The sequence below is a fragment of the Schistocerca nitens genome, chromosome 5 (genome assembly GCF_023898315.1).
Source record: "Schistocerca nitens isolate TAMUIC-IGC-003100 chromosome 5, iqSchNite1.1, whole genome shotgun sequence".
NCBI classification, from domain to species: domain Eukaryota; kingdom Metazoa; phylum Arthropoda; class Insecta; order Orthoptera; family Acrididae; genus Schistocerca; species Schistocerca nitens.
The window spans coordinates 730,628,050-730,912,538 of NC_064618.1; the positions used below are offsets into that span (position 1 = coordinate 730,628,050).

The 284,489-nt window shown below is 42.0% G+C and overlaps 2 protein-coding genes across 3 annotated transcripts; one reads left to right on the plus strand and one right to left on the minus strand.

The window, feature by feature from the left end:
- Positions 1-85,383: 85,383 nt before the first annotated feature.
- On the minus strand, positions 85,384-215,616 carry LOC126259447 (transcriptional adapter 2B-like). Of its 2 annotated transcripts, XM_049956265.1 has the most exons (12): positions 215,248-215,616; positions 215,050-215,147; positions 214,886-214,945; positions 188,266-188,407; positions 187,729-187,946; positions 185,190-185,265; positions 184,776-184,932; positions 161,527-161,737; positions 157,243-157,283; positions 150,939-151,101; positions 111,965-112,027; positions 85,384-87,277 (listed from the first exon to the last, which is right to left on the minus strand). In XM_049956265.1, the coding sequence occupies exons 1-12, from the start codon at positions 215,252-215,254 to the stop codon at positions 87,164-87,166; spliced, it is 1,350 nt and encodes a 449-aa protein (XP_049812222.1). In that variant the 5' UTR covers positions 215,255-215,616; the 3' UTR covers positions 85,384-87,163. The 2 variants fall into 2 exon arrangements, 1 of the variants encoding a protein (XP_049812222.1); XR_007546510.1 differs by lacking the exon at positions 85,384-87,277 and having other exon boundaries at positions 157,243-157,278; positions 215,248-215,615.
- A 50-nt stretch (positions 215,617-215,666) lies between these two features.
- LOC126259448 (cytochrome c oxidase subunit 7A, mitochondrial-like) lies at positions 215,667-241,587 on the plus strand. Its single transcript, XM_049956267.1, has 3 exons — positions 215,667-215,809; positions 215,889-216,026; positions 241,054-241,587. Exons 1-3 carry the CDS (start codon positions 215,795-215,797, stop codon positions 241,189-241,191), a joined length of 291 nt encoding a protein of 96 aa, XP_049812224.1. The 5' UTR covers positions 215,667-215,794; the 3' UTR covers positions 241,192-241,587.
- Positions 241,588-284,489: the final 42,902 nt, after the last annotated feature.

Below are 284,489 nucleotides of genomic sequence, written 5' to 3' on the forward strand. Positions count from 1 at the left end.
TGACACACCGGTGGCAATGTGTTCTTTTTTCCATTTCCAGGAGTGTATATACTAGAGTCATCCATTCAGAATTAATTTTCATAGGCCGAGCAGATGGGTGGAGAAACTGCAACACTTTTGTGCCATAAGCACATTTTTAAGTTCCTGTTGCTAAGCATCACACCTGTTTAACACCTTGGAGCAGGAAGAGGATCACTACGAGATGGATCTGTTCTTGCAGCTGGCAAAATTGGGTCTGTTCCAAAGAACCAAAAGAGCGTGTTAGAGCGTCATACAAATATTTTGTTTGTTACATGGGCGAGTAACGGCAACTTAATGATACAGACGTGTTTAGATCCTGTAACGTGTGTGTGGGAACTGACTTTTTAAAAAGGCATACTTTTTGTTGTTTAGAAACCTCTTATAGCCCTGAATGCAAAGAATGCTTTATTCGAAGCGTACAATAGACTTCTGTTTTTCCCTTTCAGCGCAGCAGCTGTGTGTAACTAAATATTCGCTATGAATCCACCGTAATTCAGTCATTCAACTTCAAGTGTATGCAGGATGTCTGTGAATGAGGCAATGCCGCAATTCTGATAGCGAATTTGAGGAGTAGTTGCGAATGTATTGCGCAAAGTATGGTCATGCTTTAGTTACCACTATTAAAGGGGGACAGTGACTGCACAACTCTGTTTATTCAACAACAGAGCTGTAGCCACATATTAGAAAAAATACTTTACTACAATTAGCCCTGAGGACTACGGATTAGCAGGGAAAAGAGAATGTTACTGCTTACAACGTGTTTGAGAGGGGGAATCAAAATATCAGTCTAATGTGCTCTCTGATATTTATATGAATCTGGTTAAGAGTTGTCGCCAGGCGAACACGTTTGATTACTACATGTGCCCTACACAACTTGTACCATTACTATGTGATATATACTTTATTTGCCACCTAATATATTTAAAACGGATGAGCCCCACTGTAAGCACTTTGACATGAATGCACTACGCCAGATTGATGGACCACCATCAATTAAAATGTGTTGTATTGGGCGTGTGGCTGAACAGATCTATAATAATAATGTCTGTTCTGTAGCCAAATAAGATGCTATTACTTTTTTAATTACTTACTTCTTTACTACATGGTTTTTATGACGACGAGTATAGACAGTTCATATTTAAAGACATGGCATACACAAAAGACGCAGAAACAACAGATACATTCTCAGCAAACATTGCATCACTGAGTCTTTCAAGGATGTGAAGTGTGCTAAAACAATGATGAGAGGCCCCATACTCCGAGGAGCGTAGGGGAAGATGCAGGAGACCCGTACCACCATACCAGGCAAGGTCCTAGTGGAGGTGGTTTGCCATTGCCTTCCTCCGACCGTAATGGGGATGAATGATGATGATGCAGACGACACAACAACATCCAGTAGTCTCGAGGCAAGAAAAGTCCCTGACCCCGCCGGGAATCAAACCCAGAACCCCATGTACGAGAAGCAAGAACGCTACCACAAGTCCACGAGCTGCAGACTGCTAAAACAAGTACGAGTGCAAAGTGCTTAGCACATCTCTACCATGGAATTTACTGGGATGATCCTGGCATACCCTACGTGATTTCGCTTCGATTTCGACCATCATCATTTGAAGGGGTTGGTGAAGATCTCATGGATCCATCAGATCTTCAAATTTGCTACTATTCAAGACCTGTAATTCTATAGGTGTCTTGTTCGCCATCGACTCCAGAAGAAGAAGAAGAAGAAGAAGAAGAAGAAGAAGTGTGAAAATAGTGTTACTGTGTCTGCTTATGAAAATGTAAAATTACTTTGAGAAATAAATGAATTTTTACCTCATAACATGCGTATAATTTCTCTTCACCCTGCTCCCGCTTTGACAGTGTACAGTTTTACGTAGATACCATATTCATGGTTTTCTTCAAACACAGAAGATACAACTTTAGACACGTTTGCTATATGTTTTTGAGAGTGGATGCAGTCACTTACCTCCTGCTCCCATAACCCAATTCGCGCTGCACAATAGGCGTAATTCCATCCAACCATTCTATAAATTTTGTTATTCTCGGTCTTAAACTTCACCTCCTTAATAGCACTCATCGTCAGAAAAACTTATGCCATTTATGTGCTGCACAATGCAATAGGGGATAGGTTTTTTGAAAATAACAACCAACACTTATGGTAACGAATTTTTTCGTTTATTCAGTTTGCAGAAATACAAAATTATTCTTAATTTACAATATATTTCTTGAGGTAAAATATAGTCATTGAGGAACAATTTGACTCTGATATTCCAATGAGGAGATACCTTTAACTTACATGCTACAAAAGTAACACTAGTCGAGAATATTTTTTACAATTTTTTTTCCAGCAGCACTGAATGAGATTGATACAGTTTTTTTAATAAATCTACTCTAAAAACTTTTACTACAACTAAATTTCACGGTCTCAGTAGCATAGGTTTTACACTAATTCTGATGGACTGTGTACACTTAGAAACTGATTTCAACAGGTCCAATAGCAAAGGTTTTTTCAATAATAACAGTTCTGATGGACTGTGAGCTATTAGATATATGTACACTTAAAAACTATCCTGACTTGGATGGTTAGCAGCAGGTGAAAAACTTAAAAGGTATTCTATTTACCAAACACACATGGTTGTAGATGTATATTTACAGGCTACACATATGTTATGTATGGATAAATAAATATACAAATGTCTTTTTTCTGTTAATGTTTTTTAATATCTTTTGGTGTATGTTTTTTTTAACTTTTTTAACTTTTTTTCTTTCACACACATGCTGTGCATATATGTATTATATACACTTCTTTTTCCTTTTGTTCTCTTTTCCCCCCAGACATGGTCTATGCATGTGTACATAGTACATATAAATATTTACACCACACACACACACACACACACACACACACACACAAAGTACTTACACTATGATATAAGGGTCATCCTACTATTTGCATACACGCTCTCTCTCACTCAATCACACTCTCCCTCTCACTCAACCAGAGTCCCCCAGCCCTTGTCTCACTATAAGTGAGTTGTGTGAGTAAGGGAGAGTTTCAATCTCATCATCACAAACGACCCTTTCATCGTGATGAGGTGACAGGCCGATGTTAGACCATAGCATAGTGTACACGTCATGTCCTCTTGATCAAATACTAGACTGCCGTACCATATGCGGCAGCTGTGGTGCAGCACTGCGTACACTGCTGTACATGCACCGCAAATAGTCTTTGATACAGTGGTCTCTCGATGCTATATGACGCACACCCTTAGTCTGCCTCTCAATGGCATCTTCCAATGTGTGATACGCTTACATTTTTGGTCGCAAACTACAAACTCCACAGTCAGCGATCCATTTGTCTCATCCTTCATAAGGCCGATAACTTCTGGTTCTGTGGAGAAATACTGTAAGGATTATTGGTTGTGTGTGAGAACATGTCAAATTCATTACTATTACTTCATATGGATTGCAGTCCTTTACCCGATAGATGAAGCTATCTGTATCCATGTAAAGTAATTTAGGATCTGCAATATGAGTTTTCGCTAACTCATAATGAAAGTGGTACATATGGAGTTTGGATAGGTCTAGTATGCACATCAACACATAAGTAGGTTTCGTAAAATCTACTGCAGTCTTCACGATCTTCACAGAAACAAAGTTATTATTGAGTATGGTGAGCCACTTAAAATTTGGTCTGGCAGTGAGTTTTCTTACCCTCAAATTCTCCATTGTTTTACCGAAAATTGTATTATTTATTAATTTGTAAAAATCTTTTTCAAAGCCACACGTCGCAGAAGCTCTCTGTCTAATAGACTCCTTCAGCCAGGGGGCTGCTTGAAGGAGCTAGCCCAGGTGATTCTAATCCGCTCCCTCCCCAAGCTGAGACACTGCTGGAGATTACGATAATGAATGATGTATCCACTTATTCCCCAGAGTTATCATCAGTTTTGGCGTAGATCCTTCTCATAGAACTAGCTGTTCTGGACACAGTGGCAAATCAGTGTGCACATCTTACAAACTAATAGGAATTGTGAGTTCTGCCTCCACCACATATGCTACATCAGAATCAGCTGTCACCCCCCCCCACGCCCCCACCCCCCACCCCCCCACCCCACCCCCCCCCCCGCCATAACTTTTCCACCTAATTCCTTGCTTTCGTCTTCAGGCACCCAACGAAACTCACCAATTGGCACTGGTTGCTGCATAACATGCCCATATAGGTTATTTACATCCAGGTACATTGTGTAACTCGAATAAAGGGGTGCGTTGAACCTGTCATCCATCCATGGGTTATTTTCCATTTGCAAAGTCCCCCACAGATCCCTCACTCAAAGAAAAGAAGCACATCAGCATTGGTCAATAATTCGATACTACACTACACTTCGTTTTCTCGAGCATTGCATCCCAAGACAACCCAGGTACTGTGTAGTAAAAGGTGGAATCCAGAGAATATGTAGTCATGGATAGACTCTGGAATTTCTCGAAAATGTCTGCAGGCAGCAGCACGTCTGTGTCCATGTAAAGCCATGCATCCTTTCCTACAGTGGAGATGTTGAGTTCCTGCCAGACATTCACGGCATGCTCATACTCTGCATCCATTATGGCATCACCTGTAAGGTTGCTGGAGAATGCAGTTACGTTGGGTAACCTCCTTTCGTTGAGTTTCGCCATATTATCCACATACTCGTGTGGGAAAACCCCTTTCCTAGTCACAAGCCCATCATGAAATGTAGCTTGAGTGAGATGCATATCCTCCCGAGTTTCAATGAGTCTCTGGAGTGGCACCTGCATAAAGCGTAGCTTATCAAGGAAACAGAGCGTAATTCTTCGCGTCATTCATTTGGAGAATGAAATGTATTTCTCGACACTCTCAGGTAGAACACTGACCTAATTTTTTCCCCCATCCGAAATCAGCCAAGTGCTCAACTAGAAAGTGAGCGTCATACCCGCTTAAATTATGAAAGAAAACAGGTATGTGCCTTGGTACCTGGTACTTCAAATTTCACATATTGTGAGCTGCGCCATGGAACTTCCCTGTAAGATGACAGTGGTCCCTACGAGGAGTTTCGCATTTCTCTCTAACAGCAGCCCACAAATATGACAGTCAACCACGTTTTTGTACAAATTCTCATTCTCTTTTGATTTGGTCATGGGAATTTTGTCGCTGTAAAGCTTATCAGCCTCCCATGACATAAGATTTGTAGAGGTTAAGAGTCGAATCACAGGATTGTACAATTTGGTACACTGCCACATATGGTACATGCTTTTCTGTAAAAGTGGTGTGAGGCTGTAGGGTCACCTTCACAGTGGGTCACAGGAGCGAGGAGGCATTTAAAGTCGGCGCCCACCACAAACAGGCTTTGCTCCTGGTGGTGATCATTTATAAACTGTATGAATTTGTTTTCCTCAGTAGGTATAATATCATGTACCGGGTCATTGGAAGCTCAGTCCACTAGATATGCACCTAATAACTTGTCTAAGGAGAAATAATTCAGGGACGTTAAGCAAATATGCTTTTTTATGTTCTTTTTCGACAACTGTATGTAAGGAGTCGGAACATGGCTTTGATAACATAATGATAATTATCACCTTCAGAGAAGAGTAGCATTTTTACATGCATCTCAAGCTCACTGGCAAATTTTGAGAAATGGAGGGGTCCGACGACAATATGCTTGCCCTGCTCATCTGGCTTGCTTTTCTTCTCCAGGCCACAAACATGAACCGTTCTTCTAGTATTCTGCGTCTCAAATTTAGGTATGTCCTGGGTCTTAATGGGGAACTCGATGCCATCAAAGTTACAACACTTACGAATGTCAAGGTATCTACCATATTGAGATGTGTGCCGCAGATTTTTCTCATAATTTCTCTCAGAAGCCATGACTGACCACGCATAACAAGCCTGATCGGTTTTATTTTCGACATTAGTGCATGCCCGCTTATTAACTATAGCTTTAGGTAGCTCTATATAGCTAGATCCTCCATTTACTGGATCCTAGATGCAGTATTCGGCTGAGTGCTTTAGCTGACCCTCTGACTTCCATCTCGGATAACCAGGCCAGTGTAGTGCTCAACATGGATTTATGAAACCACTCAGCGATTGACGTGCTCTGCATTATCACGCCATTCCCCTCAAAGATAATGAAGATAATGAACGCTTGTCTCTTCAACACCAGAGGTAACTTTGAGGGGGGGGGGGGGTGCAACAGTTCGATGCAGAGGCACCACACTGCATTTAATGGCGGGATACCATGGATCATTGCTTTTCCATGTCAGAAAGGCATGCACTTAGAAAACCAACAGGGTCGCGGTACCCTCCTACCAGATTCTCGATCCTCGTGAATGAGATTCGCTCCTCAAAGCTGTCTGCAATCACCGAGTATTCTAACTGTGGTATTATGTCATTGACCTGATGTCCTTCACTAAAAGGATACGAGAGGGAACTGCTACTAGCCACAGGATCATCTCTGTTACTAATACTATAGCAACAACTAGGTGACACAGCTGCTGCTTGTGGGTGACGTGTTGAGTGGGGTGCACAGTACGTCACGAGATCGGCAAGGACATGATGGTGGAGGAGAAGGTGGAAGAGATGCAGCCTGATTGCTGCAGCACTGACCCTGTAGCCTGACGCAGGGCAGTCCATGGACACTAGAGCAGTGCTGTAGTGGAGGAGGCGGTGGGAGCGGGGGTGGAGGCGGAGGCGGCAGGGGTGGGAACGGCGGTGGTGGCAGTGGCAGCTCCCACGCGGTGACTAGCGGTGCCTTGACGGTGAAGTGTGCCGCGCAGGAGACAGGACCCCATCTCTATTTTTCAGTCTTCACCGCCCCCAGTGCCCGAGCCACGGAATATTGTGGGACTTGTTCCCCTGACGCAGCCGCTGTAAAATAACGAAAAAAACGTTAAGTACAATGTTCTAGACATCTCTTGCTGCCGCTGCTACAAGGGAAGAAACAATACTGCTTATTTGTAAGCAGAGTGACTATGTATTATCTATTTCGCTCTGGCTCCTTGGCATCTCCCTCATCTCCTCACAACGATGGAGGTCTTCCTCCACCTCCTCTGGCATTTCGCCCTCGCCTGAATTGGGGTGGGCCCATCAATTCATTTCACTGATGTCGTCTACAACAATAATTATCCAATAATAAAGACATATACACACAAAAACTAGGGGAAACAAATATATATATATATATATATATATATATATATATATATATATATATATATATATATATATGCTCTCACATGATATCTGCAATGGTTCATGCATATCTCTAGAAAATAGCCCTCTATGTCCCCCTTCTTTGTATGCCAGGAAATCATCTACAACAAGAACGGATATGCACCATATTACATGTACAATGAAATTTAATTTTGTATACACAGTAGTTGTTGCTGTTGTGGTCTTCAGTCCTCAGAATGGTTTGATGCAACTCTCCATGCTACTCTATCCTGTGCAAGCTTCTTCATCTCCCAGTACCTACTGCAGGCCCTCCAGTACTAAATTGGTGATCCCTTCATGCCTCAGAACATGTCCTACCAACCAGTCCCTTCTTCTTGTCAAGTTGTGCCACAAACTCCTCTTCTCCCCAATTCTATTCAATACTTCCTCATTAGTTATGTGATCTACCCATCTAATCTTCAGCATTCTTCTATAGCACCACATTTCAAAAGCTTCCATTCTCTTCTTGTCTAAACTATTTATCGTCCATGTTTCACATCCGTACATGGCTACACTCCATACAAATACCTTCAAAAACAACTTCCTGATACTTAAATCAATACTCGTTTTTAATAAATTTCTCTTCTTCAGAAACGCTTTCCTTGCCATTGCGTCTACATTTTATATCCTCTCTACTTCGACCATCATAATTTATTTTGCTCCCCAAATAGCAAAAATCACCTACTACTTTAAGAGTCTCATTTCCTAATCTAATTCCCTCAGCATCACCTGACTTAATTCGACTACATTCCATTATCCTCGTTTTGCTTTTGTTGATGTTCATCTTATACCCTCCTTTCAAGACACTGTCCATTCCATTCAACTGCTCTTCCAAGTACTTTGCTGTCTCTGACAGAATTACAATGTCATCGGCGAATCTCAAAGCTTTTATTTCTTCTCCATGGATTTTAATACCTACTCCGAACTTTTGTTTTGTTTCCTTTACTGCTTGCTCAATATACAGATTGAATAACATCGGGGAGAGGCTACAACCCTGTCTCACTCCTTTCCCAACCACTGTTTCCCTTTCATGTCCCTCGACTCTTATAACTGCCATCTGCTTTCTATACAAATTGTAAATAGCCTTTTGCTCCCTGTATTTTACCCTAGCCACCTTCAGAATTTGAAAGAGAGTATTCCAGTCATCATTGTCAAAAGCTTTCTCTAAGTCTACAAATGCTAGAAACGTAGGTTTGCCATTCCTTAATCTTTCTTCCAAGATAAGTCGTAGGGTCAGTATTGCCTCACGTGTTCCAACATTTCTACGGAATCCAAACTGATCTTCCCCGAGGTCGGCTTCTACCAGTTTTTCCATTCGTCTGTAAAGAATTCGCGTTAGTATTTTGCAGCTGTGACTTATTAAACTGATAGTTCGGTAATTTCCTGCTTTCTTTGGGATTGGAATTGTTATATTCTTCTTGAAGTCCGAGGGAATTTCGCCTGTCTCATACATCTTGCTCACCAGATGGTACAGTTTTTTCAGGACTGGCTCTCCCAAGGCAGTCAGTAGTTCTAATGGGATGTTGTCTACTCCTGGGGCCTTGTTTCGACTTAGGTCTTTCAGTGCTCTGTCAAACTCTTCACGCAGTATCATATCTCCCATTCCATCTTCATCTACCTCCTCCTCCATTTCCATAATATTGTCCTCAAGAACATCGCCCCTGTATAGACCCTCTATATACTCCTTCCACCTTTCTGCCTTCCCTTCTTTACTTAGAACTGGGTTTCCATCTGAGCTCTTGATATTCATGCAAGTGGTTCTTTTCTCTCCAAAGGTCTCTTTAATTTTCCTGTAGGCAGTATCTATCTTACTCCTCGTGAGATAAGCCTCTACATCCTTACATTTGTCCTCTAGCCATCCCTGCTTAGCCATTTTGCACTTCCTGCCGATCTCATTTTTGAGACGTTTGTTTTCCTTTTCGCCTGCTTCACTTACTGCATTTTTGTATTTTCTCCTTTCATCAATTAAATTCAGTATCTCTTCTGTTACCCAAGGATTTCTACTAGCCCTCGTCTTTTTACCTACGTGATCCTCTGCTGCCTTCACTATTTCATTCCTCAAAGCTACCCATTCTTCTTCTACTGTATTTCTTTCCCCCATTCCTGTCAATTATTCCCTTATGCTCTCCCTGAAACTCTCTACAATCTCTGGTTCTTTCAGTTTATCCAGGTCCCATCTCCTTAAATTCCCACCTTTTTGCACTTTCTTCAGTTTTAATCTACAGTTCATAACCAATAGATTGTGGTCAGAGTCCACATCTGCCCCTGGAAATGTCTTACAGTTTAAAATCTGGTTCCTAAATCTCTGTCTTACCATTATATAATCTATCTGATACCTTTTAGTATCTCCAGGGTTCTTCCATGTATACAACCTTCTATCATGATTCTGGAACCAAGTGTCAGCTATGATTAAGTTATGCTCTGTGCAAAATTCTACCAGGCGGCCTCCTCTTTCATTTCTTACCCCCAATCCATATTCACCTATTACGTTTCCTTCTCTTTCTTTTCCTACTGTCGAATTCCAGTCACCCATGACTATTAAATTTTCGTCTCCCTTCACTATCTGTATAATTTCTTTTATCTCATCATACATTTCATCAATTTCTTCATCATCTGCAGAGCTAGTTAGCATATAAACTTGTACTACTGTAGTAGACATGGGCTTCGTGTCTGTCTTGGCCACAATAATGCGTTCACTATGCTGTTTGTAGTAGCTTAGCTGCACTCCTATTTTTTAATTCATTATTAAACCTACTCCTGCATTACACCTATTTGATTTTGTATTAATAACCCTGTATTCACCTGACCAAAAATCTTGTTCCTCCTGCCACCGAACTTCACTAATTCCCACTGTATCTAACTTTAACCTATCCATTTCCCTTTTTAAATTCTCTAACCTATCTGTCCGATTAAGGGATCTAACATTCCACGCTCCGATCTGTAGAACGCCAGTTTTCTTTCTCCTGACAACGATGTCCTCTGGAGTAGTCCCTGCCTGGAGATCCGAATGGAGGGTAATTTTACCTCCGGAATATTTTACCCAAGAGGACGCCATCATCATTTAATCATACAGTAAAGCTGCATGCCCTCGGGAAAAATTACGGCTGTAGTTTCCCCTTGTTTTCAGCCGTTCGCAGTACCACAATAGCAAGGCCGTTTTGGTTAGTGTTACAGGGCCAGATCAGTCAATCATCCAGACTGTTGCCCCTGCAACTACTGAAAAGGCTGCTGCCCCTCTTCAGGAACCACACGTTGTCTGGCCTCTCAACAGATACCCCTCCGTTGTGGTTGCACCTACAGTACAGCTATCTGTATCATTGAGGCACGCAAGCCTCCCCACCAACGGCAAGGTCCATCGTTCATGGGGGAGGGGATACACAGTAGTATGGGGATGAAAAAAATTAATGGATATAAACACATCAAAAATGTTTTGCATCAACCCAGTTCCCAGAACTCTTGAAGATAGTCGTCGACTGTGGATATTGTATCACAGACACAGTCCCTTTGATTGTTCAGAGATGTCACTAAACCTGCCCTAAGATGTAACCAACCGTGCAGGAGCAACGCCTATTAGACGAAAGGGGTTCAACAGGCGACCAGTTCCAGTCATTCCACCAGGAAGGAGGTACACGGTTCGTGTTGCCTGTAGTTCAACCACGCCTAGACGGTCAATACCGCGGTTCGATTGCGTCCGTATTGTTGCTTTGTGCCAAGAAGGGTTCTCAACAAGGAAAGTGTCCTGGCATCTCGGAGTGAACCAAAGCGATGTTGTTCGGACATGGAGGAGATACAGAAAGACAACAACTGTCGATGACATTCCTCGCTCAGGCCGCCCAAGGGCTACTACTGCAGTGGATGACCGCTACCTACGGATTATGGCTCGGAGGAACCCTGACAGCAACGCCACCATGTTGAATACTGCTTTTCGTGCAGCCACAGGACATCGTGTTACGACTCAAACTGCGCAATAGGCTGCATTATGAGCAACTTCACTCCTGACGTCCACTTCGAGGTCCATTTTTGCAGTCACAACACCATGCAATGAGTTACAGATGGGCCCAACAACGTGCTGAATGGGCCACTCAGGATTGGCATCACGTTCTCTTCACCGATGAGTGTCGCATATGCCTCAACCAGACAATCGTTGGAGACGTGTTTAGAGGCAACCCGGTCAGGCTGAAAGCCTTAGACACATTGTCCAGCGAGTGCAGCAAGGTGGATGTTCCCTGCTGTTTTCGGGTGGCATTATGTGGTGCCGACGTACACCGCTGGTGGTCATGGAAGGCGCCGTAACGGCTGTACAATAAGTGAATGCGATCCTCCGACCGACAGTGCAACCATATCGGCAGCATATTGGCGAGGCATTCGTCTTCATAGACGACAATTCGCGCCCCCAATGTGCACATTTTGCGAATGACTTCCTTCAAGATAACGACATCGCTCGACTAGAATGGCCAGCGTGTTCTCCAGACATGAACCCTATCGAAAATGTCGAAAATGCCTGGGATAGTTTGAAAAGGGCTGTTTATAGACGATGTGACCCACCAACCACTCTGAGGGATCTACGCCGAATGGCTGTTGAGGAGTGGGACAATTTGGACCAACAGTGCCTTGATGAACTTGCGGATAGCATTCCACGACGAATACAGGCATGCATCAATGCAAGAGGACGTACTACTGGGTATTAGAGGTACCAGTGTGTACAGCAATTTGGACCACCACCTCTGAAGATCTCGCTGTATGGTGTTACAACTTTTTTTGATGTGCGTATACACTCAAACAATATGAAGTTCTTAGTGAAAAGAAAAGAACTAACATTTATCGATTTTGATCCTGAAAATCATCTACACCAACAACAATGACGCATTGCGTGGACGATGACATTTTTAGAAAAGAAACTACGTATACACGACATATACTGCACCAGTATGAATATTGTTAGTGAAAAAGTAACATTTATCAATTTTGGTCCCTCTAAATGATCTACAACAACAACATCATATCATGTATTTGACGAAAAATATTTATACTGCTTACGATTATATTGCTGCTGCTGTAGTTCCTGTCACTGCTTCTGCTGCAGGTGCTGCCACTGCTGTTGCTGTTCCATCTCGGCCTGTTCAATTATCCTCTGGATATATGCTGAAACAATAAGACATGTATTCAATACGAAAATCTTAGTGAAAAACAAGAGTTACAGTTATCGATTTTGATCTCTCGAAATCATCTACAGCCTTGCTGGTCACACCAGTCCTACAAAGATGGAATGTGTACTTACAACGCTGCAGATGCTACTGCTGTCGTCGCTGCTGCTGCCACGTTGCACCACAGGTTTCGTTTCATCCACGCTTTGGTGTTGGTGGATATGCGCTGAAACAATAAAAAAGAAATGTATTCAATACTATAAAATTCTTAGTGTAAGAGAAAAGTTACAGATATCGATTTGAATCTACACTTACGAGATAATTCCCCATCCTGCTCTACGATCTCTGTCGTTGGCCGCAACTGGCACGACCAACAGTGCTTGATGTATCTGAACGTTTCATTTTTTTCGGCTAAACTGGTAACATGCATTCAAAAAAGGAGCAAACTGATGCGCACGAGCGAGAGCAAGACGATCGACCTCACACTACGGTGGCTGACGTCCGAATTAGGGGGCTGAGCAGTCGAATTCTCTGGGTTTCCCACCCTTTTGATTTTGCAAGAAGAATCAGCACCCGGTGGCACTCTGTCTTCTGGTTTAATTACCCTGATTTTCGAAAATCGTTTTGTTTTTGAGTTTTTGTGTATGGGACCGTTGCTTTTTTCCCGATGTATGTTAGGTGGAAGGAGGGGCGGCTGTTTTGTCTAGATGTTGGTTGTTTTTGCTGTGAGTACTAAGTATCATGCAGAATTAACTATTTAAAACTGACGATGAGTCGTAGTGATAGGTGCTTTTTGACGGGGTTGATCTTCCCCGCCGAGGGAATTTATAAGATGAAATTGTGAGTGATGACATGATGTATAGAAGTCGATGAATTTTTGCTTGATGATGTGATAGATGGTAGGATGACCAAGCGTGACTCTGACCTCCTCATTGCTGCTGTACCACGGAACATCCGCGATTATTCTCAGAACTTTGTTCTGCAGTCTTTCTATCTTGGATAGGTTTGTATCTGCCGCCATGCTCCATACCTCTGAGCCATAGAGCACAGCTGGCAGTATTATCACTTTCCAAATTCTCAGTTTCGCTGCAGTTGAGAGTCCTCTACCTCTGAGGAGTGGATATAGTTGTATTAGTCTTGCCTGGCCTTTGTCGCAGGCTTCTGTGATATGTTGACTAAAGGTTAGCCTTTTATCAATCTGTAAGCCAAGGTACTTAATCGAATTTTTCCATGGCAGCTATTGGTTATCAACTATGATGCTATTGGTGGCTTGGTTTTGTTAGTAAAGAGGATTGCCTGGCACTTTTCAGCATTTATTTTGGTCTTCCACAGATTACACCATCTGATAACTCGGTTCATATGGCGTTGTAGCCTGCACACGATGTAGTTTATGTTACTTCCGCTATGGTATAGTGCCGTGTCGTCGGCGTAGAGGGCTATTTGGCCCCCTGGCTTTCGGGGCACGTCGTTAGTATATAGAAGGTATAGGAGGGGACCTAACACAGACCCTTGTGGTACTCCTGCTTCTATGTCTCTGATGGGGCTGTTGGCGCCATCCATCGAAGAATAAAATTTCCTGTTTGTCAGGAAGGATCTAGTCATTTTCAATATGTGCAGTGGGCAGTTGAGTTGTGACATCTTATAAAGCAGGCCGCCATGCCACACCCTGTCGAACGCTTTTTCAATATCTAGGAAGATGGCACCAGTGCTGTTCCCTTGTTGTCTTTCCAAACATATGTGCTCCACCAGGCGAATGGCCTGCTGTGTGGTGCTATGACCAGCACGAAATCCAAACTGTTCTGGGGTAAGGATGTTGTTGGTGGCAAGGAACTGTTGTAGTGGGATTTGTATTAGGGTCTCAAGGAGTTTGAGAAATGGTTGAGGAGGGAGATGGGTCTGTGGTTTTGTGGGAATAAATGATTTTTGTTTGGTTTGGGAATCGAAATAATTTTTGCAACCTTCCAGGCTGAAGGGAAATAGTTTAATTTTAGGCAGTTGTTTAGGATGGCGGTGAGGTGGGATATGGCGGACTGGGGAAGGTTTTTTAGGAAGAGTGGTCTGATATTGTCAGAGCCTGGGGCTTTAACGTTGCCGATTCGCCTGATGAGAGCACCCACTGTTCGCTCGCTGGCTGCGTCGAACGAGGTGTCCGACCTTTGTTGGAGTCTCGCTGTTAGGTGACGCCTGACCTCTCGTTCGTTTCTTTTAACCTCCTCCTCGTCGTCGTCGATGTCATTTTCCCGAAATTGGCGCTCGAGAGTGCGCGACATGGCGTCCGCTTTCTCTTCTGATGTGTAGACTATCCCGTTTACGCCGTGCAGCGGATTGATGGTCTTTTGTGGGCTTCTTCGGGTTCTGATTTTGTTCCAGAACTTTTATGGATTTCTCTCGGCTTCTTGTAGGCCTCGCTCCCATCGCTCATACCTGAGCAGTTGTAGTCTTGCTCTGATTTCGCGAGCCATCCTCTCCATTGCCCTTTTGTCCTGTGGATCCCGAAATTGTTTCCACAGACGCCTCGTGCTCTTCTTGTCTCTAATTAGTTGTGCGAGGTCGGGTGGTAGATCTTCGCGTCTGTGTTGGTGCGTAATTTTTATTGTGGCCCTCTCGCTGCACGTCGTCACGATGCTCGTAAACTCCTCAACTGCCGCGTCGATATCTCGCTTATGGGGCATTTCTGGGGCAAAGTCTGGTATATGGTGGTCTACCAGTGTTTTGTACCTATCCCAGTTTGTTGTAAAGGTCACCCTTCCACCCGCCGCTTCCCTGAGGGAGCCAATAGGAACGCAGCATTCTACCCCACCGCAGCTGAATACTGGTCTGACCGCGCTGGACAGGTCGGTGCCGGTCTGACAACGTTTGGCAAGTCTGTACTGGTTGCGACCAATGCCTGTGTCCTCCTGGTTGTGGGAATTTTGCTATTCGTTAAAACCGAACGTAAGATTAAATGCAGATAACGCTGGCTCCCATTTCGCGCTAACTTTACGTTCAGGATTCTATGAATCTAGGGTTGCCACTATTTCTGTCTGACAAATCGGAACATTTCTCTCAAATTTATTAAAAATTGACGTAATTTGGGAAGGAGAAATCGGAGCAAAGCGGGATACTTCTCTTACGCTTAAAAAAGTGAAAAATTGGAACAAATTCCGCTTTTAGTTGCGAACAGCTTTAGCTATACCAAAAATACGGAGCTTTGAAAGATCACTGTGTATTTGTTTGATAGTGTTGGGCGCTAATAATTATTTCACAATTGCTATTGACTTTGAGATGTCCAATGTCACGCTTTTTGTGACTTCGAAAACATTAAACAGTTTGGAGTTTAGAGTTCAAGTATAGTTAACTGATTTCAAAGACATGATGATACGGTATGATAGCAAATTGCTAATTTCGCTACTGTTACAAATTGCCCCAGTTTGAGTAAATTTGGAACAAAGTAAGCGTCCACATATTGAAATTCTTTCAGACTGCACGTCTGATATGTGCTTTACGTCAGCTAAATGATCCTTAATATCTGCTCTTCCCCCCATCTGAAACAAAAAATCGTAGTACTTACAAATCACAAATTCTGCTTCAGAGTCACGCCTCCCACGTTTTGTGAGGAACCAATGATCTGAATATTTTTCTTGGAATGAACACCTCCTCTTCGGCACTGTGAGTTCACTTGAAGCAATCGAACACCTTATTAACAAATTAACCGCGATACAACTCAGAGAAACACATTGCTGTAAAGCTTAAACCAAAGTGACATAAGGGACACTGGCGGTGGTCCATCAATGTGGCGTCGTGCACTCAAGTCAAAGTGCTTAAAGATGGGTTTATCCCTTTAAATATGTCAGGTGGCGAATAAAATGTATATCACACAGTAATGGTACAAGTTGTGTAGGGAACATGTAGTAATCAAAAGCGTTCACCCGGCGATGACTCTTAATCAAATGATTCAAATAGCTCTGAGCACTATGGGACTTAACACCTTTGGTCATTAGTCCCCTAGAACTTAAAACTACTTAAACCTAACTAACCTAAGGACATCACACACATCCATGCCCGAGGCAGGATTCGAACCTGCAACCGTAGCAGTCGCGCGGTTCCGGACTGAGCGCCTAGAACCGCTAGACAACCGCGGCCGGCGACTCTTAATCGCTTCATATAAATACCCGAGTGCACATTACACATATTTCTTGGTTCACCCGCTCAAACACGTTGTAAGCAGTAACATTCTCTTTTCCCTGTAATCCGTAGTCCTCAGGGTTAATTGTCATAACATATTTAGGAAGTAAGAGCTCTAGAATATTTCTTCCAATGTGTGCCTACAGATCTGTTCTTGAATAAGCAGTGTTGTACAGTCACTATCCCCTTTAATAGCGGTAACTAAAGCATGACCATACTTTGCACAATACATTCGCAAGAACTCCTCAATTTCGCTATTAGAATTACGGCATTGCCTTATTCACAGACATCCTGCATACACTTAAAGTTGAATGACTGAATGACGGTGGATTCATAGCGATTATTCAGTTATACACAGCTGGTGCGCTGAAAGGAAAAAAAAAAAACAAACAGAAGTTTATTGTACGCTTCGAATAAAGCATTCTTTGCATTCAAGGCTATAGGAGGTTCCTACACAACAAATAGTATTCCTTTTTGAAAATTCAGTTCCCACAAACACATGCTATAGGATCTAAACAGATCTGTATCATTAAGTCGCTGTTACTCGCATATGTAACAAACAAAATCTTTGTATGACGCTTTAACAGGCTCTTTTGTTTCTTTGGAACAAACTCAATTTTGCCAGCTGAAGCAACAGATCGTCTCACGGTGATCCTATTCCTGCTCCAAAGTGTTAAGTAGATGTTGTGCTTAGCAACAGGAACTTAAAAAATGTGCTTGGTCTGCAAAAGTGTTGCGGTTTCTCCACCCATCTGCTCGGCCCATGAAAATTAATTCCGAATGGACGTACTCAAGTGAGTATTACACTCAAAAAGATTTATTAGTTAGGGGACATTTGTATGATCTAGCTGGTGGTAGGGAGGTCTACTGTAGTTATGCATGGAATGCACCCACGCAAACCGAACTAGGCATTCTGAATATATAAAAAAGACGCCTCTGTGTTTTGGTTGGATATCGAAAATACGAAAAGGTTACGTGGAAGTGGTGAAACACCCTAGGGCTTTTTTGAATTGTAGCTACATCCTTTATTCATCGGCCAAAATGTGAGGGCGGGAGGATTTTTGCTACTCGAGAGTGTGAAAACGACACCCAGCTGCTGTGATCGCGGACGTATCATAATTTTTTTTACATACCTATAATTATTAGAACTGTCTCGTGGGCCCCTACCACCACGGCACAGCGCGTCCCCAGGTTGCGGATAGGGATAGGGCCTTCAGATGTGAAGGGTAGTTGCGAACACAAAATATAAGCAGTCGCGGACAGCCGGTGGGGAGCAGGCGATAGCGTGATGAACCATCCCTGTTTCTTCTTCTCTTACTATCAAATCCATTCATCAAGAATCAGCAACATTAATGGGCATGGGTCCCTTTGAAGTAAAATATTCCGGAGGTAAACTAGGTTCCCATTCGGATCTCCGGGCGGAACCTACTTCGAAGAGATTCAGGCCGAAAGGAACTTTCAGGTTGGGAACATGGAACGTTAAAAGTTTGAACAGGCCAGGAACGTGCCAGACATTATTAGACGAATTAGATAGATACGATGTAGACATTACGGCTATTCAAGAAACTCGGTGGCAGGGGGAGGGTAGCATAAAGAAGGGTTACTACACATTTTTCTATGGAGGTGCGGAAGCTCACAGTTTCGGAACAGGTTTCGCAGTAGAGAGAAAAGTGCTTCACGCAATCAGAGATAAAGGTTCATTAGTGACCGACTATCAGTTATAGTGTTGTCCAGCAGGTGGAATAGACTAGTAGTAAGTAATGTACACGCACCAACTGAGGACACTGAAGAGGTTGTTAAAGACGGCTTTTACGAAGAACTAGATCAACTGTGGGATGAGTTCTCCTCGTACGATACAAAATTCATCATAGGCGATTTTAATGCGAAGATAGGGAAGGAGGAAGCATTCCGGCCTACAATTGGGAAAGAAAGTTTACTTAACATTTCGAATGATCACAAAAGTGGTTAATTTTGCTGTTTCAAAAGACATGATTGTTGAGAGCATATATTTAAAAACGAAGGACATTCACAAAGCCACTTGGACCTCTCCGGATTGACACACCCGAAACCAAATTGATCATGTTCTTGTAGATCGGAGATGGCACACTAGTATAGAAAAGGTTAGGACTTTCAGGGGAGCAGACTGCGATTCTGATCATTTTCTTGTAGTTGCCAAAGTTCACCAAAGGCTATCTACAGCAACATCAAGGTGTCACAATGCAGAACTTGTTAGGTTCGACACTGTCAAGCTAAATGATGAACACTTTAGAAGAAGGTACATGATAGAAATTTCAAATAGATTTGATGCTCTCAAGACACACGAAGATCAAGACGAGGATGTAAATAAACAGTGGATCACTGTGAGGAATAATATCAAAGAGACAGCGAAGGTCACAATAGGTACAATTAAGAACAACAGGAGGAAACCGTGGTTTGATGAGAAATGTAAGAAATTGGTAGAGGAAAGGAGAAAAGCGTGATTAGATTGGGATAGAATGGGAGACAGAAAACGAGAGGAGTTCTTGAACATGAGAAGGGAAGTTGGTCGTAGGCTACAGGCAAAGAAGAGGGATTATTTGAACAATCAAATTAAAAAATGGAAACAAACAGTAAAACAAAAAACTTTAGAGAACTTTACGTAGACATAAATGAGTATAGGAAGAGGTTCAGGACTAGGACAAATGCACTTCGAGGGGATGCCGGGGGAATACTGACAGACCCCAGTGCTATATTAAGTAAATGGAGGGCGTATTTTGAGCATCTATTAAATGTACACCAGGAAGCAGGAAATGAGCAGGCGTACGAAATACATACAGCAGAACCCCAGATACCTGAGCCAACGTTAAAGGAAGTAAGAGATGCAATCAACAAATTGAAAAACCATAAATCACCAGGATCAGATTGCATAACTGCAGAATTAGTTAAAAATGGGGGACAAAAATTGGTGGAAGTAGTTCACAAAGTGATAACTAAAGTATGGAACTCAGAGATGATACCTGAAGAGTGGCAGCAGTCGATTCTGATCCCAATTTTTAAGAAGGGTGACAAAATGGATTGTAGTAATTATAGAGGGATATAGCTATTACCAGTATGTTCCAAAAATTTCTCGAATATTCTGCTAAGCAGGCTTACACCATATGCAGATGAAATTGTGGGGGATTACCAAGCTGGCTTTCGGAGGAACAGATCAACTATAGACCAAATATTCACCCTGCATCAAATTTTGGAAAAGAAATGGGAATACAATAAACAAGTTCATAATCTTTTCATAGATTTTACAAAAGCATATGATTCAGTATTGCAATCAAAATTGTACAGAATTCTTTTGGAACTTGGAATACGAAAGAAGTATGTTACACTTATAGAAGCGAGTTTGAAAAACACAAAAGGTAGAGTACGCGTGGGGAAATTGGAGTCAGAAGAATTTGTAATAAAGAACGGACCTAAGTAGGGAGATGCCCTGTCTCCGCTACTTTTCAATTTAGTCCTAGAATATATTGTACGAATGGCAGCAGATAATTCAGAGGGTGTGGAGTTAAATGGAAATATTAAGATATTAGGGTATGCAGATGATCTAAACATCATTAGCGATAGGAAAGAATCTGTAACAACAAATGCGAATGCGTTAATCAAGGCTAGTGAAGATGTAGGTCTAAGGATAAGTGAAGACAAAACTAAATACCTGGTTATCACTAGAATGCCAACAGCAGTAGATCAGGAAATGTTAAGAGTTGGAGACATGCAGTTTGAAAAAGTGAACACATTTAAGTATCTAGGCGTGGACATCACTTCGAGAAATGAGATTGAATCCGAACTGAAGAAGAGATTAAGGGCGGGAAATGCGTGCTACTTCTCACTGAATAGATTACTTTCATCACGGATACTGTCTAGGAATTTAAAGATTACAATATACAAAACTATTATTCTACCAGTTATGCTGTATGGGTGTGAGACTTGGTCTCTCACTGTGCAAAATGAAAAGCCGTTTCGAGTATTTGAAAATAAAATTTTGAGGAAAATTTTCGGAGTAAAAAGGGATGACATTAGCGGAGAGTGGCGAAAACTGCATAACGAAGAGGTTCCCGAACTCTGTTCAAGCCCTGACATAATCAGTATTATTAAATCACGTAGGCTGTGATGGGCGGGTCACGTAGCTCGAATGGATGAGGGTAGGGCAGCGCGCCGATTACTGGTAGGGCACTTAGAGGGAAAACGTCCTGTGGGGAGACCGAGGCGTAGATGGGAGGACAATGTGAAGGCTGATGTGAGGAGCCTAGGTGTTGAAGGTGAATCGAAGGAAATAGCCCAAGACAGGGACAGATGGCGAAAATACGTTGCTGCGGTAATTGACTCTCGAGTCCGGTATGACCAGTGAGTGTGTATATAATTAGTAGAGATGTTATGCTGCCGCTTCAGCATAAAGGAACTGTGGCTTATGTTCTGACATACCACCAGACGTTTGTGGGAAGTAATCAAACTACTATTCATGTAAAAAAATTACCTATGTCTAGTCGTAAGGGAGGGATTGATTTGATGTGGTGAATTGTGATTACAACACGTTGAGGAGTATATCCAAACGTAAGTAATGATAGATTCATTTCGTAATCAGATGCACAAAATAGCAGTGCATGGGTACAACTGGATTTGGTACAGTGTACAAACAGGACGGGAAATATGGCTGTAAAAAATGGATACACAGAACGTCCCCTCATCAGCACCTCTAAGTGTATCCTTGCGTTTTCCTTGTTGCACTATCGACAGTGATGTTGATTACAACACACCAACCCATATCAGTGACGTCTTTCCAACCCTTTTGTCTGCGGGAGCGTAGTTGATTATCACATGGTCTGGATGCCTGTGCTTCATAACACACTTGTTCGAGAGAGTGTTGGCAGGATGCAGCACCTTCCGGAAGCACTGACAGGTAAACTTAAATGTCAAATAATTTGCTACAAGTGAAGAGAATCGTGACACATAGCTGGTATGAGTGTGGGCATACCATAAGTTTTCGGATGCTGTACACATATAAACGGTAACTGCACTGCTTGTCTGAAATGTGTATATGTTTCAGTGTAAAGTTACTGTGGCTGAAGTTCCGGTATATCCAGAAAAATGTCTGTGTGTCCTATTGTGACTGACACGCTTCTAGTGCTGTAGTCGTGGGCCGCGATTATGGCTAGTCTCCCAGTGCTTGCACTCTACTGCAGCATTGTGTGTGTAGGTGTCCGGATGGTGAATACGTGGGATGTGAGAGTGTTTTCAGTGATGTCAGTCATCTAGCCATGTTTCTAAATACATTGCAGCAGTTTTTATTATCGTTACTATAATATCACGAGGTAGATCCTTCTTTACTCCATCGTCCTTCATTCTGGTGTAGTGGAGAGAACCGGTCAACTTAGGAATTCCAAACTACTTTTAAAAAAGCAAATACGCTTACCAGACCTGTAGTGGTCTGGAACTCTTTAAGCAAGATGGTATAAATTCATGTCGAGATTTGAAATTCCAGCTATCATTTCATACATCAGCAGTTCCAATCGTAATGTCAAATAATAATAGATGTGGATAATTTAATGAAATTTCTCATCAAAAAAATAACACTGTTGTTTATGCATGCAATGCAAACTACTGTGCAGCATCAGTCTTTTTTAAAATTTTGAGTAGTTTTAATCTGTGTAAAGCAAATTTTTTAAATGCTATATTAACGATTTCGTTAATATTTCCCATGGCACATCTTCTGAAGCATCATTTGTGACATCTTCAAGATGTGACCTTTCGCACCAGATTTAGTAACTCCTGAAGCAGTTCGTGTTCTCCAAGAAAACTGAACAGGAATGCTGTGGTCGTTTATAATCCATGGCAGAATTAAATATCTCATGCTAGTTCCCACATCATTTCAAAGCAAACTACAGCATTCTCTCTCTCTCTCTGTATGCAACGATCTTCTTTTAAAAGTGTCTTTGGAGTCGGCCGGCTACTAGTTTTGTGACATCGTCAGTTTGTGTGTGTAAGATAGCTACCGCGTCTGCCTTATATCCCATACATCACAATCAAATGACCAGAAATTAATTATTTATGAGCTTCAGCAGTATTTCTGGATCGATTCTCAGCCAGGCATTCCATTTGCCCTGGAAGGAAGGCGTCTCACATGCGTAGGTATTCCACGGGGGTTTACAGGGTAAACACTGCTTTGTTTGTGGTTCGGTCTGACCGCGAACGTCGGCACTTTAGGCCTGGCAGTGGCACATTACACGAGGAGAAACAGAGAGAGAGCATATGTTTTGACAGGAATTTCTTGGGTGCTTTTGTTCAGGGATTAGCATGATGTCCAGTCTGTCAGTCGCAGGGCTCAAGGGCGCCGCCACTTATCAGGCTCTCGGCATTGTGGCGTGGCCTGGCAGCCAACGCAGGACCTGGATTGCGCGGCTGGGGAGCCTGCACAGGTGGCAAGACATGAGAGAGTTTTACAGATATGTTTAAGCGATCTGTGACAGTGTAATTACGTGGGATGGGTGTTTCTTGACAGTATTCCTTGCGTGATCGGGATAAAAAGAAAAGCCATCAATTTGATATCTTTATGAGATCTGCATCTTCCCAAACAGCTGAGAATGATGAGCAAGAGAGATCCAGCCCCATGCAAACTGATTTTTTTGTAAATAAACAATATACCTTCTGCTATGTAATTGAATTTGCTATCATGAGATCCTTCCTTTCCAGCATAGAGCCGCCAGTTTCCAGGTAGGAGAGGGGGAGAGGGGAGGGGAGGGTTAGTTTGGGTGATTTACCAGAGGGGGAGGGGTTAATTCATTTATCAGTTTAATGAAATAGTGAATTAAATTGATATCAAATGTGCACTTGTATCAGTGAGGGGAGTTCCCAGAGTGATGGTGGTGGTGGAGGGGAAGGAGCAGGAGGAGGGGGAGATGGGTGGGGGAACAATATGTTATGGACCTGTCAATCAAAAGGAAGGATTAGCACCTGGGGGTCATAATCCTTTTAGCAGAACAAAAGGCTAAGGACCTGTCAATCCAGGAGGACAATAGGCTTGCCCCTGAATGTAGGAAACCCACACCAACAAATTGTGCTGATGCCCCCTCTCCCTTACCCTTCTACTGACCTTACTTTTTTGTTTGTTTGCGTAGCCATTTCCATGAAAGGCAAAGAATTTTTCTTCATTTTTTGCTGCTGGAAAACCTAACGATTTATCAATGCTTTCGCACTTAAATTCAGTATAGCCTGAAATGTATTTCAATGTATCTGGAAGAACATCCAGAATTATAGAGTCATTACACACTGTTACCACATTTGTTAATAAATTGTCTTCTACATTCACAGTTTCTGGGTTTTCTCTTACTGGTGATTCATTAACAACACAGAGCTCATTTCTTTTATCAACTGTCTTCAGACTGATTCGATGTGGACCATCACGAATTGCTCTCAGTACCAACCTCTTCTTCTCAATATAGCATTTGCAACCTACATCCCCAATTATTTGCTGGATGTATCCCAGTCTCTGTCTTCCTGTACAGTTATTACCCTCTACAGCCCCTTCGTAGCTAATCCCTGATATATGAACAGATCTCCTACCATCCCATTTCTTCTTATTGTCAGTGTTTTCCATATAGTACTTTCCTTACTGATGCTCCAAGAACTCCTCAAACCTTATCTTATCAGTGCACCTAATTTTCAATAATCTCCTTTGGCTCTGATTCTCAAATGCTTCAATTCTCTTCTGTTCCAGTTTTCCCACAGTCCATATTTGACTACCAATCAATTCTGTGCTCCAGACGGACATTCTCAGAAATTCCTTTCTGAAAGTCAAGACTATGTTTCATACTAGTACTTCTCTCGGCCAGGAATGCCCTTCTTGTCAGCGCAGGTCTTCTTATGTACTTCTTGCTCCATCCCTTATGGGTTATTTTGCTGCCTAGGTAGCAGAATTCCTCAACTTCATCTACTTCATGACCACCATTCCTGATGATAAGTTTCTCCCTATTCTCATTTCTGCTACTTCTCATTGTCTTCCTTCAATTTACTCTCAGTCCATATTCTGTACTCATTAGACTGTTCATAACATTCAGCAGAACCAGTAATTCTTCTTCATTTTCACTGAGGACAGCAATGTCATCAGCGAATCTTATCATTGATATCCTTTCACCTTTAATTTTAATTCCATTCTTGAACCTTTCTTTTATTTCCGTTGGTGCTTCTTCGATGTATAGATTGAATGGTAGGGGCGAGAGACTACATTCCTTTCTTACACCCTTTTTAATTCAAACACTTTGTTCGTCGTCTTCCATTCTTACTGTTCCCTCTTGGCCCTTGTAAATATTGTATATTACCTGTCTTTCCCTATAGCTTACCCTATTCTTCTAATAATTTTGAACATATACCACTATTTTACATTGTCAAACGCTTTTTGCAGGTCAACAAATCTTATGAACGTGTCTTGATTTTTCCTCAGTCTTGCCTTTATAATCAACCACAGCGTCAGAACTGACTCTATGGTGCCTTTATCTTTCCTAAAGCCAGACTGATCGTCATCTAACACATCCCAAATTTTCTTTTCCATTTTTCTGTATATTATTCTTGTCAGCAACGTGGATGAATGAGCTGTTAAGCTGATTGTGCGATGATTCTCGCACTTGTCGGTTCTTGCTATCTTCAAGATTGTACTGATGATGCCGGCCGCGGTGGTCTCGCGGTTGTAGGCGCGCAGTTCGGAACCGTGCGACTGCTACGGTCGCAGGTTCGAATCCTGCCTCGGGCATGGATGAGTGTGATGTCCTTAGGTTAGTTAGGTTTAAGTAGTTCTAAGTTCTAGGGGACTTAGGACCACAGCAGTTGAGTCCCATAGTGCTCAGAGCCATTTGAACCATTTTGTACTGATGATGTTTCTCTGAAAGTCTGATGGTAATCACCAGACTCATACATTCTACACGCCAACATCAATAGTCGTTCTGTTGTCACTTTCCCCAATGATTTTAGAAACTCTTGTGGAATATTGTCTATCCCTTCTGACTTTTCAGTTTCAAGACTTCCAGATCTCTTTTAAATTCTGATTCTAATGTTGGATCCCCTGTCTCTTCTATATCGACTCCTGTTTCTTCTTCTATCACATCATCAGACACGTCTTACCTCTCATAGAGGCCTTCAGTGTGCTCTTTCCACCTCACCGCTCTCTCCTCTGCATCTAACAACGGAATGCACATGGCACTCACAGTGTTACTATCCTTGCTTATAATTTCATTGAAGGTTGTTTTGACCATTCCATAGGGTGACTCAGCCTTCCGACACTCATTTCCTTTTCGATTTCTTCACATTTTTCTTGCAGCCATTTCGCCTTAGCTTTCCTGCACTTCCTGTTTATTTCCTTCCTAAGTGATATGTGTTTCTGTGTTCCTGAATGTCTCTGAACGGTTTTGTACTTTCTTCTTTTATCGATCATCTGAAGTATTTCTTCTGTGATCCATGGTTTCCTTGTAGTTACCTTCTTTGTACTCACGTTTCTCTTTCCAACTTCTGTGATTTCCATTTTTAGAGGTGTCCATTCCTCTTCAACTGAACTACCTACTGGGCTATTCCTTGTCACAGTTTCTATAGACTCAGAGAACTTCAAATCTATCTCTTCTTTGATTATTACTTCTGTATCCCACTTCTTTGCATACTGATTCTTCCTGCCTACTCTCTTAAACTTCAGCCTATTCTTCATCATTATTAAATTGTGATGTGAGACCCAATCGGTTCCCATGCAGCCCTTACAATTCAATATCTGGTCTCTGAATCTCTGCCTGACCATGATATAATGTAACTGAAATCTTCCCATATATTCAAGCCTTTTCTAAATATACCTTCTCCTTTCGTGATTCTTGAGTAAATTATTCACCATTACTAGCTGAAATTTATTGCAGAACTCCATTAGTCTTTCTCCTCTCTCATCCTTAGTACCAGGTCTATATTCTCCCGTAACCCTTTCTTATACTTCCTCCCCTACAACCACTTTCCAATCCGCAATTACGATTAGATTTTCATCTACCTTTACATGCTGAATTACCTGTTCCATATCCTCATATACTTTCTCTATCCTTTCCTCTTCTGCTTGTGACGTTGTCATATACACCTGAACTATGGTTGTCGGTGGTGGTTTGCTGTCAATTCCAATGAGAATAACCCTATCACTGAACTGTTCTCAGTAAGTCACTCTACCTTCCTATTCTTAACGAATCCCACTCCCATTACACTATTTTCTGCTGCTCTCGATATTACCTTATACTTATCTGACCAGAAATCCTTGTCTTCTTTCTCTTGTGTTACCTGTCAGTATAAGGCAACACACTCTATTTCTTACTTCAAATGGCTTAGGATTATTATAAAATGTACCTAATCCTTGTACCGTAGAAAAAATGTCCAAGCAATCTTGATTGGGTATGGAAGTTAAATAAATAGCTGACCTTCATACTTCTTAGGCCTTCGAAAAGAGCAGAGAGAGATTTTATCGGCCTGTTGAAACTCGTTTGGAAAGGCAATAATTTCTCTATCACTAGCTTGCAATGCTGAACAAATGTCTAGAAAACTGTGTATTGTATTCACCTGAATAGTGAGATTCATTCCAAATCCACTACATAGGGGTGAACATTCATCTTGTGGAACTGTAGAGTTAAAGACACTTTATTAACGAGCTCAATTAAATTACTTTCAATGTTATATGTGATCGGAGGCTTTCCCAGCGTATCTGTTGTTTCCAGGGCTTTCGGGTGTCCAGCCGGATGCGATCGTCGAAGTCCCACGATATTTTGGCGAATAACATTTCCGCCATCATTAGGTGATTCTGATGGAATGGTCTGTCTGCTCTCTCTGTGCTCTGGTATTGACCACCTCACCTGAGGTAGTCTACAGTATTGGAGTTTTCGTCGGTTGACATTTACTCCACATGGATAAAATGAGAATATTTGTCTGGGATTAAAAAGGATTGGCTAAAACTTGTCCGAGCTAGACAGGATAAAATAACTGTAGGTGCTAGGTAACTAGCGGTGGGAGGTACAGGAATGTATCTTCTTCTTCTTCTTCTGCTTGATCATTGGCGTAACATCAATAATACGTGGCCCGTCATATTCGGTAAAAATAGGGAAGCTGTTTACAACGTCCAGGTCTCTCTTGGGAATGACAGCGGTCAGGTTTACAATGGCCGACTCGTAGACGTAAGGTTTATGGGGTAGAGGGGGGGAGGGATAGGCATATTAGGGAGGGTGAAATGGTGGGGGGTATTGTGGTGCGTGTATGTCTTGTCGTGCAATGATTTCGTGACCATCTTCAGTAGTTGCGGCGTGGTTGTCCCCTGGCTGCTTATAGACAACCTCTTCTGCTCCCTGTTCTTGGCTGGGCGCAGCAGTTGGGGCTTCTTCTCCCGGCAGCGGCTGTTCCGTCTCGTCCTCAGGAGAACAGGCGGGCGGGTCGGTGTCTGTGGCCACGACATCCCGTGTTGCTGATGGGGCTGGGTCCATGTCTTGTATCTGCAGGCCCTCCCCCTTCAGGGAGGGGGCAGACATCTCTGTCACCACCTCCATGGGGACCTCCACAGCGACACGCGTTGCAGCAGGGACCGGGAGAGCATCCGTCTGCGTGGCGATGGTGGCAGTCGTGACATATCGCGCCTTGCGAGACTCGCAGGCCAGCGACTCGCGCTGTTGCGTGAGCTGGCGGCGCGCCTCCTCCGCCTCGGCCCGGACTGGAGCCCTCTCTTTCGCCATGGCTGATTTGAAAGCAGCGTCTTCACTCTTGCGAATGCTGTCGGGAGTGCAGCAGCACGGCCCTCCACCCACGCCAACACCGGCAAAGGTACCGATGATGTAGTGCGCGGGCGGGGCATCTGCTGCATCTTGATCCATTGCCACCTCGACTTGCTCGGTGACTAGCCGTCGGCATGTGTACCGCCCCTTCCCGCGGCCACAGCTCTTGAGATAACTGCAGCCATGGTAGTTGGCGGCGAGTGCGCCGCCGCAGTTGGCACATGTGGTCGCGGCGTACCTCGACTTTTTACACTAACGTGTGAGGTGCGGCTTCGCACACTTTAAACACGCGAGTGTGCCAGTGCAGTCCGTGGCGAAGTGCCCCAGCCTCTGACAGCAGAAGCACTGTACTGGCTTCTTCCTCTTCTGCTTGCCGTCCAGCCCGAGCGCTTGGCCCAAGAGGCTAACGATTGTGGCAACTTGTTCTCCTCGTGTTCCCTTCCTGGGTCCAGGTATGTTGTCGGAGTGAGCGAGAGCAGCAGCGATGGTCTGTCTGTGGGCTGGCCTCACCTTTTACTTTCCCCTCCTTGGGGAGTGTATGGGGGAGTCTGTAGCCTGTTGGCTTTTACTCCACATTCTATGTTGTGTGTGTGTGATTATCTTGGATAGTTTTGGCTGTCTGTGAATTGTGGTGGCGTTGTGGTTCTGTTTTGTACTTGCCTGAGGTTGGCGAGATGTTGGGTATTTTGAAGATTAAGGATTGGTATTTGGACTTGCAGATCTTGCGATTTTTCTCTTCGACTTAGTCGTCGAAGATCGTCATTGGGCGTTTGTACTTATCACAGGACATGTCATGAAGGAGAGAGTAGATGAGGTTATTTCCAGATCTGGAAGAGCTTTCGTAGAAAGCCCTTGCCAGATTTTGGAATCTTTTTTTGAGGAGGGGGATTTCGGCAGCGGCGTCGGTGGGGAATCCCGTGGGTATATGCAGTACCCTCCTGAGGACGAGGTTCTGCAGCCTCTGGAGTTTATCCAGAAGCTGCTTCGTCTCGTGTCCCCATACAGGGCATGCATAATCCATTACTGGCCGTATGAAGGCCTGATATACATTTACTCCTACAGAGCAGGGAAGGGAGCTGGCTCTATAGACAACTGGGTATAGGATGGACCAATCTCTGTGGCACCCCAACACGAATACACCTTTGGGTGGAGGTGGCTGTTTCTACCTTCACAGAGAAAGTTCTGTTCGTGAAATAGCTGTGGATTAACCCGACTATGCTCCCAGGGAATCCCTGTGTATGCAACTTGTATAGTAGCCCTTTATGCCATACTGAGTCGAAGGCTTTGGCTACATCAAATAGCACTATTCCGCAGTAGCCTCTGTGGTTGAAGGCCTCTGCGGCTGCTTCCACCAGTCTCATGATCTGTTGCGGGGTGGAGTGCTTATGTCGGAATCAGAAATGGAAACCCAGCAGAAGTCGCTCGATGGTGATGTGATCTCATATGGGTATTAGCAGGAGGGTCTGATAGATCTTGCTAAGAGTTGGCAAGAAGCTAATCGGCCTGTAGTGCTGAGGGAATAAAGGGTCTTTCCCTGGTTTGTGTATCGTGACCACATCTGCGTGTTTCCAGTAATATGGGAACTCACGGGTACGCTCGTGAGATGTTCGAGCCAAGGTGGGAGGTTTTTCACTAGGTAGTTGGTGACAGTATTGTGTCCTGACGCCTGATTTGTAGGGATGGATCTTATTAATTTTGCCACGTCTTAGGGTGCAAAAAGTGGGGGTTCGCCCACTCTGTACTCCTCAGCATTAGGGAAGACAGCCAGTAGACGACGGACTAACTCTTCATGTTCGTCATTCTGGGGTTCTGCCACTTGAAACTGCTTCCCGGAGGTGTTGGGGTTCGCGTTGTCCTTTTTAGCATTGATGTAGGCCAGAGCCCGCTCGCTATGCAGTGGCGACATTCCAGTGCGGCTTTTGGTGATTTGCTTGGTTGCTTCCCATAGTGTGTGACTGTCTATTCTGAGAGCTGTGAGGCGATTTTGCCATTGCTGGTTTCTGTGCTCATTGAGCGCTACATCCAGCTCTCTCTGTAGACGATTGAGAAGCCTCCTGGTGGCTTGATTTCTGGTGATCTTCCACTCTTTTGCCAACCTGTTTCTTGTGTCGGATTTCGGCTAGCAAATGTTCTGGAGGTTGTAGTTGCAGTTGCGAGACGTCCCTTTGTGGATTAGTGGCATCTTCCGCTGCCTGCTAGATGGTGCCTGTTAGGTCTCATAGCGCTTGTTCTACTTATTCGGCAGTAGGTGGCGGAGCACGAGTGATATCAGAGGCCACAGTTTCTCGGTATTGCTCCCAGTCTGTACGTTTGTAAGACGTCTGGTACCATGGGAGTGCTACCGATTTTCCTACATCGAGCTCTAGAATCATTTGGTTGTGGTCGGTGGGCATTCTGTTGATTGTCCTTGCGGCCACAAACCCCATGATCCTCCTAGTTAGGGGTATGTCTAACACGTCGGGCCTACCTCCATTTGTTGGAAAATGTGTGGGCTCAACTGGACCTCATGTTTTGAAGTGGTGGTCGCGCACTAGCTTAAGCAGTTTGGCACCTGCTCTGGAGGTTACTCTAGAGTGCCAATTGGGGTGTTTGGCATTGAAGTGCCTTCTATTATGAGTTTGCCTTCAATTTGTCCTAGAGCAGCTATGTCTCCCTCGTCTATGACGTCTTGTGGGGGTCGGTAGATTGCAACAATTGTTAGGGGTCCGGTGGCAGTGGTTACTTCCATCACCAGTGCTTCAATTTTATTGGTTGCTGGTAGGTATACCTGGTGGTGGGGATCCCTCTTTTTATGTATATGGCCACTCCTCCGCCTTGGGTTGGCTTGTATTTATGGTAGCTAATGTACTTGGGATCGCTTTTATTCCTGGTTCTAGATGGGTTTCCCTATCATGCATATGTCGATGGAGAACTCCTTCATGAGTTCTCTTAACTCGATCTCTTGATTAACAATACCATCAGTAGTGGAACAACCTTCATACGAGCGCAATTTGGTAGTATGGGTTGCCTACATCAGGGGCAAGTATGCATTCAGGGGCATACCTATTATTCTCCTTAGACTGACAGGTACTTAACCTACTGTTCTGCTAAAAGGATCCTTCCTTTTGATTGACAGGCACTTGACCAATTGCTCCCCCCACCCCATCACCCTTCCTCAACCCCCAGCCCCTTCACTGCTAAAGTTACACTTTCAGGTCTGAGTTATTGGAATAGGCCCCCCTCTCAGTCTTATCAATTTGAATGACTAATTAAATTGATCAATTAATTATCCTCTCAGACGAGAAAGTACCACACCCCCCTGCACGACCCCCTGGGGGGAAGTTGAAATTCCATCGGGACAATGCAACCTCTACTAACCCAAGAAAATATTGGGAAAATAGGTCACTTTGGCTACCTCCACTAACCTAAGTGAACCGACTGCAACATCTTCCTAGGAAATGGTGGGAAGAGGACTCGACCTGTGCTGGACATAAGTCTTTATTTTCAGTCTTTATTTAGAGGCAGAACCTCCATCCAGTGTGTTAACCACAAGGTCCAGAATCCAACTGACTCAGTACACAGTGCTGCCACCAGAAGTCACTGTTATTCGTTCTGTAATGTAAATCAAGATGGCGGTATGGGGTTGGGAAAATGGTGGGAAACAGTGTGTTCGCCACGAGGTCTGGGCCTAGTACACAGTACCCCACCAGAGGGCGCTGTCATCTCTTCTGTGACGTAATCCAAGATGGCGGTCTGGTAGGGTAGAGGAAGGGTCCCATAACAGGAAATTCAAGCATATATTGTTTATTTATAAAAAAATCAGTTTCTGGGGGTTGGATTTCTCTAGCCCATCATTCTCTGCTTTTGGGAAACATGTAGCTCTTGTAAGAAGTAATTGCATGGAGCTAACATGTTGCATAAACTAATGTTCGGCTCTATACTCTGGGTGTCCTAACTTAATGTTTGGCCCTTTGTCGGCACTTAACCTCTTGTTCTGTTTAGTGGTTTTCCATGTCATCCTCATTTCCTTTAATTATTGTACAACCTTTGATATCAAATTAAGTAATTAGTTATGTCCTCCCACCATTTTGTGGTACACTTTTCGAATTTCACATGCTTTTGAACGCCATTTCTGGCTCATTCTTCTTTGCCACCTACCCCCTTAAACTATTGTACTGTGTTTACATATAAATTATGCAAATTAACCTAGTGTTCTGAACTTAACCTGCTGTTTTGCTCCATGTCACCCACTCACGCACACCCTCCCCATAACTATTGCACCACTAACACCATGTCGATATAAAAAATTTATGCAAATTAATTAAATCGACATTTTTCACATGTATGGGGTAGTTTTATTTAATTCGCAGCATCCTATTGGTTGGTGAAACCTATGGGATACAGTTTAAACAAAATATCACTAATAAAAAACGCATCCTGCCACTCAACACCCAACACTGCCACCACACCCACTGCTGCCACCACCGCCGCTGCTGCCACCCAGCCCCAACCATGCCCGGCCACAGCCGCCACAGGATCACTTTGCCATCAGTGGGCCGCCCTCCCTCAGGCTAGCGGATTAGGGCTGCAGCAACCAGGCTGCTCGCAGCAGCCCGATTCCGCAGTGTCTCCTCCTCTGTCATCACATCCTCGTCAATCACTTGAGGTACAGCACACACCCCTTTCCAGCTAGCCACAGAGCTCCAAGGCGCGCTCACATCGATCCCATACACGAAATGCCTCTGGCCAGCACAAGTGTTTACTGTTGCTGATGCTATATCAGTGGATACTGACGTCACAGATCATGCTATAGAAATCTGTTCCAGAATAGCACAGGCTGCTTTCTCCCTAGCGATCCTAATGGGATGTAGGAGCTGTGGCTAGCCATGCTTACCTGCCCCAGTGTGACTGACGTAACGCCGAGGAACATTCCGTGTGGCGACTCACCATTTAAAAGGTTCTTAATGTTATACTGATGTTACATGGCTATGTAAAATAAGAGCAAAGTCGACCTCTCGGAAATTGTATAGTATCCCAGTAATAGTTAATGGTCGCTTTTGTAGGAGCTTTTGTGATTTTCCAGCTTGTCCACATGGAAATTCTTGTCCTAACACAACCTGTTTACGAAAACAGCGCGGAATAACGCCGAATGCATTCCTCCTGATGGACCTAACGTGGCACACCATCCATCATGTCTTACCCTTCCTTCTTTCAACATACACAAACGTTCTCACCGCTATGTAGAGACTCCGATATCCCAGCACAAAGGATGTCTTGTTAATGAATGGGGGTTTATGATTGGCTCTTATCGAATTTATCCACAGAATTACTGATGCCGCCAGTGTGGAAGCAATGTCCACCTTTTTTTCTCTTTCTGCGGACGAGACCTACAGCCACAAAAAATATTTTATACAGATATCCATATTGCACCCACAATTAAACTTTGCGAAGTGCCCTACATATCGTCAAATACGGAAAGACTCTTACTCAATTATACTGCTGTCCAACTGAGGACAGGAGCTTGAATATTAGAGTGTGAAACTGATCTTCAACCCAGTAATATATCACCGCAAACCATGTCCATGTAGTAAACATACCATTTCGTAACCTGAGTCATGCAAAATCGCTCCTTTTACATCGTTTGTACATATACTGCGAAGACAGACAGCACCGTATATACCCCTTGCAGCACTAGATATTTCCCTGCGAGGTCGGCATTCATTCAACCCTGATGGATGACCAGAGCACCCTCAGTGGATCGAAGTCACTCTCAGAACTGTTCTACAAATTCGGGCTCGTTCCCTCTCTGCACAAACGCGTTACTTTTTCTGGTCCAGACCTGCTTGCTTTTCTACACCCATATCCAGACCCTGGGATTACAAGAACACATGTATTTTCACATGGTTTACCATAATATGATACCATTTTCTCGGTACTTCTCGACATCAAGCATACAGCAGTATCCTACTGATCGCTCGAACAACATAATTCCGAAGATATAGACTGGAAATTATTTCTCTACAAACCCAAAACTTTAGCTAGGTGGAGTGTGCTGTAAACCACTGACTAACTAGAAACTTGTCACGCAATCGAAAACATTTACGCGGAAACTCGAAAAAAAATAGAGAAAACTGCGCTGTTTCTACTTCTGGTTCAGTGGGGGTGCCTGCTGTGTATAGGTTGTATAGGATGGCTCCTACGACGCTACCTTGGGGTACGCCTGCTCGGATGCGCCGTTTTGTTGAGTGTGTGTTGTCGATTTTTACAGCGAAACTTCTGCCTGACAGGTAGCTTTCTATGAGTTTCACTATGGGCCCTAATGTTGTGGAAAGATTGGATCATTGGCTGGTTTCGCGATCGCGATCACTTCTGCATGTTTCCATTCCTTGGGGAACTTGCGTAATTACCTGATCTGATTTAAAATGTTCGCGATGTGCGCTACCGGGGGGGGGGGGGGGGGGGGGGGAGTTGTTTCAACAGCTCGTTTGTGACTTTGTCGTGGCCAGGCGCCTTGCTAGTTGGTAGCTATTTTATTATTGCCACTACGTCTTCTGCAGTGAAGAGTGGTAGCACGTCATTTTCATCGTCTTCTGCTGCGAGGAAGGAGGCCAATTGCCCAATGATGATGGCGTTGTGTTCCCTATTCTGTGACTCTGCTGGTTGGAATTGTTTTCCGAAGACGTCCGCGAGTGCGTTAGCCTTGTCAGCAGCACTAAACGAGAGGCCTCGCTCACCGTGCAAAGGGGGCATTTTTGCGCGTCTTTTGGTAAACTGTTTGGTTGCCTGACAAAGGCTGTTGTCTTCCACTTCAAGAGTGGAGAGACATGCGGACCATTCCTGGTTACTGTGTTCCATGAGTACTGCTTTCAGCTCTCTCTGGAGACTGTTAAGCAGTCTTCTGGTGCCTGGGTTTTCTTTGAGGTGATGCAGCGCCTGTTCTGTGGTTCCTGCGGTGGGAGGCGGGGTGTCGGCAATGTCCGTGGCCAAGTCGTCACGGAATTGCTCCCAGTTGGCGTGTTTGTATGAGTACTGACGCTGCATTATGAGGAGCCATTCGTCTACATCGAGTTTGAGGAGGACGGGATTGTGTTTGGATGACATTCTGTTCAGTGAAACTGTTGTCACAAAACCCGGTACCCTTTTTCTCATGGCTATGTCTAAGACATCCGCATGAATTCCGTTGAAGGGGAAATGTGTGGGTTCCTCTGGGCCCCTCACATAGAAGTGGTGTGAGCTGAAGGTAGCGCTCAATGTGCACATAAACCAGCAGTGGCAAAACCGCCTCACAGCTCTCAAAGTAGACGATCACACTCTATGGCAAGCAACAAAGCAATTCACCAAAACACGCGCTAGGATGCCGCCACTGCACGGCGAGCGGGGTCTGTTCTACATCCATGCTGAAAAGGACAATGCGCTCCCCAACTCCATCGAGAAGCAGTTTCAAACGGCAGAACGCCAGGATGATGGACGTGAAGAGGTAGTCTATCGTCAACTGGCTGTCTTCCTCAATGCTGAGGAGTGCAGAGTGGGGGAACCCCCACTTTTTGCACCAAAAAATTTGTGGCAAAAGTAATTAGTTCCCTCTCTACAAAGAAGGCGCCAGGACATGACAGTGTCACCAACCAGCTAGTTAAAAACATCCCGCCCTCGGCTATCGAACACCTCGCGAACGTCTTCAACGGCATTACTCATACCCGCGAGTTCCCAGCTAACTGGAAACATGCGGAAATGGTTGCGATACAAAAACCAAGGAAAGAAATTGATCCCGACTCCCCTTGCGCAGATCCGCCAAGTATTTCGGAGTAACCTTGGACTCGAGACTAACATGGAAACCCCACATAGACGAGGTTCACAGGAAGGCCTGCGGTAGAATGTCCATCCTATACGCAATCACCTACACAACCAGCTCCCTTCCCTGCTCTGTAGGAGTAAATGTATATCAGGCCTTTATACAGCCAGTAATGGAGTATGCATGCCCTGACTGGGGATACGAGGTGAAGCAGCTTCAACCCATGGGAATCCCCACCGACGATCTGCACACTGTTGCCGCAATCCCCCTCCTCAGAGATAGATTAAAAGATGCAAGGGCTTTCTACGAGAACTCTTCCAGATCTGGAAATAGCTTCATCCACTCCCTATGTCGGTATGTCATGTCCTGTGATAAGCACAAACGCCCTATGACGATCTTCGATGACTAAGTCAAAGAGAAAAATCACAAAATCTCCAAGTCTCTTCTGGCTTTGCTGTTATTAAAGCATGGCGGGTGCTCACATCGAGGTCTGCAGTATAGCAATTACGGCAGGCAGGATACGTAACTCGTGTCTTGTTGTTGCCGTGGGCCAAGTCGCCGGCCGTTTCAAGACACATGTAATGCTGTAATACACAAAATCCCAACACAATCATACATAGTCAGTACTTGCGATCCCACCCATCCTCCCCTTGTCCTAAGTCTGCTCCTGCTTGCCAGTGCCACAAATAACATCGCAGGTTACATATCATCCCTGAGTAAAGGCAAGCAGACGACCCGTCAGCCAATTGAAATCCTCCTCAAACCTACTGCCTCGACCCAACCCTCCACCTGATCCAAATGCCTAAAATCCCCTCCACACAAGTCCACTTCATCCAAATAGCGGTGTGCAAAGAAGGAACGCAAGGATAAGCACTCAAAGAGCAAGAAAATGTCCACCACGCCTACCCCAAGCACTCCTACACCCTCTGAGGAGCCTGCGCCCCCAACAGCACCTGTTGTCGCCCTGGGAGGGAACCAGGAAACCATCGCCCTGGAAGGGAACTGAGTAATCGGGCAAGATTCGGATAGTTTCGTGTTGGTGAGGAAAACCTTTCACCAGCTAAAGCTTCTGGTGGCCCAGGGAGTAGAACCCTTCCCGAACAGGTTTCAGATGGTGGCTGATGAGCCAGAGGCAACACAAAACAACACAACAGAAACACAAGAAACACAAACACAGAAACACGTCACCCATCATCTCCCTCCGATTGTCGTGGAGTTTCCTCGAAATTACGAGAACTCTTCGAGCTGTTAAAAAGGGAAATTGGGGAAGACAGTTTCAAGGCAAAACCGCTGGTGGTAACAAAATAAAAATTACTGGAATACTACAACACAGTCAAAACACTTTTCACCAAAAAATACCCCACTACTCGTTCCTTACACGCAACAAAAATATTGTCATCAGAGACATCCCAAGATGCCTGTCCCCTCAGGCTATAAAAACAGACCTGACTGCCCAGGGATATGTCATCAAGTGCATTCAGCAGATGGGCAATGTTGAAAGCAAATGGCCTTTATTCCAGGTCACACTGCCAGATATCCCCCAGAAGGGAGATAAAAACGGTCATGGCTGTGCCTGTCATCACCGAGCCACTGTGCCGCAAAATCAAGATGGTGCTGTGCTTCAGGTGTCAGGGAATGAACGATGTCGCCACACACTGCACCATGGCAGTAAGATACAGGAAGTGCGCCAAAGCCCACACCACGAGTTCCTATACACTGAAACCCACAGACCCACAAATAAGGTGCGCACTGTGTGGCAAAAACCACACAGCCGGTTAGCAAGGTTATGAGGTCCATAGAAAACACACACAGCAGGTAAAAGGCGCTAAGGCTGCCCCCCACACACAAAAACAAAACACCACCACCACATCTAGACACACAAGAAATCAAACACATCAACACACGCAAACAAGACTTGTGTTAAAACCAAGACCTGACATCTAAGGGCAACATATGCCAAAGCGGTTTCTCCAGAAAGAAGCCACGAAAGCGTAGCCCAGTCACCACAACATCAACCGAAAATACAAAAACAACGCTGGGTAAGACAAAACAACAGCTACCAGGTCCCCAAAAGAGAAAGCACTAGGGAACCTGTAACACAACCTGCAACAGACAGTGTAAATCTCACCCCAGCAGTTCCCCAACACCCCCCCTCTCGAATCAGCTGTTAGGCATGATGGTCCACACCATGAACCTTGTCATGGAGATGATGAATTCAGGGAGGCCCTGAGGCAAAACATGCAGATCCTCATTGCCCTTCTGGCAGCAGTCCAGCAGTCGCTCCCCTCTGAGACTTTAGCAGTATCAGAAAAACCCCGTCATGGATAGATGACCTGATGATGTGTGTCTTTAATGCAGTCAGCATTGATAATCAAGTGGTCAAAATTAGAGAGTTCGTGAAGGAATTCTCAATCGACATATGCATGATGGCAGAAACCCACCTCAAGCCAGGAATCAAATTGTCAGTTCCCAACTAATATAGTTACCATGTAGACAGGCCAACCCAAGGTGGTGGAATGGCCATATACGTAAAAAGAGGGATCCCCCACCATCAGGTATACATACCAGCTACCAATAAAATCGAAGCAGTGGCAATAGAAGTAACCACTGCCACCGGACCGCTATCCAACCCTCAAATGACGAGATCGATGAGGGAGATACTCGTATAGCAGCTTTAGGCCAAATTGAAGGCAAACTCCTAATCGGAGGCGACTTCATTACCAAACACCCAGGCTGGAACTCTAGAATAACCCCAGAGCAGGCACCGAACTTGAGCAGATAGCGCGCAACCACCACTTTGTAACATGGGGTCCAGTTAAGCCCACTCACTTTCCTAAAAATGGAGGTAGGCCCGACATGTTAGACATAGCTCTCACTAGTAGGATCACAGGGTTTGTGGCTGCGAGGACAGTCAACAGAATGACCTCTGACAACAATCCTGTCATCTTCCAGGTCAATGTGGGAGAATGGGTAGCACTCCCACAGTACCAGTCATCCCACAAACATACAGACTGAGAGCGATACCAAGAATTTGTCACCACGGACATCACTCGCATTCTGCCACCTACTACCGAAAAAGTAGAAGGAGCATTATAAGACCTAACAGGCACCATTCTGCAGGCAGCAGAAGAGGCTACACCCCACCCTCCACAAAGGTACGCACAGCCCCTGCAAAACAGCTCCCGCAACATTTGCTAGCTCAAATTCGACACAAGAACAGAGCGGCAAGCTCGCCGGAGTGGCCGAGCGGTTCTAGGTGCTACTGTCTGGAACCGCGCGACCGCTACGGTCGCAGGTTCGAATCCTGCCTTGGGCATGGATGTGTGTGATGTCATTAGGCTAGTTAGGTTTAAGTAGTTCTAAGTTCTAGGGGACTTATGACCTCATAAGTTAAGTCCCATAGTGCTGAGAGCCATCTGAACCATCTGAACAGAGCGGCAAAACAGTGGAATATCACCAGAAATCAGGTTACCAGGTGGCTGTTCAGTCGTCTACAGAGGGCGCTGAAGGTAGCGCTCAATGAGCACAGAAACCAGCCATGGCAAAACCGACTCACAGCTCTCAAAGTAGACTATCACATACTATGGCAAGCAACCAAGCAATTCACCAAACGACGCGCTAGGATGCCGCTGTTGCACAACGAGTGGGGTCTGGCCAACAGCCATGCTGGAAAGGTCAACGCCATCGCCGACTCCTTTGAAAAGCAGTTTCAAGCGGCAGAACCCCAGGATGATGAACATGAAGCCAACTGGCTATCTTCCTCAATCCTGAGGAGGACCCAGAGGACAAACCTCCACTTTTCACCTCCATAGACGTGGCAAAAGTAATTAGGTCCCTCCATACAAAAAAGGCTTCAGGACACGACAGTGTCACCAATCAGTTAGTTAAAAACCGCCAATCCTCGGCGATCGCACATCTCGTGAACGTCTTCAACAAGATTACTCGTTTCCGCGAGTTCCCAGCTTACTGGAAACATGCAGAAGTGGTCGTGATACATAAAACAGGGATAGATCCTCTATTCCTGCAACACTACAGGCTGATTAGCCTCTTGCCAACTCTCAGCAAGATTTGTGAGCGCCTCCTGCTAATACCCATACAGGGACATATTACCAGAGAGCAACTTCTGCCAAATTTACATTCAGATTCCGGCAGAACCACTCTGCCCCAAAACAGATCCTGAGAGTGGTTGAAGCAGCCACAGAGGGCTTCAGCCATATAGGCTACTGCGGGATAGTGCTACTATACGTAGCCATAGCCTTCGACTCAGTATGGAATAGAGGGCTACTCTACAAGTTGTACACTCAAGGGTTCCCTAGGAGCATAGTTAAGCAGATTAAAAGCTATCTCACGGATAGAACTATCTCTGTTAAACTCCACCAAAAGGCGTATTCGTGCTGGGGTGCCAAAGGGATATACCGTCTGTACACTGCGGACACCCCCACAGCCTCCTTGGTGCACACCGCACAGTATGCTGATCACACAGCCTTTTACACTCGTAATGCAAATAAGAACCTAGTTATTTGTAAGCTACAAATGGTTTTAGATGACACAGAAACCTGGCCCGTCACTGGTGCATCACCAACAACTCTAAAAAGGCGCAGGCTATGCTGATCACCCAGAGGCTCGGGAGATGCCCCCCCCCCCCCTCACCTACATCTACATGGATCCCGACTCCTCTGGTGGAGATCTGCCAAGTATATCGATGTATTCTTGGACTCGAGACTAACGTGGAAACCCCACATAGACGAGGTCCACAGGAAGGTCTGTGCCAGAATGTCCATCCTATACCCAATCCTGAACACAACCAGCTCCCTCTCCTGCTCAATAGGGGTGAATGTATACTGATCACTTATACATCCAATAATAGAATATGCGTGTCCTGCTTAGGGTATGCATAAAGCAGCACCTGGATATGCTTCAGAGGCTGCAGAACCGCGCCTTCAAGAGGGTGCTGCATCTACCCTATGGGTTTCCAACAGACGACCTGAATGCCGCTGCTGATATCCCCATCCACAAAGATAGATTCCAAGGTATGTGAATCTGGGAATAATCTCATCCACTCCCTAAGTCGGTATGCCATCTCTTGTGGTAAGCACAAACGCCCTATGACGATCTTCGACGACTAAGTCGAAGAGAAAATTCCCAAAATCTCCAAGTCCTAACACCAATACTTAATCCTTAAAATACTGAACATCTCGCCAACATCAGGCAAGTACAAGACAAATCCAGAACTTTATCGCAATACACAGACAACCAAAACTATCCAAGATAATCACACATACATAAGCATACAATGTGGATTAAAAGCCAACAGGCTATAAACTCCTCAACACATTCCCCACGGAGGGGAAATTAAAATGTGAGAAAGAAGACAGATCATTCCATGAGAACCACCTGATGATGGCCGAAATATCGTGGGACTTCAACGATCCCATCCGGCTGGACAACCAAGAGCCCTGGAAACAACACATACACCGGGAAAGCCTCCGATCACATATCAGTAACCTCCATGGGGAGGATATGTACCACCTGGTGAAGAAACTAGATAAGCTTCGGAACCAGAAAGGACGTCTGCTAAGTTCACTCGCCTTTTTACTAAGGTGCAGGGACAAAAACACCATACCTACGTTTGCCAAAATGGTGCACCACATATGCACACTCGCAGCAAACTGGATCAAGATAGGAGTCGCCTGGCCTTGGTCAGGGAAAGGATTCGCTACACTCGGCAACAACTCGACAAGAATGCCAAAGAACTGCTGTGCCTTCACCAACAATTAGCATCCACGATTCAAACCATTCCTGGGAATGGGTGGACGGCGTCACATGGGCCCAGGCTGACTGGAAACACTTGAAATCCACTGAAAAACAGGTTGACAAGCTTGCAAGGTTGCCAGGCAAACAACAAGAGGAGACAGAGCCGATGAAACAAACCGTAATTAACCTCATGGGGAAGCCATTGGACAACACAACCATTTCCATACTCGAAAATGGACTCAACTTTGCACCAACGCCAGCTCACCTCCCCTCCACTGAGATTATCTCCGCAGTGGAACAGGCAGTCTGATTCTTAACCAAGGACAAGGCTGAAGAAGCTGGGGGGGGGGGGGGGGGTGGAGGAGGAATCATGCCGTATTCTCCCCAAGGCAAAACCAACCACCAACAACATCTCACAGGAAGAAATAGCGACACTCCAGGCCCTCATAGTAGACAAAGAGACCATCGTTCTGACCGCTGACAAGGAAACACCACAGTCGTTCTGAACAGACGGAACTGTGAACAGAAGATGCACCAATTACCTGACGACTCGACATACCAAAAGATCATGACGGACCCAGCCAACAAGATACAACTAAGCACTGCCACCCTACTGAAAAATGGCGCAACTGAGGAGAAGAATATCAAGAGACTTCGACCCACTACCCTCTCGCACAACACCTTGTAGGCCTGCTCAGACGATATGTGGGAAAGGGTGAACACCATATTTGGAACTCAATGGACTTCATTCGTCGTCTTAAGGAGCTGAACCTACGAGAAACAGACATGATGGTCAGCTTTTATGTTGTGTCACGTTTCACACGGGTGCCACTAGAAGATTCGATCCACCTTATCAGCGAGAAATTTGGTCCCGAGTTGACACAACTTTTCAGGACTTACTTACATCCATCTACTTCGTCTTCAACAGCCAATACCATGAGCAGACCGACGGTGTGGCTATGGGGAGACCACTCTCAAGTGGTAGCCAACTTATTTATGGAGAGTTATGAAGAGGAGACACTACAAGCGGCCGAACAGAAACCTGTGTGTTTTTTCCGATATGTGGACGACACGTTTGTCATCTAGCCCCATGGACCTGATCATCTAAAGACGTTTTTAGAACATCTAAATTCCGTCCACGACAACATACGATTCACCATGGAATCGAGAAGGAAAGGAAATTACCCTTTCTTGATGTACTTGTAGAGCGGAGATCAAATGGCACACTGGGTCATAGCGTGTACCACAAGCATACACGTACGGACTTATATTTACGTGCCTCAAGTTGCCACCACCCCACACAACTCAACGTGACGTTCAGCACACTGGTTCACAGGGCATACTTGATATCGGATGAACGAAATCTGCACAAAGAACTCAAACACCTAGAAAATGTGTTCCACAAGAACAGCTACAGCAATCGACAGATGCAGACAGCCCTCAGACGATGGAAACACGGCACAAACACAGCTGAAGAGCAGTATAAAGATGAGGAACTAGGCCTTGCCTCTCTACCGTATGCAGGCAACGTGACGTCAAAAATTGGGAGACTGCTAAAACAACACAAGATTGACACGGTCTTCCCACCACCATCCATGGTATGCACCTTACTGGGGACAGTGAAAGACGGATTTGGCCTCAAGAAAACGGGGATATATAATATTCCGTGTGGTTGCAGCAAATCCTACATGGGTCAAACAATCCGAACAGCCAAAGACCTCTGCAAAGAACACCAATGCCACATGCGCCTAGGCCAGTCCAAAAAATCGGCACTGGTAGAACAATGCTTGGAAACTGGACACAACGCGAAATACGAAGAGGCCAAGATTCTGGCTCCTACCAGCTTCTGCTGGGACAGAATCTTCAAGGAGGCCTCTGAAATACGCGTAACCGACAATCTCAAAAGCCGAGACACAGGTTTTCAACTCAGCAAGGCATGGAAACCATTATTTAGCTCCATCAAGGAGTCACACCTCAAGCAGACACAGATCCATCAACGACAGCCGCTGGGGACACTCCACAGGATTTTGCACCTTCCACCAGCCGGCGCGACGCCAGGAACGGCATTGATTGGTAATTTTTTTTATGTAGTCAGTCTCTCTTCATTTATCTTGAGCTCTCTTTTTTTTAAATTGTCATTTTGGTTCATCATGTCTTGTTGAATGGAATATTCACAACCCTGGCATTTGCCTTACTGCTGAGGGAAAACCTCCTTAAAAACCGAGCAAGGTCTGGGTGTTTGCATCCTTCTGTTTGGCTGCTGTTATTCATTTCTTGTCTTTGTGGGTTTGTTTTCACTCGTTTCCTTCCGTTGGAAGTAGGTGTTGCAGTATTTGTTGGTCTATGTGTAGTGTCACAATGTCTTCGTTTTGTGGTTCTTCTATGCTGATTGCTGGTATTATATTCCATTTGGTAGTGCCTATCTGTATGCAGGAAAGTTTGCTGTGTGGTATTCTTTCTTCATTCTTCTGTTGTTAGGGTATTGCATTTTAGTCTGTTTAGTCCTATTTTTGAGCTTAGTTTTATTACTCTCTGTGGTTCAATTTTCGCTTGGTTGTAGACTCTTGCTCCTCTTGTGCATCATTGTACATTCAGGACGATTCTAACGATTCGTCTTTTGGTTGCACTTACACTCTGCGTTTGTGAGTTGTGTGCCATCCAGACTGGGGCTGTATATTCTAGACCGGCCTGATGAAAACCTTGTATTTTGTGTAGCATTGTCTCAGTGCTAGCTCCATGTGCCCTGCCCCTGATGATCTTGATTAATCCCATTCTGCGCCGCACTTTTGATAGACTCTCTGTGATGTGTTGGTTCCAAGACGGAGTTCTGTCTAGCGTGATGCCTAGGTATTTCCCTGTGTCTTTAGGTGTGATGCTTTGGCCCCATTGTTGGACGGTGACATCCTTTCGGTTTTTTTTTCTGTCCATTGTCCTATTTCTGTGCTGTAATACGACGAGCTGACTCTCGAGGGCGTTCGGTCGTATTTTTCCACTTTGCGAGCCATGGTTCTAGCTTTTGTATGTAAGGCGTGGTCATTTCTGAGAGTCTTGCCACTGTCACAGAATGGCACCTGTGTGCCGTGTCATCGGCGTATGTGTACAGTGAGTAGAGCAGTGGCGAAAATATGGAACGTTGCGGTACCCCTGCCTCTAGACAGAAGGTGTTCGAGTGTTTGCTGTTAACGTACACTCTGGTCGGTCTTTTGTCTAGTATGTTTTTAAGCAGGGTGATTACTCTTTGAGGGAGTCCCATTTTCAGCAGCTTGCAGTATAGGCTGGTGTACAACACCTTATTGAAGGCCCTTTCCATGTCTAGCATCAGTGTCGTTGGGATATCGCATAGGTTGAGTTCTTCTGCCTCCGCAATTTCTTTGCTGCTGATTTCCACCATAAGGTTTGCTTCTTCTGCATTGCATACTGTGGGGCAGGACACTAGGGTTGGTAGCTCTTTTTCTACCATTGCTTCGTGTTCGAGATCGAATCTGCCATCCCCATGGAGTTTGTGGACGTTCTCTAGCACCTCTTTGAAAATTTATGCTTTGTCTTCGTCTTGTGTTATGACGATGTCATTGTCTATAATAGGTGGTTCAGATGCGAGTGAGTGGCCACAGACTCGTTTGAATGTTTTCCAGCATAGTCCCAACTGCCTGTGGTCTAGTTTTCTACAGGTTTGTGCCCATCTTTGATTTCTATAGTCGGCAGGTTGTTGTCTGACGAGACTGTTTAGTCTGTTCCATTCCGTTTTGTGGTGGTCATATTGCATCTTTGAAGAGTTTGTATAATTTTCGCTTTAGCCTGAAGTTTGCAAGAATAAGGGAGGCGCGGACCTGGGTCGGCGCCCGCAAACGGATTGTCGGCGGCCGCAATCGGACCGTCCGCGCAGGGAATCGAAGCCCGACTGACGGACATAAATAATACCGACTATGAGCAGACAGTGGCAGGACCACGAAGATAGGCATAAGAAGAGCAGGAATCCCACCACTCTGGCGCAAATCGCCCCCCTCCCACTGAGGAGCCCGCGGTTCCTGAGCCACCAACAGCACCTCTCGTCGTCCTGGAAGGAAACCAGGAACCGCTGCCCTGGAAGGTCTAACAACCCTACCACAACAAAGGTCAAAAATTAATTATGATTGTAGTGTTGCTCACGCTGCTAAATATTGCATTTTCGGGCAACAACAAAGTTATATTATGTGGCAGGTGTCATTATAGCACAGTTAATAAAGCCATTTATTGAAATAGTGGATAAACTAGGCACTCATCTTCTCGTGTTTCCCACGCTGGTCTCGTGTGAACTCATGGCTCAATTGTCCAAAATCTAGGTAGTGGTGATTCCAAGCTCGGATGCAAAGAGGCCTATGTGTTATTCTGCGATATTCAAAGGTTTTATACACTCCTGGAAATTGAAATAAGAACACCGTGAATTCATTGTCCCAGGAAGGGGAAACTTTATTGACACATTCCTGGGGTCAGATACATCACATGATCACACTGACAGAACCACAGGCACATAGACACAGGCAACAGAGCATGCACAATGTCGGCACTAGTACAGTGTATATCCACCTTTTGCAGCAATGCAGGCTGCTATTCTCCCATGGAGACGATCGTAGAGATGCTGGATGTAGTCCTGTGGAACGGCTTGCCATGCCATTTCCACCTGGCGCCTCAGTTGGACCAGCGTTCGTGCTGGACGTGCAGACCGCGTGAGACGACGCTTCATCCAGTCCCAAACATGCTCAATGGGGGACAGATCCGGAGATCTTGCTGGCCAGGGTAGTTGACTTACACCTTCTAGAGCACGTTGGGTGGCACGGGATACATGCGGACGTGCATTGTCCTGTTGGAACAGCAAGTTCCCTTGCCGGTCTAGGAATGGTAGAACGATGGGTTCGATGACGGTTTGGATGTACCGTGCACTCTTCAGTGTCCCCTCGACGATCACCAGTGGTGTACGGCCAGTGTAGGAGATCGCTCCCCACACCATGATGCCGGGTGTTGGCCCTGTGTGCCTCGGTCGTATGCAGTCCTGATTGTGGCGCTCACCTGCACGGCGCCAAACACGCATACGACCATCATTGACACCAAGGCAGAAGCGACTCTCATCGCTGAAGACGACACGTCTCCATTCGTCCCTCCATTCACGCCTGTCGCGACACCACTGGAGGCGGGCTGCACGATGTTGGGGCGTGAGCGGAAGACGGCCTAACGGTGTGCGGGACCGTAGCCCAGCTTCATGGAGACGGTTGCGAATGGTCCTCGCCGATACCCCAAGAGCAACAGTGTCCCTAATTTGCTGGGAAGTGGCGGTGCGGTCCCCTACGGCACTGCGTAGGATCCTACGGTCTTGGCGTGCATCCGTGCGTCGCTGCGGTCCGGTCCCAGGTCGACGGGCACGTGCACCTTCCGCTGACCACTGGCGACAACATCGATGTACTGTGGAGACCTCACGCCCCACGTGTTGAGCAATTCGGCGGTACGTCCACCCGGCCTCCCGCATGCCCACTATATGCCCTCGCTCAAAGTCCGTCAACTGCACATACGGTTCACGTCCACGCTGTCGCGGCATGCTACCAGTGTTAAAGACTGCGATGGAGCTCCGTATGCCACGGCAAACTGGCTGACACTGACGGCGGCGGTGCACAAATGCTGCGCAGCTAGCGCCATTCGACGGCCAACACCGCGGTTCCTGGTGTGTCCGCTGTGCCGTGCGTGTGATCATTGCTTGTACAGCCCTCTCGCAGTGTCCGGAGCAAGTATGGTGGGTCTGACACACCGGTTCTTTTTTCCATTTCCAGGAGTGTAGATGTGTTTCATAAACCATTCTTGAAGATTAAACTTTTGCAAATTAGGACAATGGTGATGTAAAAAAGTAATCAGCACTCCGAATTTAAGTTATACTTCTTTTTTATTACTTTTGTTGCAATATCACGTAACTCGTTCCAAAACACCACTTCACAATATAAAACATACTTGAAAATATCTTCCTCACTGTTAAAGTTCACATTTCATAAACTGACTACAATTTGCGTCTTTTTAACATGACGACCAAATCTTGACTCTTTAATAACCGCTTATGCGCCCAAAAATCAGAGTTGCAAGTACGTCAAAGATCATAGTGACAAAAGAAATAATACACATAAGAATAATATCATTGCAATATATACATATCCATGTATCGAAGTACCTCTACATTAATGAAATCAAATCTGAATGTTGTAACAGAAATATGTTAACTATTTCACAGAAACATAGTAGAATATTGCTGCTATCGAGAGGTTGAGGTGAGGTGCCATAATGGTTACGTAATTTAAGTACCATTACAAAGGGAACCATAAAACTGGGGGGGGATTCGGAGGGCTTTGTGCTGGCGAGAAAAAAAAAACTTTCACCAGCCGAGGCTTCCACCTACTCGGGGAGTGGAACCCACCCCAAACAGGTTTCAGGCGGTGGCTGAAGCACCAGAGGAACTGCACGAAGCAACAAAACAGAATCACACATCACACTGCCTCCCAAAGATCGTCGTGGAGTTTCCCCATAATTACAAGGAACTCCACGACATGCTCAAAACACAAATCAAGGGGACAACTTCACAGCAAACCTACAGGGGGGGGGGGGGGGGGGACAAAATAAAAATCACACTACACAACACAGAAGACTACAACAACTTAAAAAAGGCGCTCACTGACAAAAATATACCACACTACACGTTCCCCATCACCAAGACAAGAAACAAAAACATCGTCATTAGGGACCTCCCCAGAGGGTCTCCCCTCAGGCAGTCAAAACAGACCTGACAGCCCAGGGATTTGTCATAAAAACTGTCGAGCAGCTGGGCAAAAATAGGGCAGAGAGTAAGTGGCCATTGTTCCAGGTCACTCTGCCAGACATACCCCAGGAAAGGCGTGAGATTAAGGTTGTTGTGGCAGTCCCTCTCACCACAGAGTCACTCTGCCACAAGAACAAGGTGGTGCAATGCTTCAGGTGTCAGGGACAAGATCACATTGCCGCCCATTGCCAGATGCCCGTGCACTGAAGAAAATGCGCCGAACCCAATGACACAAGGACTTGCAACATGAAATACATGGACCCTCAGATAAACTGCATACTAGGTGGGAAAAACCACATGCCAGGGTACCAAGGCTGTGAGGTCTACAAAAAACACAAACAGAAGGTAAAGGGTGCGAAGGCCGCCCCCCCACACACGAAAACAAGATACTACCACCCCATCAAACCACACAGAGAGACAAAACAGGACCACAAACACAGACAAAAATTGCGTAAAACTGAGGCCTGACACACCAAGGGCAACATATGTGGATGTGGTTTCTCCACCAAAAACCAACGGAGACGTCGAGAAATCGATGCAAGCCACAACAGCAGACACACATGCAAGAAAACACCAGTCTAAGGCACTGCAGTCATGGACTGTGCGGCTGGTCCCGGCAGAGATTTGAGTCCTCCCTAGGGCATGGGTGTATGTGTGTGTCCTTAGGATAATTTAGGTTAAGTAGTGTGTAAGCTTAGGGACTGATGACCTTAGCAGTTAAGTCCCATAAGACTTCACACACTTTTTTTTTTTAACAACACCGGGAAAAACAAGACGAGCAGGTCAACCAAGACTGAGGAAGTTCTAGGGAACCCCACGCTCAATCTACCCCCTAGGATCAGTTGTTACACATTATGGTCCAGACCAAGAACCTCGACATGGAAATGATGAAGGAATTCAGGGAGGCCCCGAGGCAAAACATACAGATCCTCATTGCCCTTCAGGCAGCAGTCCAGCTGTCACTCCCCTCTGCGACTTCCTCAGCAGTGTCAAAACCCCATCATGGATAGATGACCAAATATCCAAACCTGACAATGTGCGTCTTTAATGCAGACAGCATTGTTAATCAAGATATCGAGTTAAGAGAACTCATGAAGAAGTTCTCCATCAACATACGCATGATGGGGGAAACCCTCCAAAACCAGGAATAAAAGTGACAGTTCCCAGCTACATTAGCTACCGTAAAGACAGGCCACCCAAAGGTGGAGGAGTGGCCACATACATAAAAACAGGGATCCCCAAGACCAGGTATACTTACCAGCTACCAATAAAATCGAAGCAGTGGCGATGGAAGTAACCACTGCCACCAGGCCCCTAACAATTGTTGCAATCTACCGACCCCCACAAGACGTCATAGACGAGGGAGACATAGCCGCTCTTGGACAAATTGAAGACAAACTCATAATAGGAGGCAACTTCAATGCCAAACACCACAATTGGAACTCTAGAGTAACCTCTAGAGCAGGCACCAAACTGCAACAACTAGCATGCAACCACCACTTCGAAGCATAGAGTCGGGATGAGGCCACACAATTTCCAAAAAATAGAGGTAGGCCTCACGTGTTAGACATAGCCCTAACTAGGAGGATCACGAGGTTTGTGATCGCAAGGACAATCAACAGAATGTCCTCCGACCACAAACCAGTGACTCTAGAGGTAAATGTGGGAGAATGGGTAGTACTCCCACGGTACCAGACGTCTTACGAACGTACAGACCAGGAGTGATACCGAGAAACTATCGACTCTGACATCGCTCGCGCTCCGCCACCTATTGCCGAAACAGTAGAACAAGCGCTACAAGACCTAACAGGTACCATCTTGCAAGCAGCTGAAGATGCCACTCCCCACAAAGGGATGGCCTGCTCCCACAAGTGCAACTCCCGGAAGATTTGCTAGCCCAAATCCCACACAAGAACAGAGAGGCAACAGAATGCAAGATCACCAGTTATCAGGCCATCAGGAGGGTGCTCAACAGTCCACAGAGAGAGCTGAATGTAGCGCTCAGTGAGCACAGAAACCAGCACTGGCAAAACCGCCTCACAGCTCTCAAAGTAGACGATCACACACTATGGCAAGCAAACCAAGCAATTCACCAAACGACGCGCTAGGATGCTCCCAGTCATGGCGAGCGGGTTCTTGCCTACAGCCTTGCTAAAAGGGTCAGCACGCTCGCCGACTCCTTCCAGAAGAAGTTTCAAGCGTCAGAACCCCAGGATGATGAACATGAAGAGGTAGTCCGTCGTCAGCTGGCTGTCTTCCTCAATGCTGAGAAGGACCCAGAGGACGAACCACCACCTTTGGCCTGAAAGACATAGCAAAAGTAACTAGGTCCCTCCCTACAAAAAAGGTACCAAGACACGACAGTGTTACCAAATAGCTAGTCAAAAACCACCCACCCTCAGCTATCGAATACCTCACGAACGTCTTCAACGAGGTTACTCGTAACCGCGTGTTCCCAGCTTACTGGAAGCATGCGGAAGTGGTTGCAATACACAAATCAGGGAAAGACCCTTTATTCCTGCAGCACTACAGGCCGATTAGCCTCTTGTCAACTCTCAGCAAGATCTATGAGCGTCTCCTGCTAATACCCATACGAGATTACGTCACCAACGCTCGACTTCTGTCAGTTTTCCAATTCGGATTACCACAGAAGCACTCCGCCCCACAACAGATCACGAGGCTGGTGGAAGCAGCCACAGAGGGCTTCAACCACAGAGGCTACTGCGGGATAGTGCTACTTGATGTAGGCCGAAGCCTGCGACTCAGTATGGCATAGAGGGCTTTATACAAGTTATACACACAGGGGTTCCCCAGGAACATAGTCAGGTTAATCCAAAGCTATCTCACGAACAGAACTTTCTCTGTCAATGTAGAAACTGCAACCTCCACCAAAAGGCGTATTCGTCCTGGGGTGCCAAAGGAATCTATCCTGGGGCCCATTTTGTACAGTCTGTACACTGCGGACACTCCCACAGTCCCCCTGGTGCACACTGCACAGTATGCTGACGACATAGCCTTTTACACTCGTAATGTGAATAAGGACCTGGTCATTCGTAGGCTACAAAGGGTTTTAGATGACACAGAAGCATGGGCCCATCGCTGGTGCATCACCATCAACCCTGAAAAGATACAGGCTATGCTGATCACACAGAGCCTATGGAGATGCGGATGCCCTCTATGTCCTCTCCCCTTCACCTGCACCTACATTGATCCCGACTCCCCTGGTGTGGATCTGCCGAGTGTCTCGGCATAACCTTGGACTCGAGACTAATGTGGAAACCTTACATAGACAAGGTCCACAAGAAGGCCTCTGCCAGAATGACCATCCTATACCCAGTCGCCTTCACAAGCAGCTCCTTTCCCTAAATGTCTATCAGGCCCTTATATGGCCAATAATGGAGTATGTATGTGCTGTCTGGGGATATGTGGTGAAGCAGCATCTGGGCAAATTCCAGAGGCTGGCGAACTACACCCTCAGGAGGGCACTGCATCTACTCATGGAATTCCCCACCGACAATCTGCACGCCGCTGCCGAAATCCCCCTCCTCAAAGAAAGATTCCTAGACCTGGCAAGGGCTTTCTTCGAGAGCTTTTCCAGATCTGGAAATAACCTCACCCACTCCCTATGTCGGTGTGACATGTCCCGTGATAAGCATAAACGACCTATGACGATCTTCGACGACTAAGTCGAAGAGAAAAATCGCAAAATCTGCAAGTCCTAATACCAATCCTTAATCCTCAAAATACCGGCATCTCGCTAACCTCAGGGAAGTAGGGGACACCATCAGAACACCACCACAATACAGCCAAAACTATCCAAGATAAACATACATTGTGGAGTGAATGCCAACAGGCTATAAACTCCTCCATACACTTCCCCAAAGACGGGAAAGTAAAAGGTGAATGAGAGAGCAAACAGACCATTCCATCACAACCACCTGATGATGGCGGAAAGGTTATTCGTCGAAATATCGTGGGACTTCAACGATCGCGTCCGGCTGGACACCCGAGAGCCCTGGAAACAAAACTACTTTCAATGTCTTTGTGAAGAACATATTTTAAGCCCTAAGCTGTTTGTCGTTAAAAAGAAAGCCTGCACTCGTCCAGTTACTGGCCATTGTCCCTTTTTTGGGACGCGTATATTTTACTTATTTCTACGTAAGCAGTGGAGCTTTTAGCCTTCATTGTTGCATCTCTAGGTTCAACTAACTGCTATAATGCCTGTAAATGTAAAATAAATAACTTTTTTCTAAGTACTTCACATCAGGAAAATTATAAACTTTCCGATTTTGTTGTTCTCGCACTTGGCAGCACTGTATGTCTGCTGGTAGTTCCTGGACGACAATAAGCTGTGATTTAGTTGTCTGGGCGTGTTTGTTATGAACATATGGATGTCCGTGTAAGATTAAGTAGACTTCAGATTTTTTCAAGTAAGTGCAATATCGATATATTTTGTGTGTCCCAATAACGGGACAATGGCATGTTACACTATCATTTATTGTTGATATGCCCTATTCTTGTATACACGTATTATACAGAGAAGAATTGCATTTTACGTTCTTTATTTCTGCTTTTTTTCATATTCTATTCGAATTTTACGATTCCAAAGAGGAAGACTGCACCGTAGTTCCCTCTCTAGATTGTCGCACAGACGACAAAATGGTAGATATCGAAATAGACGACAGAGGGATAGAGAAACAATTAAAATCGCTCAAAAGAGGAAAGGCCGCTGGACCTGATGGGATACCAGTTCGATTTTGCACACAGTACGCGAAGGAACTTGACCCCCTTCTTGCAGCGGTGTGCCGTAGGTTTCTAGAAGAGCGTAGCGTTCCAAAGGATTGGAAAAGGGCACCGGTCATCCCCGTTTTCAAGAAGGGACGTCGAACAGATGTGCCGAACTATAGACCTATATCTCTAACGTCGATCAGTTGTAGAATTTTGGAACACGTATTATGTTCGAGTATAATGACTTTTCTGGAGACTAGAAATCTACTCTGTAGGAATCAGCATGGGTTTCGAAAAAGACGGTCGTGTGAAACCCAGCTCGCGCTATTCGTCCATGAGACTCAGAGGGCCATAGACACGGGTTCACAGGTAGATGCCGTGTTTCTTGACTTCCGCAAGGCGTTCGATACAGTTCACCTCAGTCATTTAATGAACAAATTAAGAGCATATGGACTATCAGACAAATTGTGTGATTGGATTGAAGAGTTCCTAGATAACAGAACGCAGTATGTCACTCTCAATGGAGAGAAGTCTTCCGAAGTAAGAGTGATTTCAGGTGTCCCGCAGGGGAGTGTTGTAGGACCGTTGCTATTCACAATATACATAAATGACCTTGTGGATGACATCTGAAGTACACTGAGGCTTTTTGCAGATGATGCTGTGGTATATCGAGAGGTTGTAACAATGGAAAAAACAATGAAATGCAGGAGGATTTGCACCGAATTGACGCATGGTGTAGGGAATGGCAATTGAATCTCAATGTAGACAAGTGTAATGTGCTGCGAATACATAGAAAGAAAGAACCCTTATCATTTATCTACAATATAGCAGGTCAGCAACTGGAAGCAGTTAATTCCATAAATTATCTGGGAGTACGCATTAGGAGTGATTTAAAATGGAATGATCATATAAAATTGGTCGTCGGTAAAGCAGATGCCAAACTGAAATTCATTGGAAGAATCCTAAGGAAATTCAATCCGAAAACAAAGGAAGTAGGTTACAATACGCTTTTTCGCCCACTGCTTGAATACTGCTCACCGGTGTGGGATCCATACCAGATAGGGTTGATAGAAGAGATACAGAAGATCCAACGGAGAGCAGCGTGCTTCGTTACAGGATCATTTAGTAATCGCGAAAGCGTTACGGAGATGATAGATAAACTCCAGTGGAAGACTCTGCAAGAGAGACGCTCAGTAGCTCGGTACGGGCTTTTCTTGAAGTTTCGAGAACATACCTTCACCGAGGAGTCAAGCAGTATATTGTTCCCTCCTATGTATATCTCGCGAAGAGACCATAAGGATAAAAGCAGAGAGAGTAGAACCCACACAGAGGCATACCGACAATCCTTCTTTCCACGAACAATACTAGACTGGAATAGAAGGGAGAACCGATAGGGTACTCAAGGTACCCTCCGCCACACACCGTCAGGTGGCTTGCGGAGTATGGATGTAGATGTAGATGAAAACATGCCGTGTGGACTTACACTTGAAGAAATTCCAGCAGAACTAGAGAATCATCAAGAGAGTAACGATGAAGATGATGACGTAGAATTGGCGAGTATTCCACCTGATGCACATGTAACAGAAGATGAAGAAGACATTGGCGAAAATGTACTGAACAATGAGTCTGTTGTACAAGATGTAGCCGGTACTTTAGAGCTCATAACCAGCCGAGATGAAGCTAATGCTACAGTTGTACCTCCAGAAGCTAAAAGAAGGAAAGCGTTAGGAGATGGAGCAGAAAGTGGTACGTTATCTACAAAAAAATATAAATGTAAGTGGTATAAATGTCAACCAACGTACACAAACACTAGTGAACCAAAGAAGAGCAACGAACATTACGTTGCGGAATGTCTAGCAAATAAGACAGTGCCCCAGGTGTTTGAGGATTTTTTTTCTGATAAACTAATGGATACTATTATTGAACAAAGCGAAATATATGCTTGCCAACATAACAAAATAAATTTTCTGATAACCAAAGAACTAAAATCATTTATTGGCATACTACTTCTGAGTGGTTATCACAAGCTTCCCCATGAGCATATGTACTGGAAACAGGCTCCTGATGTCGGTGTTCCTTTAGTCTTCAACTCCATGTCAAGAAATAGGCTTCGGGAAATGAAGAGATTCATTCATCTCAATGACAACTCCAAAATAGACAGAAACGACAAGATGTACAACTGAGGTTGTACTTTGAAATGCTGAAAAAGGAATTTGGTAAATGTGGCGTATTTCATTCAGAACTCTCAATTGATGAAATGATGGTACGTTATTATGGCAAACATTCAGCTAAAATGTTTCTGAGGGGAAAGCCTATCAAATTTGGATATAAAATTTGGTGTCTTACAAGTTCCAATGGCTTTCTTTATAATTTTTCGCCATACTGTGGCAAGACTGACAACAAACAGGGGCCTTTAGGTGCAAGGGTAATAAATGAACTAACCAGCATGATTCCAGAATCATAGTATCCGAATTATAAGCTTTTCTTTGAGAACTTTTTCACCAGTGTTAACACACTGATCACACTCGGAAAGAGTAAAATGAAAGCTACAGGAACAATAAGAGAGATCCGAACTAATGCATGTCTTTTGATTGACTCGAAAAGAATGGCAAAAGAAAAGGAACGACGATTCTATGACTACATGTTTGACAAAGAGAACGAAGTTTTGGTTGTGAAATGGAGTGACAACAAACCAGTATGTGTAGCGACAATTGGCAGTACTATTACTCGTCTGAGTTCTACTAAAAGATACTCACGGGCAAAGAAAAAGGAAATATCTGTTACAATGCCACATCTCATTGAAGAATACAATGCCCATATGGATAGCGTTGATCTACTGGACAAGCAGGTATCACTTTATAGGACGAGGATAAGGTCAAAGAAATGGTGGTGGCCATTATTCAGACAGATATCTGCGTAGTAAACACATAGTGTGCATACCAAATTGCTAACTCTGGTGAGAAGCTCTCACTTTTGGATGTCCGACGGAGAATAGTAATGTTTTACCTGTCAAAGAAAACAGGATCAGTACCAAAACGCAGAGGACCACAAGGAAGCAAATTGATGGGACGACAGGTGAGCACAGATGTACGACTAGATCTAGGAAATCATTTCATTGTGCCAAGTAAACCACAGAAGAGATGTGCTTACTGCAAGGAAAAAACAACAAAAATTTGTGATAGGTGCAATGTTCGTGTTTTACTTCATTTCATACTGAATAGACATTCAATAATATTAAAACTTTCTTTATTTATTGTTTGTGTTGTTTCTTACAATATTATGCATGGAGAATAAGGTTGTGAATTTGGATAGCGCATTTGGCCAATGTCCCAAAAATGGGACGGTCTGTAATTTTTGTTCTAATAAACTGAAAATTTTCAAAACAACGTTTTATTCAACTAATCACTCAATGTAACGTATTTATGTATAAAAGCTTGCAAAAAATGATCCGATAGACTTTTGGCCAGTAATGGGTTAAGTGCACTTCGGTTATGCGGTGTGCTATCATCAGGTTAGTTTCTATGTTTAAAAAGTTCTTTGATAGCCGCTTTAGTTATTATGGACCCATTAGGTAGCGTAACGAAACGGTTCCTCAATAACTTTATCACATGTGGTACATCGAAGAGAACCCATGCATTTCTTAGTATCATCTGCTGGATCTACGAAATATGTTTTATCTGTATCAACACACAATTCCTTTCAAACTTTTTTGATTTTACCACACGTATCACTTGTAGCGTTTACAGCGTTTATTCCCGATTCCTCAACTGCCTTGATGATACTCAAGTAGGGCTGTTGATAAAATATCGAGATCACTTCCAAAATACATCGATATGTGTCGGCGATCCTTTTCACAGATATATCTATATCGAAGGGGCAATGTCGAATGCAGATATTTTTATATTATATTTTTTCACAATTTTCGGTATATATTTGAAATTGTTCTTTTGTAATTGTAGTCGAACATAATTTTACATAAACTGTGTGAAGGAGTCTTACTACATTTTAGCTTTCATCACGTCCAGTCTTTCTCTTTGATTTTGTGAAGGAAGTATAGATGGTACAAGGAAGAAGGCCGACTGCACTAGGGGTGGCGGTGTGAATGAAATAACAAGGTATGAAGAAACAGCACACCATTTGCGTTAAGAAAAGAACTTTTAACGTAACTAGTGCGCTATTTCTCCACATCGGCGTATTTCAAAAACAGTTGCTGCAACTGATGAACGAAAATCTAAATGACAAGATTAGATATAAATTAAGGGAGGGGAAAAAACAACTTAAACATTAGTGTCATGCAACATTTTGTGTGATGTAATATCTTGTACAGAAATCTTTTATTAACCTGACACGTTCCACATCATTACGAAGTGTCGTATTCATGATCTATGGAACAAGTATTAATCTAATCTAATCTAATCTAGGTCGTTGCAGTGGGCGGACACGTGTGAGGGAAGTTGTGACGTAATCGGCGCTACCAACAGAAACTGCAACGCAATTTTGACACTACGACAGCTAGTTCGCTGGCGTTTGCACAAATGAAGGAACAGGGTAGTCAACATGAAATGTTCCGGACAAATCCGATATGTGACAAAACCGAACGATGGACACCTTTCATTCTGCCACTAACCTAACATACAGTTACCATTGATAGCAAACCGTTACCTCCAAGCATGAATATGCATCGTTTTCCTTTCAGTTCTTGCTCTAAGGGGGATAAGCAGGTTGTTAGCGTGTTGATGCAGAACGTCTAGTAATAATTCAACACTCAAATACACAGCTCTAAACCTGGCAGTATATTTACAATGTGCAGCCGACTTTTTTTTGTTTGTATGTCAATACTTTTCCGGCGATATATGTTTTCGGGATATCGAATGTCGATAATGATACATTTCTAATACCGATATATTGGATTCCTAATGTTTTTAAAAATATCAACAGTCCTACTCTGTAGCAAAATACTTGTCATAATCGTGGCGAAGTCGCACTAAACTGGTTGCTTCCAATGCTTTCACATTCCACGAATCGTGTAAACTTGAACTTTGGAATGTGGACTGACTAGGATGTCCTCCGACGAATTGTGACATGTGAACATCAACACTGATTTCGCTAAAGATCAAAACTGCTGGTCTCTCTTGTACAGTGAAAGTGTTCGAGTTAGTCTTCAGTAAACGTAGGATATCTTCGAGAGTATCTCGTCACCATTTAAATGCATTCATCCATTTCTAAAGTGTTGCCCTGCACAGCACTGGTATTTTTCACTTTCGCAAATAAGCATATGCTTTTGGCGATTGATCCCTTGAAGTCAATGCATGGGCAATTTCCTATGAATTTCACTTCACCCTTTTGCTTTCATTCAACAGACATCGAATTTGCAGCGGTGTAACACATTTCGACGAGGTATTTTAGTTTTCTTCTTTTGCGTCATTCGATCTTTTTGTCTGCTGTAACAAAAGAACATAGCGAAGAGCATTTGTCCTTACTGACTATTTCACTTAGCTCATGAACAGGATCACTGGCTGTTGTTTTTTTGGGTAACACTGTTTCTAAACTCGTCAAAGCTCATTTTTGCAAACTTGTAGCTTTGCCGCATAGCGTTGTGTATAACTTCCAGGTCTCTATGGAATGAATTAACTTTTATTATTGATTTTATTATTTACTAAGTATTATACAACTACATTAGTTTCTCATCATTAATAAATAAATGGTAGATAAAAGGGATAAATATCAGTGACTTAAATCGCTGCAATAGGTTACCTCTATAAAGATTTCAAGTAGTCGACGGGTTTCGAATTCACAACATTCAAGATGTTAGGCACAAATCTTCTCTGGTGAGCTATGCAGTCACTGGGAGTTACACTCTTATTTTTTAGGCCAATAGAGCAGCACGCGAAACGTGCACATAAAAGGAAAGAGTTCAGTCACGAGTTGTATTATATTCTTACACTGACAGTTAACACACACCGAGAATACGAAAAATATATTGGCTACTTCCATGAGAAATGAAGCTATAGTAACCAGGAGCAAAAGCTAATAAACCTGAACAACATTATTTATTTCCTACCCAATATAGTGAGTCATTCACTGTCGTAGAGCCGCGTGGGGTAACCATGCAGTCTAAGGAGCCTTGTCACGGTTTGCGCGGGTTCTCCCGTCGGAGGTTCGAGTCCTCGCTCAGGCGTGTGTGTGTGGTGTGTGTGTGTTTTGTCCTTAGCGTCAGTTGGGTTAAGTAGAGAGTAAGCCTAGGGACCAATGACCTCAGCAGATTGGTCCCATAGGAACTTCGCAAATTTCCAATTTTCCACTGACGTTGGATAATCCAGTATGAATGAAAAACGCAAACAATGTATGTGACTTTAATTTACTTTAAGGTAATTTTTGTGTTATAACTATTTTGAGAGTTATTTATGAACTGACTTCTTATCTTTCCGCCGGCCGCGGTGGTCTAGCGGTTCTGGCGCTGCAGTCCGGAACCGCGGGACTGCTACGGTCGCAGGTTCGAATCCTGCCTCGGGCATGGGTGTGTGTGATGTCCTTAGGTTAGTTAGGTTTAAGTAGTTCTAAGTTCTAGGGGACTTATGACCTAAGATGTTGAGTCCCATAGTGCTCAGAGCCATTTTCTTATCTTTCCGCTTGCACCTCTGCTTTCTGTAATTTCTTCCCCATTCCAGTTCGAAATGTTTATGCTGAGGGTTGTTCTGGGTAGTAGCTTCATTCTTGAAGGTAACCATAAACGTTTGTTTCTCAAATGTCGTTCATAATCTTCTCACTGAAAATGAATTGAACACATAACTGCAGTTTTCATAGTCACTTCGTCTGTGCACCTGCATCGAACTATCCATTCGCATTCCAAGTGCTCATCTTTGGGAAAACCATGATAGATAATAGCATGTTTTTTGGGTGGGGTCCGCCTTTAGCAAAACGCAATTTTGTTTTTTGTCCCAGAAATGTTTCACTGCAGCTGCAGCATCATCAGTGTTTTTTTTTTTTTATTACGGCTGTTAAACATAAGGTATGTTCTTTACTGTTTAAATACATGTAAATATTAGTTTTTAAATCGTAATTACAGATTTTTGGAAAGCACATAAACTTGTGTATTCATACCTTCTTACCACATGATATGGTAACTATTTACATTATGTTTCACTTACATTTTCTTTTTTCGTCATCTTCTTCATTGTCAAGTTGTGTGCATTCAGTTGTCACTGTCATTGTTTACCAGCTGTAATAATAAGATGGCGGACAGTGGAGCAGTCGAAGGTGTGAAAACTAGATGGTGGACAGTGGAACAGTTGAAGATATCGTCTTGTTTTCACACCTTCAACTGTTCCACTGTCCACCCCTCTAAGTAGGTTCGAGACTACTGTCAGATACCGATTGCATTTAGTTGTTGTCTCAATCAGGCTAATTCCAATTGTGGTCATGTTAATATAATTCACTCAGCTGCCACACGGGTTTTTTAATGCACAAGGGCAGGATCTTGTATGAGGTGCATTCAAGTTCTAAGGCCTCCGATTTTTTTTCTCCGGACTAGAAAGAGATAGAAACATGTGCATTGTTTTAAAATGAGGCCGCATTCATTGTCAATACGTCCCAGAGATGGCAGCACCGTACGGCACATGGAATTTAACCGCCAGCGGCGAGAATGAGAACTGTTTTAAATACTTAAAATGGCGACGTTTTCCTTACTTGAACAGCGTGCAATCATTCGTTTTCTGAATTTGCGTGGTGTGAAACCAATTGAAATTCATCGACAGTTGAAGGAGACATGTGGTGATGGAGTTATGGATGTGTCGAAAGTGCATTCGTGGGTGCGACAGTTTAATGAAGGCAGAACATCGTGTGACAACAAACCGAAACAACCTCGGGCTCGCACAAGCCGGTCTGATGACATGATCGAGAAAGTGGAGAGAATTGTTTTGGGGGATCGCCGAATGACTGTTGAACAGATCGCCTCCAGAGTTGGCATTTCTGTGCGTTCTGTGCACACAATCCTGCATGATGACCTGAAAATGCGAAAAGTGTCATCCAGGTGGATGCCACGAATGCTGACGGATGACCACATGGCTGCCCGTGTGGCATGTTGCCAAGCAATGTTGACGCGCAACGACAGCATGAATGGGACTTTCTTTTCGTCGGTTGTGACAATGGATGAGACGTGGATGCCATTTTTCAATCCAGGAACAAAGCGCCAGTCAGCTCAATGGAAGCACACAGATTCACCGCCACCAAAAAAATTTCGGGTAACCTGCCAGTGCTGAAAAAATGATGGTGTCCATGTTCTGGGACAGCGAGGGCGTAATACTTACCCATTGCGTTCCAAAGGGCACTGCGGTAACAGGTGCATCCTACGAAAATGTTTTGAAGAACAAATTCCTTCCTGCACTGCAACAAAAATGTCTGGGAAGGGCTGCGCGTGTGCTGTTTCACCGAGACAACGCACCCGCACATCGAGCTAACGTTACGCAACAGTTTCTTCGTGATAACAACTTTGAAGTGATTCCTCATGCTCCCTACTCACCTGACCTGGCTCCTAGTGACTTTTGGCTTTTTCCAACAATGAAAGACACTCTCCGTGGCCGCACATTCACCAGCCATGCTGATATTGCCTCAGCGATTTTCCGTGGTCAAAACAGACTCCTAAAGAAGCCTTCGCCGCTGCCATGGAATCATGGCGTCAGCGTTGTGAAAAATGTGTACGTCTGCAGAGCGATTACGTCGAGAAGTAACGCCAGTTTCATCGATTTCGTGTGAGTAGTTAGAAAAAAAGTCGGAGGCATTAGAACTTGAATGCACTTTGTATTACCGGATGCCACGAAGCTCAGTCTTGACTTACACTCGATACCCCACATAAAAATAAGCATGATCATAACCAGTTAGTCATGCACATTGGCAGAAAACAAAAACAGAATTGCAAAAGCAGGATCAAGTGCAGCAGCTGACTTGCTGTGTTTACTGACTGTCGTTTTGTTGCACGCAATAAGCTTTACTCAATTAACTACTTGCGTCTATGCCTCAGTAATTGTCACATATTAAGATAAACATTCATTCACAGTCAAAACCTAAGCAAATGTTACTTTGTCATGGTCTTATTCAGACTTAGCCAAATAGCAAAGCTTAGTTTGTAATCTTGCGGGATCGCAACTGCCGGCCATCCGTACTGCTCCCTGGTCCAACAGCTAGTCCTCAACAGTGGCGTGCTGTGTGCCCTTCTCCCCGACTAAACCGCTTGTGACATCAGCCAGCATCTTTTCACTTAAAACAGCCACATTTTACTCTGTACTTTTCCTGTTGTTTCTGCACATATACACTTTTCATTTACACTCTTCTGCAAATTTTACTCTTGCCCTCTGCTCTAATTTAAAGTTTTTTTCAAATGAACTACTTTATTACCCTTTGGCAGCCTCTGTTCAGACCAGTCGATCTTCTCCATCCCTAAGGGGTGTCCGCCTGTGGATGCTGAGTCATATTCTAAGCTACCACTGGCTTTTCTGTGTCGTGCTTTCATGTTCTTGCAAGCCACCATGCCGGCATACTGCACCTGGCTCGGCTCTCATCGTAACCCTTCGGTACGCTACCCCCACTCTGGCTCTCCGCCTGTCTGCTATCCCCCTGCATTCTAATCGGCGCTCACTTAATTAAAAACGCTAAACTTTAGTTTCATTGCTCATACAACAACCGGGTTGCAATCTAAAGCCACCTCGTATTCTTAGCTACCGAATAAAGCTCTTAAAACTATTGCTTATGTGAAGTGTGGTCATTTGTGCACAGAATATTGCCATGTTCAATGCTTACTCGTATTTTTCTCATAGTTTCCAACATATTGCACCTTTTTACATTGTTCACACTTTTTGTGGGTCAACGAATGTTATGAGCATGTCTTAATTTGTCTTCAGCTTTGTTTTCACTATAAAGTTCAATGTGAGAACTGCCCCTCTGATGCCTTTACCTTTCCTAAAGCCAAACTGATTGATATCTAAGTCATCCTCGGTTTTCGTTTCCATTCTTCTGTGTATTATAGTTGTCAGGAACTTAGATGCATGAGCTGTTAAGCTTGTTGTGTAATAGTTTTCACAATTATCTGCCCTTACTATCTTTGGAATTGTGTGGATGACATTTCTCCGAAAGTTTGCTGGCACATTTTCAATCTCAAAGATTCTATACACCAACATCAATAGTCGTTCTGGATCCCCTATCTCTTCTGAATTGACTCCTGTGTCTTCTTCTATCACGTCAGACAAATCTTCCCCCCTCATAGAGGCCTTCAGTGTACTCTTTCCACCTATCTGGTCTTGCTTCTATGCTTAACAGTGGAATTCCCACTGCGATCTTAATGTTGTTGACCTACTTTTAATTCAACCGAAGATTGTTTTAACTTTTCTAAATGCTATATCAATCCTTCTGATGATCGTTCCTTTTAGATTACTTCAGTGTTTCCCTACAGCCATTTTGCTTTGGCTGCTCTGCAGTTTCTTCGTGTTTGATTTATAGGAGATTTATATTTCTGTATTTCCATCCTGCCCTGAACATTTCTGTACTTCCTTCTTCTGCTGATCAGTTGAAATATTTCTTCTGTTATCCAAGGTTTATTCACAGTTACTTTCCTTTTTCCTATGTTTGTCTGCCCAACATCTGTGATTGCCCTTATTAGAGATGTCCATTCCTCAATTGAGCTGCCTGCTCTGTTGCTCCTTGTGGCAGTATCCACATCCTTAGTGAACTTCAAACACTCTCATCATTCCTCAGCACTGTACTCTTCATTGTTACTAAATTGTAACCTGAATCTATGTCTGTATCTGGGCATGCTTTATAATCCAATACCTGATTTCGGAATCTCTGGGTGACCATGATGTAATCCAATTGGAAACTTCCCCCATGTCCCGGTCTTTTCCAAGTATACTTCCTTGTTTTGTGATTCTTGAACAAAGTATTTGATATTACTGTGGCAGAGCATCCACATATGCCCCAATGACCGCAACATTCGTATTCAGCACTGTCTGCAAGAAGGGAATATGGAGGTGCTGTTTCACTTGATGGGAGAGTTATCCCTGGACGATTGTTCCTGGGCACACTGCCACATCAGCATTGCTCTCTTGTGCTTTAACCATGTTAGGTGAAAGTTCTACTCATTAACGTGGACTGTTATGTGTTGTAGGACAAACTTTTCATTTGATCAACTTGACCTGCACTTATGCTCTTCAGGTAATGTTCTCTCATTCTTCTGCAATTCTGGTGTTTTTGTCAATAAAGAACTAACTACTACAATTACCATATTAATAATGAATCTTACCCACATTATACGGTTGGGTCGATTTGGGGGAGGAGATCAAACTGCGAGGTCATTGGTCTCATCGGATTAGGGAAGGATGAGGAAGGAAGTCAGCCATGTCCTTTCAAAGGAACCATCCCAGCATTTGCCTGAAACGATTTAGGGAAATCACAGAAAACCTGAATCAGGATGGGCGGACGTGGGATTGAACCGACGTCCTCCCGAATGCGAGTCCAGTGTGCTAACCACTACGCCACCTCGCTCGGTCCCACATTGTACGATTTTATGCTGCTGCTGATATTACCCTATATTTGTCTGGCCAGAAACCCTTATATTCATTCGATTTCCCTTCACTGATCCCACTACATCTAGATTGAGCCCCTGCATTTCCTTTTCAGTTTTTCTAGCTTTTCTACTTTTTCAGACTTCTGAAATTCAGTGCTTCAAATTAAAGAATGTTATCCCATTGTTGGTTATTCCGTTTTCTTTATATTGTTTTCTCATTGTCACTTCTCCCTTGGCAGTCCACTCCCCAAGATCCGAATGGGGGAATAATCCGGAATCTTTTACCAACGTGGAGATCGTCATGACACTTTCTCCAATTACAGGCCACATGTCCTGGAATACACCTAATGTACCTTTAATGCAGTGGTTTCCATTACCTTCTCCACCCTCATGCCGTTGATCCCAGCTGATTCTTCCACCTTTTAGGGGCAGTTTCCCTCCCCAGGGGCAAGAGAGTGCCCTGAAGCTCTGTCTGCTCCTTTGCCCTTTTTGACAAGGCCATTGGTACCACGGAGTGACTTTTTGTGCCAGAAGTCTTTAGCTACCATTGCCAGTGATTTTTATTGAAAATTTAAGCAGTGGTTTCGCTGCATCACAGGAAGTTTTGATTAGTATTCAAAGACACTACCCCTAGAACATGGATGAACTTATAATTATTGGAGAATAAATTGTGTTACTGAACTTATTATATTTCATGCTCTGCATTTTCCAAAGGTAGAAGGAAAAAGTAAAACTACAGGAAGAAAAAGACGGAAAATTTCATTTGAACAAGAAACCTTGAAAAAATACGAAAATGTCAAAATGAAATTTAAAGAAAATTAGTCAGAAACCTTGTGCAGTGTGCTCATCCCAATGTCATAAAGCATAAGCCAAACATACGATTATGCATCGACCGAAACAAACGACACAATCAATGCAAGATTATCAGAATTGGACTGCAGTGTCAAGGCAGCGGCTGAGAAAGGTGAATCTCAGCTGAATCCATCGAAGCAAGCAAGCAGTCAACACATGGTAAATTAAATTGGAAAATATTATCAAAGCAACAGCTGTGATGGGTGTGTCTGAGATGCAACGGCTGAATGATAGAATACAGTAATATATCAAGAGGACCAACGCGTAACTCAACGAGGATCTTACCATTGTATACAATAAAAGGAGGTGGGCAGTTCCGGCAGTCATGTGAAGTTGGCACCTGACATGCAAGAAATATACATTTTTTCAGCGTTCCTGATATTAATGCCATAGTTCTACAGATCTCTTGAATGGTGCTGCAGAATTTCTCGAAAAATCACTAGAAATCGGGAAAATTTTAGTCTTTTACAAAAACTTAACTACCAAATTTGCGAAAAAATAATAATCACAATTCTGAATAGCTGCTCAAGAGTTCTACAGAACGCCTTGATGACACTTTCTGTGCATGGGTCTGTAGAATTTCACGAAAAGAATTGTGATTGCAATTCTGAATAGAGGTAGGTAAATACAGATAGATAGATAGATAGATAGATAGAGAGAGAGAGAGAGAGAGAAAATGGAGCACTGAGAGCTTGGAACTTGGCTTTACCTGTTCCCTCCACTCACTAGGAGTCTGATCATATCTCTATCTTTTTCTATCCCTATCTGTTTCTCTTACTATTCGCATCAAAAAATCTGGCCCAGAGTTTCTTCACCAAACGATACTCTCCGTACCTGTAGCACCATAAGCGGGGTCCAGACAGCACACACCCTTTCATCGAGGAGTGATTTCAGACTATTGTTGAATGGTGCTCCAATAAAGGTGTGTGTGTGTGTGTGTGTGTGTGTGTGTGTTCGCTTAATTGCATGAGTCTTAAGCGAACGAGACCCAAATCCCATCCCTGTTTTCCAACCCCGACACTGAACTTATGAAGCCACAAAAGGTGTTTGAGTTGTATGAGGCATCTGAACTCCTCTGAGAAAAAAATAGCAGATGTGCTAAATGTCGGAAAATCCCAGTATGTATCCAACACTGAAGTAACAGGAATTCCTGAATGCATATTGTGGACACAGCTATCTTCAAATCTGGTACATACGAGGGTTGGGACTTTAATAGTGGCAACTATTTATTTACAGCTCGTACAAAATAGATACGTGTTGCAAAGTTTTACTGACCTTCAAAGTAGTCACCGGCATTTTGTATAACCCGTCGCCAGCGGCGTAGTAGTCGTAGGATACTCTTAGCAGTGCCACTTGAGTTGACAGTTCGAGCGGCGCGGTCTAGTGTCCGACGAATTTGTAGCAGTTCTGAAGCTAATTCCGTGAAGCGTTTCCGTCAGTTTAGAAATCAAGTTGAACTCACGAGGGCTTAAGTCAGGGGAGTGCAGTAGGTGGTATAGCAGTTAGCAGCCCCATCAGTCAAACAAATCAGTAACAGCTTGCACTGTATGTGCTTGAGCATTGTCCTGCAAAATGATGGTCAGGTCTTGCAGAAAGTGTCATCACTCTTCATAGGTTGTGTTCCAAAAATGAACAGCAAAGAGAAAAGTGATGACACTTTCTGCAGGACCTAACTATCATTTTGCAGGACAATGCTCAAGCACGTACAGTGCAAGCTGTTACTGATTTGTTTGACTGATGGGCTGCTAAGTGCTATACCACCTACTGCACTCGCCTGACTTAAGCCCTTGTAAATTCAACTCGATTTCCAAACTGAAGGAAACACTTCACGGCATTTACTTCAAAACTGCTAAAAATTCGTCGGGCAACAGACCGCGCCCCTCGAACTATCAACACAACTGGCACAGCCATCCTACAACTTCCACATCTCTGGCAACGAGTTTACACGATGCTGGTGACAAGTTTGACGGTCAGTAAAACTTTGAAACACTTATCTGTTTTGTAAAGCTATAAATAAATAGTTGCCACTATTACAGTTCCAACCCTCGTAATTGTAGCAAATAATATCAAATTAAATTAAAATAGTTGTAATACAACGCAATAAGTAGGCGAAAAAATGACAACTATCTAGACTGCTGAAGTTCTCAACGATCTTACACATAACAAAGTCAACAGGATGTGTGCCAACCTCTACCTACATGTGCAGATCACAACTAGGGCTTTGTGTAGGCAAACAATACTCGTTAATTAATTTCCACCATGTTCAAAAAATGAAAAAAAACGCCATTGGCGATCTCCTTGTAATTCTTGCATCTGAGTAATAGGCACACAGTTTATTTACAACGTCAGCTCCAACTTTTATCACACTCTAATTAATTCTGATTTCAGGTTTGTGTGTTTCTTCATGAACTCTCACTGTGTCATACATATTACGCAAAAGTATACAGCGCGGTTTTTATGAGGAACATGTGAAACTAAACTCTTATCCTGTTGAAAACCAAACCCTGCGCTTCCAATTTCTATGGTTTTTTTTTTTTTTTTTAGAAATTCCTGGTAGAATTTCACATCTGCTCTTCCTAATTGTACCAATGCAAGTGATTTTCTTCTGCAGCACATATTCAGAAAGGAGGTAGGTTGTGTATGGATTGTCAGTTGTAAGCTTCCTATTAGAATTTTCAATAGCCAACAATAGACTTTTCACTATGTCCTCAGGAGTATCAGATATGTGATATTGTCCTTCTGGTTGTACGCCATAGTAAACCTCCAGATTACTGCAATAAAATGATTTTTGGCCTCACATAGTGTAAACATTTTTATCCTATATTTAGCTCTGAAAGGGTGAAAGCTTTTCATCTATTGTGCTGAACTCACTCTGGCTGTAAGAACTTTGATAGTTAGTGACAAAAGTGTCCAATATTTTAAGAATTGCAGTCAATTTACCAGTTTTTCTTCTGTCATTCCTCCTTTCCAAATCATCAAACTGCATACAGCATAGAAGAAACAGAAACCTTTTGTAACTCATTGAAGTCCTAAGCAATTGCAGTCTTGATGTTTCTTTATTATTTGAATAGATATGTGTCTTGGTGTCTATTTATATACATACTTGTCTAGTTCATGACTTCAACAATAATGTCAAGGTCAATTATTTTCAGTAAAGCACTAACTTTTAATCAGTTATATCCATCACATTTCTCTTTGGACCTCATACAATTTGCACAAAGTTTCTTCTCTTGGTTTTTGCACTCTCTCTTTTACAACAACGTTGTAACTTTGTCTTTTCCGCACATCTGGTATCTCTTTGAGATCATTAGCATCCTCATCATCAAGTTCAGATTCACAACAGTCCTCGTATACAATGTTTTCATCAATCAAATCCACTTCTCTTTCTTCCAGCTCTGAAATGTCTGGACAGACTTCACTCATCACTTTCTTGAGTGGTTTGTGAATTTCCTCATCTGATATGCCCTTTGAACTGAAATAAAACATTGAAAGAAATGAAACAAATAAATAAATTCAGCATCTAATGTGCATCTATACAAAATTGAAAAAAAGAATAATTATAGTTAACTTTTTATTACACTTACCTCTGCATACTGACTGGTGGAACAAAGCTTGCACCTGTCACACCAGCAGGCAATTATTGTACTTTACAACATTTGACATATTGTTGTTTAAAAATTCAGAAAGCAAACTGACATAGCTAAACAAAGGAACTGAAGCCACTTTAACATTGTCAGGAACTCACTAATGGAATACACAAGGTTAACGCATTGATTAGAGTTGAAAATTACTGCTGTTGTCCTTTTAACAATGGCACGCCTGCTCAAGGGATAGTCTTGTATGGTACACGCTGCCACAGTAGGCCATTTCAATTGAACTTATGTTTTTTTCTATACATTTTTACAGTGTAGGGGAGGCAGAGCACACAGATTTGTAAAATGACGTTATAGATGTCACATCATATCTAGCATAGCGTATGTAGCTAATTAGAAAAGGTTGTTTGGAATCAGTTCCAAACGGATTTACTACATAGCAGAAATAACACCACCTTCTATTTGGAGGGAAATGACTACGAACAAGGAAAGAAAGTGGATCACGAAAGAACCCATCCACTGTATGGGCATGAACCATACCCTGCAACTGAATCAACAAAGAGTTTCATAACAACTTTAACATTTTTCACACCGATTTAAAGCATGAAGTAGACGTACAAACTTCCCACTTCTTTTATACGAGGTGACTTACAGCCATCGGTATATTTGAACTCCATACAGGATAAAATTCTCACTTTCCACATACATATATGACTTACAGTAAGTCACTCGCTCTGTCCAACATCAGAAACAAATGTAATTACATTTATAAAAGAGCTTAATAACCATGACTCTACTTCACATCAATCATAAAATAGGTCTTGCCTCTAACAAGGCTGGATTAAGAGTCCACAAGATTACTTTCTCAACTGATCTTCTTTCACATAACAATAGTCAATGACATAAAAGGCACAGAGCTGCATATAGATTCCATGGTTCTTCCATACACACTCACTAACACATCTATGGATTGTCCGACAAGTACTTGTCGGTGCTGTTCCACCGCCGCGTCTACTTTCTTCTCGCGACTGACTTTAAACCTGCACACACGGGTAGGATTCCACCATCCCACACTCATGTCTAGAATATCATGTGTTCGAGACAGTAGAAGACTGAGTGGTTCTAGAATTTACACAGAAATTCTCAAATCACTACCTATCCGCCCCCCCCCCCCCCTCAGATCGAACACGTGACATTTCATACATAATCATTACGCAACTAATATCACACATAACAACATTTTATATTTTAACAGTATTCATTTCTTTTCTTTCAATAACTGTTAACAATCTTTTGCTTACTGTTTTGCTACTCATTCTTATTTTACTTTGACATTAAGACATGGGCATTCACTCGAGGTTTTAGTCAGCTTTCTTAACATTTAGGAACCGTTAGGACACTTAATTTTCTTTTTCAATCAAAAACTTCAGGTGTTTATGACACATGACTAATCTGTTTTCTATTTTTATCCTTTGTACTAAATTTTCCTTAGTATGTACTATTATCACTTCTCTCTCTCTCTCTCTCTTTTTAATTTATTGTAGGAACTCTGGGCATACTGAAAGTGTTCTTTTGGACACTCATTTATTTACACAAAACTTAATAATGCTAGTCTTCCATAGAATTCACACTTTTCAGAATAATCCCTATAAAATTTGTGACTTTTGTCATGATACAGTCCCCTTCTCCTAGGATCAGTACCTATACCTTCCATGTGGGTTGACATTTAGGTCACAGGTCATCCTATCTCCACATATGTACACCTACCTTTTGTTGTTGTTGTTATTGTTGTGGTCTTCAGTCCTGAGACTAGTTTGATGCAGCTCTCCATGCTACTCTATCCTGTGCAAGCTTCTTCATCTCCCAGTACCTACCGCAACTTACATCCTTCTGAATCTGCTTAGTGTATTTATCTCTTGGTCTCCCTCTACGATTTTTACCCTCCACGCTTCCCTCCAATACTAAATTGGTGATCCCTTGATGCCTCAGAGCATGTCCTACCAACCGATCCCTTCTTCTAGTCAAGTTGTGCCACAAACTTCTCTTCTCCCCAATTCTATTCAATACCTCCTCATTAGTTACATGATCTACCCATCTAATCTTCAGCATTCTTCTGTAGCAGCACATTTCGAAAGCTTCTATTCTCTTCTTGTCCAAACTATTTATCGTCCATGTTTCACTTCCATACATGGCTACACTCCATACAAATACTTTCAAAAACGACTTCCTGACACTTAAATCTATACTCGATGTTAACAAATTTCTCTTCTTCAGAAACGCTTTCCTTGCCATTGCCAGTCTACATTTTATATCCTCTCTACTTCGACCGTCATCAGTTATTTTGCTCCCCAAATAGCAAAACTCCTTTACAACTTTGAGTGTCTCATTTCCTAATCTAATTCACTCAGCATCACCCGACTTCATTCGACTATATTCCATTATCCTCGTTTTGTTTTTGTTGATGTTCATCTTATATCCTCCTTTCAAGACACTATCCATTCCGTTCAACTGCTCTTCCAAGTCCTTTGCTGTCTCTGACAGAATTACAATGTCATCGGCGAACCTCAAAGTTTTTATTTCTTCTCCATACCTACTCCGAATTTTTCTTTTGTTTCCTTCACTACTTGCTCAATATACAGATTTAATAACATCGGGGAGAGACTACAACCCTGTCTCACTCCCTTCCCAACCACTGCCATCCTTTCATGTCCCTTGACATCTTTCAACACCTGCTTTCTTTGGGACTGGAATTATTATATTCTTCTTGAAGTCTGAGGGTATTTCGCCTGTTTCATACATCTTGCTCACCAGATGGTAGAGTTTTGTCAGGACTGGCTCTCCCAAGGCAGTCAGTAGTTCTAATGGAATGTTGTCTACTCCGGGGGCCTTGTTTCGACTCAGGTCTTTCAGTGCTCTGTCAAACTCTTCACGCAGTATCGTATCTCCCATCTCATCTTCATCTACGTCCTCTTCCATTTCCATAATATTGTCCTCAAGACCATCGCCCCTGTACAGATCCTCTATATACTCCTTCCACCTTTCTGCTTTCCCTTCTTTGCTTAGAACTGGGTTTCCATCTGAGCTCTTGATGTTCATGCAAGTGGTTCTCTTATCTCCAAAGATCTCTTTAATTTTCCTGTAGGCAGTATCTATCTTACCCCTAGTGAGATAAGCCTCTACATCCTTACATTTGTCCTCTAGCCATCCCTGCTTAGCCATTTTGCACTTCCTGTCGATCTCATTTTTGAGACGTTTGTATTCCTTTTTGCCTGCTTCATTTATTGCATTTTTGTATTTTCTCCTTTCATCCATTAAATTCAATATCTCTTCTGTTACCCAAGGATTTCTACTAGCCCTCGTCTTGTACCTACTTGATCCTCTGCTGCCTTCACTACTTCATCCCTCAGAGCTACCCATTCTTCTTCTACTGTATTTCTTTCCCCCATTCCTGTCAATTGTTCCTTATGCTCTCCCTGAAACTCTGTACAACCTCTGGTTTAGTCAGTTTATCCAGGTCTCATCTCCTTAAATTCCCACCTTTTTGCAGTTTCTTCAGTTTTAATCTACCTTTTATACTCAGTGAATGCTGGGTATGCCCCCCTTATCTTTTCTGAGTAGGCCTCACGGTTCATTACCGTAGTATACCTTTCTATGTAGAACATAATTAAGTATTTTTTATCTTAAGCTTCAAATTTATTTTTTAATACATAAATTACTCCCTAGAGTCCTCCTCTACTTATCAACTTCTATACTTTCAATAGATACTATGTCAACATAAACTATTCATGTCCCATTACCCTTCAATTCATTAGAGTATTTATTATACTGACATTTCTTATTGATCAGCATAATTAACATTCTCTCTTGCTTTCAAATGCTGCAAATGGCTCTAAGCACTATGGGACTTAACATCTGAGATCATCAGTCTCCTAGACTTAGAACTACTTAAACCTAACTAACCTAAGGACATCACACACATCCATGCCTGAGGTAGGATTCGAACCTGCGGCCGTAGCAGCAGTGCAGTTCCCCACTCTCCTGCTTTTGTTTTCTCTCTTTGCTCATGCCTCTTTCTTAGAATATATACACCTTTTTTTATGTATATTCGATGTAGAACTGTCATAACTCCCTATATTTCTGTGCATATTTCCAGATGTACTCACATTTTCCCCAACAACACTTGGGGGTTCTCACATCGTGACAGGCTTTCTAGTCTGTAATTGTATGTTTGTGTCTAGGTGTATACTTGTGTATATGCGGTTGTAGGTTCGTGTAATCTGATTCTTCGGCCTTCTTATCTAAAGATATGATGTAGGTTATTAGAAACCACAGAAATAAGGAAGGACTTCAGTGACAGAAGTTTATGAATATGGAAAGAGGGAAAAAATAGACAGGTCCTCAAATCAGAAGTAACAAAGGAAAAAATAGATGTGGATGCTAGGATCAAAGAAGAGAAAGAAGATAGCCCCAAAGACAAGAAACCCTTCCCACCCCCCTTCTCCAGGATCCCTACCTCTCAGGTACGAGGGCATTTCAAAAAGTAAAGATACAATGGCTCGCAGTCCTTAAATAGAACATTTATTTAGAAAATGTCAGTTACATCTTATTAACTGGATTATTTGTTATTTTTCGACATAATCACCCCATTATCCAAACATTTGTTAAGTCGGTGCACAAGCTTTTGTATCCCACAGTCATAGAAGGTTGCCGCCTGTTGTCGGAACCACATTTCAACTTCATCTTTGATCTCTTCATCGCCGTGGAATGATTTTCCACCAAGATGTGACTTCAGGTAATGGAAGACATGGAAGTCGGTGGGCGCAAGGTCCAGGCTGTATGGCGGATGGTCCACTACGTCCCATTTGAATTGTTTGAGTAGTGCTTTGGTTATGAGCGCTGTGTGAGGCCGAGCGTTGTCATGATGCAAGCGGACTTCACTTGTCAGCATTCCCCTGTGTGTGTTTTGAATTGCCCTTCGAAGACGTTTCAAAGTCTGGCAATATGCAGCAGCATTAATTGTCGTTCCAGGAGGCATAAATTCCAACAGAAAAATGCCTTGTATGTCCCAAAAAACAGAAGCAATGATTTTCTTTTCTGAAATCGACGTTTTGCATTTCTTGGCTTTTGGTGACTTCGAATGGTGCCATTGCATTGATTGTTGCTTGGATTCAGGTGTATGGTGATAAACACACGTCTCGTCACCTGTCACAAAGCATGTGAGGAAGTTGAGTACAAAGCCCATCCTTTGCTTTTTGTGTTCTTCCGGTAACAGTTTTGGAACCAACGCGCACACAATTTCCTGTACCCTAACTTGACAGTCACAATGTCATAAAAGAGTTATCATTGACACGTCCGGTATGATCTGAAGCAATTCTTTCAATGTCAGACATCTGTTCGCACAAATTGCTTCCTCCGTTCTCCGAAGAAGGGCATCAGAGATCACACCTGTTCTTTGTTCGTCATGAACGTCGGTCCTACCTTCAGAGAAATGATGACACCATTTTGTTACATTTTGTCAATTCATAATGTTCCCATAAACAGAAACAATTTCTTTGTGAATATCCGCTGGTCGTTGACCTTTTGCATGAAGAAAACGTATGACGAAGCGCACTTCGCATTTGGCGGGATTCTGAATTGGCACAGTCATTTTAAACACGACCTACTCCAACCAGAAGCAACGTTCAACTGCCGAACGCCCGCGAGGAGAAAGCTAACGGTTCAAGGTTAACACCAGTGTTGCCAACTTGCTCGCCAAAACTCTTCTGTTCCTCTGGCGTGTGGTGTATCATTACTTTCGGAAATACCATCGTACAGGAGTGAGATGCCGGAGGAGGTTTGGTGTTAAATCATCTCCTACAGAACAGACTTGTCCCACCTTCACTGTCGAGGTCCTCGAAGAAAATCCTAGTAGCCCTATGGAAATGGCAAATGATGAAGAATCAGGCACACTTGTTTGTGAGGGTTGTTTGAAATGGGTGATGTGTTTTTTGTGTTAGTCACGATTTATTTGTTCTTGTATATCATGCTTTTAGCTACAATACCCACCGGTTTCAAAATTTATACAAACCCTCTCACCTATATTACATCTCATAAAAGGTATAAAATACTCTATGCAAAATAGAAAAGCTATACACTTCGGTATAACAACTGTTCAATTAGTCACAGCATATTGCATTTCCCACAAATATAATACTCTAGTTAATTTATTTCATCTAGATATCACCATTTTTCTGTGATTCTCTTAAGTTGTTCTCTATTTTAAGGTCACATCCAGTTTTTTAAGCAATAGATTATAGGATAGTTTTATGTTGGAAGAAACACTGAAAACAACTCGGGATCCGACAGTTGTCACTCCGCCCGTTAACTCAGAATGTTAATGTCCCTGGAGGATATACAGTTTTCCATACTTTACATTGTATTTCCCTTTCTCTAATCCAGTTGTGGGATCTATTAAAAATAACGTCTTAGGATGGACCACAGTTTGTACGCAGTACGGTCCTTCATATTTTTGAAAAAATTTATGAATCTCTTTCTTCAGAGTCGAGCTGGGAAGATGATGTTTTATAAGAACCATGTCATCGACTTGGTACTGAGGTTCCACAGCCTTTTCATTATGATTACTTACTCTTTGTTGCGCCTTTTCAATTAAATTCTTAGAAAGTATTTCCTGATTTACTTTGTAATTGACCCTAGGTTGACCTGGCCAATTAAAACAATTAATTAAAGGTTCTCCTGTTTGCCTATAACTTCTAAAGTTGTCAACCCAGTCGATAAATGTGGTAACTCATATAGGATAAGTTCAGACTCTTTCATTTTTACCTTCCCATGCCAGGAATTCTCTAAAGTCGTTACAAATTGTCGTCCATTATGCGTAAGAGACCGTTTTACTTTACCTACTTCTAAGAAGTATTGTTGTAAACAGTGTATGATCGTTTGCGTATTTACTTTTTTAATAGAATATAGTTTAACATATTTTGACCAGCATTCTAGGATAACCAAAATATACAGTACTTCTCCCTTTCCTTGTGGAATTGGTCCAAAAAAGTCTGCCGCTGTGAGGTTGTGTAATAAATTATTCTGGCAAATTTCACAGGTTCTAACCAAAGATGCTATTCTATGCCCTAGCTTCTTAAAATAATAAAACTTATTCATATGGGTTATTTACTTTTTGATTCCGAAGTGTATGAATGTACCACACAAGTTCGTCTTCTATTACCTTCGGAATGCGTAAGTGCCGACGCTGTGAGGTTACGCTGTCTCTCCAAAACAAGTTATGATAAAGCGCGATGATCTGTATAAACATGGATTTCTGATCCCCACACAAGTGTTTGAAATTTTTGAATACTCCATACAATTGCCAATACTTCCTTTTTTGGTAGCTGTGTAATTTAGCTCATGCTCTAGCAAAAGCTATGGTTCTGTGTTCTACATTAGTTGGATCCCATTCTCCTTGGAACAATTCGGCAGCAAAACCATAATCAGATGTAACTGTCGACAATTTAAATGGTTCACCCATAACTGGATGATGTAATATGGGTTGTTCAACAAGAGCTCTTAACATTTTCTAGCACATCATTTGCACCTTGATCCCAAGTCCATTGTACTCCCTTTTTTAACAAACATAAAATTTTTGGGTCATTTAGTTCTTGTCCTTGTACATACCGTCGATAGTATCAGGCCATACCTATAAATCCTTTTAATTGTCTCACATCCCTGGGGTGTGGACTTTCTTTGATAGCTTTGATGCATTCCGGGCCTGGTCTAATAAGCTGTACCCCTATAATATGAAATAAGAACTTAAGTTCTTGGTGGGCAAAAAACGATTTTGACAGCTTCATAGTAATACCTTTCTCTTTAAATTTGTTCAGTCTTGCACAAGGTTAGACAATGTTCCTCCCAAGTAGGTGATATTATTAGGCTATCGTCTATGTACATTCAAATCCATCAATAAATCTCTCCCTAGTGCTTCATCTAACGCATGTATCAATACAGACACAAAGATATTAAGTCCGAATGGCAATACATTGAAATGAAATGATTTCCCATCAAACAAAAATGCTGTATACTTTTTGGATTCTGGATGTAATTTTGCCAATATCCCGCAGTCAAATCCATTGTGCTAAAGAACCTTGCCTTTTCAAATTTGGGTAACAATTCGTCAATATTAATCAGTCAGTCTCTCTCTCTGTCTCTATATGTCAATTCAATGTACGAGCGTCTAAAATTAATCGTACCCTGCCTGTAGCTTTCTTTACCATGACCAGAGGATTATTCATTTCGCTGGAACTTCGTTCTATAATAATATTATCAATCATTTTGTTGATTTCATCCCCAACCACTTCTTCAAACTCACTGGTATTGGATACGGTTTACAAAACAATGGAGTGTCATCCTTGATTTTGAACTTACAGATATAGTCGCTGATGTTACCAGGACAGTCAGAAAACACTACTTCATACTCCATTAAAATTTTATATAAATCTTGCCTTTGTTGATCGGTTAACATTAGGGCTTCATTAATTTTGTCTTGTATATCAGTACTATGTGCTCCTTGATCTACATTATCAGTCTCTGATGAAAATTGTTTTCCAAGGTAACTTTGTGTCACAAGTGGTGTCCAACATCTACTGTCCCCTTTACCAAAACAAACCCTCAACTCAACTGCAGTTCACTTTAGTTTCATATTTCACAAGTTTACTTTTTGTTCCTGTTATACCGACTATGTATACTCCAGTCACTGGCAACAGCAGTAAGTGCTGTTTATTCTGTATCGAGTTAAAGAATGTGTTTGAGAGTAGTGATACCTCACTCCCTGAATCTATAAATATGTTAACCTCTGAATTTCCCACTGTCTCTGCTATTATAGGTTGTGGATATTTTGTGTGTAAAATTAACATACTTGTATGGAACAAGACCTCTTAATGTATCTCCACGACCTGGGCCCCAGCCCTTGATCCAGGTCGAACAACGTTTTCCTCATTAGTACTAATTATGGGTTGGTAACCGTAACGTGGTACTACATTCCCATTTTGTGTTTTTAGGTTACTCGGTACAAACTCTTGAGAAGTTACTGGATTTAAATTTGAATGTGGATGTTTCTTTTGATAATTATCCTTACAACTTTTCTTATTGTAGAGGTGTACTTTTGCTAAGTTTGTCTCATGCTTTTTAAAGTTATTCACGCTATTTCTCTTATAGTTTGAACTTCCACCTTGGTGTAAAGTTTCTTTGCAGTCCTTATTTATTGCATCGAGTGCATCAACGTAAGACAACAACTCATCTATTGTTTTCCAACCACTACATAAGATGTCATTTCTCGCATGGATGGGCAATTGTCTAATTAAAATACGTACCAATCCCTCTTCTTCCAGTGGCTTATCTAAATACTTTGCTCATGTTAAATGTCAATAGAAATATTTCCACATAGTAACCCAGTATTATTGTAATATTTTGGGTCCCATAGATCTGATATCAACTTTTCTTGGGCACTGGCAGGCAAGTATTTCTCTTTAAATTTCTTTTGAAAGTCCTCCCAAGAGGAAATATTCTCAATATTTACCATTCCCCATTCTGACGCTTCCCCTAGAAGGTACCCCACAGCAAATTCGATTTTCTTAGAATCTTCACAATTTTTTGGTAACGCTTGGTTAAACCTTTTCAAGAAATGGGTCGGATGTACAACTCCGTCCAGCTTAAATTTAGGGAATTGTCTAGATAACCCTGAATTAGCCCCCCATTTTAAATCAGTCACAGCTTCACTAGTTAACACCCTTTATTCTTCTTTATCCTGGATAATTTTGAATCTCTCCACTAGTTGTTTGTACCCTTCCTGGTATCACTAAGTTCGGAAGACAGAATAAGCAAAACCTTTCTGGAAGTTATTCTCTCGGTAACTTTTTGATCTATAATTTCTTCAAATTGTTCCTCCAAACTACTTACATTTATGATATCGGAGTTCATTATTTTCTCTTTAAAATTTCTTTCTACATTATCTACTCGTGTACTGACACCTGTAATTTGCAGTTGAATAATCAGTATTAATTCATTATTCTTCTCTACACTCTCTTTCAAAGTATTCAATCCCTGCTTTACAGCATTAAACGTAACATTGCACACATTTTCAAAAGATCCTAACTTTTCATTAATTTCGGATTCCACATTATTACATCTGTCCTCAATGTTAAATTCTAAACTTCTTGATAAATCTTGGAAATTGTCATTCTGTTTATGACTAAAGTCAGTAAATATTTGATTTACATGAATAGTCACAGAATTAGTCAATTCATTCTTTAAATCTATTTTTAAATTTTCTACTCTACTATTTAAGGTGTCCATTTCAGTCTTAAGTGCAGCCATGCCTTCACATAGACTATTAAATTCTTTGCTTTGCGAGTTGACTTTGGTATTTAGCAAACCTAGATTTGTTGCTTGACTATTTAGTTTCACTCTGGGCATTTAGAGTTTCCCTCTGAGCATTCAAAACTTCACTCTGGGTATTTAATTGCGATCTAATGAATTCGACTCTTGAGCATTTAATGCATCACTCTAGGTACTTAACTGAGAATTTACCAAGCCTAATTCTTTCCTTAGAGTCTCATTCTGAGCATTTGATTGCAGACTCTGAGCTATAATTAAATTTATCAACTAGCCCAGTCTGGCACTTCTTTACTAACTTTCATAGCCATAGCCGGTTCTTGAGTGTCCTCAACCAGTTTTTGTATACTGCCCATGCTTTTATATGCTTTAGCCCTAGTAAGCATTTAAAACTAACTTTAAATACTATAATTACACAATAAATGTTTACTCAACAGTATGTACCACTTCGAACTAAAGTAATGAATTCTGTTTCACGCTCACTCATGTACAAGTCTCATTGCATAGGTTAGCGGATGTAGGGACAGGTCAGCACTGGTGAACAGCATCTGGTGCCGGCGGTGTCAGATGTAGGTCGGCTTCCGCGTCTGCGTCCCCGGGATGTGTGCAAGAGCTATATACTCCCTGCACTACATCTTCTTGATTGAAGTGTTCTACGCGTATTTCTTCTTAGACAAATGCGTCAAAATCTTCTTTGGTGTTTTATAGTTGTGAATTTTCCATGTCTTCACCATTTTTCATTCAAATTTTGCTTCATTGGACACTTGAACATATTCCAGTGTCTCAGAGTAAATCGGTTGTCGTGTTATGTTTGGTTGCTAGGGCAACACGTAACAACTTCTTCTCTAGTTTTTTTGACTTGAAATTCCCGTTTTCTCGGGCCCTTTCGCACAGGTTGCCACGTTCTAACTTTTTTGACGCCGATTTAAAGCGCATGAAGTAGACGTACAAACTTCCCACTTCTCTTATACGAGGTGACTTACTTGACATTCACAGCTGATCTTCTTTGCTAGCTAGCTGGCTGCTGGAAAACCCTCTTGACTTCTTCTCCGCAGAATGATACTAGGTACAGGAATATTTAAGCCTCTCTTTCTAGTTGTGAAATAAGTAGATACTCAAACCATGATACATCAACCAACGGTATATTTGGACTCCATAGAGAATAAAATTCTCGCTTTCCACATATGTATATGACTTACAGTAAGTCACTCGCTCCGTCCAACATCAGAAACAAATGTAATTACATTTATAAAAGAGTTGGCTTAATAACCATGACTCTACTCTACATGAATCATAAAATAGGTCTTCCCTATAACAAGGCTGGATTAAGAGACCACAAGATTACATTTCCAACTGTTCTTCTTTCACATAACAATAGTCAGTGACACAATAGGCACAGAGATATAGATTCCATGGTTCTTCCATACACACTCACTAACACATCTATGGATTATCCGACAAGTACTGGTCGGTGCTGTTCAACCGCCGCGTGTACTTTCTTCTCGCGACTGACTTTAAACCTGCACACACAGGTAGGATTCTACCATCCCACACTCATGTCTAGAATATCGTGTGTTCGAGACAGTAGAAGACTGAGTGGTTCAAGAATTTACACAGAAATTCTCGAATCACTACACAATCTACACAATATCAGGAGAACTTAGAACTATTGTTGCAAGTCAGATTACAAAAAGAAGGCCTAAGGCCACCCATCCTCTTGGGTAGGAAAAGATTTTTAGAACATCACTTCCTAGCAACAAAGACAACTAGCTCTTTATAAGCTGGGATCATAAGTTGACAGATCAAGGGTTAATCTTGTAGTATGGTGCAACACCCAAAAAACATTCAGTATGATTGTGCAGAAGACAAAGACTGTTCAACATATGCTTCACTGTTCACTGTGTCCAGCCTACTGCACATGAGAGAACCTTCACCGAGTGGCAGACAATATGTTGAAAGCGACCTAGTTCTGGTCCAAAATATTGCAACACCAAAAAAATTATTAATGTAGAGTAATGAAGTCTCAGGAATACATTTGTCTAGGTAACAATTTAATCAATTAACATCACAAGATCACAAGTTAATGCAAGCACGTGATACGTCATTGCAAATGTAAAATGCTAGTACATTAATAACTTGTGCAAATGTCAGAATGTTGACTGTGAGCATGCATTGTGTTGTACAGGTGTCGAAATGTCAGTTTTTGGGATGGAGCTCCATGCCGCCCATTGCACTTGGTCGATCAATACAGTGATGGTTAAGGCTGGTTGTGGATGATGCTGGCGATGTCTCTTATCTTCTCAATTGGAGACAGATCCAGTGATTGAGCAGGCCAAGGCAACATGTCAACACTGTACAGTACATTGGGTTACAACAGAGGTATGTGACCAAGTGTTGTCCTGTTAGAATACTCCCTGTGGAATGCTTTTCATGAATGACAGCACAACAGGTCGAATCATGGCATACAAATTTGCAGTCAGGGTGTATGGGACCACCATGAGAGTTCTCCTGCTGTCTTACATAACTGCATCCCAAACCATAATTCCAGATGTAGGTGCAGTGGGTCTAGGATGCAGAGAGGTTGGTTGCACGCCATTAACTAGCCTGAGTCTAACCAAAACACAGCCATCAACAGCACCGAGGCAGGTCCACATTTCATCAGAAAACACAATAGACCTCCATTCTGCCCTCCAATGGGCTGGAACTTGACACCACTGAAGTTGCAAATGGCGGTGGTTTGTAGTCAGTGGAATGGATGCTACAGGGTGTCATGCTCGGAGCTGTACTTGAAGTAACCAGTTTATAACAGTTCATTGTGTCCCTGTGGTGCCAACTGCTGCTCAAATTGTTGCTGCAGATATAGAATGATCTGCCACAGCCATACGCTTAAAACAATGGTCTTCCCCCTCAGTAGTGCCACATGACCATCTGGAGCCCTATTTCCTTGCATTCGTGCATTCTCGTGACCATCACTGCCAGCAATTATGTACAGCCACTACATTCCTGCCAAGTCTTTCTGCAATATTGTAGAAGGAACATCCAGCTCCTCGTAGCCCTATTACATGACCTTCATCAAACTCAGTGAGATACTGATAATGGTGTCTCTGTCACCTTAAATGCATTCTTTACTAACATCAACTCACAACATCCAGCCTCAAAGGTAACTATTCACTGGTACAAAATCTGAATAGAAATCTTACAGATGTAGAAATATGCCTATCAACTTTTGTTTATGTTGCACAGCTCTTTCTTGGTGTTGCAAATTTTTTTTCTCAGCATTATGATTTTCTCCTCAACAGATTTTTACTTGTTTTACTTTGTTATATTTGTGCTTCTGTATGGTAACAATGCAATTATAAGTTCTTGCTTCTTTGTTGGCTTTTGAAATTATCGCCTGCATTTATAATGAATCCTCAAAGGAACATGTTTCAAACAGCGGTCACTACAATGCAATACAAGTAAGACTGATACAAGCCCACTGTGCTAAATTCATTGTCTGAAACAAACTGACATTTTGATTGCACATACTGGGTATACAATCCCAATCCCTAGGTGTTCAGATGGATGGTAAGTTGTCGTGGAAAGCCAATGCTCAGGATCTCGTTCAAAAACTGAGTGCTGCTTCATTTACCATCAAAACAGTGTCTGCAATCAATAAGTCCAACTCAAAAATTAGTCTACTTTGCTTATTTTCACTCATTTATGTCATACAGCATTACGTTCTGGAGTAATCTTCCCACTCATGAAGGGTATTTTTGGCTCAGAAATGGGCAGCTGGAGCAATATGTAGTGTAAGTTTGTGAAACTCTTGTCAATCCCAGTTCAGCAGACTGGGAATTCTGACATTGGCCTCCCAATAATATTTCTTTACGGTCATTTGTTGTAACAATATGACCTTGTTTCCAAGAATTAGCAACTTTGACACACTTAATTCTTGGCAGAAATTCAATCCGCATCTGGATGGTACCTAACTTGACTTGCATGCAGAAAGGTGTAGAGTATTCTGCTGCATCCATTTTTAACAAGCTACAACAACTAAAAACTCTTAGCATTAATCATCATACTGTCAAACTTAAACTGAAGAACTTCCTCCTGGCTCATTCGTTCTATTCTGTCAGGGACCTCCTGGGAAAGAAATTAAGCTAATTCCTGTGCTATATTGCTGTTTTTTTATAATATACACTAATCAGCCAGAACCACACACAAGTCACCTCATTCACATAAATTCTTGGGGGGGGGGGGGGGGGGTGATCAGCTCTGACGCCATGTTCAATCACATCCGTGATGTGTTTGATCAAGTTTAGATCTGGTGAGTTGAGAGGCCAGTACCTCTATTGGAACTTGCCACTGTGTTCCTCAAATCACTCTATCACACTCTTGGCCTTATGACATGGCGCATTATCTTGCTGAAAAATGCCACCGCCATTGGGAGACATGATGATCATGAAGGGGTGTACATAGCCTGCAACCAGTATTCCTTGGGCGTCATGGTGTCCTGCAAGAGCTCCACTTGAACCATGGATGCTCCACGTGAATGTTTCCCAGAGCATAACGGAGCTGACGCCAGTTGACTCCGTCCCACCGTACAAGTGTCAAGGAGCTGTTTCCCTGGAAGATGATGGATTTATGCCCTCCCATCAGCATGATGAATAAGGCATCAGGATTAATCAGACCACGCAAAGCTCTACCAATGAGCCAACATCTGGTGCTGATGGTCACTTGCTCATATCCATCAAAGTTGCCAGTGTCATGATGGTAATGTTGGGTCATCGGATACGCAGGCTTATCATTAGGAGTGTCTGGTGCACTGTGTGATCAGACACACTTATACTCTGCCCAGCATTTAAGTCTAATGTTAGTACTGCCACATTTCGCCACCTGTCCTGTTTTACCTGTCTGCCCAGCCTACGACATGACATCTGTAATGAGGGGTGACCGCCCAACCCCATGACATCTGGACATGGTTTCAACTTGGTTTCACCATGTGTTGAAGACACTCACCACAGCACTCCTCAAACACTCAATAAATAGTGCAGTTTCCGAAATGCTCATGCCGAGCCTCTGGGCCATCACAGTCTGCACTTGGTCAAACTCTGATAGATCATGTGCCTTCCCCATTCTACACAGGGACAGCACACTCACTGATACTACATGCACCATGCATGTGTCTGACTAGCAGTCATTCCTCGGCAGGTGACACTCCTATCACCTGGATGGGTTTATATCGATACTCTGTCAGTGGTGATAATGTTCTGGCTGATCAGTGTATACTCAGCAGCTTGTTCTCTGAATAGGATTTGCGTAATTTTTTCTATTAACTTTTATGATGTTAATTGCACGTACTGACTAATTCCATGACCACGGAGATTTGCTTCACAGTTTGCTCCTGTGGAACTAGATGTTTAAAATAATTCAAAAAAATAATAACAAAAGTTTCTACCTGACACTGCAAGGTAAAACGAACACTCTTGAGAATTCCAGGTGTTGCTGGCAAATTGCAAGCCTGTTCAGTATTTATAGAATTGGAAAGGAAGCGAAAGAAAGATGAATTTGCAGTTTTTCCCAGTAAGTATGGAGCAGAAGACATTTATGTAACTCACTGTTTAATAGCTTGCTTACTTATCAACTGATTTACAGGAGTGCACCAATTTTACTGCTCAGAGAGATTGATGCATTACTACATGTTACATGGGACTTCTAACCAGCAAACAGAACAATAATTTCTTAACCAAAAATTGAGTGTTTAGCAATCTAAGACTAATTCATAGCTGCTTTGCCACGAGGCATGGCATGTAATCAATGTCTAATGGTGGTGGTAATACAAAAAGTGAAAAACTTTAAAAAATCAAGTCAACTTCTATGCCATAATAAACAACTATATTTGCATCATGCCAAGTTCAATATTGTTAAGAATTTTTACTATTTTGATCACTTCTGGCAGATATATATTAGATAACAATGTGATATTTCTTACACAAAATGCCACAAATTGGAACTGAATTAATTCCATTTATATAGTAGAAGCTAAAATGTCATATTTCCAGGTGAAGCCATGATTCAAACTTGTACTCCATAAACTCAAAAAAGAGCAATACATTTCTGAAACAGCTCAGCAGATTGTATTGGTATTGTCACAGACTTCATTTCACATTTCATCTAGAGCTTTAAAGTCTTTTTCCTATCATATTTGTATACTTCGACAATGACACTAACAAGCAGCATTGAGGTAAAAGTTTTTAATGACAGAGCATACTGTCTATAAATTTAAATTAAACTTACAGAACTAGGAGATGGTACATGGACTAGATATTACAGAGTTACACATGAAATTAAGATTGTAATAAGGGCATGTGACTGTAACTACATGAAGCCCACTATTCACTTGATTTTCGTAACATTTTTACAGTGTTATCATTTTAGCCATAGCTTGATAATGAATTTTTTCACAAAACATTGTACTTTCTCTGATTACCAAAGAAACTGCATTACTTCATGTATTATAAATGCAAAACAGATGCACAAGAGCCAGAATATTAAAACAACTGCAAACTGTCACTACATAGCATTTATGGAAGTATTAGTTGTTTAATAACATACTGACAATTTTTTATCTTTGAAGTGATTGCACAACAACATAATGAACATATTCTGAACTGCAACTCCACAAAATATATACAACACATTTCAGGTACACTATATACAACCAAGTTCTTACATGTTTCCACATCAAATATCACAAAATTCATGTATGAGGAATCAATATTGACCATAAAGAAATGGACAACCCATACAATATAAAGTAAATTAAATAGCTTCCTATTGTTTAAACAATCAGTGTTGCAAAGAATCTGCAAAGAAATAAAGAAAGATGAAGGCCTGCTACCAAAAGCATTATACTTCTGCTTGTCCCTCTATTTTTACAATTTGGCTTCTGTTTAAAAGGTGAAATCACTGAAGCTCTTATGTACAGAAAGTACATAGTATTTTAATTAACAGCACTGATTTCTCTCTGCCTTTTTTACGAAATTTCATTTGGTTTATTTACTAATAGTTGGTAATATTTATACGTTAGCTTTACACTGTACACTTAGACAATATGCATATCAAAAATAACTATGAAAGAAATATTTGGTGCATTTCTCCCCCTAGCCAATGACTTAATAAGAATTGTACTACATGAGCTAATAAAAGGTAGCTGAGATCACCAAATGCTTCTAATTACATAGTTCATATATGTACACAGTAAATATATGTTCAGTGGTCTATGCATAAGCCAACAACAGTGGACATACGTTGAAAGGAAGAGAAAGATGGCCTACTTCACTTAATCACATTATGTTTTAGTTATGGTCCACAACTGTACCCTTATTAAACGAAGATTATTTAGCGGGCAGTGATCCAGCCACTATTAACAAGGTAATGTAAGATCTGGGTCTCTGGGCCAGAATTTTCACTAGATAAAAAGTCTTCCTTCTTTGCTCCCTTTCTCCCATGTTCCTGTGGATTAAAAACTTCCTTTAAAATCAAAGAATTAAATATTGTGAAGTAATTTCAAGAGTCACAATAGAATAGTAACTAACAATACAGGATCAGTTACACATTTTAATAAAATTCTAGCAGCTTTTAACATAACACTTAAAATCTGCAGTATCTTTCAGGTTTCTGTTTCTGTTTAGTAGAGATTCACTATCACTTAATATTTAATGTGCAGAAGGTACTGTTACATGCAACCTTTTATGCACCTACTATAAAACAAAAAGTTAAAAGCAATTACTGTGCTGAATCACACATTACGTTCTTCATCTTTAACATTAGAACACGCTACACAAACTTCAATTTCCCGTGTATTATGATATGGATAATGAGTTACCACTAAATACAGCAAAAATCACGTCCACATGATTTAAGTACAATATGACTCACAGGAATAGCAAATTATAGCATGTGTGAATATTAAGTTCTGGAAAATAAATTATTCTTTTTGGAGTCATCAAATCAAAGGATTACTACTACCTGCACTAATGATTTGTTTCACAACTTATCATGGATTTATACACAAAAAAGGGTCATCAGCTATAGTTACAAGTGATGTGTGGAAAGCAAATGAATATACAAGTAAAATTAAAGTTGTTCTCAACCTGAAGGCTGGCATGAATGCCAGTGCTTCAATACACATGAACATACTGAGATCCATATGTCCTTGCCTTCCTCTGACCTTTCAACTTAGTAAAATCATTGTGAAAGAAGCACTAAATGACTGAAAAAATTCTTAGACCACTTGTGAATTGGACAATGTTAAGCCTTTGGACTTCTAGTCTTGAAACTTGCCCATCAAACCACATATCAATGTGCAAATAATAAATATATACTGCAGATGTCACAGGCCATTAAAGACAGAGTAGACATGTTTCAGATGCCTAAGATTTCAGCAGAAATCATACATTATTGAAATCGTTTAGCAGGAAAAACAACCACGATGACAGAGCATCTTTTGGTTTACTTCCCTGTTATATTGCTAAATGAACAAGTGTTCTGCACAGAAATGATTAATGGAACCTGCATCTATATTTGTACTTCACCCCCCACCCCCATTTAGCACGAGTTTCCACAGGATGCACTATAGGGCCGCCACCACCACCCCTTTCAGATGGCATTCATTAAGTTGTGCAGGAACAATAATCTTTGTATAAATTTGAAGATCTCAAATTTTACCAACGAGATTTATTTAAGGTAACAAAATTGTTTCTTGATTTGTACTTACTATTAAAAGTCTGAGAGACTCCTTATAGTATTTTCCATGGACTCTGTTAAATGGTTCTGCTGCACTATCACAGTGAATAAACAAACACATCTACTCCATTAATATTCCAGACTGATAAACAAGTCAGACAAGGATTCTTTAAGTAACACCCTTCACAAATGAATTATGTTTCTTTAGAGTTTCCCCAATAAATCTGCTATCAGATGTGTTCCCCACACTTACATTTTTATGTAGTTTGACTTTAATTTGCTTTGGATGGAGATGGTGATGTCTCTATCACAGAGCTTGCAGCATTTTGTTTTCTTTTTTTATTATTTCAGTTTAACAGTGCTTGTTACTTTATGCGTTAGCACAATAAGTAGCATTTTATTTAAGAATGAGTGCAGGGAATGCTTTAGATGCACTGTCCCATTCATTCCCACATGCCCATGTGAGAGGTGCCTCAGTTCAGCAACAGGTGGCTGGCTGCAAGAGAACAGTGGAGTGAGGTGGCCACTGAAATGGGAAAATAAATATCTTCTAGTGTCACTATTAAAGGATACCAATGTCAGCCCAAACTGTCAATACTTATCGCTGATTACTAACTAAAGCCAATGACAATAAGAAGCATATCTCTGGGAAACCCTTATTTGTTTATTAACTATACTACAGTGATATGCAAACATTATTTCAGTATAAACTAAAACCATTGACTCTCATTTCTCACACTAGTTCTTGCCAGCAGGTCCATAATGAGTAATATTTTCTGATAGTGGTGTGTAAGGCAATGAGCAATATGTAGACTTGTACTAAGTTATATATATCTGTATCAGTTCTAATAATATGCCTGAATTTACTGTGCTTGGCAAAGTTATGTTTTTATGTGCTGAATGTTCTTTAAACTTGGGACATGATGTTGTGCCAGATAAATGATATAATATTAAAAATTGATCTATGTCTTTCTTATGTTAGTTTACCCACGTTCCTAGTAAAAGCTACATATCTGTTTGTTTTGACATGTAGCCATGCTGAAGAAAGTAACAGAGCTTATGCAGACTGGTAAGTAGTGAGAAGCTTTTTGTAGAAGTGACTGGACAAGAATGAGCAGGACAGTTCTTTCTCAGCCACTTTTTCACTAGTTCACCCAGCCTAATTCATGTCACTGATGGATGCATAAAAGCTTATTCCCTTAATCCTACATAAATTTAGTGTGCCAGATTCCAAAGCACCAGCACTAGTTACCAGAACCATAAAGTACTGTGCGCTTAGTTTAGATTTTTTATACGCTCCCATTTGGACGTAAGAAGCAACTGTAGTCTGAACAGCAAAAGAAGTTCCCTGACAGTTAAAGTGACCTTTGTACTCCTGTTTTGTACATCTACTGTGAGCAGTTCCATAATGTGATTTACATTTATGTGCAACTGACAGCGTTGATATAGTTCTAGGTAACAATGACTGTCAGACAATACTGAAGGCAGTCTTTTGGCACTTTGTGGTTAAAAGCTAGCAACAGTGCTACCAGTTGCCAAGACTCCTCTCTCGTTGTATGGAGTATAGTTTTTGGCTGTACTTAGTGCTTTTAATTTCTTTATTCCTTTCTCTTTGCAATCGCTAACCCCGGGTGCAGTTTTCAGGGTAAGATAGGCTAGGCAGAACAAAATAGGAAATATGAAGCTGCTAGATATACAGCTGGAAATAGTAGACCAATAGATATATCTTGAGTGGATCATTTCAAGTGATAGCACATCAATACCCAAACTCAAAAATCAGCTCAGTTCTATCATGTAGTTCGGAATCTACTGTGGAATCAGCAAGTCGCTTTAAGATCAAAACAGACTCTCCTTCAGTCATACTTCATCCCCATAACATGAAATGGCTTGGAAACCTGAACAACCACCAAACAGATCAACAATGAACCGTGAGCTGCAGAAATTAATTTCTTACAAATTGTGGTTGGAAAACTTGAAAGGATAAGGTAAGAAACAAAAAAATTAGGAAGAAGCTGAAGTGTACACATCCTTGAAAGAAACAGTAACAAGGGCCTCTTTGAGATGGTTTGGAGGCAAACGAATGGACGAGGAAAGGAAAGCACAACAATGACTATACACAGATGTGACTGGTAGGAGGATCAAGAAAGAGATGGTTGGACCATGTGAAGGAGGATATAGGAAAAAAAACTGAAATAAAGTCATGAGAAAAGAATGGTATGTGGACAGCTACAAATGGAGAGCACCCTTAAACCACATCTGGGCAACTGGACTGGAAATCCGATGATAATGAGGGATTGCGGCTGTTGAGGCATCTTGCTGAAGAAGTTGACTGTTGTGCACAAACAGCTGGAAGCTGCATTGGAAATGTGGCTTGCAGAGAACCCTAATCTAGTAGTAAGTGATCACCTGAGCATTGTTGTTGTGTCACGCCCTGGTCTGATGATCTGTAGGGAAACTAAATGGCCAGTAGGTTAACTCCACATTAGTCATGAATAGATTATAATAGAGGGAAACATTCCACGTAGGAAAAATATATGTAAAAACAAAGATGATGTGACTTACCAAATGAAAGTGCTGGCAGGTCGACAGACACACAAACAAACACAAACATACACACAAAATTCTAGCTTTCGCAACCAACGGTTGCTTCGTCAGGAAAGAGGGAAGGAGAGGGAAAGATGAAAGGATGTGGGTTTTAAGGGAAAGGGTAAGGAGTCATTCCAATCCCGGGAGCGGAAAGACTTACCTTGGGGGAAAAAAGGACAGATATACACTCGCACACACACACACACACATATCCATCCGCACATACACAGACACGAGCAGATATTTGTAAAGGCAAAGAGTTCGGGCAGAGATGTCAGTCGAGGCAGAAGTACAGAGGCAAAGATGTTGAAAGACAGGTGAGGTATGAGCGGCGGCAACTTGAAATTAGCGGAGGTTGAGGCCCGGCGGATAATGAGAGGAGAGGATATACTGAAGGGCAAGTTCCCATCTCCGGAGTTCTGAGAGGTTGGTGTTAGTGGGAAGTATCCAGATAACCCGGACGGTGTAACACTGTGCCAAGATGTGCTGGCCGTGCACCAAGGCATGTTTAGCCACAGGGTGATCCTCATTACCAACAAACACTGTCTGCCTGTGTCCATTCATGCGAATGGACAGTTTGTTGCTGGTCATTCCCACATAGAAAGCTTCACAGTGTAGGCAGGTCAGTTGGTAAATCACGTGGGTGCTTTCACACGTGGCTCTGCCTTTGATCGTGTACACCTTCCAGGTTACAGGACTGGAGTAGGTGGTGGTGGGAGGGTGCATGGGACAGGTTTTACAGCAGGGGTGGTTACAAGGGTAGGAGCCAGAGGGTAGGGAAAGTGGTTTGGGGATTTCATATGGATGAACTAACAGGTTACGAAGGTTAGGTGGACGGCGGAAAGACACTCTTGGTGGAGTGGGGAGGATTTCATGAAGGATGGATCTCATTTCTGGGCAGGATTTGAGGAAGTCGTATCCCTGCTGGAGAGCCACATTCAGAGTCTGATCCAGTCCCGGTAAGTATCCTGTCACAAGTGGGGCACTTTTGTGGTTCTTCTGTGGGAGGTTCTGGGTTTGAGGGGATGAGGAAGTGGCTCTGGTTGTTTGCTTCTGTACCAGGTCGGGAGGGTAGTTGCGGGATGCGAAAGCTGTTTTCAGGTTGTTGGTGTAATGGTTCAGGGATTCGGGACTGGAGCAGATTCGTTTGCCACGAAGACCTAGGCTGTAGGGAAGGGACCGTTGTATGTGGAATGGGTGGCAGCTGTCATAATGGAGGTACTGTTGCTTGTTGGTGGGTTTGATGTGGACGGACGTGTGAAGCTGGCCATTGGCCAGATGGAGGTCAACGTCAAGGAAACTGGCATGGGATTTGGAGTAGGACCAGGTGAATCTGATGGAACCAAAGGAGTTGAGGTTGGAGAGGAAATTCTGGAGTTCTTCTTCACTGCGAGTCCAGATCATGAAGATGTCATCAATAAATCTGTACCAAACTTTGGGTTTGCAGACCTGGGTAAACAAGAAGGCTTCCTCTAGCAACCCATGAATAGGTTGGCGTACAAGGGGGCCATCCTGGTACCCATGGCTGTTCCCTTTAATTGTTGGTATGTCTGGCCTTCAAAAGTGAAGAAGGTGTGGGTCAGGATGAAGCTGGCTAAGGTAATGAGGAAAGAGGTTTTAGGTAGCGTGGCAGGTGATCGGCGTGAAAGGAAGTGCTCCATCGCAGCGAGGCCCTGGACGTGCGGAATATTTGTGTATAAGGAAGTGGCATCAACGGTTACAAGGATGGTTTCCGGGGGTAACAGATTGGGTAAGGATTCCAGGCGTTCGAGAAAGTGGTTGGTGTCTTTGATGAAGGATGGGAGACTGCATGTAATGGGTTGAAGGTGTTGATCTACGTAGGCAGAGATACGCTCTGTGGGGGTTTGGTAACCAGTTACAATGGGGCGGCCGGGATGGTTGGGTTTATGAATTTTGGGAAGAAGGTAGGGGTGCGGGGTGTCGGTGGGGTCAGGAGGTTGATGGAGTCAGGTGAAAGGTTTTGTAGGGGGCCTAAGGTTCTGAGGATTCCTTGAAGCTCCACCTGGACATCAGGAATGGGATTACCTTGGTAAACTTTGTATGTGGTGTTGTCTGAAAGCTGACGCAGTCCCTCAGCCACATACTCCCGACGATCAAGTACCACGGTCATGGAACCCTTGTCCGCCGGAAGAATGACGATGGTTCGGTCAGCCTTCAGATCACGGATAGCTTGGGCTTCAGCAGTGGTGATGTTGGGAGTAGGATTAAGGTGGATCAGACTCTGAATGTGGCTCTCCAGCAGGGATACGACTTCCTCAAATCCTTCCCGCCGTCCACCTAACCTTCGTAACCTGTTAGTTCATCCATATGAAATCCCCAAACCACTTTCCCTACCCTCTGGCTCCTACCCTTGTAACCGCCCCCGCTGTAAAACCTGTCCCATGCACCCTCCCACCACCACCTACTCCAGTCCTGTAACCCGGAAGGTGTACACGATCAAAGGCAGAGCCACGTGTGAAAGCACCCACGTGATTTACCAACTGACCTGCCTACACTGTGAAGCTTTCTATGTGGGAATGACCAGCAACAAACTGTCCATTCGCATGAATGGACACAGGCAGGCAGTGTTTGTTGGTAATGAGGATCACCCTGTGGCTAAACATGCCTTGGTGCACGGCCAGCACATCTTGACAGTGTTACACCGTCCAGGTTATCTGGATACTTCCCACTAACACCAACCTGTCAGAACTCCGGAGATGGGAACTTGCCCTTCAGTATATCCTCTCCTCTCGTTATCCGCCAGGCCTCAACCTCCGCTAATTTCAAGTTGCCGCCGCTCATACCTCACCTGTCTTTCAACATCTTTGCCTCTGTACTTCCGCCTCGACTGACATCTCTGCCCGAACTCTTTGCTTTTACAAATGTCTGCTCGTGTCTGTGTGTGTGTGTGTGTGTGTGTGTGTGTGTGTGTGTGTGTGTGTGTGCGTGTGTGTGTGCGCGCGCGCGCGCGCGCGCGCTCAAGTGTATACCTGTCCTTTTTTTCCCCCTAAGGTAAGTCTTTCCGCTCCCGGGATTGGAATGACTCCTTACCCTCTCCCTTAAAACCCACATCCTTTCATCTTTCCCTCTCCTTCCCTCTTTCCTGACGAAGCAACCGTTGGTTGCGAAAGCTAGAATTTTGTGTGTATGTTTGTGTTTGTTTGTGCATCTGTCGACCTGCCAGCACTTTCATTTGGTAAGTCACATCATCTTTGTTTTTAGATATATTAGTCATGAATAGGTTAGAGTAGAGGCATTGCCTTCTGCTGATGAGTCCTAAGAAGAGCCACTGGGTGTTACCGCTCCTGCTCAAGTACCAGTCTCCCCTATGTTGAATCCAAGCAGCCAGGAGGAGAAAAGAAGGTTGGGTGGTTGTGTTGGTTGGCTGTGTTGGTTGGCTGGTGGTGATTGTTATGGAACTAAACAGCAAGGTCATCAGTTCCTCAGTCAAGAGGTAGTTTATCTGCAGTTAGTAACGTCTGCCAGAAATCTGATCGTATTTTATGCCTGAATTGAGGCACTGAAACAATATTGATGCAACAGCTGAGAAACAATTTAAGGACAAGTAAAGGTATATGGGTCATGTTGGTATGTAGGTCAGAGCAGATGAGGGGTCTCTTGAAGCTCATATGTGGTTAGAGAAACCCTGCCGGCATCCAACCTCCCACCAACATGTTTAAGGGTGTAGGCAGTTACAGAGTAAAGAATCCTTCTAGCTGGAAGATCCATAACAGTAAAACTGAGAAGGCTAAAAAATGTAATGGAAACCAGTTGAACTGACAATAATTAAACACACTATGGGAAATAACAGGTCAGCAGGTGGGTGGGACCAGTCGAATGTCCTCGCATGAGAAAGGAACCGTCCCAATCATGATCTGTTATAGTCAAAGCATTAGAAAGGAAAATAATGCCAGTATTCATCAGAGTGCTACAACTAAAATGGAAAATAGAATGTGGCAGAGAAAGAGGCTAACTGCACCTACAAGCAGTTAAAACAGAGTAGAAGAGGGATGACCAAAACAGCTGGCAAAAGAGGTAGGACTTAGCATGCAGTGGGATACATCTCTAACCCACGCACCCCAACTGGAAAGTTATTTAAAATGTTACATATGAGAGAAGAATTCACAGAAAAACACCATGGGTCATCCACTAATATTAGAGACAAAGAATACAGAAGACCATGCTTAGCATGGAGAGCCACAAAAAGGCAAAATTCCACCAGGATGTGAGCTAGTCTGCAAGGCTCCACAACTACAATGTGGCAGTGGATAGTTACATAAAATAAAAATATGGGTTAATATGGTATGCGTGGGCAACATAGGATAGTGTATTCCATACCAGATGTTTTTCCATCTTTATTTGCACGCAAAAATCTGCACTTGGGATCGTCAAAGCGACCCAAAGGTCGCAAATGGTTCAAATGGCTCTGAGCACTATGCGACTTAACTTCTGAGGTCATCAGTCGCCTAGAACTTAGAACTAATTAAAACCTAACTAACCTAAGGACATCACACACATCCATGCCCGAGGCAGGATTTGAACCTGCGACCGTAGCTGTCACGCGGTTGCAGACTGAAGCGCCTAGAACCACACAGCCACACCGGCCGGCAAAGGTCGCAAATAATCAGGGAAGTTATCAGTTCTACAGCCATACTGTCGGGACTTCCTTCCCTGAGATAGCCACATGACTTGGGACTCAGAGAAAGACGACTGAGCAGGCAATGTGACTAAGGTCAGAGGGAAGCTCACGAATAGCAGATATCACAGAGTGACAAGATAACATCAAACAATAGGCTGGTGACTCCTCATCAAGTCACTACTAATTAAAATATGGTCAAAGGAAATCTGTTTAGTAAATGGTGGACTCTGTTAATGGCCTTCAGCTCCACCGTAAAACCACCTACATGTTCCCAGCAACAAATGTTATTTCTGACTGGTGGAAGATATAAAAACTTATCCCATTCTATGCATGATTTTAAAGGCTTGAGTAAATGAATATACCACCCTGACACTCCTGAAGAACTGTGAGGAACAGTCACTGAAAGATCATGGGGACCAGACACATTAGGATCTTGAAATAGATTGCCCTAATTCGTGGTCTGTGTACAGAGCAGAAAGGGAGGGTGGGTGGAGGGGACATTCTAAGGAGGTGGTTAGGCAAAGTGGCCACTCTTACAGCACAGTAGTGAACTGCGTCCAACAACTTCAAAGCTGAAAGTGCCCCTGAGATATAAACCTTGCAACTGTAATCCAACTAAGACGTGACCAGGCGCCAGTAAATATGGATGAGAGTTGGGCAAGGAAACAGAGAGCATTAAGCTTTCGCCTGCAGTTGTCTTTTGTTAATGAACATGAGGCATCATATCAACTTTTTATCAAAGAGGAATACCAAAAGCTAGGACTGTGTGACAGTATCCATGTGCTGGGTATCCCAGTAGAGTTCTGGGTCAGGACGGGCTATGGTATGACAACAGAAATGAGTGATTCGAGTTTTTGTAAGTGTTTTCTGGAAACCGTGAGAAGGGGTTTAAATGGACACCCTTTGAATGGCATCTTGGACCTGGCACTCAATCAAGGCTACAGACTGGGAGTTATACCAAAAGCAAAAAGTCATCAACATACGGCATGGAAGTGACCAGTGATCCAATGAAGGTCACGTGCCCATTGGTGGGGGTGAGGAAAAGCCTAACACTCAGCATGGAACTCTGCGAGAAGCCGTTCCCTTGGACTCTTGGGGAGTTGAATTATGTAGCATCTCCAGCCTAGATAACCAGTGGGATACCGTATGTGCTCGATTATAAGATGAGGTTTCTTTCCCAAAATCATTAGTCAAAGAATATAGGTTCGTTTCATATTTGTGCATTAAATGATTGCTGCTGAGATCAACATTTTTACATTACTATATTGATATAAGGGTCATTTTACATTTACAGATAAAACTTTGGCTATTGATGTCACACACAGATTTATTTTGAAGAATTCGGAAGGGTAGGTGAAGCAAAAAATTCTCATGCTCAAATACGCTTGAGATTTCTCGATACAATGAAGCATTCAATACAGTATAACCCTCCTGAAACAATCGTGTGACATCTGACTTACGTGGCACCAATGCAAGGGATACATGAGAAATTGTGAACCAACCACCACTACAGTCTACAATCTAATGCTCTGCTTAAAATTTGACAATTTTGTAAAATACTAGAGGAAGACACATTAGATTATATCATCTTATAAACTCTTGTTGTATCTAAACACATTTTCAATAAAAGTTCTCGTACATGTATGGCTACTGTATACAGATATTTATGGTGCTTTTTATTAATGCTAATATTGAGAGGCAAAACTGTTATCCTTCAAAAAACATTACTTGATTCTGAACGCAAGTCAATACTTTATTTGGTTGTTAGAGACTGTAATGATATAACAAGTGAATTTCAAATGAGAAGTTGAGTCGCTGTTCACGTATTAGAATACCGAGTAAAAATGTTACAACCTTTCTATCAACTTAAGAACAAGATGGTGACATTCAGAAGCAGCAAGAAGGAAAATTAATTCAGAATTAAATGTCTACAAACAAAATAAATCATATTAAACTGACCGGAAACATTATGAAAATAAAATATACTGTTTAGACCCACCATGCAAGTAGTACCAACAGGCGTCACTAGATTGCAGGACGAGTGGACTTTTGAGAATTGGGCTGAATCACGATTGCAATCTTTTATTTATGTATTAGTCAATGCTATTACATATGAACTGCACCCTAGAACATCCACATCTACATAGATATTCTGCAAGCCACCATACGGTGCGTGACGGAGGGTACCCTGTACCACTACCAGCCATTTCCTTTCCTGTTCCATTCACAAACAGAGCGAGGGATAAATGACTGTATGCCTTCATATGAGCCCTAATTTCTCATATCTTATGTTCATGTTTATTATGTGCAATGTAATGTTGCCAGAAGCAGAATCTTTTCGCAGCTTCATCAAATGCCAGTTCTCTAAATTTTCTCAACCCTGTATTGCTTGAACCTACCGGTCACAAATCTAGCAGACTGCCTCTGAATTGCTTCAATGTCTTACTTCAATCCGACATGGTAAGGATCCAAAACATTCTAGCAGCAATCAAGAATAGGTCGCACCAGTCTCCTACATGCAGTCACATTACAGCTGAAACACTACTTCCTGAAATTCCCGCAGTAAACCGAAGTTGGCCATCTGCCATGCCTGACAGTTCTCACATGATCGTTCCATCTCATATTGCTTTGCAATGTGACACCCAGATATTTAAATGACTTGACTGTGTCAAGCAGGACACTAGGAATACTGTATCCGAACATTATGGGTTTGATCTTCCTACTCATTCACATTAACTTACATTTTTCCACATTTGGGGCTAGCTGCCATTCATCACAACTAGAAATTTTGTCTAAGTCATCTTGTATTATCCTACAGTCACTTGAATTTGACACCTTACCATACACCACAGCATCATCAGCAAACAACCACAGATTACTGCCCACCTTGTCCATCAAATTATTTATGTATACAGAGAAAAACAGTGGTCCTATCACACATCCCTAGGGCACTCCTGATGATACCCTTGTCTCTGAGGAACACTTGTTGTCAAGGACAAAATACTGGGTTCTATTATTTAAGATGCTCACATATCGGTGAACTTATTCTATATGCTCATACCTTCATTAACGGACTCCAATGGGGCACCGTGTCAAACGCTTTTCAGAAATCTAAAAATATGGAATCTGTCTGTTGCCCTTCATCTGCAGTTTGCAGTATATCATGTGAGAAGAGGTTAAGCCGAGTTTCGCGTGAGCGGTACTTTCTAAAATCATGCTGATTTATGGACATAATAATTTCAGTCTCAAGAAAGTTTACTATATTCAAAATAGGAATGTGTTCACAGATTCTGCAGCAAACCAAACTTAGGGATATTGGTATGTAAGTTTGCGGGTCGGTTCTTTTACCTTTCTTATACACTGGAGTCAACTGTGCTTATTTTCCAGTTGCTTGGGACTTTCTGCTGGGCGAGATATTCACGATAAATGCAAACTTGGTGAGGGACCAATGCCATACAGTACTCTTTGTAAAATCAAACTGGGATTCCAACCGGACCTTGTGATTTATTTGCTTTCAAATCTTTCAGTTGTTTCTCTACACCAGGGATGCTTATTACTGTGTCATTCATATGGGTGTCTATATGATGATCAAATTATGGTATATTTGTATGATTCTCCTGCGTGAATGATTTCTTGACTGTGAAATTTATAACATTGGCTTTTGTTTTGGTATATTCAACTGCTACACCAGACTAGTCAACAAGGGACTGACTGGAAGCCTTAGACCAGCTTAGCAAAATCTCTACCAACCTTCACTAGACATCATTTGAACCAAGAATGCAACAGCCTCTGCCTCCTCAGCATCCTCTGAATGTCATAAGTAAACCACGATGGATCCTTTCCATCCTTTATCCACTTATTAGGCACATAGCTCTCCAGACCACAATTTACAATCTGCTTAAACTCTGCACATAATTCCTCTACACCAACTTTTCTGGATCTGTCTAAGAGAGATGGTAATAACTACTTACCTGCCCTATACAACAGAAACACTCTCCTAGTCTTCTTGACTGATTTATTAACTTTTGTAAACATAGTTGCTACAATGACATCATGATTGCTAATCCCCGTTTCTATAGTGACATTGTCAATAAGGTAGGGCCTATTTGTTACTACAAGGTCTAAGACATTTCCATTGTGCATGGACTGTCAAGTTAGTTGCGTACGACCGTTTTCAGAAGGTGTGTTCAAAAGTATTTTGCATGACTGTCTGTCTGTCTGTCTGTCTGTCTGTGCCTTCCTGCAACGGACCTTTAGATGTCTCCGTCTACACTCAGTAGGTTAAAGTTGGCTCGAACTAGCGTTGCATGATCTGGGTATTTGATAGAATTGAGTAGTTGGTAAAAACATCCAACAATTTACTCGGTTTGACCTGCGCCTGTTATACACTACCAGATCACTATACTGTCGCATTCAACTTTGACCTCAATAGAGAGAAATTTCTGTCAACTGCAATGAACACTCCGCATCCTGTGGCCTCTAATCTGTCTTTCCGATACACATTCCATGACTCACTAAATGTCTCAAGAGCTTTCCACTTCGGGTTTCAGCCAGTTCTTAGTCCCAAGAATAATTTGGGTACGAGAACTTTCCTGGAGGGCAATACATTCAGGAACTTTATTACAAATGGGTTGCCAGAAGAAAATCTTAACACAATAATTCAGAGAAAACATACAGTCAGAAGGTAAAACTACAACACAGGCAAGGAAAAAGTACTACAATAGCTTGGGGTCTCATGCTCACCAAGCACGCACATAAGAGTTCTGAGCCCCACGCAGGGTGGGGGAAGAAGAGGCTGCCAGTTGTAGACAGCTTGAATTTGAGGTGTGTGATGAACCTTCCAAGAGAAATAGTGTCACAGGAGGAGAACAAATCAAATGTGCCATCAATGTCTTAAGTTGCACAGCATGTGTGGCACACTTTTTTGTTTTGGTTAGGTGAAACTACCACGTGCCTACTCAAACATCTCCACTGGACAACACAATTAGTGAAACAAATCATGTAGAACATATGGATAGTGAAATGCTAGTTTTGAATTGCCAGAGTGTTTGCAGTAAACTACGAGACATCATATACCTTCAAGACAGCATTCCCTCCCAGATATTAGGAACCAAGAAATGGTTGAATATCAGAGTATAGATTACAGAAATTTTCAGCACGTGGTACTAATATTGGCAAAATCATCTTCCACTCAATGGAGTGTTTATAGTGATTAGCAGAAACATTAAGTCCAGTGATTTCCAAAATATAGCCAACTGTGACCTCATATGACAAGGGTAATATGGGTCAGTGGACTTTGAATAATAATCAAATGTTTCTATAAGCCATCAGATGCACACAGGACTCTTACAGATTCACTCAAAGATAATCTAATGTGTGGAAATACTTTAAACATATGGTAACAGTAGAGATAATGACTTTAATTTGTCCAATACTGATTGGAAAAATTATGCTTCCATCAAAAGTATTGAAGGCCAAGAATACTGTAATGAAATGCTAAGCACAGTTTCAGTTAACTGCCTCTAACAACTAGTCTGACAACCCACATGTCACAGTAATATGTTTAATCTAGTTACAGACAAACCTAATAATTTTTAGAATGTCACCAAAGAGAGAGAGGGATTAATGATGACAATCCTGCTACAGGTACAATGGTCACCAAAGGCACAAAGGTAAACAAGAGAGCTAGAAGAGTATTTTTATTTCATAAAATTGCTAGCCAGTCATTAATAACCCACTTTAAAGGCAAATTATGGTTAAAGCTTTGAGATTCTGAAGACAATAAAATAAAATAAATGGAATGAAAGGTTATTTACAACTTGTACAGACACCAAAGTGAAACTGTAAGAATTGAAGGAAGCAATAGTTAAGAAGAGAGTGAGACAGGGCTGTAACTTAAAAACTGTATTTTTCAATCTTTACACAGAGCAACCAGGAAAGGAAAGCAAGGAGATATTTGGCAAGGAGGAAGAAATAAAGTTCATCAACAACATTGGATTCTGTCAGAGATAGCAAAGGACATGGTAGATCAGGTGCAAAGAATGGAAAAAGACAATAGAGTGGAATGTGAAGACGATTTTGAGTGAATTAAATTACGAAACAAGACACTGAACATGGTAGATGAGTTTTCACTATCTGCTGAGCAAAATAATGGACAATGAAAGAATTAATGAGGATATAAGATTCAGACAGGCAAGAGCAATAAAAGCATTTATGAAAAGGCAACTTTCTAAACAAAGAATATACCAGTGATAGGAAGTCTTTTCTGACAGTATTTTGCCTGGAGTGAAATGTGGACGATCTCCAACAATTCACACAAAAAGAGAAGCAACTGAAATGTGGTGTGCTTGGAAGAATGCTGAAGGGGCTGGTTGATACGACACATCCTGAGGCGTCATGGAATTGTTAATTTGGTAATGAAGTGAAGTTTGGTGGGTAACAATAGTAGGGGGCAGCAAGGCTTGATCATAGTAAGCAGATTCAACTGGTATAGGTTTAAATAGTTGTGCAGAGATGAAAACAGTTGCACAGAATAGAATAATCTGAAAAGTTGCATCAAACCATTCTTTGGACTGAAGATTATAACAACACGGTTAGCTGCACTACCATATTGCTCACTGATGATGCTGTTGTCAACAGAGAATTGTAACTGGGCAATTTTAAGACACACAGAAAGACTTTGATAAAAGTGCTGCATGGCAGCACTTTGTAAATGTGAGTAGATGCAAAGAAATGTCCATGACAAGAAGCCTATATGCTGCACTGAGGATGATGAGGTGCTGTTCAAAGACACTATCCACTGTTGCACAGGACTTTGTGTATGCTAAAGTGAAGCCCCCATATAAAGGGCCTCGTGTAAGTGAATTATTGCCTCAGCGAAATCCATACATTGTACTTGCACTTAGAAGCTACTGAACAGATTTTTGCAAATGCAATCCATTTTAGGAAAATAGAATCAAAAGTAATAAAATAAGGTGATGAGTTTCCATTGAATGGAATGGTTCAGAAAAAAAAAAAAAAAACAGGGGTAAGTCAGTCTTGATCCAGTGGTACCAAAATGCAGAGCAGCAGAAAGAGTACAGAAGTAACCTTAGTTGCAATCAGCTGTGGAGAGGAGTTGGGTGGGTCACAGATATTGGGGTCGTAATGAATTGAAGTGCACTGGTGCAGCTGGAGAAAAACTGAATATTGACAAACACTGAATGAAGCTATGAATCTATGGGAAAAATATATAATCTCCCTACTGCTCATTTAAACATCATTGGCATCCAACAGTACACTGCCAGGCCAGTATCAGTAAACCCATTACGTAAATAAGGTGCAAGCTGTACACAGTGTATCCAATAAAAAAGACAATTAAGAAGAGTAGTGATTATGTGAATGAGAATAAAGCACACCTCATCAACACACTTCTAAGATAATGATGCATGTCATTTGAATTTTTCATAGGAGATGTATATGACATCCATCTGTGTACATCAAGAACGACAGTCACACAATTTGGTGGCCTATGGGCAATTACATTTTCATGCTTAACAGGTGTTTTCTTCACAGTGTCAATATAATTGGATCATTAATGAAAATTATATTCCCTTGTGCTAATATACTCATGATGTTTACTAGTGTTGGCAATGAGAAAATTGGTGTTTCTGTAATATATTCCATCAACTGCACGAGTTAATTTTGAAAGGAATTTTTGGAATTTACACACCATAGGTGAATACTTGTTTTAATTTCTTTTATCTAGGCACAAACAGCAATCTTGATGTTAACAATCTGTTTACATTATCTACTGGATTATGGCTTCTTAAATTAGCTTTATTTATTAATTATGTATGCTGTTCATAGGGCAATCTAGAATTTTATATTTTCTATAATTACTGACCTTTTATATTGTCACTATAGTCAAGTCAGTATTAAGATGATCCCTAATGGTTGCAGAGGACTATGCATAGCAGCAGCTTTGTGGGCCTACCTCATCCAGTGACACAATGTGATTTTGTAAACAAATCTACAGCAATGTCTCAGTGTTGTCACAGCTCTGTAGATGGCAAGTGTTTTTGCCTAAAAGCCATTAGGCCGTTCGCAGTTGAAAACTGGCATCAGCACTGCTGGTTGGCAGGGATCTACTTATGCCATCTCAACTAAAGACTGTTATTCTTATAAACTGCTGTATTCAGAAATTTCCTTCTTTGTGCATCTTCTCTAATTATTTGTGTGTTTCTTACTTTGTAATGATTTGGTAGTTTTTGGTTCTATAATATGTTCAATTTTACACATGTATGGCAAGTCCCCATTCAGTTGATAGTTATATCTTTCATTTATTCAACAGTTTAAGTGGTCTGATAGATTTTATGTCAGTGTAGCTTGAGGTTTCCAGCTATAGCTGGTATGTATGTTGTTTCAGAAGAATTCAGCTTGTCAGAAAAAAGTGGTGACAGTATTATGGATTATCTATAATCCTAAATCAATGGGTATAAGGATCGACATAGAAATTTATCCCTTGTGGCTATCACATGGGAAATTTCCAATTTCTCCTGTAACAGATAGGAACAGTGGCTTTTCACAGAAAGACAATTCCATTGCGTAATAAGAGGCCTGGCGGAAAGAGAATGTTGGCATCACTCTGTATGCAGGCGGTGTTCTGAGGACAACAGCATAGTGCAGAATAGGTAGCACGAGATGGTGCCAATAATGAAGACTTACAGCTCTAAAATTGCAACACCCAGAAAAAACAGTCCACATGAAGCTAAACTCTGACAATGTGTAGAACACTGTACCAGCAAGAAGTGATTAAAACTGCTCAGAGACACTATACATATAGACCTATCAGCACTGCCTCTTGCACTACCAGACAGGTCATTACTATAAGTTTAACCACTGAAGGGAAATTAAACCAAGTGGAGGTATGAAAGCGAACGGCAATATGTCTCGACATTGTCGAAAGGATCAATATCAGAATGTGAGTCAGTTGAGTTGAAGTAGAATGACCAGTCTGTTATAGATGGCACATTGTAAATAATTTAGGAGTAAAGACGGCCACTCACCGAGTACTAGAAGCATTGTCACTGACAGGCACACAAGAAAGAATGAAAATTTTGCTGGCTTTTCAATGAATCCTTTAATGAGCTTCAGTACACAAACATATTGTGTCAGACGCATTCAGTCAGCACACTGTAGAGATGGTGTGTGTGTGTGTGTGTGTGTGTGTGTGTGTGTGTGTGTGTGTGTGCGCGCGCGCGCGCGTGTGTAGAGGCTCACTAAAGGGTTTGTTTGAAAACTAGAGAAGTATCCATTCTTTTTTGTGTGACTGCTGACAGATCAATGCTTCTACTATTCAGTGAGTAGTCACCTTTAATCCTAATCATTTAAACTCTGCCAGAACTTTGCTTGCCATATTTATAGATGACAGTTTGTCTCATATAGAACATGTAGATAAGATAGTGATGTACGTATGGAGCTAGTGAATAGATGAGCATCATACACAGTGACAATCTGGTTATGGATGCTGCAATGCAATCAGGGTATAGAATGATCATCATCTTGTCCACATGAACAAAGCACCATACGTCTTTGTGCACTGTTGAGTATTGCAGTGGACAAATTGTATGTCTGGTGGCTCTGCGTATCATGCAAACAGAATGAAACCTGCATTCTTATTTATTTATGGCAATCTGACAGGGATAGAGACCTTTACGGCACTTCTGCAGGATAGAGACCTTTACAGAAGTTCTGCATACCGTATTTCAAATATGATGAGGATTGTAAAAACCAACTTTAAAAAATGGCAGGTACCATTAACCCTAGCCTTGCATGTTCACTTGACATACCACTTTCACACATGCCTCAAATACAATTAGTAACTTACTCATCACGGACTACCAGCAGCCACAATTGATGCCTGGATGAGACTCTTGAATACAACATTGAGGGAGATTCCTATAAACGTATTCAGAACCTTACTGACCCCATGTTATGATGTTTAGGGGCTCTGACCACAGCATACGGAGGCTTCCCACCATACTGAATTCTGATGTTATCGACAGTTCTCTGAACTTAATTCTATGTTTACTGTCATCTACCTAATATGGTGGTTAGTTGGTTGGTTTAAAGGGAGGGGGGGGGGGGGGGACCAAACTGTGAGGTCATCGGTCCCTTGTTCCCAGTAAAATAATTACACAAGGGAAAGCCGGAAAAAAAAGGAGATGTACAGCACAATAATAGGAGAATAGAAGAACCAGAAGAACGACAGGAGGACAACCAACACTACCATAGACAAAACAGGAAAAGAAAACCAAAGAGAGAAGCAAGAAACTGGTAGAAGGGGTAAAAACAAGAGAGCAGATGACTGTCGCTGGCTGGCCACGAGAATAAAAAGGAAAAGCCAGCCACTCTGTGACACATTAAAACATCCACCCTAAAAGCATCAGAGTGGAGAACACAAAGGGGCAACGGACATGCACTAAAACTTATATAGAATGATAAAACCCACTGTCATGTATATAACACCTAAAACTAAATTAGCTGATGAGGCATTATCAGCTAAAATTAAGGGCAACGAGTCCGGTAACTGAAGATTCCATCGCAAGGCAGCCAAAGAAGGACAGCTCAGCAAGATATGGGCTACTGTCAGCCAGGCGCTGCACAGACACTGAGGTGGGTAATCACGGCACAGGGGGCAGCCGTGTGTCACCCAAGTGTGGCCAATGCGGAGCTGGCAGAGAACCACAGAGTCCCTTCGAGAGTCCGCATGGAGGACTGCCACACATTCGTAGTCTCCTTAATGGCACGCATTTTGTTGTGCATGCTGAGGTTATGCCATTTTGTCTCCCAAAGCCACAAAACCTTGCCTTGCGGCATAGTACTGAACGCAGGTCAGTTGCAGAGAAGCCGTTCTCTATAAGCAGTTTCCGCGCAGCCTGTCTGCAAGTTCGTGGCCTGGAATTCCGACTTGACCTGTGGCCCAGACAAACACCACTGAATGACTGGACCATTTCTGAGCATAGATGGACTCCTGGATGGTTGCTAACGAGGGATGACGAGGTTGATAGCTTGTAGACTGCTCAAGGAGTCAGTACACAGAAGAAACGACTTCTCAGGGCATGAACGGATGTGTTCAAGAGCACGAGATATAGCCACCAGCTAGGCAGTGAAAACACTGCAACCATCAGGCAATGAATGATGTGAGCATCAGCCATCGAGCCGTCGATGTAAACACTCCGTGGCCTCGGTACATGTCAAGAATCGAGAGGAAATGGCGGTGGAGATCCTTGGGGTTAACTTAGTCCTTAGGGCCATGTGAAAGGCCTAGGCGAAGCTGGAGCCTAGGAATACACCATGGATCTGTACATGAATGGACCTCAAGTACAGGTGGTACAGACAAGAACTCTAGTTCAGAAAGAAGGCATCAGACACGAACTGCAATTGGAAGCCCTGACCTGTGCTGCTGATGCAGGAGATGAACCGCCGTGGTTTGGAAAAGTAGACAGTGATTCCAATGCGCAGGAGAACTATGAACATGTGCAATGTCATCGATATGTCTCCACTACAGTGAGTGGATCATTATTAAGGTAAAATTCTGGTTCTGGATGAACAGTGCGACGCCGACAGAAGTGCCTAACACATGACTTTGAGGCTGAAAACTGGAAACCATGGGCTAGAGCCCATGACTGTGCCTTGTGGATGGCTCCCTGTAGGCGCCACTCAGCAACACCAGTACTGGTGGAGCAGCATGAAATGCAGAAGTCGTCTGCATACAGAGAAGGTGAGACCGATGACCCTGAGCTGCTGCTAGACTATTAATGGCCACTAAAAATAGAGATACACTCAATACAGAGCACTGCAGCGGGACCCCATTTTCCTGGATATGGGGGAACTATGAGAGGCACCAACTTGGACACGGAAAATACGAAGCGACTGGAAATTTTGGATAAAAACCAAGAGCGAGCCTCGGAGATCCAATTCGTATAATGTGGCAAGCACATGATGTCGCCAGGTAGTGCCATACGCTTTTCGTAAATCAAAAAGACGGCAACCAGGTTTTGGTGTCTGGAAAAGGCTGTTCGGATGGCAGACTCGAGCGACACAAGATTATCAGTGGTAGAGCTACCCTGGCGGAAGCCGCCCTGACATGGAGCCAGTACACCTCGTGACTCCAGGACCCAACCCAACCGCCGACACACCATACATTCCAGCAGCTTACAAAGAACGTTGGTGAGGCTGACGGGCTGATAGCTATCCACATCAAGCGGGTTTTTACCGGGTTTGAGCACCGGGAATGATGGTGCTCTCCCACCACTGTGATGGAAAGACGCCATCGCACCACATCCGGTTGAAGATGACGAGGAGATGTCACTTTTAGTCAGTTGAGAGATGTTTAATCATGTGGCTGTGGATCCGATCTGGCACAGGAGCTGTGTCAGGGCAATGTGCAAGGGCACCGAGGAGCTCCCATTCTGTAAATGGGGCATTATAGGATTCACTGTGGCATGTAGTGAATGAGAGGACTTTCCCTTCCAGCCGCCGTTTGAAAGTGTGAAAGGCTGGGGGGTAATTCTCCAATGTAGAGGCTCGAGCAAAGTGCTCAGCAATTACGTTTACATCGGTAGATAACACACCATTTATGTTAACACTGGGAGCACCTACTGGTATCTGGTACCCGAAAACACATTTTATCTTTGCCCAGACTTGGGAAGGTGACATATGGCACCCAATGGTCACGACATATCTCCCAACACTCCTGCTTCCGTCGTTTGATAAATTGGTGAACATGGGCACTGAGATATTTAAAGGCTATGAGGTGCTCAAGGGAAGGGTGCCACTTATGCCACTGTAGAGCTCGCCGTCACTCCTTAATTGCTTCACTGACTTTCAGCGACCACCGAGGAACTGCCTTTCGCCGGGAGGGCACCCTAAAAGAGCGAGGGATCGTGTTTTCTGCCACAGAAATGATTGTTGTAGTCACCTGCTCAACCATCACATCGATGTTACTGTCTGGGGGAGATTCAGCAGTGACAGCAGAGGTGAAAGTTTCCCAGTCCACCTTGTTTATAGCCCATCTGGGCAGGCGTCCGTGGGCCTGATGCTGGGGCAGTGACAGGAAGATGGAGAAGTGGTCACAACCACACAGGTTATCATGTGCTCTCCAGTGGATGGATGGGAGAAGTCCTGGGCAGAAAATTGATAAATCAATGGCCGAGTAACTATCATGAGCCACACTGAAATGTATGGGGGCCCCAGTGTTAAGAGGCAGAGGTCGAACTGAGACAGTTAAGTTTCAAAATATCTCCCTAAGCATGGTACCACCCCACTAGGGGTTATGGTCATTAAAATCTCCCAACAGTAGGAAAGGTTTAGGGAGTTGATTAATTAGTACAGTTAATACATTCAGGGACACTGCACCATCTGGAGGAAGATATACATTGCAGGCAGTTATTTCCTGTGTTGTCCTTATTCTGACAGCCACAGCGTCAAGCAGAGTTTGAAGGGGCACAGTTTCACCATAGACTGAGTTTAGGACATAAGCGCAAACTCCACCTGACACTCGATTATAGTCGCTACGGTTCCTGTAGTATCCCTTGTAGCAGCGGAGGGCAGGGGTCTGCATTGCCGCGAACCAGGTTTCCTGGAGGGCAATGCAGAAAGCAGGTGTAAGGCTTAACGGTTGCCACAGCTCAGCCAGGCGGTGGAAAAAATCGTCACAGTTCCACTGGAGGATGACGTCATTGTGAGACTGGGAAGGCATGGAACATTCAATGAGGTAGTTTACATCTCAGGATCACCTGCTGCCACCGACTTTTTGCCTGAGCAATCTATATCCATTGTGTCTGAGGGTCCAGAGAGATCTAGGTCCCCAGCAGATGCCAGAATCTCCACCTCATCCGCAGTCGCAGAGCTTATAGGTAGCGGTGGTGTGGGTGGCACTGCAATTCCCTTGGTCTTGGAGAACTTCTTTTTGGATTTCTCTCGCTGCTCCTTGGGTTGACCTGGCTGGGAGGACTTCACTGGTTCAGTATGAGCGCGAAGCTCTATGACCAGCTTCTTTTGGGCTCTTCAGTCACTGGCGGGTGTCATCTTTCCCACAAGCAGAAACCTGGGAATGGAGTGACCCAAGGGACCCCTTCCTAGCGAGAAAAGCCAAAGAAGATGTACACTTCTCCAGCTCAGAAGTGGGGACTGATATCCCTGATGGTTGGGGAGGGGGGGTGTTGCTCCAGATGTAGGTGGTGCGGGAGCAACAGGGAGGGAACTGGCCCCCACCATCAAGAGGGCAAGTTCTGGTTCTGGTTCTGAGAGGCAACAGAAATGCAAGGAATTGATGGGACGACATCTGTTCTCATAGCAGCAGCATAAGAGGAGGTCATAGCCACAGGATGTAGGTGCTCAAATTTCCTCTTAGCCTCAGTGTAGGTCAGTTAGTCCAGGGTCTTAGATTCAATGATTTTCCTCTCTTTCTGTCAAATGCTGCAGTCTGGCAAGTAAGGTGAACGATGCTCTCCACAGTTGACACAGATGGGAGGCAGGGAACATGGAGTACTGGGATGTGATGGACATCCACAATCTCAATATGTGATGCTACAGTACAGCGGGAAGACATATGGCCGAACTTCCAGCACTTAAAGCACTGCACTTGGGGAGTGTTAGACAATTACTTCGACCTTCTCGGGCAATGTGTCACCCATGAAGGCCAAGATGAAGGCACCGGTTGTAACCTGATCATCCTTCGGACACTGAAGGACTCAGCGGACGAAATGAAAACTTCGCTGCTCTAAACTGGCGTGCAGCTCATTGTGAGACTGCGAAAGAAGGTCCCTGTGGAATATAATACTCTGGACTGTATTTAAGCTCTCATGAGGCGTGATGGGTAACAGAAACATCCCCCAACTTGTCACAAGCGAGTAATGCCTGGGACTGGGCAGAGGGTGCTGTTTTTATCAAGACCGACCCAGAGCGCATTTTGGACACGCCCTCCACCTCCCCAAACTTGTCCTCCAAATGCTCCACAAAAAACTGAGGCTTCATGGACATGAAAGATTCCTTCAATTCTTGTACATATGAGGTACCGGGTCAAGTAAGCTTCACTGCCATCCACAGCCTGGCATTCCTCCCACGGTGTGGCCAGCGAGGGGAATGATTTGGGGTCATATTTCTTAGCATTGAAGTTAGACTTTGCCTGCTTAGAGATTTCTGGCGGCAGACCACCAGCAAGAGATGACGTACTATGTTTCGTGGTGTGTCATCTGCCCTGATGCCACCCACTCCAACCAGGGGCCCACCCCACAGGCACTACCCAGCCTCAGCAAGGGCCACCTGGTAGGATGGCCATTACCGGGAGTCCTGACGCCCCAGGGAGATGGGCATCTACTCCATGGCATACGTGGGGAGTTAACAGTGCAGGTATCAGCAGAGCGATCCCTGTGTTGTCAGGGGGCTACAACCGACAGGGTACATGGTGGCCCCACCACAATGGACTAGCTACCATGCTGGATATGAGGTGCTAAGAAGTCCATGGTAATTGTCGGCACAGAAAGCCAACACTGCATAGTGCATGGTGGAAAATGCACCCAGGAAGGTGTCCTCGCCCAAGAGATGGAGAATGAGTGGGACTGCAACGTGACAATGAGAAAGTGGGCTAAAGATCTCAGTGCACGATTGACATGATGCACCATGTAAGGCACCCTTCCCCAATTGGCTCGTTCTTCGGGAAAATTTAGGAAGAGGAGGTCAAACCTGACAGGGGACCATCACATAAAGGCTGGAATGTGTGAGCCTCCTTTTAGTCGCCTCTTACGACAGGCAGGAATACCTCGGGCCTATTCTAACCCCGGGACCCGCAGGGGAAACTAATATGTGATGTAAAGTTTGTTCCAGTTACATATGTCTTACACATTGCTTTTCTTCTAGATGCAAGTTTTGGAAGCACAGCAATCTCAGTTAAGAGTAGAACATGACTTACAAAAGTGGCTATGTTTGGGGGCAAAAGTACTTTTGAACTGTTTCAGCATGAAAGTTGCAAAGCACTTGTGTGCTCACTTCAACACCTACACCTGAAATACAATCTCTAGACAAATGCAATACCTGTGCAGTTTTACAGTTCAGGAGGAATAAGTTAAGTACAATACTAACTGTAGTTTGTAATTACTGAATTCGACCTTAAGCACACAGGCAGAAACACATGCACATACAAACATATACCATATTAAGAATTTTTATAACAAAATGAAACTTACACGCAGTAGTAGTGTCTTCCACGTAAGGTATTGGGAAGGCTTCATATTCAATGATGTACACAGCTAAAACATATATAAAACACAACTCTTATTTTTCATAGAATCAAACAAAGTGACTAATCAGACAATAAGTAAAATAGTTTTAATTTTAATATGTAACTGCAAGTCTTGCAGCTGATTTCTGCCTACAATTAAAATACAAAGCACTTAAGGCACAATAAAACACAGAAATCTTTAATTTATATTGGGTTTCACTTACAAGATGAAAGGAATGGGAGTGTGTGATTTATGGTCATGGAAGGGGGAACAACTACATCAAAACTGAAAGAATACCAAGCAGCAAAATATGACAATATTTAGACCTTGAGGCTTTTGCTCACATTGTACATTTACAGATAATCAAGTTTAGGTCTTAAAGCTCCCATCAACACAGTATCTAAACACATGGAATAGATCAAACAAGGGCTGAACACAGATGCTGACATTTGATCTTCGGCTAGTCATGCAAACTCACAAATAAAGTACTGTAGGCAGCTGAGAAGAAGACCTGCAAGGAGTGAGGCAGGAAGTGGGGAAATGGTGTTTCCCCTTGCTCCTTTCCCTGCCATCTTTAGCCTCATTGTCTTTCACTGTTAGCCATGTATGTTCTCCCAGTTTCCTTTATATTTTTATGTACATCACTAGTGAGAAAGAGGAAAATAGCTAGTGAAAAGTGTATGACATCACACCAACATTAAATGGACGAGAAAACCTTGACATTAACAATGTTTTAACTGAATAAACTGAAATGTGTATCCAAAGAAATATATTTAAGTTATTGCATATACAACACGAGTATTAATAAATTATTGATATGGTAACTACTGACACCATGTACACAGGAACTGAAAATTAGACTGATGTTATTTTTAAAGTATCAGTAAGCTGAAAAGGTGACATGCTTTTTTGTGTTTGCATCACAGAAACCTCTTCAAGTTAGTCACATTTATAGTGCTGATATAATTGCATTCATTGTAAATGTTTTTAGAACAGACCATACTATCCAGTCTAGAGCATGTCACAATGTACTCCTGACTTAAAGCCGCATTCCTCCAGTGTGCATTCTTCTCAGCCACCGACAGTATATGTACAGTATACTTGAATAAGAATCTTGGTACTACACACCTGTATATTCCTACATTGCTCCTATATCAATATAATATACCCAAGAAACATATAACAAGAATAACTTTAAACACTTAGTGATATTTTGTTTGGCCTTAGTCACAAAGAATGAAAAAATACATTATGAAATCTCCTATGATCTACTGATCAGCATAAGAGATAGTAGATTTACCAGCAGAACCTCAAACAGTAAGACACAACAAATCGCAACTGTTTTCTGGACGTGTTCAATCAGGTAAAGTACTTATATCAGCATGTATACGCGGACAAGGAAAAAAAAATTCTCGGATTTTTCCCAGATTTCCCGGTTAAAAATACACTTTCTCCTGGGTGAGTTAAGTGACATTATACTTTCCCTCGGAACTGTAAAACTTATCAGTCCTTTGAATGGTTATGGTTTTATACGCCAGCGTAGAATTTCCCGGCACTTTAAAAAATGATACTCAGGAGAAAAAACATGTTTTGGAAAGATCTTTGATGTGCAGCAACATGTGCACTGCATATTTTCGTATTGCGAAAGTATAAATTCAAATTCCACCGGACACCGCATGTTACTTTCCGCAGCATTGAAATCAAGATTGCAATGCACTTTTGTAAGCCAATTTTAGCTCATGTCACGTGATCTCACCAGCTGATGACAGCAGATATTCAGAGCTTAGGACACGTGATGTAGTCAACCAACAGCAACATCACTGTTAAGTAGCGCAAACACACAAACAGAAAAAGTTAATGGTTTAAATTAATATAGATAGTGTTGCTCAAGAAAAACAAAGCTTTAACATATAATATTGGTCTCTAAGATTAATAAGCTGCAAGAGAAGCCAAGCTTTCACATATAATGTTGTTCTTTTTTGCGTGTGTTACACTTTGAGTCATATCGCACAAATGTGCCAGTAAAATTTTTAATAACGACATAAATGTCTGATCTTCTGGGCTCGAAATTCTTCTAAGTGGATCGTCATCAAAGAGTTGATTTTTAGATGAGAGTCAAACATTCTGTGATTAAGAAATTCATCATAGATTCTCGCAAATAGTTCATCTTGTGTAAAAGTAAATTTACTTTGAAAGTAATGCTTTACAAACCGCAATTCCAAATATTTTCCCGCGACCTGTTAGTAATAGGTTCGTTTCAGCAGTTGCCAGAGAGTGCCAGCTACAATAACGTATGAAAGCCATATGTTCATACGTGTAAAACATTAAAAGATCTTACATTACGACATGAAAGAAACAAGATATCAGAGGATACTCCAAGAGTGTCAGAATTTCATGTACCATACTAAAATGCATGATTCGGCTTAAATTGCACATCCGTATGTCCAGATTGCCAATGAAGTAGGCCTCGAGCTGATCTTCAGCTTTTCAGTGTGATTTTCGGGATGTAAATTCTCTTGGAGTACCAGTACTATATTATTTCATGTTGGGTTCTTTATAATGGCATGATGCCATACGTGCTAGATGATGAAAACGTGCACCTGAAACGCAGCGAACAGTTGAAACTGGTCAACAGTGTGTAATTAAACACTTCGTTTCAAATAAATTGACTGCCACAGTGGAAAAGATTAATAGAAGCCAAATTTCTTTAGCAAACCGACAAAAATAACTTCACTGTTCTGCAAGGCGATTAATGCTTGACTGTTAGAAAGATGGAAATAAAATAAACTCTGAAACTAATAACATATTTTAGCCTTCCGAAATTGTGCGAATGTATTTTAATTCAATCGATAGTGCCTGGCCACAGACATCTGTTTTGTTTTCATTTGACGTGAGAGCTTCACATGAAGAGGAAACAGCAAAAATCACTAATTGTCAACGTGGGTCATGTGGTGACTACCCACCTCCCCACTGTAACTCAGGCTGCTCTTCGCATCAGATCAGCCCCGTATCTACGATATTTCCGAACTGGAGCTATACTAGATAGTGGCGCGCACGCCCCCCCCCCCCCCCCCTTGAGCGTTTGAGATAGGACGTCAAAAATGTACAAAAATCAACTTTTCAAATATATGTTCATTTTGTAGTGCACATCTTTCTGAAGAGTCTGATACATAAAACATATATGTACAAGGAAATGTAAGACATGTTATTTGGGCTTAAGTGTACCAAAGTGAAGTACCACGCCTCTTCACACACCATTCTTATACCGCATGTCACTGTATTTCGCTCTGTGGAACTTACAACGCGTATATTTTGTAATGGATGCCATCAAACTATATTCAGGACAGTGGAAATTAAAATGTAGTGTGGTGCCTCTCCTGCTCCCAGTCGGCCGGTTTGACATCCTGCCCTCTTAAAAAAACTCACAATTAATACTGGGTGGGATAATTTGTAACTGGGAGAACAAGAACTCTTCAGAAAATTAGCACTCTTTATTGCATATTAGCTAATAATCTGCTGTTCTGTGTGACATAAAATTAAATATAGGATACATAAAACCAGTAAAGATAAGAGACAAGCAAGACAGTGCACATTTCTTCAATCCTTCGGTCCTAGTATTTTTTCTCTCTAATCTTGCTACAGCTTCACATGGTGTGCTTTCCTTTCTATGAAAGAATCTATTACCTAATCAAAGTTCATCAAATGTTTTGCTGCATGAAAAATCGAAATGTCATCGTCTCCTACTGAAAAAGCTGTTAATACAAATAGTATCACAGACTGGCGCGGTTTCTCAATCTGATCACATCTATTTCGTCACTGTCTGCTAGATAAAAGAAAATAGGCCTTTCTAATAATGCAGCGGTTGTAACACACCACAAATAAACGAGACTTTAGCCACAAAAGGTCATTTTTGTAACACGATAGAACATAACTCATGAAGTACCAATATCAAATGTCTCTTAAGGCCTACTACAAGCAAAGAGATTTACGTTAGGAAAGAAGTTTCAAATTTCATTCATCCACTCCAGTTTCTCAAGCACAAGATCGAAAAGAAGTAGTACGACATTTTTATATAAATTTGGAATTGTTATATTCTTCCATAATTTGTGTAATGTCACCGTTTCTTCCCCATTCTCGTCCTAACAAACAATCTTGTCATCACTAATTTTGTAACTATTCCTGCCATTGTCAAAATTTATATTCCAGTTGACTTCAATAACCCTGCCAGAATCACCGGTACAGTTTTCTCACAATTATTCTCTGGTTAGGCGTTATAATGTGTTCGTAAAATGCGTTTTCCACGTTATTCTTAGAATAGATCGTAAGCGGCTGCTAGCCAGGGACTGTACAAACTGGCCCTTACTAGCGTAGCAACCTGGCTAAAAATTGTCTGTCAAAATTTCATTTTCTTGGATACATCCAAAAGATCTTACGTAATCTTTCTTACCTGTTATTCCTGTTGGTCAATTATTTCCACTCTGGTAGTCTGAATCTGTGGATTTCGCTAGTAATTATAACAACTGATCATTCGCAAACCCTGTCAACCACATAGACAAACAGCGATTGGCATTCATCCGTTCGGCTTTATTCCATTCAGCTCATATAGCCCCATCCCATTTTGTCTACAGCATAGTTTATTTCTACATGCGACAAGGATTCCCCTGACAGAGACATCAAGTACACTATGCACCGATTCAAAAATCAACTTAGATTCATTCAGAAATCAATTTAGAATGTGTTCAAAAATGTTCAAAAACCGACAGCGATGCATTTAAAATCATATGAATAATCAATAGACCAACGTGTGCTGGATGCTAGGTGCTTTGTGAAACAAGGTTTTTGTCCTCAAGAATACGTCCTCCCAAGATCCGGGCCCGCTGCTCATGCGCAAATCTGACATCCTGGGTGTGCTAGTAAAATTTTTCCAGGTAGCATCTTGCTGCTACTGCTTACACAGCCAATGGGCAAATTTCTGTAGCCATAAGTGGGAGAAGGTACTACTCATACGCAAATCGACCGCGCATCCGCACGAACCCACTCCTAACTGATCAAACAAATCTAATGTAAACAGTTGTGACGTCACGCTCATGGAGGCAATCTGTTGTCATGAAGCATTGCATAGTCTTCCTAAAGCCTCTGACACATTTTGCTGCTGACAGACGCTTGTATAAGCACTGTGTTTTGTTGTCTATGGCGCATTTTCTTAGCAATTTAACTTTTATTTTCATTTTTTTTTCTCCCGTTCATGTTTTATTGCTGCAGTATTATTCTGCAGTAGTGGGATACAGTAATAGCCTTTGTTAGAGTATCAGTTTTCACCAGCTAAATTACAAAAATTTACCTGAAAACTAAAACAATGAAAAATTCCCGGAATTCTAAAAAAATTCCTGGGTTTTTCCCGATTTTCTCCTGGATCAAAAAATTCCCGGATTTTTCCTGGATCTCCCGGTTGTGCCAGGCCGTATACACCCTGTTATATGGACACTGATGTCTGCCGTCACACAGATGGTAAGCAAGTGTAAATCATATAACTGTTCACCATAGTGACATTTGCATTCTGTTTGAGTCACAGCGTGTATAAAATAACATTCCTGAATTAGTACGCACCAACCATATCAATGTACTCACTCCAAATGTATCACTCCATTAGTAAACAGAGACAATGCACTACTACACTGGTGAACAGCAGTTGCCTACAACTGAAGAGCGTAATACGCCTAACTACTGAAGATCGTAATACGGCCTCCAACGGTTTAAATAACCCTCATAGGAAAAAATGACATTAGGGAAAAATATTTGTTTTGATGTCCCCTACAACCTCCCAGAGTTTGTCGGTTTAAATACTTTTCACCCTGTATACGTATATCACATCAAGAAGGCTTCAGCCAAAAGTTCATGTATAGCCACCTTACCATCACACCTGTCTGCAACTCAACGTGTCATCTTTATGGTGAACAGCAATCTATCCTTTTCATAATATTGTTGATATATATGCATATAAGATTTTATAAGATTATAAACTGTATCCTAGATCTTTATTAATTGCCAAAATATGGACATGAGTTTCATTTTTTTTCCTTCTTTTTTTACACACACACATATGTACATCCTCTTAATTCACCAAGTATAAATAACATATAAACATTGCAAGACTATGAATTTTTTAAAGATAAGACTGATTCAAAGATGTTGCCAACAAACCATAGTCTGATGTGTATGTTTTCATGTTCGTGTAAGACATTACTCTAGTTTTCAACCAGCAGCTGGTAAAACGTAATGGGGAAAAAAAGCCGTTATTAAGTAGCAACTTCCCTGCCTGTAGCACAAGATATTCCTCTATCATAAATTATTATACTGAACAAGCATATAAAGATATCTGTGGGGAAAACCAACCAGAAAGGTACTTTTTCCAAAAATGTGGCAGAGATCCCAACCCTATTCACAAAATCCAAAGTTGATACCAATAATAATGAACTGTATCACCACTCTCTTTATATTAGCACCAAGACCTCAGATGGCAAGCCAGCACTAAGAAAGAATAGAAAGCTATACGGATGGAGGAATGCACAGAACTACTATATGAAGGAAAGAAACTTGATGACAATATTATGGAATGCAAAGAGGAAATGGATGAAGGTGAGAAGTGTGATGTGACACTGCGAGAATAACAGAGGACTGAAAGACTTTGGCTGAAATGAGGTACTTTGAGCCAGTTTTGGTCTGCAGTCTGAAGGCTGGATTGATGCAGCTCATAACACTAACCTAATCCCACGCAAGTATCTACATCTCTGCAGCTTACATACATTTGAACATGTTTACCTATATTTGGGCCTCGATCTCCCTCTACGACTTTTACCCCAGCCCCCTCCTGCCACACATCCCACCGTCACCGAAACTGATGATACCTCAGGACATGTCCTATCAAACAATCCCTTCTTTTAGTCTTGTTAAGCCATAAATTCCTTTTTTATCCAGTTTGATTCAGTATCTCGTCATTAGTTATTTGATCAGTCTAGTCAATCTTCAGCATTCTTCTGTACACCAAATTTCACAAATTTTTATTTTTTTCTCGTCCACATTTTACTTTCATGCAAGGTTACACTCTAGATAAATCTCTTCAGAAAAGACTTCCTAACATTTAAACTTATATCTGCTGTTAACAAATTTCTCTTTCTCAGAAATATTTCTCTTGTTATTAAACTAAAGCCTAGTTTACACAACAACACAAGGTTGCAAGCAACTGTGCTACCGGCCACTGCGCATCCGCGCCGCACATTTGTGCAACTCATTGGTGAAACTAAGCAGTTTTGGCATGTTCCAACTTTGGCAACACTAGTTGCACGAGTTTTGAGGTTATTTGTATCCGTAGAGTGTAGACAAACTGAAATATGAAGTGGGGAACGGAGAATAATGTTCGCTTTTTGGATATCTATGCTATGCATAGGTGTTTTTGGGATTTCAGTGATGCTGGTTACAAAAATAAGTAACATACTGCTGCTCCTGGGACCATCATGTGCAATCAGAACATAGGTAATTTGACAATATTTGAGCTGCAGGGCAAAATTTATTGAATGAGGAGCACATATACATATGAATTAAGAAAAATTCAAGCAAATGTAATTCTAGCTGTAGAAATGCTCTTATCTATGACTAAAATCCGAGTTGGCCCACTCTTTTTTTCAAGGAATATTGTTGACAGGAGGGAAGACTACGCAAAGCAAGAAGCTACATTCTTTATTCAATATTCATCTATTTAAAATGTCGCAGCAGTGCTCCCAATTCACAAATGTTTGAATTTTGAAATATTGCCATTGTACAGATCTGTCTTCAAGAGAGTAGTTTGCAAACCATTCTCTTCTTAACGTGGCCTGCTTCAAATAATTACTGCTGTTAATGTTAATAATTATTACTGTTAATAATTATTGGTATTAATGAAAAAGCGTCATCAACTAAAACCGCATCTTATAGCATGCCGAGTGTTCTCAATTGTAATGCATGCAATGTGATATGTAATTTCAGTTCGGGCGACAGTGATTCATGCATTACAATATCTTTATTACTTATCGCATAATTAACTCTATTTAGGATAAATGTTAACAGTTCTGGTGCCATTCTAAGATACGTAAAAGAACATCTTGGGTCTTCTATTACAAATTATTTCAGCAAGGATGCTGAGCAACCGAGCTGACATCTTTTCTTCATTCAGTCATGAATTGAAACACGCTTCTTACTTTTTTCTTATGCAGCGATTCCACGCAACAAGCTTTAACTCCATTACAAGTAGTGCGATGTGCAGCTGCCAAAACTTTCATTTTAGACACGACTCAGGATACCACAAAACGACGAAACTGAAGTATATACTGGTTTCGCTGTGTCTACAGTCAAATATGAAACCATTTGCGTGCAACTCATTCCACACAAAGAGTGGCGCAACCCAATGTCGTCGTGTAAACTAGACTTAAGAACTAAACTCCATCCAAACAGGCCTCAGAAGGCCAAACGATATCGAGCAACTGCCATGTCACCCTCAGCCCTTTAGGCGTCAATGGATGTGGATATCAATAGGCATGTGGTCAGCACACTGCTCTCCCTGCCACTGTGTGTTTTTGTGACCAGAGCCACGACTTCTGAATTAAGTAGCTCCTGAATTGTCCTCACAAGGGCTGGGTGCACGCAGCTCATCAACAGCATTGAGCAGTTACAGACTTTCACCCATCCAACTGTTAGCCAAGCCCGTCAGCACTTAACTTCAGTGATCTGACAGGAACTGGCATCACCACTGCGGAAAAGCTATTGGCTTTTCTTGCTATTGCTGGTCTGCATTTTATAACCTCTCTATTTTAGCCATTATTGGCTATTTTGCTGTCAGCTTCTATTTTTAGAATATCTTTTAATAATCTAGCTCCTTCGGCATTGCCATCTTGTAACCTCTTTTCAAGACACAGCTCTTTCAATTCCTTTACCGTCTCTGACAGAGTTACAATGCCATTTGCAAACCCCAATGTTTTGATTTTTTCTCTCCAAATAGTGCTTCCCTTTCCAAATTTCTCTTTGGTTACCTTTACTGCTTGCTCAACATACAGATTGAATACCATCCAGGATAGGCTATAACCTTGCCTCACTACTTTCTCAGTCACTGCTACTCTCTGAAGTCCTCTATCTCATAACTGCAGTGTGGTTTCTGTAAAAGTTGTGAATTATCTATTACCCCTGTATTTTATAGTCTCAATAATACAGTTCAAATGGCTCTGAGCACTATGGGACTTAACATCTGTGGTCATCAGTCCCCTAGAACTTAGAACTATTTAAACCTAACTAACCTAAGGACATCACATACATCCATGCCCGAGGCCGGATTCGAACCTGCGACCGTAGCGGTCACGCGGTTCCAGACTGAAGCGCCTATAACCGCACGGCCACACCGGCCGGCAATAATACAGTTCAATCAGCATTGTCAACAGCTTTCTGTAAATCTACAAATGCTATAAATGTAGACTTTTCTTTCTTCAAACTACCTTAATATAGGTGTAGCATTGCCTCACGTTTCTATGTTCCTCTGGAACTCAAACTGAGTTTCAACAAGATTGGATTATATCAGTTTCTTACAGTCTTCTGTAAATAATTTGTGTCAGCTTTGCAACCATGACTTATAAAATTGATGTTTCAGTACTATTTACACCTGTCAACACCTGCCTTCTCTGAAATTGAATTATTACATTCCTCTTGAAGTCTGAAGAAATTTGTCCCATCTCATCTTGCACACCAGATGGGATAGTTTGTCATGGTTGACTCTCCCAAAGATCTCAGTAATTCTGAAGGAATGTTGAACACTCCAGTGGCCTTGTTTCCACATATGTCTTTTATTCCAGGGACTTTGTTTTCACGTAAGTTTTTCAATGCTCTGGCAAATTATTCTTGCAATTTGTCGCTTCTCATTTTTACCGACTTCCTCCCTACTGTCTATACAAAAGCAAAACGAAGATAATGGATGTTCAAATGTGTGTGAAATCTTATGGGACTTAACTGCTAAGGTCGTCAGTCCCTAAGCTTACACACTACTTAACCTAAACTATCCTAAGGAGAAACACACACACCCATGCCCGAGGGAGGACTCGAACCTCCGCCGGGACCAGCTGCACAGTCCATGACTGCAGCGCCTTAGACCGCTCGGCTAATCCCGCACAACGAGGATAATGGAATGCAGTTGAATTAAATCAGGTGGTGCTGAGGGAATTAGTTTAGGAAATGAGACACTTAAAGTAGTAGATGAGTGTTGCTATTTGGGGAGCAAAATAACTGATGATGGTCGAAGTAAAGAGGATATAAAATGTAGACTGGCAATGGTAACGAAAGCGTTTCTGAAGAAGAGAAATTTGTTAACATCGAGTAAAGTCTTTTCTGAAAGTATTTGTATGGAATGTACCCATGTATGGAAGTGAAACATGGACGATAAATAGTTTAGACAAGAAGAGAATAGAAGCTTTCGAAATGTGGTGTTACAGAAGAATGCTGAAGATTAGATGGTTAGATCACATAACTAATGAAGATGTATTGAACAGAATTGGAGAGAAGAGAAATTTGTGGCACAACTTGACTAGAAGAAGGGATCGGTTGGAAATCGTAGAGGGAGACCAAGAGATGACTACACTTAGCAGATTCAGAAGTATGTCGGTTGCAGAAGGTACTCGGAGATGAAGAAGCTTGCACAGGATAGATTAGCATGGAGAGCTGCATCAAACCAGTCTCTGGACTGAAGACCACAACAACAACAACAACAACAGCAGCAACAACAACACTGTCCTCAAGTTTATTTCCCCTATACAAACTTTCTACATATTTCTTCTACCTTTCAGCTTTCACTGCTTTGCACAGTACTGCCTTGCCTTTTGAGCTTTTGATATTCATACACCTGCTTCTATTATCTCCAAAGGTCTCTTTAATTTTCCTAGACATGGCAGCTATCTTTCCCCTTGTCATGCACGTTTCTACAACCATGACAAAACTGTTCCACCTGGGTGGCAGCATATTTGACAGAGGCAAAATATCCTTAAATTTCAAGAAGAATGTAGTAATCCTAAAACAAACTGATCACAGTGAGTACTAATGAACCACTTGATAAATTATAATTGTAAAATGCTATTATGAGATATATACACAAGAGCAAAATATCTAGAAGAAGCCAACCAGGAAGAAGATCATTTGGGTTCTGGGAAAAAGTAATAATGACCCTACAAGTTATTTTAGGAACTACAACAGGGTGTATACGTGGACAAGAAAAAAAAATTCCCAGACTTTTCCTGGACCTCCCGGTTAAAAATACATTTTCTCCTGGGTGAAAATACACTTTTTCGACGTTAAGTGACAATGTACTTTCCGTCGGAACTGTAAAACTTATCAATCCTTTGAATAGATATGGTTTTATACAGCAGCGTAGAATTTCTCGGCATTAAACTCCTGGGGAAGAAACACGTTTTGGAAAGATCTTTGATAAGCAGCAACATGTATGCTGAAATTTTCGTATTACGAAAGTATGAATTTGAATTCCACCAACAGGAAAAGTTAATGGTTTAAGTTACTATACATAGTGTTGCTACAAGAAAAGCAAAGCTTTCGCATATAATATTTGTCTCTAAGATTAATAAGCTACGAGAGAAGCTAAGCTTTCACATATAATTTTGATCTGTTTAGTGCATGTTACACTTTAAGATACATCATACAAATACGCCAGCAAAATTTTTAATACTGACATAAATCTCTGATCTTCTGGGCTCAAAAATCTTCTACATGGCTCGTCATGAAAGAGTTGATTTTTAAATGAGAGCGAACGCTCTGTGATTTAAGAAATTCATCGTACATTCACGCACATAGTTCATCTTGCGTAAAAGAAAATCTACTTTGGAAGTAACTCTTTTCGAACCACAATTCACAATATTTTCCCAAGACCTGTTAGAAATAGATTCATTTCAGCAGTTGCCAGAGAGTGCCAGATAAGAGGCGTCACCGCCCTTGCGCAGCTACGGTGATGTAGGAAGCCAGTATGTTCGTACATGTAAAACATTAAAAGATCTTACTTACATTATGTCATAAAAAAAACATCAGAGGATACTCCAAGAGCGCCGGAATTTCGTGAACCACACTAAAATGCATAGTTCGCCTTAAAGCGCACATTCGTATGTCCAGATTCCCAATGACGTAGGCCTCTAACTGATATTAAGCTTTTCGGTACGGATTTCGGGACGTAAATTTTCTTGGAGTACCAGTACTGTATTATCTCATCTTTGGTTCTTTATTATGGCATAATGTCATACATGATAGAAGATGAAAACGTGCACCTGAAATGCAGCGAACAGTTAAAAGTAGCCAATAGTGAGGAATTAAACACTTCGTTTCAAATAAATTTACTGCCTCAGAAGAAATCTTAATAAAGGCCAAATTTCTTTAGCAAACCGACAAAAATAAGTTTATTGTTCTGCAATGCGATTAATGCTTGACTGTCAGAAAGGTGGCAATAAAATAAAATCTGAAACTAGTAACATATTTAAGCCTTCCGTAATTATGTGAAAGTATTTTAATTCACTTAACCCTGCGGCGGGCGCGTGGCGGCATACAGTGCCGCCAATTTTGTTTTCGTTAAATAATTACGTCAGCGCGCCGAGCACACAACACTGGTGCTAGATATGCTTCAATTGTTTAGTCACGCACCAAACTGCATTACTGCGCCATCATTATACCCACCATAACAGTTGCGACTCACCTGTGAAGTGGACGACTGCACTGAGACGGCACTGTGTACCGCATGCGCCCGGTATGTAAATACATGTAGCCGTACCACTGTCGAATGTTTTGATGATTAGAAGCTATGCTTTACAACTCTGGGTGAATGATGATTTAGTTATTAACATTGCTTTGGTATTAGAATTATTTTATTGTCTCCCAGGTCCGCACAAAGGAAAGGACTAACACCAGAAGACATGAGCATCTTCTTCTGCACTCATCTGACGAAGAAGATTACGCAGATTTCTCTGACAACGATGAGGAAGCAGAAATAACTGAAACTGCAGATCATTACAGCAAATCTGAGCAGTCATGCGTTGATGGGAATGAAGTGAAAGGAATGCCACATGATGACTCCCATTTTTATATTGGTAAGGACCAAGGAACTTTGTGGATAAATAATCCATTAGCACTGCCAGGGGAACCAAAACTTAAGAATATAATCAAAGTCCTACCTGGCCCGAAACTCAATGGTAGAGAAGCTAAAACTGAAATTGAAAGTTTTCTCAAATTGTTTGATCCTGAGATAATTGATTATGTCGTTTCAAACACAAAAAAGTACACAAATAAGAAGAGATCATCTGTGAATTACTCAAGGGCTAGAGATTGCAAAAAAAACTTCTGCTTCTGAAATAACGGCTCTTTTAGGAGCACTGTTTCTCATTGCTGTACAAAAAGGAGGACGCACAAATGTATTAGAACTGTGGGCATCAAATGGAACAGGAATGATTATTCTAAGGACAGCATTCAGCTACAAGCGCTTTCTGTTCTTGCTCCAGTCACTAAGGTTTGACGATACTTCTACAAGAAAAGAACAACTAGCAACTGATAAACTTGCTGCCATCCGCAATCTCCACTCAGCATTTCTGAAAAACTGCAGAAATAACTACAGTCCAGGGGAGTTCGCAACCATAGACGAAATGATTGTCCCATTTCGCAGACGTTGTGTTTTTGTTCAGTACATGCCCAATAAGCCCGCTAAGTATGGATTGAAGTTGTATGCATTGTGCAATAGCAAGACATTTTATACTTTTAATTTTGAAGTGGCAGACAGAGTCCTGGACCATATGTTGCATCTAACCAGCCAATGGATACTGCGAAGAGATTGGTTGAGCCAATCAAGGAAACTCACAAGAATGTAATGACGGACAACTACTACAGTAGTTACCCTGTAGCCCAGCATCTTTTAGAAAATGGGCTAACGTTCATTGGAACATTGAAAAAGAACAAGGAGGAAATTCCTCCAGGATTTTTGCCCAACTGATCGCGAGAAATTGGAAATTGTCTTTTCGGATTTCAAGATGACTTCTGTCTTGTTTCGTGCCAAACAAAAAGGAACAAGGCTGTGCTTTTCCTGTCGTCAATGCATGAAACTGCTGAAATAGACACTGCTACAGGCAAGTCTGTTGTAAATTTGGACTACAATGCAACAAAAGGTGGAGTCGATACTGTGGATTATATGTGTACATCCTAATCTACACAAAGGACCACAAGAAGATGGCCCTTAGCATTGTTTTTTCGTTATCTGCATATTGCTGGGATAAATTCCCAGGTCTTGTTTTTTGCAAACAATCCAGAGAAAAGATTCATAAGAAGAACCTACCTAACAAACCTGGCCTTGGCTCTGATGGACTGAAAGAAAGGGCTCAGCTCTCTACTCTACCACGAGATATTCAAGGATTTCTGTCACCTCATCAATCAATTCCCGCCAATCATTATGATACTGTAAGAAGGTGTGGGAGGTGCCATCTTTGTGGTGGTAAAAAAAAAATAAAAATAAAAATAAAACTACTGTCACTTGCAACAGCTGCAAAAGATTCGTTTGCAAGCAACATTGCCACAATGTTGTCACATGTAATGATTGCAGAGCTTCTCCGGAGAAAGAAAGTGTGCGATTCTTTATATATATTTACTGACTGCCTTATTCTTTATTATTACTACAAAGTTGTTATACATATTACACGTTTTTGTAAACTTGCTTTAACAATGGTAAACAATCAAATCATATCTGTGGTTATAATTTATTTAGAATTTGTTATTAAAGTAGCGCTTAGGAAATATCCTGGAAACTTATGTCAAATATTCTGTAACAATTTTAATTTTCCCATGCACCTTGGATATATGTATACAGATCATATTAAAAGTTGCTGTTAAGAATGATGCTATAAACAATAAATTAATTCCACCAAAAAATTAAAAAAAACTGCTTTTTTATGTATTTAAATGTAGGCGGCACTGAGTGCTGCACGCGCCCGCTGATTCAACAATCTTAAGCGCGCCTGCCACAGGGTTAATAGCTCCCAGCCACAGAAACCTGTCTTGTTTTCATTTGACGTGAGAGCAGTAAACGAAGAGGAAACAGAAAAATCACTAAATGTAAACACGGGTCAAGTGGAGACATTTCTGTAGCCAGAAGCGGGAGAAGGTATTACTCATACACGACTCAACTGCGCGTGTGTATGAGCTCGCTCATAACTGCTTAAATGAATCTAATGTAAAAAGTTGTGTCGTCACACTCATCGGAGGCAATTCGTTGTTATGAAGCATTGCATAGACTTCCTAAAGCCTTCCTTTGGCAGACGCTTGTACGTGCACTGTGTTATTTTATATGGCGCATTTCCTTTGCAATTCAAGTTTTATTTTTTTTTTTTATTTTTTTTTTTTTTTCTCTCTCTCTTGTACATGTTTTAATGCCGCAGTATTATTGCAGCAGGATACAGTAATATCCTTTGTCAGAGTATCAGTTCTTACCAGTCAAAATTACAAAAATTTAACTGAAAACTAAAACAACGAAAAATTCCCAGAATTCTAAAAAATTTCCAGGTTTTTCCCCAGATAAAAAAATTCCCGGGTTTTTCCCGGATCTCCCTGTTGTCCCGGGTTGTATACACCCTGTACAACGAAGAAAAGCAAACATGTTTATAGCATTATAATTTAGAAAAATCATTTGAAAATGTTGACTAGAACACACCCTTTCAAAGCCTGAAGTAATTAGTGATAAACTACAGGGAATGAAAGGTAATGTACAATTGCAAAGAAAACAGTATGTAGTTATAAGAGTCAAAAGACATGAAAGGGAGGTAGCAACTGAGAGAAACAGGATTTTAGTCTATTGCCTATATTTCAATCTGGAGATTGAGCAAACAGCAAAGGAACTCATTGTTGTTGTTGTGGTCTTCAGTCCTGAGACTGGTTTGATGCGGCTCTCCATGCTACTCTATCCTGTGCAAGCTTCTTCATCTCCCAGTACTTACTGCAATCCACATCCTTCTGAATCTGCTTAGTGTATTCATCTCTTGGTCTCCCTCTACGATTTTTACCCTCCACGCTGCCCTCCAATTCTAAATTTGTGATCCCTTGATGCCTCAGAACATGTCCTACCAACCGGTCCCTTCTTTTAGTCAAGTTGTGCCACAAACTCCTCTTCTCCCCTATTCTATTCAATACTTCATCATTAGTTATGTGATCTACCCATCTAATCTTCAGCATTCTTCTGTAGCACCACATTTCGAAAGCTTCTATTCTTTTCTTGTCTAAACTATTTATCGTCCATGTTTCACTTCCATACATGGCTACACTCCAAACAAACACTTTCAGAAACGACTTCCTGACACTTAAATCTATACTCGATGTTAACAAATTTCTCTTCTTCAGAAACGCTTTCCTTGCCATTGCCAGTCTACATTTTATATCTTCTCTACTTCGACCATCATCAGTTATTTTGCTCCCCAAATAGCAAAACTCCTTTACTACTTTAAGTGCCTCATTTCCTAATCTAATTCCCTCAGCATCGCCCGACTTAATTCGACTACATTCCATTATCCTCGTTTTGCTTTTGTTGATGTTCATCTTATATCCTCCTTTCAAGACACTGTCCATTCCGTTCAACTGATCTTCCAAGTCCTTTGCTGTCTCTGATAGAACTACAATGTCATCGGCGAACCTCAAAGTTTTTATTTCTTCTCCATGGATTTTAATACCTACTCCGAATTTTTCTTTTGTTTCCTTTACTGCTTGCTCAATATACAGATTGAATAACATCGGGGAGAGGCTACAACCCTGTCTCACTCCCTTCCCAACCACTGCTTCCCTTTCATGCCCCTCGACTCTGAAAACTGCCATCTGGTTTCTGTACAAATTGTAAATAGCCTTTCGCTCCCTGTATTTTACCCCTGCCACCTTTAGAATTTGAAAGAGAGTATTCCAGTCAACATTGTCAAAAGCTTTCTCTAAGTCTACAAATGCTAGAAACGTAGGTTTGCCTTTCCTTAATCTTTCTTCTAAGATAAGTCGTAAGGTCAGTATTGCCTCACGTGTTCCAACATTTCTACGGAATCCAAACTGATCTTCCCCGAGATCGGCTTCTACTAGTTTTTCCATTAGTCTGTAAAGAATTCGCGTTAGTATTTTACAGCTGTCACTTATTAAACTGATAGTTCGGTAATTTTCACATCTGTCAACACCTGCTTTCTTTGGGATTGGAATTATTATATTCTTCTTCAAGTCTGAGGGTATTTCGCCTGTCTCATACATCTTGCTCACCAGATGGTAGAGTTTTGTCAGGACTGGCTCTCCCAAGGCAGTCAGTAGTTCTAATGGGATGTTGTCTACTCCGGGGGCCTTGTTTCGACTCAGGTCTTTCAGTGCTCTGTCAAACTCTTCACGCAGTATCGTATCTCCCATTTCATCTTCATCTACATCCTCTTCCATTTCCATAATATTGTCCTCAAGAACATCGCCCCTGTATAGACCCTCTATATACTCCTTCCACCTTTCTGCTTTCCCTTCTTTGCTTAGAACTGGGTTTCCATCTGAGCTCTTGATGTTCATGCAAGTGGTTCTCTTATCTCCAAAGGTCTCTTTAATTTTCCTGTAGGTGGTATCTATCTTACCCCTAGTGAGATAAGCCTCTACATCCTTACATTTGTCCTCTAGCCATCCCTGCTTAGCCATTTTGCACTTCCTGTCGATCTCATTTTTGAGACGTTTGTATTCCTTTTTGCCTGCTTCATTTACTGCATTTTTATATTTTTTCCTTTCATCAATTAAATTCAATATATCTTCTGTTACCCAAGGATTTCTACTAGACCTCGTCTTTTTACCTACTTGATCCTCTGCTGCCTTCACTACTTCAACCCTCAAAGCTACCCATTCTTCTTCTACTGTATTTCTTTCCCCCATTCCTGTCAATTGTTCCCTTATGCTCTCCCTGAAACTCTCTACAACCTCTGGTTCTTTCAGTTTATCCAGGTCCCATCTCCTTAAATTCCCACCTTTTTGCAGTTTCTTCAGTTTTAATCTGCAGGTCATAACCAATAGATTGTGGTCAGAGTCCACATCTGCCCCTGGAAATGTCTTACAATTTAAAACCTGGTTCCTAAATCTCTGTCTTACCATTATGTAATCTATCTGATACCTTCTAACCCTTCCCAAATTTCTACTTAACAAATAAGGAAACGAAATAAAAAGTTTAAGGTTTCCTGGAGACACAATATTTCTGTCAGACGTGTCAAAGGACTTAGAAGATCACTTGAACGGAAGAGATAGTATCCTTAAAAGAGGTTATAAGAGGAACACCAACAAAAATAAACCAAGGGTAATGGAATGTAATTGAATTAAGCCAGGTGATGCTGAGGAAATTAGATTTGTAAATGGAATTATAAAGGTAGCAGATGTGTTGTATTATTGCAGCAGCAGAACAATTGGTGGTGGCAATAGCATTTTTTAATTTTTTAATTTTTTTATTTTTTTTTTTTTTTGGAAAAAATGGTAAACAACAAATAGCAATTTAAGTGACCAGAAATCTAAAAGTATTTGTTTAGATTATATATGATACTTCAAATCTATCCTTGGAACTACTAAAAATGCATATTTGTTTATTTTATCCATCTGTGTTTCATTTCATTAATTTAAAAGACCATCAGTGGTCTGAAAACCAAGATATTTACAGTTTTGGTTACAGTTCTAGATTTAAAAACAATGTATTCCATATCAAACTGAAGTGTGATTTTTACTTTCTGCAGTTTCATCTGATTTTTGTTCCTGAGATGGAATTTTCCCAGTGTGTTTTTATTTTTTTCATTTATTTTCCTTTAATAAATATCATCTATGTTACCTAAAAGATGTAAATTTTTATGTATGTACGTATTATACAAGCACATTTTCTTTTGTATGAATGATATCCCCACGGAGGTTAATATCTGTGTAGAATTCGAGGAACTGACAGTTGAAAGAATAATGAAAGAAATAGAAGGTTGTGAGATTTTATAAACATTAAATGTATGAAAATGAGGATATCAATGACTCAAGGACTAAAAGTTGGCGATAAAGGTGTATGAAGATGGAGTACAGAACTTCATTCCAAGTGATTAAAACTGCTGAGATTCGGTAAACGATTTACAAGTATAGAGGAGCTGAAGTATCAGCTACAAATGATTGAAGAAAGTGGCTTTTACTGAATTATGGTGAGGAATGATTGATTACTAAACAACGCTTTTGTGAAGACATGGCACATCTAACTGCTTTGTGTGTTTGTATGTTTAACCCCTTTCAATAAATCCCCAAGCTCATTTTTATTATTTTGACAGAAACTTAAAATCCCAAGTACACTCAGGCAACTTAATACCGGAAAAAACAAATCCCACTTACATACATTTCAGCACTTATATCTGAAGTGTTCAGTGGCTAGAGAGCATCTGGTACTACATCTGTAGTGTGGCTGTCCTGTTTTGACTGAGATGGTTGCCACGAGATATCGTCTTTACTGTGTGCTGCTTTGGATACTCTATAACAAAATGCGCACTTTCAGTCTCTCTCCTATATTGTTGTTTAGGCAATACTTTCAAATACGGATGGATATAGTGATCTTGAGTTTGACACTGAATTTAGTGGCTCAGAAAGTGAAGAAGAATGTGATGTTACTTTATTAGAGACAAAGTGACGACAGTTTGTCTGTTGAGTGACAAGTGCTCGCCAGTGGCACAAGATAAATACATCCACCGTGCTCCAACCAGCTCCTATAAGATTTATGTTCACAGGAAACCATTGTAAACGACATAGTTTCACTTCATAGCTACACAGAGACTAGAAAATTACTTCAAGTTTCAGGATATTTTAGTCACGGTCCAGTGCACAAGTGTACTTAAGATTTTATTAGTGGTGATCTGTAACTCATTATTTTGAGCTTTAAAAGCTGTCTTTATATGTCTGTATGTAATGTCATTCACTGCAGGAGGATTTTCATTAATAAAAAATATATTATTTTTTAGAATGTAATGTAAAAAAATCTATATTTAAGGGGTTAATAAATAATCACAGCCATGCTATTATATGTTGAGCTTTGCAATCAAACATGACTGAAAAACTGCGACTATGAATAAATTACAGCTGTTACCCCCAACTGGTTACTCCTTCATATACTGCACCGAATTTATTTGTGCTTTTCAAAAGAGGCTGTTTGATTCAATCCAATTTATTGCCCAAAAGTGTCGATTATACCGTAGTTTACATTCACGGAAAATCAAGAGCATCTCAGCGAAATCAGTAAAGGCAAAATCACTTGGCATCTTCCACATATGAGGTATGAAACATTCTGAACCAAACGAACTGACGAACTGTGTCACATGTACATAGCAAGAACCAACACAGTTTAAAGACGTCCCTCTCTTATGCAGAGAGAGAGAGAGAGAGAGAGAGAGAGAGAGAGAGAGAGATATATAATTATTTATTTAAAAGCAAATTTACTGGCAAAAATTAACTATAGTTGATACATTTATTTGATTGTGCAGGAGCACAAGTAACAATCCTAATTAATAAATTGTACTATACCTTGCAGCTAGCGATGTAAAATAGAGAAAATGTTTTAGAACAAATAATAAACTAATTATTAGCATGTATTATTACATTTTTCATTGGCAGAAACTATATATATATATATATATATATATATATATATATATAACAGAGGGAAACATTCCACGTGGAAAAAATATATCTAAAAAGAAAGAAAGTTCTTTATATATATATATATATATATATATATATATATATATATATAAAGAACTTTCTTTCTTTTTAGATATATTTTTTCCACGTGGAATGTTTCCCTCTGTTATATATATATATATATATATATATATATATATATATATATATAACAGAGGGAAACATTCCACGTGGAAAAAATATATCTAAAAAGAAAGAAAGTTCTTTATATATATATATATATATATATATATATATATATATATATATATATATATATATATATATATCTCCTAACCCACAACTTCTTCACTTTTGAAGGCCAGACATACCAACATTTAAATGGAACAGCAATGGGTACCAGGATGGCCCCCCTCGTATGCCAACTTATTTATGGGTCGCTTAGAGGAAGTCTTCTTGGTTACCCAAGCCTGCCAACCCAAAGTTTGGTACAAATTTATTGATGACATCTTCATGATCTGGACTCACAATGAAGAAGAACTCCAGAATTTCCTCTCCAACCTCAGCTCCTTTGGTTCCACCAGATTCACCTGGTCCTACTCCAGATCCCATGTCAAGTTCCTCGACGTTGACCTCCATCTATCCAATGGCCAGCTTCACACATCAGTCCACATCAAACCCACTAACAAGCAACAGTATCTCCATTATGACAGCTGCCACCCATTCCATATCAAACGCTCCCTTCCCTACAGCTTAGGTCTTCGTGGCAAATGAATCTGCTCCAGTCCGGAATCCCTGAACCATTACACCAGTAGCCTGAAAACAGCTTTCGCATCCCGACCTGGTACAGAGGCAAATAGCTAGAGCCACTCCCTCATCCCCTCAAACCTAGAACCTCCCTCACAAGAACCCCAAAAGTGCCCCACTGGTGACAGGATACTTTCCGGGACTGGATGAGACTCTGAATGTGGCTCTCCAGCAGGGATACGACTTCCTCAAATCCTGCCCTGAAATGAGATCCATCCTTCATTAAATCCTCCCCACACCACCAAGAGTGTCTTTCCGCCATCCACCTAACCTGTGTAACCTCTTGGTTCATCCCTATGAAATCCCCAACCCACCTTCCCTACCCTTTGGCTCCTACCCTTGTAACCGCCCCAGTGTAAGACCCGTCCTATGCACCCTCCCACCACCACCTACTCCAGTCCTGTGACCAGGAAGGTGTACACGATCAAAGGCAGAGCCACGTGTGAAAGCACCCACATGATCACATGATTTACCAACTGACATGCCTACACTGTGAAGCCTGTTATGTGGGAATGACCAGCAACAAACAGTCCATTCGCATGAAAGGACACAGGCAGACAGTGTTTGTTGGTAATGAGGATCACCCTGTGGCTAAACATGCCTTGGTGCACGGACAGCACATCTTGGCACAGTGTTACACCGTCCGGGTTATGTGGATACTTCCCACTGACACCAACCTATCAGAACTCCGGAGATGGGAATTTGCTCTTCAATATATCCTCTCTTCCCATTACCCACCAAGCCTCGATCTCCGCTAATTTCAAGTTGCCGCCACTCATACCTCACCTGTCATTCAACGACATCTTTGCCTCTGCACTTCCGCCTCGACTGACATCTTTGCCCAAACTCTTTGTCTTTGAATATGTCTGCTTGTGTCTATATATGTGCGGATCGATATGTGTGTGTATGCGCGCGAGTGTATACCTGTCCTTTTTTCCCCCTAAGGTAAGTCTTTCCGCTCCCGGGATTGGAATGACTCATTACCCTCTCCCTTAAAACCCACATCCTTTCGTCTTTCCCTCTCCTTCCCTCTTTCCTGATGAAGCAACCGTGGGTTGCGAAAGCTTGAATTTTGTGTGTTTGTGTGCCTATCAACATACCAACGCTTTCGTTTGGTAAGTTACATCATCTTTGTAGAGGGAAACATTCCATGTGGGAAAAATATATCTAAAAACAAAGATGATGTAACTTACCAAACGAAAGCGTTGGTATGTTGATAGACACACAAACACACAAAATTCAAGCTTTCGCAACCCACAGTTGCTTCATCAGGAAAGAGGGAAGGAGAGGGAAAGACGAAAAGATGTGGGTTTTAAGGGAGATGGTAAGGAGTCATTCCAATCCCGGGAGCGGAAAGTCCTACCTTATGGGGAAAAAAGGACAGGTATACACTCGCGCACACACACACATCCATCCGCACATATACAGACACAAGCAGACATGCTCGTGTCTGTATATGTGCGGATGGATATGTGTGTGTGTGTGTGTGTGTGTGTGTGAGCGCGATTGTATACCTGTCCGTTTTTTCCCCCTAGGGTAAGTCTTTCCGCTCCCGGGATTGGAATGACTCCTTAACCTCTCCCTTAAAACCCACATCCTTTCGTCTTTCCCTCTCCTTCCCTCTTTCCTGATGAAGCAACCGTGGGTTGCGAAAGCTTGAAATTTGTGTGTGTGTTTGTGTGTTTTTTATTGTGTCTATCTACCAGCGCTTTCTCGTTTGGTAAGTCACAGCATTTTGTAATATATCTTTCCCGTGTGGATTGTTTCTTTCTATATATGTGTGTGTTGCCTGCTTGCATGTTTCCCAGATATTCTTGCATTTATCATTAGTGTGATAGAAGGTCAAAAACACCAATTCGAACTGCAAGAATACTTGGAAAACACGCATGCAGATACCAATTTCATGTAGGCAGAAGTAATACAAAATGCACGAAGTAAATATCAAACTTCAGTACCTTGTGAGATAAACTGTTTTCAGATCTAGAACTCGAACCACAATTGTAAATACACACATCAACAAAAGTTTTGAGTAACCTTGGTATATTGTGCAGGTGTGCTGCTATTGTGATTGTTCCTGTGCTTAATGGAAGGTCATTCCTGAACGGAGAGAGAGGGGGAGAGAGAGGGACAGAGAGAGAGAGAGAGAGAGAGAGAGAGAGAGAGAGAGAGAGAGAGAGGAGAAGAAGAAGAATAAGAAGAAGCTACCTGTAGGTTTCAAACTAGTGACCTTTAGTATGATGATCTGATGCTCTACCAACTCTCATACCAGAGATCTTCACATTATTAACTCACAGACACGCTTTTACTATACTCAGTAGTTGTGGTGTTACTTTTAGTTATCATTTACGCATTTTCTACTGGACGACCGGACACAGCACGAACAAAATCAATGTTTTGGTTGATACTCTATCGACACACAACATTTGGTACCAATCTGAGTGTCAGACATCTGGAGGTTTTGCTGTCAGTGACTCTGAACATGCACTAGTCATTATATGTCCCATGTGTAACATATCCATCAGGGACATTTCAGTCCTAAAGCTGCTCAAGCTGGTTATGTAATTGCGAAGTGGAAATGTCAAGGGACAACTAAAGCTAAACCAAGACAAGGCAGAGTTTATATACTGACAGACAGGGACCTTTGAGCACTTTGAAGGTTGGTTGTGAAAAAACTTGCATGAAACCAGCAGACAGAATCAATTGTGGGTTCCAAAGTGCTACTAGCAGTCCAGCATATGGACGGTGCAAGGGGGGGGGGGGGGGGGCTAAAACCCACACTCATTTTCTAGCCAATGCCACTACGGTCTCTCCAGGCTAAGATTATAACAGGCAAAAATGTGCAAGTGAACAAAGATAAAAAGTTCCACAGCGGAGAGTTCAATTAACAACACCGAATTGTCAAATCTACATGAGCTCTTAAGAAACAAACTCCAATTAATCCTAAATTTTGACCTGGAGAAAGCAGAAAAATAAACTGATGTTCTTCCTAGGATAGACTATTCTATTGCAATATTTTCATGGATGGAAGCCAAAAATATGAAGAGACATCACACATGAGCAAAATGTTTTCTACAAGAGCAAGAATTTAGTGAACGTGCAGGTGAGTCAAATAGTAGCCTGTGTAGTTAATGACCATCTATAACTGGTTCAGAACAATGAAGCCATTTGTTTACATTATATCTACCATATAGCATCAAATCAAACAATAATCTTGACATTCCTCTTCTATTAACTGTTGTCATACTGCTCCACTATAATTTGTTATTTGTTTTCATTGTACACACATTTCTCTGAGCAGTGTGTCTTATGTGACAGTGTGCCTGATATTCCCCTCGTGAATCATGACCTTGCACAGGTGAGGTGGCTTGTGTGCCCCAATGATCCTGATATCCGTACTGTAGGTGCAAGGCCAACAGTCTGCATGATTGACTGATCAGGCCTAGTAACATAGTGAGACCAGCTGAAAGCAAGGGGAAACTACAGCTGGGCCACAAAATGTCAAATGGTCTAGAGGTTCCCACATGACCATCACAGAGTTTGATGAAATTTTGTATGAACAATCACACATGTTCCTAATGAATGTTGGTACAGTTTCACGATCATTCATTCAATACTTCTTAAGATACAGTCATTTTTCTGACCTCACAGCACAGCTATCAACAGTGCATCTGCAAGCTTTTGGCAACTTCGAGACCTACCACCTCCGGCAATAGTGTCTTGAAAGAAATAAAACTTGGCTAATGGGTAAATTTTTTTGCATTCTCTTAAGTGAAATAACAAAAAGATTTCCTGAGCGATTTGCATAAGGATAATGTGAAGTAAAGTCGGCTGGAAAAAGAGACACTAAATTTTAAAAAAAGTGAAGTTTAGCTTTTATATCTTCAAAAGTAATTGCAGGATACATCTGAAACTTTGCACATAATAATTTACCAATACAATGTCTTAGAATACAAAATTTCATCCTCCTATAACTTTCCAATAGTTCATAAACTATGGGAAAAATTGAAGATTTTTATAAAAAATGCCAAAAATGGTTATTTTTGACCGACTTTTACAAAAGTCTTTCGCAAACTCTTTCAAATCATTTTCATTAAAAAGACCATGTTATAAACAACCTAAAACACTATATTTCTTTTTGCAATCTGAACATATAAGGCCCTAAGAAACGACAAGGTGGAGGTGCACTGAAAATGGGACCATATTCCACTGGTACTCAAATTTGACATCTGTTATTACATTCTATAATTGTTTATTATTCTCTGGTGCAGGCAATATCAAAAGTCTTGATGACCAGGAAGTGTCAAAGTGCAAATAACTTGAGGAAAAAAATATGGGAGATGGGGTTGTTCCCTTTGTGAACACTCATCATGTCGTATTTATATCCTAAGAACTTGTGTTGGTAAGTTATTACATGCAGAGTTTCAGGCTTATCCCCACAGTTACTTCTGGAGATATAAAAAGCTGAACCTGAATTTTTTCGGTCAACTTTGCTTCACCTAGTCGTTCTCTGCTATAACTTCAGAGTGAAACTAGTTATAAACTTCACAACTTAATAGTGTGTTACCAATGGAATGGAAATTATGGTAGTAAAATTGTTGCACAACAGCTACAGTACACTTTGTATAAACGGACTGCAGGTTTTACACCATTGTCACATTGTGTAAATTTTGGTGAAGTTCACAGCAGTCTTCCTGGGATTTTTTGGATTGGATTCACGTAATAGAGAACAATTAGTCTTTTTTTTTAATTTTATTTTTTTTATTTTTTGATTGTGTAATGCTGTTGATGTGCTGCTTTAATTCTGGTACTGTGTGTCAACAAAGTTTGCAGTTAATGTGGAACATTAGTGTCCACATGAAAAATCGTATAAATGTGTTGGTATGTTCTGTAGTGGCTAAACAACTGACGGTTCCTTTTAAAAGTGGGAAAACCAGCATCTCCATCGCCATAGTGGCCATGCCCTGTACTTGTGCAACAGCAGTCACAGGTGGGTTTCTTGGCCACAGGATTTGAAGGTGCCTATACATTTCTGTAAGTGTCAGAGGTCAGCACTAGAAAAGGTCCTTTTTACTATCCTATGCTAATGATTACTTCAAGCTACTTGATTTTTTACAGGTTCATTAATTTGCTGGAGAATGTCATGAAGAAAGCTATACTGCCGACCAGATAATGTCATTGATGGGACTGCTTGGCAAGAAATGTTAAGAGAAAAGAACCAAAAAAATAGCACTTTTCAGGTGTGATCACCTCAAACTTTTAGACACAAAAAAGAGAAAACTTTTTTATATTAGATTCCTTATTCCATTCCATTTTTTAAAAAAAGAATTTCGTAGATCTGAATGCTGCAGAGATGTCTGAAAAAACAAAAAAGACTATGTACTTGCAGTTTTTCTGACTAATGCTCATTTCCTAGTCACCAAGGCTTAATATTATCTTCCTTAGAGAGTACTAAGAAATTATAAAAAATACTAAAAGATCTAATTTGAGTACCAGCAGAATATGGGCCCTATTTTCAATGCACCTCCACCTCATTCTTTTCTTATGTTCTTATATGCTCTCATTCCAAAACCAAAAATAGTTTTATAGATAGTTTAGAACACGGTCTTTTTAATGTTTTAAAAGGGTTTGCAGAAGATTTATTTTTTTGAAAGTGTTTAATAAATAAATAAAGCATTATTGATTTCTGTCAGGACATACTTCTTGACATGATTTCCTTAAAATGTTATACTATTTATTTACTGATTTATTTTTTGCAGAATGCACAATGTCAGATTTTTACTTATTGCTGGCCTTTATATGAATTTCCCTCTTCCTTTGACCTGAGATTTTAATTCCCTTAGTTATCCATAGCTTATCTCTTTCTTTATATGGATAACTTTTTAGGAAAGCAACTTTCAAATACTGACAAAAATTTAATAGAGAGTAAACTGGATCTGACATTAGCATTTTTATCTATTTTTACCTCATCCCATACCATCTCTTCTAACTTACTCTTGAAACACTGTATTCTGTTCTCATTAAGAAGACACTCTGCTTCCTATGAAACTGTTCCAGGGCTGTATGTTCTGTATTGTTTATTCCCACTGAGTGTGCAACATGGTCAGATAGTCCATTACCAACTTGGTTCACATTAATTGCTTCAGTCTGGGCACTGACTATATAAATCAATCAGTGTCTTACTATCTTGCTGCAAATGAGTTGGAAAACTTACTATTGAAATTAGATTGAAACACCCAAATAATGATCCCAGTTAATTATATCTGTCTGTATCTTTTAAGAAGTCTACACTGGTGTCCCCACAAACTACTAACTGCTTAAATTAAAATCACCTCGTTTGTAAGGCTGCATCATATTTCTTCAGACTATTGACATTTTGACCCCTCTGTTGAGATCTTCTTCAGGATCTTGTAGTGTCCACTGTAGACCGAGCACCATAAGAGACCGATGTCGCCTTCTCTTATAAAAGGGGTTTTTCCATACTTGTGCAAGAAGTGGGTTTATTCGGTAAAAACCTAGGGCTACCATTAGTGGACCAATGTCATTGCTTAGAAAGGGATTTTTCCCTGCACTTATGCTGGAGAAGAGTTATCGGTTACAATTCCTCCTGCTGCTATTGGTGAGCCCAAATTCCAGGCTAGAAATGAAATGGACAGAGCATGAGGGGGAGGATGTTTATCCAAATATTATTGTCCACAGAGGTGGCTTCCAGGAAGTTGTCTGCACTGTGGACAATAGTATTTTGGATAAACATGCCCCCTCTTATGCTCTGCCCATTTCACTTCTAGCCAACAATGTGGGTTCACCAACAGCAGCTGGAGGAATCTTAACCAATAACTCTTCCCCAGCTTAAGTGCAGGGGGAAATCCCTTTCTAACCAATGACGTTGGCCCACCAATGGTAACCACGGGAGTTTTAGCCAATAACCCCTTCTTCAACATTAGCACAGCAAAATTCCTCTTACTTATTTATTAAGCATATGGCTAATACAGACATCCCATAAGGATGTGACCCATATGTCAAGTTGTTGAAAGTGAGAGTGGCATAGGGATTGACTATGATAGTTTGTAGGTTGGATAGGATACAAAATATCATGTCTGTACAGGTGTGAAGGGTTGTGGGTAGGATGTCCCATATTTCTGAGCACAGATAGTCAAATTCCTGGCAAACACCGTGCTACAGCTGCTGCAGTCCAGAATGATATCGGGTGATGAGAGGGGTGCTACCACTGCAGGGGGTTCTTGAAGGTGCTTATATGGTTAGGGGGTGTGAGTATATGGCACAGGACATCTTTACAGACTACATTTGGGGGCTAGTGTGTATCTGTGAAGGGCATTGCAAGACCCTCAGCATACCAGGCAAGGGACTTCTCATCACTGCAGATATGCCGTCAACAGGTGCCATACAAATGGGAGATTTTTTTTTGTGTGCAAGGGTTGGTTGATTTGGGGGAGGGGACCAAACAGCGAGGTTATCGCTCCCAAAGAATTATGGAAGGAAGGGGAAGAAAGCCGGCTGTTTCCTTTCAAAGGAACCATCCGCATTTGTCTGAAACAGTTTAGGGAAATCACGGAAAACCTAAATCAGGATGCCCAGAGGCAGGTTTTGAACCGTCATCCTCCCGAATACAAGTCCAGTGTGCTAACCCCTGTACCATCTCACTCGATGATGTGGAAGGGATGACAGTCAAAATGCAGACACCCTTAATGATTAGTGGCCTTGACATAGGTGACAATAAGGAAGAAGTTCTTAGAGAGGTGGAGTTAATGTCCCATGAAGTGACCTGTTGGACTGAGGAGAACTAGGTGAAGTGAAATGGGAGAGAAAATGTTGACTCTGTGGAGCAATGGGGGTCAAGTGTTTTGTCTCTGAGTCCACATCAATGGATCTAAATCAGACAAGGGATGTGGGGGTTTAGGGGTCTAGGAAGGTTTCTTCCAGGCGGACCATATACAGATTGGCACAGAAGAGTGCTACGTGGGTGCTCATGGCCATGCTGCTGATCTGTGGGTATATCTACCCTTCAAAGAAGAAATAGTTTTGTATGAGGATGTAACTGGTTAATGTATATGGAATGAGCTGGTGGGTATTGAGTTGGAAGTACTTGGGGAGAGACAGAGTTCGACAGCAACAAGGTCCAGGCATGGGGAATGTTGATGCATGAGACAGTGGCATCAACAGTGATGAGTAGGAATTTAGGTGGAAATGGGGTAAGGTCAGTTCTGAGAGTCAGTGAAGGGAGATGTTTATGTCCTTAATATTAGAGGCTAGGCTACAAGCAGTTGGTTGGATGTCAACTAGAGTGGAGATTCTTTCAGTGGGAACACAATAACTAGCTACAATTGGGCATCCAGGGTTGTTAGGTTTATGGATGTTGGGAAGCATAGAGAAACTGGGCATGTGGGGAGTCATTGGGTTGAAGAGGTAGATGAATTCAGGGGAACAATTGAGAGATGGGCCTACAGATTTGAGTAGGGATTGGAGTTTATGCTGGACAGCTGGGATGGGATCACTATGGCAGGCCTTGTAGATGGAGGAGTCAGACAGCTGGCAGATGTTTTCTGTCAGCTAGTCACTGCAATTCATCATGACATTGGTGGAAGCTTTGTCTCCAGGAAGGATGATTAAATATGGGCCTGTTTTGAGGTTGCAGACAACTGTTCTTTCTTCCATTGGCAGGTTTGAGTTCTTGTGATGGGAGCCGGAGAAGGATGGTGAGGCCAGTTTGGAAGTAAGGAATTTCTGGAAGGTAACCAGGGGCTGGTTACATAAGGCGGGGTGGGAGGGGTGGGGGTGGGGGGGGTAGGGTTGAGGGGGGGGGGGGTAGAGAGAGAGAGAGAGAGAGAGAGAGAGAGAGAGAGAGAGAGAGAGAGAGAGAGAAGGGGTTATGTGGTGGCATGAACTAAGAGAGGCAAGGTTCAATGTTGGGATTAGATTGCCTTTCGTTGAAACCACTGGTATCAAAGACAGGTTCCACTGTGGGGATCAGGAGAAAGAAACAGGACTCTGACGAGTCCAGCATGGTCGAATTTGGGAGTGTGGCTGAAGGTAAGTCCTTTGGACAGGACTAAAAGTTCTGTAGGATTGAGATTTTTGATGGATATGTTGACAACACTAGCTTGTTTCGGTTCTCTGTTTCATGGGATGCTGGGTGGGAATTCTGAAGTATGTGGCAGATGGAAAAGGTCATCAAGGCAGGGTGTGGGTGCTATGAGAAGTTGAAATGTGTTTCACTGGGGGTAGGATAGGCACTGAATGGTAGTGGTGCTCTGAGGCAGGAGTAAGATATCAATAAATCTGATTACTTTTAGAGATAGTGTCTGGAGTGCCCTTTCAGATGTTGTAGGGCAACAGTTGCAATTTGGAGATATGGTGTAGGCGTCTTGAGAGGGAGGAGAGTTGGTTGAGGGATGCCTGCACCCAGGATATTTGTTTTTATAGCATTAGATTGATGAGGTATAGGGATTGGTAAAATCTGAGAATCTGAAGATCATTATGAAAGGAGGTAGCATCTAGAGAAGAGAATTTTTATGGTTAGAGAGTAGGGGACGGGGGAGGTGGGGGAGGGGGGGGGGGGAAGGGAGATGGATTTCATGTGAGATTGGGTTTTAACTAGGGATAGTAATACTTTTCTGAACTGGCACAGGTAGATGGAGCCCGATTCCATTGTGGATGAGATGTTGCTAGCAGGAAAAAGTGAAAGTTTAAAACAAATGTAGGAAATGGACAGATGTAAGTGTTAGATAGTAGTAAAGGAAACTCATTGGCTCCAGCATACCACATTCCTATCCTGTACACCTGCTGCCTCACTTTCCCCATATCTATCTCGCACATCTGCTGCCTCCTTCCAAGCCATTAAACACTATTTCCCAAACCTCCCTCCCACTCCCCCACTCGCACACAACAACTCACTAAAATCTACCTACCTAACTGAAATCCCAGCATAGTGAATTCAGCTGGCACAGTGTCAGCTGGCACAGTGTAGCTGTGTGTGTGTGTGTGTGTGTGTGTGTGTGTGTGTGTGTGTGTGTGTTGTTTTTTTTTTTTTTTTTTTCTTTTTCAGGCATAAGTGCCCATGTTATAGCCTTAGAACACTAATACAAAAAAAAATAAGTTAAAAGCAGCTACACATTATGCCCAATCAGTGGAAGGAAAGAGAGCTGAGACCAAGGACTTCCTCTTTGAGAGAGGTCCACAAAATACGCCGTAAAGACAGCGGAGGTCATGAACAAAGATTAAATGTCCTTTGCCATACTGCTACAATGGATAAAAATTAAAATGTGGTCAACAGCTCGCATGTCATTCGCTAAAATGGCTCATAGCTCAGATGACAAACATACACTAGAATGTAACTGGTTAAAAAAAGGGCATTCACTCAAGAAATGGTGAACCGTCAACGGTTGATGACAACGAGCACAGATGGAGATGGCTAAAAATATGATCTCCTCATGGTGAGAGGGCCTAGAGGAGGTCAGCCAAGTAGCTGCTGGGGAAAGTTTGATTCCCTGGAAGTTGTCCCCATGAAGAGAAAATCAATGGTAATGCCAAAGTGACACCACCTACCGACAGACAGCAACAAGGAGATCAAGGAGAGGAATGGAAGAGCTAGCGAGCCGAAGTAGGAGGACTGCAGGTTTGGCTGCAGTGTTAGCAGCCTCATTTCCTGTCAGACTGACATGAACAGAAATCCACATGAGCATCACAGCGGCTCCCGTGGACTCGTTGGACTAAGAGATGGACTGTATACAGCACACAGAGGCTCTGAAGGGCACTAAGAGAATTGGAGCATATGACACAATTAAAGAGCCTGAGTCATTGGGTGTACTGAGTGGCTTGCTAGAGGGCGAAGTGCTCTGCTGTAAATATTGAGCAGTGTTCTGGAAGCTGCTACCGACAATGGTTAGTGCCAAAGATGAGGGCACACTCAACACCACAGTTAGTCTTAGGGCCATCAGTGTACATAATGGTGCTACTGCTAAGTTGCGTGCAAAGGTTGTAAAACTTGTAGTGGTAGATCAGACACTGATTAATTTCCTTAGGAAGCGAATGAAGATGGACACAGGCTGACGCATGAAGCCAAGGCAGTGAAGGGTTCACACCAACCGGGAACCTGGCCAGTAGCGTGCAGTTATGCTGCTGGAGTAGGAGTAAAAAGCGAACTCCAGGAGGTAACAGAGAAGAAGGGCACACTACATACTGGCAGTCAAGGGAGTCATCAAAAAGGGAGGCATAGGATGGTTAGCCAGGCGTGACAGACTAGCGTCACATGCATCCACTGGGGAGAACATCATGCTGGTATGACAGCAGTAGTTCAACAGCTTCTGCATGGAGATTCTCAACCAGGCTAGTATACAAGGTGTCAGTGGCCAATGGATTCCACAGTGGTGGATTGTATTAAGAAGGCGTAAGATGGACAGATGTGCAGATAAATGAACGAAACACCAATATGAAACTTCCTGGCAGATTAAAACTGTGTGCCCGACCGAGACTCGAACTCGGGACCTTTGCCTTTCGCGGGCAAGTGCTCTACCAACTGAGCTACCGAAGCACGACTCACGCCCGGTACTCACAGCTTTACTTCTGCCAGTACCTCGTCTCCTACCTTCCAAACTTTACAGAAGCTCTCCTGCGAACCTTGCAGAACTAGCACTCCTGAAAGAAAGGATATTGCGGAGACATGGCTTAGCCACAGCCTGGGGGATGTTTCCAGAATGAGATTTTCACTCTGCAGCGGAGTGTGCGCTGATATGAAACTTCCTGGCAGATTAAAACTGTGTGCTCGACCGAGACTTGAACTCGGGACCTTTGCCTTTCGCGGGCAAGTGCTCTACCAACTGAGCTACCGAAGCACGACTCACGTCCGGTACTCACAGCTTTACTTCTGCCAGTACCTCGTCTCCTACCTTTCAAACTTTACAGAAGCTCTCCTGCGAACCTTGCAGAACTAGCACTCCTGAAAGAAAGGATATTGCGGAGACATGGCTTAGCCACAGCCTGGGGGATGTTTCCAGAATGAGATTTTCACTCTGCAGCGGAGTGTGCGCTGATATGAGTACCGGGTGTGAGTCGTGCTTCGGTAGCTCAGTTGGTAGAGCACTTGTCCGCGAAAGGCAAAGGTCCAAGTTCGAGTCTCGGTCGGGCACATAGTTTTAATCTGCCAGGAAGTTTCATATCAGTGCACACTCCGCTGCAGAGTGAAAATCTCATTCTGGAAACATCCCCCAGGCTGTGGCTAAACCATGTCTCCGCAATATCCTTTCTTTCAGGAGTGCTAGTTCTGCAAGGTTCGCAGGAGAGCTTCTGTAAAGTTTGGAAGGTAGGAGACGAGGTACTGGCAGAAGTAAAGCTGTGAGTACCGGGCGTGAGTCGTGCTTCGGTAGCTCAGTTGGTAGAGCACTTGCCCGCGAAAGGCAAAGGTCCCGAGTTCGGGTCTCGGTCGGGCACACAGTTTTAATCTGCCAGGAAGTTTCATATCAGCGCACACTCCGCTGCAGAGTGAAAATCTCATTCTGGAAACATCCCCCAGGCTGTGGCTAAACCATGTCTCCGCAATATCCTTTCTTTCAGGAGTGCTAGTTCTGCAAGGTTCGCAGGAGAGCTTCTGTAAAGTTTGTAAGGTAGGAGACGAGGTACTGGCAGAAGTAAAGCTGTGAGTACCTGGCGTGAGTCGTGCTTCGGTAGCTCAGTTGGTAGAGCACTTGCCCGCGAAAGGCAAAGGTCCCGAGTTCGAGTCTCGGTCGGGCACACAGTTTTAATCTGCCAGGAAGTTTCATATCAGCGCACACTCCGCTGCAGAGTGAAAATCTCATTCTGGAAACATCCCCCAGGCTGTGGCTAAGCCATGTCTCCGCAATATCCTTTCTTTCAGGAGTGCTAGTTCTGCAAGGTTCGCAGGAGAGCTTCTGTAAAGTTTGAAAGGTAGGAGACGAGGTACTGGCAGAAGTAAAGCTGTGAGTACCGGACGTGAGTCGTGCTTCGGTAGCTCAGTTGGTAGAGCACTTGCCCGCGAAAGGCAAAGGTCCCGAGTTCGAGTCTCGGTCGGGCACACAGTTTTAATCTGCCAGGAAGTTTCATATCAGCGCACACTCCGCTGCAGAGTGAAAATCTCATTCTGGAAACACCAATAGTCTAGTCGAATGGACAAGGGATCCACACTCCAGGAAGTACTGCTTAGGTCACGTATAACACTGAGGAACTGGGTACAGCATGTGGCCAGGTAAGACATGTGGGAGGACAAAGAAAGTTTTCTATCGAGCACGAGTCCCAGGAATTTCATAGTTTCAGCAAATGAAAGGGCAACAGGCCCAAGATCTAAAGATGGTGGAAGAAACCCACTGCACTGCCAGAAATTCATACAAACAGTTTTGTCGATGGAAAAGCAAAAGCCATTAGTGACACTCCACAAATAAGGATGGTCAAGATACCGCTGAAGAAGCCGCTCAAGGAGACAAGTCCGTGGAGAACAGCAACAGATCACAAAGCCATTGACGAAAAGGGAGCTGAAGATGCATGGTGGGAGACATGCTATGATAGGATTAATGGCTATAGCAAAGAATACGAACTCTGGAAAGAGCCTTGAGGTACCCTATTTTTTAAAAATTCCTGAAAGAAATGGGGCAGGCAGCCTTGGAAGTCCCACATGTAGAGAGGAGGAGGATATAAATGCTCCAGCAGGTGTTATAAGCTTCCTCCAAATCGAAAAACACAGCCACAGTCTGGTATTTCCACAGAAAACCATTTATGACATGGGTGGACAAAGTGACAAGGTGGTCAACTACAGAATGGCGAGCTCGAAATCCACACTGTGAAGTGGTTAGTAGAGTGCGAGATCCAAGCCACCATACCAGCTGGCCATCAATCATATGTTCCACCGACTTGGAAACACAGCTGGTGAGAGAAATGGGTCAGTAGCTAAAAGGAAGGTGGTAGTCCTTACCGGGATTAGGTATGGGTATGGCAGTGGCTTCACGCCAGTATCTGGGAAATGTGCCATCTGCCCAAATGTGATTCCATGCATGAAGGAGAAACTGCTTGCCCGCAAGAGAAACGTGCTGAAACATCTGAATGCAAACATTGTCCAGACCTGGGATAGAAGATCAGGATGAAGTGAGAGGATGATCTAGCTCCCTCATAGTAGAGACGGCATTGCAGCATTCAAAATTCTGAAAGGAGAAGGGTATCGCCTGAGCCGCCTCCATTCATTTTCAAGGGAGGAAGCTGTGGTGATAGTGGGCAGAACTCAAAATCTCCGCAAAATAGTGGCCAAAGGTTTTGGAGATAGCAGTACGGTCCACAATGACATCATCTGCTACAATCAGGCCAGAAATTGGGGAATGGACCTTGGCCGGAGACAGCCGACGGAGGCTGCCCCACGCGATGGAAGAGGGAATGAATCTGTTGAAAGAACTAGTAAATAAAACCCAGCTAGCTCTTTTGTTATCCCAAAGAATGCAATGACACTGCACAGGCAACTGTTTATAACGAGTACATTTCGTCATGGTATTATGACAGTTAAAATCATGGAGAGCACGTCTCCAAATGCAAATTGCATCATGGCATGCGTCATTCCATCAGGGGACTGGGACATGGCATGGTAAAGATTAAGTGTGAGGTATGGAACGTTCTGCAGCGGTAAGGAGAATGTTGTTAAGGTGCTCTACCTGGTCATCACAGCTGGGGAATTGTTGTATGTCAAAGGTTGCTGGGGAGGAGTAAAGCCTCCAGTCAGCCTTAGAAAGCTGCCAACTGGGTTTACACATGGGTGGGGGTAGGAGTCAGCAAATGGATAGCACATGGGAAATGGTCGGTCAAGTACGTGTCACAGAGAACGAACCTCTGGAGATGACAGGCAAGCTGAACAGTGCAGAACAAGAGGTCTAAATGGGCACAGGTGTGCATTGAGTCTGAAAGAAAATAAGTGCTCTAATGTTAAGACAGATGAGGTTGCGTTAATTGAGAAGGTCAGCCAAGAGAGAACCTCTCAGACAGGTTATGGGAGAGCCCCAAAAGGGATGGTGAGCAATAAACTAACTGAGCAGCAAAAACGGGTGAGGGAGCTGCCCAACAGACTGGAGGAAGTCTGCCCTGGTGACACCGGATGATGGACGGATGCAGACGTAGCAAAGGGAAAAAGTGAATCAAGGAAGGCTAATGCGGACTGCAACAGCTTGCAACTGAGTGTTCAGTGAGATGGTTTGGCTATGGATATAATTCCGGATGAGTCCACCCTCAGGGAGAAGATCAAAGAGGACTGCAAGAAAATGCGGGAGGTCAAAGCTCTTGTGAGGACCCAATTTTGTTTCTTGGAGGCAGAAAACAAGCGGACGTTGCAATTTCAAGAGCAGCTGTAATGCCTCCTTGTTTGATCTAATGTTGTGAATGTTCCATTGGAGAAGAGTCATAACAGGGAATGGGAAGAAAAGAGCATATGAAGGGTAGGCACCTTGGCGGCCACTGAGTGCCACCCTTCAAAGATGTTTGTTGGCTGGAAGGACGTAAAAAGTCCTTTCCAGCTTGCCAGTTGTGTAGCAGGTGATTTTGCCGCCGGGGGCAAAGATTTGGTGGCTTGTTGCTCAGCTGTAGGAGGAGATGGGGATGCTACCATGATACTGGGCAATTTTACAGCTCATCGAAATACATGGGACAGTCTCAGTATGAGACATCACAATTGATACAGCAGGGAAACAGGCAATCACCCTCATGAGCATACCTACACAAGTAACACATTTGGTCATGTTTTGAAAGGACAAGCAAAGGTGGTTGTAAGATTGACATTGATAGCAATGCATCAGGTTTGGAATATAAGGTTGGAGCATGATGACTTTGTAGCCTGCTTTGATCTTCGGTGGAAGCACTACTCGATAAAGTGTGAGAAAAAGAGTGTGTGTGGGCAATAGGATTGCATCAACATTTTTCATTACTCCATGGACTGCTGTGGCGCCCTGATCAGACAGGTAAGTTTGGATTTCTCCCTCAGTCAGCCGTCAAGCACCTGAGTGCAAACAACACCATGCAAAGAATTTAGCATTGGTGGTCATCAACACAAACAGGAGAGCCATGGAGAAGAGAAGCTGTAAGCAGCTGTTGGGTTTGAAAATCACAATTGGTCTCCAGAAGCAAGTCCCAACACATAAACAAGAGCATGATTTCACAGGGCTCACAACTGCAATACCTTTCTGAATAATAAACAGATTAACCATAGCATAGGACTGACCTCCTTCAGTATGTGATACCACAAGGAACCGAAGTGCAGCCAGGAGAGTCTGTGAATCTTTAGCCTCGTTCCATTTACATTTAGTAACATGGAGACTGAGATGATGATGATGATGATGATGATGATGATGACTGGCTCATTACAAAAAAAGCCCCCATGATTGCCAGAAGCTCCGATGGTGCACTCCTTCCAACTGGGGGGATGCATTACGGTACGGGTCACGGGCAGCCGCAAGTGCCTGTCAGGTGAACCCTACCCATTGACCTGAGGTTGGAAATTACGCGTTACCCAGTCGCCTGTTCCACGGCAAATGCATGGGCTGGCATTCAGGAGTGCACAGGGAGGAAGAAGAGACAATGACATACCACAAATGCCAAAGCAGAGGAAGGGTAGGAGGAAAAAAAAAAAAAAAAGACAGATGAGAGACTGTTCCAACTGTCGGGCTATTGAAACTAACACATTCTCACAAATATCCCAGACTTGTTCCCCAAGGGAAGGAAAAAAGAATAGCAGGAGGAGAGATATGCAGCACACAAAGGGAAGAGGCACTGCAAAGGCACATTTCTTTTCACTCCAAACGAATATTTCCCCGTACATAAACTTTCTTCACTGTTTGGAAAGGTACATCCCAATAACACTCTTGTACGATCATTGCACTGTTAGAAAATAAAGACTATAACATCAAAAAGGTTTCTAACATGCTTCACAAGAGACTGTTTCTCCAAGTAAAGTTACATGTTATCTGCTCAAAACATATAATATTCAGAAGTCAATATTTGTTTCTCATTTTTCTATCAGACAATACTACTATTTGATGTATAAGCACCTCAACTGTTATATCATTAAGTAATTCATAGTCTATTCGAGAATTTACAGACAATGTCATGTTCATTTGCATACTACGACAACTGTCACATCTCTGATAGCATTTTGAATGTTACCAAAAATTATATGTAATCTTCAGTTTCAATGCTTCATGAATATTGGTTCTAGGAAGATTTTAACACCACTATACTATCTCAGTTACCGGAGTGTGGTAATTGTACGTAAAAATAACATTAAGTGCATTTCTACATACGGAGTTGACATTGTTACTGTATTGTTAAAAGCATAAATTTGGGAACATATGATCTCAAAGCATAAGAGAATGTAATCAAAGTAACAGCAGCAGTAACAAAGGCTAGATAAATAGGTTTGTATTACCTTAACTTCATGAGGTGTCAGGAGATGGTATTCTGGCAGGGTGGAGATCTCCTCTGGTGTCATCGTCTCCACCCCATCTCCACTGCTATCGTGGCTGGGACTTCTGCTGCTTCTGCAGGTGGACCTTTCTTCGATAGAAGATGAGGCGTCGTCGTTTCTTTCTCTGATAAATAATTTATGTATCCCATTTAAGTCACATGTCTCTCTACGGTGAAAACATGACAATGACATAATAAATCAGCAACATAAAACAAAATGCAAATATTGGTGCCTACACTCAATACATAACTAGATATGATATTAAACTGTTTTTCGTCCTCTGTGTCATTATGGATTCATATTAATATGAAGAGAACATCTGTACCAGTGATGGGACATATTCTGCATGTTAAACGAATATAACACTACTGAATTACTACTGAAAACAGAAAACTGCAAAACCTAATGCACAACAGTTTATATATAACATTAATTTAATCCCTGAAACAATAGGTTTCATACCTGTGCGACAAGTTGCTGCCCAGAAGAAACAAAAATAATAATAACAATAATAATAATAACAATAATAATAACAATAATAAATCTGTGATATCATATACACTGTTTTATTGTTAATGAAGAAACTGCCATTTTTTCTGAGGATATTATCATAACCAGAATCCTTATTAGACTTTCAATATTTTTTTATACAAGTACCTTCATCAAAGTTTACAGTGGTGACAAGTTTTATACAATAATCAATTATGAAGACAGAAAAGAAAACACAAAATAACTAGCTTATTAAAGAACTAAAATATGCTCTTTTATCACTTAAGAAAAACACATTATAATTATTAGTTTCTAGGAATTAATTGCAATTTAGCTAAGTTTATACTATGCTCTTATATTTGTTTAGTGCCACAATACCAGCTGTAGGTGGTAATTTATTGAAAAAAATTATGCTTAAGTGCTTGTAGTTATTATGGACTATAGCAAGTCTTGCGGAAGGCAAATCCAACAAGTGACTGTGTACATGCACATCATAATTCATGTTGAATTTTTCCAAATTTTCTCTAGTAGAGATTAAAAATTTATATATATACAGGCTTGGCACTGTTAGAATGCCAAGACATTTAAACAAGTTTCTACTGGGCTCTCTGCCAAGAACAGGGCCTTGGGCATTTCTCTTTTTTATTGGGAGTATCATGGACTCTCTTATTTGCATATAAAAGCTGTAAACCAGGTTGTTCCAATACTGCCCTATGGGGCCAGGGCAGCCACAGGTGCCCACCAAGGCTACTTGCCAGATGGCCCTATTGCATGCATTCTGCACATGTGTGACCTGCTTGGCCACCTCTACCCACCTGCTCTTAGTCAGTGCAATAAAACTGCAGAATCAAGCGAGGTGCCGCAGTGGTTAGCACACTGGACTTGCATTCAGGACGACGACGGTTAACACCCACGTCCGGCTGTCCTGATTTAGGTAGTCCATAATTTCTCTAAATAGCTTTACGCAAATACCGGGATGGTTCCTTTGACAGAGCACAGCCGATTTCCTTCCCTTTCCTTCCCTAATCCAATGGGACCAATGACCTCTCTGTTTGGTCCCCTTCCCAAAATCAACCAACCAACAACTGCAAATACTATGGCCTGATGCAAAACTGCCTGTGTGTCAACTGTTTGCCCCTCTGCCTTTTGTAACTCATTGCTTGAATAAGATTTGAATAAATGGCATGATTTATCTTCCACACCCTAGGAGTCCAACTTTTAGATAATCATATTGTATGAGACTGAGTCAGATCCTTTGCTCAAATCAAAAAATGTTCCAAACACAGTATACTTGTTTCATACCCTTCATAAACACTCTTCACCAAAGTTCCAACTGCTTCTACAGTTGACTGGTGAGACCTGAATCTGAACTGCTTTTCACTTAAAAATCCATTGTTTTCAAAACAGCTATACATCTTTCTACGCATGCAATTTTCTATCATCATAAATATGATTAGTACCTTTGAAATTGAGTGTTTTATCACCTTTTGTATACATAGACAATGTAACTGCGAGTTTAAGACTTTTAAGGAAATTTCATCATTGAATTCTTTGACAGTGAGAGAAGTGATATTTTGATTTCCTTTGCTATACACTTTATGATGTAATTACTGAACGTAAATTGTCTTTTGTTTTAGAATTGGTTAGTTTGTTTGTGAATGTAATTTAATGTGATTAGGGGCCAAGTAAATTTCTCACATCTTGTCTGTTTCGCATGAGTGACCCAGGCTTCTACATCTAACGCAGAATTATTATGTGGAGTGATGGTACTGCCACTATTTACAAAACATTCTTTGAAAGTATCACAGTCAACAAGGATACAGATTTCTTTATCAAAATTAATAATTTCCCTTTTAATAACACTCCAGGCTGCATTGCACTTATATTTAGAATTTAAATATAGTCATCATTTGCACTGAACTTCACAATTTTGATTTGGAATCTATACAGTTTTTTCATGTTTTTATGTACTTATCCTTGTCCCGACCACTTTTATGTAACCTACTTTTCACAATGATTAGTAGGGTCCTGAGTTTCTTAAGTTGTAATGAGTACCATTTGTTTTCATGATATTGCACCTAACTGGTGAATGAAGTTCAGCCCTTTACTTCTTTATACTAAAGATATGTGTAACTACAATGAGCATTCATATGGCTGTCATAATGAAAATTATTGCATAGCTTACTGGATGATTTGATAATGAGCATGAACTTGAAACTAGTCTGTCAAATAACAAAGGAAATTGTTATCTGATAGTTCTCTGCAACTTGTGTAATTTCATTAGGCGGAATAGTTGCTGACGTCATGCCTTCCAGAATTCTGGAAATCAGACAACTTTTTGATTGACCCCTTGTACTTATAACCGTAGACTACTGCACATACAAGAACTGGATCATAAAAACTTGCTAATCCCTTGCAACAAATTTCAAACATAATGTCTGAAAGTAAAAACAAACTTTTAATAAAGGCAGTCTCATATAATTCAGAGAAGATTTCCTCACAAATGGAGCAGGTAATGTTTGAAAGGACTTTTGTGAGAATTTGCACCATTACCATTAATCACCTATGTTTCTGTGAAGCAGATGGAACATTAGTGACTGATTCACCAAAAGAAAGTCTGCCTTAAAAAAAGTAACAGTAGATGTACTTTGAAATCAGAGAAGAAATTCCTGAAACTCAATACATTGTTAACCGAGTTCCAGGAACCTGTACAACAGGACTGGAAAAAACCACTGCATAAGAAATACAACTGCAAAAGAAGTACAGCAAGGTGGGTCTGAACTACTGCAAAAATTCTTCCACTTTGTTGCTGCCTAAAAACATATTTTGCAGATCTCCTAAACTGATAAAAATTGACATACCACTCGACAGTTATACAATGCTAGTTTAAGGAAGGTTGGCAACTGCAAAATAGATGTGGGGCTGAAGAGGATGTACCAGAATAAATATAGCCTCAACAGACATTGAGAGCACCTGGGGCTGAGGATCAACATACCATATGATTTTCTATATAAAAAAAAATACACTAAACAATGACTTTAAGAGTCCTGATGATGTTTGTTCTGGCTCCCTTACAACTTCTTTCTTCTTTTTAATGTTGTTAGGGAAATCTCACACAAATTCTTTTGTTCATTTTTGTGATGAGCACATATTTTGTTAGCTTAATTGTGTACTTTCTAAATGTGTGTAGTATTCTCACTGGATGATTATGCAACATGCATCTGATTTTCTCCAATGAATTATTTAATGCTACAGCTAAAATGTGAATGGTGTATGCATTTAGTAAGAGCAACTTTAACAGTGCAAAATTTATAACTATCCCTAGTGTAATTAAGTCTTGAGTTTTGGAATGTGTACACACTCTCATGTGAAGATGATGCGAGGAAGTCAGAGCATACAACATAAGGCTCTTATTTGCAATGCACAATGTTGAAGTAAATAAAGTGCTCTTTCCAAAAGTGAATGTTAAATCACAGTAAAACCACTGATTAGTAATAAATCAAATTTGAACTCTAAATATGGACAGATTACTGTAATTCTTCCATCAGTGAGGTATGTTATGGTCTTAGTATTCAGTAATTTAGTATGAAGGAAAATTCTAGAGTTAATAAGAAGACTATATATCTAATACATCAGACACACACAACTACAATATCTAAAGACATATTACACATACATATTTCAAAGCATTTCAAAACACGTACTGATGCGTGGCAAGACACAATCCTCCTGCCATTTTTGTATAGATTATAGACAAAACTACGGAGAATATGAAAAAGAAATAAATGATTACACACAGTAAATTCTTGATGTAAAAATCAAGGTGAACTGCTAGCTTTAAAAAATGCTTTATCTAGTGATCTAGTAAGCATTTATACATTAAGAATAAAAGTAGAGAAACTATAGAGCAGCTGCAATATTAATGACTAAAGCGGATGACTACATTTAGTACAAGAAAACCTATTACATTGAAAATTTACGTCAGAATTGCAGGAAAGCTCTGCTTGAGATGGTGTATATAATGATTTCGCAATTATCCATTTTCTCTACCTTAGTTCCCCATCAGGGTTGGATGGTGCAAAGAATTTACGATGAGCCATAGCATTCCAAGTGACACAGACAATAACATGGACTAAAACAACAGAAAATTGTGATGTTACAAGAAAGTTATCCCACTAGCAGTTTTGTATGCATCAGAAGCCATAGCCATTATTGGTCAAACTAATTTTGCACCAAATAACAAGAATGGAAAATTGTTAGGTAAATGTATGGTTTCACATAACAAAGTGAAATTTGACTCAATGGAAAACTAGCACCTGCATACATATCCAACAAGTTACCACATGGTACCACTACTAGTCATTTCTTTCCTGTTCCACTCGCAAATAGAGCAGCAGAAAAAACGACTATTCGTACGCCTTCGTCAGAGCCCTCCTTTCTCTATCTTCATGGTCCTAATGTAAAATGGATGTCGGTGGCAGCAGAATCGTTCTGCAGTTAGCTTCAAATGCTGGTTGTATAAATGTCCTCAACAGTGTCCCACGAAAAGAACATCATTTTCTCTTCAGGGATTCCCATTTGAGTTCACAAAGCATTTCCATAATGCTCGAATGTTGATTGAACCTATCGATAACAAATCTAGCAGCCCAGTTCTGAATTACTTCACTGTCTTCTTTTAATCCTACCTGGTGGCAATCCCACACTTGAGCAGTGTTCGAGAAAGGGTCACTTTAGAGTTCTATGCAAAGTCTCCTTGACAGATGAATCACACTTTCCTAAAATTGTCCCAATAAATCGAAGCCGACTGACTATTCACCTTCTGTGCTACACCATTTTGTGTTTGTTCTACTTAATATCACTTTGCAAATCTTACGCCTAAATATTTAATTAATGTGACTGTCAAGCACCAGCCTACTAATGCTGTAGTTGAACATTATGGGATATTTGCCCTACTCATCTCCATTAACTTACATTTTTCCACATTTAGAGCAAGCTGCCATTTATCACACCAACTAGAAATTTTGTCTAAGTCATATAGTATCCTCCTACAACTATTCAACAATGACACCTTCTGGTACACAGCAGTGCATCAGCACCCGGCCAGAGATTGGTGCTCACGCTGTCTGTCTGATCATTTATGTACACTGAGAATAAAGGTGGTCCTATCACACTTCCTTGCATATCTCTGCACCCAAATCAACAATTCAATATACACAAGATTCTTCAGTTTTTATGGACATATTTGCATACTAAGACTCACCATTTAACATGATCATTTCAAAGACAGTGAAGATTAACTGATCAGAAGAGACCGACGAAAGAAGGTCTACAAAATATAAACATCACAAGTGACATACTAAGAAAAGGAGGTGCAGTTGAAATACTAGTAACTGATTAAGATTTCATTAAGAGACTTCAAAAGAAAACTTGTGAAAAACTGTAAGAATAAAGAAACAACACAATGAATTCATTACAATATTTTCTGGACATAAGAATGCAAAATACAAAATGTCCATTGACAATCTGCTACACCACATTTAAAATAGGAATTTTAAGAGAAAGAGTTAAAATAGCTGAAATAAAATAAAATAATTAAAGAAACACTGTGCTGCAAACGATTACCCTTCCATTTTCATGATTCCTTTAACTTTGATAGAGTTTTAATAAAACTAAAAAACGTACCATTAATACAAGTACAAAATTATAGTATACAAATTAATAATGACTTATCTCAAAAAATACAATGGTTTGAAAAAATATATAATTGTATGCTTACCTTTTTCTTGATTGCGATGAGAGGATGGACCCACTGCTGCCCTAGGTAAAAGGCAAACTGATACAATCAAAATATTTACCATTGATATAACTCAATTATGTAAGTCTACAAGTCAACAGACTCAGATCTCTGCTTGAACAATACACAAGTATCCTTAACAGGACAGATCTTTCCCCTAGCAGTTGTTAAGAATTATGAAACAGTATTTTTCATGTAAGTCATACCAGATTTTAGAAATAAAGATATGTGTGTAAGGGGTGATCAAAAAGTTTCCATCTGAGGGGGTTGCTGCAGCGTATATGCAATGAGCAACCCCAATACATCGACGTTTACCCAAGGGATTAACTTGGCATGCGCATCTTCCCAAAGTGCATATGGTAAATGCAGAAACATGAACTATGGCGACGTTATTATGAAATGCATCTAAATAGGACCAACATGCTATTATTCTTTTCTTGGTTGCCGGAGGACAAACAAGAATAGACATCCATCGGAGAATGAAGAGTATGTACAAGGCAGCATGTCTGTCAAAAACTTCTGTTGTGGGTTGGTGTGCCAAGTTCTGTGCTGCTCGCAATTCGACACAAGATGCTGGTTGATCTAAGAGGCCAGCCTCATCCATTATGGCCAAAAAGTATGAAGTTCATGATGCCCTATAGTCCTAATCTCTCCCTGTGTGTTTATCATGCCCTTGGTTCCTTAAAAATGACTTGTCGGATGAAGATAAGCTGCAGGCAGTTCTGGGCTTCTTCATGCAGTAGGACCTGGTGTTTTACCAAATGGGTACTTTGAACCTGGTGCGTTGGTTGAGTGACTGCCTCGAAGGTCACAGCAATTGTGCCTGATTGGCATACTGATTCTGGACTGTAACCTGAAATGGAAACTTTTTGAGTGTTCCTTATATAACAGCAAAATTATAATCAGTTGGGAGATAGTATATAATTCAAAAAACAATTCATGTTAGATCCAACAAAATACATAGCAGCATTTTTGAAATTTTTATAACTGGAATCCTGCCTGTTACACTCAATGGTCAAGTATGAGCTTAGGCAAAAATAAATCAGATGCCACCAACAGTAACATTGTGGCAGAATTACTACTTATAGTCTGAATTTATGACTAAGAGAACAATAATTAGAATCTTATATGACAAATTACTCTACTAAACATCCATCATTTAATTAATGGCAGGATAAAAAACCTCAAGTTTAAAAAATTTAAGTAAGTTTGCCGCTTATTTGTGAGGCAGTTAAAAATGATCATAGATTTGTATTTGTGCACTTCATTTGATAAATTATGCCGTATTATATAGTGAAATCTGGCAGTCTTTGACCAAAATATTAATCGGGTAAAATAATAATATTGACCCATTAAAATACGAGATGCCAGCAAAAGAATTGATTACCCAATTTTGCTGCGAGCATAAAAAACAGCAGACTGTGTAGGTGGAGTACTCCACACTTTGGAAAATATACAGAGGCATCCATAAAATGTTATTACTATGCAATGAAGGGAGCAGACAAAATAACCACCCCTGCAGAACATAATATTTATCTTGTCTATGTTCAAGAAACAGATTCACAATTGGTAAACCTCTAAAAACAGGCTATGCAAACTTTTCTTTTACACTGTAATTTGCAAAGTTTCAACAGGTTCCCATGAAGAAATTAAAAATATTTTGGCTCTCCTCGTTTTACTCTCGCATATCATGAATACAATGTGAAGTAACTTATAAAGCAACATTTTAATCGCTCCCAAACAGGAGACAGGAGTACCTTTCAGTGGAGCTGCAATAACAAAATTACATCACTATAAAATGCACGGTAGAGAGAAAAGATACAGACGAGAGAATTAAAAGAAGACAACAGGCTCAAGCAATACAGAGAACAAGAACAAGAGGTGTTCCAATGATGGAGATTACAAGAAGCTACCACTGAAAGAGCAGTAAAAAAGAAAGAGGAGGAATAGAGAGAGAGCAATCTAAGAGCAATTGGTTTCTACAGTGTACACAAAAATGAGCATTTTATGCTGATATCTCACTCCAGTTGAACAGGAGAGGTCTGTTTACATGTAGCTCTGTCATTTGTCATCATATTTTGTTAAGTATGGCAGATTTTTCCAACTCCATCATGGTATCATCTGTTATAAGCATTTGCTTTTACAAGGGTTATATGAAAAGTAAGGTCTGATTGGCTGCAAAATGGAAGTCACAGTGAAAATCAAAAATGTTTTACTTGCAACTGTTACCTACACCTTCCAGCTACTTCTCTACACAGTCACTGCTCTGACTTACGATTTCTGTCATAGTGTTGCACCAGCTTTCAAACACACTCATCATATAAGGCAGCTGTCTGTGCTTTCCATCAATTCTCTATGCTGGTCTTCCGTTTGTTGTCTGTCATAATGTTTTCTTTATAGCCAGCAATTCATGTGAGTAGAGATGAAAATCAAAGGGAGCCAAGTCAGAGCTGTATAGTTGGTGATAAAAAACTTTCCATTGAAAATGCTGCAAAAGCTTCTTTGTTGCCCCTGCAGTATGCAGCTGAGAATGTGTGATTGCTAAGTTATGTGGGGTTGCATGAAATCAGGCAAAATTTCTCAGCAGACACACACAGCTGGCAGGAGAGACTATTTTCTAGGCATCTTTACATGCTCGCTGTGTGCTCATAATTGAAAAGAATACTACAGAGACTGACCCACACATCTGTGCAAAGCTTCATTGGATTTTCACTGTGCTTTCCATTTCATGGCCAACCGGTTCTTACTTTCTGAATTACTCTCGTATATCTACGAGGGTCACTCCAAAAGAAATGCACATCATGTTTGTAAAAATACAGTTTCCATTCTGCATGTGTGAAAGTTTTACAGTGTGTAGATACATCCTTCCCGCTTGTTTTCAGACTTAGTTCAACCTGTTCCCGTAGGTGGCACCGTCACAGCATGTCTTCAAGATGGCTGCTACACTTGACGTTCATCAGAAGCAACGTTCTGTCACAGAATTCCTGTGCTGTGAAAACGAGACAGTGGGAAACATCCACAAGAGGTTGAAAAAGGTGTATGGAGATGCTGCTGTCGATTGCAGTACAGTTAGTCGGCAGGAAAGCAGGCTATGGGATGAAAGCGGGCACGGCAATATTGAGGATTGTCCTCGCAGAAGCAGGCCTCATACTGCACTCACTCCAGAAAATGTGCAGAGAGTTAACAAACTGGTGACTACTGACAGACACACATGTGACGACACTGAGGAAACTTCAAGCTCGACTGAGTCGTGTTCAACCACATCAGCAAAAGCAGGATGTTTTTCTGTTGCACGACAATGCACGGTCACATGTCAGTCAAAAAACCATGGAAGCGATCACAAAACTTGAATGGACAACACTGAAACAGCCTTACAGTCCTGACCTGGCTCCATTTGACTATCATTCCTTTGGGAAACTGAAAGACTCTTCGTGGAACAAGGTTTGAATATGATGACCCCCTTGTGCACGCTGCCAAACAGTGGCTCCAACAGGTTAGTCCAGAATTTTACCGTGCGGGTATACAGGCACTGGTTCCAAGATGGCGTAAGGCAGTTGAGAGGGATGGAAATTATGTGGAGAAATGAAAATATTGTTCCTACAGGATGTATCTACACACTGTAAAACTTTCAAACATGTAGAATAAAAGATGGATTAAAAAAAAAGTGTGCATTTATTTTGGAATGACCCTCGTACATATAAAACAATATTACTAAAATGGTAATACAAAAATTCATATTAAGTTAACATATAAGGAAATTTTACAACTGTAAACATGAATATAAATGCTATCAGTCATGTCAAAATATGCATCAGGATTGAAATAATACAATGAAAAAGTTAACTGTTTCACAACTATCAAGCACCATAACAAGTTTCATTTGTATTTACACCAAATTTGGAATAGCCGGCCGAAGTGGCCGTGCGGTTAAAGGCGCTGCAGCCTGGAACCGCAAGACCGCTACGGTCGCAGGTTCAAATCCTGCCTCGGGTATGGATGTTTGTGATGTCCTTAGGTTATTTAGGTTTAACTAGTTCTAAGTTCTAGGGGACTAATGACCTCAGCAGTTGAGTCCCATAGTGCTCAGAGCCATTTGAACCAAATTTGGAAATTCACAAGGCAAAAATCTGTACAAGAAACAAGAACACATCTGAAATGTGACAGCCTAGTTCAGATTTAACTTTAACATACTGACTTTTTCGATTTGTCAGACACATTGTATCTGAAAGTAAATAAGTACAGGAATAAAGTCCGTGACATGCTTACAGATCGTTTTTCCTTCCACTCCTCAAACTGTAGACGTTGCTGCTCAAAATGTGTGCACTCTTCATGCTGAGTTAAGCCATTGCGTCGGTACCTCATCAGCTCGCTGATGCGTAGTCTAAGTTCTCTCTCCCTCTGAAGGTTGTGTAGGAAGTGCTCATGTTCTTGAGCAGTATGAAACTGAGTGAAAACCCTCATACGATCCTGGAATTCCCTAGAACAATTTGACACTTTACATCAATCTATATGAAGATACACTGAATTTTAGAACATAACAATTGTACACACATTATGGGTACCATCTATCTAGCTGCCTACAACTGTATTGTCTTATACCTGTGCAGATAATCGCAATGCATTAAAATGTATAAATTCAGATAGCTAAATGCTGCCATTTATCATTGCAGTTTCACGTTACATCTATTTAGTCTTCACAGAATGTTACCACGCCCAAGAGAATCATTAATTACGTCTTAGTGAGGAATTAGGTTGGTTGGTTGGATAGTGGGATTGAAGGGACCAGACTGCTAGGGCCAGCGGTTCCCTTTTCCAAAACCTTCGAACACACACAAAGAATAAAAACAAACAATGGAGATGACAAGAGACGACACAGGACAAGAAAGACTCAAACATAGACCAGACAAAAGGAATTAAAATCACACAGAGTATGACAGTGGTTGGCCGACCATAGAGACAAAAAAGGAAAAGCCAACCACCAAGAAACACACTAAAAAACTCAGTCTAAAGTCATAGGCCAAAGGTCAGACTCAACACAAAATAAAGACAAAAGACTTAGATCAAGTGATAAAAGCCCCCTCCACGAATAAAACTCAAAACTAAGCCTGCAATGGCAGTGTCATCCATTAAAAGTGCAGGGAGCATATCAGGCAGCGCAAACGTCTGCCTGAGCGCAGTTAAAAGGGGACAGGCCAACAAAATGTGGACCACCGTCAAAGCGGATCCGCAGCGACATAGAGGTGGGTCCTCACGGGGCAATAAGTGGCTGTGCATCATCTGGGTGTGCCCAATGCGCAGCCTGCAGAGGACAACAGACTCCTTGTGAGAGACCCGCATGGAGGAGCGCCATGCACCGGTAGCCTCCTTGATGACCCGAAGTTTGTTGGGTGAAGGCAGGGAGCACCAGTCTTCACCCCAGGTGCGAAGTAACTTCTGCCGCAAAACGGATCTGAGGTCATTCTCCAAAAAGACCAACTGATAAGGCTGGTGCACCGGCAGCCTGCTTGGCCAGCATGTCAACATGTTCATTTCCTGGGATGATGACATGACCGGGTGTCCACACAAAGACCAAAGAGTGGCAGCAACGGGGAAGAGTATGGAACAACTCCTGGATAGCCATCACCAGACGAGAGCGGGGGAAACACTGGTCGATAGCTCGTAAACCGCTCAGGGAGTCGCTACAGATAACGAAGGACTCACCTGAGCAGGAGTGGATATACTCTAGGGCACAAAAGATGGTGACCAGCTCAGCAGTGAAAATGCTGCAGTCAGCCGGTAATGAGTGTTGTTCGTAATGGTCCCCTAGAGTGAGAGCATAACCGACACGACCAGCAACCATCGAACCGTCAATGTAAACAACACCAGAACCCCGATACGTGGCAAGGGTAGAAAGAAAGCGGGGGCGGAAGGCCTCAGGAGGGACTGAGTCCTTCGGGCCCTGTGCCAATTCAAGCCGAAGGCGTGGGTGGGGCACACACCAAGGGAGTGTACGCAGAGGGGCCCGGTAAGGAGGTGGAAGAGGGAAAACCCCAAGCCGGAGAGAAGCTCTCTGACATGGACCGCGATCGTACAGCCCAACCGGGGCTGACGTTCTGGGAGATAGACGACCGACTGAGGGAACAGGAGATGATAATTAGGATGCCCGGGTAAGCTACAAACGTGTGTAGCATAAGCAACCAGTAAACGTTGGCGCCCTAACCGCAGCGGAGGGACACCTGCCTCCACAAGTATGCTATTCACAGGGCTGGTCGGGAAAGCTCCAGTGGCAAGTCGGATCCTGCTGTGAAGGATGGGGTCAGCACCTGCAAAGCAGAAAGGGATGCTGAACCATAAGTCAGGCTCCCATAATCCAGACAGGACTGAATTAACGCCTGGTAGAGCTGTAAGAGGGTAGATCACTCGGCTCCCCAGCTGGTGTGGCTCAAACATCGGAGAGCATTAAGATGCCGCCAACACATCTGCTTAAGCTGCCGAATGTGAGGGAGCCAAGTCACCGGGCATCAAAAACCACACCCAAAAACCGATGGGTCTCCACCACAGCAAGAGGTCTGCCATCAAGATAAAGCCGTGGCTTAGGGTGAACAATGCGTCGCCGGCAGAAATGCATAACGCAGGTCTTGGCAGCCGAAAACTGGAAGCCTTGCACTACAGCCCAAGATTGCGCCTTGCGGAAAGCACCCTGCAGCTGACGTTCAGCAGCTGCAATGCCAATGGAGCTATAGTAGAGGCAGAAGTCATCAGCATACAAGCATACTGAGACACACGTTCCCACCGCCGCAGCAAGCCCATTAATTGCAATTAAAAACAGGCAGACACTTAAGACAGATCCCTGCGGTATCCTGTTCTCCTGAACTCATGGGGAACTATGGGATGCCGCAACTTGCACGCGGAAGGTACGATGCGACAGAAAATTTCTGTATGAATATCAGCAGCGGACCCCGAAGACCCCAACCATGAAGCCTAGAGAGGATGTGATGTCGCCATGTCGTATCATATGCCTTCCGCATGTCAAAAAAAGACAGCGACAAGGTGCTGATGGCGGGCAAAGGCCACACAGATGGCAGACTCCAGGCTCACCAGATTATCGGCGGCTGAGTGGCCCTTATGGTACCCACCTTGAGACAGGGACAGAAGGACCCAAGACTCGAGTACCCAACTCAGCCGCCGGCTCACCATGCATTCAAGCAACTTGCAAAGAACGTTGGTGAGGCTAATGGGGCAGTAGCTGTCCACCTCCAGTGGGTTCTTGCCAGGTTTTAGAACGGGGATGACAATGCTTTCCCGCCATTGCGACGGGAACTCACCCTCGACCCAGATACGGTTGTAAAGGTCTAGGAGGCGTTGTTGGCAGTCCGCCGAGAGGTGTTTGAGCATCTGACAGTGGATGCGATCTGGGCCGGGAACCGTATCAGGGCAAGCGGCTAGGGCACTTTGGAACTCCCACTCACTGAACGGAACATTGTAGGATGCAGGGTGGCACGTGTGAAATGAAAGGCTCCGACGTTCCAACCGCTCTTTCAGGGAGCGGAAGGCCAGTGGGTAATTTGTAGAAGCAGAACTCAGAGCAAAATGCTCTGCCAAGCGGTTTGCAATTATGTCGGAGTCAATACAAACTGCTCAATTCAGTGAGAGCGCAGGGACGCTGACAGGGTCCGATAGCCATAGAGGGGCCTAATCTTGGCCCAAACCTGCAATGGAGAGATACGGAGGCCAATAGTGGACACATACCTTTCCCAGCACTCCTGTTGTGTTGGTGAATGATGCGGCGGGCCCGCGCACGCAGCTGTTTAAAGGCGATGAGTTGTTCTAATGAGGGATGTCGCTTGTGACGCTAGAGCGCCCGCCGGCGATCTTTAATCGCCTCAGCGATCTCAGGCGACCACCAAGGCACAGTCCTCCACCAGGGGACCCAGTAGAACGGGGAATGGCAGATTCTGCGACAGTAACAATGCCGGTGGTGACCCGAGTGAACCACCGCATCAACGGCTTCATTGGAAAGAAGCTCAATAGTGACAACGGAGGAGAACAAGTCCCAGTCAGCCTTATTCATAGCCCATCTGCAAGGACGCCCAGAAGAGTGACGCTGTGGCAGTGACAGAAAGATCGGAAAGTGGTCACTATCATATAAGTCATCGTGCACACTCCACTGGACAGACGGTAAGAGGCTAGGGCTGCAGATCGAAAGGTTGATGACCGAGTACGTGCCATGCGCCACACTGAAATGTGTGAAGGCACCATCATTTAAAATGGAAAGGTCAAGCTGTGCCAACACACACTCAATGGTGCTGCCTCTGCCCGTTGCCACTGATCCACCTCACAGGGGGTTATGGGCATTGAAGTCGCCCAGTAACAGAAAAGGTGGCGGCAACTGGGCTATCATCGCAGCCAGGACATGCTGCGGGAGACCATCATCCAGTGTTAGTTACAGACTGCAGACAGTAACAGCCTGAGTCATCCACACCCGAACAGAAGGGCGGGGGGTCGCATCGCTGGGAACCAAGTTTCTTGAAGAGCAATGCAGAAGAAAGGGTGAAGGCTGATAAGCTGTCTGAGCTCAGCAAGATGGCAGAAGAAACCGCTACAGTTCCACTGGAGGATGACATTGTCCATGACCGAGAAAGGCATGAAGGGACTGAGGAAGCAAATTACGTTGCTGGATCACCTACTGTCACCGATGGAGTACTGACAGGAGCAACATCCATCATGTCCAAGGGACCGGCGAGATCGAGGTCCTCAGCAGACGCAAGAATCTCCACCTCATCCTCAGACGCAGAGCTTATACGTAGCGGTGGAGTAGGTGCCACCGCAGGTTCCTTGGTCTTAGGGCTCTTCAATTTCGCTTTCTCGCAGAGTTCCCTTGGTTGCCCTTGCTGGGAGGGCTTTTTGGAGTCAGTCTCCGGGACCGAAGAGGAACGCGAAGCTCAACGACCAGCGACCTGTGGCTTCTTCAGCCACTGGTGGGTGTCTGCTGTACTGCTAGTAGGAACCTGGGAAGGGAGTGACCCAAGGGATCTCTTCCGAGCAAGAGAAGCCGAAGAAGACTTACACTTCTCCGGCTTAGAAGTGGGGATTGGTGTCCCCGGTGGTTGATGGGATGCTGCTCCCGAGGTAGGTGGTGCGAGCAACAGAGAGAGAAGTGGCCCCACCATCAAGGGGGCAGGTGTGGTCCTCTGGCTCTGAGAGCTGACGGTATGTGGTGCAGCTATGGGAACTGTAGCAGCAGTGACAGTGGTGGCATAAGATGACGTCATGCGTACTGGATGAAGTTGTTCAAATTTCTGCTTAACCTCAGTGAAGGTCAATCAATCCAGGGTCTTGTATTCCATTATTTTCCGTTCCTTCTGAAGAATCTTACAGTCCGGCGAGGTAGCGGGATGGTGCTCTCTGCAGTTGACACAGATGGGAGGCAGGGCACATGGAGTATCAGGACGGGATGGACAACCACAATCACGACATATGAGGCTGGAAGCACAGCGGGAAGACATATGGCCAAACTTCCAACACTTGAAGCACCACATCGGGGGAGGGATATATGGCTTGACATCACAACGTTAGACCATCACCTTGACCTTCTCAAGTAATGTGTCACCATCGAAGGCCAAGATGAAGGCACCGGTGGCAACTTGATGATCCCTCGGACCCTGGTGGACGTGCCAGACGAAATGGCCACCTCGTCGCTCTAAGTTGGTGCACAGCTCATCATCGGACTGTAAAAGAAGATCTCTGTGGAAAATAATGCCCTGGACCATATTTAAGCTTTTATGGGGAGTGATAGTAACAGAAACATCCCCCAGCTTCATACAAGCGAGTAAGGCTCATGACTGGGCAGAGGATGCTGTTTTTATCAAGACTGACCCTGACTGCATTTTGGACAAGCCCTCCACCTCCCCGAACTTGTCCCCTAAATGCTCGACAAAGAACTGAGGCTTCACGGATACAAAGTAGTCCCCGTCAGCTCTGGTACAGACGAGATACCGGGGCGAATATATTTCACTGTCATTCATAGCCTTTCGTTCCTCCCATGGTGTGGCCAGGGAGGGTAATGATTTGGGGTCATACACATTAACTTTAAAGTGAGCCCTCGAACGCTTAGAGACTGCAGGCGGCTGGCCACCAGCGAGAGCAGATGTACCACGTTTCATTGCGGGTCATCCGCCCTGATGCCACCTACTCCGACCAAGGGCCCTCCCCACTGGCGCAACCCAGCCTCAGCTAGGGCCACCTGGCACGATGGCCATTGCTGGGAGTCCCGATGCCCCACGGAGACAGGCATCTACTCCTTGGCATATGCGGGGAATTAATGGCGCAGGCGTCAGCAGAGCGATCCCTGTGTTGTCAGGGGGCTACAACCAACAGCGTACATGGCGGCCCCACCACAACGGACTGCCAACCGTGCTAGATATTAGGTGGCAACGAGTCAATGGTCATCGCCTGTGCAGAAAGTGGCACTGCACATTGCAAGGTGGAAAGTGCACACAGAAACATATCCATGCCCAAGGGATGGAGAGCAGGCAGGACTGCAATGCAACGACGAATAAGCTGGCGAAAGATCTCAACGCACGATGGTCACAATGCACCAAGTAAGGTGCCCTTCCTCAATTGGCTCGCTCTTCGGCATAATTTCGAGATATGGAGGTCAAACCCGACAGGGGACCATCATATAAGGGCCGAAATGTTTGAGACTCCTTTCAATCGTCTCTTACGACAGGCAGGAATACTGCGGGCCTATTCTTACCCCCGAACCTGCAGGGGGTTAGGAATTAGGGGACTGACCAGTGTAAATCTTGATATCCAATCAAGACTGGCATGCTATGCAGCTGTTTGTACTCGTAGCGTATACATTTTGATAGATGCTTGCACTCATACAAAGACACTACTACAGTACTGACTTGAGGTATCTGACAGCACATGATCAGCACAGAAATTAGTAACGTTGATCGCAGGCTTTGAGATGCAGGCACACTCAGACGATGGTTGAGAATATTGAGAACATCAGTACACTGAGATTTAGCACTGTCCACATGTCCAGCTAAACTCTTTGAATGCACGAAGTTAGTGTGCCATGGGTTGGAGGTCAGAGGCCCAGCAGCAAGTGTGAGTTCCTGGGCCATCAGCACTGTAGTGTGGGTGTAAGAATATTGGGAGTTGTGAACTAAGGAACCCAGACTTGAGTTACAGTTAATTTTATACAATTTTCCACATTACTCAATCCTTGTGCAGCAAGTGATGAAGAAAAGTGTTTAAAATTCACGAAATCCAAGTTCTATCTGTGGAAAGGAATTACCATACCTCTTTTTTCCAAGACTACATTGATATCCACATGCAGAATAACTTCAAAAGGACAGAGAAAAGCCTCAGACTATGCGGATATATGATTCTTGTCTTACAGAGAGTAGGATGGGGAAGGCACATGGGCAATGGCTACTGAAAAGCCATTGGACAATACTGGCAAGTACATACAGTCTATTTAAAAAAAAAAAAAAAAATATCTGAGTGGGAAGGGGTGCAGAGGAAGGAAGGTGTGTCCTCTCCCTGCACATTGTCTGCTGCCAAGGGGAGAGGGGCAGTGAGGAGACCTGAGCTGAAATTATATCAAGCAGTGTTGGCTCAACACTCGCACTCACATGTTCATTTATGCTCCAAGTGGTGCTGAGGCTGCAGTCTATTAGCCACCATACCAGCTGTCAACTGCTACACATTGCACATCTACGAAAGTACAAGTTGGCAGAGGGACATAACGAAAGCGTACAGGATCGTAAAATCGAAATTGATAGTTTCACGTTGAGTAATGGAGCTTGTTGCTACTAATTCTGCATCAGTTCGCATAGACAGTTCAAAATTGAAAAGAGCCAGCAGTGGAACTTACATTGCAGCAATAATTGCCATTATTAGTGCACTTTAGCTGTGTAGTGGATTACAGGAAATTCTTTTTTGTTTATTAGCCCTAAACGGGCGCCCACCACGGTGAAGACAACAGGGTGTGATAATGCCTGGGACCCTAACACACAAAACAGCATATGTGGTTGCAAAAGTCTCCTTCTAAGGGAAAAGCGATTTTACACACACAAGCAAATTGACCACACTTACGAAATTTAGACAAAGGGGAAGGCAGTTTCAAAGCACTGATGGATTGAAAAATTTGAACTGAATTTTACCTATTTTTGCCAGGTGTTTCAAGTGATTTCCCAAGCTATCTGCGTAAAATTTCTGAACTCTTCTTGCTTCTATGTACATTACTGTTTATCTCATCGGCTGTCAGGAAGAGTGTGGAGCAACTCTTTATTTTCATTCTCCTGCTCGCAACATCCAGTGACATTATCAAGTACTTTTCTTGCTCCACTCTGTATGGCACTACCATTTGCTCTACACCAAGAAGTGTAAAGTGTAACTGGCAGGAACCACTTTGTCACTGATCCACAGACATATTAATGTGCGACACAACAACACAGCACAACAGTCACTTTGACATGGCTACACACATGAGGTTTCATATTAGATCACAGGTTGGCAGCACCCAGACACATGATCAGGCCAAAGTAGAACAACTTCTGCTGATTCAGAAATCCAGAGCCCTCATCCTCATTCTTCTCTTTTTTTAACAGACCGTACAATAACCTCAGCCCGCGAGTCTGACTGCAGACACGGTGGCCACTCTGTGTCCGACTAAATTTCCCTGATTTTTCCGGGACTTCTCCAGGGTTTTATTATATTTTTTTCCAAATAGCCTTTTTAAGGGTGGAAACTGAACATTAAGCATGCTTTAAATGTTCAGTATTTTTCTTGGCTTTTTTTTTTAAAAATCTGCTTTGATACAGTGTCCATAATTAAAGTTCCCATTTCAAAATGCTGTAGAAAGGGAACCACCACTCAGAATGACGTCAAATTTGAATATCATATTACAACCTGGGGAAGACAATAGTATCATTGAACAAAAAAATTTAACGAAAATTGTTCCAATAAATGGCACTGTAAGTGTCTTAACACAGATGGGGTCAGCTACAAATTACAGATGAACTGTAATACAATGGCTATGGTTTGAGTTCAGTAGTCAACAGCTGTGGCACTGTTAGTTATGCAAGCTCATCCACCACAGCAAGGTTGTGCCACATCAGATGGCAAGAGTTGTCATGGGGTCAAGGACTGCTTACAAAGCAAAATGACATCTGTTTATAATTGTTGCCAGACTAGTGTAAGACATGTACAACATACTGTCCAGTTTTCTGCCAAAAGCTGAAATTGAGAAACAGTGTGTTCCACAACAGACTGGAGTGTCTCAGGGGCCACATACAGAATGCATTGCGCAATGCGTACCTACAGTTCAGCTACTTTCATAATGGGAGCACTAAGCATCGTGTCTTTCAGAAAACCATACAGCCATAAGTCACACAGATTAAGATAGGTGATCCGGTTGGTCAGGCTGTAGGGAAATGATAGCTAATAATTCAAACATCTTCGAAATGATTCTGCAGCAACCATTCAGTTGCTGTGCAATTCGTAGGTGAGCGTCACCTTGCATAAAAAGGATCCTACCAACATCCACGTCCTTGAAAGATGGGAATGATGGTGGTGCGCAAAAGACTCATAGTATTTACCAGTGATGGTACAGGTAACAGGACTCACACGACTCTTCTCTCCAAAAAAAATACAGTTCTATGATAAACAATGTGTCTGTCCACTGACTGTTCAATGGCCATTCATTTTTCACTTCCATGTGAGCAAGAAATTCCAGAGCTAACATTTGTCTTGCTGGCAGGTCAGCAGGAAGCAACTCCTAAACATGAGTGATTCTGTATGGATATCAATGCATTATGTTTCGTTGGATGCGCTGTGCCCACAGGCATGTCCAACATTCGGGCAGGGCACTTCCCCATGCACTGCACATTTGCAGAATACCACTCGACACCTCCTGCAATGCTGTGACCATATCTTCGACTGACGTCAGCTCAACTGCTTTCTTCCCTCTGCCACACTTAAAAAGAACATGTCTTTACAAATTTGGTAATCATTTTCTCCAGACCCTTGGTAGACATCGGACCAATGCCTTCTGTCTTACACATGAGAGTCCGAAACCTCTGCAGTGCAACTGGCACATAGTCACCATTCTTCTAAAAGAGCTTCACAAGTGGTGCAGGATCCTTCACAAAGACAGTGACATTGGGCATCTTGGATGCAAACTGAGGAACAGCTGTGTGCCACGAATCTGTTGGTGTGCATGTTCTGTCATTTACAGCACCATCTGTTGATCAACTTCTCGTCAACTTTTTGTTCCATGACGTTTCCTCGTGCATCAATAACATGCTCTTTGAATTTGACATAATTCTGAGCAGTGGTTCTCTTTCTACGGCGTTTTGAAACTGGAACTTTAATTATGGACACTATTGAAAATAACTAACATACTCAGGCAAATTCACATTTCAATGTACCACCAAATGGCAATGCAGAATGTAGTAGAATGGATAAAGTACAACATAGTAGACGAGAAATATTCCAGATATGAAGCATACACAGTTTAAATTTATCCCTAAAATAAAATAAAATTAACTGATTTGACTGTAAGAAATTTCTTCATTGTATGCAAAAAATCAGGTAATGATATACATATAAATTTTAAATTTAATTAATGATTTACTACTTAAATAAAAAATACTGGCAAAATATTTACATCTCCATCCACGTACATACTCTGCTAGCCACCATACAACATGTGGCAGAGTGTACCCTGTACCACTATTATTCATTTCATTTCCTGTTTCACTAGCCGTTTCCTGTTTCACTACTAGATGGAGCCGGGGGAAAATGAAAAACTATATGCCTCTGTATGAGCCCTAATTTTTGTACTTTACCTCTGTGGTCTGTACACGAAATGTACATTGGCTGCAGACGGATCACTCTACAATCAGTTTCAAATGTCAGTTCTCTAAATTTTCTCAGTAGTGTTCCTCGAGAAGAACGTCGCCTTCCCTCCAGGGATTCCCGTTTGAATTCCCAAAGCATCTCCATAATGCCTGCATGTCGTTCGAAACTACTGTTAACAAATCTAGCAGCCCACTTCAGAATTGCTTTGGTGTCTTCCTATAATCTGACCTAGTGCAGATCCCAAACACTTTAGCAGTGCTCAAGAGCAGGTCACAGCAGCATCCTACATGCGGTGTCCTTTACTGACAAACCTCACTGACCTGAAATTCTCCCAATAAACTGGAGTCAACCATTTGTCTTCCTACCACTAACCTCACTCTCTCTTGCTATTTTATATCACTTTGCAACGCTGTGCCCAGATATTTAAATAATGTGACACTACTAATGCTGTATCAAAACATTAGGGATATGTTTTTCCATTATTTACATTTTTCTAGATTTAATGCTGGCTGCTATTCACCACGGGTCATTCCATGTCAAGTCACCCAGGCCTTGACACCAACCATGTCAGATTTTGATGAAACTTGGTACAATTACTTCTTTTATCATCCTGAAAGCACTTGTAAAATTTTTTTGCTCTATCTCTTATAGTTTTTTTTATACATTTTTAAAGTTTTTAGATTTGGCGTTGTTTCAGCAGTCGGCAATTGTAACTTAACGTGTCCTCACAACTAAAAAAAATTTGTATATTATAGAATACTCAAGATATCAGTATGAAATTTTGGAATAAGTTTGTGAATTATATCTAAATGTTAAAAAAAATTACCATAAAGATATATTAAAATCTTCCAAATGAAAAAAAATTTAAAAATACTCTTAATTGTATAGGCTATTAGATAAAAGAAAAATTATGTTGGCTTTTTAACCTGTTTAATAGTTATGTAATTTTTAAAATAATATTAATTATATTTTAAAAACAAAAAATACCAAGTGACTTAGACACCGAAAATAAGTTTTTGTCTTCTTGGAGTAGCAATGTACACTTGGATTTTGTTTTGTTACCCCTGTGTTTTGAAGTAAAAAATTATTACAGTGTTAAATAGTGCTTGGATAGTATTTTATTAAGTTTATTCGAACTCTCAGTAAGTACTGTTACTTAGTTTACAGAGATTCTTTTCCAATATCCTATAAAAGTAACCAGAACAGTAATCAGACCAAAAGTGAAATCAGTATGTCAGATATTCAAACCTGTAGTGTAGGGTTATTTAAAAAAATCTGACTGTTTCCAAACAACCTACACACCTTCAAAAAAGTTACAACCGGTATCAGAATTGAGTGAGGAAGAAAAAGATTTGATCCACTTATGATCTGGAATTAATCTGTGTGAATTTAAGAATATATGTTCACACCACAGCTACTACTTTTTAAATGTTTTTGAAAAGTATCAAACAACATGTGTAGACCCACTAAAAAACACAAAAAGCCCATCAAAAAATCGTTGAGAAGTGTAGGCTTGGATCTTTCTAAACAATTACTGACAAAAAATATTAGCATAAAACCCGGACAAAAGCTTTGCTCAACATGCCGTAACTTTTGTGAGGAAAAATTAAGAGTTGAAGTCAATGAAAGTGAAACAGATGATGAAGTCATGGTTGAATTAGAATCATTGGAATCCAGAAATGAATCCCTCGTACAAACAAACATTGCTCTTGATTATTTAGGTTTAACACCGATAAAGCTTCATGGCTTGTCAGAACAAAGTAAAGGGTCTTATTTTAAAAGGAAGGTTAGCAGTATTGAAAAGACTGCAAAAAAGGCGGTTTCAAAAGCATTAAAATATGATGCACCAAGTTCTGATGATGACGAAGAAGATAAAAGTGTGGTTGAGAAAGCAAAGGATTTTGATGTAATGATTTCTCTTATGAAAGAGAAGATTTCATCTGTTGGGAGGTCTAGAAAAATCCAGATTCTGACCTTGGCTCCAGATTCTTGGAGTCGAAATAAAGTGATGAAAGAATTTAATGTAAGTGAGTACATGGTGCGACAAGCTAGACAACTAAAATCTGAAAAGGGTATTTTGGAAACTCCTCGTCCAAAAAAAGGTAAAACTCTTTCTGAAAATACAGTAAGACTTGTAACAGATTTTTATGAAAAGGATGAAAGTTCCAGAGTGCTACCTGGAATGAAAGACAAAGTAAGTGTTCAAGAAAATGTGTACATGCAAAAAAGACTCATTTTGTGTAACTTGAGAGAACTCTATTATTATTTCAAATAGGAGAATCCCGAGGTAGAAGTAGGATTTTCAAAATTTTGTTTCTTGAGACCTAAATGGTGTATCCTTGCTGGTGCTGCAGGCACACACACTGTATGTGTATGCAGTATCCACCAGAATGTTAAACTATTACTGGATGCTGTGAAAATTTTAGAATCTTATAAAGACCTAATTAACATGCTTGTGTGCAACACAGAAAACCAAAACTGCATGCTACATCGTTGCAACATCTGTCCTGCAAATACTGCACTAACAGAGTGCTTAACTGAAAAACTAAGTGAATATTATGATTTAGAAGAAGAAATTGTAATCAGTCAGTGGGTTAACACAGACAGGGCAGAAATGATCAAACAGTCTATCAGTGTTGAAGACTACATTTCTTTATTGGTTAGGTCATTGGAAAAGCTCACCCCGAACTCGTTTATAGCAAAATCCCAATCAGCAGCCTTTAAAAGATTGAAAGAAGACCCACCACCCAAAACAGCAATTATTGTGATGGATTTCAGTGAAAATTATTCCTTTGTTATACAAAATGAGATCCAAAGTTACCACTGGAATAGAGGTGGTTGTACTCTACACCCAGTTGGAGTTTTTCTAAGAAATGAGGAAAACAATGTTTTTGTTTCCAACCACTGTTTTATTAGTGATGACGAAGAACATGACACTGGTTTTGTTAACTTTGTACAAAAAGAAATTACAAAGTCGCTGTCATTACATCATACTGACATTGACTCAGTTCACTACTTTACAGATGGTTGTGCTGGGCAGTACAAAAATAGAAACAGTTTTAAAAATTTGACTGAACACTTGAGAGACTAATTTGAAGGCCCAACACTCTTTTTTTGCAACAAGTCATGGGAAGTCAATTTGTGATGGCCTAGGAGGAACTATTAAAAGAATTTTAAGGAAAGCCAGTCTACAGCTTTCAGACAAAGAACAAATAATGACAGCAATCGATGTGTATAAGTTTTGTGAAAGAAATATTGAAAACATTCATTTTCACTTTATTGACAAAAAAGAAGCTGATTTGCTATGGTTAAAACTAGAAAAACGTTTTTCAGCAACCCGAACCATTCCTGGAACAAGAAGTTTTCATAACTTCAAACCACTTCCAACAAACAACCTTGAAATTAGAAGGACTACAGATAGTGTAAAACCCTCCTTAGTCTTTTCTTTCCATTCTTCTTCTGATTGGGTTCGTGTTGAACCATCCATAAATAGCTATGTGGCTGCAAATTATGATGGTAACTGGTACTTTGGACTGGTAAAAACAATATTCAATGATGAAGAAGATGCAGAAATTCTATTTCTACATCCTTCAGGACCTGCTGCATCATTTTATTGGCCTGAAAGAGAAGATTCCTGCATAGTGCCTTTGGAGCACATAGTCTGTGTAGTAGACGCACCTCAATCAAGCGGCACTGGGAGAATGTATTACTTCAAAAAAGACTGTATCAAAAGAACCGAAAGCTCTTGGATGAAGTGGAAAAACAGTTTGAATCAGCATTAATGTTTATTAAAAAGACAAAATTACTCAAAAAATTCAATGTTTCAAGCAATCAGTTGGGTTATACATAAGTGTCGTAAGTATCTTTGTACATAATTCTAATGTAATCTACTATAATTAATAAACATGTTAAAAAGCCTTCATTATTTTTGTTTTATCAAATAGCCTATATGTTTAAGAGTAAATTAAAACAAATTTGAGCATTCTATCAGGTCTGAGACTCTAGATATTGCAATTCTTATAAAACAAAACATCCATTAAAAAAAAAAAGAAAAAAAAAATTATATATATATATATATATATATATATATATATATAATATTAATATATTTTAATAGCATCATTTTTATCTTCAAATATGTATAATAAATAAACTTGCTGCAAAAATTCATGATGTTATCTAAAAGAGTTTTTAAGATAAGAAAATTTAAAGTTTTGAATACAAATTAAATTGACCATTTCCGAAGGTTCATAAAACGCAAAACATAAAAACTTTAAAAATTTATAAAAAAAAACTGTAGGAGATACCGCAAAAAAAAAAAAAAAAAATTGCAGGTGTTGTCAGGATGGTATTAGAACCATTTGAGCCAAATTTCATGAAAATCTCAGGAGGTGGGTGTAAAATTTATTTTTTATTGCGTGATTTGATATGGAATGACCCTCACACCAATTAGAAATTTTGTCTAAATCATCTTGTATCATTCTACAGTCACTCATCTCTGACATCATGTACACGACACCACCACCAGCAGATTGCTGCTGAACCTGTCTGCCAGATAATTTATGTATCTACAAAATAATAGTGGCCCTATCACACTTCCCTGTGGCACTCATGATGATACCCTTGTCTCTGATCAACACTTGCTGTCAAGGACAACACACTAGGTTCTATTACTTAAGAAGTCACCAAGCCACTCACATGTCTGGGAACGTATTCTGTATGCTCGTATCTTCGTTACCAGTCTGCAATGGGGTACTGTATCAAAAGCTTTTCAAAAATCTAGGAATACAGAGTCTAACTGTTGCCCTTCACCCATAGTTTGCAATATATCATGTGAGAAAAGGTCAAGGTTAGATTCAAGCAAGCAATGCTTTCTAAGACCGTGCTGATTCATCTCTAGGAAATTAAATATATTTAAACTCAGAATATGTTCTACAATTCTGCAGCAAACTGATGTTAAGGCCACTGGTCCTCAATTTTGGGAGTCAGTTCTTTTACCCTTCTTATATACAGGTGTCACCTGCACTTTCTTCCAGTTTCTTGGGACTTTGTGTGCTGGGTGAGAGATTCACAATAAATATAAGATAAGTAACGGGTTAACGCCATAGAGTACTCTTTGTAAAACCTAACTGGGATTCCATCTGGACCCTGGCAACTTTTTTTTTAGTCATTTCTCCATACCATGGGGATGCTTTTTATTTTGTCATTCGTACGGGGCTCTGTACAATGGTCACATTACAGTATGTTTTTACATTCTCCTGCTCGAACAATTTCTGAAATAAGGACTTTATAACTTCAGCTTTCATTTTGCTACCTTCAACTGCCATACCAGGATGATCAATGAACGATTGTAGTAATGGGAACAACTAAATGAAAACAATCGATTGATTTGGTTGTAGTTTTACATATCGGTTGAATTATTCATTCATGCTTTTGAGTGGGAGCAACCAAATGAAAATAATTGTTCAGTCAGTTGGACTAGTCATACATTCTTTTGAGTGAAACCAGCAATCGAATGAAAACAGTCAAGTTACTCGGTTGTAGTTTTACTTGTAGGTTAGATTATTATCCCCCTTTGTGTGTGTGTGTGTGTGTGTGTGTAAGCAGGATGTGGGAAGTAACTGAATGAAAACATTTGACACTCTTGTCGCTTCGCATATTTACTTGTGAGCTTTACATAAGTGTCTTAATTGTGCCTGTCTACAGTGTGATGTCTCTTCTTTAAGGTGAGTAGCAATCTGTCTTTTATTGCATTGTTCATATTCCTACCTGGAGTTTTCATTGTTTGACTGAAACCAGTTTTTAGTGTTTTAGCTGACAGAGCTATCCAATCATTCTAGTGACTGACACCAGCCTGCAGTACTCTCATCAGTTGAACTAAAGCAGTGCTACAATATACCATCAAAGGGTAGCACTACCCCCAAAGGTAGGGAAAAATATATGTCAGGGGATATGCAAAATTTATAAATGAGGATTATACATGTCTTTTAATTATATACTGAAAGGAGTAATTTTTCTTTTCATCATTTAAAACTGATTCATATATTGTTGTGGATTAAGTTGTTTCAAATGCCATTAAAACATAACTAATTAAACTGACGTATCACTGAGATAGGCCTGTTATCACTTAAATTGCCAACTACAGATAAAAACCTACAAAACTCCTGACATCTGGGTCAAATCAGATTGCTGTTATGGACACACACAGTCTGTAGGCAATATGATGGCCGATGGCCATGATGTACCAAGGGGAACAGGATATGAGAGGGGGCAATGTATCCTTGCTTGCGTTTCAGTGCTGAGAATGCCAGCAGGCATGCATCTCCTACCGATCAGCAGATATAAATCACACATGAGATTAACAAGGATTTGTGACAGAGCATTATAGAGATGTTCATGTTCTTTTCCAATAAGGAACAAAAACATAAGTTAGTTTTAAGCCAGCTCAATAAGTAGAAGGCAAACAACACTAAAAATATTCATTTGTCTAGCGGGCAGGGCAGCATCACAGTGCACGTGACTGCCAACTGTCAGAGGCTTTTCATTGTCTTCATAAATAGGTATGGAATATACAGGTGTTCAAAAAAGATCTTTACAACTTGGCCCATAAATATTTCAGAAATGGGGAGAGGTAGAAACATACGGTTCACGGTATAATGTTCACTTACACTTAAGGTTCTAGTGGCCATTTAACAGACTGCACTGTATTAAGGGGACAATATTTTCTAGACCAAAATTCGTGACACGTCGTCACTGTTATCATACCAAAGATGGACATAATGGCTATTAGGTAGGTGATCATAATGTTCTGTCTGATCAATGCACATATATACAGATACACTGTGTAAGACACAGTAAAATGCACAACAGTGGATACTTAATACCAATGTTAGTGACATTCTAGGCAATTCCATTTACATATTGAGACAAAAAAAAATTACTGCTGTCACGTCTTGACACATGTTCTAATCTCTTCTATCTTATACTCAGTAGTCCCATGCATGATTCTCTATGGTCACTTCAGAACTGTCACACAGCCTTCTGTGAACGCTGAGGTTTACAAATTTATCGAACTGCATTTTGCAAGGAAATCACACTGTTTCTTCTAGAGTCTCAATTTAGGTCCTGGAGCAGTTTTGGAACACTTTTGTATGGGCTATACTGGCATCTTGCCATCCGTGTGTGTGTGTGTGTGTGTGTGTGTGTGTGTGTGTGTGTGTGTGTGTGTTTTCTGCATTCATTCCATTTATACAGTCACACATATTTGTTAAGGACTGCAAACTCTGGAGCAGTACTCTATAATTTTCCACATTAGTGTCTTGTACCCATTTTTCTTTAGAGAATTACTGCACTTCCCCAGAACCCTTCCCACAAATTAAAAATTTTGATTCACCTCCCCTACCACAACACGCTTGCCCTTTTCATACTGCCTCTCAGTATTACCATTAATACTAAAATGTTGTGATGGGCTCTAGAACAAATAACCTTTTTAATAAGGTAATTTGTCAGTTATAGACAAAAGCACAGAACAAAGTAATGAATATTTCCACGACATATGCTGCATGCAATATGGTACAGCGGTCCCTGACTGGCACGTTAGCGGTTGCCATGCCAAACCCAATCATCAGCAGTTATTTGTATTTGTATTTACCATTCCAGGAAAGTTATCAAAATTTCTTATGTTTGTATATTCTGTAACACTTCATGTTTGTATAAGTAGCAGCACTCTTGATCCAGGAGTTTAGCTAAGTTCTCTACGTACTTTGGTTTTCTTAATGAATGTGCTTCCAGTGGTAAGCATTGTACTTTACTGGTGACCTGCTTTCAGATTTGGGCTCAACTGTGGTTACAACATGTCACTTTTTGGTGGAGACGCCAGGTACTTCGAAACAAATACATCACCTTGGTTCCAAGTAGGCAACATGAAAGCTGATGCCAACATGAACAAGAACCAATGGATTGCAAACCAGCACTAAGTCAACTACACATCAGGCCCCATCAGAGTTTTTGAGGGACGCTGGTCAGGACTTGATGAAATGGTTGAAAGGATCCAACCAAGTCACCAAATACAACAGGTGGGATGACACTATGTGTTTGGCAAATCTGAACTTTTTCTTGGACAGCACAGCCCAGCAGTAGTTTGAAAACAAGGAAAAGATGCTCGTCAGCTGGGACAAATTCTTGGCCGAACTGGAGGAAATGTTTGGTGACAGCCAGCAACGACTGAAGAAAAGTGCCCAAAAATCATGGAGAAATTACATTCGTACATTTTGACCCATGCTGCATTATAAATCCGAGTATGACAGAAGCCAACAAAATGTCACACTTGATGAAAGGAGTTGCAGATGACATTTACCGAAGACTTCTAGCAAAGGATGTCACAACAAAGAGGAAATCATCAGGTCGTGTCAGTGCATAAAGGAAATGCAAGTCCACCAACAGAAGTATGACTGACTCCCGAATGTGGTCCCTACGATAAATGTAGAAGACTACCATGAGCTCGCCTCTCTCATAAACCAGGTAGTAAGGAAAGATATACACAAATTTATGGCAGCCAAAACCGTCACACTGAGTAAGCAAGAGATAGCAGCTGTGAATGTTATGCCTGCATGTCAGGAAGTAATAGAAAAAACAGAGGAAGAAGTGTGCTGATTTTTAGCACCTATATTCATCACCAGTTGAGTGCACCAGGTAGAATGGACTCTGTCAACTATGACCTACGTCACATAACAACTCAGCACTCGACCAATGCACCCAGCTACTCCACCAAGCATAATACTCAGCAGAAGCCGGACATTTGGAACAGAAATAAAATGGTACATTTACACTGTGAATGCACTGGAAATGTTGTGTGCTACTATTGAGAAAGAAGATGAGCGATCAAAACAGTTCTATTCACGTCAATCAACAGCACATGATTATAGTCAACCTGTGGGATAAAGCCCATTCACATAACCCAAGGTTGTTCCCCAACACACTACAGCTGTTTCCTGTCACCACACACAGATACGAAGGTGGATCAAATATAAACAGGGTTTTATTTTTTATTTAAATTCATTTATTGAAAAATTCAAGGCAATTATAATTTATTTTTCCACGCAGTCTCCTGCTTTGAAAATGCATTTGTTCCAGGGTATGGGCAGCTTTTTGATGCCCTCAGCCAGTTGCGCACGAAGTCTTCCACACTCTCCTCATCTTCAAATTGTCACCCTCCTAGAGCTTCTTTAAGCGGTCCGAATAAATGGAAATCACAAGGCAATAAGCCTGGGCTGTAAGGAGGATGATCAAGCGCAGTCCAGCACATTTCGTGTAGCTTGAGAGACAGTTAGAGCTGCAGTATGGGGTTGCACATTGTCGTGGAGGAGGATGACCTGTCGAATCGAATGGTCTCATCTTTTGCAGCGATATGCAACTCTCGTCTTGTTCAACAGTTCGCAGTAGTAAGCAGCATTGGTAGTGCATCACTCATGCAAAAAATCAATCAGCAAAACACCTTGCTGATTGAAAAAAAATGTTGAAAGAACCTTGCCAGCTGACAGTAGTCTTGGCTTTCACTGGTGCTGCTTCCACTTTCCTCCACCACTCCTTACTGGCTTGTTTGGATTCTGGAGTGTAGTGGTGAACCCATCTTTCGTCGCAGGTAACGATCCGACTCAAAAATGCATCACCTTCTTCCGCAAACCCTGCTGTAAGCCCTCTGACAGACCTCCAAACATCTCAACTTCAGATTTTAGGTCAAAAGTTTAGGGACCCAGCTGGAACACACTTTACGGAACTGTAGGTCATTTGTGATGTTTTCTTGACAGCTCCCATAACTGATTCCATCTTTTTGTGCAATTACTGATACTATGGCCCATCGATCGTCGTCAGTAATGTCTTTAATTGCACAAATGTTTTTGTCTGCAATGCTGGTCTGAGGATGGCAATCGTGTTGCTGATTTTCCACATTCTTATCCTTCCCTGAACTTTTTATGCCAGGCAAAAACGCGCATCCTTGATAATGTTTTATCGCCGAACTGTGCAGTCAATCTTTGGCAAATTTCTGCTGCTGTTAAATCATTCACGAGCAAGAAACTTGATAATTATGTGTTGCGCAATGGAGGGGGTGCACCTGTTGCTCAGACATCATGAGTGTTACTGATGAAATGGAGGGAAATATCTAACAGCATGCTCTCCTCACTTCTAATGGTCCCGCCTAAGCATAACAGAAGCACGGAGCCAGTCCTACCAACTGTTGATGTTCAGGAACAAAAATCCCATTTATATTTGATCCCCCCCTCATACCAACAATCATCTATCTGTTGAATGCAGGAAAACTAAGTAAGGCAACCATCTATGGAGATGAGGCTGCCACAAATGAAAATCTCCATGGCCAACAGTTGCCTAGATGTTAGGAAATCTCATCGAGGGGCAACCTGTCCAGGTGCTAGTTGCCTCACGGTCTCATTGCAGACATTTTAGATCATCTAAGCCACCTGACAACCACATTGAAGTGTATTCCAACTGCAGGCCTCCACATGAATATAAGAAAGTGCATCTTGATTGACCACAAAATAAAGATCTTGCAGCATCCAGTTAATGGTGATAGAGCCTTTCCCGATCCAGAGAAAATTAGAGCAGTCACAAATTTTCTGATTCCTCAGCATATTTGTCATATATTTGTGATATAAGAAGTTTTCTCAGAATGTGCTCGTACTATTAGCTATTAACAAAGGGCTCTTTTACAAAGGCACATATACTGAAAGAAATACTGAAGAAATGCCAAATTTTCCTGGAATGAGGTGCAAGTAAGTTCCTTCCTTGTCCTTAAGAAAGTACTAACAGCTCCAGTCCTAGCAACATATGATGAGAATGCCAAGACAGAACTTCAGACAGACACTAGAGGTTATGGATAGCAGCAGTTTTGTGGAAATTCAAGGAGTCTAGGATGAATTACTCTACAACCAGGAGAAAGTGCCTGGCAGTTGTTAGATCCATCAACAAGTTCTGGTTGTATTTATTTGGCAAATCATTCACTGTTGTGACAGATCACCATTCTCTATGCTAATTGTCTAGCATGAAGTACCAATCGAGTCACCTGGTGAGATAGGCACCGAGACTTCAGGAATACCCAGTTGATTGAAACATGGGCCGCAATTACCTTCGAGCCATCTGATACCAGTTCCACCCGTAGCAGCACTATTCCACGAGATCGGACTCAACTTCTTAGAGAGGTTCCTGAAGTTAACAAATGGGAATTGATGGATAATAGTCTGCACTGACTACCTCATCTACTACGCTGCCACCAAAGCTGTACCAAATGCTGACGCTCCAGAAATTGCAAGATCCCTAGTAGAAGACCCAGTGTGATGACCTCTGATGGTGTAAAAGTTCTTCAGTCAAGACTAGTATCACAGGTAAGTTCACATTGCAATATTACCAGCAGGATGACAAATGCTTACCACCTACAGTATGCTTTGATAAGACACTCGCAGATATGCTCTCAATGTAAGTTAATGATTAACATGGAGATTGGGGTAGAATACTGACAGTAATGAGAGTTCCCCAGAACACAGAGAAGCAAGACACTATACACTTCACTCTGTTCTTTCTGCTCCACAGTGACAAGGCCAAAATGAAAACAGATACACTGTTCCCATTTCAACCAGATGTTACTAACGCGACTACATGAGCCGTGTCATTATCGGGATTGAAGAAGCAAGACAGTTGGCTTGACACGCACTCTGGACACACGGGAGAAGCATCAAGAGCACTATAAAGCCAATCACCAGCTAGTGAGACTCAGCATAGAGCCGTGTCATTATCGGGATTGAAGAAGCAAGACAGTTGGCTTGACACGCACTCTGGACACACGGGAGAAGCATCAAGAGCACTATAAAGCCAATCACCAGCTAGTGAGACTCAGCATAGGAGACTTAATATGGATTTTTACACTTGAGGAAATGCGAAATATCAGGAAAGTTACTAACGCACTACTCTAGATGATTATGACACTGCATCACGAACACAAAAGTGTGGAGATGTCATCCATGACCTCCATGCGAAGCCCTGTTACAGTCCTGGGGCACAAATCAGTGATGGGGACTTCTCGCTCAAGGAAACTTAAGGCCTGCTTAACAAACATGAAGTTTTGACAAAGGGTCTGCCTTCAATGCTCATCATAGTGAAGAGCACATGACAAGATGACAAGGCTGTGAAATTCTGTCAGCACAGCCATTGATAACATCTCGATCAAGGAGGCTATAGTTGGTTCTTATGAGAAGGTCTGAAGATCTCTCCAGGAGAGAGAGCAATGTCACAAGTTGTGGTGCATGCAATGTGGCGTAGCAGTTAGTATCGCTGGATAGCGTACTGCAGGTTAACATGTCACACCAAACCAACAGCAATTATTTGTTAGTCAGTATTTATAATTTATGGAAGGGTCTCAAAAGTCCTTATGTTAGTACAGTCTGGAATATTCGATATTTCTATAAACAACAGCACTCTCCATCCAGTTCAGTTCTGTTTCTTTCTATCTGTATGTTGGCTATGTAGTAAATGTGCCTTCAGTTCTAAGTGTTGTACCCTATTGATGACCCTGATTTTGGATTTGGATTACTTTGGTCACAATGTGACAGTGATTACTGCAATTCATGCTACACATAGGTACCAAATCTTACCTTTCCTCTTTAGAAAGCTTCTTCCGTTGCACTGGTCTGTCTTTCCTGTTGGAAGCAAAGAACTGCGAAACTAACTGATAGTCTCTCACCAATCTCTTCCGTCTCGCCCTTTCACGAAGGTGTCTTGTGTACATGTCAACCTGGGCCAGTTTCAGCGCTGAAAAATTATAACAATGACATCAGTATATTCCTATTCATGACAACATTAGAACAAAACTTAATTTTGGTTAAATAAATGAATCACCATTTGTTTTACACTAAATGTTCGTTCAGCAAGCAATATGCCATCAGAGTACGAATGCATATGTATATTCAAGCACTTAGAACTGATTAAAATAAAATATTTTTTCATAGTCTAATTCATGCCTTAAAAAAGAAAAAAAGGAGCTGTCTTAACATTTTTGAGACACTTACCAATGTCCAATTCTTCATCTTCAATGTTGTTTACAAACAATGACGACACCAATGATTCTGCTCCATTGTCATATTCCTAAATAAAAGTAATGTCATGAGCCAAGAGGTAAGGAATAAGAATATTCAAGTACAATAAAGTGCCATAGAGTAAGTCAAAGAGTATATAAGAGCCATACTGGTACTGTTACTGATTGGCATAGAGCAGAAGTGTATACCAGAAAATGCTACACAAATGAGAAGCACAAATATCTACTATTGTGAACAAGAAAAATGGCAGCACTGGTCATAAGAGTTTTGAACCAGTAATATCAAACTTGCTGGAAATGTAATTCTGTATACCATGACCACACACACTTTATGCATATGTGGTCAGAGGATGTAGAATGACGTTTCCAGACTTTTAGCATTTGACAGATTGTACAGGCCTCATGCTGCCTTGTATTCACTGGACCGTATGACATGTCCCAGCAAGGTTATCAGATTTATGCTTTTTAATACATGACAGGAGCATATCTCTGCCTTGAATATTTTTATTGTACGTGAAGAGGGCAATTTATTTTTGCAGATGTTTTATCATTTATATCCATAATATGCTAATCAACATTTATCAGACAATGTGAATAAGTAAACAGTAATTTCAACATTGCAACCAAGACTATTATCTTCTCCTTGTTTTTGATCAAGATACAAAGTTTCTATTTCTGAGGAAAAATGTTAGTGGAAGAAGAAATATCACTGGTTTGGATGATTTCCAGAAGGATACTGTCTGTCATGTTGTACTGGAATTTTACAACTGTGGCATGTAACCCATTCAGCAAAAGATAGCAGATGTCTTACATGAAAAGATTCTGTTGGCATGATTTAGAAATCATAGGATCCAAATACAGAAAATGCAATAATGAAATATGTGTTCTGGTGGAGAAATTTAATATTGCAACAGTTTGTGCAACTTTTCTGAATAAAATGCACAACACTGGGATAGAAAATCAGTCAGACAATTATTTATCTTAATGATACCTAACTCATCCAAAACTATTCCAAGAAGCATATTTGGCAGGATGCAAAGGGCAATGTGACCTGAAAAATACTCACTAGCTAAAGAAAAGTCATCAGAATACAGGTATATCAAAAATGCAAAGCTAATATTTACATTCAGAAATGTAGCAATTATCATGAGAAGATGAACAGTGACATTTCAAATCACTGATTTACTGTGCAGTTCAGAGGAGGGTTGTGTCATCAACATGGATAATGACTAATTCAAACACAAGGATGAAAGAAACTGAGTGGTGAAGAGAGAAACATTTGAATTTTGGAAGCTATACAAAAGTGGATATGTTGGAGAAGTCACATGCCACAAGTCCGTTCAAAACCAGGCCAACTTCTACTACAACCCAGCTGAAAATAAGGTCACATCTAAAAGTACATGTTCAGAATTAAATGAGTGAAGAATTTACATGAGGAAGCCACTGATAATATTACTGTGGGAAGCTGCGTTAAGTGCATAGGCCACACTAGAAATTTCCAAGAAAACAACTTTCTGAAGGTAAGTGCCTGAAACAATTTATTAGAAAGTATTATCTTTGCTTCAAAAGAGTCTTTGGACCCTGAATTCTAAGTTACACTTTGTTTTTCATACTAGGACATGTAAACACTGTTCCTGTCTTCTTCCCCTTTCCTTTTTCCTCCCAACAATATAGCAATAGACAGCCTAACAGCCACAAGGTGTACATGGTCTCTGCTGGCATTTGTGTTGCTTTTATTTGCTCGAAGCAGGGGACTCAATTCTCTAATTTATACACATGTCGAAACTAGCAGGCAGATATAATTAATTGTCTTTTGTGTTCTTCGTAGAATATTTTATATGTTATGAATGAAACACACACAACACTGGTGTAATATTCTACAACATTCAATAGATATTAAATATTTAAATGTCCACATCATCAAAACTGAATTGCTTTATAAATGATGAGGAGTAACATTGTATTTTGCTGCAATATACCTTATATTTCACAAAAATGTACATTATATATAAAAATGTTCAAAAATGGAGTTACAACTGCTATTTCACTACAGTGTTTTCAAATATTTTCGCGACATATGGTTCCACAGCTACAATAAATTGTTTAAAATAAGTCACTGTCAACTTCTGCCTGTAATTTTTGTATTGCAATGTGCTCTCCATTGATTATGGTAAACATGTCAGTTTCAAGTGAGTGCCTTGTAATGCACTGTGCATGGCCATCTCTTACATGTACAGACATCTTTGTCGACACCATTATTAAATGGAAAAGTCTGCTGGATTTGGCTAGACAACACGAAGGCCATTTCTGATGACTGATGTCCAAAATGAGAACAAGGGTTGGCGCAGGAGAAAAGAGGAGGGTGCACCTCCAATACTTGCCTGTCCCCCTCACGTTGCTCCCAAACTGCCAATTTAGCTGTTCCACAATAGTGTCTGCCAGTCTCATTTCTGTAGCTGCATTCTTCATGTTTCTAATTAAGTCCATGTTAAGAACACTTTGGAAGAACATACCCTCTCAAAATCATCTCGCTGTGGCATATATCCAAGCTGTGTTGCCTCTTCTGGAGTTATATCCATTGGCGGCAGCTGTGCTGTCAGTGTAGGAGAAAGTGGATCAGAATTTGTGCATGTCTGATCAGTCAGTTTCGATTTTGAACTCTGTGCAGGAGGCCATGTTAAACGACCGATGCTTCCCTCTATGAAGCGTGATATGTATTCTTCCTTGGCTTCTGCAATTAGATGTGCTTTTGTTAATTTCCAATACATGATAAAAAATTAACCATGGAATCAAATTTTGGAAATGCAATGTCACATATAAAGTACTATATGAAAACCAAAGATTAATCAGTGAAGACGTTAAACCAAACATGCATGCATGAAAAAAATGCAATTGTAATGAAGAAAGAGTTGCTTGTTTTATAGAGAAGTACAAAAAATTCAACAGCAAATGTAATCAGACAAAGAAAATAATTCTTTGTTTTAATGTATTGAAAAACCCTCCTCCACAAACCCTCACACGTGCTCAAGCATTCCTGGTCAATAAATTACCTTCACTTGTACGAGTCTCTATATGTCTGCTTATATCTTCCCAGTTTCCAAAGCCATACTGTTCAATGGCATTCAATAAATGCAGTTCTTCACGAGCTGACCATCCACCTCGTCCAAGACCAACTCCAATTGCACCCGAATCCTAAGAAAGAGTAACATACAACATTCAATAACTGACTCAGCCAAGTCTTTAACACTGAAAATGGGATTCTTTAATAAGCTTTTTTTTCCCTATGCTTTCACTCCTGATGCAGTATGTAGTGCCACAAATAGCTCAGCTTTCTGAGTCTATCTCCATACAAGGTATTAAATCAAGAATCCACATGAAAAATGTAGCTCTGCATCATATGACACAATACAAATTAAATATTACGGGAATAATATCATGTGAAAGAGGAAATGTACTTGGCAAAAGTCATTTTGTGAGAGAGCCAGGATCAGGGTCCCCCTGCAAGCATTTGGCGAGCACATGGAAAAGTACACTACCATGCTATTTGGATGACATCACAAGTTCAACATTCAGAGCAGGACAGGCAGAGGGAACTAACATTATAAACATCAAACCTGCCACATTTGTCTTTAAACACAGTATTGCTCACACAATGCCTTATCACAGTATTACATACATCTCTATACCAAAGAGATACATCATACCACACCACAAAGCAACACTCCCAGTTTTAATCAGACAAAATTTGTACATCTGAATGACTATCAGCTACTCATTTTACCTGTTTCATTTGCGTTACCCACCACAGAAATCTTACGAATTATCATAGAAAAGACTGAGAAGTCGAGGATAGCACCAGCAGATATTGATAAATCTAGTACTGAGAATACATTCAAAATGAAAACAGAACTTAATAAAAATATTTGCAAGAGAAGAGCAACATCAAGAACCACATGAAAAACCCAACATCAAGAACCACATGAAAAACCCAACATCAAGAACCACATGAAAAACCTGGAACAATTAAAGCTGATCTTACAGGCACATCAGGTGTTTTTATTTATTTCTTTATCTCATTTTTTGTTTTTATACATTGAATATCAGATTTCTGTTTTTTTTAATTGTGTCTTTAGAATAAACTAAGAAAACAAGGAAAAGAAACAGAACATGGACAGGTGCTGAAGGGAGAGAAAACTACTCCAAATCCTTGCAAGACTGACACCATGTACAGGAAATGTTTAGAAAGTAACTAACAATTCAATGTCTAGAATACTTTAAAGAATGAGCAGTAAACAGTCAGATGGATGCGCCAAATGTGAAACACAAAATAAAACAAAGGTGGCAACAATCCATAAGGTGGAAAAACAAAAGAAAGAGAAGTAAATAGGAGAGGGGCACAAGAAACAGACTTAAGGTCAACAAAAATGAAGAGAAAATAAATAAGAGAGCAGAAATAGGTACAGAAGAGGAAGGAGGGGGACAAGGGACAAAGAGCACATATGATAGTGCAAAATTTAAATAGAAAAGGGAAGGTAAAAATCTTAGCAGGAGAAATAGGAGCATTTAGCTGGACAAAAACAACACATGTGGAGGTCACAGCATGTGTTAGAGAGAGCCAGTACCCATCTTCTGAATTCAAAAGAACTGTTAGGAATGGCAACTCAAATTACCTCTAAGTTATGAATTGCATGCCAAAGATGATTTTTCCAAAGCATATGATAGTACTTGTAAATTATCACTTTATGTTGATACTCATTGTGCAGAATGTCCTTTCAGGTATGCTGCCAGGTCATCACGTCTTCTTGGGACAATATTTCCACATTACTCCGCCATAAAGTCCTCCATCACACACTGGGTTAGATTCACTGACTAACCCTTCCCTTCTCTTCTCTTCTCTTCTCTTCTCTTCTCTTCTCTTCTCTTCTCTTCTCTTCATCACAGCAATACAAAGGGAGGGGATAATCAGAATATATAAACGGGAGTAGTAGTTTCCCTGGACAACACAGTACGTCAAGGAGCATTTCATGGTGACCAGTTATGTTGCCAGAACATTGTGCAAGAAAGGTATGACATCTTGGCTACATATTCAAAAGAACAGTATGCAGGACAGTAAGTGTGACCTCATTTGGTCTGCAGTGTTGGCACAATTTAATCATGTGAGTGAATATGTGCATTTTTCTTAGTCTGTTAGGTCTGCCAAACACTTCACACTGGATTGCGAAGTATAGATGTAGATATAGCTAGCCCTGATAAATGAACCCAGAAGCTCAGTAATGATTTCAGTATTGTTTGCATGCCAGTCAACTATTATTTATACAGCATTTAGCACTTTCCAGTACCATATTAATGGTTCTTATAAATAAGATATAATTTATATATTTTGCTTCCTGAAATGGGAATAGTATTTGATTTCTCCACCAATTAACATCCCATGCAAAGGTCTTCAACTTCACTGTTTATCTATATTTCATAAGGTAGTAAATCTATGAGGTGGGCAATAAAGCTCTCATTTTCTGCCACCTCCTCCCAGTGAACGTAGGCGACATTTCAATAACTTGATTCTACAGAGTGCAGCTTTATAGCCTACATTTGCAGCGGGATGAACCGATTTAATATTCCCAAATAAAATTCAAAGCATTAATGCACAGACATATGAAATGGCTGAAGATAGTTTTGAGCATCCCATTCATTTGTCTGAGTTAGATCAGAGAACATAATATTAGTTCGTGATTTGCAGGGACAATTAAACCAGGCAATCAGATTGGCACGGGGCAAGACATTTTGAGAAACGGCAAAAGCAATTGCTGGCTTTGTAGTAGCATTAAAGCAGCTGAAAGACAGTCAAAGAGAAGAGTATTGTGTATTCAATGACACAATGAAGCTAAGAACATTGGTTCCACTAAGAGATTTAGTTAACAAGATACAACATTTGACAGTGAATAATGGAAGACTGTAGAATCTATTTGCTGGTGCACCTGCATCGGAGAACATCCAATTCTTTTGTTATACAACTGATTCAGCATAAACACACTATAAATTCAACACAGATCACACACAAATGCTACTGCATATCACATATTCAAAGAGCATTGGTGGAACAAATAATTGTACAACTGGCTGCCACAATCACAAAACTGAGAGATCCTGTAAAACCACTGATTTTTCCATTAATAGTTATTGTCAGGAAGAAATCAGCTTCTGTATAATTGAGGTTTTCTTTTTGCATCAATTATCAAACTCTGAATGTAGTCATTAAACTGGACATCAAACCCATACCAGACTTAGAGGAAACAATGAATTGTTTCAAATGATGTAAATTATTTCAGAAGTCATTAAACTGCACATTAAACCCACACCAAACTTGGAGGAAATGGTGAATTACTACAAATAACGTAATTTTTTTCAGTAAGTGGTCTCCATGTGGTTATCATCAACTAAGAGTATAGTCTGACGGCCAGGCTAAAGCTTCATTTGTTATTGCAAGAGGAGTGTATTAATATCTTTAGACCTGTTCATATAGTAGCTGTGCTGGCCTCCAAATTTCACCTCTGAGAATACAATATGCAAACAGTTAGATTATGACAACACACAGAACAAAGACTACACAATTCACATACAGATGACACACACAGCTTCCTTCCCTTATGTTACGTTGATAACTGTGGCATCAATAAGAGATCCAGCCACAAAGTTAAATAATAAAATAAAATTTGCCAAATCCTGAAAAAGCAGACCCCTTACTAGATGGGATAAATGCTATCCAAGAGATGAAATATATTTAGCATCTTCCTATACAATGTGTCACGCACCTTTCAGTGCCTGGAGCTTCAGTTTCAACCAAATATAGGCACTTGTGTACCTTAACACCAATTACTGAAGCACAACCATGGAAGGAGAAATCCAGCGATTAATGTATCTTGTACCAGTGAGGAAGAACTTTACCCCATTAACAGGACAGGATGTAGTAAAGGTCTGAAATTCTATTACTGGCTTATCTTTATTCACCCAGGGATAATCTCAAAATGATGTAAGATTTGTCAAGGTAATACAATGGTAATCAATAGGCCAAAATATAACACACAACATACATAATATGCTTTAAGGGGATAGAACAGGTAGCCTACAGGGGTAGGACAGGTAATCAGCCGAGGCTTAGATTAAGGAACCGTCCCAGAATGTGCCACAGTGATCCAGCAAAACTACGGAAAGACCAAATCAGGAAGGCTGGGCAGAGCAGCTCCATCCTCTAAAATATGAGGTCAGCATCCTAACAGCTGCACATCCTCATTTGGTAACCAACATTACTGTAAAATCCTAAAGTCTGTAGTTACAAAAACCAAAAAATGTGTGCAAAAAATAAAAAATAAAGTTCAAAAACAATAAGGAACAGTATTCTACAAGAAACTACAAAAGACAGCAGTGTGAATGATAGTGTTGAACAAGGAGCAAGCCAGTGTTCTGATGCGATGCAATACCACTCCTGCAATGCTTAATGGCAGCTAAAACAATATGAGCTACATGGCTTAGGCTGCTGTACCAGATGGAATAGCCTTGTGACTGCAGTTGGCTTGTAGGCTTTCTACTGATGGCAGTCAATATGATGAAAGCCTGTATTCATTGTCATGATTTCTGATGGCAGGCACTTCCATTATCTAAATTGCCTTTCATATCTTTGCCTTTAAGGCAAGTGCTACCTAACAAATACGCCAGATTCCTAGAATTGTATGGGCATGTCACACTCATTGGGATGTTCTACAACTGCTGAATTCCTACACTGGCTATCATATCACTCAACTCTGTTAGATGTCAGTTAATAGGTCGACAGGTCACTTCGTCTCCACAGTTTGTACTAGTCTGCACTTACACATATTTCACAGACTCCAGGGTTATTCCATATAAATATGGGCCACTATTTCAAAATTAGTTTCCCACAGAAACGTCTCTTCTTAATGTAACAGTATTCAAAACATGTTAGGCCACATGGAAACGTTGTTGTTGTTGTTGTTGTTGTCGTCTTCAGTCCAGGGACTGGTTTGATGCAGCTCTCCATGATACTCTATCCTGTGCAAGCTTCATCTCCCAGTACCTACTGCAACCTACATCCTACTGAATCTGTTTAGTGTAATTCATCTCTTGGTCTCCCTCTACGATTTTTACCCTCCACGCTTCCCTCCAATACTAAACTGGCGACCCCTTGATGCCTCAGAATATGTCCTATAAACCGATCCCTTCTACTAGTCAAATTGCGCCACAAATTTCTCTTCTCCTCAGTTCTATTCAATACTTCCTCATTAGTTATGTGATCTCCCCATCTAATCTTCATCATTCTTTTGTAGCACCACATTTCAAAAGCTTCTATTCTCTTCTTGTCTAAAGTATTTATCGGCCACGTTTCACTTCGATACATGGCTACACTCCATACAAATACTTTCCTGACACTTAAATCTATACTCTATGTTAACAAATTTCTCTTCTTCAGAAACATTTTCGTTTCCATTGCCAGTCTACATTTTATATCCTCTCTACTACGACCATCATCAGTTATTTTGCTCCCCAAATAGCAAAACTCATTTACTATTTCAAATGTCTCATTTCCTAATCTAATTCCATCAGCATCACTTGATTTAATTCGACTGCATTCCATAATCCTCGTTTTGCTTTTGTTGGTGTTCATCTTATATCCCCCTTTCAAGACACTGTCCATTCCGTTCAGCTGCTCTTCCAGGTCTTTCGGTGTGTCTGACAGAATTACAATGTCATCGGCGAACCTCAAAGTTTTTTATTTCTTCTCCATGGATTTTAATGCGTACTCCGAATTTTTCTTTTGTTTCCTTTACTGCTTGCGCAATATACAGATTGAATAACATTGGGGATAGGCTACAACCCTGTTTCACTCCCTTCCCAACCACTGCTTCCCTTTCATGTCACTCGACTCATAACTGCCATCTGGTTTCTGTACAAATTGTAAATAGTCTTTCGCTCCCTGTATTTTACCCCTACCACCTTCAGAATTTGAAAGAGAGTATTCCAGTCAACATTGTCAAAAGGTTTCTCTAAGTCTACAAATGCTAGAAACGTAGGTTTGCCTTTTCTTAATCTTTCTTCTAAGATAAGTCGTAAGGTTAGTATTGCCTCACTTGTTCCAACATTTCTGCGGAATCCAAACTGATCTTCCTCGAGGTCGGCTTCTACCAGTTTTTCCATTCGTCTGTAAAGAATTCGTGTTAGTATTTTGCAGCCAAGGCTTATTAAACTGATAGTTCGGCAATTTTCACATCTGTCAACACCTGCTTTCTTTGGGATTGGAATTATTATATTCTTCTTGAAGTCTGAGGGTATTTCGCCTGTCTCATACATCTTGCTCACCAGATGGCAGAGTTTTGTCAGGACTGGCTCTCCCAAGGCTGTCAGTAGTTCCAATGGAATGTTGTCTACTCCCGGGGCCTTGTTTCAACTCAGGTCTTTCAGTGCTCTGTCAAACTCTTCACACAGTATCATATCTCCCATTTCATCTTTATCTACATCCTCTTCCATTTCCATAATATTGTCCTCGAGAACATCGCCCTTGTATAGACCCTCTATATACTCCTTCCAACTTTCTGCTTTCCCTTCTTTGCTTAGAACTGGGTTTCCATCTGAACTCTTTATATTCATGCAATTGGTTCTCTTTTCTCCAAAGGTCTCTAATTTTCCTGTAGGCAGTATATATCTTACCCCCTAGTGATATATGCCTCTACATCCTTACATTTGTTCTCTAGCCATCCCTGCTTAGCCATTTTGCACTTCCTGTCGATCTCATTTTTGAGACGTTTGTATTCCTTTTTGCCTGCTTCATTTACTGCATTTTTGTATTTTCTCCTTTCATCAATAAAATTCAATATCTCTTCTGTTACCCAAGGATTTCTATTAGCCTTAGTCTTTTTACCTACTTGATCCTTTGCTGCCTTCACTGTTTCATCTCTCAAAGCTACCCATTCTTCTTCTTCTGCAATTTCTTCAGTTTTAATCTACGGTTCATAACCAATATTGTGGTCAGAGTCCACATCTGCCCCTGGAAATGTCTTACAATTTAAAACCTGGTTCCTGAATCTCTGTCTTACCATTATATAATCTATCTGAAACCTTCCAGTATCTCCAGGCTTTTTCCATCTATAAAACCTTCTTTCACGATTCTTGAACCAAGTGTTAGCTAAGATTAAGTTATTCTCTGTGCAAAATTCTACCAGGCGGCTTTCTCTTTCATTCCTTACCCCCATTCCATATTCACCTACTACATTTCCTTCTCTTCCTTTTCCTACTATCGAATTCCAGTTACCCATGACTATTAAATTTTCGTCTCCCTTCACTACCTGAATAATTTATTTTATCTCATCATACATTTCTTCAATTTCTTCATCATCTGCAGAGCTAGTTGGCATATAAACTTGTACTACTGTGGTAGGCGTGAGCTTCGTATCTATCTTGGCCACAACAATACGATCACTATGCTGTTTGTAGTAGCTTACTCGCATTCCTATTTTTTATTCATTATTAAACCTACTCCTGCATTACCCCTATGGAAATACAGTCTTTGAAAATAAAAATATACATGATGAAAGTTTAGAATTCCTGTAGTTAGTTATAATACTTACAATCATTAATGATGTCTTTTTCAAATACAGCTGAAGTGAAGTTGAGAAAAGAAAGTTATAGGCATGATACTACACATCTGTTAATAACGTGAACGTAAACAGTTTTCGATTCAAAGACTAGTGGACGGTGCATTGTGGACAGTGAGACTGAATGGAAGAATGATAAGGGAAGATTCAGAAAGTTGAAGATTCATTGTATATGAACACAGAGAGGCAGTAGATGTTTGAAAGAAATTGAAAAGCAGTTAACAGCTTTCAAAACTGACTGATATATTAAAAAATGTAAACCTAACATTCTGAAGACTCAAGGAAAATGTTAAAAATTAAACAGCTGTTCTTCAGTTATACTGCTGCTTCTCAGGGTGGTGCACATCAACAAGTCACTCACTTCACTGCTGTTGCTTGATTTGATGATAACAGTGCTGAGAAGTTTAGTACACATCAGCGAAAACTTAACTCACAACAAGTACAGTGCGTGGGTTTTTATGAAGAACATAATTAAGATCCTTCAATAAGAGGAGGAGGATATTAGTGTTTAACGTCCCGTCGACAACGAGGTCATTAGAGACGGAGCGCAAGCTCGGGTGAGGGAAGGATGGGGAAGGAAATCGGCCGTGCCCTTTCAAAGGAACCATCCCGGCATTTGCCTGAAGCGATTTAGGGAAATCACTCCGTCAATAAGAGTTTCCCATTATGGAACATATTCAGATCTTATCTGATGGCTGTGTTGGAGCAATTAGGAATTGTTAGACTCTTTTTTTTTTAATTTGACATATTCTCTACAAGATTTTGGTGCCACAAACAAAACTTCCTCATTATGTCACATGGGAGGCATTGTAGACGGTATCAAGGGCACTGCTACACAGCCCATATGGCAGTTGGTAAACTTTTACCAGGCAACTGTATGACCATGCCTAAAGTGATGTAAGGGGTAAGAGTTCTTTTCGTTTCAGATTAATATAAAGCTGCAACAACTGACGGTTTGAATGAAAGCTAGAATAGTGTCAACCTGCACATAAGCTCCACAATTTCATTAGTATTGATTCTATTATCTTACATGTTGGCTCAAAGTAGAACACAGTTTCCATCTCACTTCCTGTAACATTTGTTCAGTACGACTTATTAGTCAATGTGTGTAGGGTGCAATTTTTCTGTTGAGGATGATGGTAAATATCATCATGCTGGTACCCCTCCATGTTGGTAAGTGTCCTGTGCACACAATGGCAAAGTGGTCCACCCAAGGTTCTGTACACATCCACATTAGTGAAGAGGATTACAGAATTAATATCAATTTGCTCGCATAAATTGAATGACACCATGCCATTAGTTAAATGGTTGGGAATACATATATCATCTATGTGAGAGTGCCAGCATGTAGGATAAAACACTGCACATTGAGTAGTTGATTCTTCAAATGTATGCTGCAGTTGTCAAAAGCTGCCCTAATTAAAAAATTTGAATATTTGTAATTAAATATTGTTAAGAATCTGGAGCACAGCTTTAAGTGGTGTCACAAAACTATACACCACTTAGGCATCATTTTCAAGCAATGGCGTCAACTGCTCATGAAATACGTCAGAGGAATGCGGTCATGGGAATGAAGTCCACAAGCAAAAGTGCTTAATCCTGCCTTGGTTACGGTATAACAATGCATATGCTGTGAAATTTGGCACTGAATAAGCTGCCAAATCCGAAAGTGTGAAAAGTCTGTTCTTACTGTACTCTGTTCACCATTCTTTGTAGTAACACCAGATCCCACACATTGCTGCACCTTTATACCACATCTCTGAGTTCTAGAAAGAAGACACAGGAGCAAGTGCTTTTGTATTTTAGTTGTCCATCCTTTAGTTAGTTAGTTTCGTGGCACACGATCATTTGCGTGACAAATCATAATGATATGGAACAAATTATTTTATATTCATGTTGTAGATATGGCCACATACTGAACATTTATAAGTTTTCTTTTTTATTTTGTTGCTGTTGCTAGTATTATTATTATTATTATTATTCTTTCCTTTCTCAGACGTTATGTCTGGTTAAAAACGGAAAGTGACGCAGACCTTGATCAAGCGTGACTTCCTTTTAACTGTACGGTATATGTTACATTGCATTTAGGAACTTTTGGGTAATTGAACATGTATCAATAATTACAGATTTCTGTAGTTGTATATATAAGTTTGGATGTAGCTGTGTTGCGTTGATGTACTGGTGGATATTGTGTGGTATGACTCCTGTAGTTGATAGTATAATTGGTATAATGTCAACTTTATCCTGATGCCACATGTCCTTGACTTCCTTAGCCAGTTGGATGTATTTTTCAATTTTTTCTCCTGTTTTCTTCTGTATATTTGTTGTATTGGGTATGGATATTTCGATTAGTTGTGTTAATTTCTTCTTTTTATTGGTGAGTATGATGTCAGGTTTGTTATGTGGTGTTCTTTTATCTGTTATAATGGTTGTGTTCCAGTATAATTTGTATTCATCATTCTCCAGTACATTTTGTGGTGCATACGTGTATGTGGGACCATGTTGTTTTATTAGTTTATGTTGTAAGGCAAGCTGTTGATGTACTATTTTTGCTACATTGTCATGTCTTCTGGGGTATTCTGTATTTGCTAGTATTGTACATCTGCTTGTGATGTGATCTACCATTTCTATTTGTTGTTTGCAAAGTCTGCATTTATCTGTTGTGGTATTGGGATCTTTAATAATATGCTTGCTGTAATATCTGGTGTTTATTGTTTGATCCTGTATTGCAATCATGAATCCTTCTGTCTCACTGTATATATTGCCTTTTCTTAGCCATGTGTTGGATGCGTCTTGATCGATGTGTGGCTGTGTTAGATGATATGGGTGCTTGCCATGTAGTGTTTTCTTTTTCCAATTTACTTTCTATCTGTTGATGTTATGTGTTCTAAAGGGTTGTAGAAGTGGTTATGAAATTGCAGTGGTGTAGCCGATGTATTTATACGAGTGATTGCTTTGCCTATTTTGCTAGTTTCTGCTTGTTCTACAAAGAATTTTCTTAAATTGTCTTACCTGTCCATAATGTAGGTTTTTTATGTCGATAAATCCCCTTCCTTCTTCCTTTCTGCTTAATGTGAATCTTTCTGTTGCTGAATGTATTTGATGTACTCTATATTTGTGACATTGTGATCGTGTAAGTGTATTGAGTGCTTCTAGGTCTGTGTTACTACATTTCACTACTTCAAATGAGTAGGTCAATATTGGTACAGCAGAAGTATTTATAGCTTTTGTCTTGTTTCTTACTGTCAATTCTGTTTTCAGTATTTTTGTTAGTCTTTGTCTATATTTTTCTTTTAGTTCTTCTTTAATATTTGTATTATCTAGTCCTATTTTTTGTCTGTATCCTAGATATTTATAGGCATCTGTTTTTTCCATTGGTTCTATGCAGTCGCTGTGGTTATCCAATATGTAATCTTCTTGTTTAGTGTGTTTCCCCTTGACTATGCTATTTTTCTTACATTTGTCTGTTCCAAAAGCTATATTTATATCATTGCTGAACACTTCTGTTATCTTTAGTAATTGGTTGAGTTGTTGATTTGTTGCTGCCAGTAGTTTTAGATCATCCATGTATAGCAAATGTGTGATTTTGTGTTGGTATGTTCCAGTAATATTGTATCCATGATTTGTATTATTTAACATGTTGGTTGGTTGGCTTGTGGGATTGAAGGGACCAGACTGCAACGGTCATCGGTCCCTTGTTCCAAAACTTACAAACTACCACACAGAATAAAAAAAAAAAATCGGATAACAGAGACAACAGACAACACAGGACAAGAAAAACTCAGACGAAGAACAGACATAACAAATTAAAATCACACGGAGTGTGGCGGTGGTTGGCCGACCATAGAATAAAAAAGGAAAAGCCAACCACCGAGAACACATTAAAAACTCAGTTTAAAACCATAGGCCAAAGGCCAGAATCAACACAAAACAACGAAATAAAACAAACACTCATATTAATTGATAAAAACCCCCTGCCCGAATAAAACGTAAAACTAAGCCAGCCGTAGCAGGGTCATCAGTTAAAAGGGCAGGGAGCTTATCAGGCAGCGCAAATGTCTGCCTGACCACAGCTAAAAGGGGGCAGGCCAACAAAATGTGGGCCACTGTCAAAGCCGCCCCATAGCGACATAGAGGAGGGTCCTCCCGGCGCAGTAAATAACTGTGTGTCAGCCGGGGGTGGCCAATGCGGAGCCGGCAAAGGACTATTGAGTCCCTGGGGTTGGCTCGCATAGATGACCACCACACAGTCGTCGTCTCCTTGATACGACGGAGTTTGTTTGGCACGGGCAGGTTGCGCCATTCAGTGTCCCATGAATCGAAAACTTTGCGGCGTAAGACTGCTCTCAAATCAGTCTCTGGGAGGCCAACATCCAGAGATGGTTGACTGGTGGCCTCTTTCGCCAGGCGGTCAACATGTTCATTGCCCGGGATACCGACATGACCGGGGGTCCACACAAAGACCACAGAGCGGCCGCAACGGGCAAGAGTATGCAGGGGCTCCTGGATAGCCATCACCAGACAAGAACGAGGGAAACACTGGTCGAGAGCTCGTAAACCGCTCAGGGAATCGCTACAGATCATGAAGGACTCACCTGAGCAGGAGCGGATATACTCTAGCGCATTACCGACACGACCAGCAACCATCGAACTGTCAGTGTAAACAACGTCAGAGCCCTGATACATGGCCAGGATGGAATAAAAGCGGCGGTGGAAGGCCTCTGGAGGGACTGAGTCCTTCGGGCCCTGTGCCAAGTCGAGCCGAAGGAAAGGGCGAGGAAAACACCATGGGGGTGTACGCAAAGTGGCCTGGAAAGGAGGTGGAACAGTGAAAACCTGAAGCCCGGAGAGAAGTTCTTTCACGGGGACCGCGATCGTACAACCTGACCGGGGCCGACGTTCTGGCAGATGGACGACCGATTGCGGGAACAGGAGTCGATAGTTTGGATGCCCGGGCAAGCTAAAAACATGGGCAGCATAAGCGGCCAATAAATGTTGGCACCTCAATCGCAGTGGAGGGACAGCAGCCTCCACAAGTACAGTACGCTGTCCACAGGGCTGGTCCGGAAGGCACCAGTGGCCAGTCGTATCCCGCTGAGTAGTATTGGGTCCAGCATCCGCAACGCAGATGGGGATGCTGAGCCATAAGCCAGGCTCCCATAATCCAGACGGGACTGGATTAACGCCTGGTAGAGCCGTAACAGGGTAGATCGGTCGGCGCCCCAGGTGGTGTGGCTCAAGCATCGCAGAGCATTTAGATGCCTCCAACACGCCTGTTTAAGTTGCCGAATATGAGGCAGCCAAGTCAACCAAGCATCAAAAACTACCTCCAAAAACCTGTGGGTCTCCACCACAGCAAGAAGTTCGTCGTCAAGATAAAGCAGCGGCTCAGGATGGACTGTTCGGCGCCGGCAGAAATGCATAACGCGGGTCTTGGCAGCCGAAAACTGAAAACCATGCACTACAGCCCAAGACTGCGCCTTGCGGATTGCGCCCTGTAGCTGGCATTCAACAGCCGCAATGCCAGTAGAGCTGTAGTAAAGGCAGAAGTCGTCAGCATACAGGGACGCAGAGACAGAATTTCCCACCGCTGCAGCGAGCCCGTTTATTGCAATTAAAAACAGGCAGACAATGAGGACAGATCCCTGTGGTACCCCGTTCTCCTGGTCTCGGTAGGAACTATAAGAGGCCGCGACTTACACGCCGAAGGTACGATACGACAGAAAATTTCGGATAAAGATCGGCAGAGGGCCCCGAAGACCCCATCCATGAAGCATAGAAAGTATGTGATGACGCCATGTCGTATCGTACGCCTTCCGCATGTCGAAAAAGACAGCGACCAGGTGCTGACGGCGGGCAAAGGCAGTACGGATGGCCGACTCCAGACTCACCAGATTGTCGGTGGCGGAGTGACCTTTACGGGACCCACCCTGAGACGGAGCCAGAAGGCCCCGAGACTCCAGTACCCAATTCAAGCGCCGGCTCACCATCCATTCGAGAAGCTTACAAAGAACGTTGGTGAGGCTAATGGGGCAGTAGCTGTCCACCTCCAAAGGGTTCTTGCCCGGTTTCAAAATGGGGATGACAATGCTTTCCCGCCATTGCGACGGAAACTCCCCCTCGACCCAGAGACGGTTGTAAAGGTCGAGGAGGCGTCGCTTGCAGTCCACTGAAAGGTGTTTCAGCATCTGACAGTGGATGCGATCTGGCCCAGGAGTGGTATCAGGGCAAGCGGCAAGGGCACTGTGAAATTCCCACTCACTGAATGGAGCATTGTAGGATTCAGGATGGTGGGTGCGAAAAGAAAAGCTCTGACGTTCCATCCGCTCTTTAATGGAGCGGAAGGCCAGTGGGTAATTGGAAGAAGCGGAACTCAGAGCAAAATGCTCTGCCAAGCTGTTGGCAATTTCGTTGGAGTCTGTACAAACTGCCCCATTCAGTGAGAGCGCAGGGATGCTGACAGGGGTCCAATAGCCATAGAGGCGATGGCGAGACGTGGAGGCCAATGGTGGACACATACCGCTCCCAGAACTCCTGCTTGCTTCGGTGGATAAGGCGGCGGTCCCGCGCACGCAGCCGTTTGAAGGTGATGAGGAGTTCAATGCAGGGATGTCACCTGTGACGCTGTAGCGCCCGCCAGCGATCTTGAATCGCCTCAGCGATCTCAGGCGACCACCAAGGCACAGTCCTCCTCCGACGGGACCCAGAAGAACGGGGAATGGAAGATTCGGCGGCAATAACGATGCCAGTGATGACCGAATGAACCACCACATCAATGTCATCACTAGAGAGAGGCTCAATAGCGGCAGTGGAGGAAAACAAGTCCCAGTCAGCCTTATTCATTGCCCACCTGCAAGGGTGCCCAGAAGACTGACGCTGTGGCAGTGACAGAAAGATCAGAAAGTGGTCACTACCACACAGGTCGTCATGCACTCTCCATTGGACAGACGGTAAGAGGCTAGGGCTACAGATCGAAAGGTCAATGGCGGAGCACGTGCCATGCACCACGCTGAAGTGTGTGAAGGAACCATCATTTAAAAGCGAAAGATCGACCTGTGCCAAGAAATGCTCAATGGTGGCGCCTCGACCTGTCGCCATCGACCCACCCCACAGAGAGTTATGGGCGTTGAAGTCGCCCAGTAACAAGAAAGGTGGCGGCAATTGGGCTTTCAGCGCAGCCAGGACATGGTGTGCGACATCATCATCCAGTGGAAGGTAAAGACTGCAGACGGTAACAGCCTGTGGCGTCCACACCCAAACAGCGACAGCCTCTAAAGCTGTTTGTAGAGGGATAGACTCACTGTGAAGAGAGTTAAGGACATATATGCAGACGCCACCAGACACCCTTTCATAAGCTGCCCGGTTTGTATAATAACCCCGATAGCCACGGAGGGCGGGGGTTCGCATTGCTGGAAACCAAGTTTCCTGAAGAGCAATGCACAAGAAAGGGTGAAGGCTGATAAGTTGTCAGAGCTCAGCTAAATGGTGGAAGAAACCGCTGCAGTTCCACTGGAGGATGGTATTGTCCATGGCTGAGAAAGGCGTGACGGGACTGGGAAGGCAGATTACGCCGCTGGGTCACCTGCTGCCTCCGATGGAGCACCCGTGCAAATGCTATCCATTGCGTCTGAGGGACCGGCGAGATCAAGGTCCTCAGCGAACGCAAGAATCTCCACCTCATCCTCAGACGCAGAGCGTGTAGGTAGCGGTGGAGTAGGTGCCACCGCAGGTGCCTTGGTCTTACGGGTCTTCAATGTCGTTTTCTCTCGCTGTTCCTTTGGTTGTCGTTGAGAGGGCTTATTGGAGTCAGTCTCCGGGACCGAAGACGATGGCGAAGCTCGACGACCAGCGACCTGTGGCTTCTTCAGCCACTGGTTGGTGTCTGCTGTGCCGCTGGTAGGAACCTGGGAAGGGAGTGACCCAAGGGATCCCTTCCGAGCGAGAGAAGCCGAAGAAGACTTACGCTTCTCCGGCTTCGAAGTGGGGACTGGTGTCCCCGTTGGTTTAGTGGGTGCTGCACCCGAGGTAGGTGGTGTGGGAGCAACAGCGACACAAGGGGCCCCCATTGTCAAGGGGGCAGGTGAGGTCCTCTGACTCTGAGAGCTGACTGTTTGTGGTGCAGCTAAAGAGCTGGAGCAGGAGTGACAGTTGAGGCATATGATGCCATCATGCGCACGGGATGTAGCCGTTCAAATTTCCACTTAGCCTCAGTGTAAGTCAGTCGGTCCAGGGTCTTATATTCCATGATTTTGCATTCTTTCTGTAAGATCCTGCAATCTGGCGAGCAAGGTGAATGAGGCTCTCCACAGTTGACACAGATGGGAGGCGGAGCACAAGGAGTATCAGGATGAGATGGGCGTCCGCAATCTCGACATGTGAGGCTGGAAGTGCAGCGGGAAGACATATGGCCAAACTTCCAGCACTTAAAGCACCGCATTGGGGGAGGGATATAGGGTTTGACTTCACAACGGTAGACCATCACCTTGACCTTCTCCGGTAATGTATCAACCTCGAAGGCCAAGATGAAGGCACCGGTAGCAGCCTGATTGTCCCTCGGACCCCGACGAACGCGCCGGACAAAATGAACACCTCTACGCTCTAAGTTGGCATGCAGCTCGTCATCAGACTGCAAAAGTAGGTCCCTATGGAAAATAACACCCTGGACCATATTTAAACTCTTATGTGGTGTGATGGTAACGTTAACATCCCCCAACTTGTCACAAGCAAGTAACCTGTGTGACTGGGCGGAGGATGCCGTTTTTATCAAAACTGACCCAGAGCGCATTTTGGACAAGCCCTCTACCTCCCCAAACTTGTCCTCTTAATGCTCTACAAAGAACTGAGGCTTCATGGATACAAAGGATTCCTCATCAGCTCTGGTACAGATGAGATACCTGGGCGAATACGTGTCACTGTCATTCATTGCCTTTCGTTTCTCCCATGGTGTGGCCAGGGATGGGAACGATTTGGGGTCATAAACGTTACCTTTAAAATGACCCCTCGAACGCTTAGAGACTGCTGGTGGTTGGCCACCAGCAAGAGATGATGTGCCACGCTTCATTGCGTGTCATCCACCCTGATGCCACCTACTCCGACCAAGGGCCCTCCCCATGCGTGCCACCCAGCCACAGCAAGGGCCACCTGGCAGGATGGCCATTGCCGGGAGTCCTGATGCCCCAGGGAGATGGGCATCTACTCCTTGGCATACATGGGGAGTAAACGGCGCAGGCATCAGTAGAGCGATCCCTGTGTTGTCAGGGGGCTACAACCAACAGGGTACATGGCGGCCCCACCACAACGGACTGGCTACCATGCTGGATCTTAGGTGCAAAAATGTATGAGGTCGTCGTCGCAGCGAAAAGCAACACTGCACAGTGCAGCGTGGTAATCGCACCCAGGAACGTATCCTCGCCCAAGAGATGGAAAACGAGCTGGACACCATTGCAACGACGAGAAAGCCGGCTAAAGGTCTCAATGCACGACAGATACAGTGCACCATGTAAGGCGCCCTTCCCCAATTGGCTCGCTCTTCGGAACAATTTAGAAAGATGGAGGTCAAACCCGAGAGGGGACCATCACATAAGGCCGAAACATTTGAGACTCCTTTTAGTCGCCTCTTACGACAGGCAGGAATACCGCGGGCCTAGTCTAACCCCTGAACCCACAGGGGGGTTTTAACATGTTGGATAGTGGGTTCAGAGCGAGGCAGAACCAGAAAGGACTTAATGAGTATCCTTGGTATATTCCACGCTTAATCTGTATTGACTGTGATGTGATATTATTTGAATTTGTTTGGATATTAAGTGTGGCTTTCCAATTTTTCATTACTATGTTTAGGAACTGTATCAATTTAGGATCTACTTTGTATATTTCAATATTTGTAGTAACCATGAGTGGGGTACACTATCAAAAGCTTTTTGGTAATCAATGTATGCGTAGTGCAGCGACCTTTGTTTAGTTTTAGCTTGATATGTCACCTCTGCATCTATTATCAGTTGCTCTTTACATCCTCGTGCTCCTTTGCAACAGTCTTTTTGTTCTTCACTTATAATTTTGTTCTGTGTTGTATGTGTCATTAATTTCTGTGTCAATCATTACACAGGTATTATTATTATTATTATTATTATTATTAAATATTCAGATGTAAGTCAGTAATTCCTACCCACAACGTTTTACATGTTACAATAACAGAAATTCTTCAAAAGAATAGGAGTTGTCACGCAGAAACTTTTTCAGCTCTTTTTCACATTTTACTTTGTCGGAGATTTTATATTTGTGGGTAAGTTATCAAGAATGTTAGTAGCATTGTAAATAATGTCATTTTCCTTCTGGTGTTGTAATTGTGTTGCATAACTATTCCTTTTGAACAACAGAGGATTATATACAACAAACTTCATGGGAGGTTAAATATACTGTGAAGTGGTAGTCACAACACCCGACTCATTAAAAAGAGGTTTACAAGATTGTAATGGATGAGCGCCACATATTATTCTTACAGCATATTTTTGAGCAATGAAGACTTTCTTTCTTCAAGCTGACTTACCCCAGAACATTATTCCATATGACATTACGGAATGAAAAAATGCAAAATATATCAACGAACTGATTTGTCTCTCCCCATGATTTGCAACAAGTCTAGGCGCAAATGTAACAAAACTAAACAATGGAAACTCCAGGTTGGAATCCCAACAATATTAGGAAAAGGATAGATTTCTAATCACCTTAAAGATGGCCCACTGAGTTGCACACAGGCACAAAGAACAGCCTGTTACACATTATAGCTTTTGGCCAAAGCCTTCTTCAGCAAAGGAAACACACTCATTCACACAATTGAGCACAAATGACTGCTATCGCCAGCAGCTCTCGCTGGAATGCAACTGTCACATGAATTGCAATCCGGAGTGGGGCAGGGAAGGGGGAGGGATAGGTGGATACAGCTGGGGGAGAGGAGTGCTGTCTGGTGGGGCATGCAGAGACTAGATCACAGGCTGAGGAGACTGCCAATGACTGTGGGGGACATGAAGAGGGAGGAAGTGACAGGACAGAGGTGGTGGAAACTATTGGGTGGAGGGTATGGGTCAGTGTGTTACTGTACACTGAGGACGGGATAATTTCGGGAGTGGAGAATGTGTTGCAAAGCTAACTCCCATCTGCGTAGTTCAGAAAAGCTGGTGGTGGAGGGGAGGATACATATGGCTCTAGGTGTGAAGCAGGCATTGAAATCAAACATGTTACATTCAGCTGCTTGTTGTACCACATGGTGGTCTACCTTGCTCTTGGACAGAGTTTGGCAGTGGCCATTCATCTTGGCGGACTGCTGGTTGGTAGTCATACCAACATATAAAGCTGTGCAGTGGTTGCAGCAGAGCTGGAATACGAAATGGCTGCTTTTACAGGTGGCCCTGGATTTGATGGGGCTAAGGTAAGCCAGTGACAGGACTGGAATAAGAAGAGCTGGATGAGTGGATTGGGCAGGTCTTGTACTTGATATTGATCCCTGCGGAAAAGGGCTGGAATTGGGAGTGGCACAGGGATGGACAAGGATGTTGCAAAGGTTGGGTGGGCAATGGAACACCATTTTAGAAGAGTGGGAAGGATCTTGTGTACGATGTCATTTCAGGACTCGGCAGCCCAAGATCGTGGTCATGTGTGTGCGAGTTGTGCTTGCATGAATGTGTGTGTGTGTGTGTGTGTGTGTGTGTGTGTGTGTGTGTGTGTGTGTGTGTGTGTGTCGTCTACTGAGAAGGAATTCTTTTGGCTTAAAGGTCACTTGTGTAGCAATCTTTTTGTTGTGTCTGTCTGCAACTCGACATCTCCACTATAGCTCCTGTCTTCTTTACTGATAAGGCTTTGACCGAAAGATACAATGTGTAACAATCTTTTCATTGTGCCTGTCTTCAACTTGATAGGTCATCTCTACGGTGAGTAGCAATCTGTATTTTTCCTAATATTTTGCCTGAACTAAGTTGTTTTAGTAGTTCCAAAATGTGCTTTCCAGTTTAAATTCTCGCCAATATAGACATCTAAGAATTCAGAAGTTCCCCGCCCTCTTTATTTCCTCATCATGTGTTACACTTATCATTGGTGTAGTATGTCTAAATGTGCAGAACTGAATACATTGCACCCTTTTAAAATTGATGACAAGACTATCTGCAGAAAATCAGACAATGATACTTCTATGAATGTTGTTTACAATTTCTTAAGTTGCTGTATGTATGCTAGGATTGAATACAATACTAGTGTCAACTAATTCTGCATGCTGTATATAAGACAGAAGATTGTTAAAATATATGAGGAACAATAACAGGCCTAAGATTGAGCATTTGGGAATCCCGTATGAGATTTCTCCTCACTCCAGATAATGCTCACAAACAATATTTGTTGAATTACCAAGTACAACATTCTACATTCTTTTGGTTAGATATGAAATTACCCATTGGTTGGTTATATCATCAGTCCAATAACACAAACAGTTTATGTAGGAGAATATTTTGCTTCGCACTGTCAAATGCCTCTGATAGGTCACACAATGTACCAACTGGTTCTATTTTGTTATTTTAATGCTTGTAAAATCTAGTGAGAGAACACGTAAAGGGAATTCTCATTGGAGCAACTCTTCTGAAAGCCAAACTGTGATTTGCTGAGGACATTACTGTTGCTCAGGTGAGACACTATTTTATAATACATCACTTTCTCAAAAATTTTGGAAAATGACATCAGTAGTGAAACAGGTCAGTAGTTACTGACATCTCTCCTATCACCTTCTTCAAAGAGACATTTAAGAATGGCATATTTCAGGTAAGACAGGGCTTATTGTATGGAAATGAATTTTTAGTATTGATTGGAAACACCATCAAATCCATGTCCTGTATTTGGAAAGTGCTCAGAAATCATTGATTTTTCCAGCTGATTACTCCAAGTTTGACACTGGTGTTCACTGCAGTTACGTTTAACAGCGGGCAGGTTTGACCAATTAAGAATTTTACACACTATAGAGGAATTTTTAGAACACTTTGAGATCTCTTTAAAAACATGTAAATAAAAATAAATAAAACTTTAAATATGTCTGCTTGGGTCTGTATATGTGTGGATGGATATGTGTGTGTGTGTGAGTGTATACCTGTCCTTTTTTCCCCCTAAGGTAAGTCTTTCCGCTCCCGGGATTGGAATGACTCCTTACCCTCTCCCTTAAAACCCACATCCTTTCATCTTTCCCTCTCCTTCCCTCTTTCCTGATGAGGCAACAGTTTGTTGCGAAAGCTTGAATTTAGTGTGTATGTTTGTGTTCGTTTGTGTCTCTGTCGACCTGCCAGCACTTTCATTTGGTAAGTCACATCATCTTTGTTTTTAGATATATTTTTCCTACGTGGAATGTTTCCCTCTATTATAACAATAAAAATAAATAAAATTAGACAACCAATAAAAAAATCTGCATGTCCTTCCCACAAAGTTAATATTAACTAATGAAGCTGTAAGAACTGCACAAAATTTCGTGCAAGAAAATTTCTAACCACTGACTGGGTTTGCTACTGTTTGATTTTTTGTAACACATGCTGCTTGAAATTTATTATTGTCCTTAGATGGCATAGCTCTGTATATGTCTATGTGGGTACGTGTAGACAGTACATGAACATATTGATGTCTTCATCTGAGCCAACTACTTTTCAAACTGTAACACTAATATCTGGACTACATGTGCACTCATTTATCTTATCTGTCCATTTCTCAGACAATAATGTACACAAGAAAAGTTTACAAATTTAATGGTATCAAAAAATTTTACTGCAGTACACAATTTCACAACAATGTGAGAAAGTTGTTTTGGTGAGTGTCTCTCCAGTTGACAAGTTACTACGTAACGTATTCAAATCATCTTATGACGACTTGGTAAAAAGTCAAAACCGGAAATGGTACCATTTGTGTGATCTGAAGTTGAAATAAAAATAAATAAATAAATAAAAATAAAGAAAAATGGAAGCACACAAAAGACATGGTCACATGTCAATGTACACATAAATGCCATCAGCAGGTATGTAAATGATTAAGACTCAATTCTCAATGAGATGTAGAATGGCCAGCAGATCACTTGAGTGTTGTCCATGTTTTGCATTATTACCAGGCCTAGTACAGTACATAAAGGACGTGAAGACGATCAGATGATGAGTGATCATTGTGAAGGATACTGAGGGTGCTGTATACTCATACAACCCAAGCATTATCAGCACCAAACAGAGTTTGGAAGGGGCCTTGTTTCGGATCTTTATTTGGCTGGCTGGTCAAATCATGCAGTATCCAGATATGTAGGGCATTCAGATGTGTGACTGCATGGAAACATGAAGGCAAGCATACTCGTCAAGGTTCCAATAGATCACCAAAAGGGACGATTGCCATATTGTTTGCCAAGCATATAGTAACCCCTTCACAACAGTATCTACCATTCAAGAACTAGTAACAGACTCTCTGCAACATTGTGTGTCATCTCACACCATTAGCTGGCTACTAGCAGTGGCCAGAACAGGGAATTACCAGCCCATTCGCAGGCTGCCATTAACACCGCAACACAAATGGCTGAATTTGGAATAGTGCTGTCACCAGCAAGCATGGACTGCTGCTGAATGGTGTTGCATTGTTTAGGGATGAATACTGGTTCTGAACCACCGTAGATGATCCTCGTCAGTGAGTATCACGGTGACCTGGGCAAAGGTCCCATTCATCCAATGTTTTGGATAGGCACAGTGGTGATATTTGCGTCAGTGTGGGAAGCCTTTGGGTATGACTTCATTCACAGCTAGCAGTGACTGAGGGAACTCTGATGGTGCAATGGTGCATAACAGACATCCTGCATCCTCATTTGTTACCTCTCAGGCAACAGTGTCTTGTTGACATTTTTCAACAAGACAATGTCCATCACACAAGGCACATGTCAATGAGAAGTCTGCATGATGCTATGGTAATCTCGTGGCCCGTAAGATCCCCAGACCTGTCCCTGGTAGAATATGTGGCACCAGCTTGGATGTCTGCTCCATCCTTGTGCCAGTACCCAGGATATCAAGGACCAGTTAGAAAGTTGTGGGTCAATTTGCCTCAGAAGCTACAATGGCTTTATGACAGCTTTCCCAACTGAATCAGTCCATGCACCCACAACACAGGGTGTGCAACATAACACTGACAAAAGAGGACTCATACTGGCAAGTTCTTTGTAAATCTGACTTGATTTTGTAATCACTAGAATAACATCACATACCCTTTCAGTATCTGAAGTATTATTTCATTTTCTTTTCCTCTTCTGGGTGCTTCACTTTTCTGTCAGGCAGTGTAAATAGTAAACAAAATTTTAGATGATGGTTATGGTGTTTTCCTAAGGCAGTATCTCTAATCTCTGTATGCCTATTGTCATGTATTAAAAGATTTAATGGTAACAAATATCTGGAAAAGCACTGGACATAGGGAAATATCAACCTCACTGAAGACTAAAGATCACACACAGAACACACAAATCAGTCTAGTGAACAAAGCCAACCATCGGTATATCCACTTAAGTGTGATATCATATGTTAGGTAATTGGCATATGCAATGTTGCTGTTTATATGTCTCAATTCAAATACTGTACTTGTTCTTTAACAAAATGTCTTAGTTAATGTGGGTGATAGCATAGATCGTGTTGTGTACCAGACCCATATAGGACTAGTGGAGGTGGAGAGTGCATTGATGATCACAATTTTACTTTCTGTTTTGCATTTTCTCAATAGTGGTTTTGGTAACAGGCTGTTCTGTGGTGCAGCCTGAACTCTAGGTTATGTTGCAATGTAACAGGCCTACTTTGGGTATCAGTTGACAAATCCAACAAATGTCACAATAAAAAGAGCTCTCCCCCTTCACACACACACACACACACACACACACACACACACACACACACACACACACACACACACACACACAGAGAGAGAGAGAGAGAGAGAGAGAGAGAGAGAGAGAGAGAGAGATTCATACTATAGCAATGATTTGGGCCACAAATGGGCAATTCTACTGACATAATTGATAAGGTGTTGGGTGCTCACACCTCATCAGAAACTGCAGAAGTTAGAGACTTACCCACTCCGTAAAGTGAGATAGGCGATAATCTGTGACAGATCTGAAAACAGATTACAAAGCTGGTGCAGGTAAGTGTTTTGGAGTACACCATCCAGTCACATTGTTGATGAACATGGGGCTCAGCAGCAAGTGACCCCTACATGTTCTCACACTGACCCAATGAAATTGCCAATTACAACTGCAGTGGGTATAGGATCTTCAGGTTTGATTGTGGATCACTGTAAATGTGTCACCTAGTCACATGAACATTGTTTCTTGGTAGTCCAGGTTGATGGTCGTTTCTAGATATGTCACCACCCAGTGAAAGGCTGCTCAAAACATGCACCGTGCCGCATACAAGGTGCGACACAATAAAGTAATGAGACTGATTTTCTTTGCAAGGTGTGGCAACCCTGCAGGCTTGCATAGGTACAATATCTTTGACCTTGGTCTATAAGCTGCTTCTAATCCAAGTTGCACACCGACGCAACTGCTCAGTCGTGAGTTGTGCTGTAATAAGTTAGCATGTGTTTGTGTCTTTCGTCATGGAAATGGAACCGCATAATACTGCGTAACAGTATGCCATTTCTTTTTGCATTAAATCGGGTGAAAATTCGATGACAACTTATGGTAAGTGTCAGAAGGCTTTTGGAGAGGAGGTTATGTCAAGAGGTCAAGTTTTCTGTTGGCATAAAATGTTTAGTGAAGGCAGAACGAATGTTGAAGATGAAGATTGAAGTGGATGACCATCAACCTCACGGACAGATGTCAACTTGGCCAGGGTGTGTGAACTCGTATGATCTGATCGAAGATAATCCATGAAAATGATTGCAGAAGAACTAAACATCAATCAAAAAACAATTCGTCTTGGTATGAGAAAGATTTGTGCAAAAATGGTCCCCAAAAATCTCACACCACAACAGCGAGAATCACGGAAAAATGTGGCAGCCGATCTGTCAGAGCAAATGGAAATCAATTCAGGATTGTTGAGCCGTGTTATCACTGGTGATGAAAGTTGGTTTATTCAGTACGATCCAGAGACAAAACGTCAAAGTTTGCAACGGTGTTCATAGGGCTCACCCAAACCAGAAAAAGCTTGCATGTCAAAGTCAAAAGTGAAATGCATGCTTGTGTGCTTCTTTGACTACAAGGGAATTGTTCATAAAGGGTGGGTGCCTCCTGGACGAACAGTTAACCAATATTACTGCAAAGAAACTTTAGAAAGACTTTGTACAAGAGTTCTTTGTGTCCGTGCCAACACTGCTGATAATTGGATTCTGCATCAAGATAATGCGCCATCCCATACTGCTCCGTCAGTATAGCAATTTTTAAGCTCAAAACAAATTTCAGTACTACCACAACCACCTTATTCACCAGATATTGCTCCGTGCAACTTTTTTCTATTTCCAAGAGTCAAAACGGCAGTCAAGGGACACCATTTTCAAACAACACAAGATGTCCAAAAAGCTGTGACGAGGGTCTTGGAGGATATTACAGGAATTGAGTTCCAGAAATGTTACCATCAATGGCAGAAGCACTGGAAAAAGTGTGTGCAATCAGAAGGGAACTACTTTGAAGGAGACAACACTAGATTTGACTAAAATAGTAAGCAAATATTTTTTCACATCAGTCTCGTTACTTTATTGTCGCACCTTGTATGCAGTGCAGCTGGGGCAGTATTACGCTATGGGGGACATTTACTTGCAATTCCACAGAACCTGTTGTAGTACTCGAAGGGGGCATGACAGCTGTGGACTACTAAACTTACTTGCAGGCTAACTGCATCCCTTCATGTTTGATGTTCTTCCCAGTGACAAATGGCATCTTCCAGCAAGGTAGCTAACTGTCTGTACCACAAGGCCAGAATCATGCTGAAGTGGCTTGAGGAGCATTACAGTAAACACATGGTGTCACTTTGGACATCAAATTCGCCTGAACCCGAAGGAACATCTAACTATCCATTGCTAGCACTTTGCTCATTATCCACCAACCACAATTTAAGGTATTGCATGATGTGTGTAGGTGTGTGTGCATTCTGTAGTAGTTATTATGTAAATGGCAAAAACCTCTATTTTTTCCCACTGTGGTCTAATATTTTCAAGTTTCAAATATGTTTCAAGGAATTAATAATGACACTCTCATTAACCACACTCCTGTGGAAATGCCATTAGTTTGTCATTTTTGTTATGCTAATGTTTTTGTGTTATTAGTGATCTCAACCACTGATTATTTCTTAAAGCTCACAGCTCCACCATGATAATGACGTCATTGGTCTGTGTGCACAATACTGGATTTTTACTACTCCCACGTAAATTTAATAGGGAAAAGACTATTGCATGAAGTTCAGGGGAAATAATAATAATCAGTATGATGATGCACTGCATCATTATTGATCCAACAAGCCAGTACAAAAAGTCGAGCACTTAATCATTACACAGAGACAAGTAAATAAACGTACTTTTATCTTTTGTTGCTATTTACTAGCTGCTTGTAATTGTGTTTCAATACAATAACGAGTACTGTGACGAACATTATTAAAAATAAGTTGCAGCAGTGATTTCAAAACGATATCAGCGTAGTCCTAAACTAAATTCGAACTTTGTGGATGCAAACTAACTGGCAAAATAAAGACTTTAATTATACGCCTAGGTAATTGCTTACCTTCATCGTTTTCAATCAAGACAACAGTATCTAATAGTTTACATGTTTGCCTCTGCAATACAAGTTAAACAAATGTGATATCTCTCAATATCAAAAACATTTACACAAATAAACTCTTATAATTACAACAAAATAAAACAAAAATCTAGTGTAACAAGAAACAGAGACTACTTATTTACCAGGATGATGAATCATCTTTTAACTCCGTATGCCTTGTAAAAAGTTTTCATTTTTATCATTAATAACCAACGACGCATAAATAATAATTGTACTTACCATGAACTGGTAGGCATGATCATTTCGATGCTGTCCAATCTCTCCTCCAGCAGAGAAGCACTAAAACATAACAAATAAAACATGTTTCGTAAATGTCACTACGAATTACAAATTTACCGCCCATTAGCATCCCCACCACCATCACGTGACGTACAGCGCCCTACCTGTAGGCACAAATCGAAATCAGGGCATTCTGCACACTTTATTCTTAGTCCCGTGATATCTTCCTGGCAATATGTACAGTTATATTTTGCAAATAAATCTGAAAGACAAAATATAAAAGCGTTAGTAAATGTATTCGAATAGATTGTGTAGGTAACAGCATAAAATACGCCTACCCATTCACAACACCAAACACTTACCCGCCATGTTAGTTCTCTTATGACGTCAGCTACCAAACATCATCAAACCAAAACATGCTGGAAATCATTAAACCAGCCTTCCCAAATTTCATACATATTAGTGCAAAACACTTTTAGCAGTTACCAGTAAAATTATACAAACAGCAATCTGATCATAGCTATTAGGAAACATAATTCTCTCAGACTACTGAACAACTTCCCAGTAGTCACCACATATCCGCCATTATGCCAATACATATGAATTAAGAAAATAGTAGAGGTATCCAATCTAAACAGCTTCAGCTTATAAATAAGCAGTATTACAATAAAATACAATTTGCCACTGCCAGTTAATTCTCCATGAAACTTTTTAACTGAAACTGAACATTTAACTGTGGAAAGAAGATACATGCACCTCGTTATACGTTTCTAATATCTTTGCTCTTGATAAGCCAAGGGAGCAAAAAAAAAAAAAAAAAAAAAAAAAAAGGATTTAGCTGATAATCTGCAGAATAAAGCTGCTGAGTGTCCGTTCGGTGTGGGTTGTTGCGCTTAAATAACGGAGACAATGAATTCGGCTAAGGTATATAACTTATGTTTTCAAATATTCGTTGAGTGAAAATTGTGATATACAATTTTATTGGCAAATTTGTTTCTCTCAGAGGGCGGTTCAGCTGCTGCAGCTAAGTTCACGGCAATTATCGACATCACAGCTGACGAGGAAAGCCACAACCGGCGCTCCGTTAGATAATGTGCATCCAGGATACAAAAAGCTGAAGGCGAAACAGGAAAAATTTCAGGTAAGATAGTAGGAAATAGACATAAAGGAGAAGGCTATTTGCTTTAGCGCTGCCTTTTGGTCGGTAATAATTGTGCCATGTGACTTTTGTTAAAAGTGTTGCCGTTTTTTAAATCACTGGTGGCTACCCGCATCTCTACAATGATTTGACACACAACATCGGCTAAATTACGTGTTTTCTATTGGCTCGAGCCAAACATCGACGAAGTCGGCAACAAATGTAACATTAAGAAGACTTGCATATTGAGGTGATCCCAACACTTTGCAAAAGGATGTGACACTGTTTGCCATGTAGCGGCTTCATTACAAAGTTTAGTTGAGTGTCCTATTAAGTGTCAGCCCGAAGGTATAACTTTGCCTTTCCTGTACATAATTGAGGCTGGCCATTGACATTACCAACGATTGGTTGTTATTCAGTAGAATGCTGTCATCATTCCAGCAAGTAATTACGGTAGTATATTTTTTTTTTTCCTTCACCCAGTTTACATAGAACACCGCATATAGAATTTCCCTGTTGAGTATGATGATGTGCAGATACATTGGTGTATTTAACTAACTTGCAGGATCTCATGTCTTTGTTGGCTGATTTTTGGCCTGGTGGAAAAATATGAAACTATTCAAAGGATCAGATAACCAGGCTCAAATGAAATTTCGGTTCTATAACAAATGCTCTGCAAGACTGGCCCATCATTTTTCATATTTGTCAATAATCCCACACGCTGCGATCAGTCTTAAGAGACTGGAGAAGAGCTCGGTCCACTATTCTTCATAAGGAAAGTAAAGTAACAAATGCACAGAATTACTGGCGACTATGCTTAATGTCACTCTGTTGAGTGGATCTTTCTCCATATCATACTCAGTTGTCTCATCTACACTTTTGTTGTATACAAAATGCTCAGTCGTAGGATCATATCCACTTGCTCTTCATGTCTACCTATTGTTCTGAAAGCTATATTCTCCTAATCAGTTGAAATACCTTTTTCAGAGAACATAAGTCTACAAACTTATCTATTTCCTTTACCACTCAGGTGAAGGATAAAGTAAATATATTGTCTGCTGCAGTGGATTCAGAAAACTTGTGTGGAAATGAAGTACTAGTATGAGGAAGATTGCTGATGATGTACTGGAAGACTTACGTATTCTCAAATTGCTCTTTTCTATGCTAAAGACATGCAGCCTGAATATGAATTCTGACAAAATTTCAGAGGTTTTTCAACCATATTTTCTGAAAATTTTGGTATAAGGGATCTGTGATACCCATTGATTGACATCACAGAGCAGTTGTATTTTGTTTAATTCTGTACCCCATTTTGTTTGTATCTCTCTTACACTGAAAATGTGTGAAAGGCAATGCAAATGTGGATCCATCCCCTCACAGTACATGCTGCTGACAACAGTAAAGGCACCTTACTCTTTTGAGCTTTCTGCTCTGTCTTGACTTTGGTTTTAGTTTCACAGAATGCGATGGAAGACTGGCACAACAATGCAAATCTCTGTCGTTGCATTAGGCCTACTCTGTTTGTATAATAAGTTTTTGTAATTACAGTCAGTCTACCTCCCTTCCCCCCCCCCCCCCCACCCCACCGCCCCCCAAGTTCCTTTCCTTATATGATCATTGTAGACCGCAGGCCTCTTATGCTAAAATAAATCCTTAGGGGGGGGGGGGGGGGGGCAGGAACAGTACACCATGAAGGAATTACCCGAATAGTACAGACATTGGTAAATGTGATGTACATTTACGGTTAATATTTTTTTTTCCCCCCTTGGAAAATATCCCTAAAAAAAACCTCCAAAATTTCAGTGGCATTGGGGTTCACGCTGTGTGCCCTCAACAGCCAGTGACATGATGACATGAATGGCTAAAGGGACAAAAAATGAGCAGTAATTTGTTTGACATATATTGTTCTACACTTTCCATCTCAAGTAAAATATTCAGTTCAGTTGCATTCTCTCTAGGGTATGGTTAGTTCAACCTCCCATCCCCACTGCCTTAGGAGCCCCCCCCCCCCCCCCCCTGCAGCTCCGGGAGTTCGAATAGGCCTGAGGTATTCCTGCCTGTCGTAAGAGACGACTAAAACGAGTCTCAAACCTTTCGGCCCTTAATGTGATGGTCCTCTGTCGGGTTTGACCTCCATATCTCTAAATTATTCCAAAGAGCGAGCCAATTGGGGAAGGGCGCCTTACTTGGTGCATTGTGTCCATCGTGCATTGAGATCTTTCGCCAGCTTATTCGTCATTGCATTGCAGTCCTGCCCGCTCTCCATCCCTTGGGCGTGGATACGTTTCTGTGTGCACTTTCCACCATGTAATGTGCAGTGCCACTTTCTACACAGGCGATGACCATGGACTCCTTGTCACCTAATATCCTGCACGTTAGCCAGTCCGTTGTGGTGGGGCCGCCATGTACGCTGTTGGTTGTAGCCCCCTGACAACACAGGGATCGCTCTGCTGATGCCTGCACCGTTAACTCCCCACACATGCCATGGAGTAGATGCCCATCTCCCTGAGGCATCGGGACTCCCAGGCGGCTCTTGCTGAGGCTAGGTGGCGCCCGTTGAGAGGCCCCCTGGTCGGAGTGGGTGGCATCAGGGTGGATGACATGCCACGAAATGTAGTACGTCATCTCTTGCTGGTGGTCCACCGCCAGCAGTCTCTAAGCGAGCAAAGTCTAACTTCAATGCTAAGAAATATGACACCAAATCATTCCCCTCCCTGGCCACACCATGCCAGGATGGCAGTGAAGCTTATTCACCCCGGCACCTTGTATGTACAAGAGTTGATGGAATCTTTCATGTCCATGAAGCCTCAGTCTTTTGTGGAGCATTTGGAGGACAAATTTGGGGAGGTGGAGGGCTTCTCCAAAATGCGCTCTGGGTCGGTCTTGATAAAAACAGCATCCTCTGCCAAGTCCCGGGCATTACTCGCTTGTGAAAAGTTGGGGGATGTTTCTGTTACCATCACACCCCATGAAAGCTTAAATATGGTCCCAGGGTATTATATTTCATAGGGATCTTCTTTTGCAGTCTGATGATGAGCTGCGCACAAGTTTAGAGCAGCGTGGTGTTAATTTCGTCCAGCGAGTCCATTGGGGTCCGAGGGATAATCAGGTTGCCACCAGTGCCTTCATCTTGGCCTTAGAGGGTGACACATTGCCAGAGAAGGTCAAGCTGATTGTCTACCGCTGTGATGTCAAGCCATATATCCCTCCCCCAATGCGGTGCTTTAAGTGCTGGAAGTTCGGCCATATGTCTTCCCACTGTACTTGCAGCGTCACATATCGAGATTGTGGATGTCCATCTTATCCCAGTACTCCGTGTGCCCTCTCTCACATCTGTGTCAACTGCGGAGAGCATCATTCAACTTGCTCGCCAGACTGTAGTATTTTAAAGAAAGAGAAGAAAATAATGGAAATTAAGACCCTGGACAGACTGACCTACACTGAGGCTAAGAGAAAATTTGAGCGCCTACATCCTGTGGCTATGACCTAATATGCCGCCACTACAAGAACAGTTGTCGCCCCGTCAGTTCCTCGCTTTACTGTCGCCTCACAGAATCAGAAGTCTCTAGCTGCCGCCTTGGTGGGGGGGGGCAGCTAGAGCTACTTCAGGAGCAACACCCCCCCCCCCTCCAACCATGGGGGGTATCAGTCCCCACATCTGAGCTGGAGAAGTGTAAGTCTTCTTCAGCTCCTCTCGCTTGGAAGGGGTCCCTTGGGTCACTCCATTCCCAGGTTTCTGTTAGTGGGAAAGATGACACCCACCAGTGGCTGCAGAGCCCAAAAGAAGCTGGTCGTAGAGCTTCATGTTCATCCTGAGTCAGACTGAATCAGTGAAGTCCTCCCAGCCAGGGAAACCCAAGGAACAGTGAGAGAAATCCAAAAAGAAGGTCCCCAAGACCAAGGGAATTGCGGTGGCGCACACACACCACCGCTACCTACAGGCTCTGTGTGTGCATATGAGATGGATATTCTGGTGTCCACTGAGGACCTACATCTCATCCGACCCTCCGACACAATGGATATAGACTGCTCAGGCAAAAATTCGGTGGCAGCAGGTGACCCTGAGGCGTAAACTACCTCACTGAATGTTCCATGCCTTCTCAGTCTCACAATGACGTCATCTTTGCAGCAGTTTCTTCCACCGCCTGGCTGAGGTACGGCAACTGTTAAGCCTTACACCTTCTTTCTGCATTGCCCTCCAGGAAACCTGGTTCCCAGCAATGCGGACCCCTGCCCTCCGCGGCTATAAAGGATGCTACAGGAACCGTAGCAACTATAATAGTCAGGTGGAGTTTGCATTTATGCCCTAAACTCAGTCTGTAGTGAAACTGTGCCCCTTCAAACTCCCTTGACGCTGTGGCTGTCAGAATAAGGACGACACAGGAAATAACTGCCTGCAATGTATATCTTCCTACAGATGGTGCAGTGTCCCTGAATGTATTAACTGCACTGTCTGAGAATGTATTAACTGCACTGTCTGATCAACTCTCTAAACCTTTCCTACTTTTGGGAGATTTTAACTCTACAACCCCTAGTGGGGAGGTACCGTGCTTAGTAGAGGTGGGTACTTTGCGAACGAATGGGTGCAAAGGAACGGTTCAACAAGATGAACGAAAGGACCGAGGAACGAATTCCAAGGAACGATCGGTTCATAGTTCACTTCGGTCACAGCGGTCTACTTATAGTTCCCGGGAACGAGGAACGATTGGTTCATAGTTCACTTCGGTTGCGGCGGTCACTTTGGCAGTTCTCGTTCCAGCCTCGGTCGCGTGCTCGTCGCAGTCTCGGTCTCCCTCGGCCGCACTCGCCGTTCTTCGCATAACCCCCTGTCTCAGTTCCACTGCCGACTGCTCCTAGTTAGTTCCGTATCCAGTTGTTCGTTTCGTTCACTGCGCTCGCCCATTTTACATGTGTTCCAAACTGTTCTTGCACTTGGGTCTGGCTATTCCGCGTCCACAACCAGTAATCAAAAAGTATTTTACAGTTACGTAAATTACATAAAAATTATGTTGTATGTAATAGGTACGTCCTTTCAGGTAACAAAAGGGCATATCAGCTCACTTCATTATATCGATGAACAGCAGAAGACTTACTTATAACAAGTTTTTTTTTTTTGTTATTTTTATATTTTTTAGTTTCATAGACTTGATTTAGCAACTAACTTTCAATAATTTGCTTAATTTTTGGTGTAAGAAAATTCATATAAAACGATTTTCTTGTATCTTTCATATAAAAAACATTACATTTAGGAAGGCTCTAATTATTTTTAAGTTTGGTTGTTTCCAATTTGCATTACCTGCTAGTCGGTTCCTTTGGAGGGGGAGGGGGCGGAGGGGACGAAAGAAAAAGGTGGATTGTGGGTCATTTTGGCTCAGTAGGAGAAGCGGTGCCTCTCCATTTGAAAAGACATAGATTGTCATAAAATCGTATTTACTTATTATCTCATTATTGCTGCATTAACTTTAATAATTCAACATAAAAACCTAATTTTTTACTAAGCATGTGACGCAAGTATGATGAGAAAACCACTTTTTATTTTATGCTTCCATGAAGTCTACTTCGCTTACGAACACAGAGACAACGTGAAGTATATATAGGGTGTAAACGATTATTGTTTACAACGTAGCATAGCTATGTAGTGGAAGTCGAAACGAAGAATTTTATACAAGACACTTGTGGTCTATTAAGTTAGGAAACAGCCACCAACAGGTTTACAAGACTACATGTACTATAGCCCATGCGCGTCGCGTGAGATTTTCATGTTCTCTTCTCCAGCTGTCTACACATTATCATCGATTGTTTTGCAATTGTTGCTTGCATTAGCTTGTTATTTCTTCACTGCCTAATTATTACATGTTTGTCTGTTTGTTGTATCTGCTTGTAACAGGCAACACATCGTCCGTAATTGGCGAACAGTCTGTACTCGGGGCCGGTTTTGCGTGCGCCACCCTATATTATTTCCCTGCGATCAGCCACACAATGCTACAGTTGGCTAAACTAGAGGTTCTGCAGAATCACAGAAATCACTTCTAAAAGTGTGTAAGAATTCTGTAATGAATAAAAACTCTATACTCCAGAGGGAGGCAAGTGCCCCCTCTTGGTGCCCTCCATCCTTCAGTCACCTACAATACTAGTTTTCAGTTTTTCATAAGAACCATATACCAAGCACAAATGAATGGTGAATGAGTAAAAATGAACGGTTCCCAAAAAAGAACGATCAGCAGTGAACTAGTTCCCAAGGATGAAAGAGTTTGCCCATCTCTTAGTGCTTAGGCAGAGATGTTGAAACTTTACTGTCGCAGTTCGACCTCTGAGTCTTAAACACTGAGGCCCCCACACATTTCAGTGTGGCTCATGATAGTTACTCGGCCATTGATTTATCAATTTTCAGCCCAGGAGTTCTCCCATCTATCCACTGGAGAGCACATGATGACCTGTGTGGTTGTGACCACTTCTCCATCTTCCTGTCACTGCCCCAGCATCAGGTCCACGGACGCCTACCCAGATGGGCTTTAAACAAGGTGGACTGGGAAACCTTTACCTCTGCTGTCACTGCTGAATCTCCCCCCACATGGTCACATCAGTGTGATGGTTGAGCAGGTGACTGCAGCAATTGTTTCTTTAGGGTGCCCCCGGTGGTTCCTTGGTGGTCGTTGAAAGTCAGTGAAGCAATTAAGGAGAGTCAGCGAGTGGTATAAGCGGCACCCTTCCCTGGACCACCTCATAGCCTTTAAATGTCTCCATTCCCACTTTTGCCAACTTATCAGATGACTGAAGCAGAAGTGTTGGGTGATAAATGTCTCAACCATTGGGTGTCATACATCACCTTCCCAAGTCTGGGCAAAGATCATACATGTTTTCGGTTAGCAGACCCCAACAGGTGTTCCCGGTGTTAACATAAATGGCGACACACTCGCGATTTCCGAGCACTTTGCTGTGCGTCAGAGAATTACCCCCCAGCCTTTCGCATTCTCAAACGGCGGATGGAAGGGGAAGTCCTTTCATTCACTACACACCACAGTGAATCCTATAACACCCCATTTACAGAGTGGGAGCTCCTCAGTGCTCTTACACATTGCCCTGATACAGCTCCTCGGCCAGATTGGATCCACAGTCACATGATTAAACATCTCTCATCTGACTACAAGCGACATCTCATCATCTTCAACCGGATCTGGTGCGACGGCATCTCTCCATCACAGTGGCGGGAGAGCACCATCATTCCAGTGCTCAAACCCAGTACAAAAACCTCCTTGATGTGGGCAGCTATCGGCCCATCAGCCTCACCAACATTGTTTGTAAGCTGCTGGAATGCATGGTGTGTCGGCAGTTGGGTTGGCTCCTGGAGTCATGAGGCCTACTGGCTCCATGTCAGGGCGGCTTCCGCCAGGGTCACTCTACCACTGATCATGTTGTGTCCCTAGAGTCTGCCATCCAAACAGCCTTTTCCAGATGCCAACACCTGGTTGCCATCTTTTTTGATTTACGAAAAGCGTATGACATCACTTTACGACATCACTTTACGACATCGTATCCTTGCCACATGATAAGAGTGGGGTCTCAGAGGCCCGCTCCCGATTTTGATCCAAAATTTCCTGCCGCTTTGTATTTTCCTTGTCCAAGCTGGTGCCTCCCATAGTTCCCCCATATCCAGGAGAATGGGGTCCCACAGGGCTCTGTAATGAGTCTGAATGGCTGTTGATGGTCTAGCAGCAGCTGTAGGGCCGTCCGTCTCACGTTCTCTGTATGCAGACGACTTCTGCATTTCGTACTGCTCCACCAGCACTGGTGTCGCTGAGTGGCGCCTTCAGGGAGCCATCCGCAAGGCACAGTTGTGGGCTCTAGCCCATGGTTTCCAGTTTTCATCCGCAAAGTCATGTGTTATGCACATCTGTCAGTGTCGCACTGTTCATCCAGAACCAGAACTTTACCTTAAGGACAATCCACTCACTGTAGTGGAGACATGTCGATTCTTAGGACTGGTTTTTGACGCCCAATTGGCTTGGCCTCCTCACATACGTCAGCTTAAATGGAAGTGCTGGCAGCACCTCAATGCCCTCTGCTGCCTGAGCAACACCAACTGAGGTGCAGAACGCTCTATGTTGCTGCAACTCTACAGGGTCCTGTTCAGTCCCGCCTTAACTATGGGAGTCTGGTTTATGGTTCGGTGGCACCCTTAGCATTGCGTTTACTCGACTCGGTGCACCAAGGTGGTGTTCGCCTAGTGACAGGAGAGCTTAGGACAAGTCCCTCCATTGCAGGTTAGGCATGTACAACTGCTGAACTGCTGGCCAGTTATGTTGCACAGGTTCGTAGTTCTCCTGCGCATCCGAATCACCGTCTCCTTTTCCCACCCATGGCAGTTTATCTCGTGCATCAGCGGCCCAGGCCAGGGCTTCCAATTGCAGTTTGCGTCCGATCCCTTCTTCCCGAACTGGAGTCCTTGCCTTTATCACCTATACTTGTGGTCCATTCATGTACACCTCCATGCTGTACACCTAGGCTCTGCATTGGCCACGCTTGGGTGACACACAGCTACCTCCTGCGCTGTGATGACCCACCTCAGTGCCGGTGCGGCGCCGGGCTGACAGTGGCCCATATCTTAGTGAGCTGTCCTTCTTTGGCGGCCCTGCGATGGACTCTTCAGTTGCCGGACTCATGCCATTAATTTTAGTTGACAACGCCTCATCGGCTAATTTAGTTTTACGTTTTATACGTGATGGTGGGTTTTATCATTTTATATAAGTTGTAGAGCATGTCCTTTGTCCCTTCGTGTTCTCCACTCTAATGCTTTTAGGGTGGATGTTTTAATGTGTCGCAGAGTGGCTGGCTTTTCCTTTTTATTCTCGTGGCTAGCCAGCCAGTCAGTCATATGCTCTCTTGTTTTTACCCCCTTCTACCAGTTTCTTGCTTCTCTCTGTGGTTTTCTTTTCCTGTTTTGTCTATGGTAGTGTTGGTGTTGTGTCTAGACCATACAGCCCAGACACAATGCTGTAGCCGATAGGGCACGCAAGGCTAACGCAGACAGGCGTGAAGTCTGGAACATGAGACTTATAAATGCACTAAAGAAAAATACGTAGCCTTTTTAATACTTAACTTTATTCTCTTGTTGGAATACATCTCTCCTGCATACTCGTAAGCTATTGGCACTGATACAAATGGCGCCTTGCTAGGTGGTCGCCATTTAACTTAGCAGAGGGCTATTCTACTGTCTATCTCTCGGCAAATGAGAGCAAGGCTTAGCACGTCCAATCGCTAGCTATGTTGTCCGTACAACTGGGGACGAGGTCTCCTCAGTCTCTCGAGACCTGCCTTGTGGTGGCGCTAGGTTTGCGATCCCACAGTGGCGACACGCGGGTCCGACATGTACTACAGGACCGCGGCCGATTTAAGTTACCACCTAGCAAGTGTGGTGTCTAGAGGTGACACCACAGTTGGTTGTCGTCCTGTTATTCTTCTGATTCTTCTATTCTCCTATTATTGTGCTATATGTCTCCTTTCTTTTTGTCTTTCCCTTGTGTAATTATTTTACCGGGAACAACGGACCGATGACCTCGCAGTTTGGTCCCTTCCCCTCCCTCTTTTAAACAAACCAACCTACCAGCCTTGGGAGGGTTTTAACTATGAGCCAATCGCAAATTCCATCTCACAAGTCCAATAACAATACCTCCTTTTAGCATTTGAATATCCATCTTTAGCAAGTACTTTCCCATCTGTATCCACATAGTGAGGCAAATCAAGCCTCAAAAGGCACATCAGCCAGGTTAATTCTCAGAAGAGCAAATGGGATGCTGTGGGGTCAATTGACTGCCATCAACACACAGAAAGTCTTCAGGACTTGGTGGATCGCACTGAAAGCTTGTTCTAAAACAATATTGAAATGTCTGTACCCCACAGTCCCCACATCAGTTGTCCTGCCCCATTGTCTATATTTTTCCCTGCTGCTCCACACCTGGACGGTAGCCTCTACCCAGGTTCCAGACACTAGTGATGATGGCAGCTGGCATTGTCTTAGATTCCCCTCCTCCAGTTACCTTGTGGGTGAAATAACATGTCTTGACCTTCACCAAAGTATCACCACCTGGTAGAGCAAGTTCCCAAAAAATTGTTAACTTCAATCGTTATCTAACTGCACGATTGCAATACTGAAAAAGATTACCCAAAGCAAAATTAAAATCTGAAGCAGGTAATGAAGTTCGTTCGTTTTATATCGCCTTGTCTCTGTAGAGCTGTACCATAGTAGCAAGAAGAGGATGTTGTTTGGTGGCCGGTATCATCCTTCTAAAACACAAATTGCACACATTAACTGGGTTTTTTATCCATAAGAATGGATAGTTATTCAACTCAAGAAATTAGTCATGGTACAAGTTGTTCTGAATATTCCACGTTAGCCTCACTGCTGGTGAAGTACAAAGTCTGCTATGTTCACGATTGTGGTTGCTATGTGCTGCCTGTCTCTGAGTTAGCTGTGGAGTTAAATGGTACTGTGATTACCGCTGGGCTGCAACTGATGACACTGGTACTTGCTTGGCACAACATACTCGCTCTGCGGTCCACAGCGACAATCTAAATAGTGGCGGCAGAGTTGGCATTATCAGGGAGTTTCTTGGGAGTCTGTTGTTGGCCTCTGTCGTTTCACAACCTCTTTGCCGCATGGTCGGCTGGTGCCAGCTTATACCAGCATGTCGTCCCCCCCCTCCCTGCTGCCTCTGGATTGTGGGGTCTCGGGTTCGATTCCCATCCAGCAGGTTGGGGTGTGTTGTGTGTGTGTGTGTGTGTGTGTGTGTGTGTGTGTGTGTGTGTGTTCTCGTCATTTCATCATTGTCATCATCCTCATCATTCGTGGCAGTGGCTGGATTGGACTGCGAAAAAATTTTGCAGTTGAGCGCCCCACAAACCAATCATCATCATCCCCATCCCCCGCCCTTCCAAAATGCCGCACCATGGTCATGTAATGAGGCTGCGAATGACAATGGGGAGGCCGACAGGATGCTGGACTTAGAGATGGGTCAGGAGTCACGACTGTGAAGGATGGTGTACTCCCAACCATATCCCGCCATCTAGCTTGCGAGGCAACAGAAACATCGTCCGGGAAACTGCTGTGCCAGGGTAAATGTCCAGGCCTGAGGCTATGTACTGGGACTATGATGGCGATGACAGGTCCAGGTCCATGCTGTCAGTGAGTGGGGATGTCAGGGCCAAGTCCACATCGTCCGTCCGCTCCTCCACTGTGCCCTGGTGGCACCAGCGGGCGGCTGGGAAGTCCGTGTGGTCCCACTGGTGAAGGTCCGTCTCGTGGATGGGAGTGATAGGAAGTGAGAAAGAGTTGCAGCGCTAGTTCCTAAGTGTGGGTGGTGTAAAGCTTGCCCATCTGTTGCTTGAAAGTGCGTACGAAGCATTCTGCTTCTCTGTTGGACTGCGAGTGAAACAGAGCACTTGTTACATGACGAATGTCATTGTGTTCCCAAAACTGATCAGTCATGTGAAGTGAACTATGGTCCATTGTCCGACACAATTACTTCTGGCAAACCTTTGATGCAAAATATGGAGGAAAACGCTTGAATGGTGCTACATGATGTGCTGTTTATAGGCACCCCAAATGGGAACCTGCTAAAAGAGTCTACCACTATGAGCCAAAGAGTGTTCCAAAATGGTCCTGCAAAGTCAGTGTACACTCATTGCTATGACGATTAAGTCTTGGGCCAAGCTGCGAATGTCCGTTGCAGAGCAGATTGTTCTCAGCACATGCGCGACAGTGTGACATCGTCTGTTCAAAGTGGGCGTCCATGCCCTGCCAAGTAAAATGCCGTTGTGATAACTGTTAATGCGTCCAAATCCCCAATGTTCCTGGTGGAGCAGTCGGAACACGTCCTTTAGCAACATTTTTGGAATAAGCACATGGGATTTTCCATTGTCATTTTGAACTAGAATCGCACCCTGTTGAACTGAAAGGCTATGAAGATGTGCAAAGTATCAGCGCTCAGTTGAGCTCTGTATACTATTCAATGAATGAGGCTAAGACATGCGATATAATGCAACAAAATCTTGAGATCTGGGTCTGCTTCCATGACCTGTGCTATTTTTCTGTAATGCAAGGGAAAAGTTTCCAGTAATTCAGAGTCCTGCCCATTGATTGGCAACAAGATGTGGCAGATGCCTCAAAATCAGGGTCTGGGCCAATCAAAAGATGAGATAGGCCGTCTGCAATGCCATGCTTTGCTGTAGATCTGTACACAATTTCATACTGATACTATGAAAGCAACAAAGTCCAGCATTGCAAATTTTCAGCTGTGCATGCAGGAACCAGCTTTGACAAATGAAACAAGGACTGCAAAGGCTTGGGATCTGTCGCTAAATAGAACTTGCAACCGTTAATAGTGATGGAATGTTGCCACACGATACACAGTAGCGAGAGCCTGTTTTTCTCTTTGAGAATAATTGCACTGAGTTTAACAAAATGGCTCTGAGCACTATGGGACTTAACTGCTGAGGTCATAAGTCCCCTAGAACTCAGAACTACTTAAACCTAACTATCCTAAGGACAACACACACATCCATGCCCGAGGCAGGATGCGAACCTGCGACCGTAGCAGTCGCGCGGTTCCAGACTGTAGCGCCAGAACCGCTCGGCCACCAGCGGCCGGCTGAGTTTAACAACTTTGAGGCAAAAGCAATAGGCCTGTCTTGTGTACCAATTCTGTGTGAAAGCACGACGACAATTCCGTAGGCAGAAGCATTGACTCGCAAAACTACTGGCTTGGCAGGGTGAAAATGCACTGAACACCTGTCACAAAGCAAAGCATCATTGAATTTCTGAAATGCATCATGACAGTCTTTAGTCCACACAAAAGGTGCATTTTTGCGACACAAGCGATGCAATGGAGGCGTGATCTGGGTGGCATTTGATATGAACCGAATGTAGTGCGTCATCTTGCCTAGTACTGACTGCAGTTCAGACACATTGCGAGGAACAGGCAGGTCACAGATTGCAAGCAAATGAGATTGGAGGAGGTGCACACCCTGACTGTTCATCACATGACCTAAGTTTGAAAAAAGTCAACTTTTCGAGATGACAGTTGAGCCCTGCTTCCGACAACACTTGAAACAGAGTTTGCAAATTGGCAACGTGTTCCTCTGGTGTACGACCTGAGACTACAATATTGTCAAGGTAGTTTGAACAAATGGCACTTCTGCAGTCAGCTGTACCAAGTAACATTGAAAAATGGCAGGTGTGGAAGCACTGCTGAAGGGCAAACACAAATACTTGAACAGTCCCAAGTGTGTATTTACAACAAATACTTTCTGTGATTCTTCATCCAGTGGAATTTGCAAATCTGTCTTAGAAAAGTAACATCCTCCACCAAGCCTGACCATGAGTGGCATGTGAAGCACACAGTGTAGCACAGTTCCCTTGCGTACTGTTAAATTACAATTAATGCAAAGTGTTAAACATTAGTGGGAAGAACTATGTAGAGAAGTGGTGGACAAGAAACTGTGTTCAGTGATAACACTCGCCCAGCTGTGGTGTGCCTCATGAGGACCACTAAAAGAAAGAAAGTAATTTAATAAAAACTTAAAATTATACTCTCCCTTATATTCTCGCCCTGCAAGAGAGCACACCAGGGCCCAGTAGTGCTGATGCACAGTGTTTGATAAGCCACATTTTTTACTTGCTGCATTTGTGTAAAAAAACTGATTAAGCCTATATTTTAGATGACAGACAGACAAATGTGAGAGTTTTCAAATTTTATGTAAAAAGCCAGTTGTCTTCATTTTTCTGCATTGGCTAGTTGGTTTCTTTTATCTTACCCTTTATATAGATACTTTCGTATTGTAACGCAAATGTATTTTAATCTGGCGAGTTACGATGTAAATGAATGAGAGAGGAAGATTGAGGGGGAGGGAGGGGGGGAGGTGTGACATGGTTGTGACATTTAGCTACGGTAAAATAGTATCAGTTTTGAAACTTTAAATATGTGTCTGCTTGTGTCTGTGTGTGTGTGTGTGTGTGTGTGTGTGTGTGTGTGTGTGTGTGTGTGTGTATATACCTGTCCTTTTTTCCCCCAAGGTAAGTCTTTCCGCTCCCGGGATTGGAATGACTTCTTACCCTCTCCCTTAAAACCCACATCCTTTCGTCTTTCCCTCTCCTTTCCTCTTTCCCGATGAAGCAACAGTTTGTTGCGAAAGCTGGAATTTCATGTGTATGTTTGTGTGGTTGTCGACCTGCCAGCACTTTCGTTCGGTAAGTCACATCATCTTGAGAGAGGGAGAGAGAGAGAGAGAGAGAGAGAGAGATTCCACGTGGGAAAAATATATCTAAAAACAAAGCTGATGAGACGTACCAAACAAAAGCGCTGGCAGGTCGATAGACATACAAACACACAAAATTCTAGCTTTCGCAACCAACGGTTGCTTCGTCGGGAAGGACGAAGGATGTGGGTTTTAAGGGAGAGGGTAAGGAGTCATTCCAATCCCGGGAGCGGAAAGACTTGCCTTAGGGGGGAAAATGGAAGTGTATACACTCGCGCACACACACACACACACACACACACACACACACACAAGCAGACATATTTAAAGACAAAGAGTTTGGGCAGAGATGTCAGTCGAGGCGGAAGTGCAGAGGCAAAGATGTTGTTGAATGACAGGTGAGGTATGAGTGGCGGCAACTTGAAATTGGCGGAGATTGAGGCCTGGTGGGTAACGGGAAGAGAGGATATATTGAAGAGCAAGTTCCCATATCCGAAGTTCGGATAGGTTGGTGTTGGTGGGAAGTATCCAGATAACCCGGACGGTGTAACACTGTGCCAAGATGTGCTGGCCGTGCACCAAGGCATGTTTAGCCACAGGGTGATCCTCATTACCAACAAACACTCTCTGCCTGTGTCCATTCATGCGAATGGACAGTTGGTTGCTGGTCATTCCCACATAGAATGCATCATCGTGTAGGCAGGTCAGTTGGTAAATCACGTGGGTGCTTTCACACGTGGCTCTGCCTTTGATTGTGTACACCTTCCGTGTTACAGGACTGGAGTAGGTGGTGGTGGGAGGGTGCATGGGACAGGTTTTACACCAGGGGCGGTTACAAGGATAGGAGCCAGAGGGTAGGGAAGGTGGTTTGGGGATTTCATAGGGATGAACTAACAGGTTACGAAGGTTAGGTGGACGGCGGAAAGACACTCTTGGTGGAGTGGGGAGGATTTCATGAAGGATGGATCTCATTTCAGGGCAGGATTTGAGGAAGTCGTATCCCTGCTGGAGAGCCACAGTCAGAGTCTGATCCAGTCCCGGAAAGTGTCCTGTCACTAGTGGGGCACTTTTGTGGTTCTTCTGTGGGAGGTTCTGGGTTTGAGGGGATGAGGAAGTGGCTCTGGTTATTTGCTTCTGTACCGGAGCAGATTTGTTTGCCACGAAGATCTAGGCTGTAGGGAAGGGACCGTTTGATGTGGAATGGGTGGCAGCTTTCATAATGGAGGTACTGTTGCTTGTTGGTGGGTTTGATGTGGACGGACGTGTGAAGCTGGCCATTGGATAGATGGAGGTCAACGTCAAGGAAAGTGGCGTGGGATTTGGAGTAGGACCAGGTGAATCTGATGGAACCAAAGGAGTTGAGGTTGGAGAGGAAATTCTGGAGTTCTTCTTCACTGTGAGTCCAGATCATGAAGATGTCATCAATAAATCTGTACCAAACTTTGGGTTGGCAGGCTTGGGTAACCAAGAAGGCTTCCTCTAAGCAACCCATGAATAGGTTGGCGTACGAGGGGGCCATCCTGGTGCCCATGGCTGTTCCCTTTAATTGTTGGTATGTCTGGCCTTCAAAAGAAGGGTCAGGATGAAGCTGGCTAAGGTAATGAGGAAAGAGGTTTTAGGTAGGGTGGCAGGTGATCGGCGTGAAAGGAAGTGCTCCATCGCAGCGAGGCCCTGGCCCTGGACGTCCATATGTGCAATCCTGTTGAATAAAGCCTGCTATAAAATAACAATTCAGTAAAGACAACATTGGAAAAAGAATGCAGCATCTGCATATAAAGTTCCAAGAACATTGCTGTTGCTCTTACGTATTCCATTTGATGGGGTCATCAGAAGAAAATGTTAACTCTCAATTTAACAATGATTAGTCTGATCACCTTATCTGTTGCATGTTCAAATGCTCAAAAAACTGATAACACTTAATTCCACATGTGTCATTAGAAAGAACAGTCTCCAAAACAAATTTATATATGATTATTTTATGTATGTCTTGTCTTTGAATTTAACCAAGCATATAATGTGCAACAACTTAAGGAACAGACTCATGTGGGTTAGCTCTTCCTTCTGCTGACCCCGTCATTTATAGTTGAAATGAAAATTGGATGAGTGATACTTGGAATTATTCTCACAGTTTAAATTTTAGTACTAACAGAAATTCAGTGTTCCAAATGCTCGTGTAGACACACAGGAGGCCGACTTGTGAAAGGAGAACAGTTTGTTCTCAAAAAGAACAAGTGTTATTAAACATTAACAAAATGTAATATCAATTTACATGCACTCCTTGTGATCAAATTATCTTGACACCAGATTCTGTGGAGCTGTAGATAATGTATATAAGCCAGACTTTGTGTTCATTAGAATGCTGTTACTGTGAATAGTAACACAGGTGCCAGCAACAAATAACTGGGATTGCAGATCATTAAGTCCTACTGCAAGAAACCACTTAGGGTTAAGATGCCATCAAAGTATTACCATGACTGCAAACATCTCTGGTGTGTGCTTAGCAGAGGTATGCATAGTCGAATGTCTGCAGATCCCCTGAGTTACCATTCATTACAAAGAATGATATATGGTCACTTTTCTAGAGCTATATATTTTGAGTAAAGCTTAAATTCCTGTTACTGCCATTTATGTTCTGGATTTAGTTGTTGTTGCCTGTGTGTGGAATGGAGGATTTGTTTCAACTGCAAAAGTATGCTGCAGTCTGATACATCATGTTCTAGCTCATTACCATGGTCCAGATGCGAGAATCAGAACCAGTAGTGACAGTACAAAAAGCAATGCTCATCTTATGGTATGGAAAGACTTGGTAAAATGTGTGGTTTGACCTGCCCTAGGTATCTGAGCTGTTGGAATTTTCAACATGACTTGCAGTTGTGTGATATGAATACCTAGGCTTATGCAGGCCCACAGTGTGATCCCTACAACACACTATAAAGTGCTCATTCTGCTTTTTAACATGCTAAGCATTTTGTGTTTTGATTTATTTCCTAACAATTTGAAATTTAATGTAATATGGTGGCTAAGCAGGGATGGCTAGAGGACAAATGTAAGGATGTAGAGGCATATATCACTAGGGGTAAGATAGATACTGCCTACAGGAAAATTAAAGAGACCTTTGGAGAAAAGAGAACCAATTGCATGAATATAAAGGGCTCAGATGGAAACCTAGTTCTAAGCAAAGAAGGGAAAGCAGAAAGGTGGAAGGAGTATATAGAGGGTCTATACAAGGGCGATGTACTTCAGGACAATATTATGGAAATGGCACAGGATGTAGATGAAGATGAAATGGGAGATACAATACTGCGTGAAGAGTTTGACAGAGCACTGAAAGACCTGAGTTGAAACAAGGCCCCGGGAGTAGACAACATTCCATTGGAACTACTGACTGCCTTGGGAGAGCCAGTCCTGACAAAACTCTGCCATCTGGTGAGCAAGATGTATGAGACAGGCGAAATACCCTCAGACTTCAAGAAGAATATAATAATTCCAATCCCAAAGAAAGCAGGTGTTGACAGATGTGAAAATTGCCGAACTATCAGTTTAATAAGCCTTGGCTGCAAAATACTAACACGAATTCTTTACTGACGAATGGGAAAACTGGTAGAAGCTGACCTTGGGGAAGATCAGTTTGGATTCCGTAGAAATATTGGAACATGTGGGGCAATACTGACCCTACAACTTATCTTAGAAGATAGATTAAGGAAAGGCAAACCTACGTTTCTAGTGTTTGGAGACTTAGAGAAAGCTTTTGACAATGTTGACTGGAATACCCTCTTTCGAATTCTGAAGGTGGAAGGGGTCAAATACAGGGAGCGAAAAGCTATTTACAATTTGTACAGAAAGCCGATGACAATTCTAAGAGTCGAGGGGCACGAAAGGGAAGCAGTGGTTGGGAAGGGAGTGAGACAGGGTTGTAGCCTCTCCCTGATGTTATTCAATCTGTATATTGAGCAAGCAGTAAAGGAAACAAAAGAAAAATTTAAAAATTTGAAGTACGAATTAAAATCCATGGAGAAGAAATAAAAACTTTGAGGTTTGCCGATGACATTGTAATTCTGTCAGAGACAGCAAATGACTTGGAAGATCAGTTGAACAGAATGGACAGTGTCTTGAAAGGAGGATAGTAGATGAACATCAACAAAAGCAAAACGAGAATAATGGAATGTAGTTGAATTATGTCGGGTGATGCTGATGGAATTAGATTATGAAATGAGACACTTAAAGTAGTAAAGGAGTTTCGTTATTTGGGGAGCAAAATAACTGATGACTGGCAATGGCAAGAAAGTGTTTCTGAAGAAGAGAAATTTGTTAACATCGAGTATAGATCTAAGTGTCAGGAAGTCGTTTCTGAAAGTATTTGTATGGAGTGTAGCCATGTATGGAAGTGAAACATGGACGAGAAGAGAATAGAAGCTTTCGAAATGTGGTGCTACAGAAGAATGCTGAAGATTAGATGGGTAGATCACATAACTAATGAGGAGGTATTGAATAGAACTGGGGAGTAGAGAAATTTGTGACGCAACTTGATTAGAAGAAGGGATCAGTTGGTAGGACATGTTCTGAGGCATCAAGGGATCACCATTTTAGTATTGGAGGGTAAAATCGTAGAGGGAGACCAAGAGATGAATACACTAAACAGATTCAGAAGGATGTAGGTTGCAGTAGGTACTGAGAGATGAAGAAGTTTGCACAGGATACAGTAGCATGGAGAGTTGCATCAAACCAGTCTCTGGACTGAAGAGCACAACAACAACATGACACCATTAGTAATTTGATTTGAAGAGTTTGTTTGGGGAAACTAAAATTTATTTTCTCTCTCTCTCTCTCTCTCTCTCTCTCTCTCTCTCTCTCTCTGTGTGTGTGTGTGTGTGTGTGTGTGTGTGTGTGTGTGTGTGTGTGTTTTAAATCTTAAAACTTCAGAAAGGTAGAGCAACATTTGAAAATGTGAAACAATAAATGTTTTTTGCCAACTAACGTGTTCAATAAATGGGTTTTTACATAAGAATAATTGCCACTGGCTGAACTCTTGCATGCATGCAAAATAATTGTATACCTTGGGGGCATAACTGTACACAGTTGGTTGAGTATGCTCTTTACTAGGACTCATTGGACCCAAGTGCCTACTATACCACATGAGCCGTTTGGATCCTCCCGTCCAGCACCATTTTCCCAGAACTCCAGAGGTGGAAGTTTCTTCTCCAGCATATTGCATTCCACCAGCTTCCTATGCTTAATCTCTGTTAACCCCCCATTTCCTACCCTTACATATTTCTTCATTGGTAGTACTTCCTTAATTACCGAACTTCCATCAGCTTATTTGTTATTTTCCTGCTTTATTTCCATCTTTACCGTAACCTATTCTGTCACCTCCCTCATTATCTTCGTCTTGACTGGGGCTCACTATGGGGGGGGGGGGGGGTTGTCCCTTTTAACTTACGGTTGCAGAGACATCTCCTCCTTCCACCCTCCCAATCATATCCCTCTTTTCTCAGCGAGATAGGAACTAACATTTCTGGAAGCTAGGGATAGTCCTTGCCCTTTAAATGTGTCAATCATCAGTAATGGAATTTTAATAGTTTTACAAGTCTAATCATTAACACACTAGTTGACACCTCAGAAATTGCACTTATTATTGGAGCATCAAAATCTCTCAATGGATACTTCCTTTTACAACAAAAAACATCTGAAGCTAAACTAGTCTTTCTTTCTGGTTCTCAGTGTGGCTCCCCACATTAGGGGGTTGAAGTCATAATAATAGGGGAACCACTAATTTAGCGAGAGATTCAGAATAGTGAAGGATTTGAACTCCAAATGTTGCCTTAGGAGTTGCTGAAATTGTCAGTATAGAATCTAGGTCATGAACTGGTGTTTAAAATCCATAAAATATTAGACATGCTATCAGAGCTTAGAACAATTTGATCATTACATCTAAAGGCAGCTTATGTCCGTTTCATTCCTGAAGAAAAGTAAATAGTTACTGCCACACTTGTAGAATTGGCTGGCACACAACTCATTATCTAGTTCATCTCAAAAATATTAAATGGGAGGCAATAAAGCTTTGATAGGAGACCAGTCTAGCAAATACATCTGATTTTTCCTTCAGCCACAAATTCCCCTCACTTGATTGGCAGATACAGTTAATATGAAATTACAGACTTTTGTTATCTGGGGAGCTTGTAAATTAAAATTATAGTCATAAACACCCACATTCAGTTTGCTGCCAATCAAAACGCAGACCATCACTCCTCCTCCACTACGTCCACTACAGCCCACCATTTGTCAGACATCTGAGGTCCACACTCAACAGAGTGACACGAAATGAGTCTGAAGAAGTGTGTGTGGACTTGGAAGTGTTACTTGCCGTTCAGGCAAATGACATTTCACTCCTCGTGTAGTACAAAGAAGGATGATTGTGACAGAATAACATATAGTGTGAGTGGGTGTTTGTTTTTGTATGTGCAGACGTTAAAGAGTAGGTGTGGAGTATGAGAAGATGGCAAGGTGTGATGACAAACTGCTTCACCTGCTGTGGGCAGAGGCTTTTTCCTTTTCTTGTTGTGGCTTGGCAGTGGTTTGACCATTAGAGAGCAACCACAATCTCCAACAGTAAAACAAGACTAGATGGTTTTGTGGAAGATGAAATATATTGTAATCTTGAATGTCATGTTGAGCCATAGAGGTGCATGTAGTATCAAAGGTGAATTCTACTTTAATTCAGATGTCACTGTAATGATTTGTACACCCATTCAAGCAAATATATATTTGTAAAAGGAAAGTAGTGTACATGCTTTCATGCTAGATGAGTAGAAGTTATGAAGAAGTTGGCCTTTCTTTGCCTTCACACGTGATTTCAGAGGCAGTGATTAGCAGGACCTCTACTTCAAGAGAATCAACTAAGGTGACTGGATTAAAAGAAAAAACGTAAATATATCTGATGTTACGTTGGTTGATAAATCTCATGAAGTGTTCTGGCTCAACTTCAGCTAGCCTACAAGGAATGAGCCAGCAGCTACATTTGTCAGGTGTCTCTGGGGTCCACACTCAACAGAGAGATAGTGACAGAAGAAGACTGTAATAAAGTGTGTGTGAACTTACGAGTAATTACACTTGGATATGTAGTTCGTATGATTACAGTCTGTTCACTGTAGTGTCTGGAAGGTTTTAGATGCTTGGTGTTTGTCAAAGAAGCAGTGGAGAATGTGAAAAGTTTCCGAGTGGAAACAGGCGTACATGTGGAGAGTAAGGCAGAATATTGGTGGAGGCTAATATAGGTTCGTTTCAGTAATAGAGACTGATACGTACTGATATCAAACATCAAAAGTGTATGTATGAAACTCAACATTGTGTAGAAGTGAAATATGAGCCATGGAAAGCTCAATAACTACTGTACTGTAACAGAATGATGTCAGTTTTGACTGAAAGTAAAAGACGCAATACTAGATCAGTGAAGAAATTTATGGGGAAACTTTATGATATTTAAAAGTCCTGCAGAGATAATGGATATTTGGTGCAGTATGCATGCTTGGTGAAAAATTAGGATGATATAAGAAGAATTGGATATCAAGAGGCTCTTAAAATACCTGGTGTCCGAGTAGATAAGTCAGGAATATGCCTTGAGATATGATAGTGCTTTTCATTGGCACGTAAAATTGAAAGATTGATTTCTGAAAAATTCTATACAACCAAGTCAGTAATTATTACCCAACTCCGAAACAAGGCGTATAGCATGTCTTCAAAATTGATGTAATATGAGGTACACATCCTTTAAGATAGTATCATTCATTCATTAGTTTAATTTTAACAGTTTAGATACTACATGTAAAGCTCTGAATAAGAGCACCCAAAATTGCTAAAGAACATGCATGAGATGTGCAGAAATCCTACTAACATTTGCTAGTGAGTAGAATGTAGATGATTGAGTTTGAAGGCCCCTTGTTATCAGGATGTGTTGTATGCATGTAAAATGAGTTATTGTGTTCGAGGAGTTTCTAAACAAGGGGATCATACTTAAACATATTACCAATTTGGCCCTAATTTCATGGTATAAGCAGGATGTGGCTGTAAATGAAAATGACAGAAGTGGGAACTCCAGATGGCCAAGGGTTAAAAAAAGGCATTTTTGTGAACCATTTATGTTAGCATAATTTCTAAACTCTATTTTACTTCACTTACACAGCAAAAAATTGAAGTAATACTCAATATTAGCTATTTGTTAATATTTTCATTAAAGGCAAGAAAATGAAAGGCAAATACACTCCTGGAAATTGAAATAAGAACACCGTGAATTCATTGTCCCAGGAAGGGGAAACTTTATTGGCACATTCCTGGGGTCAGATACATCACATGATCACACTGACAGAACCACAGGCACATAGACACAGGCAACAGAGCATGCACAATGTCGGCACTAGTACAGTGTATATCCACCTTTCGCAGCAATGCAGGCTGCTATTCTCCCATGGAGACGATCGTAGAGATGCTGGCTGTAGTCCTGTGGAACGGCTTGCCATGCCATTTCCACCTGTCGCCTCAGTTGGACCAGCGTTCGTGCTGGACGTGCAGACCGCGTGAGGCGACGCTTCATCCAGTCCCAAAAATGCTCAATGGGGGACAGATCCGGAGATCTTGCTGGCCAGGGTAGTTGACTTACACCTTCTAGAGCACGTTGGGTGGCACGGGATACATGCGGACGTGCATTGTCCTGTTGGAACAGCAAGTTCCCTTGCCAGTCTAGGAATGGTAGAACGATGGGTTCGATGACGGTTTGGATGTACCGTGCACTATTCAGTGTCCCCTCGACGATCACCAGTGGTGTACGGCCAGTGTAGGAGATCGCTCCCCACACCATGATGCCGGGTGTTGGCCCTGTGTGCCTCGGTCGTATGCAGTCCTGATTGTGGCGCTCACCTGCACGGCGCCAAACACGCATACGACCATCATTGGCACCAAGGCAGAAGCGACTCTCATCGCTGAAGACGACACGTCTCCATTCGTCCCTCCATTCACGCCTGTCGCGACACCACTGGAGGCGGGCTGCACGATGTTGGGGCGTGAGCGGAAGACGGCCTAACGGTGTGCGGGACCGTAGCCCAGCTTCATGGAGACGGTTGCGAATGGTCCTCGCCGATACCCCAGGAGCAACAGTGTCCCTAATTTGCTGGGAAGTGGCGGTGCGGTCCCCTACGGCACTGCGTAGGATCCTACGGTCTTGGCGTGCATCCGTGCGTCGCTGCGGTCCGGTCCCGTCCCAAGTCGACGGGCACGTGCACCTTCCGCCGACCACTGGCGACAACATCGATGTACTGTGGAGACCTCACGCCCCACGTGCTGAGCAATTCGGCGGTACGTCCACCCGGCCTCCCGCATGCCCACTATACGCCCTCGCTCAAAGTCCGTCAACTGCACATACGGTTCACGTCCACGCTGTCGCGGCATGCTACCAGTGTTAAAGACTGCGATGGAGCTCCGTATGCCACGGCAAACTGGCTGACACTGACGGCGGCGGTGCACAAATGCTGTGCAGCTAGCGCCATTCGACGGCCAACACCGCGGTTCCTGGTGTGTCCGCTGTGCCGTGCGTGTGATCATTGCTTGTACAGCCCTCTCGCAGTGTCCGGAGCAAGTATGGTGGGTCTGACACACCGGTGTCAGTGTGTTTTTTTTTCCATTTCCAGGAGTGTAAATATCTGAGAAATGATTTTACACAATACAGTCCACAAGGACTCTGCAAAAAACTTTGCAAGAAAAGATTATAATTAAAGTGTACAATCCCTTCCTGAAAACATATTTGCAATCATACACTTTCCTACGCCTTTCCTTTTCATGGCTTTTATGAAAATATCAATAAATGCAGTGTCATCCCCCCACCCAAAAAAAAAAAAACCTTGACCTTCTGGAGCTTCCATTTCTGTCACTTTCATTTCTGGCCAAGACCCAAGACCTGCACATAACATGAACATGGATTAAATCGGCAATGATGAGTGGTTGCAGTTCCTTTGAAAGTAGCGAAGGTTAACTCTTAACTGTGAAATCTACTGTAGCATATTGCTCATTATTCTTAACCATAACAGCATGAATTGCCATGCTTCTCACTGAAGAAATACCTGTCATCAACTTAAATTTCTTTGTTGTCTACCTAGTGATCTACTCAATAGACATAACCAAGCTGGAAATCACTTTTTGTTTTCCAAGGAGAACATCCTCATAAAAGTTTTGTGTATAGTTTCTTGTACATAATAAAAAAAATTATAAATTGTGTTTGGAATCAATTGCCGTGAAATGCATTAATGATGTTGTGTATGTTTGACACAATAATAATAAAGTTACCAGAAAAATTGTCCCACTAGTGTTGTTTATATGGCCGTAATCTCTCAGTATCTAGCATAGCATGGTACTGTTGCTTCCAATTTCAGAACAAGAGAGCAAGTAAATAAATATGGTAGTCCTTGCTTCCAGTTCATACAATTCATAAAAATGCCACCTTATCTAGACATTGTCTTCAGACACTGTCATAAGTTAAGATTATTTGGTATGTTTTTTAGTTTCCTTGTACTTGCCAGTAATGTTCAGTTGAACCCACCTGCCCACAGTAATCCACAAATAGAACATTGTAGATAGTGTCTTAGCAACATGTGTAATGAAACTATTGAGTGCAAGTACTGGGAATATTTGCACAAAATAAAGATAAGAAAAACATGAAAAAGTATGAAGAGTAAGATTTGCATAGCATGTGGTTGGATAAAATAAAGTAAACACTCTCTTCTTTGGTTTCTTTTTCCAGGTTAATGATGGCCTTCCCGTTTTTCTCAAAGGTGGAATTGTGGACAAAGTACTGTACCATACAACAGTGGGACTTTGTGCTGTGGGACTTGGCATGACCTTCAAATTTTATTATGATATGGCAGTGCCTAGAAAGTAGATGTATTAGTTCTTTGTGTAAATGGGAGAGGTAGTTAGTGCAGGCAGATTCTCATTTCTGTGAGTTATTTCAGGTGACTGTATAAATCTGTAAATTGCATTTAATAAATACTGAGAAGTACTTAGTGTTTACAGTGAATTGTTACAAAGATTATTAACATTGTTTATTTTCTGTTTATTCCTAATTTGAATGTCATATCTTAAATAAATCTCATTGCTTGTTAAAAGTGCATTAATGTGATTGTTTCTGTTAACTGGCAACTGAGATGCAGACTTGGAACTTCACATCGGTCCAGCGTACAGTTTTAAATCTGTATGACTGTAATGACTTAATATGTTTCTGCTTTATGTATATGTAACAATTGAGTAAAGAGAAGAAACATTATCTGAGATAAAACTGATGTACCTACTTCTATCTTACTTCCACCACCAAATACAAAACTGATGCTGTGAAGGAGGTTTGAAGATATAACTATTAGTTGGAAAGTTTTTGTTGATGATAAACCTTATAACCATAGAGTATTTCTGTACATTGACAAAAACAAGAAAGAGAAAAGTATTTCGTAGTTTTTACTGATAAGAGTATGAAAGAAAAGAAAACCTCTGCTACTTGGTGGAGGCATGAAAGAGGTGAAGGCCAGCTGTTGTAAGAAGAATCAGGTAGCAAGCACTATTTTGTTAATTTCAAGTCAATGGCATGTTTTAACAAAGTAGTGGAGATTATAGGGTCTTCTTGCAAGGACCATGTTGTTAAAGCAGGAGGCCTTTTTCATGTACCAATATTGAAGTATTGAGTAACCTTTTTTTTTTAAAAAAAAAAAAAAAAAATGTTTGTCTTAATGAGAGCTCCAGCTGAACAGATCTGAGAGGCAGGATAATGTGGCCTTCAGTGGACTGTTGCTGTGAGTTAATGGTTGGAATGTCAGTCGGGTTCATGTTGTAACAATCTCAACTGTGTAACAGTAATTTTCCTTGTGTCCTAATAACAGCAGCTGAAATTGTTTGCAGAGGATGCTGTCATTTATCATCATCAGATGATCAAACCAAATTGCAAAATGACTAAGGTGCAAAAAATGGCAATTGACTGTAAATAATGAAACGTGTGAAATCCTTCACATGAATACCAAACAGAATCCTCCAAATTTTGGATGCACGATCAGTTACATAAATCTGATGGCTGTAAATTCAACTAAATACTTGGGGATTACAATTACAAATAACTTAAATTGGAATGCTAACATAAGTAATATTGTGGGTAAAGCAAACGAGACTAGGATTGACTGGCAAAATACTAAGGAATACTAAAGAGAAGGCCTACACTAAACTTGTACCTCCTTTTCTAAAGTACTGGCAGGTGGTGTGGGATCCATGTCAGATAGGACCAACAGAAGACATCAAATAGCTCAAAGAAGGGCAACTCAATTTGTACTACTGTGAAATAGGGGAGAGAGAGCCACAGGTACGTGAATTTGTGTGACAATCGCTAAAACGAAGGCATTTTTGTTGCAACAGGATCTTCTCAAGAGCGTGAAAATATTTTCTTGTCGTCTTCCTACATAGGGAGGAATGACTCTCATACTAAAAGAAATCGGAGCTCACACAGGAAAATTTTGGTATCCGTTTCTCCCGTGCTCTGTTAGAGAATGGAACAGTAGAGAAATAGCTGAATGTGATTTGTTGAACCCTCTGCCTGGCACTGAATTGCAGAGTAATCGTGTAGACATAGAAGTAGCAGTCTGAGGTGGAGTAGGGAAGAGGGGGGGGGGGGTGGAATATCAGGGTGCAGATGGAGGGAGGAGAAGTGTTGTGTGGCAGAGCATGTAGGGACTAAGTGGAGCAGTCTCTGTTGATCCATTGTGGACATGGGGCAGTGATTGGTCAAGTATTTAACAATGAAATTCGCCAACAACTGTGCAGTTGAGTTGTTATTTTATTTTTAAAAATAAAATAAATTAACAATTCAATTGCATGACTGTTGGCAAACTTCATTGTTAAATAAATGGAGCAACGTCGGGAGGCTGAAGGGCAGGAAAGTGGAGGGAGCAGAAAAGGGGAGTAACAGGGAAGGGTAAAGACAGAGGGTGGCACACAGTGACGGTAAGGGGCCATGAATAGGGAGGAGGTGATAGGATAGGGGGTGGAAGCTGTTGGACACAGGGTAAGTTACCATAGGTTGAAAACAGGATAATGTATGGAGTGGAGAATGCATTGTAAGTGCAATTCCTACCTGTGCATTTAAAAAAAAAAAGCTGGTGCTGGAGGGAAGGATCCAGATGCCCCACGTCGTGAAGCAGCTGTTGAGATCCCGCATGTAATTTATGTTCAGCTGTATGTTGTGCCACAGGGTGGCCTACCATGCTCTTAGCCACAGTTTGCAGTAGTTGTTCATTCTCGCAGCTGGTTGCTTGGTATAGTTATACAAATATAAAAAGCTGTGCAATGATTGCTGCAGAGCTGTAGTATGATATGGCTGCTATCACAGGTTGCAGGGCCTCTGATGTGGTATGATAAGCCTATGAAAAGATATGAGTAGGAAGTGTTGGAGGGGGGGGGTGGATTGAGGTCTTCCACATGGATGTGATCCCTGTGGCAGGAGGTTGGGATCGGGACTGGCATAGAGATGTACTAGGATGTGTGACAGAGGATGTGGTTCAGTTCCTCCAGGGTGGTATTGGGTAAGGAAGGGAACTCCTTTGTTTTGTAGCTGGTTCTTGGGGTTGTGGGAGGATAGGGCATGTGTGGGGAGAGGGAGGGAGGAGGGGGGGGGGTGTGAGAGATTTGTTTGCAGACCATGCTTGGGGGATAGTGCCTGTCTGCAAAGGCTTGATGAGATCTTCAGCATTCTGGTCAAGAGAGTGCTTATCACTACAGATATGCCACCCACAGGTGGCCAGGTTGTACGGGAGAGATCTTTTCATGTGAAAGGGGTGACAATTGTCTAAATGCAGATGATTGGTGGGTCCAGTGTGGGCTAAGCCATTGTAGAGGTGGTGGTAAACATCCAGGAAGGTGTCACGCTGGGTTAAGAAGGACCAGGTGAAGTGGGTAGTAGAGAAAATGTTAAGCTTGTGAAGGAATAAGATACGGTGTCGTGGCCCTGAATCCAGATCATGAAAGATGATGTCTTCAGTGAAGCTGAACCAGTCCAGGGATTTTTGGTTTTGGGAGGCTGGGAAAGTTCCCTATAGACAGCTCATAAACAGGTTGACATATGAGGGTGTCGTTGCTCATGGTTGTCATGAATTTGCTTGTATATTTTCTCTTCAGAATAGTTGTTACGTACTAGGATGAAGTTAATTAGGTGTATGAGGAATGAGGCAGTGTGTGTGGAGTCTGAAGGATGTTGGGAGAGGTAATGTTAAAGAGTGGTAAGACTGGTGTATAGGGACCAGGTGTCAACTGTGACAAGTAGGTATTCAGGAGATAAAGCGATGGGGATTTTAGAGGAAGTGGTTCGTGTCTTTGATGTGGTAGTCTAGATTTTGGGCAGTTGGTTGTATGCATTTGTCAATGAGGGCCAAAATTCTGTCAGTGGGGGCACAATAAACAGTTCCAATGGGATGTTCAGAGTTTGGTTTGTGGATTTTGGGGACTATGTTGGTGCATAGTCCCCAAAATCCACAAACCAAACTGGCATAGGGGTGAGGAGGGAAATTGATTCAGGGGAGAGGTTCTGGGTAGGGTCCAACACTGTAAGTAGGTATTGCAGATTATGGTGGCCTCCTGGGAGGTAATCACTCTGGCAATTTTTATAGGTGTAATAGTCACTGTGATTAATGGTAACAGTGGTGTAACCTTTGTTTGCACGTAGGATGATTAAGTCAGGATTTGTTTTGAGGTTTTGTGTGGCTCTTTTCTACTGCTGAAAGGCTGGTGTTCTTTGGAGGGGTGCTGGGGGAGGATGATGAGACCACGTTGGATGTAAGGAATTCCTGGAAAGGTAACCATGGGTTGCTTAGGTGGGAGGATCACAGTTGGATGTTGGTATAAACGGAGAGGCAGGGTTCAGTGTTAGGATATGGTAGACTTTGGATGGAGAGATTGGTGGCAAAGAAGTGTTTCCCTTTCAGTGATTTGGAGGAGAAGAGTAGGTCTTTGACAAGTTCAGCATGGTTAAATTCGGCTGTTGGGCTAAACGTGATTCCTTTTGATAGGACAAATTTCTGTGGGGCTGAGGTGGAAAGGTGAAAAACAGTGTTCCGGGAATGTTTCAGCTCTAGATTTAATGGCGTGTTGGTAGGTGTTTTGGGGATGTGGCAAGTTGAAAATTTTACCTAGGCAGAGTCAGTGTGTTATGAAGGGTTGATAAAGAGCAGCACTTTGGGTCGGATAGATTTGGATAGTGGTGCCCCAAGGTGGCAGTAGGGTAATTTACAGAGGTGGTGTTTAAGAGTGCTCCTCCAGGTGCTGGAGAGCAGGGGATTCAATTCAAGAAAAGCGATGTATGTAGGAGGGTTTGCATGGTAGCGTTATCTGGCAGAGGGGACAGAGATGGTTCTGAGATGACTATGCCAGGTTGACATGCTTTTGCAGTACCAGGTTTGTGAAGGAGAAGGCTTTGGTCAAAAGCTTAATTTGTAGTAGTCTTTTTATTGTGAGTGTCTGTTAACTCTCCATGTCGACTTCATGGTGAGTAGCAATCTATCCTTTCCCTAATATTGTGGATATTCCAATGTGGAGTTCCTATTGTTCGATTTTGACTAACAGCTACTTTCTAAAGCATTACTCTTCTTACTACCTGACTTCCGAACTACGCTGTATCAACAATCTCATCCTCGCACAACATATGGCTACATGACCATGCAGATTGTTGGTGCTGCATCTCATGCCTCAAACCCTACACAACAATAGTTGTAATTATTCCTATTGATCACATTTCCTCCCCCATTCTCATGTATTTTCATGTTTTATTTTCCACACCCACGCTTGCCATACTAACTTGTGAATCTCGACCAAACCAATCCCTCGCATTTTCCCTTATCCCAACATGGGCATGTTCCCGTACCTCATTCATTCCTTTTCTCTTGCATTTTTTGTCTGTTTCTTTGTATTTGTAAATTTTTATATACATGTATATAATAGAGGGAAACATTCCACATGGGAAAAATATATCTAAAAACACAGATGATGTGACTTACCGAACGAAAGTGCTGGCAGGTCGATAGACACACAAACAAACACAAACATACACATTAAATTCAAGCTTTCGCAACAAACTGTTGCCTCATCAGGAAAGAGGGAAGGAGGGGGAAAGACGAAAGGATGTGGGTTTTAAGGGAGAGGGTGAGGAGTCATTCCAATCCCGGGAGCGGAAAGACTTACCTTAGGGGGAAAAAAGGACAGGTATACGTGCGCGCGCCCACACACACACACACACACACACACACACACACACACACACACATCCACATCCATCCGCACATACACAGACACAAGCAGACGGACCCCAGCTCCTTCTTTTAGCACTAGTTTAGAAAAGTATCCCTTTCCCTGGCTAAAACCCAGTCCCACATCTGTTCCTTAAATGCTGCCAAAACCATGGAACCCCACCCGCTTCCATCCCCCACCCGTCCCCCATGGCCTAACCTTAAAGTTCCTTTCTCTGGATCCTACCCCTCCTTTCACAGTGACCCTCACCTTTTCAGATTCCACCAGTCTCTGGTCTTCACAAAACTGGTACTGCTAAACCATATCTCCATGGCACAGGTATCCCAGAACCACCTTTGTGCCTTCCACTAGGTACTGCTACTGTGCAGTCCCTGATACACACATAACATATCTAAAACTGAATGCCCTGCTCTCCAGCATATGGAGGAGCATTTACAACACCACTTTCGTAAGCTTATGGAACCTGCTGACTTACTGCTGCCTTGGGGCACCACTATCCAACCCCTATCCTACCCACAGTGTTTCTCTTCATCAACCCCTCATAGCTCTCGGACACTGCCTAGGTGAAATATTTTCAGTTTGCCACATCCCCAAAACTCCCTAACAGCACTCCTAAACCCAGAGTAGATTAATTCACAGAACACTGTTGTTAACCTTTCCACAAAATCCTCAGCCCCATAGAAGTTTGTCCTCTACAAAGGAATTGCCCTGAGCTCTACAGCCAAATTTAACCAATCTGAACTTGGCAAAGACCTACTCTCCTTTAGCCAATCTCTGCAATGGAAATGCTTGCTTTCCCACCTATTCCTCCAACCACAGGCAACCTAATACCAATATTGAACCCTGCCTCTCAGTGCATATCACCATCCAACTTTGAGCCTACTATCTAACCACCCCTGGTCACCTTCCAGGAATTCCTTACATCCAACTTGGCCTCACGACCTTTCCCCAGGTCCTTTCCTAAGAACACACTTCTTTCAGTAGAAGGAAGGACAGCCGTATGCAACCTCAAAACAAATCCTGAAATAACCATCCTTTATGCAGACAAAGATTCCACCTCTGTCATTATGAATCACAGTCACTGCCTCTGCCAATTATGACTCCTTCACCAGTAAATGCTGCCAGAGTGATCCCATCCTAAAAGTCCAACATTACCACCAAGTCTCAGGTCCTCCCCTGAATCCATTTGTGTCCTCACTCCTATGACACCCTGCACACCCACCTTCTACTTGCTCCCCAAAATCCACAAATCCAACGATCCTGGACGCCGCATTGTGGCTGGTTATTGTGCCCCCACGGAAAGAATTTCAGCCCTCACCTGACTGACACCTTTAACCAATTGCCCATAATCTAGCCTCCCATATCAGATACACCAACCACCTTCTTCACAGATTCTGCATCATCCCAATCCCTTTACATCCTTGATCACTAATCATCGCTGTTGATGCCACCTCCCTATACACCAACATCCCTCATGCCCATGGTCTTAGCACTATTGAATGCTATCTTTCCCAACGTCCTTCAGACTCCAAACCCACCATATCATTTCTTTTACATCTAACTAACTTTTCCCTAACCCACAACTGCTTTCCTTTGAAGGGAAGGTACATAAACAAATCTGCAGCACAGCCAAGGGCACCTCATGGCACCCAAATATGCCAACGTTCTTATGGGTCATGTAGAGGAAACCTTCCTAGCCTCCTGAAATCCCAAACTCCTTGTGTGGTTTAAGTCCAATAATGTTATTTTCATGATATGGACTCAGGACCAAGACGCCCTATCTTCATTCCTTCAACAAGCTCAACACCTTCTTTCTCACCTCATTTGGTCTATTTCCATAGATTTCTGTGCCATTTCCCCACACAACCCCAATCCCCACCACGACCACCAAGAACCAGCTGCAAAGAGATTCCCCCTTCGTCACCCAATACCACCCTGGACTGGAGCAACTGAAACACATGCTTCATCAGTGTTTTGCATATCAATGTGCCCTGAAATGAGGGACAACCTACCCTTACCATCTGTCCTAAAGCATTCTTCCATCACCCACCCTATCTCCACAGCACAGTAGTCCATCCCTGTGCTACTCCCAATATGAACTGCTTGCCATAAGGATCGTATCCCTGTGAAGACCCAGGTGCAAGACCTGCCTAATCCATCCACATAGCACTTTGTATTCCAGCTCTGCCACAGGCTCACCCTACCCATCAGAAGCTGGGCCACCTGTGAAAGCAACCTCAGCCTATACCAGCTCTGCTGCAATCATTGCTCAGCTTTTTATATTGGTATGATTACCAACCAGCCATCCACTAAGCTGAATGACCACCCTCTGGCACAACATGCAGCTGAACATAGCATGCTTGATTTCAATGGCTGCTTCACAAAGTTACCCATCTGGATCCTCCCCTTCACCACCAGCTTTTCTAAACTTCACAGATGGGGGAGTTATCCTTACAGCACACTCTCTGCTCCAGAAATTATCCCAGCCACAAACTGTGGTAACCTACTATCCCCACACCCTCCATCCAATAGTTTCCACACCCTCTCTGTCCCATCACCTCCCTTTTCACACATCTACTCACTGTGTGCCACACTGCCAATGTGCTTGTGACTTTCAGCGTACACAGAAAGTGAATTCTCTTCACGGTAGATCTGCTATCTACAGGTAGCTAGGCTATAAGGGAACACATTCCGACACACACAGTCCAGTTATAAGCTCATTGACATTAAATGTGAGGTTTGAAGAATTCATGGTGGCATTGAAAGAATTATAGTTTCCTAAATGTTTTGAGGACACTGCCAATTTTACATCAGATTACGAGACCATTTCTGTTGAAAGTATCCCTGTGCATGTGCAGATGTAATTGATTGCCTTGCAAGGTAATTCTTGTTTAAAAGAAAAATCCTTTTACGTTAAAACTGCCCACGACTTCGACATTACTTTCCTTGGGTGGAGATTCCATGTCTCCACATTGAGGTTGAAAAAGTGGTATAATATTTAAACATGTATTTGTGAAAGACCTTTTTTATTACAAAACAGGATTATGTGGGAACCTAAGTGTGAAAATCTATGCTGACAGTTCGTACAAGATAAAAAGTGTCTTCAGCATGTCAAAACTAATTAAATAACACTAAAAATTTATTCTGCTTGTGATCTATGTTGTTGATACATGTGAAATATGAAGCAGTCAGAACAGTGCAACTACATTGCCATTTAAATGCGACGTGTTCGCAGTTTCCCCTCTGCCCCCTCCTGATGATTGGACTGTTGGGTGGCAATGAGGGAAGTGTGCACTGAGGCTGACTGCTATGCTACTCATACAGGGCAGCCCTCATAAGTTCAGCATTTGTCTGTTGGGTACGAGCTTGATAATCCCGGGGTTTCTGAGCTCTGGGCGTGCTTCAGTGACTTCCGTGTGGTGAGGCAGTGGAACGTGGTGTGTCACAGGGAATGGGGATCTTGGGTTGACCGCCCAGTTCACAAGGACAGTAAAAACATCTATATAAAAACCCTCGGTCTTAGGTGTGCTGCTTGCTGATGAGTTGCATGGCTGTTGAGGTGGAACAGTGCTTAGTGGGCATCCTCTGGAGAACCTGTCGCACCTAAGTTGTATAGTGCTTGCCCCGGCACGTGAGCTTATATCTAGGTGGACTTTTATTTCCTTAGCTGCTCGTGGGACCGGTATGGGTCCTTCGAAATGTTCTCTTCCTCCTCCTCCAAACGGAAAGGGTGGGCTGCTGGTAGGTACCAACAACCAATAAAATGAGGGCTTGTGCAGCCAGTCTTCCTCATTCTGGACTTGTTCGGAGTGGTGGTATTTAAAGTAACAGAACACAAGCTGCTAGTCAGAATGCGGTCTTCATAGTCAAGTGGAAAGAGGGCAGTTTTGAGAAGGTTTTGCCCTTCTATATCCAAAAGGGCTTAGAGGGCATCTGTGGCTCTTTAAAGTCAGTCGGGTGCTTGTGCAACAGGATGTTGTTGACGGAAACTTCTAATTCCCAGAAAGCAGTTAACCTCCAAACAGCTAGATGTCTTTGTGAGTAGGCAGTAGAGACAGAACTGCACACCACCTAGAACTACAGCAAAGGTGTTGTGACTTGCATTGATCTCATTGACATTCCCAGAAAGTTGGCCCAAGACAGCATTGCTGATGTGCAAAGTATAAAGAAAAGGGTGGATGGCAATCTAGTGAAATTGGACTCCTTTATACTTACTTTCAACAGCACGAAACTCCAGAGCATGTTGCGGAGGTTTCCTTTGCCTCAGCATGAAGCCTTATTTCCCCAACTCAATGTGCTGTTTTAAGTTTGAGCACACTACTGTCAAATGTAAGGGAGAAGCCACTTGTGGCAAAAGTGGAAAGGTCACCCATGAAGGAGCTGTTCAACTTCTGTAAAGTGTGTAAACTGCTCTGGGGATCACCCTGTATGGAATAGTGTCTTTCTTCAAGAAAAGAAGATACAATAGATCAAAACCGCTAAACATATCTTGAATGGGGATACTAAAAAGATCTATGAGGCCATGTAGTCCATGATGTTTGTACCTCCTTTGCATCTGTTGTTAAATGGCCAGTCCCTAAAACTGATACTGCTACACAAATGGAGGTTGCCAGTGTTAGCGCAAGTACCTCTGTCAGTGCACTTGTTCTGCTGCAGTTATTTTGAAGCCCATACCTCACCCTAGAATAGCAGACAAGCCTGTGGTTACTGCTATTGTGGAGCTCCCTGCCCCTCCAAAGGTTCAGCCTGGTCGACTGTCCAGTGCTGTTACTACCACAGCCCTGGTTGTGGCTCCAGAACTCACCCAGGGCAAAAAATCATAGACAAAGTATCAACCACAGATAGAGCCGAAAAGTCAATTGTCCGATGATGTTGAGATGATCCTCTCAGACGTATCTCTTGATTCCTCTACAGAGCTAATGGACCTTGGTGTTGGACTGGGGCCATCATCTTGCCCCAAAGGTGAGCCTCCTCACATGGTAGGCTCCACTCCCAGGTAGAAAGACAGGGTGAAAGTGCAAGTGGACTTCAGATCCAATTACCCTCTCCATGTGGAAGCTGGAATTGGCACTATCTGAGACTCGTGATACTGTACCTGGTCATGATCAAATCTGGTACTGCATGCTTTTGACATTTGCTAGCAACATCAAAGGAAATCCTGCTTGAATGTTTCAGTCTTACATATGAGGGTGAGTCAAATGAAAACCTTAAATATTTTTTGTGCAGAAGTGGTACAAAGCACTTTTTTTATGTCCCAAGTTGGTGATATGTTTTTGGATTGTTTTGGGCAGGAGAATGGTGTTCCCCAGGGCAGTGTTTTAAGCAGGTTGGTTGGTTGATTTGTGGGAGGGGCCAAGCAATGAGGTCATTCGTTCCATCGGATTAGGTCAGGATGGGGAAGGAAGTCGGTCGTGCCCTTTCAAAGAAACCATCCCAGCATTTGTCTGAAGCGATTGAGGAAAATCATGGAAAACTTAAATCAGGATAGCCAAATGTGGGTTTGAACTACCATCCTCTCGAATGTGAGTCCCGTGTGCTAACAACTGTGCCGCTTCGCTCGGTGGTGTTTTAAGTGTTACCTCTTTGCCTTAGCCATAAGCAATATCACAACTACAGTAAGGAGTCCTGTACAGTGCTCCTTGCCTGTGGACAATTTTGCTGTTTTCTGTTCCTTCTCCAGTTGTCACCACACCTTGTAGTGATTCAAGAATTTCTGTGTAAATTCTAGAACCACTCAGCCTTCTACCATCTCGAAGACGATATTCTAGATACGAGTGTGGGATGGTAATATCCTGCCTACTGCGCGTCACATGTTTGTGTGTGCAGGTTTAAAATCAGGTGCGGAAAGAAAGTAGACACAGCGGTCAAACGGCACCGACAAGTACCTGCTGGGCAATGCATAGATGTCTTAGTGAGCGTGTAAGGAAGAACCATGCAGTTTAAATGCCGCTCTGTGCTTATTGTTTCAGTGACTATTGTTAATTGAAACAATAAAAGTTGAAAAAGTGCTGTTGACTCAGCCTTGGTAGAGGCAAGACGCGTTTTCTGATTCATTTTAAGAAAGTCGTAGTAGTCAAGCCAACTTTCTTTTAACTGTAGCTCATTTTGTTTCTAATGTTTGACAGTACGAGGTACTTACAGAAAGTTACATATGTATATTGAAAGTGTGAATTATATTGTGCATGAAAGTCAAATACATTGTTAACTGATGAAAAGGAAAGTTTGTATGTCTACTTTCGCAGTTTAAGTCATCACAAAACGTTAGAATGTGGCGACCTGTGTGAAAGGACCGAAAAAAACAGGAATTTTCAGTTAAAAATGAGTAAAGAATCTGTTGTGTGTTGCCATAGCAACTAAACATAATACGACAAGGGGTTTACTCTGAGAGATTGGAATACGTTCAAGTATCTAATGGAGCAAAATTTGAATGAAAAATGGTAAAGACATGAAAAAGTCACAACAATAAAAACAGCAAAGAAGGCTTCTATGTATTTCTCTAAGAAGTAGTATGAGTAGAACACTTCAACCAAAAAGTTCCAGTGCGGGAAGTATACAGCTCACACCCACATCGTGGGGACGTAGATGCGGAAACCAAAGTACATCTGAGGCCACTGGCACCAGCTGCTGTTCACCGGTGCTGACCTGCCTCCACATCTGCTCACCTGTGCTACAAGAATTCTACACCGGGTCAGTGTGGAACAAAACTTCATTACTTTAATATGAAGTGGTAACAGATACTGTTGAGTGAACTTTGTGTAATTATCATATTTAAAGTTAGTTTTAAATGCTTACAAGAGCCAAAGCATACAAGAATATGGAAAATATACAACAGGCTGGGGAAACTCTAGACCCAGCTAAGGCCATGAAAGTTAGCAAAGAGGTGCCTAACTAGGCTGAGTTGATAAATTTAATCAAAGCTCAGAGTCTTGAGTTAGTTATTAGATTCACAACTAGGCTCAGTAAATTTTCAGTTAAATGCTTAGTCTTAAGTTAAACTCATTATATTCGCAATTAAATACCCAGAGTGAAGCTTTAAATGCTCAGAGGGAAATTCTAAATATTCAAAGATCAAATTTAGGTTTGTTAAGTGCAAAAGTAGACACTCAAAGTAAAGAATTTAGTAAACTATGCGAAGGCATGGGTGCTTTGAAGACTGAATTTGACACTTTAAGTACTAAAGTAGAGAATTTAAAAATAGAACGAGCTGACAAATTCTTTAACCACTCATATAAATCATATGTTGACTGACCTTATAAACAGAATGACAATTAGCAAGATCTGTCAAAAAGGTTAGAACTGGACATTGAGGACAAATGTAACAATGTAGAATCAGAACTTATTGAAAAGTTAGGATCTATTGAAAATGTGTTCAATATTAAATATAATGATGTAAGGCATGGTTTGTATACTTTGAAAGAGAGTGTAGAGAAGAATAATGAGTTGATGCCAGTCATTCAGTCGCAAATTACAGTTGTCAGTACACAAGTAGATAATGTAGAACAGAATTTCAAAGAGAAAATATCCAACTCTGATATTATAAATGTAATTAGTTTCGAGGAACAATTTGGAGAAACTATAGATCAAAAAGTTACCAAGAGAATAACATCCAGGAACATATCACCTATTCCTTCATCCAAACAATCACCTATTCCTTCATCCAAACATATACCAGGAAGGGTATGGACGACCTGTGGAAAGAGATTAAGGTTATCCAGGATAAAGTAGAAAAAAAGGGTATCTTCACCTAATGTTGTATTAACTAGTGAAGCTGTGACTGATTTACAATGGGGAATGGGGAGCTAATTCAGGGTTTCTAGACAATTCCCTAAATTTAAGCTGGACAGAGAGGTACATCTGACCCATTTCTTAAAAAGATTTAACCAAGCTTTGCCAAAAAATTGGAAAGATTCCAAGAAGATAAAATTGCTGTGGGATACCTTCTAGGGAAAGCCTCCGACTGGGGAACAGTAAATATTGAGAATTTTTCTTCTCGGGGAGACTTTCAAAAGAAATTTAAAGAAAATTACTGGTCTGCCAGTGCACAAGAAAAGTTAGTATCCGATCCATGGGACACAGGCAGAGTCATCATCCCCCAGGGACGTTAACATTCTGAGTTAACGGGCAGAGTAATGACCGTCGGATCCTGAGTTGTTTCCGGTTTTCTTCCAAAATAGTTTTCTTGCACCGAATTCCTTTAAAATCTAAAACTATCCTATAATCTTATTGCTTAAAAAAACCAGATATGACCATAAAATAGAGAACAACTTAAGAGAATCACAGAAAATAGGTGATATCTAGACAAAATAAATTGAATAAGTAGTGTATTTGTGGAAAATGTAATATGACATGACTAATTGAACAATTGTTATACTGAAGTGTATAGCTTTATTATTTTGTACAGAGTATTTTATACATTTTATGAGATGTGATATAGATAAGTGTTTGTATAAATTTTAAAAGAGGTGGGTATTGTAGCTAAAAGCATGATTCATAAGAACAAATAAATCGTGACTAACACAAAACACACATCGCACCTTTCAAACAATCCTCACAAACAAGTGTGCCTGATTCTTCATCATTTGGCATTTCCATAGGGTTGCTAGGATTTCCTTCGGGGACCTCGACGGTGAAGGTGGGACAAGTCTGTTCTGTAGGAGACGATTTAACACCAAACCTCCTGGTGTCTCACTCAAGTACCTGAGAGGTAGGGATCCTGGGGAAGGAGGGTGGGAAGGGTTTCCTGTCTTTGGGGCTATCTTCTTTCTCTTCTTTGATCTTGGCATCCACATCCATTTTTTCCTTGCTTACTTCTCATTTGAGGACCTGTCTATTTTTTCACTCTTTCCATATTCATAAACTTCTATCGCTGAAGTCCTTCCTTATTTCCATGGTTACTAATAACCTACATCTTATCTTTTAGATAAAAATCAGAATACACAAATATACACTTAGGGTAATGAACCGTGAGGCCTACTCAGAAAGGATAAGGGGGCCATACCCGGCAATCACTAAAGTATAAAGGGCAGATGGAGATAGGACGATCTGTGGCCTAAAAAATAGAGATGTTTTGTAAGGTGCCTACCTACCATAATGGAAAGAGGAAGTGCTCTCATAATGTCAACCCTCAAGCAAGGAATTGGTGCTGATCCTAAGAGACGGGGACAGTATCATGACAAGTCGCAAATTTTATAGGAATTATTCTGGTAAGTGTGAAGTCTATGAACAACTAGCATTATTATGTTTCATGGAAGTAACTGAGTATCAAAAGAACACTTTCATTTCGCCCAGAATTCCTCCAAGCTACAACCAATGAAAATAGTACATATTAGGAAAAAGGTCAAAAAGATTAGAATAGAAAATAGATTACTCATGTGTCATAAACACCTGAAGTTTTCGATTGAAAAAGGAAATAAAGAAAAGAAAAACAGTCCTCACAATTCCTAAATATTAGTAAATTTGACTAAAACAACGAATAAATCCTCATGTCTTAATAACAAAGTAAAGTAAGAAAAGAGCAGAGAAAAAATAAGCGAAAGATTGTGCAACAGAGGACAGAGAATAGTTATATAAACATAAAATTAAAAAAAATGTGTACTGTTAAGATATGAAATGCTATTATGAGTAATATTACTTGCATAATAATTATGTATGAAATATTGTGTGTTTGATTGGGGGGGGGGGGGCGGGGGTGAGGAGGAGGAGGAGGAGGAGGAGGAAGAGGAGGAGGGTATGTAGTGATTTGAGAATTTCTTTGTAAATTCTAGAACCACTCAGCCTTCTACCATCTTGAACACATGATATTCTAGATATGATGGTAAAATCCTACCTACTGTGCATCACATGTTTGTGTGTGCAAGTTTAAAATCAGTCGTGGGAAGAAAGTAGATGCAGTGGTCGAATGGCACCGTCAAGTACCTGTCATGCAGTCCATAGATGTGTTAGTGAGTGTGTAAGGAAGAACCATGGAGTTTACATTCTGCTCTGTGCTTATTGTGTCAGTGACTATTGTTATTAAAATGAGAACAGTTGAAAAAGTGCTCTTGGAGACTCTTGACTCAGCCTTGGTAGAGGCAAGACATGTTTTCTGATTCATTTTAATAAATTCATAGTAGTCAATCCAACTTTCTTTTAACTGTAGCTCATTTTGTTTCTAATATTCGATGGTACGAGGTACTTACAGAAAGTTACATATGTATATTGAAAGTGTGAATAATATTGTGCATGAAAGTCAAATGCATTATTAACTGACGAAAAGGAAAGTTTGTATGCCTACTCATTTTATAAGTAGAAATATGCTTAAAACTTCCTGTACCTACCACTATTCGACAGAGAAGTAGTCCAAAGTGTTTCCAGCAGCTGGCTAGCCAGTAAAGAAGAGTGGCTGCAAATCCCAAGTAAGTCATCTCGTAAAGAAGTGGAATGTGGTTGGGGGAATAAATTGGTATAACCCAGACCCATACTCACACTTTAATTCGTCCAAATGTTAGAACCCGAGATATCTGAAAACCAGAACCCAGAAGGCACAGAGTGTCATAAAGTGCCTCAGCTGAAGTTCAATGGGAGCAGATGGGTGTGGCGCATCTGCTCCAGTTTTATAGAGCTTTTGTGCATTCATGACTAGACTATGGCTGCACAGTGTATGGGTCAGCGAGACCGTCCTATCTAAAGATTATTGATGCTATCCACCATGAGGGGAGTGGGCTAGCCAGCGTGTGCTGGAGTCACTCGGCGTAGAGCATGTACAGCCACAAATCCAGGGTTTTAACTGCCAGCCACCATGGTTACTGCAGAGGCCCAGGGTGATTTTAGATTTTGTTTAGTACGTGAGAGATTCCATTCCTGCATATGTTTTTGTGCTTTATTTTCTGCTATTTTAACTGGGCACCACAATTCTGCAGCTGTCTTTATAGGTGTGTGGAAACGGAGTCTGTTGGTTGCTATGCTATTTTCCCTGATCATGTCCTCAAAGTCTGACTACCTCAAAACTTTACTGTGTTCGATGTGGAACTGTATGCAGTGTTGTGGGCACTGGAACAGATGAGATCTCCTTAGTGTTAAATTCGTCAGTGGTTCAGATTCTCTGGATGTGCTTCACTCTCTACAACGTTTGTACCCAGCAGATAAAGTAGTCTGAAATATCCATGTCACCTCCCTCCAACTACAGTGTCTGGAGAAGGTGGTGTCTTTCTGCTGGGGTGTTGCAGGAAACTAAATGGTGCATGTAGTAGTCAAGGAGGCATGTAGCAATCCTCAGTAATTTCAGTGTGCTATCCCCCTGCATGCTATCACCTAGCTGTTGCGGTACAAAGTCATATGTCGATGGGAAGACGAGTGGCCAGAAGAGACTGATAATAAGTTGTGTCTAATGAAGCCCACGATGTAGCTATGACATACTTCCTTTCTGATGTGAAGATGGGATGACTTCCTCCTTACTCATCTTCGCATATGCCACAGATCTATGATGCATGCTTCTTGCTCCAATGTGTGGTTCTTGTGGTTTACAGGTCACTATGTGTCACATTTTACTTGACTGGTTTACTTTAAGACCAGAGGGTAGCACCAGATTTGTCAGCAGATCTGCTATCTCTGTTTTTAAGTGACCTTGAAACTAACTTGTTTAGACTTTTACAGTTTTGTGATGTGTCCAATGTGGTTCTTAAAATTTTAGGGAGATGCTTGTAATGTGTTAACTGGGTGACTGAGTTACCCAAAATTCTTTCGTAAGTGATCACCCAGTCACATTTCCACATGCTGTTCTTTTAGCTCTTCTATGGTTTTAGTTCTGTTTTAATCCTACATATAGCACATTTTAAACCTCTCTGTTGTCCTAAGACCAGTGAGACAGTGTGTTTGTGTGGGTCTATGCAACTGATGTTGGAGTAAGTGAAAGACTGTCATTTCAGACGTTTCTTTCTCACTGTGTGTTTATATTTATCTTCTCCTGAAAGGAGTAACAGTTATGTGTAAGAATGTAATTGGCTATGACAAATAGGGATCCAGATGATAGTGGGGTGGGGGTGGTGGACAGTTAGTGAAGGGAACGGTTTGTTTCTTTAATATGAGAGGCTGGTCTACAAGCAGTTGGTAGGTGATGTCAGTCAACTAGACTGGACATTCTCTCAGTGGGAACACAATGTGCATCCAGGATTGTTAGGTTTGTGGATGTTAGGAAGTGAAAAGTGGACATGTGGAGGGGGGTCACTTCAATTCATCACAACAGTTGTGAAGCCTTTGTCTGAAGGGATGGTGATGAGATCCAGTCTGTCTTGAGGTTGCAGATGGCTGTTATTTATTCAGTTAAGAGGTTTGAGTTCTTGGGAACAGACCTGGGGAAAGATGATGAGGCCCAGTTGGAGGTAAGGAATTCCTAGAAACAGATATTGTTGACGTATAGTGGGCTTAATATGAACAGAAGCATGGATGGAACCATCAGAGAGAGAGAGATCAATGTCTATGAAGGTGACACTTAAGGCTGAGTTGAATCAAGTGAAGCAATTGGGAGAGAACTTGTACAGCCTGTGGAGGTAAGAGGATAGGGTCTCTTGGCCCAGGGTGCAGGTCTTAAGGATATCATCAATGAATCAGACATGGAGAGCACACACCAACTGGGTGTTTGTATATTTATGGTACATCTTCAAAACTCAATCATCCAAAGCAGGTTGTGCAACTCTCAAAAATTCTCTTTGGAGTTTTCTGAGTGTCTTTAATACTCTAAATCAATGTCGATTTTCCCACTTTTCAATGGCCTGCGTAGCTGTGGGGTAGAATGCTCCTGTGCCACGTGGGTGGCCTGGGTTTGTTTCCCAGATGTGGTAAATTATGAACAAAAGTGCTTGTTCCATGAGCATTTCCGTGAAGTATGAAATACATGAAGATTAAAGAAATTAATTTTTGAAATTATTTTTAATTTTAATGATATTTTATAAAATATTGTTGATTAAGGATTTATATTCATAAAAGTTACTGGATTTTGTATGCGAAACATAATTAGCAATAAGATGAAATGCATTTTTCATAAAATGACAGATATGTGTTAATTAGCACATGTTGGATGAATTGTATATTTTAATGACATAGCTACATCAAGTCAACAGGAAAAATGAAATAATAATAATAATAATAATCCCCGTGGAGGCCCGGGAAAGGAATAGGCCTCCGGTATGTTCTGCCAGTCGTAAAAGACGACGAAAAGAACAAACTACTAATAGGGCTAACCCCCCCTTTTAGTGTGATTAGTTGGTTCAGGACAGAACTAAAGAAGCCTCGGACAAGCGCCGTCATGGTCGGGGACGACGCTTGAACCCTATGCCCGCCCACAATGGTAACGACACTGCTAGCCAACTGGAAAATGATTTAAATCCAAATAGAGGTGTTTTGCAGGATATGCTTCCTGCAACCACCCTAGAAGGAAAACAAAGACAGAGGATGAGATTGTCAGATGAAGTTAATCGACACCTCATGTTCTGTTATTACCAAGAAACAAACCTAGGAACCAACACAACTGGATACAGATCACAAGTATACACAACATTTATTACCAGATACCCAGAATTAAAATTTTTAACAGAACGACGACTAGCTGATAAGATCCGTGTAATAATCAAAAATAACAGGATACCCCAGTCAGAATTAGAAAACATCAAACAACAAATACTGGAACAAAATAATGTGCAATCAGAAGAAGAAGAAAATACAGTAATGGACTCAAACATCCCAGAGCAAACAAACAAAGAACAACATGCACCAATTAAACAATCAGAGGAAAACGAAATCTTAAGACAGCCACCAGAACAAGCACAAATAGAACACGAAGTGACACAGATGTTAGATATAGAAGAAAAATTTCAGCTAACATATATAGAATACAAAGACACAAATACACTCATTAGACCATTCTTGCATAGACCACCAAATAACCCACAAGTCGAAACAACAATAAAAACTATCAACACAATCATACACAACAAAATAAATGAAAACACAACTATGGAAGAGTTACAACTACTGGTTCATATAGGAGCACTCACTACACTAAATATACACACTAGACAGAGATCAGAACCAACCAACACACAGAAGAAACCCACAAAACCAGCATGGCAACACAGGCTACAGATCAGAATAGAAAAACTGAGAAAAGACATCGGACAGCTAACACAATTTATAAGAAATGAAATCTCGGAAAAAAAACGAAAAAGGTTAGGTAAAATCTCACAACAAGAAGCGACAGAGCAATTAGACGAAAAGAAGCAGAAATTACAAGCATTAGCCAAACGACTCAGAAGATACAAAAAAAGTGAAAATAGAAGGAAACAAAACCAAACATTCAACACAAACCAAAAGAAATTTTACCAGACAATAGATAACACACACATTAAAATAAACAATCCACCAAACATAACAGACATGGAACACTTCTGGAGCAACATATGGTCAAACCCGGTACAACATAACAGGCATGCATGGTGGATACAAGCAGAAACTGACACATACAAGATGATACCACAAATGCCTGAAGTGATAATTTTGCAACATGAAGTCACCCAAGCAATTAATTCTACTCACAATTGGAAAGACCCTGGAAATGATAAAATAGCAAATTTCTGGTTAAAGAAGTTCACCTCAACACATTCACATCTAACTAAATTATTTAACAGTTACATTGCAGACCCATACACATTCCCTGATACACTTACACATGGAATAACTTATCTGAAACCTAAAGATCAAGCAGACACAGCGAACCCAGCTAAATATCGCCCCATAACATGCCTACCAACAATATACAAAATATTAACTTCAGTCATTAAAAAGAAATTAATGACACAACACAGAACAAAATTATAAATGAAGAACAAAAAGGAGGATGTAAAGAGCAACTGATAATAGATGCAGAGGTGACATATCAAGCTAAAACTAAACAAAGGTCGCTACACTACGCATACATTGATTACCAAAAAGCTTTTGATAGTGTACCCCACTCATGGTTACTACAAATATTGGAAATATACAAAGTAGATCCTAAATTGATACAGTTCCTAAACATAGTAATGAAAAATTGGAAAACCACACTTAATATCCAAACAAATTCAAATAATATTACATCACAGCCAATACAGATTAAGCGTGGAATATACCAAGGAGACTCATTAAGTCCTTTCTGGTTCTGCCTTGCTCTGAACCCACTATCCAACATGCTAAATAATACAAATTATGGATACAATATTACTGGAACATACCCACACAAAATCACACATTTGCTATACATGGATGATCTAAAACTACTGGCAGCAACAAATCAACAACTCAACCAATTACTAAAGATAACAGAAGTATTCAGCAATGATATAAGTATGGCTTTTGGAACAGACAAATGTAAGAAAAATAGCATAGTCAAGGGAAAACACACTAAACAAGAAGATTACATATTGGATAACCACAGCGACTGCATAGAAGCGATGGAAAAAACGGATGCCTATAAATATCTAGGATACAGACAAAAAATAGGAATAGATAATACAAATATTAAAGAAGAACTAAAAGAAAAATATATACAAAGACTAACAAAAATACTGAAAATAGAATTGACAGCAAGAAACAAGACAAAAGCTATAAATACTTATGCCATACCAATATTGACCTACTCATTTGGAGTAGTGAAATGGAGTAACACAGACCTAGAAGCACTCAATACACTTACACGATCACAATGCCACAAATATAGAATACATCACATACATTCAGCAACAGAAAGATTCACATTAAGCAGAAAGGAAGGAGGAAGGGGATTTATCGACATAAAAAACCTACATTATGGATAGGTAGACAATTTAAGAAAATTCTTTCTAGAACGAGCAGAAACTAGCAAAATACACAAGGCAATCACTCATATAAATACATCGGCTACACCACTGCAATTTCATAACCACTTCTACAACCCTTTAGATCACATAACATCAACAGATGCGAAGAAAGTAAATTGGAAAAAGAAAACACTTCATGGCAAGCACCAGTATCATCTAACACAGCCACACATCGATCAAGACGCATCCAACACATGGCTAAGAAAAGGCAATATATACAGTGAGACAGAAGGATTCATGATTGCAATACAGGATCAAACAATAAACACCAGGTATTACAGCAAGCATATTATTAAAGATCCCAATACCACAACAGATAAATGCAGACTTTGTAAACAACAAATAGAAACAGTAGATCACATCACAAGCGGATGTACAATACTAGCAAATATAGAATACCCCAGAAGACATGACAATGTCGCAAAAATAATACATCAACAGCTTGCCTTACAACATAAACTTTTAAAACAACAAGTTCCTACATACAAGTATGCACCACAAAATGTACTGGAGAATGATGAATACAAATTATACTGGAACAGAACCATTATAACAGATAAAACAACGCCACATAACAAACCTGACATCATACTCACCAATAAAAAGAAGAAATTAACACAACTAATCGAAATATCCATACCCAATACAACAAATATACAAAAGAAAACAGGAGAAAAAATTGAAAAATACATCCAACTGGCTGAGGAAGTCAAAGACATGTGGCATCAGGATAAAGTTGACATAATACCAATTATACTATCAACTACAGGAGTCATACCACACAATATCCACCAGTACATCAATGCAGTACAGCTACATCCAAACATATATATACAACTACAGAAATCCGTAATTATTGATACATGTTCAATTACCCGAAAGTTCCTAAATGCAATATAACACATACCGTACAGTTAATAGGAAGTGACACTTGATCAAGGTCTGCGTCACTTTCCATTCTTAACCAGACTTAACGTCTGAGAAAGTAAAGAAATAATAATAATAATAATAATAATAATGAGTGAAATGAGATAAACGATCCAGCTGTTGACAGTCTAAATGACAATTTTTTTTTCTTTCCATCTTTATGTATTTTACATTTCACGGAAATGATCATAGAACATGTACCTTTGTTTAAAAATTTACATTGGCTAGGAATCGAACCAACCCTGTAGTGGTACATGTTGCTATAAAACATATCAACAAGTCACACTTTCCTTTTACTAGACTGATAAAAGATGTGCATATGAAAAATGTGACTTTAATTACTAGTGGCATAAAGAGCATCTACTGTGTCTGGGTTTGTTGGAATTTATGTGTACATATGAGAAAGAAAAATACAGGCACAGTGCAGAAAGCAATGATGGATGTGTAATTTGTACTGGCCAGTGAGGCGTCAGTCGCACTTTGTAGTCGTGCTTTGGATTTCAAAGAAGAAAGGGGCTTGTCGACAGTGGCTGAGCACTAAATAAAAATGTTACATAGACTCTATGCCATGCTCTCTTCAGTACAGATGAAGTATCACGTATGAACATGATGTCTGAAAAGCTTTTTCAATTATCAGTTGTTGTGAGTTGAGAACGTAATTGAATATAAAAGAATTGAGAAGCAATGTTTTGTGATTTTGTAGTGAGTTGTTTAAATGTGGAAGCTTTCTTATACTCCTCACCCCTCTACAATTGGGAAATAAGTCAGCTGTCAGATACTTGGCACTGCCTAGCAGGACCGCAACATCAAGAGAAAAGAGATGGTGACCAGGAAATTTGGAAAAGAAAGCAACTGTTATCACAGAGAACAAGTAACGACTTGGCATCTCACATTGTATCGATCACTTAAATCAATCCACAACAGGAAAACACCTCAACGCCCCCTCCCCTCATGTGACAAGTATTGGTTCTGCCACAGAGTTATGCTGCCTATCGAAAAAACAGTCTCACTTTAGGATATTAAAGACACTCAGATAACTTCAATTGATTTGCTAGAATTTTTTAGAGCTATGTGAAACTGCTTTGAGCAATTGATATTTGAGTTCTGAACTTTGCATACCATAAATATTTAAAAAATTATAAAATTATGATTGCCGTGAGGTCTCCTTGTGAACCAGACAAGGGATTTTTGGAGGCAAGGAAGAGTACCTCTAGATGGCCTATAAACAGATTGGTATAAGAGGGTGCCATTCAGTTGCCCATGGCCAAGCTGCCAGTTTGTCTGTATAGCTATCCCTCAAAAATGAAATAGTAATGTGTGGGGTGAGGAGAGGGATGGATACAGGGGAAAGATTCTGGGGGTGATACTGAACTTTGGTGACGGGATCACTACAGTGGTGCATGTATGTGGAGCAGACAGGCAGTTGACGGAAGACTTATCAGGTAATCAGTGTGATTCTTCTCATCACACACTTGATTCCCTTAATCGTCCTGTCCTCAGTCTTCACTAATACCCTGCACCCACATCTCTTCCTGGCAGTATCCTCATCCTTTCTGTCTCCCCCTCCCAATCCACTCTCCCATGTTGTTGTCATTCTGCACTGTACACATTCGCCAGTTAGGTGCATTTGTGTTGTTGTTAACCCATGCACCTGCTGCTTCTCCCTCCTGCAATTCTATGTTGCCTCTCTCCCTAACGCCCACTCACACCCCATCTCTTTTCTCCTCTAACCCACTCCACCCGACACACCATTTCAATCCAGTCTACCTGCCAAATCACAGTCCTAGCATTGCTTGCATGCCCTAGCTCAAAAAAGGACTCATCTAAAAGACAGCAGTTTTCAGTCTTGTTTTTGTGCCTGTCAGTGACTAAACACCTCCAATATCCAGTGAGTTGTTAAATGTATGCAATATTATTTAAATTATCATGACTTTCCATTCCATGTTTTAAGTTCATGTAACATTCATAAATGTGAGTGCAGTCCTGACCTAAATAGGTAGGCTGGCAGGCAGCAATCTCTCACACATTATGTTTGCAGCACAGACAACATTGCTAGACACAAGAAAGAGGTGTTATTATCAGGGTTATGAATTTCACTGGTGTGTTGCTGTTCTGTGGCATCATCATAGTCTTCTTATTTTCTAAAGCCTTGGTCTTTCTCTACAATTCTTATCCACCCACACTTTCTCTCATTATCAAATTGACAATTCCTTGATGCTTTAGAATGTGTTCTGTCGACTAATCCCTTCTTTTATTCAAGATGTGCCATAAACTTCTTTTTCTCCTATTTGATTATGTAGCTCCTCATTAGTTACTTGATCTACCCTTCTAATCATCATTCATTAGTAGCACCACATTTCAAGAGTGTCTATTCACATCTTGTCTGAACTGTGTATTGTCCACATTTCCTTCCGTACAAGACTACACTCAACACAGACCCTTTCCACTTTCGAAATTGCCTTGGTATTGCCAGTCTGCATTTTATAAATTCTCTTCTTTGGTCATCATCAGTTATTTTGTTGCCCAAATAATAAAACTCATCTGCTACTTTTAATGTCTCATTTCCTACTATAATTCCCTCAGCATCACCTGATTTAATTCTACCTCATTCCATTTGCCTTGATTAACTTTCATTGATATACATATTATAGTTTCTTTTCAAGACACTATTCATTACACTCAACTGTTCTTCACAGTCTCTGACAGAATTACATTGTCATCAGCAAATATCAAATTTTTATTTCTTTTCCCTGAATTTTAATTCCCTTTGCATATTTGCCTTTTGTTTCATTTACTGCTTGCTCAGTGTACAGATTGAGTAACATTGGGAATAGGTTACAACCGTGTCTTTCTCACGTCTCTACTGTGGCTTCCCTTTCAGGGCCTTCAGCTCTTACCTAGCAGTCTGGTTTTTTTTTTTTTTTTTTTTTTTTTTTTTACAGGTTATAAACAACCTTTGCTCCCTGTATTCAGAATTTCAAAGAGTGTAGTGCAATCAGCATTGTCAAAAACATTCTCTAATTCTACAAATACTACAAGCAGGTTTTCCTTTCATTCATTTATCCCCCTATATAAGCTGTAGGGCCAGTATTGCCTCGCCTGTTCCTATGTTTCTCCAGAACGCAAACTAATCGTACCCAAGGTCGGCTTCTACCAGTCTTTCCATTCTTCTGTAAGTAATCTGTCCTTACATGTTGCTGCCATGACCTATTAAACTGATTGTTTAATAATATTCACACCTGTGAACAGCTTCCTTTTTTGGAACTGGAATTATTACATCCTTCTTGAAGTCTGAGCATATTTAGCCTGTCTCATATTTTGTACACCAGGTGAAATCTGTTTGTCATAATTGGCTCACCAAGGATCTCAATAATGCTAAGGGAATGTTGTCTACTGTAGGAGACTTATTTTGACTGAAGTTTTTGAGTGCTCTGTCTTCTTTCCTTTCCATAAATTTTCTTCAAGTATCTTTCCATTATAATCATAGCCTGTCTATACAGGGTATTTCATAATTAATGGTGTAAAGGCATTCAGTTGAAAATACAGAATAGTAGAACCAAAAAAGTCTAGTAAACATGGATTCTGAAATGCATCCATAAAGAGCTATGAGCACTTCTTCAGTAGAGGAGATATTTCACAGCAGCGACAATGCGGTGCTCGTAGCTCTTAAGCTATGCATTTTAGAGCTCATGTTTACTGGACTTTCTTGCTTCTAGTATTGTGTACTTTCAACTCTGTGCCATTAATCATGATATGCCCTGTGGAATGCTTCCTTTCAGCCTACACTTCTTTGCTTCGCACTGTCTTGACATTTTAGCTTGTGCTATTTATGCAGGTACTGCTCTTTTCTCTAAAATTCTCATCAATTTTCCTTTATGTAGCATCTGTCTTTCCAATGACCATGCATGCTTCTATAGATTTGCATTTATATTTCAATCATTCCTGCTTATATTTTCTACTTCCATCAATTAAAATTGAGTATTTTATGTGCTATCCAATGTTTTTCTATTAGGCCTTGTAGTTTTGCCTCTGCTGCAATCACTGATCCAACTCTCAAAGCTACCCTTTCATTTTCTTTTGCGTTCCTTCCTTCTGTTTCAGTCAATATCTAGACAACCTCTGGTTCAATCAGTTTATCCAGCTCATTGCTCTTACATTATCTACTTTCAGTTTGAAATCATTAAATTACCCCCTGCGGGTTCGGGGGTAAGAATAGGTCCGCGGTATTCCTGCCTGTCGTAAGAGGCGACTAAAAGGAGTCTCAAATGTTTCGGCCTTATGTGATGGTCCCCTCTCGGGTTTGACCTCCATCTTTCTAAATTGTCCCGAAGAGCGAGCCAATTGCGGAAGGGCGCCTTACATGGTGCACTGTATCTGTCGTGCATTGACACCTTTAGCCGGCTTTCTCGTCATTGCAATGGTGTCCCGCTCGTTTTCCATCTCTTGGGCGAGGGTACGTCCCTGGGTGCGATTACCAAGCTGCACTGTGCAGTGTTGCTTTTAGCTGCGACGACGACCTTATACATTTTTGCACCTAAGATCCAGCACGGTAGCCAGTCCGTTGTGGTGGGGCCGCCATGTACCCTGTTGGTTGTAGCCCCCTGACAACACAGGAATCACTCTACTGATGCCTGCACCGTTAACTCCCCACGTATGCCGAGGAGTAGATGCCCATCTCCCTGGGGCATCAGGACTCCCGGCAATGGCCATCCTGCCAGGTGGCTATTGCTGCGGCTGGGTGGCGCCCGTGGGGAGGGCCGTTGGTCGGAGTAGGTGGCATCAGGGCAGATGACCCGCAATGAAGCGTGGTACATCATCTCTCGCTGGCGGCCAGCCACCAGCAGTCTCTAAGCGTTTGAGGGCTCATTTTAAAGCTAACGTTTATGACCCCAAATCGTTCCCATCCCTGGCCACACCATGGGAGGAACGAAAGGCAATGAATGACTGTTACATGTATTCGCCCAGGTATCTCATCTGTACCAGAGCTGATGGTGAATCTTTTCTATCCGTGAAGCCTCAGTTCTTTGTAGATCATTTAGAGGACAAGTTTGGGGAGGTGGAGGGCTTGTCCAAAATGCGATCTGGGTCAGTTTTGATAAAAACGGCATCCTCTGCCCAGTCACGCAGGTTACTTGCTTGTGACAAGTTGGGGGATGTTAACGTTACCATCACGCTACATAAGAGTTTAAATATGGTCCAGGGTATTATTTTCCATAGGGACCTACTTCTGCAGTCTGATGACGAGCTGCGCGCCAATTTAGAGCGCCGAGGTGTACATTTCGTCCGGCAAGTTCATCAGGGTCCGAGGGACAATCAGGTAGCTACCGGTGCCTTCATCTTGGCCTTCGAAGGTGATACATTACCAGAGAACGTCAAGGTGATGGTCTACCGATGTGACGTCAAACCCTATATCCCTCCGCCGATGCGGTGCTTTAAGTGCTGGAAGTTCGGTCACATGTCATCTCGCTGTACTTCCAGCCTCACATGTCGAGATTGTGGACGCCCATCTCATCCCGATGCTCCATGTGCCCTGCCTCCCATCTGTGTCAACTGTGGAGGCTCCAGCTCCTTCAGCTGCAAGACATACAATCAGCTCTCGGAGGACCTCACCTGCCTCCTTGCCGATGGGGGCCGCTTCTCTCACTGTTGCTCCCACACCACCTACCTCGGGAGCAGCACCCTCTCAACCACTGGGGACACCAGTCCCCACTTCTAAGCTGGAGAAGCGTCAGTCTTCTTTGGCTTCTCTCGCTCGAAATGGATCCCTTGGGTCACTCCCTTCCCAGGTTCCTACCAGCGGCACAGCTGCCTCAAGAAGAAGCCACAGGTCGCTGGTCGTCGAGCTTCGCCATCGTCTTCGGTCCCGGAGACTGACTCCAATAAGCCCTCTCAACGACAACCAAAGGAACAGCGAGAGAAAACGACATTGAAGACCCGTAAGACCAAGGCACCTGCGATGGCACCTACTCCACCGCTACCTACACGCTCTGCGTCTGAGGATGAGGTGGAGATCCTTGCGTCTGCTGAGGACCTCGATCTCGCTGGTTCCTCAGACGCAATAGTTAGCACCTGCCCAGGTGCCCCATCGGAGGCAGCAGGTGACCCAGCGGCGTAATTTGCCTTCCCAGTCCCTTCATGCCTTTTTCAGCCATGGACAATACCATCCTCCAGTGGAACTGTAGCGGTTTCTTCCACCATCTAGCTGAGCTCTGACAGCTTATCAGCCTTCACCCTTTCTTGTGCATTGCTCTTCAGGAAACTTGGTTTCCAGCAATGCGAACCCCCGCCCTCCGTGGCTATCGGGGTTATTATAAGAACCAGGCAGCTTACGAAAGGGTGTCTGGTGGCGTCTGCATATACGTCCTTACCTCTCTTCACAGCGAGTCTGTCGCTGTTCGGGTGTGGACGCCACAGGCTATTACCATCTGCAGCCTTTACCTACCATCGGGTGGTGATATCACGCAGCATGTCCTGGCTGCGCTGATAGCCCAACTGCCGCCACCTTTCTTGTTACTGGGCGACTTCAACGCCCATAACTCTCTGTGGGGTGGGTCGATGGCGACAGGTCGAGGCGCCACCATTGAGCATTTCTTGGCACAGGTCGATCTTTCGCTTTTAAATGATGGTTCCTTCACACACTTCAGCGTGGTGCATGGCACGTGCTCTGCCATTGACCTTTCGATCTGTAGCCCTAGCCTCTTACCGTCTGTCCAATGGAGAGTGCATGACGACCTGTGTGGTAGTGACCACTTTCCGATCTTTCAGTCACTGCCACAGCGACACTCTTCTGGGCGCCCTAGCAGATGGGCTATGAATAAGGCTGACTGGGACTTGTTTTCCTCCACTGCCGCTATTGAGCCTCTCTCTACTGATGACATTGATGCGGTGGTTCAATCGGTCACCACCGGCATCGTTACTGCCGCCGCAGCTGCCATTCCCTGTTCTTCTGGGTCCCCTCGGCGGCGGACTGCGCCTTGGTGGTCGCCTGAGATCGCTGAAGCGATTAAAGACCGCCGGCGGGCGCTCCAGCGTCACAAGCGACATCCCTCCATAGACCACCTTATCGCCTTCATACGGCTGCGTGCACGAGCACGCCACCTTATCCGCCAAGGCAAGCAGGAGTGCTGGGAGCCATATGTGTCCACCATTGGCCTCCATGTCACTCCGTCGCAGGTCTGGGCCAAGATTCGACGCGTCTACGGCTATCGGACCCCTGTCAGCGTCCCTGCGCTCTCACTGAATGGAGCAGTTTGTACTGACTCCGACGTCATTGCCAACAGCTTGGTAGAGCATTTTGCTATGAGTTCCGCTTCTGAGAATTACCCCCTGGCCTTCCGCTCCATTAAAGAGCGGATGGAACGTCGGAGCCTTGCATTTCGCACCCACCATCCAGAATCGTACAATGGTCCATTCAGTGAATGGGAATTTCGCAGTGCCCTAGCCGATTGCCCTGATACCGCTCCTGGGCCAGATGGCATCCACTGTCAGATGCTGAAATACCTTTCAGTGGACTGCCAGCGACGGCTCCTCGACCTTTACAACTGTATTTGGGTTGAGGGGGAGTTTCCGTCGCACTGGTGGGAAAGTATTTTTATCCCCGTTCTGAAACCGGACAAGAACCCTTTGGAGGTGGACAGCTACCGTCCCATTAGCCTCACCAACGTTCTTTGCAAGTTGCTTGAACGGATGGTGAGCCGGCGTTTGAATTGGGTACTGGAGTCTCGGGGGCCTTCTGGCTCCGTCTCAGGGTGGGTTCCGTAAAGGCAGCTCCGCCGCCGACAATCTGGTGAGCCTGGAGTCAGCCATCCGTACTGCCTTTGCCCGCCGTCAGCACCTGGTCGCTGTCTTTTTCGACATGATGGGGTCTTTGGGGCCCTCTGCCGATCTTTATCCGCCATTTTCTGTCATATCGTACCTTCCGCGTGCAAGTCGCGGCCTCTCATAGTTCCTCCTGAGTCCAGGAGAATGGGGTACCACAGGGATCTGTCCTCAGTGTCTGCCTGTTTTTAATTGCAATAAACGGGCTCGCTGCAGCGGTGGGAAATTCTGTCTCCGCTTCCCTGTATGCTGACGACTTCTGCCTTTACTATAGCTCTATTGGCATTACAGCTGCTGAATGTCAGCTACAGGGCGCAATCCACAAGGCGCAGTCTTGGGCTGTAGCGCATGGTTTTCAGTTTTCGGCTGCCAAGACCCACGTTATGCATTTCTGCCGGTGCCGAACGGTCCATCCTGAGCCGCGGCTTTACCTTGACGGCGAACTTCTTGCTGTGGTGGAGACCCACAGGTTTTTGGGTGTACTTTTTGATGCCCGGTTGACTTGGCTGCCTCATATTCGGCAGCTTAAACAGGCGTGTTGGCGGCATCTAAATGCTCTACGATGCTTGAGCCACACCAGCTGGGGCGCCGATCGATCTACCCTGTTACGGCTCTACCATGCATTAATCCAGTCACGTCTGGATTATGGGAGCCTGGTTTATGGCTCAGCATCCCCGTCTGCGTTGCGGGTGCTGGGTCCAATCTTACACAGCGGAATACCACTTGCCACTGGTGCCTTCCGGACCAGCCCGGTGGACAGCATACTAGTGGAAGCAGGTGTCCCTCCCCTTCGGTTACGGCGCCAACGTCTGCTGGCCGCTTATGCTGCCCATGTTTTTAGCTTGCCCAGGCATCCAAACTATCGTCTCCTGTTCCCGCAATCGGTCGTCCATCTGCCAGAACGACGGCCCCGGTCAGCTTGTACGATCGCGTTTCGCGCCCGAGAGCTTCTCTCTGGGCTTAGGGTTTTCACTGTTCCACCTCCTTTCCGGACCACTTTGCGTACACCCCCATGGTGTGTTCCTTGCCCTAGCCTTCAGCTCGACTTGGCACAGGGCCTGAAGGACCGCCGCTTTTATTCCATCCTGGCCACGTATCAGGGCTCTGGCGTTGTATACACTGACGGTTCGATGGTTACTGGTCGTGTCGGTTATGTGCTAACTCTAGGGGCCAGTCCGAACAATGTTCCTTGCCGGATGGCTGCAGCGTTTACACTGCTGAGCTGGTCGCCATCTTCCGTGCCCTAGAGTATATCCGCTCCTGCTCAGGTGAGTCCTTCGTTATCTGTAGCGATTCCCTGAGCGGTTTATGAGCTCTCAACCAGTGTTTCCCTCATTCTTGTCTGGTGATGGCTATCCATGAGTCCCGGCATACTCTTGCCCGTTGCGGCCGCTCTGTGGTCTTTGTGTGGACCCCCGGTCATGTCGGTATCCCGGGCAATGAACATGTTGACCACCTGGCGAAAGAGGCCACCAGTCATCCATCTCTGGATGTTGGCCTCCCAGAGACTGATTTGAGGGCAGTCTTACGCCGCAAAGTTTTCGATTTACGGGACACTGAATGGCGCAACCTGCCCGTGCCAAACAAACTCCGTCGTATCAAGGAGACGACGACTGTGTGGTGGTCATCTATGCGAGCCAACCCCAGGGACTCAGTCGTCCTTTGTCGGCTCCGCATTGGCCACACCCGACTGACGCACAGTTATTTACTGTGTCGTGAGGATCCACCTCTTTGTCGTTGTGGGGTGTCCTTGACGGTGGTCCATATTCTGTTGGAGTGCGCCCTTTTAACTGTGCTCAGGCAGACTTTTACGCTGCCTGATAAGCTCCCTGCCCTTTTAACTGATGACCCTGCTGTGGCTGGCTTAGTTTTACGTTTTATTCGGGCAGGGGTTTTTTATCATTTATTATGAGTGTTTCTGTTTTCTTTTATTGTTTTGTGTTGATTCTGGCCTTTGGCCTACGGTTTTAAACTGAGTTTTTAATGTGTTCTCGGTGGTTGGCTTTTCCTTTTTTATTCTATGGTCGGCCAACCACCGCCACATTCCGTGTGATTTTAATTTGTCATGTCTTATCTTTGTCTGAGTTTTTCTTGTCCTGTGTTGTCTGTTGTCTCTATTATCCGTTTTTTACTCTGTGTGGTAGTTTTTAAGTTTTGGAACAAGAGACCGATGACCGTTGCAGTCTGGTCCCTTTAATCCCACAAACCAACCAAATCATTAAATTGTGCTTTGGGTTGAATTCTACCATGTGGCTTCCCTTTCATTCCTTTCTCCTAATTCATGTTCTCCAGATATTTTCTTCTTTTTTTTTAATTTTTCTGCTATCAAATTCCAGTCCTCCATCACAAATAAATTTTCTTCTCCATTAGCTATGTTGTCCTCTCTCATTTCTGCAAACCTATTATTCTGGCTAGTAACTGTTCAGTTCAGCCTTTTTACTATGGCCTGCTTCCCTGTCGGGGAAATTTATAATTCTATTCGTGTGCACCTACCTAGAGCAGCCTGTCTGTCTGCTCAGTGCAGACAAGTGGTATGGATATGCAGTGATCAGCAGATGTGTACCCCAGTGTAGGTAACTTGGGATCACTGTAATTACAGTCAGAAACCTACCACAGACCTGCAAGTGAACGAACACTTCTGGAGACATTTTTTGATCTTCTGAACTTAATACAGTGCACACCAGAAATAGCTGCATATGCACATGTGTGTGTTTTAAAGAACTGCACATGGTTTTGGTTCCATCTTTCAAGTGCTGCAAGGAGTTGAAGGCTTGTCCAGAACCAACAGCCTTAACAGCAGTGTTCCTCATGACAAGGAGGAAAGGCACCGTCTTCTATTACATCTCAATGTATTCCCATGGAAAGTTTGCCCTTGAGACTGCAGTACCAGACAGTGCCAGCTACTGGCTCAGTGATGTCACTGCTGTTCCAAATCATAGTGCCCTGCTGTACTGATTGCAGCTGGTAAGTGCAACTGCTGGCTGCCTGTCATCTACTCACACACAAAAGTATTGTTGTGAGAGAACAGGACTGATCAAACAAGGGCCACTCTCTTGTGGATGGGAAGTTTTGAGCAAACTGCTGATAGTCCTGCCATCAAATTGGTTGAGCTGAAATTATGAGTGTACTTGGGATCGGATTATGGTAACTTTTGAATCAGCACGAGCACACAAGAAACTGAAAATGAATGTATGGATCACAGCAAGGATACATTGGAATTTGACGATTACTAAGACTCTTAGAATCTAGTGTGAAAGCTTTAATGAAAAGACATGCTCACCTGTCACAATCTGTGGAATCACTGAATTCGTCAAGCAATGTTATCTCTTCGAAAGTTAGACATTTAATAGCTGTCGGTTTCAAAGGGGACTACCTTAAGTAGTCATTATACAGGGATGCCTTTTTTGAGTTTTATTGTAAATTATAACTGAACTGATGATGTACAGAAATTCTGTTACTTCAATTCCACTGTGCAAAGTGAAGCAAAGTACATGTTAAAACACATGTCACATCAGGAAACCTGGAAACTGCTTCGAGGTTATCGCGCAGAAGTATGATAATGCCAAAATAATTGCAGCCTTATTGGCGCTGCCTACAAACAGCCCTAAATTGACTATTGGCTTAGATTAGATTAGTTTTCGTTCCATAGATCCGTGCTGAGGAGATCCTCGTGGATGTGGAACATGTCAATTTTTTTTTTTTTTTTTAAGCTGAAATAACAATACTAATAGTATGAATATATACATCATTTGTTTCTATTAAAAAATTCGTCAATGGAGTAGAAGGAGTTGGCCACTAGTAAGTCTTTCAGGCTCCTTTTAAACTGATCTTTATTTGTAACAAAATTTTTTATGTTTACTGGCAAATTATTGAAGATGAGTGTTCCTGAGTAGTGGACCCCTTTTTGAACTAAAGTAAGTGCTTTTAAGTCCTTGTGCAGATCATTTTTGTTCCTGGTATTGTATGTATGAACTGAGCTGTTTGTTGGAAAAAGAGATCTATTATTTAGGACAAATTTCATTAATGAGTAAATATACTGAGGGGCAGTAGTTAGTATACCCAGTTCTTTGAAGAGGTTTCTACAGGACGTCCGTGAATTTACTCCACAAATAATACGTATTACACCCTTTTGGACTCTGAAAACTTTAGTTTGACTTGAAGAGTTACCCCAAAATATTATACCATATGACATTATGGAATGAAAGTACGCAAAGTATGCAAGCTTTTTCATTTTTATGTTGCCTGTGTCTGCTAACACTCAAATTGCAAATACAGATTTGGTAAGGCGTTTCTGCAGTTCTGTGGTGTGCTCTTCCCAACTGAATTTATTATCAAGTTGTAATCCCAGGAATTTAAGACTGTCAACCTCTTCTATCTGCTCTTCTTCGTATTTTATGCATATGCTGGGTGGAAACCTCTTACAGGTTCTGAATTGCATATAGTGAGTCTTTTCGAAGTTTAATGTCAGTGAGTTGGCTTTAAACCATTTATTAATATCCATGAAAATATCATTAGCAGATCTTTCTAGAACTACACTTGACATACTATTTATTGCAATACTTGTGTCATCTGCAAACAAAACGAACTCTGCTTCTGGCAGTGTAACTGATGAGAGATCATTAATGTACACAAGAAAAAGCAATGGCCCTAAGATGGATCCTTGTGGGACACCACATGTAATTTCTTCCAATTCTGATGATGACTGATGACTTAATTCACTAGTCCCTTGCACTGACACCCTGTGTTTCCTGTTAGTGAGGTATGACTTGAACCATTTTGCAGCACTGCCCGTGACACCATAGAATTCTAATTTACTTAAAAGGATGTTGTGGTTCACACAATCAAATGCCTTTGACAAATCACAGAAAATACCTGCTGCTTGTAATTTGTTATTTAATGAATTAAGTACATTTTCACTGTAGGTGTAAATAGCATTCTCGATATCAGAACCCTTCAGAAACCCAAACTGTGTTCTTGATAATATGTTATTTGTGGTCAGATGGTTGAGCAGCTGCCTGTACATTACTTTTTCTAAAATTTTTGAGAATGCTGGAAAAAGTGAAATCGGTCTGTAGTTTGATGGTATCTCTTTATCCCCTTTCTTGAATAGAGGCTTAACATCTGCATATTTTAGCCAGTCAGGAAACGTCCCAGCTATAATTGACTGGTTACACAAGTAACTTAGAATTGTACTAAACTCACAAGAACATGCCTTAATTAACTTTGTTGATATTTCATCGTACCCACTAGAATGCTTTGTTTTTAAAGATTTTGTTATGGACGTTATTTCTTTTGGTGAAGTGAGTGATATTTTCATGTACTTGAAGCTATTTGTGAAGGCTAGTTTCAGATATTCAAGGGCATTATTTACTGATCCTGAAAGTCCCATTCTATCAGTAACGGATATAAAGTACTTGATAAATAGATTTGCCACACTATGCCCATCAGTTACTAATGTGTCATCTACCCTTAGTGCTATTTGCTCCTGTTCCTTTCTGGTTCTACCAGTCTGCTCTTTCACTATATCCCATATTGTTTTTATTTTGTTCCCTGACATTGCTATCTTCTTCTCGTAGTGCATTTGTTTAGACGTCTGAATTACTTTTTTTTTAATATTTTACAGTATTCCTTGTATTTAGCTAAATCATCAGCATTGGAGCTATTCTTGGTTGACAGCTACATTTTCCTTTTTGTCTTACAGGAAAATTTTATTCCTTGTGTAATCCATGGTTGTATTATAGACTTCTGTTTAATTTGAGTAACTTTCAGAGGAAAACAGTTTTCAAACATGGTACTGACATTGTTCGTGAATGTGTTATATTTTTCATTCATGTCATGAGCACTATAAACATCTTTCCAGTTCATATCTTTGAGCAGTTTTCTAAAACATTCAATTTTTGGTTGATTGACTACTCTCCTGTACTCAGATTTAGCAGTCTTGATAATCTGCTTAGAATTTGCGTCTGAAACAAGGAGCTGCATGTCATGATCTGATAGTCCATTTATAACAGGTTTTATGATATGATTTTGTTCCTTTGATTTGTCTATAAAAATGTAATCAATGGCTGTCCTTGAGGATTTAGTGATCCTAGTTGGAAAGTTTACAGTGTGAGTTAGATTGAAAGATAACATTACTAACTGCAGTGAATGTTTACTGGAAGATTGCATTAGAAAATCTGTATTAAAGTCACCAGCAATCAAAATTTCTTTGTTTCTACCTGTAAATAACCCAAAAGAGCTTCTATATGATCTAAGAATAGATTATAATTTCCTGCAGGTGCTCGGTAAATAGTTATTATTATATAGGATCTGTTATGGAGCTCTACTTCTGTTGCACATGCTTCTAGATGCTGCTCTAAACAGAATTTATTAATGTCAATGTTCTTGAATTTATGGCAGTTTTTGATAAATGTGGCAACAATTGGTTATACACTCACCACACAGGTCCTGTTTTCTTGTTTGGAAAACAATGTCGGGCTGCTGAGTTGATTAGGTTCAGGAATATCACCTTAAAAGATTTGCGAATGAATTCCAATAACGTAAATCAAACAAGATATGAGGAAAGCTCATCTGGCTAATGCTGATGTTGACGGGACCTATATATTTTGTAATGACCAGTGGCAAGTTTGTTAAAAATACTAACAAATTGCTAGTAATGGACGGACACTTGTCACAAAATGTTTCATTTTTGTGTGTCTACTGTAGCCTCGTAAGTTAAAATGTGTGGCTCCTACTTGTAAGCACAATACAGGCTGAAGAAAAAATGTAGCACTAAGGGGCCAGCATACAATTCCTCATCCAGATTAATAACAAAAGTTTATTTATCAAAATCAGATCAGGTACATTTTGAAAATACACATATGAAAACGAGGACTGGCAACACAGTTACATCATGCAGTGCATCAGAATTTACAGAATGACATATATTACCCTGCACTACTATATCAGCCATTATATCTCATTGTATAGGCTTTGGGACATCACAACCACATCCACTGTGGAGCTATGTTTTCAATCCTCATAAGGTCCTGTTTTAATATTTTAGACATCTGCTCCTAGGTCTCATTGTTTATAAGCAGGACATCATTTTGTCACATGACAGTGGATCCATTAAAGTGCATGCATATGTCTACTAACCATACGGTGCACAACCATAACTGTTCCTGTCCAGTTCATGTAGCACGGGTTCCAGGTGGAGCAGACAGACGATGAATATGTCGATATGCTTTTGCTGCGGGGTGCATCGATAACCAAGCTGCTGGTGGTGGTGGCACTGCTGCTCATGCTGCTGCTGCATGGTACCCTTAGGGCACCATTGTGATAAGAACGTTCCTTGTCATCTGGAGCAACACCTTCAGGAAACTGTTAATCTCCATATACAAGTAATGGATGGAAGTTATCCAAGGAATACACATAATCCACAGAGGATGCAGTTCTTGAAACTGTTTACCAATCTTCTCAGTGCAAAGTACCCATGATGTGGCAAAGCAGTTCCAGTTGTCTCAAATACTGGTTGTTGAAGTTTTGCACGATGAAGAACTGCATCCATATCATGATACTCTAACTCAACTCCAGTGGCCAGAAGACCCTATTTGACGATACAGTTTTGTGACTGGCTTTTGCGTGAAGTGGAAGACAAGGAACATTTTATAAATAACGTGATACAGATTAACGAATATAGCTTCACTCGTGAAGGTATTTTCAACCACCACAACAGCCACTATTGGTCAGAACACAACAGGCATCATCCATGAATATGACTTGAAAGGCACACTTTGGCGTAAACCTGTGGGCTTGAATCATGGGTGTGCTTTTGCGGCCTTACGTATTGCTGGACAAGTTGAATGCACCCCAGTATCGTGCATTTCTTTGCAGTAATTTGCCTGACACATTAGAAAATGTTCCCTTGGTGTTTGGCAACAGCTATGGTTTCAGCATGGAGGTGCAACACCACACTTTGGAATGAACGTGTCTAACTATTTAAATGAAGTGTTTCCAGTAATATGGATTGTTTGTTGAGGCCCAATGTTCTGGCCTCCACATTTCTCAGTCCTTAATCCACTAATTTTTGTTAGGGGGCACTTACAGGAACACTTTTATAGTAATCCACCCATGGATGTACACGACCTAATAGCTCACATGCATGCCACTTCAGCAAACGGTGGATTCAGGTATGTTGTATAGGGTCCAGCAAAGTACTATCCAGCGAGTGGCAAAATGTTTGCAACTGCGAGGTGGTCACTTTGAACACATCTTAAAGTGAATGTTCCTCATACATGAACGTACCAGAACTGTGAAGGTAAGCCTAGTTGTCAAGCGTACAGAATGGAATTATTGTGCGTAGTATAATGTGTAATCTAGTGTAGCCTACTTATGTGTTTTTTGTATCTCCTGGGATACAGATCATGTTGCAGTAGCCTATATTATTTTCTATTGGCTTTATTTGTGTCATGGGTGAAACAGAGTGGTTGTTTATGTCTGTAAGAAGTTTGTGTTATGTCTTAATGTTTAAATAAAGGCAACAATAACAGAAAGAAATACACAGGATACTGCAATGTGGAGATGTAAACTGGATCAATTTGATGCTTAAACTGAGAGAAAAAAAGAAAGAAATGTTTGGCATGAACATGACTTGAACATCAGTGAGTCTGCGTATTGTTTCCTGCAGCATTGCCTGATCTCATTGGGCTAATGAGACAACTCCAGGACAGCGCATAATTCATGTTACCTGTTCTAGGACAGGCTGCACACAGATATGGCATTGCCAGAGCCTCATGTTTTAAATCTCATTTCTATTATACATATTGATGGAATTAGGTTTTGCTAGATACACTTTTGTCTTGAACTGTGATGAGAAATCGCATGCCGACTGCCACGTGTGGCATTTTTCTTCACCCCCTATATTGCTCCATAAATTAGCTGACTCAGTGGATAGACAGAAGGTATTCTTTGTAGTATAAAAGGCAGACTTAGGTTGTGGCAGAGAAACAGTGTGTCGCTAGGAGTGACAAGAGACATAGAACTCGGCATACTCTCAATGTAAAATGAGTCTTCTTGTTTTAAAAATTTGTTGTAAATGAGCTGTCTCATGAGTAGTAATTGCAGGTATTTAAACAAACAGGTGGCACACCCAACAAGAAACAAAGCTGACCTAATATGATCAAAGCTACAAAATATTCATATAATTATCAATAGCATACACTCAAAATTGCATACACAAATAACAGTATAACCTTACACTGTAAGGTACTAACGACCAGGAGGTTAATATGACCATTATAGCAAACAAAACAGCAAAATGAGAAAGTATAAAGTCAAAGTCACAGAAAACAAAACAAAAATTACTATATACGATATCAAGGGATATGAAGTATGAAAGACACTAACGTATAAGATACAATAAAACCCTTAAAAAAATTATGCTGGCAAGTCAGTCTGCAAGGAATTATTTATCATTTTGTAACCTAAGGTTGTGAGGTAAGAGTTGACTACAGTAAAATGTAATTTGAGAATGGGCGATTTGGTGTGTATGTTACCGGCCAAACCCGATTTTAGGATGAACAAGTTTCACATAGGTCAAACTCGTTCATCCAGTTACCAATAGGATAAAACAGTGTAGCCTAGGTCAAATCCTAGTCAGAATTTACATGCTTTAGGATAAACTGGTACGTCCTAGTCTAATTTTGCTTAGTCGGAATGCTTATCGCTGCCTGTACGAATGGGGAATCCCCAAATCATCTCTGGCTTGCCCCTCGGACCTCTCAACCGCTCTTTGCTTGCACTGTTCTTTGTTTTGAATGGTATTTTGCATCGATGACTGTGCATGTTAAGTTGCTGGTTGTGTTTAAAAGATTTTATTATAATCCTAGCATAATTATTGTGAGGCGTTTCATCATGGATGAGCCTTCGTGTAGTAGACAAGCCAATCAGAAGCTGTGGAGAGAAAAGGTTCTTTCTGGAGGAAATTTTGCAGAGTGAAAACAAAAAGTGTTCTCATTATAATGTGTTATCAGTAGACGAATATGCAGCTTTGGTTAAACAAGTAGAAGACACAGAAAAATTGGTAAAAAAAACATCATTACAAAAAAGAAGACTGAAACGATTGCTGTTTTGAAAACTGGTGATGTGAAAAACTCATTGTACAGTGTGAAGGGAATATAAAATATGTTGTTCTTGCTGATGAACTTTATGATGTGATTGACACAGCTCATGTTGTTGTGGTTCATGTTGGTTACGATAGGATGTTAGCCAAGACATCAAAAAAATATTCCAATATCACAAAGGAAATGATATACCTCTATTTATCAATGTGTGATGTTTGTCAACAAAAGAAGACAAAAAAGAAAAGAGGGCTTGTTTCAAAGCCAATTAATTGTCCATTCAGAAATGAAGAGCAGATGCCAAGTCAATTTGATCGATTTCCAAACACAACCAGACAGGAATTTAAAATTCATTCGAGTTTATGAGGACCATCTCACAAAATTTGTTCTCCTTCATGTGTTAACACCAAAGAGGGCTGAAGAAGTGGCTTATCATTTGAATGACATACTCCTAACTGTAGGGGTGCCATGCATTCATCAATCTGATAATGGCAGAGATTTGTCAGTAATGTTATAAGTGAACTCTCAAATCTTTGGTCAGAACTGAAAATACAGGAACAGCCAAAGTCGGGGTTCTGTTGAATGTGCCAACAAAGACATTGAAAATATAAGTTCTTGGTTAAAGGACAACAGTTTGACGAAGTGATTGGAAGGACTAAGGTATGTCCAATTCATGAAAAACCGAGCTTACCACTCTGGCTTAAAACAATCACCTTACAAAGCATTATTCGGAATCGAACCCAGAGTAGGACTTTCCACTGCCTCGTTGCCTCAAGAAATCAGAAATGATTTTCAGGATGAAGATGACCTAATGAAGGCAATCGAAGATGACAGCAGTAGTGAACAGTACAAAGACAATGATGATGATAACATTGTGAAAATTGACACAAACAACATTGAAAAATGTTAGAAAAATTGCGACAGAAAAAAAAAAAAACAACAAGCTAAAAGAATGAAAGCTTCCTCTGACAAATCCCATCCACCAGCTGACATGGGAGACAACGTAACCGCCGGCCGCGGTGGCCGTGCAGTTATGGTGCTGCAGTCCGGAACCACGGGGCTGCTACGGTCACAGGTTCGAATCCTGCCTCGGGCATGGGTGTGTGTGATGTCCTTAGGTTAGTTAGGTTTAAGTAGTTCTAAGTTCTAGGGGACTTATGACCTAAGATGTTGAGTCCCATAGTGCTCAGAGCCATTTGAACCATTTGAACAACGTAACCATACCTATTCTAGATGTAGATAAAGGCAGAGGTGACCTTTGAAACATAATTAGAGTAATACTTCAAGAGACTCATGAGGGCCTCTACAAAGTTGGCACCAAACATGGCGTACTTCAAAAACTTTATTGCAGGCATAATTTTATTAAAATTTTCCATATTTGTTGTAACTTTTTTAATTTTTTAAGAACCAATTTCAACGTCTGCATTCAAAAGTTTTTAGATGTGGGAGATATTAACCAGGTTGCTGAAGTACCTTTAAGGACTGCAGCCACAAAACATTCTGTTAGATCTGGGCATGGCTTTGTGAAATGCAGTTGCATGAAAAACTGTACAAAAAACAAATACAAGTGTAAGAAAAACAAAATACTCTGCAATTCTAAGTGTCCCCAAAGTAAACCTTGAAAAATAAGTAAATAAGCAAAATGCAGATAAGGTGATTTCTGTGGATGGGTATATGTAAGTTGATCTAGTGACAGATGTGAAATTACTGATTAGTTAATAAATAACTTTAATGAATCATATTGACATTGACTATGTTATTTCTGTGCCTTTATTCAGTTTACTTTGAAAAGCTTATAGAAGATACAAACTAGGTGAAACTAGTTCCCAGACTAGGATGTACCAGTTTATCCTAAAGCATGTAAATTCAACCTAGGGTAAACTATTTTATCCTCTCATTAACAGGATGAATGAGTGTGACCTAGGCGAAACTAGTTCATCCTAAAATCAGGTTTGGCCAGTAATGTATATACCAAAATGGGGACACACCACTGTTTTACTGCTGAGGGAGAAGGGACAACTTCACTATAGGACTCTTAATGCTCCCATAGGCAGTTTTGCCATTGCTACACATCTGCAAGTGCTATACTCCATTTAGTGCATACCTGCAGCATATGCAGGTAATCAGAGTCTAACATAGCTTGCATTTAGATGACTTAATCTACATGTACAGCTGTACTTGGCAAACCGCATGAGGTGCAAGGCAGAGGATACATCCCATTGTACCAGTTATTAGGGTTTCTTCCTGTTCCATTCATGTATGGAGCATAGAAACAGTGATTGTTTGAATGCTTCTGTGCATGCAGTAATTAATCTTATCCTCACGATCTCTATGTGAGCAATACACAGGGCATTGTAACATATTCCTTGAGTAATGATTTAAAGCTGGTTCTTGAAACTTTGTTAATAGACTTTCTTGGGATAGTTCACATATATCTTCAAGAGTCTTCCAGTTCAGTTCCTTCAAAATCTCTGTGACACACTCCCATGGATTCAACAAACCCTGACCTGGAAATCTTATCTAGATCGCTTTCAGTAGTTAACTTTCCAACATAAGTGGATAAAGACAGTAGGTCCTTAATCAATAATGTTTTCTTTGATGAGGCACAAAGCAAGAAAATAACTGTTTACCCAGTAACAAATGCTCTCTCTGATCATGGTGCACAGTTAGTCAGGATAAATGACATAATGCCTTACAGTGGGGATACACCTCAGTGGAAGTCAGTCAGAATCATCAAATGTTTTTAAGAGTAGTTTACAAGAAATAACCTGGGATGAAATTTATAAAGAACCAAATGCCAATACAAAATTTAATCTATTCCATGCTAAATTCATATTAGTATTTGAAAATAGCTTTCTGCATAAGCTAATCAGAAGGGACATTAAACAGCCATGTAAAAAAAAAGGGGGAGGGGGGGGGGGTGGCGGGCATGGATCACTAAGGGGATTAAAGCATTTTGTGTAAGGAAAAGAGAAAAGTATCTTTTGGTAAGAACAAGTAGAGACCTTGCAGTAGTTGCGCAATACAAAGACACTCAGCATTACTAAGAAAGGTTATTAAAAAAAAATCAAGAAATATGCACATAATGGCAGAAATCAGTATGTCTGGCAACAGAGTTAAGGCAATATGGAGTATAGTGAACAAAGAAACAGGACAATCAACCACAGAAGAGGGTAACATTACTATTTAATTGAATGGATGGG

What these genes read in the sequence shown, in the direction of transcription:
- LOC126259447 (XM_049956265.1), bottom strand. An exon ending in TCATCGCAATCAAGAAAAAG is followed by an intron (nt 151,102 to 157,242) that starts GTAAGCATACAA and finishes ATTATTTATCAG; the next exon opens with AGAAAGAAACGACGACGCCT. An exon ending in GGAAGACACTACTACTGCGT is followed by an intron (nt 87,278 to 111,964) that starts GTAAGTTTCATT and finishes TTTAATCCACAG; the next exon opens with GAACATGGGAGAAAGGGAGC.
- LOC126259448 (XM_049956267.1), top strand. An exon ending in CGAAACAGGAAAAATTTCAG is followed by an intron (nt 216,027 to 241,053) that starts GTAAGATAGTAG and finishes TTCTTTTTCCAG; the next exon opens with GTTAATGATGGCCTTCCCGT.